At 40.8% G+C, this 288,358-nt stretch overlaps 3 protein-coding genes across 4 annotated transcripts in view; 1 reads left to right on the top strand and 2 right to left on the bottom strand.

Annotated features, from left to right (window-relative positions):
* Positions 1-86,080, bottom strand: part of CRTC3 (CREB regulated transcription coactivator 3) — an 88,260-nt gene extending 2,180 nt beyond the window's left edge. Inside the window, exons 1-15 of one of the 2 annotated variants that reach the window (XM_075273389.1) lie at positions 85,599-86,080; positions 69,323-69,433; positions 52,659-52,778; positions 43,734-43,795; positions 39,418-39,480; positions 33,697-33,809; positions 21,615-21,653; positions 20,063-20,148; positions 18,002-18,051; positions 17,387-17,604; positions 15,087-15,385; positions 12,161-12,352; positions 9,800-9,880; positions 6,533-6,737; positions 1-5,647 (exon numbers count right to left, since the gene is read on the bottom strand). The exon at positions 1-5,647 is cut by the window's left edge and continues 2,180 nt beyond it. In XM_075273389.1, coding sequence (XP_075129490.1) covers positions 5,439-5,647; positions 6,533-6,737; positions 9,800-9,880; positions 12,161-12,352; positions 15,087-15,385; positions 17,387-17,604; positions 18,002-18,051; positions 20,063-20,148; positions 21,615-21,653; positions 33,697-33,809; positions 39,418-39,480; positions 43,734-43,795; positions 52,659-52,778; positions 69,323-69,433; positions 85,599-85,730 — 1,980 coding nt within the window. In that variant the 5' untranslated portion in view covers positions 85,731-86,080 and the 3' untranslated portion in view covers positions 1-5,438. The remainder of the gene's footprint in view (positions 5,648-6,532; positions 6,738-9,799; positions 9,881-12,160; positions 12,353-15,086; positions 15,386-17,386; positions 17,605-18,001; positions 18,052-20,062; positions 20,149-21,614; positions 21,654-33,696; positions 33,810-39,417; positions 39,481-43,733; positions 43,796-52,658; positions 52,779-69,322; positions 69,434-85,598) is intronic. The other variant, XM_075273390.1, reaches the window with a different exon arrangement.
* Positions 86,081-90,818: 4,738 nt separating this feature from the next.
* IQGAP1 (IQ motif containing GTPase activating protein 1) lies at positions 90,819-201,920 on the bottom strand. Its single transcript, XM_075273360.1, has 38 exons — positions 201,741-201,920; positions 181,105-181,204; positions 156,801-156,957; positions 155,501-155,578; positions 155,324-155,400; positions 150,624-150,691; positions 149,779-149,892; positions 147,373-147,551; positions 144,301-144,391; positions 143,445-143,608; positions 135,132-135,216; positions 133,395-133,558; positions 132,566-132,726; positions 131,498-131,622; positions 128,577-128,740; positions 120,547-120,637; positions 119,729-119,896; positions 119,365-119,507; positions 117,493-117,663; positions 115,829-115,912; positions 115,648-115,719; positions 115,493-115,562; positions 114,418-114,626; positions 113,604-113,759; positions 112,599-112,762; positions 111,774-111,998; positions 111,522-111,662; positions 109,862-109,946; positions 106,726-106,958; positions 104,952-105,084; positions 102,884-102,986; positions 101,052-101,187; positions 100,735-100,822; positions 100,347-100,553; positions 99,169-99,335; positions 98,382-98,498; positions 95,000-95,108; positions 90,819-92,847 (listed from the first exon to the last, which is right to left on the bottom strand). The coding sequence occupies exons 1-38, from the start codon at positions 201,787-201,789 to the stop codon at positions 92,734-92,736; spliced, it is 4,962 nt and encodes a 1,653-aa protein (XP_075129461.1). The 5' UTR covers positions 201,790-201,920; the 3' UTR covers positions 90,819-92,733.
* Positions 201,921-243,518: 41,598 nt separating this feature from the next.
* LOC142204865 (cocaine- and amphetamine-regulated transcript protein-like) lies at positions 243,519-245,016 on the top strand. The gene is made up of 3 exons (XM_075276192.1): positions 243,519-243,724; positions 243,953-244,030; positions 244,523-245,016. Exons 1-3 carry the CDS (start codon positions 243,584-243,586, stop codon positions 244,628-244,630), a joined length of 327 nt encoding a protein of 108 aa, XP_075132293.1. The 5' UTR covers positions 243,519-243,583; the 3' UTR covers positions 244,631-245,016.
* Positions 245,017-288,358: the final 43,342 nt, after the last annotated feature.

Here is a 288,358-nt window from a genome sequence, read left to right as displayed (position 1 = left end):
ATCTTACTTTACAGAATTTCCCCCCCCCCATCTAAAACATTTGGAACAGACTGTATGTCGAGTGGGAACAAAGTAGTGACCAGTCCTTGTTTCTCCTAACACTCGCCTAGTATGTACGGCCACCTTTAGAGTCTCGCTCAGACACAGTGACAGCGCCAATGATGTACCTACCACAGCTTCTCTATACAATTATATAATGAAATGAGAAGCATATAGAATTGTGCAACCTGGTAAATGGTGGACGAACTTAAAAGCATAGTACATTTAGTAGGATTCATTGTGAGTTTGCTATAGAGCCCTTTGAGAACTTTGTAAATGGAGGAAAGGGTTATTGTTTATACTGTAGTGAAATGTAAAAGTAAGGTTTGGATACTTTAGCCAAAAAGTGCGGACAGTCATCTACACTTATCAGGTGGTTTCTACACCCTAAACTGGACCCAACATGTGCAGCATGAAGTAAAGACCTTTCCTGTGATTCCCTAAGATTTCAGTTGCTGAAATGTGAAATTATAAGCTTTTACCTTAACTGGTCATTGGGGCGGGTCAGTTTCATCTAGTCACAGAGTCATCATAGTAAATCATAACCTTTGGGATGTGACATGTCTCTCACAGTCACGTCAGCCTGATACCCTAACCACTGGCCTCATAAGGTGGGATTTACAACCATCACTCCATGACTAGAAGAAGCTGATCCCCACCCCCATGACTAATTACATAAATTTGCATATTCCAGTACAAATTTTATAACAACTTTTCAAAAGGACAGAAAGCTTAATGAGGCCACCATAGCAAAGGTCATCACACACCGGGACCGGTTCAGGGGAGAGAAAACACCTCACGGGTTCCCTTTAAAACATGTAAATGTAAGTTTTCCTATTAAAGCAAATGCAATGCAATCTCTGAATAAATGAATAAAAAAAGGGTAAATTAGATAAACCTTCCAAAAATACTAAGGAAACTGTACTGGAGCCAGGGGACTCTGTGCATGCCACATTATATTAGCATTATACGGCCCATCTGTGAATAGAGGCATTTACAGACAGCTCTGATATATGGACGTTTCAGTGAACAATGATTCCTTAGACAGGTCTTTGGGACGTATCCAATATATTATGTTAATTAGTAGGAAGCCAAAACAGCCCAATGTAGCAGTCATAACAGGAAAATGTCAAGGACGCTTATTATACAGAAGATATGATATAACCTACACTTGTGTTATCGCTGCACAAAGTTCATCGATTCATTTACAACCAGATAGCACAGCCCTTTAATCCCTTTGGCAAAGAACTGGTTAACGACTGACGTCGGTATTAAACATATGACAAAAACATAGGCATAAATAACTGCTGTGTTGAGAACTGAAGACTAAGAATGAATTAATCCATTGCTAGACGGCGGACATGTCTTTTACCAATGACTAACAGAAATGCACTATAAAGATAAATTACTACAATATGATATACCGAATACTAAATCTTAATTACAATACAAAGTCTCTACAATAAAAATCTCTTTTTAAAACATATCTGATAAGCGCAACCGTAAGTGCACGTCTTCTTGTCATAGCATCTAAGTGCCAAGCATACGAGAAGGAAGGCTTATTCTAGAAATCCAAAATCCCTTTTACCCAGATGTTGACCAGTTTGTTCTTGGTCCTTTTCTTCAAAGGGGTCATCTTGTAAGTCAAAAGCATCTAAACAAGAGACTTACCCAATGAAAGTAAGTAGCATATAGAAATGTCAAGATGTATGCCCCTTGGACTAGATCTACTTCACGTGATAGAAACAATATAAAAGCAGAATAAAACACAGAACCACTAGGTAAAATCTGGTTGGCAGTAGAAATATTGTATCCTACAAGCACACATAAAATATATAATCTCATTTTAAGACCCCCTCCCCTTTAAAGATGTCCTATATCTAATAGACATAGGAGTAGTTATTAGCATGCATGCCCCTTATATCAGTACAGCGCATTATATATTATGGGGTCTGTTTTATATTTAACCGTAATGTACAACCTACCCACTTCTGCATATAAGACGGACATGACAAATGATCATTCCTGCATCATTGTCTCGACAATTGCACAGAAGTTTTTTTTAATTTAATATAAAACCCCTATTTTCTCCAAGCTACCTAAGCTTTAAAGTAATCTGCTGTTTTCAGGCCTAGGAGATGTCCTGCATATCTTCCAGACAACTTTGGCAACACCCAATGCTTAAGACGAAAAGCTGCACTACTTGTCTCTTTCCAATGAGTCACAAGAGCCTGTCCTGAAGGTGGTGAAGCCCTTACCATCTACCGCATTATAATATAGGAGCAGTAACGTAAGGCCGATGAATGGTCCAGTTATCAGGAACGGCCTATGTAAGTGTGCCAGAAATTACCTGAAAAACATTTGTTCACGTGGAGGAGGGGGAGAGAGGGTGAATCAATCTATCCATCTCATGGTTTAACGGCTCATACTCCCCTGCATCTACCTGCGTACTACGGCCCATAATTCCATAAGGAAAATCATTAAGTAGATTGGCCAACCTTTAGGAAATCTACAAATAGGAGACTGAATAACCCCCTGCAGACAGTCACAATGCATCCATTTCCAGACCACATTACTGCAGCAAATCCTTTCCCAGCTGCAGGTAAAATGACCTGGAATACAGTATCATAAACCCCTATCATGCCTGAAGTTCTGGTTATATGATCCGCAGAGGGTACGAGATGTGTGGCCTTAATTTAGACACCTTATGGCCGTCTGAAGGCTAAATTCACATAACAGTGAAAAGTGGCAGCGTGACGTCTGTGTTTTTGTAATTCCAGTGAATGGGAGCGATTCTCACGAATAATTTTGACGGTCCGTAGTCACAGGCCATCAAAATTATATGCCAGGTCCTATTTTCACAAATCCCTCTATACACAACTGTATGGGGGATCCATGAAAACGGCCACCCACCCCTCTAAGTGCAAAACAGTTAAAAAATTGATGTTTTCATTGCCACAATTGTGTTTATCTAGCCTACCTCAGTACATGGTACCAAGTGGTCATCATTCAGAATCAGAAAACTGGTCAGTGCAACTGTTGAGAAAAGTCATTTTGGTAGCCAAATCTTACTAGGGCAAAGGTTTCAATATGTAATAGGTTCACGTCTATTTAGGATTACCTAAGGCACTATTGTTGATAGAGAATGGGAATTGTAAGAATATCAAAGCTGAGAGGCTGCGGTAACTAGGATAATTCTTATACATCACAATGTTCATTTAGTTAGAAATCCCATAGGTCCTTGTTGGGACTCACATGAGTAAATTGATAGAGTGCAAATATGCCTTTCTACATGGCCCTTCTAGGGTTACATAAGGTGCAATATTCATATACTTTTAAGGTGGAAACAAAAATTCTATTTGACTGTTCTGTTTGGTAAGACATGTTTTAGGTTAATGCAAATGTAGCAGGCAGCCCTGTTTCTCAATTGTCTTCATCAACCTAGAGAAGTCTATGGGGTGCCATACCGTATAGTCTGGCTATATTTTCTTATTTCTATATAAATAATTATTTTCTCATGTATTAGTATTCAATGCCATTTATATACAATAATGCAGCAAGTAAACCACAATATAAGCCATTGTTAAGACTGAATATATCAGAACAGAAATACACACACATCGCAGTTACATAGCCATGTTTCCTCCATATATTTCTTGCCAAAACATCAAGAAAACCCAGAAAACTTAGGGAAAGGTTTTCATACTGTCCTCTATTAAGGTCAGAGAGGAAGACTGGCTATAAATGTGGCAGTACAAATGCACCCCTAAAATGCCACTCCCATGAGGGCCTTGTAGGCTATGCACATATTTCCCTGAAAAGGACAAGAAGGTGGGGCTTGAGGAGAAGAATGAAATTCTCCAGCCTGTCAGTATTTCCAAGAACATACTCAACAATGGCGGTCTGCTGAGTGCTGCTGACTGACAAACCTATTTCTGATGTTCTACTTTCATGTCCTCCTCAGTCAGATGCAGTTACACTATATACATCCTCATGACAGTGGCATTTTAATAAAACCCATAATGAGAAAAGTAATATGGAGACACTTATTTTTAGTCCTTGTTCACATGGAGCAGTTTTTGAAACGTTTCTAGCACTTAAAGCGATTTCAAATAAAAGGAAAATACAAAGGAAAGGTTCATAGTTTTCCAAATTTATGGATCCAATTAAGATGTTGTCTGCAGGAAACCATGCAAAAATAGTACCAAAAATTCTGTATGTGAAGGTCAAAAGATTTACATTGAATGCGCCATTAACTTCTTGCCAATCAAAAAAAAAAATTGTTTGATAAAAATAGTTCAAAAATCTGCTAACAAAATATATATTACTCCTGTTAATAATCAAAAACGGTACATGCTAAAAAAAAAAAGTGGGTTCAGTACCGGTAATCTGTGGGCTATGTTCACACTAGTGTATTTGTTAGTGATTGTACTTAAAAAGAAGGATCATGACAGATCCCGACCAATTCTTTGGAATTTGAAGTGATGTCATTGCACCGGTTCTAGCAGAATTTTGTTTCAGTATCTACCTTCCTATAGGTCATGTGGATTTGCAGGACCCTCCTTTAGCTCTAGGACCACTATGCATTGGTGGTGATATTGTATTTAAAGGAAAAAAAATTCTGTATATCTTTTGCATCAAAAACAGATTTTTGGCCTATGAATGTACTAGGAACAAAGGTCTTAGAAATGACAAGTCTTGGCTTTTTGATATGGGGCCAACCAACCAAAAAGCTGCAATCCCATGTGTATAGGGAATGGAAACAAATTTGGAGAAAGTGTCTAGGACTAAGGCACTACAGCATTTTACCTCACTACATAAGATGATTTGTTGTAATTTTATACCAGATCTTTCTTAAAATTTGGCAAAAGTTCAAAGCAGAATAGACTTAAATCTGACAAATCCATCAGCAAGTCTTGAGGTCAGTGGTTCCAGACTGTACAATATGGAATCTCCAGCATAGTCTGCATTTGTATCACTGGGTTTTAACTTGTCAGAAAAGATTTTTGTTTTTTTTCCTCTTTGTATTGTTTGTGTTTGCTTTAATCCTTCGCAATCTCAGCAGATTCAGAAAAATTCTGCCAACGGATGAAAGGGTAGAAAAATGTAAGGCAATGGTGCAACCACCATGAAAAGTAGGAAGGCAGTTCTTTTAGAGGGGACATTTCACAGAGAATCTCATGTGCTTATCTACAAGACATCAATTACTGGCTTGGTTTAAAGCAGTATCTTAGTATTTCTACTTGACCAGACATTCAGAAGTCACAGATCCTTAAGTTATTAAAACTGCTTGGTATCCAGAAAATAGTGAATGAGCCTGGAACAAAGCAATTGCAGCTAGAACAGGTTTTCTTCTATGAAGAGAGTGGAGCAGTCAACACTCCAAAAGAAAGTCTGGATCACAGCTTGTCAGAACGGAAGGTGTCCTCTATGGTGGGGTCAGGCAGGACCATTTCAGGATCACTTAACATACTCAGATTATCCAAGCTCAAAGGTCCAATTTTCAGCTCATCATCCAACTGAAATGTATTATCTGTATCAAAGCCCAGCTCGGAAACTCCTGCAACTGCATTGCCAATGTCCTTCGATAAGCTGTTGCTTGAGTCATCTACAAGAGAAAAATGCCAGTAAGAAAGTGCTTAACAAGTAATGCAAATGACCGTCCTCAAATACATTTCACCTTGTGGCATGTAAATAATAGCCAAAGTTCAACCTGATGAATTGTAACACATTAAAGGGGCTCCATCATCGAAAAAAGTCATTTTTAACTAATCACATCATTGCATAGCCTTTAGAAAGGCTATTCCACATATACCTTTTGTATGTAAATCACCTCAGTAGTTTTTGAATTAGATCTGACCGCAGACGTGAACCTAGCTTCAGGTCCTCGACAGACAGAAGTAGTTTAAAGCTGTTTTTGTCTTCTCTTTTCATGCCTACATAGCTAAATGTGGTGATTAGAAGAAGTGGCAATGTTGCTCCCCTATATCAAATCCAGCGATCACCCAGGCATGGCAAAGCTGCTGAACCCTGATCAGCTCTGCCAGTGACTAAAGTGACAACAGGTGGTTGATTTTCCTTGAAACTGGCTTGCATATAAACAGCCCAGTTACAGTGAAAACCTGAACTATAAGAAAAAGATATATGTTCCTCAGATCTTTCATGACCTTTTGAGAGTCAACTCTAATAAGTTATATAATTTCTCTTGCATAAAACAAGGCCTGACACTGTCACAAAAAATAGTTAAGGTTGATGACAGAGGTAAAAGAAAAAAAAATATATATATATATATATATAAGAAACCCTGGTCACAAATTAAGGGAAAAATTATATTATAAATTTGCAGAGGGAAAGCAAAATGTTGCATATTAAATAATGAAAACAGATCATTCATATATCTTTTACTCTACAAATAAATTGCATATCTAGGTAGCCATCAATCTGCACACTAAAAAGTCTAGAGACAAGATATCCAGACCACTGTCAGACTGACCTGTTAGGATAATGTTTGGTACACTTCCACCACAATTGGAATACAAGTAGCTTGGCCTCAACTGGAAAGGATCTTGAAGATTTCCATGACTCCCTCCTAATCCCATCATGGCTGCCTGAGAGTACTGGAGGCTCATGTTCGGATCGAAGAGATTATTATTGGGAAGGGAACTGCTAGGACTCCCATACATGTCGTACTGTTCTTGCTGAAAAGAAATAGAACAATTTCAATACCACTTACTGCAAGTGCAGTTATGTCTGAGCTAGTATTAAATAGACCATTTGCCTAGTCTATCAGTTTCTTCTGCACTTTCCAACCTAAGTATTGTACAGCACCCAGTATAATGCATGTTACACGGATCTTAAGAGCTTACACTTACCTGTAACACATAAGCTAAGTATGTCTTATCAACATGTCTCTGGACATCCAAGTAACAATACACTTTTTTATTGCAACCCTCATTTCTACATTGGTGGCTCCATGGATTGGGGTAAGGATTAAAAATGTACTAGTTATGTCATTTGGAAAAATATAGTAACCAGCCCTGCCTCACAAGACCAGCTTCTGAGCTACTGGAGGTCACGGTCACATTCACTGAACCCAGGCTTTCAATGTATTCCTATGGAACTCAAAACAAGGCGCTCATAGGAATACATTGAGACACAATTTTGTTTATATGAATAAGAAAGTGACCTCTGGCAGCTAAGAGGCAAGGCACATGGGTCAGCATGGACCTGCTAAATAACACAGATAGTAAGTTTGACCTTTACACCACTGAGTCCCCTAATGTAGAAAAGGAGGCGATTAAAAAAAAAAAAAAAAAAAAAAAGTGCACTGTTAGCAATTTTACCACAAGTCTTTTGTCTCCTGAAAACTTCATATATGATCTTCATGATGTTTAGAATCAGACTTCAAGGGGCTGAGTGTTTTACTGAAGAGCATTATCAAGATGAGAATTTGAGGTGCCCTACAATTATACTGTATATTCAAATCAAATAAAAGTTTTATTGGCATGTCCGAATATACATTTGGCATTGCCAACGCAAAGAGTGGTTGGGGGCGGGCGTGAGTGATTGGATGGGTAGGAGGGTGGGTAGTTTGGGGGGTACAATAGTCCTTGGGGTCTCGTTCTGGTTTAGGACATGTGGGTATGGGCGGGTGATTAGATGGGGTGATAATGGGTATAATAGTCCTTGGGGTGTCATCTTCCCCTCATTTGGTGGCAGCTGGACACGTATTGGCCAGCGATCCACACAGTGGACTCCTCTTCTCCCAGTAGGATGTACAGTTTCCTCTTCTCGTCTGCAGATGTGAAGTCTAGGATGTGGGCAGATAGTCTTTGGAAGTAGACTACTCTCACAGCTGAATATTTTTTGCAGTGTAGCACCCAAATACTCGTCTTCTAGGGCCCCCTGGTCGCAGTGTTGGCACAGTCTGTTCTCCCATGGCTTGAACATCTGCATGTGCTGCCCCGTTTCTATCTCTAGGTTGTGGGTGCTCAGTCTGTACCGGCTCAGAGTCTGTCTGTGTTTGGGGTTGGGTATTCTCTCCAGGTAGGTGGCCATGGTGTAGTTTCTTTGCAGTGACTGGTACACTGAGTTTCTTGGAGTTATTTATTTAGTTTCTCCATTTTTCGATGTACTGCTCTTTGCTTTTCTCTCTGGCCCACTTTATTTGGGCTTTGGTCATTGCCTGTTGGTGGTTCTGGTTTGGCGGTTGGCTGAAAGGTGCCAGGTTTGTTTAGAGTTCTGTGGCATAGCCTGGCTTGGTAGTGGTAGGAGTCGGGGTTGCACCCCTGGATGTGCGCCTGGAATACTAGCGCCCTCTTCTGCATGGTGAGCACAGTGGGAGCCTGCCTAGTTCCGCCTGGGATGTCATGTTGGAGGTGCTGCGGTGGACATGGAGCAGGTATTTGCAGAACTCCAGGTGGAAGGTCTCTGTTGGACTAGAGTCCCATTTTGGCTGGTCTGGGTAGGTGGCTGGGCCCCAGACTACACCAGGTAGGTGTAGCTGTGGTTTTCTCCAGTGTGGAGCCATTTAGTGTGAAGTGTGGGATGGGGGCTTTATTGTGGCCCTTCTTCTGGAAACCAAGACTTTGGTCTTCTTGTGGTTGATGGGTAGTTCTCATGGTGTGCTGAATTTTTCCAGTACTGCTAGGCTGTCTTGGAACCAACCCTTTTTTCTGTGAACCAGGAGATTTTTTTCTCAGCCCAGGGAGGACTAGGCGAGCTGATCCTTACACGGTCGACTTGCTTTGCTATTTGAGAAGACTGAAAATTGCTCCTCTTCAAACTTCAGAACCAGAATTTCAGACATTAAGTAGATAAACTAATATAGACAAAACATACAAGGCTAAAACTTACACAGGATCAGTGTGCTAGTGTAAAAAGGAATAGTAAGCCATATATCAGTGTTTTCTAGTCAGTAGCTTGGGACTTGTATGTGGCTCTTGGGCTCCATCAATCTACTGCAGCCTAGTGGCACCATGGAGTTCATGACAACTGTTTCAATGGAAGCTAACAATATGACAACTTGGACATAGGCTTAATAGACTTTTTCCCTTTTAATGTTCAGTGAGGCTCTAGGCTGTCATATTTGAAAGCAACTCATACCCTCCAAAAACAAAGCAGCAAATTTACTACTGTGCCCATGACTCTGCACCAACATAAAATGTTCCATCTACTTTAAGATCCCATTTTTCTAACTAGTGAGACAAGTGGAGGCGGCTTTCCCGAAATGAGACTGTTTTGTGGGAAAGAGTGTGGCATTTATGCAGTAAAATGTGTCAGATTGGGCAAAAATATTGGTCTAAATCTTTTCCCCAAAGTGGGCCCACTAAGCTTGGACTGGACAGGCTTAAGATGCAGCACATCATCCAGCATTAGACCCTGTAATAAAGCTGGCATATTGCCAGACTGTCTACACAGACTGGTTACATTGCCAACACAGGCAGATTTTTAGCAGGAATGAGTACTTTTCATGAATATCAGATCAGCGATAGATTTTACATGTCCTATTGCCAACTGTGCAAGGAAGAATGATTGTTACATCAATTGGTCCCTATGTAGTTTGCATACTGTAGCAGCACAACCCCGGTTTACACAAAGTTACACTGCCAATAACTATAAAAGTTTCAACTTGCATAAAAAACCCAAAAACAAGAAAAAAAAACAAAAAAACAAATGCTACAGTTGACAGGAAAAAAGTTTGCTCATGCAAAAGGCCAGTTGAAAGTACATGTAGAGAATCCTTAGCAGTAAGACTGACCTGCTGCCATTGACATTTCCCGTGTCTCATAGGCTGTTGCTGATCAAAGAAAGGGTCTGAAAAGAAACCACTTAGCGTGCTCTAAGGAATAAAAATAAGATATAATGGATGAGTACACATGAACTAGAAGATAATACTTATACAAGATTTCACAATTCTACATCGCACAGAGGAATATTGCATCGGCTAGGCTGGATACACATCTGCATTGTGTGTTCAGTTTGTCGATACAACAGAAACATTGATAAAAACAGTTCTGTTTAAATACCCAATGATTCCAGAGTGTGCTTTAAGGGGTGTCCAAAATCTGAAAATCTTTCTGTGACTAAGGTTCCACATGGCGCCCTGCATAGATTTTTTGTTGTGTTGCGGTTCTTCATAGAGTGCTTTGGACAAAGTTCTCAGATGTTTCCTCTGCGGACTTTACACTTCAATTATACCTATAGGGTAAAGCACTGGTGTTTCTGTAGGTATAATTGACATGCTGTGATTTCCAAAACCGCAATGGCTTTGGAAAATGCCGCCTATCCACAGCACCTTTTTTACTGCAGAGTGGGGATGGGAGTCGGTAGAATACCATACACTTTGCTGTGACTGTAAAACACTTTTCCATGGAGTTACCACTGGGGCAAACCGCTATGTTTACGCAATGTGGGGCCCTGGCCTAAAACCGTATTTTAAGCATATAGAACGGATCCCACCTCATTACACTGAGAAGAATGTGCCTTTGTTATGCTCGTGGCTTCAATACATTTGTGGCAAAATACCTTTGAAGAAATTTGCTGATCCCACGTTTGGTGCACTCAGTGCCCAAACCTCAGCTCCAGGGGCATCACTATTTCACTATTCCAGTCATGTGTCAGCATCGCCCCATGCACTGGGAGCTGTTCACTGCTATGCTGTATCAGAACCTGGCCTACGATGCAAAGCAGCAAGTGCACGGTTTGTCCAGTTTCTCCTAAAATCAATGGGACGTTCAACTCCTACTGTATGGGGAAGTACAGGACAAGACTGGAAGGGCGAGAACGGTTTCAGGATAGCTCTGGGAGCGGAGGCGTGTGCATAAAGTACATGAAATGCCTAATAACTACATTTCTGCAGATTTTTATATAAATCCACTGAATATATCAAAGATATTTTCTTTTTCAGTGTACTGAGCTGTATAATGTGGGGCGGCTAGCTCTATTTTCTTAGGATAGGTGTTCTTTCCATGTCTATCTACTTTTTAAACTTAAAATGTTTACTAGAACCTGATGGGGTGCTTTCCATTTCCATGCATGGATTTTTTTTTCTATCACTTAGCAGTCAATGGCAGATAGATGAAAGGTAATACATTTGTATCGGTCTGACTGTTTTTTAGTCAGATTAATTTTTTTTTCTATCAGATCTGTCAGAAATACTGTATATTCTATTTGCTGCCTGCTAATATAGTAGTCTAGATACAATGGACACAAATTACAAATTAATAGGTACCTAAAAATTAATCACTAATGACATTGTGCTATAAAGCAGTATTGATTCAGTAGCTACTCCAACAATTTTTTCACAATACATAAATCTGTGCAATGCAAGCGTTGCTCTTATTTTAAGGAGCCTTTGGGACTATAAGGGGGCATTCACACAGAGTAAAGTGGCGCTGATTCTGCCACGATAACTCGCAGCAGAATCAGCGCTGATAATAAGACCCCCATTGAGTTCAATGGGTTCCATCTTCCACGCGGAACACATTTCCATCAATGGGAGGCTTTTTAACCCATTGATTTCAGTCTTATCAGTCCTGATTCTGCCGCAAGTTATTGTGGCAGAATCAGAGCCACTTTACTCCATGTGAATGCACCCTAAGGTGAACTTTACTCCATGTGAACCACACCTGCTAGAGCACCATCTTCTGTGTGGTCAATGCAAATACATGGGACATATCAGTCATTGCTTTAAGAGCAATGCTGGGCAGTAACCACAAGAGAAAATGGATGGCTCTAGCAACTGTGGAAATGCCCCAAGTGCACTAAACAGATCAAAGAGCAAGAGGAATGGGCAGCTGAAATCAGACAGATCCTTATCTGAGTCAGGCAGCCCTGCTGAAATCAGCTAGTTTGGCAGACAATCATCTAATGTGTATGGCCCGCTTAAGATGTCAGACTCCGCTTAATACCAGCATTATGCATAAATATATGATGATACTGTATAACTATGCATTCGGTTAGCCTTGTGATATTTTCATATGGTCCATGTGCAAATTTATTCAGGAAATGTCTAGAAAATGATTGTATATCAAAGTAACAGTAGGAGCAGAGGGCTATTAAAGAAGAGACTATACACAGCTACATATACTGTATAATCATAGAATGATCCTGTACTCACATTAGCCAAATTTAAGTCCAATGGAGGGCAGGGCACAGGTGAGGGAGGCTGAAAGTTTGGAGACTCCGTAGGGTCGTGCACATGGTGCTGTGAATGCTGAAGTGGGTGTTGGGATTGCTCTTGGTATAAAGGATACGGAGGAGGAGGTTCTAGTGGAGGAAGAGAAAGTGGATTCCTGTCCAAAGTTAGACCCTAGGATAATAAAAATGATAGCAGTTAGTAACTATACAATTCCGTGTATAACTCAGTAACTAACATACCAACATATGCAGAACATCCTATCAATATATATTCTTAAAGGTAGAAAACCGTGTTAATATTTCTGAAGGAAGATAAAAAGTATTTTGTTTGTATTTTAAGATCAATGCCAATTCCAAAAGTGACAGCTGTGCTCCACCCTTTACCGTTTCAGTCACATGTCTACGAGGGCCAAATGCTTCCTAAACTAATAACCGTGCAGTATAGGAACCTTTATAAAGGAGCAGAAACATAACTGTGGCCACAAACTGATAAGATGCAGAAATAAGACGCGCACCCACAGGAGAGGGAGCACTGAAAGTTTACGTCAGCTCAAAACTGATGTACATTATCCCCATCATTTATGCCAGATTTCCAACATAAATAAAGATAAATTTGTCGTGGCCCTTTTCAGGGAAGTGGCAAAGGCAGTGCAGAAGTAATAAAGTTGTAATTATTTTTTCTCAAGACCGATCTTCTTATGCCTTGTATGCCTGAAAACATAAGACATAATAAGTCTGCCAAACTGTCTTTGCATTAATTCAATTTATGGCCCTAAAGTTATTTTTCTGCTATATTAAAAATCCCTTCACAGCTGAAAAAGAGGAGGAATTTGAGAGAGTCTTCTGAATACCAGCCCTGGGCATCCTGTGGTTTACTTGTGGACTAGCCCCATAATCAATGGGGGTTATCAGCAGTAGTCTTGGTTTATTGGTCCTAATGCAGATTTATAAGGGAGTCTGTCATTAAATATTAGGAAGGTGGAAGCTAAAGTTAAAGCGTAACTAAACTTTTAAAGCTATTTTTCGTTTTCTGTTAATCAAGTTTATAAATTATTTCTTTAGCAAAATTTGCCTTTGTGGTATAAAATTGTGCCTGAAGCTGGCCCTCTGGCTTGTGTTCCTTTGTTCCTACCCTTGACACTTCTTACAGTTGCTAAGCAGGATCCATACTCCATGTCTAGGCTGTTGGGAGTACAGGGACGTGGTATGGTGTAGGGGCCAGTGGTGTGTACTGATAGGCAGGCGATATGTACTTGAATAATTTAGATGCCCCCTTGATTGACGTTATGCAGTATGCAGTCTTATAACATGGCTCTGCAGCTGCATAGTGTGCACCTCTACATTCAGAGTCCAGACAGGGAGATGTGGAGAGGGATACAGGAGAAGCTAGTGTCAGGGCTCACTATACAGCAGCCAGTGTACACTGCGCTCAGCAACCTTGAGGCGAGACACGCTGGAACACAATTTCTCAGTACAACTCCTGTGCTCTGGCTTCTCTCTCTCCTCAATGTAGCTGAGCGCTTCTTTAATTCTTTTCCACATCTCTGCCTGTCGAGGTCTTCACAGGGACTCTGCCATTGATTCATCTATATCTGGCATTTCCTGGTATGGCAAATTTTAGATTTCAAACGATGTGGAGTTGCTCAAAGTCCCTGGGTTTAGCAGATTGGTTTGCTGGGTAGGTGCATGATGGAAACTATGGGCATACTGAAATTTTGCATACAGTACTGGCTGACATTACACACTGAAGACAAGCCTCCCTAGAAACTGGCTAAAAGCAGGAAGTGCGAGTAGACCTGGACTGTCGCACAGAGAAAGACTGCACAAAAGATATTTTTGCAGTGAAAAGAAAAATTGTGGAGAGTGAAGTTTTCACATATAGTGGCATAATAACAATTGTTTTTTTTGTGAAAGTTCAGTTACGCTTTAAAGGGATTCTACCACTAAAACCTTTTTTTTGTGGATAAGACGTCGGAATAGCCTTTAGAAAGGCTATTCGTCTCTTACCTTTAGACGCCGTTCCTTAGAAATACCGGTTTTTACCGGTATGCAAATGATTTCTCCCGCAGCGATGAGGGCGTCCCCACCACTGCCAGAGAAGTGTCTCCAGCGACACCTCCTTCATCCGCAGCGTCATCTTCAATGTCTTCTTCTGGTGCAGGCTCATAACTTCTAGGCCTTGGGCCTTGAGCAGAGGAGACTGCGCAGGCGCACAGGCTACGGGAGAATGGCCGCTAACAATACTGTGCAAGTAAATTTCTAAAGGCTATTCCGACATCTTATCCACAAAAAAAAAAAAAAAAAAAAAAGGTTGGGGCCACACGGTGGCTCAGTGGTTAGCACTGCAGCCTTGCAGCGCTGGAGTCCTCGGTTCAAATCCCGCCAAGGGCAAAAAACCATCTGCAAGGAGTTTGTATGTTCTCCCCGTGTTTGCATGGATTTCCATCCCATATTCCAAAAAAAAAAAAAAAAAGACATACTGATAGGGAAAAATGTACATCGTGAGCTCTATGTGGGGCTCACAATCTACATTTAAAAAAAAAAAAAAAAAAGTTTTAATGGTAGAATCCCTTTAAGAATCACCTAAAGCTGTAAAAAGACCTAAATGTACATGTGTGGTTTATGTCACAACCAGTGCAGAGTATTTTCCTTGCACTGATAGCTTGGAACTGCGTTTTTACCCATTTACTGACTGGTGGATTTACAGGCCATGATAACCTGATATTAAATTAAAGGGTGATGTCATACTTTTTGTGCAGGTTTTTGATCCAGGACTTCTACCAGGTCTTCTGAATTCCTTCAAAAAGCATCCCAAGCTGCCACAAAAAAGCAGCATTTTCCAAACACCACTGTGTGAAACCATTCAAACAGCTGTGAATGAAGCATATAAGTAGCTGAAATGTTACCTGTGAATTGTGTGGCATATTCATTGGGCTGGTGGGTGAGAATTGTCCACTAAGGCTCCGATTTGAGTCGCTGCCTGGGGTCAAAGTCAGTGGGCTAACAGGAGTGTGCCTTCGCCTAGGAGAGCTGCCAAGAGCGGCCGTTGAGAGAGAAGGATTGCTGAGGGATGCCAGGCGAAGAGACGGGTGAAGCGATGGGTTAGAGCGGCCGGCTGGAGGTCCGTGGTTGTTTACAGGAGAACCCATAGAACTATTGTTCAGTGTCGCTTGTATGGATGGATTGCTACGAGTGTTCTGCAAACCTGCATTAAAAAAAAGGTAAATAAACAATGATCCTATAAAAGACTAATCTGCATGTGGCAGATCTTCCATGACAATTCAATGCTGCCATCCAGGAACTACATTAAAGGGCAAACATCCGGAAGCAGTGGGCTCAATGCCAAGTTTGTGAGAGAAAGCACTTTATGACAAGAGAAGTGATCAAAGCTGCAAAGTAACAGAAGGAAGCCTTCTCTCCTCAGAAGATTATAGCTATGAATATTAGAATATATAAACTAGTATATAGCGCTAATGTTATTCACACACACTCTAAAAGCTTCAAACTACTGACACTATCAATATCTGTACTTTATTACACAAATCCAAAAGAAATCTGTAAAGTAAGCAGCTTTAAAGTAGATAGGAATTAGAAAGATCTGACTTCCCCATACACAAGTCCCTATTCACTGGCATATAATGGCTGTATTATCAAGAACTACTTGGTGGAACTTGAACACTTGCATATTGAAGTAAGAGAGTGGGCTACAGGGCACAAAGACCCTATTGAAGGAGGCAAAGCTTTCCATGAAGGTTTTTTTTTTTTTTTTTTTTAATTATTATTATTTCTGGCTCTCCCCCCTTGTACTGCTATAGCTCAGTCCCTGCTACTAGGTTTCCAATCAGCTTCTATATAATACTACATTATTATTATTATTGTTTATTTATATAGCACCATTAATTCCATGGTGCTTTACATTTGGGGGTTACATACAGTACACAGAATATACAGGTAGATATAATACTAACAGTGATCGGCTGGCACAGTGGGGTAGAGGGCCCTGCCGCGAGGGCTTACAATCTATGAGGGAAGAGGGATAGAGACAGAAAGAGAGGGGGAGACTGTACAGATGGCAGTGCGGTGATAGTGTTATTGGAGGTTGTAGGCCTTCCTGAATAGGTTATTCTCTGCATGCTCAGTAGTTCATATAACTAAAAAGTACTCTTAAATGCTTGATCACGCAGAGAATAAATATGGCGTACGGAGCATGTACTGTACACGCTCGGCCCAAACCCAAAGCAGTCCGTTGTACAGCAGCACATGCACAAGATTTCGCACACAACAGAATCTGCAGCTGAAAAGAGGAGAAGGCGGCATGAAGGGTGTGGGGGATTGCTGATTTATCCAGGTGGAGACAAACAAATATATTGCCCTCTGTGCGCCATGAAGATCAAATGCATATTGAGAAAATTTGGAATTAAAACAAACAAAAAAAACCAAAACACAAACCCACAAAACAAACCAAAACAGTGGGATGAAAAATATTTAAATATATGCTTACTTACAAAGTGATTTTCTCAATGAGACTCCCTTTAAAGACATCTGCTCCTTATTCACACCTTCAGACCTTATAACACTTGTAAGGGAAGATGGCTAACTGGGCATACTTTTTCCATTTTCACTTAGGGGTGTACTCACTTTTTTTTTTTTTTTTTTTTTTTTTTGCCAGGGGTTTAGATATTAATGGCTGTGTTGGGGCGATTTTGATGGCACACCAAATGTACAGCTTGTATAACGGTGTAGATAGACTACTTTAGAGTGTATAAAATCTCCAGTGTTATTCCATGAAAATATGTAATGAAATAGCTACAAAAATGTAAGGGGTTTACTCACTTTTGTGAGATATGGTATATGTCTAAATACTGTATATATACTGATATGTTGTTAGCGGTTCTTGAAAGTGGTGCAATATAATAAAGTGGCCCTTGGAAGGTTGAGCACCACTGTGTTAACAATACAAAGAACCAGACATGTCCCTTTTTCAAGCAGTCATTTGATTTGGGGGATCGTGTTTGAATAGCCACAATGTATCTGCAATTAATATCTGCCTGCTCAGAATATACAGTACTAAATTGTCTTAAGCCTTTTTCCTACCAGGCCTCTCCTTACTTGAGATAGATAGATAGATAGATAGATAGATAGATAGATAGATAGGATAGATCTTTCTTTTAAGTTATGTAAATACAAACAATTTATTGCCACTGACCTGGTGAGCCACTGATGCCCAGATGAGTCATTGCAGCAGGAAGCCCACCTGTGCTATTCTCTGCACCCATACCGCCATATGTTGCGTCATCTGGGTCCAGTGGTGTTGGCAGGGGAGATGGGAAGTGCAGATTTGTAAGATCTGGCAGTGATCCACCTGTGTTAAGGTTCCCCTGGAAATGTGAAAGGCCAGCGTTGGGATCTGAAGACGGAAAAACTCTAAAAAGGAAAAGAAAAAAAATTCAATTGAAGAGCTCAACGGAAAAATGGCCCCTTTAAATAGCCAATTGTATTTTCTGATGAGAGACAGGCCCCACCAATATAATGATATTATTCTAATATCAGAAAACCTTTAGTGTAATTGTTTATTAACCGTATAAGAGGGGCAGCACAGGAAGAAAACATCTATATAGTGAAGATTTCAAGGTCCTCATAATACCCTAAAATCCACACCTATAAATGGGCTTTACAAAACCCTATTCACATGTATTGTCTTATACTTTATTGTGGGTTTTAATTGCCTATGTCTGAACACAGCTTAAAGGACTTTATGTTGTAACAAAATAGGTGTTATTATAGGTGTCTTATTTCTTGGAGGATTTATTTCAGTACATACTTGATGCCTGGGACTTCACAGGATCGAGGACGAGATGTCATGGACTGGACCTAAAATAGATATTGGGAAACAAACACAAAAATAACGTACGTTAAACTCAGCATAATACACCAAAACAGGGTTACGGGACAATTCTACACTAAGATTCAGGTAAAAGAAAAATCTTAAATATACTGTATAATACAGTATGTTAAAATGTGACAATTTCTAACATGTTGTTATACAATTTTTATAATGTGACATAGAATGTGATCTACTACTTTCTATACGTAAGTAAATATAGACACTCATATTACAGAGTAGCATGAATGAGAAAAGCCATGAAATAATCCAGTAAGAATCCTCTAACAAGACTAATGAATTACATTCCTCCAAGATTTAAATGGAAGAATCCCAGAATAGAGACATTAAGATCAAAGAACAGGAAATCTGCAAGGTCAGAAGCAAATGCAAGGAACAAATGTTAGTTGCTGGTTTTAGATGATGGAAAAACATACATTACAAGTAGGGGAGGAAACAAAACATTGGAGGGTCAGTAGAGATAACAGGTTATTAAAGAGGTTATACAGACAATGGAAAGAAGTATAGTGGTTTCTGGGAAATAAAATAATGGTCCAGAAGTACGTGAAATAAAGCATAGCATCTGCCATGACTATTTTCTTCGGCCTCCTAACCATCCTTTCAGTAGGACAATATCAGCATGCCATGGTCACAATTCAGGGTGTTCTAGTCAGGACCGATTTACAGTGCAGAGAGAGAATTAAAGGTGGCATAAGAAAATGAACAAAAAATAGTCACCTCTCACTAGTTCTGATGCTGCCCAGGTTTCAGACACTCAAGATTTTGAGGTCTCCCGAGACACACAGATGGCCAAGTCATTTCCAGCCCATCACTGGCCAAAACGATGAACCGCCTCAACCAGTAACTGGCTCAATTACCTGTGCGTTTCCTGTGTGCCCGGGACACCAGGAAGTAATTGTGAGTGGGAGCCCTACAGCATCAGAACCAAAACGGCCATCAGCAAAAAGTATATCTTTACTACTCTTCTGCTCAAAGGAAAACAAAATAAAAATAAGCTTGGAGATCCTTAGACTTGAGCTCTGTTCACATCAGTGTTATGCTCTTAGACTGAAACAAGTTAAAGAGAAGGTCGGGTGGTTTTTCCACCGTAAACCTCAAGGATAGGATGAAGTAATTCCTTTCCCATTGCTGCCCTTCTAATGTTTCTGCTGCAGCAAAGTGAAGTTATAAATGTTTGAAAGCATAAAGAGTCATCTGCAAGTTCTCTTTTGTAGTCAAGAGGGCAGGGAGCAGCTTCAGCCTAGTCACACTGTCCGCTTACTAGTCACATGACTGACATCTCCCTCAAGGTGTCGGAGCGAGGGGACAGTGAGGGCCAAGGAAGTATAACTACCAAGAGGACAGTGTGAGGAGGCTGAAGCTGCTCTCCACCCCTTTGACTACTTAGGATAATTTACATATGACTGTTATACAACTTCACAGAAACATTACAGAGCGGCAGTAATGGACAGGGAATTACCTGGTCCTACACATGATGAGGGCCAGTTTAGTGTGGGGGAAAAGACCTGACAAGTTCCCTTTAAGAAGCAAGAAAACTAGGAAATTTCTGCTCTGAAGCCTTCAGAATTAAAAGTAGAGGACCAGTCAACTATACAAGACATTACTCAAGAACAGTACTAGAGAAGTAAAACATTATTTATAGGTTTCTGTAGACAAATGTTATATGCAAACTGAGTAGGCCGAGCATACACTAACTATCAACTTTTTACTGTTCCATCACTGAAGCAAAAAAAGCAGAATTCAAGCGGTGACTGATCAGTCATATGATGGATGGCAACAGCACCCATTTATCCAATGGGAGGCACTGCATGTCATCATGGTGTCAATCATATTAAAGGAAAAGCGGCAATGTACACCGTACTAGTTCTTCTCAGCAAATATGATGTGAGCAGAGGCCAAATACCACACAAATGTCAACTCAAACAGCCTTGACACATTATTTCAGTAAACGGGAGACAGAGAATCTATTAAATACTACACCTTTTTGGCTTCCCATAGCTGTTTAGGCAGTGGCTTGGAAACATTCAGCATGTTCTCTTCCGTCAAAGAATTGGGAAATGAAAAAACTATGAAGGGAAAAGGGAAAAAAAAAAAAGAGAAACTTGTTTGTAAGCCATGAATGTGTGTAAAGCTGTTCTTCAAGTCTTATTAAGAAGGGTGTTCACAAAAGCCATTATTGGAAGTACTTGTGCTCAGTTATCACAGTTTATAGTCTGGTGTACTCCTGAATAGAGCACTCCCCCACCCGTCACCTCTTAACTATACCCGACCTGTATCTTCATACACAGCAGTCTGTCAATCACTGGAGGAAGGCAGGGCAAGGTGGAGGAACCCCTCTCCTCACGAATACACAAATAGCACAATCTTATATTGATCCTTTTTGGCTTAGAGAGCAGACACGCATCATCATACTATGCAGCCCTTCTATATGGCAGCATTGCCAAATGACAGGCAATGTACTAAAGGCATGTACTTCTGAGAGAATGAAAGGAGTATGCACAACATACAACCATGTGTCAAGACCCTTGACTGGCACTTTAACCCTATCCTGATATTTGACAGAACCATATATCAGTTTGGGTAAGTAAGGAAATTTTTGTGCAATGCGAAGATGATGCCCAAGCAAGTACACCTCACTTTACTGTGCATGCCCAGGAGACATGATTTCAGCTCAACTATACTATAAGTCAAAGTCAGGCTGGGTTTATGGAGGAAGCTCGGTAGTCTACTATGCTACATACGCAGCAGTGCTAAACCCGGAGGTTTAACATCACCTTAATTATTAGCAACTGCGGAGGAAGGGAAATAATTCTGGAGTACCATTTTTATTATATCAATTTGTGTTGTGTCATTCCTCTCTTATTCCCCCCCAAACTGTATAAAAACAAAAAACTGTGTACTTGATGGCGGGGTGTCAGCTGCATACATTTCTGGGAGGAATAACAGAGGAAGGGCACAATGCAGAGCATTGTTATTTCATGGTCTTTTGCATGTCACCTTAGTAGGTACTTGTATAACCCATGTGCGTGTTGCTGCGATTGAACGGTATGGACCGTGCACGGATGTCATTTTCCGTGGCGGCATTGATTGAGGCCAGTGAGCACAGTCTGCAAAATGGACAGGAATAGGAGCTGTCCTGAGTTTTGCTCACGGTCCCATATACCAGACTGTGAAAATACATGGTTATGTGAATGGGGCCAAAAAAATGAATGGGTGAGTGGGCTAGGTGTGAAAAACATGGCTATCATGCTGACTGTGCACTGGTCGTGTGCATGAGGCCTAACATGGACATGTTAGAAGTGACAGCGACTCTTAATGCATGCAATATCAGTGATAAAAGTGTATCTGAAATGCTCCCCTTAAAAAAAAACAAAAAAACAAAAAAAAACAAAAAACCCAAACAACTAAAAACTAAACAGTTGTATTAGAAATGAAATAGAGTCGCTGTTACAGATTACTCCTGTCACTTTACACAACAGAATGGTAAGACGAGAAGGTCACAAAACAAAAGAATGGCGCCACAGCTTTTTACCTTCTACAAAGTTGTCGATTTCCCCGTCTTGTAAACTTGCTGCAAAACAATATAAAATAGAGCATATGAAACCATATGATACCATTCTCTGCATATAAGAAACATATCAGTCAATAGTTGCTATAACAGCGACAGTATAATATTAGCGTTAAATATATTTGTACATATACCTGTAAATACATAAATCACTGAAGGTTAGAGGATGGCTAAAGGTTTTACTAGCTACAACACTAACCCCGGTTATACACGACCAGCTGTGAACCTCAGTCCATGTATTGGCGGGATTTACTGGCCTGAACAGTAGGCCGGAGAGGGGGCCCCTAGTAGTATAGTTGTCTATGCTGCTACAAATCCCGGCCCCCCAGCGACACTGTACTGTCCTCAGTATGTTTCAGGGACTCTTAGGAGCATAGATAACTATAACGCTAGGAACCCCTCTCCCAGCATAAGGTGCAGGCCGATAGATCCAGCCAACACATTGCTGAAACGCTGTCATGTGAATGTGGGATTAGTGAGGGAAAGTGAAAGTAGACAGAGGACACCTAAGCAAATACACATCTTATTGTGCATGCTCAGGAGACATGATTTTAGCTCAAACTGTGTGAATACTGCCCAGGAAAGCACCAGTCAGATGACTACTAGCAGCTAGTCTACTTATAGCACACAAAACATGTCTCCTCCTAAACAATGATACAGTTTATATAGAAGCGTAATGTTAAAGATGTTAAAGTGCACAGTAATGCAGATGGTGGAGGATCAAGGAGTCTAAATCCACTGATCACTTCCTTTTACAATCTTGACTTCATGCTATAAGCTTGAGAAGGCCAGTGTTAAAGGGAGAAGTAGCCAAGATTTTCTCTTTCCTTGGAAGTCTATCAGAGTTCTGAAAAAAGCTAAGACTTAACACTTTTCTAGTGACTTCTATGGCGAAACAAACCTCTCCAGATAGACGAAGATCTGAGATATGGGATCTTGGACTTTACATATAGAGTAGCCTTCGAAATTTTCAGTATGTCTGACACACAGCACACCACTGTTCAACTGAAGCAGAAGCGGTGCAAAAGAAGTGCTGCAGCTGCTTCAGCCAGCTGATCCACAGGTATCCCGAGTTTCAGACTCCCAAGTTATGAAAAAATCCAAGAAAACCCCTATAGGCTAAAGCCCCTATAGACTGAAGCACATTGCGGAAATGCAGCTTTTTTTGTTGCAGATTTTGCTGTGGTTTTTTGAGCCAAAGCCAGGACTGGATTGAGCAGAAGTATAAGAACTTCCTATATATTTCCCATTCCTTCTGTAGCCACTCTTGACCTTTGCTCAAAAACCGCAGCAAAATCTGCAACAAAAAAAAAAGGTGCATTTCTGCAACGCGTGTCCCCTCAGCCTTAATTGTACTTCTTTCTGACCATTGTACTCCAGGTCATAACCTACCCTTTGTCTTGCTCCTCCTTGTTAGCTAAAGCATGTGTGGTCTCCTAGAACAAGTCCTGTACTGATGATCCACACCATTATATATTTATTTACCCAGAAGAAACTGAATGGAACCCAGAATGCAATGATAATATATCCAAGTGATTACAATGTTAGAGCAAAAGGATAAGTTTATTGGGGAAAACTGTACAATAACGTGGAGGCTCTAGTACCCTAATGGAGAATGACCAGAGGATGAAAGGATCACTGCGCTACTCCGTAGTTTCTTCAAAACAAAAACATGCACTTTATGTGTTTGAAATTCTAATAAAGTGCATGTTTGTTTGAAGAAACTACGGAGTAGCGCAGTGATCCTTTCATCCTCCGGTCATTCTCCATTTGGTTGCCACCCCATTGGGGTGTTGGAAGTTTCTACTGCAGCTGAACACCTCCGCTGAACGGAGCCAGTTATTTTGGACTAACTATCACCTTTGAACAACTACCAAAGGTGAACAAAAAGTGGTTTGCTCAGTTTACTTTGCCCGTATTTAGTACCCTAATGGGTCACCTCCAGGCCTGAGGACTGGCGGAGATCGGACTGGGCCACATTTGCACACAGGTGTTACAGCTGGGCTTTGTAAATCCTGCACACACAGACTGCCCTATCCAGCTGGTGCCATAAATACTCAATTAATAATAATTCTGGGGACTGACTAGGTCGAGGAAGCGACCTGGAGGAGATGTTCTGGGAAGCCTTTGCTGTCTATGGACAAGCATTTTCCTGCTGAAAAAATGCCTTTTAGAAGTCCTGTCATGAGAGACTATATGTGGCTGCAAGATGTCCTACACAAGTCACTGAGCAGTTAGTGTCCCTCGTATCACTACTAGGGGTGTTGTAGTATGCAATAGCTCCCCCAGTCATTATACCAACAGTTGGAGCATGTGTATCACTCCACAGCAAAGGTGCTCAACACAAGACCTCAACACAATAACCTGACCATTGTCAGATCCCAAACAGAACCTAGATGCCGTCAAAGACAATACAGTCCCAGCCTGTAGCTGTCCAGGCAGGACATTTAATAGGTGCCATAACACCAAATTGTCTGGGCAGACACAGAAGTGTATAATGATTATGCCAAGTGTCTAGATGGTAAACAGGGAAACTGTAGGAGCTGATTGTTCTTACCAGTGGCTCAAATGACCTATGTGGGCCAACCTGAACCTGTTCACAGTGTGTGCATGCTCTCATGTAACCACTGCTCCCAACATCGGATGGTGGACAATTAGTCGAACTCCTGCTAGTCTTAGACTTTAGAAGTGTTGTATCATAGGACTATTAGCTGGGCAAAATGTCTTCAAGTGCATAGTACAGACATATGAAGCATTCAGCGATCTGTGACCAAGAAGTAAACTGCCTAAGTAGTCAGAGAGAGCATTTATATAGGGAAGCAGGGGAAGTACATTTAACCCCTCTTGTGGTTAGACCCAGTGTCTCATCTGACCACACGTCATACTTTACATATCTGCCTGAGATCTAATTGCGTGCCAAGTCTTTCAGCAATCCGACATGTCTATCTGAGTGCATAAATTTTTTGTAAATGAGTGTATATTGCAGTATATAGTAAGGTGGTGCAGATACACCTGTCCAGCTCACATGGCAAAGCAAGTTGTTTACTTCAGCTACAAGGGTGGAGGTGGTAAAAGTATTCATGACCTTTTATTACTAAGCGTCCTTGTTATAGGAAACATCATTCCACAATCACATGCATTGAAACATGAACTCAAAGAGAAACAAGCTCGGCAAGGGGTTGTATTATCACCAAGAGCACAGACAACATCATTGGGAATGTGGCTCATGAACTATGTATAATGCAGACTATGCTACCCCTGACAAGCCTGTTTTAGGAAATACTTGCATTTCTCATGAAACTTTTCTGGAGCATCTTATAACTCTGCATTGTGCCGGATGTTACCATTCCCCTTCTCAAAGTGTGTGACCCTACACAGCATGGGTTAAGGTACCAGACTATACAGGGGCACCTGCACTGACAATTTATTCACAAATTTTATAGGATGAGTAACAGGCCATCGCTATCAGAGCGGTCAGGCTGTTTACATCTCTAACATATGGAAAATAACAGTCATTACTACTTGTTGTGGGCTTAATATTCGCTCCTGATGAACCCTGATGGAGGAAACGCGTAGGCAGCTCTTTCATGGTACGATAGCTAGTTATTTGTGCCATTGCACTATATTTAAGGCATCTAATTTGACACTACTCTCCTCTGGGTCCTGTTGGCGTGGCATTAGGCCAGTAGTCTCAGGTTCAAGGAGGAGGTGAGGTCTCTCTAGGTTTTTGATGCATCACTTGGGATAGTGCTTCATATATGTGCGTGGTCTGACATTAGGCAGTTGAGTCAGGTTCATAGGATTTGTAGTGGAAACCTGGCAGCATTATAGGTGTAGGACATTTTGTAGTGTTTGGTAGGAGAACATGTACCTGCATGGGACAACTGAAAACTATTTTCTATCCACCTATGACGCTCCAATAAGTTGGAGTCGGTGGGTGTTTTTTTTTTTTTTTTTACTGTCGCCCTTTCTTAGGATTGCTTTGCAATCCAAGACAATTTATCGATAATTTCCTCTTATTTTAAAGAGAATAATAAAAGTGAAGTTTTATTAATTTGATGTCTATTTCTATGAATTTAAGTAACAGAGGACCCTTACAATGCAGAACAAGAAAGGAAGCTTCAGAATATCCTTAATTCATAGAGAATACAAATAGTGGTAAAACATTCACATTGTGAGAACTCATCTTCTAGCCACTCCAATAACAAGATATACAATATCATATGCTATCATGTACCACCAAAGTTTACCCGTAAGGCGATCACAAATAAAACTAGACAAACTACACAATGAAAAAAAATCACCTACAGGCTAAAATATCATTCTATATAGTTCAGGCATGTTAGTCAAAGCCAGCAAGGATAAGAAGATAACCAGACACTGCTGATATCTCTTATCTCCGGAAGAAAAGAAAAAGCAGCGGTCAAAACCCCAACAATATATCGCTAAAACTTGGGCAACAGAAAAAAGCATGGGCAGAAAAATAGCACAAACTTCCACACCATTTACAATGCCTGCTTTCTGGCAGGAGGAAAAGAAGGACCTTATAATGTCATAGCTGCTCTCCTCTCTCCAGGGAGTACAGGTACTGAGTGTGTCATCAGTATATTTCATATATAATAATAGATATATATATAAAGCTAGGTTCACACTAGTGTTCAAGCACTCCACCACTGAATCCACAAACTGGAAAAGAGAAGAAGTTCTGCAAGGATGACTTTTCTCTCCACCATTTTCCTTATAAAAATTGGCAGAAACCCGGCAGACACCATTATAGTCTATGGGGTCTGCAGGTTTCCGCTTTTAAGCGAACAGGGTTGGCTCTTTGCTGTAAAGCACAAAATTTAATGCTGTAAAGTTTAAAAAGCTTAGAGGCTATGGACACACCAAATAAAATGATAAATGCATTTCTTACTAAATTACTGGAGTAAAAAAAAAAAAAGTTGCACTTCTCCATTTTATTTTTTGCGTTGAGTATCCCTTCCATGCTCTCAGCAACTAAGGCTGCGTTCATATGGAGTTTTTTGGTCAGGAATTTGGTCAAAAAACTGACTCAAATTCCTCATCCTAAAAACGCCTCACCAAAGGACAGTATGGCGAGGCGTTTTTTGGAGGAGGAATTTGAGGCGACTAGAGAATGTTGGAGTTGGAGTTTCACACCAACTGGAGTGCTGAAGGTTTGCTGACCCCTGCTCTATGACCTGGGAAAAGGTCATTGTGTAGAGAGGGGTGTATACAAGCTGTGGATTGAGCTATCGTGCCTGATGGATTCTGTATCTACATATACATGATAGCTGGGATCATCTGTGAGCTGATAAGTAAAGTGCTGCTGCAAAGCATTCTCCTGCCAAAATTTGCCCTAATGTGCGTGTTAAATAGTGAATTTCGATTATGAATTATACAGGGACTGAGAAGGATGACAACAACTGCGAAGCACTGCAGAATAGGTTTGTGTTATACAAGCAACACCAATGTATAAATCTGTCTTCATATTTACCAAGCTGCCATGGATAATATAACTATCAATACAACGCTCACAACACTTCTGAAGTAAACACTACTAAACAAAAACCACAACACAACAATCTAAAGAAACACAATGAATGACATGAGTAAGTGACAAACACTATACTCACTAATAGTAAGACAAAACAACTTGACAAAAAGGAAAGCAAACATTCTTCCTGTAAAATACAGAGTGAACACTAGAGGGAGATCTTCAGATTTAGAGGAATTTATCAAGCTAGAAGGAGAATGTTAATTCACCCACCAAAGGTACACTCTCCCTTATGTGACCAATATACTCCCCATAGCAGACCTGTCTATAGCATCTGCTGAAATTCTAGTATTGTTCTGGCCATGGGAAGAATTTTGTCTGTATTAAATATTTTCCATCTGAACATGAGGATTCCTGATGCAAGTTTGGCAGTACATTACAAACCGTTCCCAGCCTGACAGCACATATTAGGCTAAGTTCACATCAGCACCGCACTGTCCATGGTTCTGGTCTGGAGGAGCACAAAAACAATGGACAGGTGGACTGGTAAAACAGCAGATACATACGGGGCCAGACAGACCCCACTGACTATAATGACTGGGCTGTTGGGTGTCCTATGCTTTTTTTTCTTTCTTCTCCCTCGGAATAGTGCAGGTGAACATAAAACTTTGTAATATATCTTAAAGTAGTATGGTAGGTTTCCTTCTCCACTTTCAGGTCATGTTACTTTATACATACAAGTCTATGAAGAAGGTAAGAGGAGGAGGCGGCTGCTGGAAAACACACAAATATTACTGCTGCTATGCTCTGCTATTCTGTGAGTGAGGGCGAGCACTTTGGACACTGCTATATCTTCCAGATGAGACACTGCACAGAACGAGGCAATAAATCAATGAACAGCCTTTCCTCCCCCTCCCCGCTCCAATACAATTATGAGAGGCAAAAGCAGCCTAATAAATGGCAAAAGAAATGGAGTTCTACAATAAGATATACTCCAAAACTAGAAAAATAGCTACAGCCCTCATCCAAAGTGACACACAATTCAAAAATAGGTAAAAAACCTTGTGCACTCACTCTGTCCGTTTGCTGGTTGCTGTGAATCGTGGAACCTCAAGACCGGTGCCAGGAAATCTCTCTCGGCTGAGATGAGGTCAAATGGAAGCAAATTTGAAGAAAATCCAGCACTGCAGTCAGGTATCCGTATAAACTAAAACTTAAAACTTAACTTTTATTGACTTGTAGTTGCTACATTAAAAAAAATCTGTGTGCAGCAATAGGAGTAGCAGAAGCCTACGCGTTTCGGGATAGACCCTTACTCATGGCATACAGAGCTGTAATATGCTGCAATCTTATATAAAAATAAAAGAGGCACACATAAAATCCAGGCCCCTCCCATCTGCACATAGGCAGGAAGTTAATTAATTAAGCAACATTTGTGATACATGCGATAAGTTGCAAGTGAAGCAGAAAAGAAAGCAGACAAAGTCGGCTGATTATAGTCAAAATAGTTCAAACAGGTTAAGGTAAATAAATAAATAAATCATAATTTGTAGTGACATAAATAAAACGTGACATGACCAAGAGATGTAACATCTTCATTACATAGTTGTGGCACCATACTGAAGAAACATAATGACAACATCCCTTTCTATGGTGCATAATGCACCAGGAGGATAGAGTACGTATTATACTGGGAAAAAAAACAAAAAAAAAAACAAAAAAAAAAAAACCACTGAGCTGAACACCGTACTGGAACATGAAAGTGTGATTTGTGTATGATGCTCCAGGAGGATAAGGTAAGTATAACTACATTAAGAATTGCATGTGTATCATACTGGAAAGAAAGAGGAAAAAAAAAAAAAAAAAATTGAAAAAATGAATAAAAAAAAAAAAAATTTTATTTTTAAATTTTTTTTTTTATAGAAAAATAATAAATATTTGAAATGTATAATTGATGCATAAAGACTATAGGAATATAGGATGAATTGTTGCAGTTAGTACAATTAATAAATAAAAGCTAAGTCAGTACGGAAGTTCATTCCGTGGGGGAAATCTAGTTTTGAGCATGAAAATCCAATAGGCTTCTCTACGTAAAAGTTTTTTTCTGTCAATTTCCCCCTCTGACTGGTTTGTTAACCCTCTCTATCCCGTATGCTTTGAAGGTGGTAGTGTCCCCTCAGTGGTTTTTTTTTTTTTGGTTTTTTTTCCCAGTATAATACGTACTCTATCCTCCTGGTGCATTATGCACCATAGAAAGGGATGTTGTCATTATGTTTCTTCAGTATGGTGCCACAACTATGTAATGAAGATGTTACATCTCTTGGTCATGTCACGTTTTATTTATGTCACTACAAATTATGATTTATTTATTTATTTACCTTAACCTGTTTGAACTATTTTGACTATAATCAGCCGACTTTGTCTGCTTTCTTTCCTGCTTCACTAGCAACTTATCGCATGTATCACAAATGTTGCTTAATTAATTAACTTCCTGCCTATGTGCAGATGGGAGGGGCCTGGATTTTATGTGTGCCTCTTTTATTTTTATATAAGATTGCAGCATATTACAGCTCTGTATGCCATGAGTAAGGGTCTATCCCGAAACGCGTAGACTTCTGCTACTCCTATTGCTGCACACAGATTTTTTTTAATGTAGCAACTACAAGTCAATAAAAGTTAAGTTTTAAGTTTTAGTTTATACGGATACCTGACTGCAGTGCTGGATTTTCTTCAAATTTGCTTCAATAAGATATACTACAAAGTTTCTTGGCTTCACATGCACTATTCATTAGTGTTGAGAATTGGAGGGATTTGAGCTTGTAAATGGATACAGAAAGACCTATTTGCAAAGGGCAAATGACTACACAGTGTAACTGCAGTGGCCCATATTTAATGTCTGCCACAATTGTGGTGTAAATTGCACTTTTATTGGAGCAAATTAATTTAGACAAATTAGGGGTCCAACTGCTCGGACGCTCACTGGTCAGGACAACAGAGGGTATTTCTTCCCCTGTTCAGAATGGATCAGGCAGTGGACACCATTCCATTCATTTCAATGGGTGTGCCGGAAGTAGCTGGAGTACAGGGCTCAGTGCAGCCAACATTGCATCTCAATGGCTGCTACTGAAATAAATGGAGTGGTAGGTGCGCGGTATAACCACTACCTAGAACAGGAAAGACATATGGATAGGAAATGACTTGGTAAAATGGGAATACCGCTTTAATAAGTAATCCAAGCTCTGACTGGTAGCTATGGGCAATAACTCTTGTACCAAACTGCTTTGATGTATTATTATTGAGCGGTTTGCACATAAAACCCCGCAAAAGTTCCCAATTCAGCAAAACTTTCTAGAAGTAAAAACCATCCTTGCTGCAGAGATCAAATATTTCTTTAAGACTGAGAACAAGAGAGAAAACCAGTTGTGTGTTGGGCCAGATTTACCCATGAGAATGTGCAGGAATTCTGTTAGAACTTCACATTTATTAATAGTTTTGACACTTCTGGTGCCTTGTCTGACAAGGGGGTGGGGCTTAGTGAAGTGATTTTTTTAATTGAGGGAAGAGGCTTGACTTACACTATGGACTAAAAATGACAAAGTTTATTGCATACATTTTAGAGAAAGCCAAGTCAAATAGCTGATGTAAAGTTAGACTAAAGAGTCTAAAAATGCACCAGATACATTTCCTGGCATCTGACACTGACAACTATGGTGCATTGGAAAGGCAGTCTACCACCACCAACATGGCTTATAAACCACATATGTACTATCTCAGGGACAATTACAGAGATGGTGAACATACTTTTTTGTATTAATGTGCAATATTGCTGCCGAGAAAGTCAATTTTTAAACTATATGTGCAGGAGTTGTCCAGTGCACCCGGGGAGTGGCAGTTTCTCCTGGTGGTTCCCACAGATCAGCAACTGTCAATCTTTGGTGCAGAGTGGTGACCACATGCAAATCTGGGTGCTCAGTCAGTTGCAGCTAGGCCCCGGGTGCAGAGAGCAGCTCATCAACATGCATGTCTTGCCAGTTCTGCCATGTCCCACATCACTCGTACCCAATTTTCATATTTATACAAGTAACAATGGGGCCGCATGCAAAGTCCCACTCTACCATGCCCACATTAAAGGGGTTTTCCCAAATCGCCTGGTCACCAACTTGCAGTCTGTAAACTCTTCTCTTCCTGGTTTTCTCTGTAAATTGGTGGGCGGGGTTTTACTTGCTTTCTCACATGTAAAGCCAGCAGCGAGTCGCTTCTATGTCGCTGGCCTTGCATGTGCTCCCTTATCAGCAAAATTCAATTAGCAGAGCGGATAAATGGAAGAGCAAGGAGATAAAGAGTTCAGAAATACAAGCTGGCTCCGAGCACTCAGCTCCCCCTCCCGTCCTGAGAGCAGGGAGCTACGTCATTTGTCCTGGGCGGAGAGATAAGAGGATCCCCAGGTTCGTAGTTATGGAAACACAGTGTAAACAATGAAATGAATAATCTGAGATAGCAGCCAAACAAAGCAGTTTTGTTTAAGCAATGTATTTACGAAAAGTCTTGAATCCACATAAGCTAGCAGTATAGATAGGATCCTTGAGATGGGATAACCCCTTTAAGCACCGTACAGGTAGAATGCACACAGTGAGATCACAGTACATTGATAATAAAACACAGCAATGTCATAATATAGGGATAATATATAAAGTGATGTCACAGTAGAGACAATGCTCACTATGACATCAAAGTGGAGGGGATAACACACAAAAAGAGATGACTGTGTAAAGTGAGACATCACAGCATATCAAAAAAGTATTTACACCTATGACTGTTTACTACAAACATAGAAATGTAAATACATTGTTACAGCAATTTGTATCACACAGTAACAAGTCATGAAATGTCCAAGAAATAAAAATGGCAAGTTCCTGAAAAGTAATCTGGCAAAACTATTAGACAAAAAAAAAAAAAATCTGCATATATAGAAAACTTATCTGGACAAGTACTGAGACAATCATGTCCTTGAGTTTGTGGTTAGACGAACTTTCAGGGTAGACATTATTTGGCAGGAATATACCAAACAGTTTACAACTAAATAAAAAACGAGGATTTCTGCTGCCCTCCCCCCCCACACATACACAAACACCCACATCATTAGTTCAGCCATACAGACAGCCCATACCGATAACATCTTTCAATAAAAAAGAAAATATACACACACACCGTATATACTCAAGTATAAGCCGACCCGAATATAAGCCGAGACCCCTAATTTTACCACAAAAAAAATGGGAAATCTTATTGACTCGAGTATATAAGCCGGGGGGGGAACCACCATTGCAGATAAAAAGTAGGGTCATGTGCACTGCAGCTTAGTAACTCCATGGGGATCAAAGTAATAGTAGTTAACCCCATCATGTCCTTCACATTAACCCCCTTTGTGCCTCACGTAAGTTACTGATATGTGGGACATATGGAGGTAATAATTAGGTATCTTCATAATTAAGGTCCTTCATTAGTACCCCCATGTGTCTCACATATTAGTAACCCTTATATGGGGCACACAGGGGTTAACTGTTATTAATGTGAGGCACATGGAGTTACTGAAACTAAATTAATAATCCCAAATGCCTGATATTAATAGGCAGAGTAACTAAAGGAAGGTACCAGTGTGTCACTTCACTGTAGATTCCTCTCCTCCATACAACAGACAAAAAAAATCCGGTTGGTCAGCAACTTGTATGGATGGAAAATGTCCTTTTATTGGAAAAAGAAGTATACCACGTATCGGTCCACACTGGGACCTTTCTCAAGTGGACCGATACGTGGTGTACTGCTTTTTCCAATAAAAGGACATTGTCCATCCACACAAGTTGCTGACAGACCGGATTGTTTTTTTCTATTGTAAACCCTTTTGCCTGGAAAGGGGTTTCTGCCGTGCAATTTGTGGGATGATACCCAGATTCGCTGGTGCTGCTGAAATAATATATATAAATATATATATATATATATATATATATATATATATATATATATATATATATATAAAAATGTGTATATTTTATAAAAACCATGTGCGACCTAATAAGACATGATACATGCTTGGCTAACAATGCCATATACCTTTACAAGTGAACATTAGACACACAATATTAGAAATAATGGTAATCAAAAAACACGACCAACAACATTTCCAGTAGATGTGTTGGAAGTTATGGACTTTCACTAACTAAATATTTGTACAGAACCATCCGTGGGACCTGTCACTTCACCTCTTTTCACCATTACATTATAGATGCCTTTAGGTGCCCATTGTAACATTACATTGCTAAATAAGCAACTAACCTGAAATGAGTAAGATCCAATAATTATTACATCCAGCCATGTTCTGACACTGAAGACAGCCAGGAAATGACACTCAGTGACAACAGCTTGACGCCTTTTTCCTGATCTTCCCTTTCTCCATGAACAGTCAGGATGGTATTCATGATCATTTATGATACATATTATTTATGTATACATTTATTAGTATTTCACAAACAAAGAACATTTAGTGTATCTTACTGTTTCGCTGAGGTGGTCTGGGGGCACGTGCTACAGGCTGATTTCCTCCCACAAATGGATCTTGAGTTTTGGTACTTGAGGCACTCGTGTGAAGTGCAGAGTCAGAGTTCGTTCTGAGAATACAATTAGCACATAATAAACAATGCGGTATAAGGAATCATCTGGACTTCAGGGGAATCGGTCATATGAAAATATATAGAACAGGAGAAGATGAACAGATATATAGAGGTGACTGAAAATTGTCATTATATCTTGCCATTTACCCACTGAAGTTTCTGTTCTTTCTATGCTGAGAAGTCAAGGAGGTGGACTTATTGGTGACTTACAGGGACTATGTATACATCAATATGGTCCGCTCCTTCTGCTCTATAACATGCTGCCTACAAACTGAACAGCACGTTCGTGCAACAGGTCCCCTATAAACTGGGTCAGGACGAAAAAGTAGGAAACGCCAAAGGACAACCACCAGTGAAACATGTACATTATAAATGAAGAGCACATCCAACAACACGCAATACGTCAGCAGAGTCATTGACGGCCTACATTAATACACTATATAAAAGTATTACTGCACGCTCACATTCCCCAGGTCTCCAATATGCATCTCAATAGAGAATCATAGCAACAAAATATTAGTTACCACTGACCAAAAGATAGAGGATGCTCTATGCTCATCCAGAGATAAGTGAAGGAAATAAAAGCTCTGGGGTAGCCAAAGGCAGCAATAAATAAAGTAGGGGGGAAAACAAAAACAAAGAACAGAAAGCTTTGAGTACAATCCCTAGTTATTCTCTGGAAGAAGCCATCAAAAGGACCTTCATGAGAAGATTGCATGATTAAGCAAAAAAATGTAACGGGTTTAAAATCTTTAACAATAAATATATTACTGTGTATTAATTTAGCAATTCACACTTTAAAAAAAATAAATAAATTAGATATCTGAACATTACATAACCTATTCTAGGCTATGGTACAGTATATGTACGTATGGGATGTAAACAGAGAAGTCCAATGTTTGGCACAATCTATATTATTTGTACTAAAATACTGAATACTTGCATCGGTCAGCCCTAACATTTAGATTTAGATTTTTTTTTGTTAAAGGTGATTTCTGCATGTAGTTTGTATTTTCTCCCTGTGTTTGGGTGGGTTTTCCCCAGGTACCCCAGTTTCCTCCCATACTCCAAAGACATACTGATAGGGAATTTAGATTGTGAGCCCTATATGTGACAGTGGCAAAGCTAGTCTGTAAAGCACTGTTGAACAGTATGTGGCTATACAAGAGAGCTAAATTAAACATGACTAAGGTATAGAAGACAAACCAAAAACTTGATGAAAAATGACTGATGTTTTTAATCCTTCAGCCACTGACATTGTAAGGCCCGGTTCACATCTGCGTTCGGTATTCCGTTCAAGAAGTCCGCCTTGGGAGCCCCTGAACACAAATCTATACACCTAAAAAGTGGTTAGCTAAGAAACCACACGAACCCCATAGACTATAATGGGGTCCATGTCGTTTCTGCACGAATCACGTGGAGAGAAAAGTACTGTAAGCAGCACTTTTCTCTCCACGTTTTGTGTGGAAACCGAGCGGCCCCATTATAGTCTATGGGGTCCGTGTGGTTTCTTAGCTAACCACTTTTTAAGGCGCATAGGTTTTCGTTCAGGGGCTCCCCAAGCAGACTTCTTGAACGGAATACCGAACACAGATGTGAACTAGGCCTTACAGTATCCCAGATTAACCCATTGCACGCGCTTATTCTGTTTTGTAGCGTGACAGTATTACTACTAGTTCACTAATACAAGGGGGGGGGGGGGGGTAGAGATTGTTTCAGGCAGAAGAGACAATGTGCGAAGCAAATCACTTTTACCATAGTTAATTATTAGCCATGTTAGCAAACGCCATCATAACATGTAAATAAATAGAACTGGTTTGTCTTCCTGTGAAGGGATTATCCTAAACCCTAAATCTTCTGGCCTCATTCACATGCGCTTTTCTTTCACATTATCAACTTTGCAGAGCTTTGCTGTCTTCGTGGCTAATGTAATTGTCCTGGCTTATTTTATTGTAAACTTTTGTGCGAATATATATGGATTTATTGTCTACAGCGCACATTCTATATTATTCGGCAGACGTTCTCCAATGTATAATGAAAAGCAAAGGAGACGATGTGAAAGAAACATACTTGCTTTATTTCTTCCCACATTCAATTATGATGCAAGTTAGCTGCAAAATCTATAAGAGCACAAATCTAGCACATATTAAAAGGTAACCTACGAGCCATCCTGGATGAGCCACATTGTATAGCACTGGGAGAATGGAGCAGGCTGATATTTTAGATTTGAGGCAAAAGTTCCAGAATCTCTGCTCATTGTGGATTTTGGAGTCCAGAGGACTGTCCTGCTCAGTGACTGCACACTAAGGCCTAGCTGTCATTCAGTGGACCACCCACTTAAACCCTTCCCTTTAACTGCTGTTGAGGTGCCACTAGTGGGGCATGGGGGATGCATACAACATATTTAGGGGCAACATTTCTCTCATACCCTCAAACTAGCCCCCATCCACCAGCACTAGTCTCGGAGACAAACCTTTCCATACACCCACCCCACAAAGCGCAGAGCAGCCAGTGGTGGACTATTCCGATAATACATCACCCGCCATTCATTTGTATTTACTACATTAGGGTAAAACATATGGCTAATAAAATCTGGTTTCTGGGAGTTTCAGATGCCAGAACGATAGTGCTCAGCTGATACAGGATATCTAAGACACAGAATGCATGCCCCTTTTACATGTAGAACCCAATCCAATGTTCTAAGTACTAATAATATAAATTAGAATAAGAATAAATCAAAAGTATTGCTAGGGAAGAGAAGAGAAAAAAAATTCCTATTCAACTCTCTCTACAAGATTTACAAGCGCAATGGGCTAAGACAAGCATGGATGTTAATGGGAGGAAACGGACATCTTAATTGTACACAGGGAGATTGTTAGGCCAGCAATTATTTTAGGTCTATAGCCAGCTTAAGACAATTTAAGCGATAATGCCTTCAGACGGAAGCAGCAGGTTCCTTAACTTGCTTGACCCCCATGAAGAAGCCTTTACAGATCCTGACAAAAATCCTGTGGAAGTCTAGAAGTAACCAGGCAGATTAGTCTATGGCAGGATTTACCTGCCTCTATTTAGTTGTGAAGTAGTAAAATTGGGTATAATATCGCAGTTTGATAGTCTTAATGTCTGCGTGGAAATAAGTTCGATGTGGCAGGGTTACAGAGGGCAAAAGAAATAAATTAAGGGGGCTGTACTGTGGACCAGAATTAGGCTATGTTCACATTACATTTGTGATTTCAGTTTAGTGTGTAGACAGGGAAAAGCTAGTGAAGGACATAAAAGTATATCCATAAGGCTCCATTTTCTAGACAGGGGCCAAAAGAGGGAGTGAGTGCATGCGTGAGTGAGTGAGTGCACTTGTCAGCTGGTTTGCAAATCAGTACAAATATTTTTCCCTCTGCATTGCTTCTTCAGTTTACGGCTAGAAAGGAAAGGTCTACTCCCATTATAAGAGAACTTTTCACTACCTCCTCCTATACGCCGCTCCACTGATTCTGGTACACTTGGAGTTTTTTTTCTCTAGGCCTTACCATTCAAGAGATTATTTGTTAATTTCAACACAATTTTTCTCAGTGCTGTCAGGTGGGCAGTCCTGTGCTGAAGCAGACAGACAGGGACTGCCCATCGGACAAGAGAAAGTAGGAAACTAACAGCAATGGCGTCAGAATCAGTGGAGCAGCGCTTATTGGAGGATGGAATAGAAAGTTGGAATTGATGAAGGTGGTGATAGGCCTCTTTAAAGGTCCCTACACAAAGTGGTTATTGGTTTGAGAGACATTTTGAACCTGTCATCTCCCATAACATGCCTGTTTTAGTAAAAACTTGTTTTTCCCCATTAAATAGGGATTCTGGAGCAGATTTTCTTAAAACGGTGTGTTGTGTCATTTTTGGTGTCTATTTAGTGTCCAAGAAATAAATGAACAAACAACTGGGAGTTACCGGTCAGGAGAAGTTTCCACATAGTCTGACAGTATTCAACCATTGTCTCCTGTATCAGAGGGTGTAGGGACAATGCTTTCACACTGAGAATAGTGACGCCCAGTTGTCAAATCATAACTATCCATGAAGAAGAAGAGACACAATGCAGATTTAAGATGCTCCAGAATTCTCATTTCATGGAAACATTTCCTAATGTTAAGCTTGTGTCGGTTGTCTGCTGTTCTAGTCCATCGGAGGACCAGAAGAATGGACAAGAGAACTGCTAAAATACCAGTTACATATGAAGCAAGATGGACCCTATTGATTATAATGGGGTCCGTTGAGTGTCAGATAAAGTGGCAGGGAAAAAAAAAAAAAAAAAAGCGGTTCATAGAGGACTTTTTATCATTCGATTTCAGAAGGACGCTGCAATGCAGTCTCCTAAAGAAATTCAGTTAAATGTGAACACATCCTAAAAAAAAAAATAAAAAATACCAGGAGTGTTGACAAGTCCTCTCTTTACACACTGTTAGCAGATTACTGACCCATCTAAATAAATGTGTATTATATGACCTGCAAACCTACTTTCGGGACCAGTTATGTGCCAAATTCTTCAGTCAGTAGCTCCAAGAATTGTTCTAGCAATAGAATCGTTCTATAATATGGATATAGTCATCAACCCATTTATATACACTATGTGATCAAAAGTATCCAGACACCTGGCTGAAAATGACTTACAAGTTCATGGCGTTGGCCCGCCCTTAGCTTTGATGACAGCTTCCACTCTCGCAGGCATACGTTCAATCCGGTGCTGGAAGGTTTCTTGGGGAATGGCAGCCCATTCTTCACAGAGTGCTGCACTGAGGAGAGGTATCGATGTAGGTCGGTGAGGCCTAACACAAAGTCGGCGTTCCAAAACATCCCAAAGGTGTTTTATAGGATTCAAGTCAGGACTCTGTGCAGGCCAGTCCATTACAGAGATGTTATTGTCGTGTAACCACTCCACCACAGGCCGTGCAGTATGAACAGGTGCTTGATCGTGTTGAAAGATGCAATCGCCATCCTGAATTGCTCTTCAACAGTGGGAAGCATAATACCATCGCCTCAGAATTTTACTGTTGCACTACACATGCTGGCAGATGATATTCACTGGACATTTGTCATACCCTCACACTGCCATCGGATCGCCACATTGTGTATTGTGATTCATCACTACACACAACGTTCCACTGTTCAATCGTCCAATGTTTACGCTCTCTACACCAAGCGAGGCGTCATTTGGCATTGACCTGTGTGATGTATGGCACCCCATCACCTGACCACGTTCAAAGTCTGTGAGTTCCGCAGAGCGCCCCATTCTGCTCTCTCACAATGTCTAATATCTACTGAGGTCACTGATATGGAGTACCTGGCAGTAGGTGGCAGCACAATGCACCTAATATGAAAAACATATGTTTTTGGGGGAGTCTGGATACTTTAGATCACAGTGTATGTTTCAGGAATTGCATATTTCACATAGTATGGCATTTTGTTTCGAGAAAAAAAAATATTCTCATGAGACATCTAGTAAGTGCCTGAGACCCAAAATTAAAGGAACAAAAAAAATTTAAACTAAAAAAAAAAAAAATTCTGTAAGAAAGTGAAATGTGCACCAAAGATATTAGAAAAAAATATATATAACATGGTTCACCTGTTGAGAGCGGACAATAGTCTAAATCCTGGCCGTTTCTCTTCACTCCAGGTAGCATGCTGCCTTCAGAGACAGAAGTCAGGAGGGGGGAGAGGAACAAATGTTTCATATCAGTTAAAATCCCAGTAAGAGAGTGCACACTGTAGTACCAGGTTAGTGCCGTGACAAAGAAAAATCGCTCTTAAAAAGGGGGGAAGTTAATGGAGAAGAGTCCAAAAGTAAGAATCAACTGAAAAATTGGAATGGTACCATGTTAAACGGGAAAGTGCGGCATTTGATTATGAGGAAAGATGTAAAGAGGTTGGGGGGAAAAAAAGAAAAAAAGTTTCTTTGGAAGGTCTTCCAATGCAGTGCATTGCAAGTGTTTCCAGTGTTTAAAGGCAGAAGGAAGCTAGGCAGGTTTCATATTGAATTAGTGTCAGCAGAGGAATGAAGACCTATCATTACGTATATAGGAGCTGGAAGCACAATAGTCATTAAAGCTACATTAGGAGTGATCATTAGCTTCACAAAGCATGGGACGATTAATAAAAAGAAAGTGGGACAATGACTGAAAGATTCCAGGAAAAAACAAAAAAAAATCCTAATGGAACATTGTATTCTGTGACAGGCCAGGGAGGTTTACAGGAGGTCACTATTTGAATGGCAACACGCAGTTAACCGTCCATTAAAGACAAGACCTGGGCAATCTCACAAGTCGCTGATGTACTGCCCAATTACTTCTTAACATTTCTCTAAACTAGTTAAGAAATTGCTTGAAGGAGCGGCATTCTCTGACTCAGCTGGTGGTCACGCTCACTGCTGGAGGAAAGCGTGTTATATATTCAAGTATGTAGCCGTGTCCTTATTAAGAAGCTGGTGCTTTGGGCTTCACAGTGTTAACAGAGCTGAATTTTCTGTGTTTTGGGACTTTTTTTTTTTTTTTTTTGCACTCACGAAAGTTCCTTGGCAATGAAGTGGTTGCCAATGGGAACAAGTGACACCAGGGATCCAGAGCGTGGGACACAGAGACCAGCTGCACTTCTGACCTCTCTCACTGGAAATTATTTTATTGAGATCATTTACTTGCCAGGAAGACTTTTTACCAAACAGAGCCAGGTCAGGGTATAGATCTCCTCCTGTTCTGTCTCAAACCCTAGCGTCAAGGCCAACTTTATGCCCCTCCTAATGAGAACAGCAGAATAACACAGCAAGCAGAATAGAACATGGATCACACTTGCTGACATTTGCCAAGATCAGGAGAGAAGAAAAAAAAAAAAAAAAAAAAAAAAAAAAAAGAAAAAGTTCTTGTATCGTGTGGTTAATAAGTATAACCTGGATATATGACTAGGGTGGGATCGTAGGAACACAGCGACCACATGTTCTCTAAGGATTAACATGGGGCATCTAACGCTTTTCTCCCCACCACTATAAAGGTTCTATAGGAAGTAATTCAGCTGCCAAAACCTAGAAACATTTAAGAGAACTTTTTATAGAAAAACGTAAACGCATGGATTTTAGCATTAAGGGGATCTCTAGCAGATGAATAACAACGTTAAGAGTCCACAATGGTGTTCATACCACCACAAAGACTACTCACCTTCTCAATCCCTGCTGCTACTGGTCTGCGGCTTACACACTTCCTCGCTGGTCTCCACTTCCTGATACCTTTGGACACACAGGAAGTGGCCAATTAGCCAATCACGGGCCACAGTGCCTGAGTAAGGTCAGGGGTGCAGCCAGTGATTGGCTGAGCGGTTACTTCCTGTGTGTCAAGAAGGGACCAGGAAATAGAGAGCAGTGGGGTATCCAGAAAGCAATGGAACCCAAGCAGCAGGAAATTGATCATGGAAGTGATATTTTATTATTTGATGTCATTCTGAGCCTAATAAACCCCTTTAAACACCATATTGTATTAAGGTCTCCCAACAGAAAGGTGAAAACATTTTTTTTAGCAATCCATGATACACGTTACAATACAAAGACTAGCCCATTTCAGACTGCTTCAGTTCAGCTTTATGTTAGGGTTCTTATTAAGGCTGCAACATCCATTACGAAACTAACATCTACATAGGGGTTTGTGGTGGAGACTCATAAATAAGGTTCTTGCTGCCATATTATGTGGCATAAAAACCTTAGAAGTGCCGCTTTAATGAAGAGGTTCTCAACCACACCACTAGTGCCAAGGCCTTACCTTGGCATGGGTGCAGCACCACAGGCTTTGTAGTCCTCCCATCAAACATCTACCCACAATGCCTTCTAACATGGAGATTTTAGTATGAATGGCTACCTGGACCGCACTCTGAAAAGTCTCGAAGGTCAGGTTACAAAAGTGGGTGGTTTGAAGTAAGTTTCTGAATGTGTTAGAAATGTGGTTGCCCATTTATTTATCCTTGTAAACCCTCCTCATCATACCCTAAGTGTAGTGCTGTAAATGCCAACACTGTACTTATCTAAAAGACATCATTTTTCTATAAATCCAGCTACACATCTTTCAGACAGACCACAGACCTACCAGAAGGTAAAAACAGAAAGGCCCTCTCTCGTAGGCCTATGAGGCAATAATGACAGAGACCAAAAGCTACAATAATGACTAAACGTCTGCACTCGATCTCCGCTGTACGAGACCTTCAGGAACTGCACCCGCTGACCCCATTTCTTTCCTCTGTAAATAGAAATTAACTCCGAGCTGCCAAAAACAAACCACAATCACCTCTCTGCTATACATCAGCTCATACAGCGGACTTTTCCAAGCCTGATGAAGGATTCTGATTTACTAGGAATAAAGTTAGAACTCTGGCCAAAGTCAATGTTGTACACAAGTTTACACAGATGTCTAGAGCCACACATCAAATGCAACATCTGGATACAAAGACCACGACACAAATGTGTCCACCGAGCATTGATGTGCAGGACGTAGCTTTAGCTATTGCAGGTTATTTAATCGGTGTCGTGAGACTGGGACAGGAATGAAAAGGCAGCGGTTAGTACACTGGAAACTGGACAGAGAAACGAAGGAGGGAGGACAAAAAGCATGCAAATCATATACAAATAAGTATAAAAGAGAGCAACACGACCATATATCCTGTAGGTAAAAAAAGTTATTCAACATCAGTCATGTACATAATGTCCCGAACGTGGCAGCTCACGTGGTCCTGACATTAATGGGGCAAGTAATTAAATAACTGGCAGTACTACATGTACCAAGGGGTGATACGATTCTGCAGATGGGAACTTGTATTGGACAACTGAACTGATGCCAGTCTATGACGTGTCGTTTCTGAAACTGATGATATGAAATTTAAGCTTTGGCAAATTTCACACTGTTTTCTTGGGGCAAGCTCAAGTAGGAAAGTGTAAGCAGTGACAGGTTTCCGATTTCAGATTCTGATGTAATTTCTATCTCAGTGGAGGTCTGCCTTTCCGCTGTGCTCAACCATATAAGTGGCACTCAGTACCTTTAGTAGAAAACAATTTGCAGTAGTCAAAAACTACTCTACACAGTCTAGTTATAAGGACTCCTAGAAGAGACCATGAGAGTCCTGCTTACCCCACCCACACACAATGGTTGGCAGCTTTCCCTCTAGCTGCGAAGTACTGTGTGTGGGATAAAGAACTCTTACAGTCGCTGCTTGAGGTCCTGTCAAGATGTACTCCACTTTTACTCAGAATCCCTGTTCTAAATCACTTCAACTTATAAAAACTGGGTCAAGATTTATCTCTGCTCATCCCCGTTATTAGGTAGGCGATTTTTTTCTGCTCTATCAGGATAGCTATAAAATATATATAAGGTGTTTTACGAGCCACCAAGTATATATATATATATATATATATATATATATATATATATATATATATATATATATATAGTTTGGTACCTTCAACTCCAAACTGAAACAGAACCACAGTGGCTTTCAGCAGACTGATCAGCTGATCTGCACAGGGTCTGGATGTTTACCGTAGTGGTGGGAGAACCCAGACAAGTCCTTTAAGCTAAGGCCACACTTGTGGGTTCTACTGAGGGATGTCCGCCACAGACATCCTCCAGTGAACCTGTTGGTAGCAAAAAAGTTCACAGGAGCCACGCGATTCCTAGAGGATGTGTTGGTAGAGAAGGATCACAGCGGGTTATGGCATGTGATGGAAGCCAGTTTGTGCTTTCAATTTTCCCATTCATTCAGTATTAAAAAAAAAAAAAAAGAAAAAAAAAAAAAAGAATTTTTAATAAAGCCCATTTTATCTACACTCAGTCCAATGTAGCTTACAATAACCCACAAAAAAAAAAAAAAAAAAAAAAAAAAAACCGAAAAACAATGTTGGCATATTATTGTGCTTACCTTCTCCAGCTATTATCAGGTGGAGGGGAGAGATAAACGGATCCATACGGAGAGCTGTCACAGTGATTCACAGTAAAGGAAAAGCAGAAACATTTTAGATGACACACTATAGTACAATTCTCTACGGTTTGGATGGCATCTTGACAGAGACCAGGCTTCTCGTGAAGCTCACAAAGGCCTCCAGAGCATGCAGCCTGAAATAGGAATTTAGGGCACCATTTACTAGGAGCTAATCTTGAATTACTGCATGTAACTAAATCTGTGCTAAGCACCATGGCGGAACAAAAGGTAGAATTGTAGTGATCTGAGAAATACAACTGAGGAGCCCAGAATGATTTCAGTGATTAAATGGCATAATAAGCAGGTCCCTTACATTTAACTCATTCATAGACACCAATCTGCAGCACAAGAAGAATGCTCCTCTGTAAAATGTGCAGCGCTGCCAACCTTATCAATTGTAATAGATATTTACAAACTAAATTTCCCATCTCTGGAAATCTGGCGCCATGTGGGCTACTTAATAGGACTATAACCTTGTAACATTAGAGGCAGGGTACTGGGAAAGACCTTGTGCAGCACACTTATCGCACCAGGCAGTCAGGGCTATGGGTGAGCCTGGCTTCAGACCACAGACATAACCAGACCAGATGAGAGAGAGGTTACATCATCCACACTTAGAACACTGCTCCTACAATTATCGCTTATCCAATGCCAGTGCTAATGCATATACAGGCTTCAAGACTCACATTTTTCATTTTTTAACTGAATTTTAAGAACCCCCCCCCCCCCCCCACAAAACTAAAAACCTTGCTTATATGTACAGTATATCTAAGAGGACAGAACATGACATATAAAAGCTGTATTCAATTTTAAAAGGACTTGGCAGAAGGACCTCTACACTATATGCAATACAAGAGAAATTAGTTGTCCTCCATCTAAAGCCAACACTTTCCTTTTGCAGGAAAATGAAGTGGTCTACATGGGAGACAACAATATGCTCAGGGCAGAACAGTGTTCTATAGGAATTTTTTTTTTACCTTGTATACAGGGAACAGTACATGGATATAAAGCAAGGGGGTTCTAAATATAAAATGATATTAAAAAAGGGGAAAAACACAACATAACTGGGTCAAATACAATCATAATATATATACTTCTACATTTATAGTAGTATAGGTGGTACTGTTGACTATTTGCAGCTCTATCTAATCTCTGTATTATACTCCACATTATTGCACAGGCATATTTTTACAGTGCAGTATAGATCTTATATAGGTCTCTGGGACAAATGCCAAACAGACACCCCAATACATGCACACTTGTCCGAGTGTGCTTGTGTTATCAGTAGGGAGAGCTGAATAAGTCTGCTGGAGTGGCTTATCTTTACTGAGAACAAATGACCAGAAATGTTAAAGTCCAACTCTTCTTTAACCCCAATACCTATTGGAGGAGCGTTGAAACATCCCCATAAAACCGATCTGCCAAAAAAAAAAAAAAGAAAAAGTGAAGTGGGGAGAGAACTCTCCCCCCCCCCCTCCTAAAAAAAATCAATGTCCTCTCTCCCTAGGGAAATGGAAAAGTATCCAATATGAAGCTCCTCCCGTAAAACACCAACACTTCGCAAAGAAGAAAATAAACCTTTGTAATAGTCATTATTATGGAGAAAGTGTGGGACTACCATGACCCACAAAAAAAACAAAAAAAACACCACGAAAAACAATGTAGGCTGTGACAAGTCTGTAAACTGGTAATAATCCATCCAAAATGGACTACATCTGTCAGAAGAAAAATATGTAATGTTTATGATTACCTTTACCATAAGCAAGGTTCCAAGGACGCTTCTGAAAAGACGTGTCGCTATATAAAAAGCATAAGGGACTTTCCTGCTAGATAAAACTAGTTCGGATAGGCCATCAATACTAGATTAAATGGGGTGTCCAGAGGCAGACCCCGAACCAATCTGCTCTTTGAAGGGGCTTATGTTCTTCTATTTGTAAAATGCAGTCACACAGTCCATAGCAACTGTATGGGGAAACTGACGGAACATACAGCCAGACGACTCTCTATCCTCACAGTCTCTCAACGCTGGCGCAGATTCTGGTACAGAGGACATGACTTAGGCTGCTCTGTCTCTGGCTTGGAGCTGCTTGAACAAGAATGTATAGTTTCCATATTGCATGGAAATGAAACCTAAATTCAAATCCCATCCTATAAGCTTTTGTAGAAATTTGGCAAAGAAACCCTTAAGTGCTTGAATGCCTTCCAAGTCGAACATCACATTGCTTGGTTTCTATTGCAAAAACCCATTTACTACTTGGCACGTAGTATTAATTAAGGTATCACACGTTACATTTTCACTCTGTATATGAGAAGAAAATTCATTAAAGTCATAAATCATAATGGTGGTATGTCCTGGCAGCTGCTCATATAAGTGGTACTTAGCTCAGCGCAGCACTGTAACAAATGATAGGAAGTAAACCAAAATAGCTTCACAACCTATTAGGCACAGTATAGTAATATTCTAGGTGGCTATAGTGCGGTGAACACAGAATTATTCCCTCCAGGTAAACTCACATAAACTAAAATAAACACTCTTTAATGGGGTGTTCACACTTGCGCCCGTGTCTGCCAGCCGGGTCTCCGTCCTGTTACTAGGGAAAACTGGATTGGGGACGGCCTCCCAGCGGTCAGTTTTGAAACCCATTAATTTGAATGGTTTTTTTTTTAAAGCAAACTGCCATTTGTCCGTACGCAGTGTGAAAGTGTGAATGCCCCCTATGGCCCAACGTTGCAGAAACAGTTTTTTTTTTTCTTGCAGATTTTATTGCGTTTTTGGAGACAAAGCCAAGAATGTCTACAAAGGGAATGGGAAATAAATAGAAAGCTCTTATATCTCTGCCTTCTGATCAATCCACTCCTAGCTTTGCTGGACAGAAGTAAGGAATGATAATATAGAATGGACAGCAAAACCCCAGCAGGAGAAATGCCCCTAAAGCCCTTTTCAACTAATTCATATAAGAATAAAACACTGATTTTCTTGAAAATGGGGCTGCAGTGCAGAATAAGGAAAACATCTTTGGAAAGTGTAGCAGCAGCCCTGCAAGGTACTGTCAATATTACTTTCCGTTTTTCCTGCTGACAGACTCCCTTTAATGATCAGATCACCTAGAAAAACAGCTTGGTAAATTTTGTTTAAATATATTTTGAAAAAGCCAAAAACAACAGGATGCTCTCGGCAAGTTATACAGATGCAAAGAAAAACTGTATACTACTACTTTTATAACCGCATACAAATAAGACAGCGCCTTCCAGCAAGGAAAGGGTTACACGCAAAGAAGCAACACACACATTGTAAAACAGACAGGAAGGAAGAGTTTACTGAAGTCTGAGTGCATTCCCTCTAAGGACTCCAGCTGTGATGCAGGGATTAGACTCTAGTTGTACAAACAAGGAGTGTCTTTGGCAATCCATATTTCATCTTTTCAGAAAGATACCCTCCCACTCATCGCTATGTCAACACGGCCAACAGAATGTGTTTCGTCTCTAAGAACATTGCGAGAACTAGTGTTCTGCACAGCTTTACACCATGGAGAAGTAATTGTCACTTCAGCTGATATACCGCCTGCTTGGAGCTACACATGTAGCAGTGCTGTAGTGCTCACCATTGGTTCCTGCAATCATAACTCAGAATCTACAATCTTCATTAGGCTTCTTTCCAGCCACCACAGATAACATAGCCTGACAAACCCAACTTAGCTGTACAAAACTTCCTGGATAGACTTGAAAACAAACGCACAGAATATGAATGTAAACTTCATGCTTAGATGAAAATTCATGGTCATCTGACCAACATGTTTTACAAGTCTGTGCAAAGAATAGAAACTACCTATCCCTAGAGCAAGGACATTCCCCAGCGCCTCGGTGGTGGTTGTACCTGCTAGACATGCAGCATTCCGGCAGCTGCCACCGCCATACACATCAAAGCTTTAGCTCTCAGCTTCTTGAAAGGAGTTGAAGTCAAGCAATGCACACAATTCTTCACTTCTAGAAAACAAACAGTCCCACACAACTCTTCTCAATGTCTTACAAGACAGAAGTTAAAAGCGGTAAATGCAATGCCAAATCTGGAACAAACAAGTGTTAAAAGTGCTGCACTGAGCTAAGTGCCACTTACAGGAGCGGCTGCTGGAACTTACTGCCATTACGGTTTAAAGTGAGTGCCAACATCAAGTGCAACACAATAGTATGTGCCAAGTAGTAAATGGTTAGGAAATTGCCTTTAAGTGGCAACTACTTTCCAGCACTGGTTGCCACATGCCTTTTCCTATAAGCCTTCATGACTGCATGAACAGACACGGCTCATATCACCACCTACCTACGAATGTCACCCGTGTGCTCCCCTGCTACCGCAGCACCTTTCATTTAATGAATAGGAGCCATGGAAGCAGGGCCGCAAATTCTGACCTGTTCCATATTTTGAAGCCCAGACTGTCACCTGCACATGTGACCGTGTAATTGACAGTCATTTGTACAGGCCCATAGAAATGGTCAGTGTGCTATCTGGGAAAAACCCGAATAGCACGGTGACATAACACAGAGTCATCTGCAAGGGGGCTAAAGGTGATCTCCTGGACTAAGATACTGGTCACCTGCCCTTAGGGTAGGTCATCAATATTAGATTGATGGGCTACAAGACCTAGAACCCCCACTGATCATCTAACCCAAATGGCCACAACAGTACAGTGCCCTCTTCACTGCTTCCTTAAAGGGATCCTATCATTAAAATGCTATTTTTTGTGACTAACACGTAGGACTAGCCTTAGGAAAGGCTATTCTTTTCCTACCTTTAGATGTCTTCTTCGGTAGAAATCCCTGTTTTCTTCAGCATGCAGATGAGTTCTCTCAGAGCCGACTGCGCACATGTAGAAGTTTGACCCCAGTGCCAGAAGACAACGCGAGGAGAGGCCGTTCCAGATGGGGATGGAGGCGGCACTGGAGACTTCTCTCGCAGCATTGGGGATGCCCCCAGTGCTGTTTGAGCACTGGGGTCCTCCCCCAGTGCTGTGAGAGGACTCATTTGCATACCAAAGAAAACTGGGATTTCTACTGAACAGTGGCGCGGAAAAAAATCATCTAAAGGTAGGAGAAGATTAGTCTTTAAGGCTATTCCTACGTGTTAGTCAGAAAAAAATAGCATTTTAATGGTAGGATCACTTTAAGACCGCACCATGCACAGTTTCTATGATTGGTATTGCCGCTCATCCCCATTCATTTCAAAAGGGACTGAGCTGCAGCATGGCATCATCAGTGGAAGAAGTTGTTCAGTTAAGTACAAAGGTTTTGGGTGCTGGAGTTGTGAAGACTATCCTACTGACAATGGATCAGCAGAATACAGGATGTACTTTTTTTCTGCTGTCGAAATACAACATTTTACATAAAAAATTTCCCTCGTCACAAAAATAAAGTATGCTTGAGAAACTGAAATTAAACATTTCAGAATTTAAAAAAAATAAATAAAAATTGAAGAGTTACAGAAAGAAATATGGTAGTTGTCTTGTTGGTTTCCTACAACTTTATGCAGATGTGGCAAAATTTGTAGCAAAGTAACGTGACTGCAGGTAAGCTTCTTTAGGCAATCTTCCATAGACCTCAACCCCAAATTTTAGGCCCAGTTGCATTCCTAGTTGCACTGGTGGTCTAGCTCCTAGGTTTTGTCCAAATGGTTTTTGGTTTAGCCTCTGTCCTGCTTTATATAGTCCATTCATGTGAATGAGTCATCTGTTCTAACAATAGATAGTTACAGTGACGTGATCTGGTAACTCATATAGCTTATGTGAGTCTATGGGTTAAACTCTGCAGGATAATAGTGCATCCTGCACACGTTTCACACAACATTTCCGGCTAGCCGTACTGCTAGTGATCCTATCAGATTTCCTGTGCAAACCTTGCACATCTTCTCTACCATTTCAGCTGACTAAGAAGCTTTGCTTAAAACAAATGGCGTGGTCTCATTTATTTGCGATATGTAAATCAGGGGAATTTAAAAAAAAAACCAAAAACACATCTACTTTTAGATTGTATATAACAAATACAAATACATTCTGATCGGTTCTCCCATTAAACTTCAGCAAGCAGGTTGTTTTTCCATATATAGCAGGAAAAACCACAACGGGAACACATCGCGGTTCTTCCCGCAGCGCTTTGAACAGACAGTTCACAGAGTTTTCCTCCGCGGACTTTGTTACAATTATATCTACGGGAAAGCCGCCAGCGTTTCCGTAGATATAATTGACATGCTGCTATTTCCAAAACCGCAATGTGTCCACGCTGCGGTTTTAAATGCAAAGTGGGCATAGGATTCGCATGATTCCCATCCACTTTGCAGATACTGTAAAACACTGCGATTTTTCCAACGGCGGCCAAATTGCGGCATTTCCAGCCCGTGGGGACCCGGCCTAAGACAGACAACTCACAACATACCATCCAAGGAGTCATTATATAGAATTATGTGATGTGAATATTGAAAGCTTCACCATTAACCCAAGTGTCTGGATTACTAATAACTCACTAACTTCCTATATCCACCATTATTTGTTGGTCATCCCATCATTCCTTCCCAGCATTATACACAAATAACCCAGACCAATGGATTTAAAATAGAATTTCGGTATGTATAAGTAATACATCGTGGACGGGTTAGGTTATTGCTTTAAAACAAATAAACCAAGTCGCTGGTCTTGCATATTGTGACTATGGTGGCGCTTTGTCAATATATATTTTTTGTATGTGGCTTTTCGTGGATTAAGAAAAGAGAATTTTTATATATGTACATATTCTATATAATGAACCCTTATATGTTGGGGTTATTAGTCTACCCAAGTTGTTTAGATGCAAGCCTTATCCTAGCCATCTAAGTGGGCGTACTTTGTATTTCTTGGTAAGAACGACGCATTATGTTTAGTTATGGAGTCCAACAATTCTAACAGACAGCCACTGCCATGAACAGCCATATTGGTTGTCATGTAGACTTCTCAGTGGGTGATGGAACTGACAGCCAGCCAAACAACAATTACAAGAGAAATCTGGTTCCATAATGTGAGAGGCCCTGAATATCAAGCATCGGGTCATCCTCCAAAGAACTAAAACACCTTTTCCATTATTAGGCTAAGACCAATAGCGCACAGATATTACTTCTTAGCTATCCAGAAAGTTTATCAGGTATATCTTCCTTCATCTTCTCCAACCATCTGAAACTATGACAAAAACGGAATTCCTATCAATCACAGCTAATGGCTCCAGGCTCTACCCGGTCTCATAGGTAATCTTTAATATTACCTTGTCTTTCAAACTGAATATCTAGGAAGCGGATGCCTCGCCAAAATCCTCGCGATTCACACAGTTTTTTGGCGCTGATTTTGACACTGAATCCGCCTCAATCCACGTGGAAAAAAAACAAACCTTCCACTAACTTCAATGGGTTCCTTTTTCCGCTATAGGAGGCTTTTCTTCCACGTGGATTCTGACGCGTATTCAGCATTGGGAGGCTTTTTTTGGAGGCTGATTTTGAGCCGGAGTCAGCGTCAAAAAAACTCAGTGTGCACTAACCCAAACAGATTTTTTTCAGCTAGCGGATAAATAAGCATCATGCTCGATCCTCAGGCTGATTCTGCCTGATAACTCCCATTACAGTAAATGGGAATCAGAAAATACCGCCTAACAAGTGCGAATTTTGGCGTGGAAGGTGGACAAGCAGAAAATTCAGCTTCAAATTCTGGAAGCTGAGTTTTTCAGCTAGGAAAGTTTCTACCATGTGAACTGCCTCTAAACCATTGCGGGCTGAGGTCTGTCACCCATTGTACTGGTCCCTTACTAAATGAATTTCTGTTGATTTATATGTGTTTTTTGTAGTGTGTATATAAAGTTACTTCTCATATACGGCACCATGAAATTAATGGCTCCCTAATACTAACATAAGAAGATTGCCAGAGTAATATTTCTACTGAGCATTTCTCCTCCAAGTAGAAGTAGCTTCGGCTTTGCCAAATAAAGGCTGCTACATGTTCAAAAGAAAACCCATTTAGGAAAATCTCTCTGCAATTCTATCAGTTCCCTGTGCATTTATTTTTACCAGCTGCTCCCAAAAGCCACATCAGAAGGGACTGATCCTCCTCTGCGCCATTCTGTCTGACAAATATACTTCACAGTCTTACCTCTAATTTTATTGCTGCTCGGTATCAAGCCACGGCAGCCCTCCACCAAACAGGTATGAATGAGCAATGCAAGCCAGTCATGTTTACCAAGCAAACAGCAAGCCTCATTTCAGAAGTGCAAGTTCCAACATACACAACACGCATATTAGCAGAGAATTAGACGTTACGAGTTAAAACTTGGTGTTAAAGGCCCTTATCCAGCCAATAAAAGACAAGAAATCCCATAATCTTTTAAAAATAAGATGAATCGCCTACCATACGTCACTCACCTGTCCATGTCCCAGCATAAAGATACCCAACACCAAATCAAAGCATGTATATCTGAGAACACTACACAGACATATGTATATGTATACTGAGATATGAGAACATTTCATCAACTTATAGTACTGTATTACACTGAAGATTTTCTACATGTGAACATACCCTACACCTATTTGCACAGAAAACCTTTATAAAACATAAGCACAGTTTCACCACCACAGAAAGGTTAGAAACTGCGGTGCAGAGTAAATAAAATACTCAGAGTTACGTCCTAATGGGATAAGTGCTCGCTGCTGGAAGACGTAGTCTAATGAGCTGGAATCCGGACAAGATTTCATTGTTTACATGAAGTACAGGAGCCCTAAGAAGCAGTGAAATTGTACAGTCGCTGCAGGAACGCCAGCGCTACTACCAGCACCCCTTTGCCCTTTTCATCAACCTTAAAGGATATTTGACGTCCATGCTTTTCTACAGGTCTGTGTAGAGGGGAATGCAGGCGATTACGTGAAACCCTTTCCACCAGCCCATGGTGCCTCATACCTCGTATATTATCCGCTGGTTGAAAGGATGCCTGTGAAAAAAAAAAAAAAAGGCGACATTAGCAGTGCTAAAATATTAACAAGTCACTGGTACAATGCTTCATCTACAGTGAGACATGCAGTATATTATATCCCTACTGTAGAAACCTAAAGATGAGCCATCAGCGCTCCGGACTGGCCTGCTATATGAATTTGTATTTGCCGTGAAATTATTCTAGAGCATCCTTTTTCCTAGTCTACCTTATACTGCAGATCTTTTACCCCTTTTGGAATTTTAGGACTACAATTCTAGCTGGACATTACTCTGTAGTCCCTGCACTGTAGCGGAAGATCCCACTGCAGATCCGTGGTGAAAGATTTCACTGCATCTGAACATGGTCAAAGACTAACAGCAGTTTACTCTTGCAGTTCTGTTATTAGCCTGGTCATCAACTGAAGATCAGTCAGGGTCTATCATCAGGACCCCCTGCACTTTGTGCAATGCTTCCGCTTTACAGGCCATGTGGTATCACACTCATCGGTCACATGAGTGAATGAGACCGAGTTGTGATACCAAACAACAACTATAAAATGTACAGCCATTCATTGAAAAATCATGAAAAGCCAAACATTGAATGTAAACTTACTGGCCTAAAAAAAAAATAAAAAAAAAAAATCTCAAATTAATAACTTAAGCCCTGCTTACCTAACAGTCATGAGTCACATCAAGAGACACTGGCAAAGAGGACTAGGGCAGCAGAACAAATGGAAAAATAATACTTCTTATATTACATTTGATGCCTTGAGCACCAACGTTGAAAACATTCAGGATTTATTTTTTAAAATATATAGCATTGAGTAACATTTCAGGAGTACACGCTAAAAACAGACTGTGCTAAAACCAGAGACTTCAATGAAACAAAAAAAAAAAAGTGCGCGAATATCTTTCAGTGCCACCAAATAGGGACATTGGCATAAAACCCATCATGGTGGCCCCACATTCCCACTGCCTAAATAGAAAACCTGTATATGCTTATTTCTTTAGTTCAGCTGAATGTGGTGGATTTTGCAGTAACCAAATGGATTTCTGAAAGCTCCATTAAGATAACTGGAACAGTCTCAGAAATATCTGCAAGAAGTTTTACATACACGACATGAATTTCTGTGGGTGACCCCTCTATTCCAGGACCTCAAGAACACTATGTGCACCCAATTCCACTTAACTTTAAAGAATTTCTGAATATAATGTAATCATAGCATCATATATTTACATCATAGTATATGGATCGTTCATGTTCTTCGATACATCTAGAGTTAATTCTAAGGCAGAAAACTTCCATCACAACTGTGGTAAACAAATATATGGATTAACTTGGTCTCAAAAGGCACAATGTCATAGGGAAATGATAAGAACACATACAAGTTCATGTAGTGGTTACACAAATGAGGAAGCTAAAGAGGGGCTCCAACTATGTAGACGCAGATGTGAAGTAGAACCATAAAAATCTCAGGAAGTGACCCCACTTTCTAGAAAAGTAGTCTGAAAACACGTGCTGCCCTCACATGAGTTTACCTGAGACATTTATACGGCCTCTGGTACGTTCATTTGACTTTACATGAAGTCTATTTATTGACAGTCTAGTTTTTCAGGAAACTTCAATTAGTTTATCATTTTTCAGTTAGATTGGGTTATATAAAGTGTGGAGGCAATTTGACTACTATTTAGGGTTCTGTATAGATTTTCTCTGGTGAGCGCAAGGAGATCAAGTAAGAAACATGAAGGGGTTGTCTACTGAAGAACTTTAGTAGACAACCCTTTTGATACTGTATATAGTGACCAATTGTGTAAATACACACAGACATTGAGAAGTAGAATTTGAAGAGCCAGACTTTCAATTTTTTTTTTGGTGGGGGGGGGGGGGTGCTTTACAATAAAGGGTTTTCTGACCCACTGAAATGAACGGGATCTGTTTTGAGCGCTCACATTCTTACATGTGTATATGTGCCAGAATGCGCGCCCGTAAGCTCCATGTGAACTGGCTCTTATTAAACCAAAGACAAAAATAAAAATTTGTTACATAGTGTAAAGTTTTAATGTTCCCACCATGGGGAAATTCAGTGATCTGTAGAGATTTGACCCATGGCCCCGTCATTCAGGTATTTGAAGCGAAAGCAGCGTTTGGAAGAGCGTTGTAGCCTGTTCACATGAAGCCACGCACATCTCTATACATTTTACAATAGCTGTGCTTGGGATTGCAACTCAGCTTATTCACTTGAATGGGATGGAGCTGCAAACTGATCATGTGAAAGAGGAATATGATGTCACATGGCCTGTAGTTGCTAGTGGCACTCAGGGAGTGGCGCTACCGCTTCTATCAGCTGATCCATGGGAGTTCCAGGTGTTGCACCCGCTGATCTTCAATTCTCATCCTAAGTCATGAGCCAGTGGTACAATACAAACCAAATATAGGTTACCATATTGAGCTTTGAAGGGTCTTATGCTACCACGAAGAGAATAAGATGACTAGTTATTGGACCTATATGCAGTACAAGATTACCCCTGCATGTCATATTTGTACAAATTGGGAAGGCTTGCTTCACAGTCCAGAAGGTCAGTAAACAACTTTCTGGGCTGCCTCTTCTACGTTACAATAACTCTTCTTGTTCCCGATCCGTAACTAGGTCTACAAAGCTTTTATATATGTGCCGAGTCCGCCTGTGCTGGAGGGGTGATAAATTACCAACGCCGTTTGTTTAGCGTATGTGAACGGAAACAGTATCCAGAAATATGACAAGAGTGATGACCAATGGACTCAAAGAGAGACTATTCTCAATACTTTTCAGGCACATTCTCATGCAGGAAAGTCATATCTTTAGTCACATGTAGTCATATATTCGCACAATCGGAACAGCTTCTGGTTAGAATAAGGCATATTTATTACATTTAGAGACTTGGCTGTCAATCACTGACTAGGATCAAGCACCGTGCCACCAGACCCATTACCTTACACCCTGCCTTCAGACACCTCACCAAATGAGCATTTATAGAACCAGCTGGGACATTAAACTTGGCAACCTAGAAGTGTGAGGGGTTTGCAGGCCCAACTGGAACATCTATGGGCAAATGTGCTGAAGAATACCATACAGAATCTGAATACCTCCATGCCCAACCACATCTTGTATCCAGGCTAGTGGCAGCCCAACAAGGTACTGGAGCCTCCGCTCAATTGTAGTTTCCCTGATAAACTTCTCCTTTCACCATAATGTTGTAAATCACTCACATATTTTACATATATACATTTACATTAAATTTTCATCCATTACAACTCCTTCGTGCATAATTTATTTTCTGTCAATGAGTGTATACATACTATATTGTATATTTAAAAGGGGTTGTCAGGGACTGTTATTTTACTTACCTGTCAAGAGTTATTGCAGCTGATAGACTAGCGTCTCCCGGTCAAGTCACAGGCCATGTGATTCAAAGCGCTTTGCGCCTTCCTCCCCTAGAGGCTGAAAGCCGCTTTTGATCACATGAGCCAGAGGTCCTGGCGTGGAATAACCCAAGACGAGTAAATACATGACCAATCCCCAAAACAATTTATGAAATCAACAGAGTTACGCCACAAAAAGTATTTCCTATGGCATAAGGAATAAGCTGCCGATCAGTATGGTCTGATTCTACGGATACAGAAAACTGGGCCGTTTTACTCCCATTCAAAATGTAGCTGTGGGAAGCAGAATTTGTACCCCTTCCATTTGTTTCAATTGGAAAGCTAGAAACATCTGACGTACAGCACTCCAATCTTTCAAGTACCCCCACTGAAATGAATAAGAGATGGCACGTATTCTGCGTTCAACATTACGTTACGAAAGAGTAAAAACACATTTGCCAAATCGGTCGGGGTCTTAATGGTCAGACCCTACAGATCAGCGACTTGCCCTCTCTGTCCTATGAATAGAGAAATAATTTTCGAAGTATAACCCTGTTAGACAGAACCTGCTAGACTATTTTACTGTATTATTTTCCCAGCAGGCATGGCTGATGCTCACTTGAAATACTAGTTAATGGCGGTATGCTGCGGACAAAGACTTTTTACCAGTAAACGATTAGGACCTATAGAAGGCAATATGTGAAGATCCAAGACTGGATCCCATGCAAACTACTAGACTTTAAAGGGATCCTATCATTCACACACTATTTTTTTCTAGGTACCATGTCGGAATAGCCTTAAGAAAGGCTATTCATCTCCTACTTTTTGTTGACTTCTCCACACTGCCGTTCGCCTACACTCTTGGTTCTTGTCGGTATGCAAATTAGCTCTCTTGCAGCATTGGGGGGCATCCCCAATTCTGCAAGAGAACCCTCTCCAGCGCCGCCTCCATCTTCTTCAGCCTCTTCTTCAGGTGGTGGCTTGTAACTTCTAGGCCTCAGGCCTTGGGCAGAGCAGACTGCGCATGCCTACAGGCCACGAGAAAATGGCCTCTTGCACAGTATTGCAAGCAGCCATTTTCTTGTGGCCTGTGGGCATGTGCAGTCTGCTCTGCCCAAGGCCTAGAAGTTACAAGCCGCTGCCGGAAGAAGAGGCTGAAGATGACGCTGCTGAAGATGATGGAGGCGGCGCTGGAGAGAGTTCTCTCGCAGCATTGGGGATGCCACCAGTGCTGTCTGAGCGCTGGGGCCCACCCCCAGTGCTGCGAGAGAGCCAATTTGTATACTGACAAGAACCGGGATTGTAGGCGAACGGCGGTACAGAGAAGTCAACGAAAGGTAGGAGACGAATAGCCTCTTAAGGCTATTCCGACACGGTACCTAGAAAAAAAATAGTGTGTGAATGATAGGATCCCTTTAAATCCTATTCTCATCGGTATCATCCAGATCATAGGGACAAACATAGGAATGTTATAATAGCTTTGATAGGGTTGGAAAGGAAGGAAATGTTGGAATTAAATCCCATCAGACTCCCGTACTGACCACAGGTGCAAACAATAATCCGATCTCAGCGGGACAAGACATCAAAGATCCTCTGGAAGAATCCTAAAGTTGACGCTTGCAAAATGGAAATGCCTCAAAGTGTAATTTGGCTTAGGATTTCCTTTGGTTTTATTGTAGAAGACAATCTTTGCATTCACTAGCAACATGCTTGTGTGTTGTAATCTTATTATTCCACATCAGGCATCACAGACAGCGGTGTTTGTGAATAAATCCTGAAGGAATAAAATTATCTGTCTCTGTACATTTTTAGTGGATATCTGTAGTACTGCACATACAGCCATTGGTAAAGGCAATCAAGACTTTGGTTATGTTCACATTTGGCATTACACTTCAAATTTTCTGTCCAGATCTGGGAAATAAATTCAGTGCGTTATAGTAGCATTTTATTAAATGTTATCCACGCAGTGCTAACGTGACCTTAAAATGGCATCCGTGGCCCTATTGTAGAGCAATGTAATACAGCGAGAGCGATCATTATTCCAGCCTTACTTATTTTTTGCAATAGTTTTTATAAAACTTAATAAAAGCGCAGCTGAGCCAAACAAAGATGTTCTCTCAATTGTATCACATGCTGCAGGGTCCTTTATATTCATGAGCCCACAGCCATCCTCGCCCGCTTGCTGCTGATTGACAGTTTTCTCCCCAGTACTGTGCATAGGGAGAAGCTGTCAAGTAGTGGTACAGGCAGTCAGTCATAAATTTGCAGACTCATGCTCAGCTTGGCTGCATCTAATAAAAGTAGGATTTTATGGAATCTACTGCAAGGAAAAGAGTTAGTGACCGTGCTCTATTTAGGGTATATCTGCACCATCGGAGGGTAACACATAGAAGTGACAGTACAAACCTGGTGACATATCCTTTAAACCTCTGAATTGTCAAAGTCAATGGCCAAAGATACCGGTTAAGTGAGGTGTTCATCTAATGTCTCCCACAACTTCATCTGCTTGTCTGGATAATTCTAAGACTGAAAATTGGAAAAGTGGTTGCCAGACCAATCGCCAAACACTTACGTAAGGAAACAATAGTTTCAAACCTGTTGTGATACCCAAATCATCTAAAGGAAGTAGCAGGGAATCGGCCATTTGTCATCTGCCACAAACATGAGATAGCTGGCACATCCTACTAAACTTGGCAGGGTCAGATGACAAAAATCTGTCCATAGACTGTCTAAGGCAAATGCTACACGGCATAAGCCTTGTGGAGTGACAGCATTGCTTAACAATATCACAATGGCCTTAGGGCTTGAGATCATGCCAGAGCAACGCAACAACTGGCTCATTGATTTTAAAGGGTTTTTCTGGTTTCATGTAAATAAAGCTTAATCATACCATAAAGAACAGTCTTGTAACTTTCTAATAAATGTTGTGTTTCAGCCTTTCCTGATCTGTTTGCTGTCAATGAGAAAGAACATTTTATTCTATATGAAGAGGCTTAAAAATGACAAACTTGATGCATTTTAAAAGATGACCTTTCATCACTGCCAGATCTCGACATCCATCAATAGGTGCCACTCTGCAGATTCTGGTGCACATTTTTCTCTTCTCTAGCCCCTACCATTCCTGGGCAAACATTTCTGTTAGTTTCAACTCTACTGTCAGGTGGGCCCAGAAATGCTCCAACACCTGAAGCAGCTTGCTTTGGGTGCCGGCAACCACTGGAAAAATAGAGCCCACGCAATGCCAGTAAAATGGCGCCTTGGACAGCTTTGACCGAGGCGCCAGAAGTGTTAATGCCTGCGATCGGTGCGGGCACTGATCACAGACGTTAGCGCTGGGTGTCTACTGTGCTTTTCATAGTCCTTGTAAAAAGTTTCTGTAGTTTTTACACATATCTAAACATGAATAGATATCCACAAAGAACACACAATTTATAATGTAATGTGTCTAAAATACATAAAAAAAAAATTGCAAGCAGGGTTTTTCCCACATTTTTCAAGCAGAATTCCAGCAGACCCCATAATAGTCTATGGGATCCGGGGTTTCACAGAAAACAGCTTTTTAAGCGGACTGAGTTTCTCTATTTCAGGTCTCCAAATGGACCCAACGAACAGAAACTCAAACGCAGGTGTGAACCTAGCCTTAGATAAGTTATACTGTACAATTGAAAGGACACCAGCACATTACTGGGCCACCTTTAGCTTGGATACAAGAGACTATACAAATGGATATGGAGGCATACAGGTTTCATATAGTATCCTGCAGCACATCTGCACACAGATGTTGCAGCTAGACCTTTAGATTCTGAACACTTGTAGGTTGCCAAAGCTGGCCCCAAAAATGTTTGACTGGCGATAAATTTAGCAACAAAGAAGGCCATGGAAGCCTTGCAACCTGGTGGAAATATCCCTGAGTAAGCATTGCTGTATGTGGGCGAGCATTATCTTGCTGAAAACCACCACAATTTCAAACCTTGGAAAAGATGCTAAACAACATTGTACCCACATTGTGAAGGACAAAGGGCATGCAATTCAAGTAGAAATCCACACTTACCAATTTTCTACACAACATTTTCTTGCTTATCCATGGCAAAATCTACAAGTGTAACATGTATTTGTCACAGTCTTTGACCCGATGCACACCACAGTAAATCTGTAGCAAAGACTGCCCAAATGGACATGCAGCAGATACAAATTCTGCACAGTTTGTACATTTTCTCTGTAGGGAGTGAATGATCATCCACATTATGGTACTGAGGATTTCTCTTTGAAATTGCAGGCGGAAAATCATTAGTGTATATGACACGTGAACACTCCCCAGAGCGGTTTCATTGTATCGAGTAATTTAGGCACTGTTCTAATTTGTAATATGAATTTTACCGTCAAAGCAGATCTGAGCAGTTTGTCAGACGGGTTACATGTCAGTTGGACATGCAGGACTGTCTGGCTAAAGAAAAACGGTTTCCCTGCAGACAGGCCGCAGGTGGACACCGGCAGTCACCTTTACAAACCCATTCAAGTGAATGGGTTTTAAAGCTGACTGCTGGGTTTCCATCCCCTGTACAGTTTCACCAGGGCTGAGGATGGAAACCCGGTGAAATGCACACTGGACACGGGGTGCAAGTGTGAACGCCCTTTTAGTATAATATTACAGAACACCCTAATACAGTCATTTGTTTTCAGCATTTAAAGCCACCTTTTGTGCTCCCCCATTCTACGAATCACTTAACCTGCATAAGTGGCAATGATAATAAAGTGAATAGTCTCCCATGTGTCTGTTTTGTAGTAGTTGCACAAGACAACCAAAAACAAATTGCCACGGGTTAGTAATGTGGTTCTCTGCCACGTGGCTTGCACAAGTGAAGCAAACGGATTGAATGTGCTTAACCTGTGAGTGGAATAGCTGAGAAACCACATTGCAAAACACCATGTGGTTCCTGGCTGTGCAACACAAACCATTTTGTGTATGGGCACCCTTAAAGAAATTAGCTTTGTGCACAGACTTCCTGGTGAGCCTGTGACAGACTTGTGTGTGCACAGCAATCTACAGTGGCAGAGCTAAAGCTGGCAGAATATGGGCACGTGGTTTTTATGTAGGCCAGAATAAGGTGGTCTGAGTGGGGAAACAATACTGAAGTATGTATGGCCCCATTCCGTGACAGTGTCTGTGTGCTGTCAGATTCTAGGCACTGCAGACTAACCTCTTTAGATGTTGGGTTTACACCGTGCATTTTCTCTGCAAAGCTGCACAATTGTTTTAACTGCAGCAAGGTCCAGCAAGCATGCATTCCACATGTATGATGACAACCAACCTATGTAAGAACTGTGTGCAGTACTTGAGTAACAAGTTTCTATGCATTCATGCCATGTTAGGAAAAAAAAAAAAAAAAAAATCAGCCTGAACCAAACCTAAGGGTGCCCAAACGTGGTGCATCTCAGCTCCAAGCACTATAAAATAATTCCCTTTCTACACTAGGTCCAAAAATTATCAAGACTAAACTGTTCTAGAAACATATCAGTCTATGACGTTCGTGGTTTCGGGAAATAAAGTCCACACTAAGTACATGGGAATACCCCTTTAAGCCTCCTTGACCAGGAGACTCTCTGCAGCTGAGTCGCTGCCGGAACATCCCCAAAGTGTGGACTGGAGGGGGGTAGAATGACAGGTCCCACTACCAACCTACCTGTCATTCCTAAAAATCCAGCTCAGTACTGAGCATTTACCAAAATGCTCAGCAGACGAAAGTTGTCTGCTGAGAACAAACATTCCTGGAGTTCTCTCATCTCACCCACCTGAGTAGTCTGAGTGAGATGTACACCCCCTCCATTACCTGACCAGCCATCGGCTTACACTGCACAAACAGAGTATGTGGCGGGAGAAACAAATGCATTGTTTATGCTGCCTGTATTGGCAGTTTTCTTAAAAGGGGTTACTCACAAAATACTTCTGGCATATCTAACTGTGGGACCTGCACACATCTCAAATTATTATTATTTATTTATAGAGCACATTAATTCCATGGTGCCGTACCTTATTATATTAATTCCATGGTGCCGTACCTTATTATATTAATTCCATGGTGCCGTACCTTATTATATTAATTCCATGGTGCCGTACCTTATTATATTAATTCCATGGTGCCGTACCTTATTATATTAATTCCATGGTGCCGTACCTTATTATATTAATTCCATGGTGCCGTACCTTATTATATTAATTCCATGGTGCCGTACCTTATTATATTAATTCCATGGTGCCGTACCTTATTATATTAATTCCATGGTGCCGTACCTTATTATATTAATTCCATGGTGCCGTACCTTATTATATTAATTCCATGGTGCCGTACCTTATTATATTAATTCCATGGTGCCGTACCTTATTATATTAATTCCATGGTGCCGTACCTTATTATATTAATTCCATGGTGCCGTACCTTATTATATTAATTCCATGGTGCCGTACCTTATTATATTAATTCCATGGTGCCGTACCTTATTATATTAATTCCATGGTGCCGTACCTTATTATATTAATTCCATGGTGCCGTACCTTATTATATTAATTCCATGGTGCTGTACATTTGAGGGTTTACATACAGTACAGAAAATACACAAAACAAATACAAATACTGGCACAGTGGGATAGAGGGCCCTGCCCGCACAGGCTTACAATCTATGAGGGAACGGGGATAGAAGGAGTACATGAGGGTACAAGCTGATAGGATGGGAGTATGGAGGAAGTAGGGTTATTGAAGGTGGTAGACCTTCCTGAATACGCAAGTTTTCAGGGTCCTCTTGAAGCTTATGACTGTGGGGTACAGTATTACGTGTTATGGTAAGGGGTTCCACAGGGTGGAGGATGCACAGGGGAAGTCTTGGAGGCAGCTGTGTGAAGAGCGGATATAAGCAGAGCAGAGTAGGTGGTCTTAGGAGGATCAGAGATTACATGTGTGTAGGCAGTGAGAGGTTAGGTCTAAATTTATCCACAACACATTCTGTCTCACAGCTCACCCTTACCCCACTGGCACTGTCAGAGGTGATCAGGTTTTACCCCAAGCTAACCTGTTCCCATAACTCACAAAGAAATGAAGAGGAGTTGCAGAAACCGCATAGAACAGAGAGCTATGCCATTTTCACACCTCACAAGCTGGAAGGGAAGTCTAAAATTAATTGCATTTACCTTCTATCTGCTTTAGAAAACGCAAGCCATACCAGTCCAGACTTTATTAGGTATCGCAGCTCAGCCTCCAAATGGCTAAGCTGATAAACCACACAACCTCAGGACTGGCAGGGAACGGTTTCTAGAAGGTAGCATCCATTTTTTTTCTTCCCAACTCTGTACAGCCCTTGTAAATTTTAAAATAATGACACAACCCCTGTTCATATACCCTGTTAGACAAGCAGGACGTCATTGTTTAGAGCTACAGACAACCAAATGCAAATGGCCATGAAAAAAGTCAATTTTTGCCACTGAGGGACACCCGTTTCTGAGGTCCTACCCCACCCCGTACAACAATAAGGTATGACCTATATTTTGACGGTCTGTTACAATGGACCGTTGAACTAACAGTCATATAAATAGCTCCCAGTAACCCACATTGAATTTAATGGCAAAAAAGAAAAAAATATAAAAGAAAAACTGGCGTCACACCACTGTCTGGCCAAGAGCCAGAATGTTTGCACAGCGCCAGTTCTAGGAAACACAAGCTATCCTTTTATTACTACTCTGCACATGGACAATATTAACTAAGGTACCTGCAGCAGGACCCTGGCAGTACATTATAAACAATATTTAGGAATGATTGATCTAATGAAACTCCAGCTGAATGCCCAATGACTCTCCAAAGCTCATAGGATTTACCATTGTTTGCATGTAAATGGAAATGTAGGCCCTCTAAAGCTCCCTAGGCAAGAACGTGTGGACATCCGAAAACTGTTTTGCCATACAAATTGTTGTTAAGCTCCATCACCTCACATATAATATGGAAACAAATACAAAAACGCAAAGCAACAATGGAGAGGCCTGGTCTATTCAAGTAACTACCAAAGTAAAATAGTGGTATAAAGACAACATGGACTTGTCACCTCTCCTGACATATCTGTCTCAGGGAATACTCTCTACAAAATGACTATTGCAATGCATCGCTCCCCTGGCATTCATCTTGGAAGCATATGAATAAATTGACAACTAGGTTTCGCAACTGCCCTTTTTAACAGAGGGCATACAGAGTCCCAGAACTGTAACATGGTTGGCAGTGCACTTATTTACTGAAACAGTCAGGTCAGGATCTCCTTGCTGACCTGACATCTGAGTATACTGCAGGGTAGCGACAGGAATACGCAAACAAGCCGCTACATATTTGAAGGACAAAGGATAATGTTCATTCTCTGAAGGAAATTTTGTAGTTTGCTTCTGATATGCTTTAGTGACATCACTGCTATTCATACAATAATAAAAATAATCTCTCTATACACTGTATATCTATATCTATGGCTAAACTCATACAAATACAGCCAGGAAATTGAAAGTTGTATCTCGTATCACATATATATATATATATATATATATATACATATACATACATATATACATACATATATATATATATATATATATATATATATATATATATATATATATATACACACACACATATTTTGTCTGTTGTGTGAAATCCTGTACTTCTTGCATTAAAATATATACTGTGTATATATTATAATAAGTGATTATATATATATATATATATATATATATATATATATATATATATATATATATATATATATATATATATTTTACTAAATGTATTAATGATACAACTTTTGATTTCCTGGCTGTATGCGAAATCCTGTACTTCTGGCATTAAAATAGAAAAAATATATATATATATATATATATATATATATATATATACACATACATACATATATATATTTTTATGTGTACACTCGTAAACTTAGTGGAAGCAGGTTACAACACAATACAGAACCAAGGTAAAGAATAATGAAATGCAAGATTTCACAGAAAGTATACAGTATATTCTAAACTTTAATAAAACAAATTCTGCCACAAACTCAGAGGTTGTTTGAACCTGTATCAGAGAAGGTAATATTAAATGTTCAAACTTTTATGAAACTGACCAACAATTTATATATGTAATACCAGTTAGAAGAAAAACATCCCTAAGGGGCAATTTCAAAGAATTAAAAAGAATGACTCCAATTGGTAAATCTTAAGATACGTGGTTATTATACTTACTCCTCCTCTATTGCTCGAGTGACTTCTTACGCTCATTGTCTGGATCAGCTGTGGAAAGGGCAAAAATGACAGTGCAAGTCTGATGATGTCAGGCTGCACCCCAGAGGGTCGGAGGCTGGGTTCAGATGTGGACAGGTGCAGACAATGTGTGACAAAGCAATAGGGACAGAGCTGGCTAGCAGTTAGGGCTGGTTACCTAGAGCAGACAGTGAAGCCTCAACAGAATATTCGCTATACAAGGAAGCAAAATACATAATAAATTGGGGCCACCTTGTGATATAACATCAATGTTGGATTTGGCCCTGTTCTTAACTGCATCACACCCGATGAAAGAAGGAAGAAAAAAAAACAAAAAAAAAAACGATGGCATGCAGAGCTATATTTACCATCCAAACCCATTATAAGTCAGACCTTTTATGTATAAAATATGGTTTTTTTTTTACTTTATATTTGCGATAGGAAAAACCTAGCAACTCCAATATTCTTCCAAAAAAATAAATAAAATAGAAAAGGACCCATCTGTTCTCTGTGCAGCTGTGGACATGGCTCAGCTTCAAAATACCTTAGTAGTAATGACCACTCCCTAAGGACACAAAGTCATGCAATGCTTGTCTATGTGAACATGACCACCAGCGCCATTCACTAGGAGGAGGTTGAATTTTTTTAGAAACTCCCCTGGGGTTCAGTTGCGGCCTATCTCAACCCTTGGCTTTTAAAATGGTTGTCCTATGGAAAATGGATGTTCACAATTACTGAGTGGCAACACAACATTTTGGGTGTCATGTCTTCATCCAGCTAGCGCTCACCAAAGACAAATTGTGGCACGTGAACATCCCCATGTTTATCAACCAACTCGAGTTCTCAGAAAGCCTGAGGTTCCTAGAGTCCAGGTCAGAGAATCCCAGAACATAAGACCTATTACTTATCATAGGAAAACAAATTAGATTTCACCTTCTTAAAGATGCCTTGTAAAGTAGTAACATGTCTGATCCAAAATACTGGACTGGATAAGAATTGTGGGAGTCTTTACCTGTCCATACACCCAGCTCGTGTGAGGCAGGAATTGCATTAGGGGTTCCCCAGGAGCATATACATTTTACAGGGATTTCCCTGAAGTAGGACATTTTGGAATCCCTGAAACAACAGGTCAAGGTTCCATATTTCATCTTTTCCTACCTCACATATGAAAACTATAAAGTCTCTATTACATAATAAGAAGCTCTGTCTCCGCTGCAGTGTCCAATGTTCTCAGCCTCAGGATCTCACAGATGTTTAGCCTGCTATCCCACGCTGGGTTTTAGAAGATATTTCCAGGTGCAGATCTTGGGAAACAGAATTATTCATTTAATGAAAGGAATAATAGTACAGTATCCGCATGTTGCACCTGGCACAGGCAGTTAATGTTTGTGGGCACTGAAGGAAACTATAATCTGCTTGTTTCTATTACTTTATTAAAAGTCCTTAGTGGCAGCCAATGTATACAATACTAAGACGAGCCTTACACAGGCGCAGGGTGAGAATACAACGCTATCCCTCTAACAGCCTTGTACAATAGAGAACCAATGTATGTACCTGGCAAGATCATGACATACATAGTATAGGCAGGAGTTATCTGCCATCACCTAGGGGCCCGTTTAATGCAGTGTGTAAGACTAGGCTTCCATTTTTTCCACCATAAGAACATAAAAACGGACTAAGTGCAAACAAAGTATAATTTGGTGGCTGTCATAGAGGCATGACATATTGACTGTAATGGCGTTGGTCAGAATTCTAGTGTAGCTTGCACAGCATATTAGTGTTTTAGAACTTTTTTTGTCACTTTTCTAATTGGGAAGGGTGGACGACCCAAGTTGCGACTCAAGAACTTGTAAGTCAACCAATAAGTGGTGTAATGTGAGGCAAGGTAGGCTAATAATATGCCAGTTTATCAGCAGACACACTGATAAATTTGGTGCAGTTTAACACCATCTAGTCTTAAGATGCTCTGTCTAAAAAGACCCTTTAGTAAATCGGGCAGACTTCTACATAGCCTGCGTACCCTCAAAATAAAAGTACAGGACATAACAGTTTTTTTTAATGGACTGTTTTCAGCCACAACTCAAGGATCCTATCTATACTGGTAGCTTATGTAAATTGAAGACTTTCCTAAATATATTGCTTTAGAAATTCTGCTTTCTTTGCCTGGTATGTGAATTTATTCCTCCCATTGTTCACACAGCGTTGCTATAACCACAGACCTGGGAGATAGGACAAGTGACGTCACTTACTCACTGCGGCAGGACAGTCAGATAATTGCACTTTGCTGAGTCTGTTATCTCTCTATATAAACACACAGATAACACCAAATCAGTTCTGTACAAGAATCTGCATATTATCTTATCTGTAGAAGTGTTCTATGTCTAGTTCAGCAGGAGTGAGAGAAATACAGGAAGTGAAAAGCAGACAGGCTGAAGGGCTGAGATAGGAGAACCCCTTAAAGGGTCAGTTCACACAGTTTTTTGGCAGCGGATTTTGATGCAGAATGTGCCTCAACATCCACTGCCTAAACCAGCTCCCATTAACTTCAATGGGAGCCGCTCGCTTTTTTCCGCTAGCTAGTATTCTGCTGTGTGAACATGCCCTAAAACAGCCGTGTGATGACCATTCAACAAATGGACATCACATGGTCCTTATTCACCATTGTATAAATAAGGCCTAAATGGCATAAAGAAATATCTACGCGAGTAGATTGGAAGGCGCATGATAGACACCATGATAGTACTTTAGTAAGGCTTAAGTCACCGCCAACATGGACTTTCCACATGGACACAATCCAACACATGATGGTAGTTGTCAGAATTAGAAAAAACATGGCTGCTTTGTGCTACATCCATCTACAGGTTCTGCATGATAGTCCAGCTCAGTCCCATTGCCAACAGCAGCGTCCATGAATGGGGTTAGCTCCGTTTTTAGAAGAAAGCAGCCATGTTTTTCTAATTCTGGCCCCATCCATGAACGCTGCTGCTGGCAATGGGACTAAGCTGGAATACAATGCAAAACCTGTAGACAGGTGTGGCACTGTTTTTGAAACAAAGCAGCCATGTTTTTGTAAACCTGGGCACCCGTGTTAAGAGAGGTTTCAAGAGGATGGGGATTCTTACAATACTAGGCAAGTTAAAAGAATTCAGTTTTTACAGACAAAACAAAAACCATTCCTGTTCTATGTACTTCAGGCTCTTATCAGAGTCATGCAGCAAAGCAAGGCCCAGCACATAACACAATGTCTCACAAGTAGCCCATTTATGCAACATTACACAGAAATATGGACATTTTCCACTGAAGCAAAATAGATGGTTCTCTATAAGAGGATGTACAAACTAAAGATAAACTTGGTACATTATACATAACAGAAAGACACCAATCTAATTATTCTCATTCCTACAAAATCACTGATATCATAATGGCCCCCCATGGAATGCATGGATAGGTCAAGTTCACTACATCTGTGAGAACAACCCCCCATTCTGGTATATAAAAAGGGGAACTCCAAGTACGGAACCCCATTCAATAACATCAAGCACACCCTAACCCATCATGCGTGGGAAAGCTGGACGACAACCAGTTTTCTCCTTAACTGTAAGTGTGCTTACTTAAGAAACACAGGTTCAGAGAGGAAGTCAGTATTTCTAATTTTCAGGAGTCCAAGAAAGAAAGCTGGGTGATCTTAGAAACGTGAGGGGAATTGGTTAATTGGGTACGATATCTTATTATTCTATAACATTCTAAGCATATTTGGAAAAGGAAAATTAAGGGGCTCTCTGGCCACGTATTTTTTTTTTTCTTCTTTACTTACATGCAACACATAGGCATAACCACCACACAGTGTGAATACCAGTGAATGGTCGATGAAGCAACAATATCTTACCTGGAGATCAGACGGACTGCTGCTAATCTGGTTTACATTTGGCAAAGAGCCACCATAGTACTGAGCCCGTGATTGTGCAAGTCGCAACTGTTGCAGCTTTTGGAACTGGACCTGAAAAGCCAATAAGGATATTGTTATTAAGAGGAAATCTGTGACATGAAACACACTACAAGTTGTGCAATAAGAGTCATTTTCGAGAGTGCACAAACCAATAGCACTTGCCTAGCGTCACTCCTGAAAGGTTACGTACATAATACTACTGTAGCCAATGCGCTAAATACACTACAGCGGATGTTTATGAATACTGGTGGTTCACATGCCAGTCTTGATCCCCTGGACACTAAAGTGAAGACACAGCGAATGCATGATGTGTTACACACAGTTAGGTGTATCTCCTGCACCTTGTGCGCCGAAAACTCCAACCTATGCCAGTTTCCAGCATAAACTATTGTATATCTGTGCTGCGCCACTCTTTTCAGTGTCTATGCAAAGTTCCAGAGATATAACAGACAATCCAGAATGGACTTCTAGACATACATGTTGAAGCATGGACACTGCGGCTTCTATAGCAAGTATAGGAGAAACCAAGCACAGTTTATATACTTTCAGCAGTTTATATACTTTCCATAGTTGTATGGAATAACTGTATACAGAAAATAGATGGGCTGGTGTGAAATGAATGAAAACCTGCATGCTCATCCTTCCTGCTCTCTCCTACTTGACCCCTTTCCTTCCACTAGGTGAAGGTCCCTAAGGATATGCCATACATTTCAATGATCACATTACCCATTTATGCTGTTTCTCCAATCATAGTCTTAATTCCAAAAAAACACCGGTAACAAACATAAGACACTTTAGTGACCCTAACACATATTCATCACTGAATGGCATATAGCTAGGATAAGTCATAACCAAGAGTGGATTACAATATACCGGTAAGTGGTTTGGCAACGCCCTGGGCCCAAGGCTCTAGAAGGGCCACGTCTGCCCATCCCGCTCACCAAGTTTGATTAAGTCCCATTTTAAGGTCCTCAAGTCTGCAGGACTGCATAGAGAAGACAGAAAAGGTAGAAATGGCTATGACTGCACTGTACCACTACTTTACTCTTCAGAAATAACCACTGCACAATACCACAATTTTTATACTACATATATGCGTGTTGCAGAGTCTTTTTTTTTTCCATACATCTATGGGTACAATACAACTACTCTATTCTTGCAAGCATAGGCACTGTACAATACCATTTCTATAATCCTGCATATAAGGCCAGAGTACAGTAACAATCCTGCCTGTATAAGCTTTGTACCCTTGCTCTTCTACTATTCTGTACATATAGGCTCTTCAGAGTATAATAGGGCAGATTTATTATGCCTTGGATGCAAGCTTTATGGACACAGGGCATAAAAAGTTGCATTTTTTTTTTACCACTTTCCTGAAAGGATGGCACCTGGTATGCAGGGGGCAGGCCACTGACCCTGCCAGATTGATCATCATTTATGCAAGAAATCTGGCATAAGCATTGAAGGAAATCTATACCAGTTGATAACAACTCTCTTCACAAATCACCCCAAATGTCTTTATTAGGTGTATACAGGCACCACACAGAGCCATACCTTCACCACCATCTTTAGATTTGTTGTTCTGATACCACTGAGAATCAGAAGGACAGGCATAAAAATGGCAGGTGTTGGCTACAATAAGAAGGACTTTCTGCTTCTATGCAATGTTTGAAATATGGAAAGACCTTTCCGCTGGTGATTTTCTTTTCTTTTGGCCTGGTGGGGCCAAATAGCCCAGAAAACCTGTCGCATAAAAAAAAAACGCCACCTCATCTGCAGGCACCATTTTGGTATACAGATTTGTGGGAATAGATTCTGTATATCTGGTCATGTATCCATTGAAATCTCTGCATCATGGAGGTGTTCCTCTGTACGTATAGAGACAGCCATTAGTCACTCATAGGGCCGCCTCCTTGGCTTTTTAGCATAAAAAGAGCAGAGATCTCAACAGGTAAATGACAAGTTAATGAATCTTTCCCACAAATTATATAACAATCTTCTCAGCTCCTTCTGTCCTAAGATTCTGCCTACAGATGGAACAATAGTGTGACAGGCTCCCTTTATATGACATGACATAAAATTATGGCAGTTATAAAAATAAAACTGGTCACAATGAGTCACCGAAAGCTTCTAGAAGAATCGCTAGCCATGCCTACAGCGTTCCAAGACTTCATTTATGACATATCAGATACTTATCACCTACCTGTATACGTGTCATCAGTGGTGTATGGGAGCACTAGGCCCCTATAGTAAACTAGGGGGTGAGGGGTATGGGGACTATTCCCTGTCTCAGTATCAATGGGGCAGTGGTGGAACATGTGTGTTGTTACTACAGTCAACACTATGGAACTGCCAGAAATAGCAGAGTCTCCTAGATGGATGGTACTGTAGTCTACAGGCTCCATTGGTGCTCCATTCAGATGATTGGTTTGGATAGTTCTCGTCTACAGATATACAAGCTGAATTACATTTTATCTTCCCTATTGAAAATGAGCTTTGTGTGTAGTGTTAGGTTAGTGAATAACGGACAGCATTATTGTGAAGTTATATGCTCCCCTCAGGTGCACTGTTTTTAAAAACTGTTTATGTTCTGTTTTCCATCTATTTTGCATCTAACACTCCATTTCTCTGTATATATATGCCTACCTTCATTGTGTTATACCATCCTGATGAAGGGACCTTTATAGTAGTCCCGAAAGCTCGATATGTCATCAAAAAACTTTGAGTTAGCCATTAAAAAAGGTATCAACTACTGAGGACTTCTCTCAAAAAATTTCTTTCATTTAGCATTAGTCACTGTGAAAAATCTGGTGTGTTTTCAGACTACGTTTACATTAAAGGGGTTGGTCACTGTCACACCAATATTGAAAGACAGTATTTGTATAATAAAACGTTGTACAATTTTCCAATATAGTTCATCAATTCCTCAGTTTTTTTTTTTTTTTAGATCTCTGCTTGCCGTCATCCATTCTGTTACTTCTAGTGGATAAAAGTCCAACCATGGTCATGTGATGGACGCAGGTGCACAACACAGTAATCAGACATCTGCCTGGTAACGAGCTGTGCACCTATAATATTATATAATATAATATTGGTCTGAAAGTGGCCAAAGTATTTCCTGTAAGAACAGGAGGTCAAACTCATAATACAAGTTTATTTGAGCCTTAATCCCTTTAATATTTCATATTGCGCAGTACAAGGGTCTTAAAAATAAATTAAATTCCAGAAGCCAAAAATTTTAAAACTGGCTGAACTTTTCTCTGCTGGTCTCCGAATGAAGAGGGTGGAAACCCAGACAGACACCCAGTGACCTCCATAATAATCGATGGGGTCTGCAGGAATCCACTATTTTAGTGGTCCGGCTCTCCAACGTTCGGGTTCTCCATGCACAGATGTGAATGTAACCTCACTGGGTGAAAATACAGTCAGGATCGGCCTGCTTATATGCAGCTGCAAATAAAAATCTCAATACTGACCGCTTCATACAGCTGCCTTAGGGTCATGAAGAAGGAGAGTCATCTTCCATACAAGATACCAGAATCCGGTTTCTAAGTTTTTTAATGCCTGGAATATAACCATTTACAATGACTCTCCCAACCTCTTTTTTTTACATCATACATAACCTATAAACCGTGAGAAGCCGGGAAGAGTTCTCAAAGAAGCAATGGAAAGAGTAAAGAAATGCAGGATATCACAGAACGCAAAATGTGTTAATAAAAGTATATTATAGAATCAGTACAAGATTTATGAAGTGTCATTAAGTAAATTAATAAGGTGCTGAGATACACGAATAGCATTACAGCCTGTTATCAGTATATACTCCACTGCCACAACTACTACTAGTGTAAAGTTTAACCACAGAATTGTCTATGCCAAAAAGTTCCCAGTATTGGACTGACCACAATGTTTTTGACCCTGTAATAAGTAAAGGTTTCAATTGAACTGACAATACTGACAGGTAGCAAAGTCTTATAAGGGGGTGGGGGGAGTAGTAGGAGTAGGAAATTACAGTAATGGCTGAATTCCTAGAGACAATATTACAATGTTAATGTGAGTAGATCACTTTGTGGCACAAACTTCTGCGACTAGAAGGAGCTCCATTCACTCCTATAGGGTTGTTTTGGTGCACAGCACATAGGATTTCTGCAAGTCCCATTCATTTTACTTGATTTATTTTTCTAGTAGAGACACATCCTGCTCCGAGTTCATCCCCACAACCAGGAGACTCTAAGGGACTCATTAGCCATAGAAATAAGTGACAAACTATTGTAGCACTCAGTAGCCAGCTCCATCCCTGGAGAACTGAAGATGCTTCAATTACACCACAACAAAGACGAAAAAGGAGATATGCAATATAGGAGGCATCTAGCCAGGGCTGAAATATAATACCAATCACTAAGCTGTAACCCTATAACAGACCACCACACTGACAAAGGAATAGACTGCGGATGCCTCTGGTATACTGGGTGCAGGGTTAACCACACTGGGCACATTTACTAAGCTAAATGCACAGTAATTCTGTTTATTATGCTTCTTAGTCACACTTTATAAAGGAGCGATCTAGGACAGTGATATATCAAGAAGATAAATGCAGTGCATTCACATTACAGCTGTCTTCAAGGGGTTGTCATATGACATAATAATGGTATAGCACTAGACCACACCAATCTCGTACAAAGAGTACTAGCAGCAGAAGAGCCAGCCTATTCCTGAGGCCACAAGATCAGCTGTTGGAAAATAGTCAGTTTTTATAGGAGGACAATAACCTTCCACTAAGGATATATATATACTGCCATTTCATACATTGATACTTGGATTTTAGTCATTTTAAATTGATTTAGTCATGGTCATAAAGAGAGTCCTTTCTGCGACTAATGTCTGGGGGAGGGGTACTTCATAAGACATAAGAGTGAGTAGCGGCATTCACCCATGACATTTTAGATCATAAAAAAATACATAATTTTGTGTAAACTGCAGAAAAACACTGCAGCATGTACAGGTGGCCATGGTAATGTAGGTCTCCATAACTTCAGACTAATGTGGTTCCCCAAGGACAAGAGGGTTGGGGGGGGGGGGAGGCAATAGTATGAAACTATTGCAAGGATTGTTCTGACACCTGATATTAGAGCAGTACATCATCCTTTATGGAGGCCAATATTACACTGAGGTAATAAAGGCAAAAGTGGACACGTGAACAAGTGGTTTACTAGGCACTTATCTGCACATAGAACTGGAGCTTCCATTTAAAGGAAAGGCTTGTGTGGAATAAGTACATATGTATCCTGGTATCTTACTAGATAAACAAGCCTGTAGAGTCTGATAGCTTAGAATAAATCCATCTCATAAATGCTCAATAGGCAATAAAGGTCGTGATCAAGGTGAAGAAAGTGTTCAATCTGACAGACATTCCTAGGTTTGTGAGTGAGCATTATCCTGCTGAAAGTGCAGGATGGAAAACCTGCCATGAGCTGAAACAAATGTGGCAGAGGGGCATCCTACACATCACTGGGCTTCTCCAGGCTCTCATACTACTAAGGATAATCCATTGTCGCATACGATTACTCCCAAGATCTTCACACCAGCAGTTGGGCAGTGTAGCTCCACAGTAAAGACCGTGAAGCGCTCACTACAAGGCCTTAACGCTCTAACCGTTGTCTGATCCCTAATAGAACCTGGACTCATCATTAAAGACAATTCAGTCCCGTGCAGGTTTCACGTTCATGACACCACCGCAAACAAAGCACAATGTGGCTTGCTCTCAATGGCAGGATACATAATATAAGAGATAAGATAATCCTTTAATAGTCCCACAGTGGGAAAATTTCAGTATGCCACAGCAGCATATGGTAGTAATAACAGGGGTGCTTGACACCAAATTTCCTAATGCCAAGTACCTGGAAATTGTCCACGCAAAGATATGGGTATGTAACAAAGGCACCAACTGTGTTTTGGAGTGACAAGGAAATGGTGGCAGCTGCTTGTGCAAATGATCCTCTCAACATGTTCACCACATGTGCATGTCCTCATGTAACCAGCCCTACCAACACCATCTCACAGCTAGGTCAGAACATCCTAGATAGCAGGCAGTTGTCACAATGACCCTCCTGTTTCTATCAGTTCAAAGATACATCCCTCTAAAAGTCAGTCCAGTAGGCGAAATGTCTTCAAATACGCCACAGAGGAAAGTCTAGCAGTCAATGACCTATGACCAAAAGGCACACTACCCAAAAGTAGACTCAAAGACATTTTATAGAGCAGATGGGAAAGCACTTTTATAACCAGTTGTGGCAAGATGGAGTGATAGATCACACTTGAATCCATTTATATATCCACATGAGACAAAACTGGATACTTAGTTTTTCAACAATCTGATATTTCTAATTTTTTTTTTGGTAATGAATGAATATAAAATCTTTATCTATAAAGATCTGAAAGATGAAAAGATACACTTTACTACATCCAGGTATATGAAAGTAAAGAAACACATAGCAGAAGACAAAGGCTATAAAGCATCTTGTCCTGTGTGTGATATGCACCTGCTGGATGTCTCCTACTGGCATAAGCTCCATACACAAAATACCTATTAGTCTTAAGGGCTAGTTCACACACAGTCTTTTGGCAGTGGAAAAAGCAGCAAGCTGCCCTATCCTGCGCGGATTCCACAGCTGAATCAGCCGCGTCGCAAGGCTCTGGCCCATTCATTTGGGCCTAATCCGGAGTGGAATGCCACGATGGCAAGGCAGTGCACTGCAGCGGCATTCGCGTCGGAATGTGTACACACGGAATTCATGTAACTCCATGTGAACTAGCCCTAACTCATAAGGATTGGATCAGGAGACCCTATATGTCAGATAACACTGACATGTGGAGGGAAAAATAAAGACTCCAAATTCTGATCCGTCAAGTTTTTCTTAATTTATTGTGCAATTCTGCTGTGACCAGTTAAGTAAGTTTTTGGTACCATCAGTCTAATGATTGATCACTCATCCATCTGACATCCAGGTCTCACATTGATGGCCAGCTTTATCTGATCTTCCTGCCCACACTTTGCTACATGAACGTACAATAAAAATGCTGGAGTAGAAATCCTAGACAACTATCCTGGACATTGTGAAGAAAGTAAGGGTGGGGTAACAAAACTGAACTACATCTATTTGGCTGTTATTTTTCCCTGCTGGACCTGATTAGTGAAAAAACTTGCACATAGTTATGTGTATGCCCGGCCTTAAAGAGAGTCTGTCAGCACAAAATCTGAGCTATAAACCAATCACAGTACCTTGTAGGGCTGTCAGTACAGTATACAATAATGTATTTCTTATTCAGGAATGCTCTACCATTCTTGTAAAAACCGTCCATCAAATGAGCAGAAAAAGGCTTTAGGGGCTTCACTATCTGCTGCTGCTAACTGCTCTGCCCCTCCCTGTGCATGTCTAATGAGGACACTTTGCTCCAAGAAGCAAAGGAAGCTGGTGGCATCAGATGGGCGCAGCTGACGCCAGTGTCCTTCATGTCCGGGTGCAGTGTGACAACAGACCTGGTACTGTGTGCTGAGGCAGAGGAGAGAGGTCAGTCAACTAGCAGAGGGTGGTGGAGCTGAGCAGCAGCAGACAGTGAAGCCCAAAGAGGGAAAGTAACGCACTTAAAGTCCTTTCCTGCTCATTTGCACATGGATAAAAGGATGATTTTTTACAAGAATGAGCATACATGATTGTAACTGTGCCGACAGCCTACAACATGCAGTTATTAGTTCATCTCAGTTTTGTGCTGACAGACTCCCTTTGAAAAGCCATAGCAATGCCTTGCACACCCTCCTGTCCTAAACAGCAGTCACAACAGTATATAAGCCACCCACCCAGAACATGTGTAACCACAGAGCCTTGTAGCCCTCCTCCACCCACAGTAGTCACTGCAGTCCCACCACTTCCAGCATACAAGCCAAGACGTTCTAGGAACATGCTTTAATGGATGCACAATCCTGGTAAGGCCTGCTACATAAAGCAGCCTACACAGGTCCAGACGTCAGCATATCTCCATGAAGATTTTACCGGCCCTGACAGACTGAAGCTTTACCAAGCATTAAATAGATGATAATGTATACATGTACATGTGAACGGCAGCTCTCGCATGACAATTATTAGAGTGTCTCATACTATACATATACTAAATGCTAACACAATTGTATGTGCAATATGACATACCTCAGTATAGGACAATTCACACCTACCATGTGCTTAATATTTGGGATATTGGTTCCTTTTCCTCCAATCTCTGCAGTGCAGTCACTGCCTGTAGGAGAATACTGTCACTACAGCTGATGTGTGTTTTTGACGTCAGCTATAGTGATCATGTGCATGGAGCCTTCATCTAGTGGTGGACAAAGACTGTCTATGTTAAGGCATATGCCATAAAAATATAAGTTATATTGGCGCAATAGTGTTATGCTCCACTTGGAGCCATGCCCTAAGGTACAATATCCTGATGAAACATGGCACAATTGTTTTCTCCTGGACATAAAAATCTTCTGTATACCTTTGTATGAAATCACACAATATGGCTCTATAGACTTCAGTGGGTTTTGTACTATGGCTCTTTACAACTCGGAGGATGTATGATGTCCTAATAGGGTATGCGTATCAGAGCACAGGATTCCATTGTGCAAATACATAACCATATTGCATATGGCAGCAAGAAGTTATAACATTACTAACCCTGGATACTGTCACCGATGAATAACACCATGACGAATACTATATGACCCAGTCATATATCTAGGACTTTTACATTCAAAATAAAAATCCACAATGAAAGTCACTGTATGACACTGTATAGACATAGGCATACACTTGCAGCCATTCTGGAGGCACACTTTCTGTTAAACAAACAGCTAAAACACTTTACATCTGCCAGGCCCATCATGCCATGGATAACACCACCGGCTCACTTACTGATGACGTCATCCATTCTGTGTAATGTCACTGTGACAGGAAGAACAGCACTCTACGCAGGGCACTTCCAATATAGGATAGTCCCTGACACTGGTGTGAACAGAGCCCAAGCTCAGATTCTTCCAGAAAATTACAATTATTATTATTGTTTATTTATAAAGCACCATTAATTCCTTGGTGCTTTACATTTGGGGGTTTACATACAATACACAAAATATACAGGTAATATATAATACTAACAGTGATCGGCTGGCACAGTGGGGGAGGGCCGTGCCCGCGAGGGCTTACAATATATGAGGGAAGGGGGTAGAGACAGAAGGAGAGGGGGAGACTGTACAGATGGCGGTGCGGTTATAGTGATATTGGAGGTTGTAGGCCTTCCTGAATAGGTGAGTCTTCAGGGCCTTCTTGAAGCCTGTGATTGTAGGGGTCAGTCTTATGTGTCTTGGTAAGGGGTTCCAGAGTATGGGAGATGCGCGGGAGAAATCTTGGAGACGGTTGTGTGAGGAGCGGAGGAGGGCAGAGCGGAGTAGGAGGTCATTGGAGGATCTGAGGTTACGTGTGGGCAGGTAGCGGGAGATTAGGTCAGAGATATATGGAGGGGACAGGTTGTGGATCGCTTTGAATGTTAACGTTAATAGCTTGAACTCAATTCGCTGGGCTATAGGTAGCCAGTGGAGGGACTGGCAGAGGGGAGCAGCCGATGAAGATCGGGGTGTGCGTCTCACGTGAGCACCGCCAAGTGAGGCCTAGTAGGCACACTCACAGGTACTTCATCCATCTATTGATTTGGGCTATGCCAACAGATTCATGTATACATATTTATAATGTAAGGAACCCTGCTATCTTCTCCTTCACATTCATGCATGTAGCATCTGGTTGATAACACCCCCTTACAGATGAGTGCGGATAGATGTGGTCAGCATCAAGACCCATCACTAAGGCAGAAGCTAGAACAGACCATTCCTGGTTGGCAGAGGGTGCAACTACAGCTGTCCTATTAGCACACACTATAGGGAAGGTATACTGCAGCAGGGACATGGAAAAGGTGAATACATGGGGTGATGGGGAGGGGTGGGGTAAGTGGTAACTACTAGGAAAGTAGGAGAAGTGTATGTGGAGACTGCTGGGGAAGTGATATGAGCGATAGGTATCAAGGGGAGCATTATTCTTACTATGGATGAAGGAGACGTCTGGACAAAAAATATAAAGGGTTTCCCATAACTGACATTCATAACCTGTCAACACAATAGGTGATAAGTGTGTCATCTCAGGGGCCCAACAGATGACTAGAACAGAGGCCACAACCCCAGTGAGGAGGGATCTGGACAGCGCTCCACCATCTTCATCAGTTCACCCCTTTATTCAAGCTCTCCTATACTGCAGTCATACAGTTTAAAAAAAAAACGGGACCCCCAACCTAACAACATGTGCATCTAACCAGACAGCCCCAAGAAATCAGACACTCCAGTTCCGACCAGAGCCACAGCACACACTCCATTCATTGGAGTGTGGACCCCTAAAGATAGCCGAACGCTTACTCGCGATTTCCAGTGGTCTACATTCAGATGGCTACAGTAAACCACTCTTGGTTCATGACATCAGTGGGGGTCCCAGTGGTGGGACACCCACCAATCAGCAAGATACCCCTTTGAATAAAGGGTAACGTGTTCTAACTGGAATGCCCCTTTAACCTGAATCTATTTTATATAGAAATAAGCATCAATCTTTTTAGCTGCTCTTATCCTTTAACATACTGACTGTATAAAGAAAAACATTGTCATGGTGACAAGTTTCCTTTACGTGCCATGTAAGGTGAAAAGAATTCTACATTACCATTTATATTATTAAAAAAAAAAATAACTGAAGTGACACTGCGGTGACTATGGGCATCAAAGCGTCGGCATACCCAACCATTATTGGGGCGGTGTACTGTATATCTGGGATTTTACATGAACAAGGCCATGTTAAGACTCTGGAAAAGCTTCAGGTTATACATCTTACAGGGTGGACTTTTTGCAATGGTTGGTAGGTTACCTATGCTCACATATGGAAATATTGAGGTGACATTGTGGTAATGCAGTGACTGTACCGTGACTAACTGGCCACTGACTGTGCAGCCCTAGCCTAAGCTTTATAGGAGGAGGCATTTAGGACTCTTTCACACGCAGGATTTTTCTAGTGCTTCTAAGAGCTTGTAAAACCGCCATTCGTTTTAAAGGGATTTTCCAGGATTATCATAATGATTAGCCATCCTTAGGATAGGTCATCAATATCAGGCGGCCCGACATTACATTGCTCAGACAAGCGACAAGGCTTCCTCACTGCTTACCAGCACAGCACATTGTATAGGGGCTATACACGGAGGTTCACCCCTGTCTGAATGAGACAGAGATGCAAACATGCCATGCAACCAAGGAATATGATGTCACTGAACTGCTGATCAGCAGGGGTGCTGGGTGTTCATGTATTTTTTGATTCTTTATAACATTTTGAATACATGGATTTTGGTTGAACCAGCTTACTATGACAAGAATATGGAGTCTTCCCGAGATATCTTCAAAGCAATGCAGAAAATAATGGTGCTATATAAGGCGAGCAAAATAAAAAGAAAAGGTCAGGCATGTTTAATTTTCAGCATGTCTGATCTTTTGTAGTAAATAAGCTGCTACCAGAAGTATCTGACAGTAGCTTTCTCCTCTCCATTGAAAACACATGGACAAGCTGAGAGTGCAAGTGTTCTGGCAAGTCACGAAGAAAAGTCTCCTTCCAAATAAGCATGTAGCCAACATCTATTGAAGCTGAATGCCCGCCCACAGTGCACCAAATGTCTCATTTGCATACAAAGTCAAAGTTGTTTTACACTAAATCTACAAACATAAAATAAAAAAAGGATGATGTTTAACTCTATAATGTGCCCTGTGACATGCTGGAGACACCTTAATATACTTGCAGGAGGTGCAAGACATATCGGACTGCAAAGGAGATCTGAGTAGTAAATGAAGAGCGCCACCCTGCGCAGGAAGCGAAAAGTGGATTAGAATTTGTTGCTTCCACCTTCTTTGCAATCTAGTGTATGAACAAGGTCTAGGTTTGCACCGACACATCACATTGCTACGTTATTTCTGGATCAGTTAATAAAAAGGACTATAGATCTGTTTCATCCTAATTCCTGAGTGCCAGGCTCTTTATCTGCCGTGGGAATTTCTTTACATGCATCACTGAACTATCAATGGGATATAGGATGTGAACACGCAGTGTACCCGACTCCCCATCTCATGTTCTGTATTAGGAAGCTACAGCCCATCTGAGGTCATTGGGCCCTTAATATAATTCCAGTAAGTCCTAGCAATGCACATGTCAGAGGAACGACCACCATATTCCATCCAGCTCACCTACCTGGAGGACAGAGAGACTTAGGCTCTATTCACATTTTTGTTGCAGATTCTCTCAAAGATACCAGAAAATATACTGCAGCAGGTTACAATATGTTGTGCAGAAAAGTGAAATCTGATAGAGCCCTTTATAGTCAGTAATGTCCATCAGCCACTATAGGTGTCCATCACATGACAGATCCGGCACTGCTGTCACCTTTGTCTGCTCCAATAACGGAACAGAACGGAAATAACAGTGCTGGTGTGAACTCGGCCTAATCTGTATTTTTATCTCCCAGCACCCACACAGTGGATGATAAACCACATCAACACATACACAGAAATCACATCCATAAACTGGTGAATAGAAGAAACTTTGGACAGCAGAAATGCGTCAGTACTGCTATTTAGAAGAGCATAAACCTATAGCCATGACTCTACCCATACACATTCAGCACGGTCACAGCCTGCACACTATCACATGGATCACAGTCCGTTAAACTGTAAACGCGCGGTGCAGTGATATGACTACTTTACTACAAAATAATAGCATTAATACAGAGCTCGACGTCATGTACGCCCAGTGTTATCTCTCACTATTATGTCTGCTGCGCGCTACATTAACCCCTCATATGACATGTATAAGCAGTCTCATCAATCCCTGAGCCAATTCCCCCCCCCTCCCCCCCACTCTCAATGAATGAGCTATGACTGTTTATACAGGTCCTCATGGGGATTGTATGGATAAACTATAGAAAGAATAAGAAAAACTGATTTTAATTTGCCAAGCCTTGCCATATGGATGTGCACATGTAAACAAACAGCATGTCCAGCACACGTGGGATGGGGGCCAAGTACCTGTCATCCAACATAGTCTTTGAGCTCTTGCCCTGCTCCGCTCTCTGTTGACTGTATACAATCCTGACAAATGACATTGATCACCTACTAACATGATCTTCACTGATCACTAGAGACAAAATCTTTAGGCCCTCATTCCTCCACATTGCACCCTGATGAAGAGGAGTCTGAATAGAGCAACATATACAATGGTGGGGGGGATTTAACACTACATGTACTCTGGAAAACTGGCGCAGATGGGCACAGACATTGTGCATGCCCAATATTTGTGCCAATGATGCCCCATGTCATTGTCCTACCTCCCGCAGCTGTGAAAAGTGGGCTAGAGTGATCCAGAAACACCTTGGCCTGTCTAATCTACTTCATCTTGGCCAGAAAATTGGGACAGGTTAACAGACATTCAACCCAGTTTCTGAGTGGCATACATTTAATTTCTGGCTCTTGGATATAGGGTATATAAGCACTCAATTGCCAGACCCAAAGTCCAAGGTTTTACAGTAGGACCTGTCCTGAGTTTTGCGGCCCAGACTGTTAGCCCACATACTGATCGGTGTAATATATGGTCATGTGAATGGGCCCACAGAAATGAATGGGTCAGTGTGCTATCCAGGAAAACCCCAGATGGCACACAATCATGTGCAAGGGGCCTAAGGCAGCATTTACAGGATTGTGTTCGGACCAGGAAACCGTCCTTGTGCGGACCATATATCCCACACTGACCACGACTGTATGAAAGAGTTATGATGCAGGGAGCTCCCAAAAACCCAGATCTCTACACTAAACTATCAAATCTGTGAGCTCAGTACAGCAGTACTCCGACTGTTCAGGAGCTCCCTACATTGCTATGATGGATATAGGATATATCCATCAGAATATACAGCCCATCCAAGTACAATGTTTCACAAACAGAGCACAGTCATGTGAATATGATTAAAAGAGGACCTATCGTGTCCCCGGGCACGTGCAGTTTTATAGACCACTAAAAAGTTGACAATGCACTGAATTCAGCGCATTGTCGGCCCCGGGGGAAGAGATATCGGTGCATTTACTTATAGCTCTTCACTGCCACAAGGGCGTTCCTGACAGTCTAGCTGGGAATGCCCCTCCTGATAGTACTGTGTGTAGCGCTATACTGTGAGGGGGCGTTCCTTACCCCCAGCCATGAGTGGTGAGCAATGCCCTCCTCTCCCTCAGTACTAGTCTATAGACTGTCAGGAGGCAGGGCTTTCTAGCAGTATATAAAACCGCATGTGTCCGAGGACATGAAAGATCCTCTAAACTTCCAGTGGGGCCAAAAAAACAACCCGGTGGCTTTAGTCCACAGACCAATCCGCCCTCCAAGGACAAATAATAGTTTGACTCAATTAGTCAATGAATCGCAAAGCAACCTAGTGATCTTTGGTCATGCAAAGGTAGTCACATCCAAAAATCAATGTAGTCCTAGCCTAAACCTGCAAAATATGGCAACTTTCACATCTGTGCCAATGGAGAATCCTTGAAAATTGGCAGAGGAAAAAGTCCGCTGGGTTCAGTTGTAAAATGAACACCCAAAGGATCCTATCATAGTCAATGGCGTCCTTCGGACTCTGTGTATAGTCGCCTTTTTTTTTTGCAGTCTACTTATCTGTTCTGATTCTCCAATGGATAGTGTGAATTGGTCTGTGGTGCCAAAATCTGCAACATTTATGCTGCAGGTGCGACCCTTCCAATGCCCACACTTGTAGTATAGAATGGTACAATTCAGTATTTGGTGCAGGTTTTTGTCAGTGGGGATTTTCAGCTGCATCCACAGCCTTCCAGTATGTCCATACAAGAGCATGAGACTTGTATGGACATATCCATATGCTAGTACTTCTACTGAAAATCCTAGTAGGTTCTCTACATCAGCCAGACATCAGAAACATGGAGGACTAAAGCGGACCACGAACACAAAATATTTCTCTGCAGACCAGCTAAATCTAAATTTAGTGAAATCTGTCAAGTATCTGATGTCTGTAGTGGTCATACACAAAGCTGCCTATACACATAAGATATCTCAAGCCATATTGTTATTTGTAGCCGGCTGATGGATGCAGATATCCAACACAGCCGATCCTTCTCTAGTTGCCAAAGCGGACGTTGGTGCCATTTTGTTTCATAAATTTTGGCTGACTATTATGAGGGACTAAAATGCACGAGTGTAAAGGGGTGGATCACTAGTGCCACTTATACCCTGGACTCATGGGCGTAACTTGAGGGGGAGCAGAGGGGGCCCATAAGCACTGACTGCCATCAGTATTGAGATTGTAGCTTCCATGTGGCCCATAAACCAAGGAGACCCACAGATTACCCCTAGCCACACTAAGGTGGATAAAACTCCTCAGCACCTGTAACCATCACTATCAAGAATTCACTGTAGGGATGAGGTAGGGGGGCCCTGGACAAAAGATTGCACCAGGGCCCACAAGACTTTAGTTATGGCACTGGGCTGGGATCCGCCAGAATCTTATGAGGGAGGGAGGGGGAGGGGGGGGGGGCAGATGGCCATACACACTTCAGTTTGGTGCCTCTCATATATTGTCCCTATGGAGATGCTGGCCACTAAAGGGGCATCCACACATCTACAACCCGGAGCTCCCGCACATGTGTACTACTACTACTGCACAGGTATCTTCTCATATGAAGAGTGAGCAAGGGTTTAACCCCTTAGTGACCACTAAGAACTACATAAAGCAAGTGCCCATGAGCAGACCATGAGGGGGAGGGGAGTAATGTCTGATCTATAGCAGAGCACCCCGATTACTGCACATCTGTCAGAGCATTCTGGGACTTGTAGTCTGCAACAGCTGGACAGCCCTAGGTTAGGGACCACTTATCTACAGGCAGCTTCACAACCACCAGACACAACGATACTGCGGGCGTCATCTGGCACCATTGACAGATTGTCACAGGTCGTATCGTACACTAATCGTTGCGTCTATGGCCGATGTCACTGCAGTGTCAAGTCTACATACACACGGCGGAAGCAGAGACCAGCTCCGCACAGGGCAGCCTGCTCACCCGGGACACTGTCAGGTCGGTCATAAGCTCGTCGAAGGCCCGGGTCTCCTCGGCCTGCTTCTGGTTGTGCAGAGCGATCTTCTCGCTGAACTTCCTCGGGTTGGAGCTGCTGGAGGCCTGGGACGCAGCCATGTCGCAGGCCTCAGCTATGACTACGAGAAGTGGGAAAAGTCCTGGGTGTCTCGGCTTGTCCAGTCCCTGCGGGACCGCTGCGGCTCAGCCTGTCATGGGGTCCGAACTGCTGCCCCCTTCCGGAGAGTCAGTAGAGGCCCGGCCTGACGCCGGAGGGACGAGAGAAGGCCATTCGGGAGGGGCTGCTGTACGGGCGGGCGACACACACTGCGACCCTCCCCTCTTCCGCTTCTTCTGGCCCGGTGTCAACAAAACGTCTCGTAAACTCCCAGCGTCCGCCACATCCAAACTTCAGGCCGCCTGCTGACAAGTCGTGCGGGGGCTCCAGCCTGGTGCCCGCCTACATAACAGTATCCTCCCCGTTACTGGAGCCCCGCCCACAGAGCAGTCCCCTCCCCGGGCTCCTCTGCCCCGCCCACATAACAGTACCCTTCCCAGGGTCTTCTGCCCCGCCCACATAACAGTACCTCCCCGGGCTCTACTTCCCCGCCCATATAATTGTTCCCTCCCCCTGCGTTTGGTGCCCGCCCACTTGTGTCGCCTGGCTACGTAACTCTAGCGATCCCCGCCCTGTACCCGCCCACGTGACATCACCCGTCCCTCTACACGCCCTCAGCCTGACGCGCCTCTGACTTGTGTCAGCTGTCCGGCAGCAGCCTTGTGTAATCCCTGTCACTATGGAGCGGACACTGCGGCCTGAGGGACTGTGACAAGTGGCCAGCTGTGTGTCCTGGCGGGGTCAGTGACAGAGAGGGGATGTGGTGTGTGTGACCGTATAATGGTGTCCCGGACTGGGCTGTAATTAGTGTTATTGTACAGTATGTGTATATGAGGTGTATTATTACTGTACAGCGTGTGAACGGGGATGTGTCTATAAGCTGTAGTGTTACACTGTATACTATACCATTATGTGCCTGATGAAGTGTGTTGTGTTACTACACTGTATATAACGTGCAATATATCATTATTAGAATTACCGCAACAGTGTCTTCACTACACGCATAGTACCGCACTGTGTGACCACACACTGACTAGAACGTTGCATTTTTTTCCGCAGTGTATATGTCGCAGGCAAACCGTGGCGTTTATGTCACTGTGGGGCTATGGCCTTAAAGTGTAATGTAGGTATTATTATCATCAGTATTATTATGTGCTTGATGAGATGTGTGTTGTATTATTACACTGTAGTAATGTATACTGTGCATATTATTATATGCCTGATGTGTGTGCTATATTATTACACTGTAGTAATGTATACTGTGCAGATTATTATATGCCTGATATTGTGTGAGCTATATTATTACACTGTATTAATGTATACTGTGCATATTATTATATGACTGATGTGTGTTGTATTATTACACTGTAGTAATGTATACTGTGCATATTATTATATGCCTGATGTGTGTGCTATATTATTACACTGTAGTAATGTATACTGTGCATATTATTATATGCCTGATGTGTGTGCTATATTATTACACTGTAGTAATGTATACTGTACATATTATTATATGACTGATGTGTGTTGTATTATTACACTGTAGTAATGTATACTGTGCATATTATTATATGCCTCGTGTGTGTTGTATTATTACACTGTAGTAATGTATACTGTGCATATTATTATATGCCTGATGTGTGTGCTATATTATTACACTGTAGTAATGTATACTGTGCATATTATGACTGATATTGTGTGTGCTATATTATTACACTGTAGTAATGTATACTGTGCATATTATTATATGCCTGATATTTTGTGTGCTATATTATTACACTGTAGTAATGTATACTGTGCATATTATTATATGCCTGATGTGTGTGCTATATTATTACACTGTAGTAATGTATACTGTGCATATTATTATATGCCTGATGTGTGTGCTATATTATTACACTGTAGTAATGTATACTGTGCATATTATTATATGACTGATATTGTGTGTGCTATATTATTACACTGTAGTAATGTATACTGTGCATATTATTATATGACTGATATTGTGTGTGCTATATTATTACACTGTAGTAATGTATACTGTGCATATTATTATATGCCTGATGTGTGTGCTATATTATTACACTGTAGTAATGTATACTGTGCATATTATTATATGCCTGATGTGTGTGCTATATTATTACACTGTAGTAATGTATACTGTGCATATTATTATATGACTGATATTGTGTGTGCTATATTATTACACTGTAGTAATGTATACTGTGCATATTATTATATGCCTGATATTGTGTGAGCTATATTATTACTGTATTAATGTATACTGTGCATATTATTATATGACTGATGTGTGTTGTATTATTACACTGTAGTAATGTATACTGTGCATATTATTATATGCCTGATGTGTGTGCTATATTATTACACTGTAGTAATGTATACTGTGCATATTATTATATGCCTGATGTGTGTGCTATATTATTACACTGTAGTAATGTATACTGTGCATATTATTATATGCCTGATGTGTGTGCTATATTATTACACTGTAGTAATGTATACTGTGCATATTATTATATGACTGATATTGTGTGTGCTATATTATTACACTGTAGTAATGTATACTGTGCATATTATTATATGACTGATATTGTGTGTGCTATATTATTACACTGTAGTAATGTATACTGTGCATATTATTATATGACTGATATTGTGTGTGCTATATTATTACACTGTAGTAATGTATACTGTGTATATTATTATATGCCTCGTGTGTGTTGTATCATTACTGTATTAATGTATATTATGCATATTATTATATGCCTGACTATGTGTTTTGTATGATTACACTGTATAATGTATACTATGCATATTATTACATGCCTGATGTGTTTTTTGTATGATTACACTGTATTACTGTATAATATGCAATATATAATTATGTGCCTCATGAGGTGTGTGTTGTATTATTAAACTGTATTAAAGAGAGTCTATCATTGGTGTCAGCGGTTTTGAGATAAATTCTAGTATTCTACTGCTTCCATTCATTGCGGTTCTTCCCGCAGCGCTTTAGACAGAAAGTTTGCAGAGTTTTTTTTCTGCGGATGGTTCCAATTATACCTATGGGAAAGCACCGGCGTTTCCGTAGGCATAGTTGACATGCTACAATTTCCAAAGCCGCATCTGTTTTGGAAATCACAGCGGTATGTTCGCACCCCAGTTTTTACCGCAAAGTGGGCGCAGGATTCACTTTGCCCTTACTGTAAAACACCGCCATTTTTTTTTTCACGGCGAATACAGTGTTTATGTCCCATGGGGCTCCGGCCTATTCGTTATTTTCACTTATTGATGTGGCACTGGGGCAGGGCTACAACCTGTGACCTGTGGTATTGGCTGGGGGCAGTTATTTTTTTTCCTTTTCATATTATTTTTTAAATATATTGTGCCCTCCATAAGGAGCCAGCAGCTGTCAGCAGTCTCCCTAGCAGTCAGGTGACTATCAGGTCATTGGGAGCCACATTACAGCCAGCATCCCGAGCCCATAGCTGCACAATCTCATGCAAGGACGGATAGCTACAAATGAATACAAATAGCTGGTGTCATGGCGTCCATTACGTGTCGTACCATTGACAGCCAGCCACGTCACCTTTGTTTGTGGTGGTTTTATGAGCGAGAAACCTGTTATGGACTGGAACCGTATTATCTTTATCAACCGAACCAGGTTCTGTTTGAGATCCAATGATGGGAGGGTTTGAATATTGAAGCGTCATGGTAAGAGAATCAGTTCTGTCTTTAGTTTGGTGCAACACACTTTCCAACCTGCTGTTCTGAGGATTTGTCACCCCTAGTTGTAATATGAGTGACACTGACAGCGCAGTGATATGTACAGGATATACTGCAGACACGTGTGTCCTCTTATGACACAGCTTCTAACTGGCATTTTTCAGCAAGGTAATACTCACCCACACAGAGCAGAGATTTCCCAGGCATGACTCTGCCAGATTGCAACACTTTCCTTACCTGTTGTCAGGTTTATCACCAACTGACCATTTATTAAGGGACCGGCTGAGGTGTTAGCTTTGACAACCCACGAGTGCTCAGGATCTATAGGCCCAGCTAGAATATCTGATCAAATGTGCAACATAATGCCACATGTAACCAGTATGGCTCCAGGCCCAACTGTATCCAGGTTAGATCTGGCCCAACAGTGTACTGGAGCATCATTTCAATGGTATATTTTTCCCCAAAAATGTATCCTTTCACCCTAATATTGTAATCTCTTACATATTGTAAGGGGATTGCTAGTTGTGCAATTCCCTAGTACTGCTGATGAAACCAGGAAGAAGGGAAAACAGAGACAGTAAGTCCTAAATTCGACCCAGCCCGTCCCTACCTACTTGCCAGAACTGCCCTAGGCAACAGACGGCAACTTGGCGACGGTCCCTTCTCTGAATAAGTGTACATAGAACAAGACAAACAAACACAGAAGAGGAGTCAGTGAGCCAAAGGGTCAAAGCAACACAACATCTTAATTAAAAAGAGTAGTCACAAGGGAAGCCAAAGATCAGAGGTCAGTAGTACAATAGTAGGAAGCTATCAAGGACGAAGTCACAGGACAGAGCCAAAATAGCCATCAAACCTGTGTGGGCAGATGACCTGTATATAGAAAGTCCAGGAGCTGCCCCAGACTTAATTGGTAGACAGGCTGTCAATCACACAGGCAAGGCTAAGATTAATTATTTGATAAACACAGGGAAACAAGGTGCAGGCGATGGGTGTGGTGGAAATACAATTACAGAGGAGAGGTAATAGATCAGTATGCAGACAGCGCAGCAAAAAACTCTAAGCAAGGAATCAAACCAAACATGTCTCCTGCGCCGCAGCGTGTGAGCAGAGGGTGGCGCAGAGACCCGAACAGGTAGAGATGTTACACATATATCATCTTTATATTCACACATAGAAAGTTTCATTTGATTTGAACAACTTTGCCTTGATGCATTATTTTTTGCATTATATTTAAAGTTGTACATGGTATGACACAGCGGTCTAACTGTGTTGTCTGACACGAAAATGGACAAACATGAAATCTAAAGTAAATGACATCACAGCATAACATGTAAACAAATGATCTTTTTATTCAGCAAATCAAAATCCGGATACAGGCAGGCCGCCCCATTTACCAAAAGGCACAACACTGAAGGTATTGATATAGAAGATAAATCAATGTACTTGTGTAGATTCTATATGTGTTTCCAGCAATAAATAAAGACGCAAGATTGACATCTGCTTAAAGTGTGTCTAAACTTTTCATTAACTTGTGATTTTTCTGGCAGCGTTTGTGTCATTAATAAACATTGTAATATACTTCATTAACTCATTTTGGCTCCTTTCTCCTAACACAGGATTTCACATCAAAGAGCCAAAAATTGTGAGCGAAGTATACAATACTTATTTCTATAAAAAGTTGGTTGAAAGTTTAGTTGTGCTTTAATACAGTGTGAGCCCTGAAACCCTAATATCAGGAATGGGATCTGTGCTAGTGATCTAACTACTCTGCCTGTCCTTCCCATATTACCATAATCCATGGAAATCTAGGCACGTACAATCTGATTTCCCTAAATGCTAGAAGCCAGTAAAGCAAGCAATCCTAAACTTAATAAGAGCAAATCCAGCATTGCATTGCCTAACAGTATAAGCCTTGCAATGACCGCTGCTACAACCCTCTGAGATGATGTCCCGCCATATACTGTAATATTATAAACATGTTAAATAAGCTCCATATACGCCACTAACTCATCTCACCTCGGCAGATGTGAACAGAGTCGCTTTGTCATACCAATTTATAAATCAATACACATCTCTATTAATATAAAAACTCATCTCCTTTTTCTTTAAAAATGTCTAGGTGTAGGAATTTACAATTCTAAATCAAGCGTCTACCCAAACAGGGAGACACGTGCGTAAAGTCTGCAGATAGGAACCTCAAATAGTGTTTATTATATGTACTCAAGACTCCAAACTCGAAATGTTAAGAGTTTGTCGTAACATTTTCTAAGTAGCATTTTGTTTTTAGACTTCAGCTATCCTTATTGCTTCTTGGCTTTTCTATAAACTTTACTTTAGGTTCTACTTAATTTTCCTTTCCTGAGTAACAAAAAAATCGCAAGCCGAAATTTTATAATAAATGTTCCAAAATGTTGCAAAATTTAAGGCAAAATTTCTTCACGAAAATGGAAGGAACGGGTTGGACTTTCTGACAATAAAGGAAAACAAGGCTGGCGTTTCGTTCCAGTTTAGCAATATGTCTTCCTAACAGCCACTTGCTGTGAATGGCTTTCATTTACAATGGCTCCTTTATTAGAGTTGGATTTCCAATCACATCCTCAGCTCCGAGGGCCATGATACTTGATCACACCACGTGTCATTGAGCCGAATACAAGCAAGCCATTGAGTCAATACTGACAGTAGCCGTGAAGCAGACTGCACAGAACCCTACAGTAAGGAGAAGCAGATCATTTCTCATAAATAAGCTATGTCATGATTCAGTTCGGATCTCTGCACACAACATACCAATAAAAGCAAAAAAAAAAAAAGTGCCTGCACTGTTAAATAGAAACATAATTTGCATTTTAAAACTTGTCAAATAATATGGAATATAATCTATAAAGATCATTTTTAATCTACACAAAAAAATAAAAAAAAAAATATTTAAAAAAACTTTCTAATATACGTATTTATAAATGCAGTTAGTGCAGGTCTGTGAGACCACTTATATCATATGCTAAAGGGTTTTTTTGTTTTTCTTTAATATACCCCATGCTAACCTCCTATGTAACATGATGTAGAAGCACTGCAGCCATGTGTTGCTTTTCTTACGGTAAGCATCAGACAGCGAGATACAGTACTTGCAGAGTTTGGGCACATGACCTTGTATATGTAGAAAAGCATTTTAAGTAAATTGCAACCAGCATTTGTGGTGACGGAGGCAGAAAAGGTCCTTTCATAGCTTGCGCCTCACATGCAGAGGCTCTTCTGCTTTTACTTCCCGTAGAATTTCTTGTTCAGAAGGAAGATAAGAAGGTTTACGTTGACTTTTGCTCGATCAAACATCTTCATGACTGCAACACCTTCATATTGTAGCTGGAGAAGATCCTAGTAGAAGCAAGAAAAAGGAAAAATTCATTTTTATGTTGTACATTGTGGTCTTGTGGCACAGGAGCCAGACTGGCAACAAAGGGTAAGGTGAGAGGAGAGGGGTTACCCTAAGGGTCTATGCACACGGAGTAAAGTGGCGCTGATTCTGGCACGATAATTTGCGTAAGAATCAGCGTTGAAAAAAACCCCTCCCATTGACTTCAATGGGTTCCGTTTTCCACACGGTACACATTGAAATCAATGGGAGGCTTTTTTACCCATTGATTTCAATGTGTTCCGCGCAGTAAATGGAACCCATTGAACTCAATGGGAGTCTGTTTTTCAGCGCTGATTCTTACGCGAGTTATCGTGCCAGAATCAGCGCCACTTTACTCCATGTGCATGGACCCTAAACCTATATAAATAAACGGGGAGTGGTCATCAAACAATACCACTAATACCATTAGTTTAATGACCAGACTACAGCACTATCGAGTCCTGTGATGATGTCAGTTTGGGTCAGACCCATAGTCAGGATGGAAACTGCGGCCATAATAAGGATGCATTACAAATGTCAGCATGTGGCCTACATCATCTTGCATGCAGATGGGTGAGCTCTATCTAGCATGATGCTGGGGATTTTAGATTTCTGCAGATTGTTTGACATTGGATGTTTTTCCCCTCCCCTCATGGAAAATGTAAAGGCTAACTGGGCTCCAAACCTGCTGGTAACAAGAAACAGGGCCCCATGATGTGTGACAGTCTTCAGTAATGACACTGCTTGCTGAATACTTTTACTAGATTATTAAAAAGTGGAACAACCATTGAACAAATGCTTATTCTACAGGCGCAGCCATACACATTTTAGTCTACAGTGGCCAAACTAGCCATATATGTTCAATGATACCTGAAGGACGAACAAACTTTCAGAAAAGAGGATTTGTTGTCCTATCTGTGAGACCATACAAAGGCTGGGGGTGGTATTTATACTTGTGTTTTTAAGTTTTGGGGGTTTTTTTATTGTCATTATTATTTTATACATAAAATGTTTTGGGCAATCGTGGTTTGTACAACCTCATTTTTTGCATATGTTTCTATATCTTTATTGCTTTTCAATTACATATGAAAGGACTTTTCTGTGATTAATTGGAAAAACTCAAACATAGCCGATTTCTTTCCAGTTGACTACAATGGTTGTTAAATATCAACAGTAAAACATTCATTATGGCTGATATTATCCATTTTCATTCATTTTATTTTTCTCAATTCAAAGTTTTATTGCAAATTTTCTAAATACAACAAGGTCTGAAATAGACCAATAAACACAAAAAGAAAAAAAACACAAGTATGAACAAAACATACCAATAATAATAAAAATAACACCACCACCAAACCACCAGGGAATACTGGGAAGATCCAGCCGTGGTAGGAGCAAAAGGGCAGAGGGGAAGGAGAAGAAGGGAGAGTAGGTAGGAAGAAGAGAAGGAGGGGCACCAGAAAAAGAACCCCCCCACAACAACATGGGGGATAGAGGACAGGGAGGGCACTTTGGAGAAGGGTGCGGATAGGGTACAGACAAAAAGACAAACCAACTAGGGGGGTCCACACATGGAGGACCACAAGTCTGATACGGGGGAGCATAAGGCAACAATACAGTGGGAGCAAGGATGCACCTGCCCGCGGCAACCACGAGCAGAGTACACCTCACAGGTCTAGGAGGGAGGTCCATAACCCAGGAGTGTCCGATACTCCACAGAGCCTTGGAACTCAGGATTCAGTCGTGCCATGCAGGAAAGAGGTGAGATTTTCCATATGCAGGATCTCATTGACCTTCACAATCCAGAGGGACAGCATTTTCATTCATTTTAAATGAATGTGTGTGCACCTCAAATTACCGTTTTTGGAATGTCATGATAAATAATTGCAGTGGTCAATATGCAAAAAAGTACAGTACATGACAGCACTGCCCAAAAACAACACAATCATATCTGTAAAAGTTCCATCAACCCTTCAGGCACTTGAAATATAGGGACGAATCAGCTAATAATGTGGAAATGAAACCCCTCTAAGGTTCTCACATGAAAAACTCAAAGTGCTGTACTGACTTAGGTTATTATTAGATTGAAAATGGTGGATTTGTTATCTATATTATGTACAATTCACACATTACCTGGTAATGCAGCATAAAGGTTTCCATTGAAACGCCCATAAACTTGGCTTTCACTTCAAAGTCTCCAACCTCTTCCGTAGGAGTGATCTCAAAGATGACATTTTTAAACCTGCAGATAAAAGATGAGCGTTTAGCAAATATAACAAACTATATCATATATATTCTATGCCTCCACATATCAGGCTCCTCTCTTCATCCTTTCTCAAGTACACACTCAATCTGAATTGAGAGATCAGGAGGAGTGAGGAATAAGTTACATTTTGCCTACAGATATACAAAGAAGAGAAAAAAACTCCAGGCTAATGCGCTCTCCTTAGGTTCAAGAGTAACAATTCAGAGCATATAAAGATCCCATGCCCATCAGTTGAATATCAAAGTTGTATAACGATTAACCTCAATGGTGTAGAAAAATTGGCAGCACACCTAGGTTGACTGACTGGCTGGAACGGCCGTGGAGTCGGTGTGGAGCTATAATATAGATAAAAGAAGAGGCCCGATGGGGCACACCTTAGGACACAACAGCGAATGTAGAATTGTTATTGGTTCGGATAACGCGTTTTGGGGATATACCCCTTCGTCAGATCCACAGGATGCTGATGATCTAGTGCTTAAATGTGCTCTCTCTTATGCAACAGTGTGCATTGAGTGGCATACACAGACCATGAAACGGCAGATTCAACAATCTGCCATTTCATGGTCTGTGTATGCCACTCATTGCACACTGTTGCATAAGAGAGAGCACATTTAAGCACTAGATCATCAGCATTCCTGTGGATCTGACAAAGGGGTATATCCTCGAAACGAGTTATCCAAACCAATAAACACTCTACATTCGCTGTTGTGTCCTAAGGTGTGCGCCATCGGGCCTCTTCTTTTATCTATATTTTGCCTATAGAAGTGTATGTAGTGGGAAGGTACAAGTAGAGTGAGCTGCTGGAAGGAGACAGAGGCACACAGACAAACACACACAAGAAGGTTCTAGTGAGTGTCGTCCCTCACCCCCAAAGTAGGATTCACAGCTACAGTGGTCAGAATAGATGCAATTTGAAGTTCCTGGGCCCCAATCCAAAATCTGTTATGGGGCCTCTCTTTACGTTGTTTCATTTAGAATAGTGGCATAATTTACATGGCAGAGGAACCTATAGCAACCAGGGCCCAGTAGTATCTGCTAACACTGTGCCTCCTATAGCTGCTCCCCCAATTGATCAGTAGTCAGTAGTACTCTATAAGGTCTTCCATACTGATGCTGCTTCTCTTTGTGCATGTAAGACAGAGCTAGAGGAGCAGAGGCTCATTTTCTCTGTGTACACTGTATAAGGGATATTGTACCAGCTGGTCTCCCCCTACCAGCTCAGAGAGACCTGACTATTAGAGACAAACTTGCAAAGAAGGAAAACTGGTAAAAATACAGACTAGAAGTCTCATAACAACCCAAGAGTAGGTAAAAAAATTTAAAAAAAAAAAAAAAAAAAAAATCAAAGATTAGCTACTTTGAGCGCCACAAAATAATTGTAAGGCTGACGACCCCTATACTATAGTCATATACCACAAAGCATAACACGGAACTACTGCCACAAGATGCCTCTGGATGCATATATTTACTGCGATTTTCTACGACGCACCTGCACCTTCCCATTAGAAGCAATAAAGTATACGTACAGCCCCCGATTAGTGGTGTATGTATGCTGTCAGGAGCACCGTATGGCAACACCCTTAGGATGGTGACACACAATGTATCTGGATGCAGCTACAGCTATAGCTGCATCTAGTCCTAGGTCGCTGGTACTTTCATTTCCATGTAAAGCTTTGTTCACATGGTGCTTATTTGCAGATAAGTGCATGCAATTTTACAAGAAAACTGCCTGCATTTTTTTGTGCAAAAACGCAACGCTATACAGAATAATGAGCCACAGTGGCCTCTCCACACAATATAGTAATCCATAGTAGCCCCTGCCCCTGAAAATTCACCTGAAATTACAGGTATGTTTAAAAGAGAAAAAAAAGTGGCAACAGAATGATGCGGCATACTTAAAAGGCATCAAACATCCAGGAAATTCCATTACATGTAGACAAGCCCCTCGTGACAGAAACCTGCTTAAATCTCAAAGTGACAGGTGGAATGTTGTCATCTTACATTGAAAGTCTGGTTTATAAAAGTCTATGTCTGTACCTGGACATGATTAATGGCAATAACATTTTCACTGTCTGGGATTCAGAAGGACGACATTTTTTGTTTAGTGTACTACAGGCACAATACAGTATATATACTTCTGAAGAACAATCTGAATACAGCACAAAATAAGGCCTGCAATGCAGAAATGTGTACAGTGATGCAATAACCTGGGGAAGCAGCTGTGGGCTAAAGGGGAAGGGTGTTGCTCAAGGGTTGGGTGTAAATGTTGGGCAAGCCTTACATAACACAGGTAGGTGTCTTGAAGAGCTATGGAAGCAAAACTGTGATTGCTGGTCAGCTACATAAAGGGAACAAGCAAGCATACAGGAAAGAATTGTTTTGCAATTTATAGGGCCCATAATCTAGAATTTTGTGGAAGTGCAGTAACATTTCATGTACAGAAACCATTCTAAGTAAACATTTCTGCAATCCATGAAAAAAAATGGGAATAGTGAGTTAGCGCTAATTTTAAGGGGTTGTCCAGCGGGATCATTTTTTTTTTTTTTTTTTTTTTTTTTTTTTTTTTTAATATAAGAGACAACAGGTTAAAAATACATAAGCATCACTCATCTTACCAAATCCTTGCCGCTGGAATCCTAATGATTACTGGGTCCCCACTGGTCTCTACTTCCTGGTACCATCCCAACATGGATATGCCCACTTAGCTAAACATAAGCTGAGGCGGGAGGAGGGCCACCTTTGTGGCTAGTGATTGGCTAAGTAGGCATATCAAGGAGGTGTGGAGACTGGATCAGCAAGTACAGTCCAGCAGTGACATGGTCAGAATCAAAACAGCAGTGGAAGTCAATTGGTAAGGTAATCCTTTTTCTTTTAACCCATTCTGTCCCTTTAATAAAGCTAAAAAAAAATTATACTGACAGACAACTTTTTCACTTTTGTCTAGGAAGGAACATATGGGTAGGGATATGTTGTGAGAGGTTTTTGACCAAATACGCTCATCACTAGTCACCAATAAACTAGATGGCTCATGAGTCAGACCACAAACAAAACGATTTGTGAGAAAATGCTGTAAATATCTTGATCACTAGGTGTTTGGGGACTACAGTGAACCAAGTATATAACGTGCAAGATTTATAGCAATACATTGCAAGAGAAGACAGAGGCTAACGTCATTCTTCAACCCTAAAACCTGGTTACAGGGTGTAAATGCAAGATATCCAAAAACATGTTAGAGACAGTGATACATACTGATTGACTTGTAAATCTTCAATCTCCAATAGCACGCCTTTTTCGTGGAGCCTGGCTGCTGAGTATTTGAGAGATATCTTCTTACTTTTCTTTACTTGTCCCGGTTTCTTAGACAGTCTGGGATTAAAAAGGATGAAAAACATTTATTAAACCCTTTCACTGTGCACTAGGGGGTGAGAATGAGCAGAAATACTTAACATTCGATCGGCATATCAGAAAGGCTTGACAACTGGCAAACACGGATGTGGAGTCAACAGGCCAAACAACCCCAACTCCTTAACAGTTTGATTCTAACTCCTTCAGAAATGGCTGACAGTCATGGTCAGTCAGAAACAATAAAGATTCAAGAAGTAAAAAGTTAGTGACTGAATTCCTATTAAAGTAAGTATGCAACAAACTATGTATCTAATTAATTATACAATATCAATAACTGTATAATAAAGATCAAAATAATATTTTTTTTATTTTTTAAACCGTAGTTGGAAACTATTTGCCAACTCTGACTACACCTATAATTGGCCTAAACGCCAACCTTACAGCTTCAACTCCACAGCCCTGCTGGCAAAAATAGAGTTTTACTTAATTTTGAAACTACTTAATTGAGCCAATAAACTATAAAAACTAGTCTGATTGTTCCTCCCGTTCCAGCTGGACTGATGCCAACCCTGGACAATGTGCTGCCGACAAGGATAGATTGTGCTCAATAAATGGCACAATCAGCTGACAAACAAGCCATTGTCCATTAGCTGGATGATCGCCACTGCGTTTGCACATTTCTTCTACTTACTTGCCCTTGCTTGCAAGGTTGTCCAGGCAAGTTTTGGTGTAGTTTTTGTAGTAATCTACTTGTTCTTCATAAAAGTGGGCCTTTGAGCTGAGAGCAGCATGTGTCTGTTGTAGCTTCACCAATTCTGCTTTTCTTCTCTGCCGATATCGCCTTTGGTTACGGATATCCTACAAAGAAAAAATAATCTAGGATTCCAAAACACAAAGCAACCTTATCCACTTTGACAATGGATAAAGGGGGTTCTCTGCTTTGAACAACCCCTCCTTGTTAGACAGCTCCTTTAACAGTAAAGTGATTGCTAAGCTAGGTTCACACCTGCGCGTGGGTTTCTATTCTTCAGGTCCACCAGTGGAAACCCCCAGACCCCATAAACTATAATGGGGTCAGCCAGGTTTCTGCTCCAAAAATGCAGAGAAACAGCCTGCTTGAAGGACTTTACTCTTTGCATTCTTTTAAGCGGATTCGGGGACGGAATTCTTGAATCGAATCCAGGCGCAGTGTGAACCTCACCAGAGAACCAGCAGCAATAAAGTAAATGTTCGCTTTCTCTGTAACACCACCACAGAATAGATAAAGGAATACATTGTGTCATTTCAAGTCAATAGGTTGTCTATATAATGTAGTACAGGACAAGTCCTCCAGGAAGAGAGACGTTCTCTCTCCACCATGGGAAAGAGATAAGGATACTCAGCAGTGAACCCCTTTCCCCACCTAACTATTAATTAATATTTACGGCGTATATCAAACTGAGTCTTCTAAATGGAAGAGTCCATTGATAAAGAATAACATCATACCACAATTCTAAATGACAGTGCAATGCAACCCAATAGTGTGCACACCATGTCTATTGTAATGGTAGTATACTGGTAAGGTAATTGCCATTGGCAATTTTATGGTGAATAAACAAAAATACATGGTTTGAACTAAAGGGGTTTGTCTTATTAAGAGGCCCCCTTTACATATGCCCTATTAGGTCACAGATGGTGATACCCACTTAGGAACTAATTCTATCAGCCAGAGAAGAGATCTGCTGCAAACATTGGCTGTAATTCTAGTGAAGCAGACCCCTCCATATACTATATGGATAGCAATTCATGAAAATGAATGATACGTAATACTACTGTATATATACCCTATAGCTTCAATAGTATACCTGGATTCAGGTTGTCTAAGTTTACCTTGGCAATATCATTGATGAGATCCTGATACCGCCTCTCTGGTTTCACCATGCCAAGCTCTGCCAGCTTTTTAAGCCCAATCTGTATCTTCTCTTTCTTCTCCTGAAGAGTAAAATTGTTGTCCAAGGTTGTGGCCTTTTTCATTTTGTCTGGAGTCTTGGCATCTCTGATGGCTCGCCTCTGCATGGCTCTCTGATGATCTGCTTCCTGGAACAAAACGGGCAACAGATAGCTGAATAAACCAGAAATGACTGACTTACACCAGAACACAAAGCAAACTATACCATATATACAAACAATATTGTAATAATGAAGACATGAAGGTCATCAGTGAACTACATCATCTTGTGTCCGTACAGTACAGCAATAAAAAGCAATAACAGTTCACCTGTTCTGGAGTAGCAGGAGTTTCCAAAATCTCTGTCAAGGTCTCTCCGGGTTGGAACCGAATGACATCTACTATCAGTCGCTTTGTACTAGAAAGTAAAATAATGTCAAGAATTATGAACTAGGCCGCATTACACAGAAACGGAGATGGTAACTGCTGAACACATGTGCCGGACACACTTGATTCATTGTAACCCCTGCATCTGGGTACTCCAGAAGGTTTCATTTATGATAAACAATAATCCATTTCTTTCTCCACATAGGAAACAAGAAAATAATTCCCAGCTGTACCAAAATCCCCACAACTGGAAGTCTTACTTTAGCAAGATGGTCTTTGCATCTTTTTCTGCATTCTCATCTCCAATGACTTCAAACTTGTTAGTGAGTGTCAAGGAGACTTCGGTCTTTGCTAGAGACTCCTTGCTTGAATCTGGTGAAGATCCAGGTCCCTCACCTGAAGACAATGAGAATAAAACCATTATGTTAAGTTCTCATCACCCACTTTTATTATACATTTCATGCACCCACAAAAGTGACCAGATGCAAAGGAAAGGGCAAACTCTTGCATCCGATTTTACACAGACTTCAATGTAGAGAAAAAGTAGGTTTAGGTCCATTTTTTTTGCAGTGCAAAAGGGGTACTGTGCCACACTTTTCTGTCCTGCAAAGAAAGGACCAAGACAAATACTTTTCTTTAAACACTGAAGTCAATGTATGAATGCAAACAGAAGTCCTTTCCTTGGTATCCATTTGCATGAGTTCTTTTCGTATATATTCCTTTGGAAATGCCCTTGGACACACCCAGAGAAAACCACCTATAGTTTACAATGGTGCCTGTATTTATAGTGCTTTGACATTTGCTATAAACTTAATCTAGTTATAGAATTTGAAATGTAAGGTACATGTACCAATGACAAAAAATAAGAAAAAGAGCTATACTCCCATTACTGATCCCCTGCCACTCTACCGCCAACACTTCCCTGGTCACCTGCCAGTCTCTGTTGATGTCATGTCGCTGGCTGTGGAGGGGACATCAGTGGTGCTGACACACCATGTCACTGCATGTACTGGCATGGGACCACAGAAGCATCTGTAGGGCAGCTGTGTATGATTGTAAGGCGGGTATTGATTCTTTTGTTATTTTCTTATATTGTAATAGGTTTGTAAAAAAAATTATAGGGGTTGAAAACCGTCTCTAATTCTCATTATACCTTACATAGCACCTAAATAGTCTGCACATTTTTACAAGTGAGATATAATTACATTAAAATGTAACTAAACTTTTGGACAACTTTTGATTTTCTGGCATTATTTGTGTCATTAATACATTTTGCAATATACTTTATTATCAAATTTTCTCTCCTTTCTGTGAAATCCTGCATTTTTTCACTTTTTACCTTGCTTCTGCATTAAGAGCTGTTCCCGCATCTCACTGAATGTTACTGTGCACAGGAGTACAGTGAAAATGAGGGGAGGGTCACGTCAAACAGTTATACCTCGGACATCATAAAACGTACAAACTTGCTTTTTGTGTCATATAAAAATAGAAGATTCATATGACATAACCCAAAACACAAGTTTGTATTTTTATAAAGTCTTGCAGGTAATGTGATACGGAGAATTTTATTCCGTATTCGCCACATGGGGCCCCAGCCTTAAGGGGATCTCATCAATGTAACCTTTTTCTTTATGTCCCATTAGAGCATATAGACATCAAGAAGGTGCTAAGGAGGATGCAGAAAATTCCTGTATTAGGCTAAGGCCCCATGTGGCATCTACCTGCAGTGCTTTTCACAGAAAGTTTGCAAAGTCTTCCTCTGAGGACTTTCCGCTTCAATTATACCTATGGGGAAAACACAGGCGTTTCCGTACGTACAACTAACATTCTGCATTTCCGCTGCGTGGATTTTAACACAAGTAGGGATGGGATTAGCCAGAATACCATCCACTTTGTTTTGACTATCAAACGTTGCGTTTTTTTCTAACACGATTACGCCATGTGGTGCCCCAGCCTTATACTCCCTTTTAGGACCTAGATCTGCATTGATTAGCTGACCATCAGGGAAACTATCTCAGCCTTGGCATGATAAAACTTTTCACCACACAAATTATATCTTTTTTTTTTAAGCAAATTAACAGCAATGTCTTACCTATAAGAGACTCAATAGTAGGAACCTCGCCGAGATCATCCAAGAGCTCATGGATGGGATCATTGTGCTCTGGTGCTATTGCATCCTGGTGGTCTAGCAGCAGCTGTAATACGAAAAACCTTGTTATTATTCCTGTACGTTTACTCATAGCACATGAGAAAATCTCATATTGTTTTGGTGCTGAGCGATCCCTTAAAGCAATGTGTCAGACAAAATAAAATGGCAATGGCTGCCTGGCAGTGCCGTTTTCTTCTTACTTTCTGTGTTTTTCTTTTTGTTTTTTTTTTATGTAGATTGTGAGCCCCATATAGGGATTACAATGTACATTTTTTTCCTCTCATGTCTTTGTAGAGTGGGAGGAAATCCACGCAAACACGGAGAGAACATACAAACTCCTTGCAGATGTTGTTTCTGGCGGGATTTGAACCCAGGACTTAAGCACTGCAAGGCTGCAGTGCTAACCACAGAGCCACCGTGTTGGCCCATTCTCACTTTCTCTCTGAGGACAGATTACCATTGCAGCCGATCAGAGAACGCTACACAAATGGCATTTCATTAGTGACGTCAATGAGTAAAAGGTCATAGAGGCACCTGTGACTGGCTGTGGCGGTGACCTGTCCTCAACCAGAGCTTCTGACGACAACAGCACTGCAGCAGTGATTGCAAGGTGGCAAGTATGTGCTCGAAGGAGTAATTTTTTTTTTAGTCCAAAACATTGCTACATTATAGCAGTATATAGAGGAGTTGGACAATGCTTTTAGGCTTAGGGCTCGTTCACATCTGCGCCCAGGTGTCCATTCTGCAGGATTCCGTTTCCTGCATAAAACAGAGCAGGAGACGGAAACCTGCAGGAGTCTCACTCACCCATTCATTTGAATGGGTGAGAAAGCTGTCCGGCCGTGAGCGGCAGTGAACGTTTTGCGCTCTCCGCCACGAAACCGGGTTTTTCAATCCGGACACAGAGTCGGACATGCAGTACTCTGTGCCCAGATTAAAAAATCCGGTTTCGCGGCGGAGAGCATAAAACGCTCACCGCCGCTCAAGGCCGGACCCGGTCTGTGCTTTCCGTCTTCTGGCATGCAGAATACGGAAACCACAGAACGGAGACCAGAACGCAGGTGTGAACCTAGCGTCAGTTAAGTCATGTGTCTGTATCTTGCTGTATATTTAGTGTACTGTATGCTTTAAATCTAATGAACATTGAATAAAATATTCTTGTAACATTTATAAAACATTACTTGATGGTGATGCTTTAAATTTCCTTTTCACACTGGGATGTTTTTGTCCCCTATAAGAGTATGTTCACACAGCAGAAAAGGTGGCAGAAACCGCTTCCGCCTTGTGAACTTTCCGTGCAGCAAGCCGCAAGGGGATGGCAATGCAGCATCGGCATTCCGTAGCAGCATCCCGCTCCTCTTTAGGCCTAAACAGGAGTGTGCGCAGAATACACGGCAAGATAGGTTATGTCGCTTCTTTTTTCTGCTACTAGCTAGCGGGGGATAAAAAGGGATTGGCTCCCACTCAAGTCAATGGGAACCATTTTTACAGGCGGATTTTGAGGCGGATTCCAAATCAAAATCCGCCTGCAAAAATCTCTGTGTGAACATACCCTAACTTCCATAGGTAAAACACATTGAATGAAAAAACATTTTTAGGAAAAAAAGGGAATGGTAGAATTCCCTTGCAGGTGTGCTGTATTAGGTTCCTTCTGGATGTGCTGCAACATAATGTCTAAACACGACCTAAGGATCCACTGCATTGCCAATGATATGGACTATGTATTATTCATATTACAGACCCAGAAGCACTCTGTGTATGGTGGAAGATTTCTATAAGTGTCTAAATACAGATATCTCATAAGGAAGTGTATGTAATGCCTTAGTCTAATATTACACATGTTAAAGCTGCTACCTGGATGACGACTTCATTGCACCTATAGCTTTTCCTCCATTATCAGGGGTGACATTATATAACATAACTAAGATTAACAGCCAAAGATACAGCAATGCCAGGCAGGACAGTATATGGGCCTGAGCTGTATTTATACCCACAAAGCACAGGTACTTACTGTGTGTGTATTAACAATTTCTCCTATAGAAATATAGATAATTGGTTTGGTGAGGGTGATCAGATCTGAATATTCATCCACATTGAACTTATCCTGTGGCTCAGGAACTTCACAAGCAGCTTGGAAGAAACGTCTGTGAACAATTAGAGAATATAGTAATCATGAGAAATATACAAACATAATGCAACGCCATTCTTCAGAAGCCTTGTCATGTACAGAACACACTAATTCAAAGGTTCGCATACTGAACATATTAACATGTGACTTATGAGGCAGAAACTTACAAGGAATCATTACTAGTTTCCAGGAAAGCCATTCACTGGATTTCAATTCATTTTGGCTGTCAGCTAAGTCAGCAGAACGGGCAGGTTAATTCTGACCTATCAGCAATGGTCATGATATGCGGCAGTACAGATAAGCAGTGCAATACTTGGTTTATAATAGAATAAGCCAGTGCAATTGCTTTACTTGTATAACCTTTTAGGAACAATCTCAGGAAACTTGATATTTTTGCTCTCAAGAATGTACTTGAGATGTCTTCCACTTCTGGATTGATTCCAGAAGTACTGAGTTTATCTGAAGTTATCAGTCTGGTATAGTGTCGTTATGCTTGAAACTTAGGCTACGGCCCTATGTTGCAGAACCGTAGTGGTTTTTGCAGCAGAATTTGCTGCATTTTTTTGAGTGAAAGTCAGGAGTGGCTTGAAAAGGAAAAGAAAATATAAAAGGAAGCTCTAAGTCTGTTCACACGGTGGAAACCTTTTCTGCTGTGTGAATTCTCCACACGGCTAGCAGCAAAATCCACATAATAAATTTGGCAATTCGGCAAGGCAAGCCTTTAGCCTAAAGGGGTTATCTGCTTTCTCAAAATCGATACTGCTGCAGTACTAGGAACTGCCGCTATTACAAGTACACCAATAGAGCGCTGCTGCTGCTGCTCATAATGAAAACAGCTGCTGGGATAGACATTTCGGAAAAATCTGTACATCCCTTTAATGTGACTATGTACAATAGGCTAAGGTTGCAGTAGGATGGCTGGCCATCTGATATGTATCTGAATTTCGGTCAAACCAAGTGTGTATATGTATGGAGATGTTCAGCCAACAGCTGTTGAATATTTTGGACCACCTAAAAGGGAGTCTGTCACCACAAGCCAGTATATCAACCTAGCCCAAGAACCTGGCATATCAACCTCGCCCAGTAGGTATATTGGTTAGGTTAACCTGCATCAAACAGTCTTTTCCCCTTGTGAATTAGTGCCTAGGTTGTCAAGATATTTGTCAATACTCAAATGAGCTGTTTGGAGCAACAAGGGCTTTGCAGCTTTCTGGAGAAACAGCAACGTGCTTATTGCTTTTAAAAATTCATCTGCATATTGACAAAGACATGGATAGCTCTTCAACAGAGACATGGATTCACAAAGGGAAAACACTATTTGATTCAGTGGACCCTACAAATGTTCTATGAACCCATATCATATACTATGAAAATATTAAGCTTCATAGGGTATGTTCACAAAGCGAAAATGGAAGAGGAATTTGAGGCTAACTGGCTCTTCCATTTTGCCTCTTCAGCTTTTCACTGTAGATTTCATTAGTGACAGATGAATCAGCTATGGAATCGGCAGCAAGATCGAGCAGGATGCTTGTTTTTTCAGAATCTGCCTCAAAATCAGCTCCAAATTCTGCGATGTGAACAGACCTTTACATAGTGGGACATGTTCTATGGTAGCTTTTTTTTCAGTCTAAGGGATTATTTTAAGATTAGTATCTACCTAAATTTCTGGTAGGATTGAGCAAGATATTCATTGATTATGCTCAGGTGGGCATTGTCTCCAAGGAACATCTTGTTGGAGGCCGCATGTTGCAGCATCTTAGCGATGGATCCAAGGTTACGACGTTGATCTGTGGTCAGCTGGCCTCCAGCCGAAAGATCAATGATATCAAAGGCATCTGGAGCCACGATAGCTGGATTCATGTAGCGATAATACAGCAGATTTCCGACAATCTGTTAGATAGAAGAAAGGAAGTAAAAAGTTATCGGCATCACCTATTTTCACTTATAGGAGGATCACACTAGCATTCGAGTCTCTGAACAAGACTCCATTCCACTTATAACTGGCAGAGAAAATAGTCCTGCAAAGAAGACTTTTCTCTACATCAGTTTTGGCGGAAAACGGGGGTAACCTGGTAGACCTCATTATAGTCTATGGCATCGGTGGGTTTCCACATGTAACGCTAGTGTGAACCTAACATAAGTAAAACAATGTCAACACCTTACAAGAGCTAAATGACAGACAAATCACCACTATGTAGCTGTATCTGCAGCTCAGGTTTAGTTCTGTGGGGTAACCTCACACTAGTGATGACCCATGGTGTATGAGAAGATAGATCTCCACATTTACACTTACATGAATAAGTCTTCAGTGTATTCTTCCAAGACACTTGAGACTAAAATTTTAAGGTGTCATAATATACAATATAGCTGTTCATATATGACTGTACTAAAGAAACAAAATAATCACCTTGGTCAGAGCTATTGCAATATCGAGGCCTCAATGCAGAAAAGCAGAAAGCTAGAGGAACAGAAAAGACAGGAAATTTCAGATAAAGGGCAGCTGCAGTCCGCAGACAGAAAAGAAATAAGAACATTTGAAATAAAAAAAAGCATAGAAAGAATACAAAGCAATAGGGCTACTGTTCTAAAAGTGACCAGCAGAGGGAGCCATAACATTAACCTAAACTGTATACAGCACATATTAAGATCATTGGAACCACAGCAAGACCTTTTTATTTCTGCTATACAAGTACAAACAGACTTTTGATTTTTTTGATACTCTTCATTAAAAGAATGCAGACTCCAATAAAAAAAAGGTGTATATAGAGCCCACGATGCTAGGACATTTATCTACAAAAAACCCTAACACACTAAAGTTAGGCTATATTTGGAAATTCACGAATATTCACTACAGTGGAGGTCACTCAGTTACAGCCCGATGAGATGGATCCTAGACATACAACACTTGGCAAATTTCCCAATCTTAGAAAGCCAAACACACAAGTGATAGCCAAATGGAGATGGAAGTATCAGGCTTTAAATACAAGAATAAAATATTTCAATATTGCTACATAGTGCCATTTTTATTTAAGCATGTGTGGAAAAAGCTATAAAAAAAAGAATGGCAGAAAAGAGGTGTAAATAAAATCACTTTCCCAAAAACTGTGCGTAGTGGGGACAAAGTTAATTGATAGGGGGTTAGTCACCCCTATAACTCAGTATATTTTATATAATTTATGGCTGATATTGGTATCAATTATAGCACAGCTAATAGATTCTGCCATACAGAGCCACTGACGTACCGAATTTGGTAAAGGACAGCTCTTTTAATAAATTAAAGAGAGGCTAACACCTTCCCCAAATATATGTAACTTCTACTACTGTGTTGCAGAGCACATTACAGTGATACACAACATACCTTTGTTATTTATGTTACTTCAAGAAAAGCAACGTTAAAGTTTTATGCAAAGGAGGAAACTGGTGCACTGGGGGCGGGTCTTTAGCTCATGGAGCACTGATCATTCCGCAGTGAGAGATGATCCTACCACTTGTCAGCCATTCTACTTGAACAACAAGAGCAGTGCTCCCAGGGCTGAAATGCGGCCCCCACAGTGCAAGAACTCATTTGCATTAGGCTTGAAAGTAGTTTTGCTCTAAATCTATACAAGTGATATACATAAAAAGGTAATGTGCTGTGTAATGTGGCGGGGGCAGGGCAGCTATATATGTTTGGGAGAATTTGTAGGCTCCTTTAAGCTCACTCCCAGTCTTGATACATTTTTCCCTGTTCCTCTATGATGTTGCAATCATGATGGGGAGCCAAATAAAAGTAACGATACAACTATAAAAAAAAAATATTCTATACTTGGATTGTCTAAATGTAAAAATCAGTATGAAGACTGAGACAAATATTCAAATGCCCATATATTGTACCATAACAAACAAGAAAGCCAGCGGAGAGTCACACTATCTGCTACTTCCTGACTGTGTTGCAAGAGAGGGAGAGAAAAGTCGCGCAGTTTGTACACACTAACATGTGATGCTTAACCTTAGGCTCCATACCCAGTGGTCTTCTGCTAAGGACCTCCTTCTAGATGAGCACTACTGCTCTAAGTTATACTGTTAATAGATTGAGCTGTTATGACAGGGGGGGGGTTGCAGTGGGAGAGAGATATAAGCCACCTATGTCGACAGCTGATCACTCACAGAAAGAAAGGATCAGAGATACCTATACACAAGAGACTGTCGCCTTGTCCCTACAAAATCAGATTTTCTCAGGTTTTATTCAAGGTTAAGGCTACAGGGAGACTTTTTCTAGTAGTATTACTTGACTTTAGTGAAATATAGCCACAGTAAAAAAGGAATATATTAGAATCAATCTTGTGGACTGTGGCTGGACCTCAACAGTTTAAGGGGATTTATAATTCCTGACATAAATGTGAGATCGCTGGGCCCAACGTCTGGACCCCTGCAATCAAAGGAATAGGGTCCGAAAGTTTGCCTGAGCCCTCTCACCGAATGAAGTGCCAATGAACATGAATGACCATCACTCCATTCACTTCTATAGAGTTTCTGGGACCACAATGTTCTGAAGCCCCATGAAAGTGAGCACTGGTACTGCACTGGCACTTCATCCGTATCGAGGACGGAGGGGGAACATCTGGGTCCCCATTCCCTTAATCACAGGGGGTAGCAGCAGTCTGACCCCCCAGTGATCTGTGGATAGAGGATAAGTGTCTGTAATGACTAAACTTCTTAAAAATGAATCAGAAAGTGATACAAAAAGTTGCCATGTAGCCCAGGCCTAATGCACATAACAAGCTTAAACTTTGTCAAATCTTGAAGAACCTGACCTTGAGCAAGTCGTCTTCTCCAGCATCAGGAAACTTCTCATGAAGGGTGCCTTTCAGGACCTTTGCAATGTAACGCATAGCATAACTGAAACAGTATGGAAATGACAATGAGTTATACAATACACATGGATGGTGAAAACGTGGGTAATATTAAGTAAGTGAACATCAGTTACATATTAAGATATATATGAAGATCTCTTCACTACTCTTCAGCTACAACTTGATCAACAGACTTTAAATACTTTATATACGACGTATGGTAAGTCTATCCTCAACCTGCCATAAATCCGTCATCATGTGTCAGAAGGTTTATAAAGCAGCACAACATTTTTTTTCAGGTAGGTTCGCAGTTATCTGACACTATTGAATTTACAGTGCTATGGAAGTAGCAAAGTGATGCTGTAAACAATAATGTTCATTAACCTTTTTCTTGTAAGTACAATTTGCCCACTTCTGGCAGACACAAATTAAAACCTATGCTCCCTTCTCCGGTCTTCTCTTCAACAGTCTCATAAAGATGAAGAGAGCGCAAGAGACATTTTGCAACCATCACTCCATTCTAGACACAGGACCCGATTCTTAAGATCAGACACCCACAGACACTTATTCCGTATTCTTTAGGCCATATTATACCGCCAGATTTTTCACACTATCAAGCATTGATCAATGTTATAGCAGATCGATCAGTGCTTGGTGATTACATGGAGCAATCATTGGTACTGTACTTGATAGGACAACTGTTTTGTCAGTCGTACATCCTTGTTATGTGCTGCTGACGAACAATGATTTTAAAGGGGCTCTATCACTGGGAAAAGTCATTTTTAACTAATCACATCTTTGCATAGGCTTTAGAAAAGCTATTCCACACCTACCTTTAGTATGTAGATTGCCTCAGTGGTTTCTGAATAAGTCGGTTTTTATTGATATGCTAATTAGACTGGTGCACGATGCATTGTGCACCCCATTTGCTATTGTTTTCTATGAGAGGCTGCTGGTGATGATGACTCATCTTCCTTTTTGCGCACACATAGGAGATAATAACAGAGACTAGTGCTGCTGGGAACTTCCTGTGCTGGCTGGAAGCTCATTAGTATATGAATAAAAACGGACTTATTCAGAAACCACTGAGGCAATCTACATACTAAAGGTAGGTGTGGAATAGCATTTCTAAAGCCTATGCAAGCATGTGATTAGTTAAAAATGACTTTTCCCAGTGATAGAGCCCCTTTAATAACCAGATAAAAAGTGTGATCAATAACAAACGAAGGTTTGCTTGTTGGCTAGCTGAAAATTAGGCATGTATACAGAATAGAATAACTAGGAACCAATGAAATACTTGTGAGTAAATGGGCCTTTACTTGCAGCTTTCCCCTCCACTAGTAAAACTTTTCATGCTACTTCACAACTCCAAACAAGTGCTGCCCCCATAAATATTGCACCTGGAATAATAAGTCAGGTGTTGGTTTAAAGCGAAGTTTCTGTCCTTTAATGTGATCATGTATCATAAATGTCCTTTGCAGTGAAAGGGTTAAAATGGAGTCTTGTATGAGAACCACCCCCACATTTTTACACACATACATACCCTGACATAATAGACCTTGGATAAAATAATTTCTTAATAAATAAATTACAATATAGGTAAGATAACAAGAATACTCACGGGATCTTATCAACTGAACTGATTATCGCAGAGAGGAACTTGTCTGTGACCGTCCTCATGTTCTTGATGGAAGCATCCAGTCGGCTCCTCACCTCCTCATGTGTCATTGCCTGATCTGGTGTGACATCATAAGGCAGTTTGCTGTTTTAAAATAGAAATATTAAGACAAATCGTCATGAAAGAGGCATTTACAGCACATAAAACTACAGAAACGGTCATATTAAGCCTTAAGTGTCATGGAGAACATCTTACCTCGCTTCTCCAGTTTGAGATTCCATCTGGTTCACCCAAGACTTGTAAATATCTACTGGATCAGTTTTGATGTTAAGAGACTTATCATCCATGATCTCTTTCACTACTGGTGACAAGATTTGTCTCAAAGCATTTTGACCACGAGCGCCACGGTTAAAGCTTACCACCATCTTTATAACTGTCGGGTTGCCAGTGACAATCTCCTGAATCATGTCCACCTTGGATCTATGGTAAGACAGTGGGAATATTTTAGGTTTCAAACAGGCAAATAAATTATCATATTACAAGTTTATCCATACTATGCAGTTTCAATATGGACATCTAAATCTGTAGATGTGAGTAAAGGGAGTCTGTCAGCATTACCTACTACGTGACACTGTGTGACATTTATGTTTGAGGATACTTAGCATAAAGATTGTGAAATAAGTAATTTCTTCATTAAAAATTTTGTAATATCTGTGACTATAAATAAGCTGATATAAAAGTCAATGCACCGAGCTGGTCTAATACTGTAGAGGATTAGGAGAATGCCCCAAGATAATTGATGGAAACAGGTGTAAACAGCAACAGCCCAAGAATGGGAAGTAGAATGATATGGAATTTGACCAATAGGACCTCCTTATGGTATAAGGTGAACCCAAGGAAAAAACGCGCTTGACCTGATATGTTCAAATGCAATTCTTTATTGAAGACCCGTATTCAAACACACTGTTTGACCAATAGGACCACCATAAGGAGGTCCTATTGGTCAAATTCCATATGAATAAGCTGAATCAGATGAGCGTCTCTATTCAACCATACAACAGTGTACATATAGGCACTTACTTTATCTCCTCTTCAAGTGCGGTTTTGAAGAGACGCAGCAGCAGATATTCCTCTCTTTGATTGGACGCATAATTATAAAGAGTAAAAATGACAGAGTCCATGAATTTGGTGGATTTATTCTGAGGCATTTGGAAAATGAGTTTCGCCAGATATGTTGGGTTAGTCTGCAAAAAACAATTATAAGCAATTAGTTTAATATATTATGCTTCATATATACAGTACACATATATACTTACTTTACATATACGGAGACTTAAAGGTCAAACTATATAGCCTTATAACCACTTCGGAGTCTTGAACTATGGGCAAAAGTGCCTCTATCTGATATTGACTGTTTTTATTAAAGGAAATTCATGATGTTTTAACACTCTAAACACTTTGCTACTACTAAATTTTTGTATTTGTTGGTAAGTTTGGCTTTGCATACATGCACAGGATACGCTGTAGGTATTGTTTAAAGGGAAGCACTATTGGGATAAAACACTTCAACAATTGCATATTATTCAATGCATAAGCAGTCTGAAGAACAATGCATTATTGTACATAATGATCGAGGCACTATATAAATATGAGAAGTAATAACCATTTTAGGTGACAGAAAGCAAATCTCACACTTAGAACCCCATAGGGAGAATTTACCAAGTCCTGCACTCAAGAACTCTGATGACCATTTTTGTAAAATGGTTCGGAAAGTGGACAAGCTGCTGTAAGCTACATGTATTCAATGTAAAAAAAAAAGAAAAAAAAAAGTCACAATCACATTCTAGTAAAGGGCAGCGTAGAGAGTAAAGTAACATCTCAGGACAGAAATGTTAGGCTTAAAGATGCATGACATTTATCAAACATCGTGCACAGTTTCACGTTAAAAATTCCCCTCATGATATGTTCCCCAATTTTTCCCACTTTTTTAACATGGCATTTTAGAAAACATAGTAAAATTATTGAAATATTTTGCCTACCATAACTGAAGTGTACAATATATTATGCTATCTAGCACTCATATACCTGCAATAAGTAGAAGAGATGTTGGTAAGCTTCCAGCTTTTCTCTTTTCTCCTTGCTCAGAGCCTTCAGTCCTCCCTTCTGCTTGTTTAACATCATCATATCAGAGAGCTGCTCCTTATTTTTCTTTGTTAACTTCTTACTATGTGATACAACATCCTAGAAAAGCAGAAGTCTTTGGGTGAAATTATCTTATTTTTGTGTTCCCTGCGTAGCTGTCAACAAACAGTGGCTTGGGAGCCACATGAGCTCATGACCAACTGTATGGCTCACTAAATGAGCTTTCAGACATTTGCATTTGCTACAATACAGGCCAGTGAAAACATATCCTAAACCCTGAACAACAGTTTAGATGTTACAAAAGCAGTATGAAAAATGTTACACTAAAATGTCCGCGTATTTCATGATTTCTTATTTTTTCAGATTTAGTAAATCTCCCCTCCAAAAAGGATTGGAGGTGGTATAAAGTTAGACTACAGAGACTAAAGATGCAAAAATGTATCATCCAAGGAGAGCAACTATGATATATTTGGTGCTCCCAGTTTTGTTCCAAGCTGTCTAAATTTAAAGACGTTTTCTGGGATTTAGATACTGATGACTTGTCCGCAAAGATAGGTCATCAATATCTAAATCCCAAAAAAACCCTTTCAAGACCACAGTAATAAATCTGCCCCACTAATCCTGAGAGTTGTACTTGTCTTTTAGTCATTTTATAGCCTGGGTCTAAGCAGCAATGCTAGATCACAGCATAACATGTCAAGATTTCATGACCATGAAGATTCACTTCCATACTGGTACATTAATTTTTCTGCCTTACCTGCAGTGTAATTTTGTTTTTCACAAGGAGCCCAATCTTGATATCCATAAGATTGAGGTCATTCTCCAGCTGCTGGTTTGATCTTAGAAGAGTCACTACTTCCTCTCTCAGCTTCATGACCTCTAATTCCTCCTGGAAGTCCTGATCACTCTGGTCCAAGAGATGAACAAACTTGCGCACCACTGCCATTGGTGGATTTTCTGCATTGACTGGAGAAAGAATACACAGGGACTATATAACTTTTGTATTGCTCAGATAGCTCCTAACCTCTGAATATCACCTACAGCTTCATGAGCTTCATGCTCATTTTCAGTCCGGTTGGGATATTTGGACTCATAACCAACGTAAATATGATGGGCCACTGCACCATGAAGTTAGGCTTGGTTCACATCTGCGCATGGGTTTCTGTTTGGGGGTTCCGCTTGGGGATCCCCCAAAACGGAAACCTAATTTGCATTAAAAATTCGGTTACCTTAGGAAACCCGTGGACCCCATAGTCTATAATGGGGTTCACATGGTTTCCATTCGGTCTCCGCCGAGACTGGTTAAAAATGCAGAGAGAGAAGTGCTGCTTGCTGTGCTTTTCTCTCCACATTTTTCATGCGGAGAGCCGAACGGAAAGCCCATACGGAGACTGGGCACACATGTGTACCAAGTCTTAGATTGACCGGTTGATAAAAGTTACTTATGCTACCATTAATGTATTCTATTTTGTAAGAGTATAACATATGTACTGTTATCTGTTTTGTGTTGTCTTTACTTTTATATTACCAGTTGTTCATGTTATGAATGTTACTTCTAGACAATATGGTGACAATATCAGCGCTGCAACAAAAAGCACCAAATCGCACCAAAGTTCTCATATAAACTTCTAGATCAAAGCACGCTAATATGTGGTATAAACCTAGATAGTCTACAAATATATCAGTTTTATCATCCAGCAGCAACCACTGTGATACATCAGGCACATCTGAATACTACCTGCCTAAGTATACACTGTTTGACTGTAAGAAAATGGAATTACTGTATTTTAGTATATCAAAGCATCATTGACACAGTAAGAAATTACACTTACTCAAGGTCTTGTAGTCATCTCGGGCTTTGTTGGCTCGAATAAAGGCTTGAATTTTTACGATATCATTAATCTGCAGACAATAAATATGACATCATTATTCGTGGATTCACAGTAAAAGAATACTCTACAGTCAGGGCACAGGTCAATGTGCTCACATGGTCATTGAAGTACTTCAGTCTGTCTCGGTAACGCTTCCTGGCTTGATACATCCGAGTGTAGGACTGGAGCTAGAATTACAAATTATTGATAGTCAGTCATTATAACATGTTATAGGTCTATTAAATGCTAAGCACATTATACATCATAGTTCAGATGAAATATGTAATAATTCAGTACCTTCACTACTTCATCAGAGTGATCGTTCAGATACTGCTTGCGATCCCTGAATGCTTTTCTCTGCTTCTGACCCCTGTAGTGGGCCTAGGAGGAACAAAATAAGGGTCAACCATATATATATAAACCTTATGCTATACATGCCCTGCTCTATTACAACTTATTTATATGTAGGAAACATGTGGCCCCAAATTCGGGACATACTGCAGGGTTGTCTGCACAATTTAGGGTGAGTTCACATCCACCTCAGATCCCTCTTCATCCCCCCCTCCCATTGCTTCCCTCAGCTGGGTGATGAGCTGAACTCTAGTATTCCGCTGCCGCTTAGGCCCAGGTGAATCGCCATAACCAGAGGGCTGTCTCGAGCCACAGACTCTGCCCCCGAATCAGCCACAAAACTTGCGGCAAGATTGAGCAAAATGGTTCTTTTTCCAAGTGTCCTGCCCCAATCATTGCCTTCCGTCGTATTGAATGGCAGGCAGAATCAGGACGGAATCTGCCACAGATTATGTTGTGAAATTTTCCACACAATCAGCAGCAGATTCCACCATGTGAACATACTCTTACAGTCAGACCAACAAGAAGCATTTTCTACTTCTTTCTTCAACTATATACAGTATTAATTATGTTTGCACAGTACAGTTAAGCTGGTTCTGTTGGAATATATGAGAAGTGGGATTCATGACATGGTCATTCATTTTTCAACAAATTTTGGATAAATCAATAGTACAAATGAATATAAGACTTTCCTAACTTAGTGATTCTTACTAGAGCAAGAAAGACTGAAGCTCACAGAGGTATTAGACTACATGAAAGTTTATATAAAAGGGGAGGGAGAGAAGAGAGGATAGTTGCTTCGGAACACTGGCACTAGCAGTTGAAGTGGTTTGACTGGGCCCATAGGTCACCCTCACCACACTGAGTGGGCGTTCAGACTTATGTCTGTGAAAAAAAAAACCAAAACGTTTCATGGCGGAGAGGCTACATATGGGAACACTGGAGGTTTGCCTTAAAAACCCATTGAAATTAATAGGTTTTTAAACTAACCGCCGGCAAGACGTCCCCAAGCTGTTTTTCCTGCCATTTTGGCGGAATCACGGTGGGCGGACAGCGGTGCAGGTCAGAACGCTCCCCAAGACGGATTAAACTCCTTTGACCTCCTTTCTGATTCTCTTTGATGACTGGAAGTCTGTGTATCTTAAATTTATTACCCCTGCCCTCTGGTGCACTAGAGTGAGGTGAAGAAGATACAGGCAGAAAGAATAAACTAATCCTTTTAAAAGTAGCAATTGGGCAGCATAGTCAAGAAAGGATTCTGTGGAGAGAGGCCTTGCTTCTGATCTTGAACAGAAAGTTTCGATCTCAATCTAAGCGCTTTATAGGCAAGGGGCAAGGTATATAAGGTCCAATATCACCCAGCCAAGGCTTCTCAGAATAAGAAAGATGTGGAGAAGATTATCTTCTCCTTTCTTTGTGCAGTGTATAGGAGGTAAGTAGTAGAGGCTACCCACAGTTTAAGTCAAGGAGAAAATTCTCAAGGCTAAGAAATAAGGACCATTAAGTGCCAAATAACTATGGAGACATACAGTATATTATTATCATATTAACTATTACTCATTTATTTCATTTTTAGCCCAATATATAAGAGAATATATAAGAGAACAAACCTGAATGCAGGTCACAGCAGGAACCTGTTCTTTTAAGAAGCTCATTCTGGAGTTAAATTTCTTGCGAATCAGGTAGCCTCGACAGCGGGCCTGGAGTTTGGTGATGAGGCTTTCATTAGCCAGCCATAATTGTTCCCGGTTATAGGCAGCCGAAACACCAGAGATCGTGCTCTGTTACAGGAAGACAATATTTATTACAATACAAATGGAAAATGCATGTTATGTGCACAAGCAAAGTGCAAACCACAAATACAGCAATAAATGGATAACGTGAACTTAGGAGAGAATAGTAAGATGGTCAAATAATACTCAGCCTCAGCGAACTTCATTTATTATTCATGACCTTATACAAGAACATATAGCGTATCTCCCCAGAGATGTCAGGTACGCCACTCTAACGTTTATGATATTTATGGTGAAGTCATGTTTTTACATATAACTCACTAATATTTATTTTTAATAGTGTTTTACAAGTAACGCTAGGTTCACACTAGCATCAGCTTTTCTGTTGTTCAAATCTGTCAGACCACGTCAACAGCAATCACATATGGAGTCCGACAGATCCCCTTAACTATAAAGGGATCTGTCAGGGATCCATCAGAAATTCTTTAAAACTGAAACGACCAGATGAACAAGTCAGATTTGCAGGACTTTTTTGTCCTGATATTCTGGACGCACACGGTCACGGAGTGTCCAAATGCAGACTCCAACACAGATGTGAACATAGCCTTATTATTGTAACATACTGTACAATAATATTAAAGTCCTTACTCTATGTGATATATTATATTTAGTAAAATGAATTGTTTGCTTTGAAAATCCTGCCCTGAAGGGATATTTTGCTGGAGGATTTCAAAACCTGCTCATTTTTATGAGATTTTTGTCACTGTTCTGACATGAGGAGTTTGTTTTTCTGCTATTCATTCATTTTGATGGAGTTTTCAGAACAGAATCTGCGTCAATAATTTCTGCCACTGCCTCCTGCCATAGTGTAAAGTTAGACCAGGCAGTCAAAAAATGAGCAAAATTTATCAAAGTGAATGAGGAAGGATGATAAATCTGGTGCATCTTTAGACAGTCTAGTCTATGTTTATACCACCTAATAATTTTCTTACTTTGTACCAAAATCTCTGGGCAAAATATGGGCTCACACTGTCACATATTAACACACTCCCTTTTCAAGAAGTCCTGCCCCATGCATACGAAGTCCTGCCACCATGTCTAAAAAAAAACAGCATCATGTACAACACTTCATTGGCATACATGAAGCCAGAATTCTTCCGTTCTGTGTGCTGCCAAGATAACTAATCCATCCATCCATCCATCCAAGATAATCCAGCCATTTTATATCACACTATGGTAAGTTTCACGTGCATACCCTGAACAGTCATAGCCACCAAAAATCTTAGAAAGGCTAAAAGAAATCCCTGCACACCATTTTATTTTAGTGACATGAAAGGGCAGAAGTATTTTTTTCCTAAACAATGAGCCACAAATGGCCAATGTTTAACACTATATGGGTATACATGATATGGGTGAAACATATAATGTGATTAATGACTTACAGTGATCCCTCACTATTACACAGTTTTCAGCAGTATGCCTTATGGCAATTACTGCAGGTTAGCAAATCCTCCTCTAAGTGGGAAGATTGGTGTTCGTCTCTGAGAAGCGCTTATGTGTATAGGTCTCTGCTTATATCAGGTCTGATAAACTTGTATGTTTGGGGGTCTGAGCATCATTAGATGCAGGCAGCACATCCTTTACCCAATTTTTCTCATGCTGCCTCCAGGTAGAAAAGCTCATTGCTTCCATCTTCCATTAGTGATAAGCGCACTTTTTATTGGTAAGTGTTGTTACATGGCTATTTACCTGAATGTCGTCCTTTGACAGCTGCGTGCTGTTCTGTACAAATCCTGGGGGCTCTTCCCAGCTTCCTTCATTACTATTCAGGTTATAGTAATAATGATAACCGCCCTTCACCCAGTGCTGTACCCATTCGCTTCCATTGTCCCCTACAAGACAGAGACGTTTCACATGAGGGATGACTTTCATTACTCACCCCAAACAGATCAATGCAATAATGCTCCGCGTCTCTCCTACCAGATAACTGATCACCAATAATAAGCAGAATCGTATAACAATACATTATATATAACACGTTCTTGGTAGAACCTTATGTAATGATTTTGGTATTTCTAATGACACATGCAGGGCAAAGTTCTATGTATTTTACCTTCCACTGCTTTATTTTTCTTCATATCTGCCAATTCCTTATGATAAGTATGAGCGCACTCTGCAGTCACCCCATAAAGTCCAACATCGGGGGATCTCAAGGCCTGGAGGGTTTGGGTGCTGTCACCCTTTTCTACCGCCTCATTAATAGCCAGGACACCACGGGAGACTGAAAGGACAAAATTAATATCAATAGTTTCATAAAAATGCTTTTTACAATAACATGTCTGTCATTGCAGTGAAAAGACACTTCCATGGGAAATGATGGTGTTGTATTAGACAGGAATGCAATTTTTACATGACACTTTCAGAATTTCCTATGGGAAATTTCAGAATAAATAATCCTACAAGGCTGTGATAAAACATGCAGTATTGTAGTCCTGGCCTATAAATGATATTATTCATGACTAGAATAGCAGGGTGCTTTTGTCCCTAAAAAGCAACACAGCAATTTAACAAATGCCCTCTGTTCACGTCATTGCCTCCAATGGAACCATGACAGCTTTGCATATACCAGGGAACCCAGATTATCCCCACTAACATTAATGGGGTCCAATGGGGCTCTAGTATTTTGACTGTAAGAATAACACTGAAATTTGTACTAATCTTTCTGACAAAATTACCGGAAGACCCGAAGCAGGCGCTCAATGCAAATCTGATCAAAACCATATTAATATGGGTACAATTCATCCTTATCTACAATAACTTACCAAACATGAAATATGGACATTGATCTAACCTGGGATCTCTCTGCCCCCCCTGGATCTATATGAAATGTGTCATGGTGTCATAGTAATCTACAACTACACTGTTACATACATCTTTGAGCATCTTCTGTTTCTTTATTGGAGCGGAATATTCCATCTTGTATTTCATCCAGCCAGAGAACTGCAGATTCATCTTTTGTTTCCTGAGAAGGTAAACAATAAATGTTACATTTTAGTAAACTTCATTTTACCAGTGTTATCCATGGTGTGCAGATCTTTTAGCAGAGCAGCTCTTTGTGCATGAAGCACATGCTGTAAAGCAGCAGAGGGCGCTGTTGTCCATCTCAAAACCTTCAGACAGAATTGTGAAGTGAGTCATTGGCTTTAGATGTGCAGGTAAGCCATGCATAGATCAAATAGACAATCCACTGATCTCTTACACTGTACACAGAGTAATAGCCACTTTAAATGCTTTACCGTATGGTTAACACAATTGCTTCAACATGTTCCACAAAATATTCCACACGACTTAAGAAATGAAGCCTCATAAATTGAACAGAAAGTCTGATCTAAAGCTTTTGTTTTGTAGAACTCTGCACTACAGCCCATTACATAAGACAGGACTGACAAAACCACAACACCAGCAATAGTCTTCAGAGGTTATAGGATTTCTTTTCTGACCCTGGTTTTATGGATAGGAGGACATATGATGCATCAATCCAAAGTGTTATTCTTCAGGGAAGTAAAAATGTAATTATGTAATATAATACTTTACCACAATCAATGTGTTTGGATCAGAAACCTTAATAAAACATTTTTAAACATGGGGCAAGGGTAAATTGGGTGGAGAGGAAGCAGTCACATCCAAGCCAAAAAGACACCAGTATTATTAATGATAAATGGTAGGGGGACACTCGGTTATATATTTCACAGTGGAACCCAGGAGCTCCCCATATTTAGTGTACCTCTCAGCCGTGGGTGTTAACTTGAATGCAAAAATAATCCCATTTGCTATCTAAAATACTGTAGTCGTCTTCTGTTGTAGAGAGGCCTTGAGCCCCCTCAGGCCTCAGGGCCCATTAGTGACTGCGCCCTCTGCACACCTGTAACTGTGCCCCTGTCCCATCGTTCTTTGCAAAGTGATGCAAAATTAGTATAAAAGGAGACACCACACAGCTTGGTAAGGCCTAGGGTAAGCACATAACAGGGCTGTTTAATGCATAGTCTGGCATATGACAGGTGGGTAAAGTGTGGCCTGGTGCATAGCAGTCTTGGGTAAGTCATGGTCTGGTACACCGATGAGCTGGGTAAGATTTGGTCTGGCACATAGGAGCTGATGAAAGAGTAGTAGCTCAGTACACTAGAGTAAGGGGATAGAGTGATCTGGCACTATAGAGTCAGACCCACACCATATTATGTCCATGACTGTTTCGAGTGCTGCGTAGTAGGTGATGCTTTTGGCATGGACCATATAACCCTTTCTGGTACCACACTAAATTGTACTGGCCTCATTCTGGATTTTAAGGAAGCAAATAAGGCAATATTGTGATAGACGAATGCCTACTGTAGTGTATACTCAGTGATGGCATGTAAGTATTCCCCTCTGCAAACAGAGCACGTTTTCAATAATGAAATGCATCTTGTGAGTAGATGTCAGTGAGAATAGTGGCTTAGTCAAAGTGCTTTTTGTTCCAGGAGACCACACAGGTTTTCTGTGTTAAGCACAACTGAACACTACTCACACTTTGTGTAAAAACAGCCTGGTAATACACAGCCATAAATCTTGCCAAGGCTGAGCAGGCAGAAGCCAGATGGCAGCTTGTACAAATCATAAACCTACACACAGGCCTGTTGTGTCGTACAGATCTGAGGTCACACAATGGAAGGGGTCATTGACACCAGTGTAAACCTACCAGTACAAGTCTACTGCCCTAGGAAATGTAAGGTGAAAGGGTGTCTAGTGACAATAATTCACTGGGTTATGATATTACATGTCAGGATAATACAGGCATTGGATAAGGGAGCATTATTTATTACTAGCTTCTGCCCACGACTTCGTCTGCAGGTTGTTGGAGTGGATGATCTGCCTATATTCAGCAAATTGCTGCCGTTGATGGTTTGCCTGCTCCGGCATTTCGGCAGCTCTCGAGCTGTCCTGCTGCTGACCTTGTTCCTCGCGCTGTTCCCATAATTGTTGCGGCATCTCAGAAGCTCGCTGGGACGCCATATAATGAGCGTGTTGTTGGCGTTGATGATCCGCCTGCTCCGGCGTTTCGCCAGCTGTCAAGCTGGCCTTCTGCTGAACTTATTCCTCGAGCTGTGCCAGAGATAGTTCTGGTATCTCAGCAGCTTGCTGGACACCATATAATGCATGTGTTGTTGGCGTCGATGATCCCCCTCAGCGCCGCTTGAGGAGAACTCTGTGACTTCTGGCTATTTTGAGGAGAACTCTGTGACTTCTGGCTACCTTCATAGCTCTCGTTTTTTGCGACAAATTAGATTTTCTTTTTCCAGGCACGTTGAAAATTGGCAAACTGCCAATTTGGATTAAAGGTGTTTGCCAATGTCAGTTTCTCAGTAGTGCCTGAAGCAGATCAGATAATATGCAAATGCAAACCACTGAGGGTTAGCTCAGTGTTTAGACAGAGAGATAATAGACCTGGCATTCTCAGAAGCTGAGATAGGAGAAGTGTAATATAGTATGTGAATATAAATTCATAACAGTCATGAAGCCATGTCATTTACCCAGATAAAAAGTAGCCTATGTTTTAATCGAGGTTATAAACTATATATGTGCCGAATTTCATTCTAATCCGTTAAGCCATTTTTGCGTGATTGAGGAACAAACATACAAACGTCCAAACTTTCACATTTAGAATATTAGTAGGATAGGTAAGGATTAAAAGGTATGGGCAAGACGCCTCTCTAAACATCAATGCAATATCTGTGTAATGTATGAAGGTGCTGAAGTGTATGAAGGTGGCATAAAAAAATTGTAGCCGAGATACATCACATTTTTTCCCGCAGTGTTTTTCATTGAGTTTTCCTCTGCTGACTTTATGCCCCTATTATACCTTATATATTATACAGATAACTGACATGCTGCGATTTTCAAAAATGCAGGTGTTTTTGAAAACTCAACTTTTCCACAGCAGATTTTTTTTTTCTGCAATGTGTGGATGGGATTACCCAGAATTCCATCCACTTTGCAGGTACTGCAAAAAGTTGCATTTTTGCAGCATGGGGCTTCAGCTTTATGTTGTACTATCCACTATTGCCCACGTCTCCTTTATTTAAAGAGGTTGTCCAGGCTAAATAATATTTTCTAATTAGACAGGGGTCAATGACGTCCCCAAATTCCCTTCTTGAGGTCACTGATTGGCTTCAGCGGTGACATGCGGTGGGTAGTTCTGCCAGAAGACAACAACAGAGCTGCAGGAGCACCAGGACAGGCAAGTATGGTTTTCTTTTCTTTTATTTCCACCTCCCCGGCTTAATTAAATAAATACAACTTTAGCCTAGACACCCCCTTTAAGCCATCATTATCTAAGCTCCTCTGGGACTTTTACACCTACCTCTACTATGGATACTTGGTTTACTAATATATATATTATTACTGTTTTTCTCACCACTTTCCCTGCTGTTATGATTTAATGTCATACTTTTAGGTTTTTGTGATGCATAATATTACCCAGTGTTCAGTGACCGGGTGAATCAACATGTCTGTAAGTTTCTAACAGCAGTAGGCAGGAGTAACTTAAGTCTGAACACTGTACTATAACAGAAGTTAGGGAACTATGTCACTTACAATGGAGACTATGCACTGAAAACCAGTGGAGTATGGAACCAATATCTAAAGCACTAAAACTGATAAAGGAGGAAATGAAGAGAATAGATGTAGGAAAGCATGAAGAAGTCACAGCCTGCCTCAGTATTTTCCAGTGCGGATTTAGTAGAGCGGTGAGAGAGGATGACGTGTGTATCTGGGTAAGAAACTGTGGAGGAGGGAGAGAGAGTACGTAATACATGTACATCACACCGAGAGGAAAAGACGTATACACACTGAAGACAACAACAGGTACAGCTATGGGGAAAGTAGTAGCAAAGGACACAATTTCTATATCTCAATAGAAACCTCACACACATCGTGCATGAACTTACATAATATATAATACTCATGACCAGTAAATAGGGCTGAAAAAACAAAATAACTAAAATTGAATGTCAGCTCCATTAATGGGTAAGAATTTTCTCACATCAAATATGTCAATTATTTTGTATCCACACCACCCTGTCTCACACCGCCATCAGCTAAGGCTATGTTCACATCTGTGTCAGAGTTTCTGCTCAGAGTTACGAAAAAATCCTGCAAACCCGATTTTTCCCTCCAGTGATTTCATTTAAAAAAGACAGATATCCAACATACACCTGATGGACCCTATTATAGTCAATAGGGTCCCTCAAGCCTCTATTTGTGTCCATCATAGAACACATCCATTTGTCCGATCTTTTGGTCCTCGGAGGGAACAGAGAAATGGAAACACCGATAAGGGATAAGTCACTAACTGTGCACTTTACTGTCAGGCTTGCTGATATGCCAATATTCCAAAATTCAGTGGTATGGCACATAAATGGGGCTGTGGCTTGTGAAAGTGTCTGAAGATAATCGTTCAAAAATAACATGCAGGAGAATATGGGGTTGTGAGTCGCCAGTCATAATGTATTCATCCAGATGGCACTTTATTATGTAAAGGAAACACAGTTACTGGACCTATTACATATATACCTACACGTGGGTTTTGCCTTCCCTTAGGGACTCGGTGCATGGTTTCTCTCTAAATGGGAGATAACGTAAATGCTAAATGGAGAATATGAGGATCTTGGTAGATTAACATAGTGAATAAATGTATAGCTGCCAGCTAAGCGTGGACACATTCAGTTTCACACAGTCATTTCTTTAATGTTTTGCTAAATTTGGTTGTTGTGTAACCATATCTGAAGTGACTGTACACTGGTGCAGAGTGTATCTCAAGACTCATGACTAAATAAGGCAATTTTGCCCAAGTGTCATGTGTAGCCCAGTCTGGCAGCCCCTGAGCTCAGTGAATAGAAATGGTTATTTCAGCCCAGCTCAGCAGCAGGAGGAAATGCTTGGACTGGAAATCAGTTCCTGTACAAATTCACATACACCCTGTGCTGGAGCCAAGGCATGATCTAGCTGCAAGCTTTAACTCTTGTTCACACCACTCCAACTCTATAGCTTTAGTCTTCTTATACTGTTCCTTAATAAGAAGAAAATTAAATGGACAAATAAACAAGAAATGTAAGTGCACAGAAAGGGTGGGGGTTAAACTACTGCCCCCTCCATATTTAAAGGACCACAGAGCAAATGCTGCAGCCTTTAACTCATCGATTTACAGGTAGGCCTTACACTTAGTAGCGTCAATGCAGAGTATTGAATTTTCATCCTAATCTGCTTGTAGACTGAATGAGGTAAACAGTAAAGAAGCTGCAGCATATGCATGAGCTGATCAAGTAGCTTATTAGCTGGGGTGCAGAGACTCTGACACCGGAATATGGAATAGGCTTATCCTGGACAACCCTTTTAACGTTCCATGCTTGGGGACATGTAAACCAAACTAATGGCACGTCAAAAACAAGTAAAGGCTTCAGGACCCCAGTGCAAAATATGTAAAGCTGCCCCCACTTACCATGTGCTATCTATAAAACTGGGGCCTGTAGAGAGGCCTTTGGACCTCCTGAGGCTCCAGGGCTGGTCGCTATTGCTACCTCTGCTTCCCTTACAGCAATACACCTGAAAACAAGGATACATTTCCATAGGACTTACACATCGCAGGAAGATCTGCTGCATCTCTGCGTTTTTTCATTGCAGAAGTACCACAGATTTCATCCTTTGCCTTGCAAACACTAAACTCCATGCAGAAATTCTGCTGCATATCATTGAGATGCTGCAGTTTTCTGGTGTAGATGGGTGTAAATGTGCTGCATCTTTAACACACAGCCCTTTATTGTGTCAAAGATGTTCCGCGTCAGTCTTACTTTGTACTAAAGGGGGTGAAACGAAACAGAGACCAAGGCAAGCCAGGACAGGGATTCCCTGAGATGACATATTTACTAAAGAAAGCTGGAATGAGTTACTCCTTAGTGTACCTGACTGGCGTAGATATTTCGTGACCAGAACTTCTTAACAATTCAGGTACAGATAGCACCAGTGGGGGAATGGATTAATAACAGCATACAGAAGCCAGTTTTAATAAAATCCCCCTCTCCCAATTAAGCAGAGGGGGAAGACTGATTTTTGCTTGCAATGCAGATATATATCAGCTGTTAAATAAACCATCAGAGGATGGGTAGTCAGGGACAGTCAGACTATCAGTGAGCAGTTTGGTGAATCCCATAAAAATCTATAAGGTCAGCTCTATCCAGTACATAACTCTCCTTGCTCCGACTGCTGCGTGTGATCCACCTATGAAGGACTATGGCTTAATAGGAAAGTAGTATCATAGAAAGGCTATCAATAACACTGCAGTTCCACCCACAAAAGCTGCCAAGACAGGGTGTCTTTACTTCATCATAGTAAACCATCACAAAACAATAATTCAGATGCGCTGAACTCTTGAAGGACCTGTTTATACATATCCCAGGCCAGCAATAAGGAGCAGACATGTTACACGTCTCACAGCCACCAGTCAGTACAGCTGTCTCTGGCCACAATACTGTAAATACTTGGTAATAATAATATCCGGCTGGTACAAAGCAAAGCCAGCGCTCTTCCAAACAGGCTACAGTCATATAAACACTATTATACACAATCCCCATTGTTATTATCAAGAACACGTTGTCAAACATCCTCCCATTCTGTGCTGCAAAACACATATGGGATTTGATTTAAAATTTGTCAAATGTGTGGTATAAAGGAACAATGTGACAAGATTAGTTTTCTTTTCTTGATTCCAACAATTTTAACAAGTTACTTTCCTTACTTCACATAGGAATATAATTCAATATTTGAAAGTGTAACATAGTTGTATTCTTCCTTAAAGTGGTTTTCTAGGACTATGATACTGTATAGGTCATCCATACCAGAAAACCAGCAGCCCATAAGTCAGCTGTTAAAGGGGTTGCATTTTTGGACATGTGTAGTGGATTCCATACTGCATACCAAGCACAGCACTGTACCTTGTATAACAACTGTGCTTGGTACTGCAGCCCAATGCTATTCATCTGAAGGGGACTGAGCTGTCGTATGGCCATGTGACCAATGAATGTGACATCAGTAGCTTGGGAAGAGGAAGTGCCACTTTGAGCACTGATCCTAAGGGTCTTGGATGCTCCTCCAAAACGATCCAAAGTTTGAATAAGGGTATAAAGAGTACAAGCAAATAAGTTTTAGCCTTCACTAGCAAGTAATATATATGTGAGACACATAAAAAGGCCCAACACGGCTTTATTTGGTAGATCAGGAGTAATAAGTCATCTACCCCATATGACCTCAAATGTAGAGGGGCTCTTTCTTTTGAGACAAACTTTCCATTCCAATCGTATAACGGTGTTCATTTTGGAAGTGAATTCTCTTAATGTTAGTTTGGATCAATTAAGTGGCTACTGACTTTCTCGCTTGATACAAAATTCTCTGCATTTCCAGAGCGGTGTTATCATCAAGCTCCTATATTTCCAGGAGTCCAAACAGGAATCTCCTGGGCTCTGCCAATGCCTCAACTGCAAAAACATGTCTTCTAATATTCAGAACTCCTTTCCAGTCTCCCACATTCAGACATGTGTAATAAATGAGTGATATACCCTCACACTTGGGGCAACAAGAGGTATTTCTTAACTCCATTATATGGAGATGAAGCTGCGGTTTATATTCTCTGTGAATAAAATATATTTGGGAGAACCCCTGACAGAGATAAATTAGGTACAAGTTCCAAAGTAACTCCTATCAAACACTTTTAGAATTCGTTCATGGCGAGCAGACAATCCGTTTAACAGAGACCATATTAGAGGAATACAAATAACTGGCAGTACTGTGCAGCAGACCTTAAGAAGAAACACAGAAATAATATTTACTCTCTAGAAACCTGATTTTTCCAGATAATTGTTTTTCCATATAATGCTTACCTGCGCCTTTTCTCTCTTCGCCCGCACCAGAGTGTCCTGGTAATGCTGAGCCACATTCGGTTCTACCCCTTCTAACTTTGCAGCAGGTAGCTGTAATGCTTGTAAGGTCTTCCTAGCATCACCTTCATCCAAAGCTTCATTTATAAGGCCAATTGCCAAAATTCCTTAAGAAAAAAAAAAACATTTCTTTCAGAGATACCATAGTCATTCATTAGGCACTGAGCGAACAAAGCAAGATATCCTTATGATGCCATGTTGGACAGAAACTTTCTCTGCACTGTTAAAATACATATACAGGCTTTTTATCAATATATAAAAGCAAACTCCGTCAGGCCTGCCTATTCTTTCCGTGATCTTGTCCATATTATAGATCTTCAGTTGTTCTGGCCATGAATGAAACGTGCAATACACAATGAATGCTACTAATCAGTCAGTCTATTGAATTGTATAATGGGGACACAACTAATAAAAAAAACACAGTATTAGTGAAGCTTGTCTTTGTAAAGATATGCTTGACCACTGACACTGTTTTTGTTGTATGCACGGTTGATGTATGGAGACGTAAAGAATGACAGCGGCCACAGGTGTTTCCATCCATGCATATTAACCAAACATCGGCTATATACACAGAGAAATAGGTCCAACAGGATTTCTTGAAAGTCCTCTTAGCTGAAAACGTTAGCTAAAATGCATTCGGGAAGTCTTCAGAACTTTTCACTTTTTTTGCACTCTGTTATGTTGTGGCCTTGTACTTAAATAAAAAAAGATTTCCCCTATAATTCTGCACTCAATACCACATAATGAGGCTCTCTGGGTGGGTCTTCCATTTCACTTGATCATCTTTGAGATTGGTTGGAGTCCACAAGTGGTACAGTCAGCAGATTGGACATAATGTGATAGGTCTGTATGGAATCACACATCTGGAGAAGGGCAAGTAAGAAAAAAAAATTCTGCTGCATTGAAAGTTCCCAAGAGCACAGTGCCCTCCATATTTCTTACATGCAAGAAGGATCTGGCAGACCAACCAAACTAAGTAATCTGGGTAGAAGAGCCTTGTTACATAAGGCTCCCTCTCACTGAGCTCCAAACATCTTGCATACAGGTGATGATTCTACCAATCTGGGCTTCATGGCAAAGTGGCCAAAATGATACCTCCACTCACACAAGAAAGCCCACCTGGAGATTGCAAAAATGCACCTACAGAGCTGTGAGACTGTGAAAATTTCTGATGTGATGAAAGCAAGTTTTGATTTTTTGGCCCTAATTCTAGGTGTGTCTGCAGGAAACCAGGCACTGCTCATCACCTGCCCAATTGCTACAATGAAGCATGGTGGTGGTCAGGGTTTTTGGAAAGCTGAATGAAGGAAAGTACAGACATATTATTAATAAAAACCTGATCCAGAGTTCTCTGGACCTCAGACTGGGCCAAAGGTTCACCTTCCAATAGGACAATAACTGGAGATGAGCGAACAGTGAAATATTCGAGATTCGATATTCATTTCGAGTAGAGCCTCAATATTCGACTACTCGATCGAATATCGAATCCCATTATAGTCTCCACGAATAGCAGGAGGAGAGTGTTTAGGAGGAGCGCTGTGCAGTTAAAGCGCACGGACCCCATTATAGTCTATGGGCTCCGTGCGCTTTAACTGCACAGTGCTTGCAGTTGCGCTGATAAAAAGTAAGCTCCCTCGTAACCGCAAGCTGCCAGCTCGCCCAACTAGCAAAGACGAGCCTGCGGCAAATCAACGCTGGTTCTGCAGCAGGCTCATCCTAGCTAGTCGGGAGAGCTGGCAGCTTGCTGTTACAAGGCAGCTGACTTTTTTGTCATAGGAATGGATTGACCAGAGTACAGCATTCGGCCAATGAACGCTGGTCCTGCCAGAGGCTGGAGACTGCTGTGGTCCGATCTTAGACTCCGCCTCCTCACAGACGAGCCTTCGGCAGAACCAGCGTTGATTGGCCGAATGCTGTACACTGGCCAATCAACACTGGTCAATTCATTCCTATGAGAAAAAGTCAGCTCCCTTGTAACTGCAAGCTGCCAGCTCTCCTGACTAGGAAGGACGAGCGTGCTGCAGAACCAGCGTTGATTTGCTGAATGCTATACACTGTATAGCATTCGCCCAATCAACGCTGGTTCTGAATCGAATATTTACTGCGAATAGCGAGTGGTATTCGATCGAGTACAAACATTTCGAATACCGTAGTATTCGATCGAATACCTACTCGATCGAATACTACTCGCTCATCTCTAACAATAACCCTAAGCACAAAACCAAGACAACACAGGAGTGGCTTAGGAACAATTCTATGAATGTCCTTGAGTGGCTCAGCTAGGGCCCTGATATAAATCCAATCAAATATGTCTGGAGAGAATAGCTGTCCACCAACAAGTTCCATCCAACTGAAAGAGCCTGAGAGGATCTGCAGAGGAGAATGGTAGAAAATCCCTAAATCTACGTGTGCAAACCTTGTGGCATCATGCCCAAGAAGACTGGAGGCCAAAGGTGCTTCAACGAAGTCTGAATACTTATCTCAATGCAATACTTTTTTACTTTTCAATACATTATCAAAGATTTCTAACAACTTGTTTTCTCTTTGTCAGTACGGGGTAGTGAGTGCAGAATGATGGGAGGGGGACTTGATTTTTTGTTTATTTTAGCACAAGGTGAAAAGTGAAAGGATCTGAAGACTTTCCAAATACATTTTATATGACTTAAATAAACAGTGCTGAAAAATGATATCATGGAGAACTACTGCAAGATGGATGGAGCAGCCCATTGTGACAGTCCATTACAGATCACTAATACATTACAGTGTCTTGGAAACTTCCATATTGTCATTTTCCTTTGCAGGTTCACAATGGAATAGTCAAGAGTCTATTACTATGGATTTCAGTAACAATTGTGCCAACTTACTGGCATGCTCCTCATGGACAGTGTTATTAACTTGAGTCACGCATCCCTGGATATCATTCCATGTAACAAATTCATTCCCTTCTTCCCGTGCCTGTTGTTTCAATTTCATCAATTCATCGACGTACCTGTCAGCAAGACATAAATCAGCTCAATGGACAATAGAGATATCTCTATGCACAAAGAAATTATACCATTGCTACCAGTGTAGTATATAACATGAACCTGAGGGACTGAATGTTAATATATAGATGCAAATATTGTTATGATTTCTTAATTTCCAGTTAATCATTATTATTATTAGTTTAAACAGATAAAAATGTTTAACAAAGGGATAGAATGGGTAAAAAAAATTAAATAAGCCACCCCATCAACCCTCGCTGCTGCAGTTCCAATGCTAGAGGGGTAACACTGGTCTGTGTCTTTGGTTCCAGCCTAATATACACAAAATGCTCCACCAAGCACTGACTCGCCTCAGCCACCGATTGGGAATTTCATGTTATTTTCAGTTCATTAAGACAGAACCAGGAGAGACCTGGTAATTGCTGTGGCACAGGATTGGTGAAGTAACTAATGCTTATTTTATTATTAATCCATTTCTTAAAATTCAGCATTCTGAATTGTATACTGAATATTAAAGTCATCATGCATAGTTCAGTATATTATAATATAATATTCATCCCAATCTTTTCTATAGGCCCACATACATCAGTAGTTTTTGTGGCCGTGTGTCCAGACCATAGAAAAGAGCTGCTAAGTATGAAGCAAATCCTATACTTGTCCATTTTTGTGGTTCTGTCCATTGATTTGAGCGTGTGGGTCAGTGAAAATCACGTGTGCCCATCCATGTGCCATTCATTCCTTTTTCTGCTCATGGTTGTGTGCATGGGGCCTAGCTTCCCTTTTCAAAGCACTGAAAAATGGATCTCCTTGAAACAAACTTCACTAACCACATCTAAGCATCTGCAAAATGGTGAAACAGTCAGCAAGGTGAAAGAATGGACTTATTTTTTCAAGGTTTTTCCTCATATTAGGTTAGTGAAGGCCAAGATGAAGCGAGTTTCCACAAACCTCTGAAGGTTTTCATCCTCCACATCCATCAGGCCGGTGACTTGGTTGGTTAGCTGTCTACACACCGTGTTTACATCGCCTGCATCTAAGGCCCTATTAATTAGAGCCACGGAGGACAACATCTCCACAGCAACTGAGAGCTCCGGGTGAGTGAGGTTCCCCTGCAAGAGAGAAGGTGTCAGAGCAGTCAGATAATTGGGATCAGTATTATCAGCGTGTATCGCTGCTTCAGTAACTGGGTGCATCTATAATGTACAGGGTGATGAGCTGTATGAGGAGGCCTCATTTCTTCCAAGGATAACAGCCTAGCTAAGGTGTTTCCACAGAACATGCTCTTAATTCACACACTCCTGTACAGAAGTGTCAAGTAGATATGAAGTACTACGACATATAAAATCAAGTGTGGCTACAATAGCAATTTGTTATTTGTTTCAGGTTTCAAAAAGGAGGACATGTATCTCCCACAACCTTTACACTTCCACCCCAAAAAATGTGCCGTGTCTAAATGTGGTCAACTACTTCAGCAGGCACAACAATGTGCAAAATATCTATGTAGTATTCAGTTGTACACTGCATACATGACCCCCACACCATACATTCCTCCTCTGGGGCCTCGGGGCCCCCATTCTAGTGATCAGGTTCCCCAGTGATCAAACATTTCACACATATCCTGATATCCAATGTCTTCAAACCAATTTGAAATGAGCAAATATATATTTAATTGATATAGTGTGCTACATGCAGTTCTATGGGGAAATAATACATCACTATTAATAAGTAAATCCCAATGCTCCCAGGAAACATGGTTCAGTGACAATGCTGCACTCACCTCTGGGCTTTGCTGCTGTAATGTGGCCAGTTCTCTCTGGTAAAGCTCCTGCGCAAATGGGAATACCTCTGGTAGCTGTGCATCGGGGTTCATTAACTCTTGTACAGTCTCCTCAGCCACCCCCTTCCTGATGGCATTATTAATCCTGACCACTGCAGCTAACCCTGTACAAAAACACAATGGAGTGTTGTGAATATCAGTATAAAACCACTTTCAGAAATATATTATGATCTAAGACCCGTCCAGAAGATCTGCATTAGCTCTATTACCTCCATAATATGGATACGGAAAAGTTTAATGGAGATGTGCGATATTACCTATTCTGGAACAGTGATTTCAACTTTGTGTCCTTGCAAAATAACAGGTTTCACGGTGAAGTGGCTGCATACAGACACTGGAGGTTTGCTTTAAAAAACCCTTTGAAATTAATGGATTTACAGGGTCCATTCACACGGAGGAAAATGGTGAGGAATTTGGTATGGAATTTCAGTGTCGAAAAAAAAGCCTCCCATGGATTTCAATGGGTTCTGCTAGCTTTTTTTTCCGCTAGCAGAATTTTCCACGCTGATTTTCCAAACGGAAAAGAAAAATAAACCCATTGATTTCAATGGGTTCCGCTAGCTCGTTTTTCCACTAGAAGAATTTTCCACTAGCGGAAAAAAAGCTAGCGGCACCCATTGAAGTGAATGGGAGGCTTTTTTTTTCAATGTGGAAAATTCAGCGCCAAATACAGCACCATTTCCTCCATTAGACTTAGTTCACACGGATTGGTCAGGGTTTTGAGGCCGTATCCACCTCAAAACCCTGACCAAAAAGACGGCTCCCATTGAAATCAAAGGGAGCCGCGCAGGAGCTTTTTCCAGGAGCAGTTTCTTCCGGCTCCCGGAAAAAAAGAAGCGAGGTGCTCATTCTTCAGGCCAAGTCGCCTAGCGATTCGGCCTGAAGACACACCCTCTTCCGGATTCGGCCCATTCATTGAGCCTAATCCGGAGGAGGGTGAGCGGCTGGATGCCGCTGCCAGGCACCGGCTTTGAGTTCCATGGCATGCTTTATGGATCGAAAGCTAAGGCGAAGGCCGCCTCAGGTTCCGATCCAAAAAACTCCGTGTGAACTTAGCCTTAAACTGAATGCCAGCAAGCCGTCCCAATGCAGCTTTTCCTAGCTTTTCGATGGACCCAGAAAGGGCAGACAGAGGCACTAGTGTGAACGCCCCCTTAGTTGTTAACACCCCTTAAATATTATACAAAGATGCACAAAATACATATGTACACACCCTATGCTGACCACTTTATCCTGGGTATTGGTTAAGTTGTACACATAAAAGATACAAATGGACTACCAGACTTCATATATTTTGTTTCTATTCTCTCTCAATAAAGACTACCAGTTTTGCACACAACTTTTTTTGTTTTGGCTTCCCACTAAATAATTCTGCACTTTTCCTTGCTGTTACATGGGTCTGAACAGATGTTATTACATCCACAGTTAGCCATGAACGGGCTGCGTTGTTTTCACCGCAGTAATAACAGCAATAGCTGGCCCCTTCCAGATAAGAGGTAGAGTAGATGGAACAGGAATTCATTGTTTCCATCCACTGCTACTATGGAGTACCTGGAGTTTTGCCATGAGTGCATTCTGTAGAAAGAGGCTGGGATTATCCTTTAGGCTGACTCATTCATGCCTTTACCTAGCCCCCACCCATCACACACTAGTGCACTGTGTTGTACAGATACTTACGTCTCTGTAACTGCTGTGCTAAAATATTGGCAGCGTCCACTCCAGCCTGCAATTCCTCCTTCTGTAGGGGTCCTGTCATGCCGTTCTGTAAGGAAGACATAAAAGACATTTATTCCAGCAATACAATCATATAATTCAGGTTATGGATATGGGAATGTCTGAGATTAAATAAAATAAAACATATATTTATTACGAAAAACAACATAAAGTTCTTATATATGATAATATAAAGATCCACAATAGTTTATTACCAAAATGACAAGATTCAATTAAAAAAAAAAAAAAACATTTATAAAGGGATTTTGCCATTAATTTTGACTTCTCAAAACTGGAACAACACACTTGGAGGGATCACCTTCCAAGTCTCCTGATTGGACAATACAGAAGTCATTTAGTGTAGAGCTGAGGGGCTGGAAACACATAATCCAGACAGGTCTAAGCACTGCACATGAGGAGGCCGCCTCCTGGACACTTAAAATAAGGAATTTTGAATGACCATCACCCTAAGTAGGTTACCATTGTCCAGCCTCCATTTAATGCTGTCAGAAGTTTTTAGATGTCAAAACCCCCCAGAAAAGTTCCAATTAATAAACAAAAAATCACTCTGAGACATAGAATATATATGCCGAGTAATGTGTTTATGTTTTTTGCGCAATTTTAAACAACATAATGCTTATCAAGTATATACTGAGCACACTGCCCAGTTTCAATAATCTCACACATGTAGTCTTGGATCATTCCCACTAGAGCAATGGCTTCCAACCTGTCGCTCTCCAGCTGTTGCAAATCTAAGTCTTTGCAGCTGGACGCTTATGCTGGAAATATACAGAAATATATTCCCTTTCTGAATGCAAAAAATAATAAAAAGTCTCATTTCATAACACAAACATAACCAAACAAAAGCATCATATGAGGAACAAATAATCTTTTGGAAGTTTTTTGACACATATGAACATTGCTCATCATTTTAAGAATCTGAACAAGGGGTTAATAGATCACACAAAAAAATGTTTCATTGACTCACTTTACAAACACACACCCAAATTCCATGCCTCCAGACAGAGCGTCTTTTGTGCTGAGTGTCTATTTATAAATCCCTGCACATACAGGAGCTATACATGTGCTTGTGGCCATGCAGGCACTTCCACACCCAACCAGCATAGATGCTCGGGGAGAAACGGGCACGCTTGGCGTACCACAGACATATTCATGGCATGAAGACTGAATGGCTGTAAACCAGCTCTTTACGAGTAAACCGCAATTCACTCTGCTGACAACAATGTGACGTGCTAAGGACTGTGTCATCAAAGACTCCCGTATAAACCGGCAGCTGCAAAAACACCAAACACATACGGTGATGTGCACATAAATGCACCTGACAGAAAAGCACTCTAGGTCACGAATGTCTTCATAGACTAGAGAGGACAAAGCAGTGACACACAATAGTGAGGAACCTGAAGGAATAATGCCTCACGTTCCTTCCCAACCCATAAATGCCTTTGGATATATATTTCTATTAGGTCCAGAGGACATACAGTGTACACATGTTTAGTTTAATATATTCATTTTCTATTACTTTTGATTGCTAGTGATTTGCTTGTGCCGCATCCAGTGAGAAGACTCTGATATAAATCTGTTTCTAAATACTAGAGAATTATGCAAATATCAAAACTACCACAACTAGTAAAGAGATTTCTTGTTTTCTGTTTCAGGGATCTTTTTAGCTGCATCATAATCTGAATTTACAGTCCAGTGTCCCCGCTAGGAAACCAGATATGAAGGTTTATACAGCCTGAAAACAGACTGCCCAGCTGATATTTCAATTTTTCATAAAAACTCAGGCACCCATAGTGTTCTCAGTTATAGAACATATAGAAGCATATTTATTATTTGGTTTACCGTAAATATCTGGCATAAAAATTTGCCACTTTTTAATCATCAGTTGCAACAATTATTGTTGTGACCGTCATTTTTATACCTCTCATGCCACTTTTATGAAAGTGAAAGTTGTGCAGGAGTTGCAGTAGATTTAATATCATTTATGCCAGTTTATCTGCAGGTTATTACTGTAGGTTGGACTTAATGGACTTGTGTCTTTATCCAGCCTACTGCTATGTTACTTTGAGGAAGATCTTCTGCCAATGCCGGGGTTATGAAGACTGGTGTTTAATATGCCAGCCTTCATAATTACGTCCCATACTGTTTCACAGGCAAATAATGCTAAACAGTATAAGTACTCTCCAGAACAGAATCGTAAAACTAACTGTAAGGGATAGCATGAAAAGTAGGTTGCACAGGAGAGAGAAAAAGAAATTGAAATAAAGTCATCTTGTGTAACCGGCCATGCACATTAACCGGTTAAGGACCAGGCCCAAAAGTATGTTAAAGACCAGGCCTCTTTTTTCAAAACTGACATGTGTCACTTTAAATGGCAATAACTTTGAGACGCTTTAACTTACACAAATGAATTTGAGATTGTTTTCTTGTAACACATTATACTTCATGTTAGTGGTAAACACTAATCAATATTTTTGCATTTATTTATAAAAAAACTAGGAAATTTGAAAAAAATTGCAATTTTCAAAATGTGAAATTATCTGCTTTTCAGGCAGATAGTCATACCATCCAAATACATGAATAAATATTATCTCCCATATCTCTGCTTTATATTGGCATCATATTTTGATTGTCTTTTAATTTATTTTGGACGTCACAAGGCTTACAAGTGTAACAGCAATTTTCCAGATTTACAAGAAAATTCTCCAAACCAATTTTTTAGGGACCACTTCAGTTTTGAAAGTAATTATAAAGGCCTGTATAATAGAAACCCCCATAAATTACCCCATTTTCAAAACTGCACCCCTCAAATTATTCAAAACAGCATTTGGGATGTTTGTTAACCCTTTAAGCATTTCATAAGAATAAAAATAATATGGCAGTGAAATTTAGACATTTCATTTTTTTTCACTAATACATTCATTTAGACCCAAAATTAACACATTCACAAAGGGTTGAAGGAGAAAATGCATCTGACAGTTTATTGTGCAATTTCTCCCGTGCACAGAAATACCCCACATGTGGGTGTAAACTGATTTTTGGGCACACGGCAGTGCATGGAAGGGAAGGAGCGACACTGGGTGTTTGAACAGCAGATTTTGCTGGAATAATTTTCAGCGCCATGCCTTATTTGCAGAGACCCTAGAGTACCAAAACAATGGAAACCCCCCAAAAGTGACCCCATTTTAGAATCCACACCCCTCACAGAATTCATCAAGAGGTATAGTCAGCATTTAGACCCTACAGTTGTTTCACAGATTTTACTAACATTGGGATGTGTAAATGAAAAATTACTAAAATGTCACTTTATCTCCAAAGTTTTCATTTTCACAAGGGGTTAAAGGAGTAAAAGCCCCCCACAGTTTGTTAAACAATTTCTCCTGAACACGGCAATACCCCATATGTGGCTATAATCTGCTGTATGGGAACATGGCGGGGCTCAGAATGGAAGGAGCGCTATTTGGCTTTTGGATGGCAGATTTTGCTGGAATAATTTTAGGTGCCATGTCGCATTAGCAGAGCCCCTAGAGTACCAATACAGTGGAAACCCCCTAAAAGTGACCCCATTTGGGAAACTATACCCCCCACAGAACATATTAAAGGGTAGAGTGAGCATTTTGACCCTACAGCTGTTTCACAGATTTTATTAACATTGGGCCATGAAAATGAAAAATTACTTTTTTTCCAACAAACTGTCAATTTAGCCCCAAATTTTTAATTTTCACAAGAGGATAAAGGAGAAAAAGCTCCCTAAAGTTCGTTACACAAATTCTGCTGAACACAGAAATGCCCCATATGTGGTCATAATCTGCTGTATGGGAACATGGCGGGGCTCAGAATGGAAAGAGGGCTATTTGGCTTTTGGAGGGCAGATTTTGCTGGAATATTTTTCAGGTCCCATGTCGCATTTGCAGAGCCCCTAAAGTACCAATACAGTGGAAACCCCCTATAAGTGACCCCATTTTGGAAACTACACCCCTCATAGAATTTGTCTAGGGGTAGAGTGAGTATTTTGGCCTCACAGGTGTTTCACAGATTTTATTAACATTGGGACGTGAAAATGAAAAATTACTTTTTTTCCCAATAAATCGTCCATTTAGCGCCATAGTTTTAATTTTGCAAATAGTTTAAGAATTAAAAGCCCCCCACAGTTTGTTACACAATTTCTTCTGAACACGGCAATACCCCATATGTGGCCAAAATCTGCTGTATGGGTACATGCTGGGGCTCAGAATGGAAAGAGCGCTATTTGGATTTTGGAGGGCATATATTGCTGGAATAGTTTTGAGGTGCCATGTCGCATTTGCAGAGCCCCTAAAGTATCAATACAATGGAAACCCCTCAAAAGTGACCCCATTTTAGAAACTACACCTGTCAAGGAATGTATCAAGGGGTATTATCATTTTGAGCCTAAAATGCTTCCCAAAAATTAATGTACAAAATGAAAATTGAAATTTTTAAAAATATGCCATTTCGGTGCCCAATACGTTGCACCCACTTTGTGTTGTCAGAGACCTGCACTCCTAAAACTATTAAGTGGGCCATCCCGGGGGTCAAAAAATTATATATGTGGGTGTAAACTGCTGCTTGGGCACACAGCAGGGCTCAGAAGGGAAGGACCACTGTGCGTTTTAGCTTTTGGGGTACAGATTTAGAGGGACCCTCTGGGCGCCATGATGTTTTTGCAGAGCCCTGGAGGTTCCAGTAAACTGGAATTCACCAAGAAGTGACCCCATTTTGTAGGGGCAATTTTAGGGTCTCTGCAAATGTGACGTGGTGTCCAAAAACGAAGAATCTAAATCTTCACTCCAAAAGCACATATTGCTCCTTCACATCTGCACCCTGCTGGGTACCCAAATAGCAGTGTATGCCCACATGTATGACACTGGTGTACCCCGGATAACGTACTTAATGCCATATGTGGGTAGAAATGGCTGTTTGGGCACAGCCGGGGACAGAAGGAAAGGAGCGCTATATTGGTTTTTGGAGCACACCATGCTACTTTTGCAAAGCCCCTGAATTGCCAATAAAGTGGAATCCGCAGACATGTCACCCTATTTTGGACACTACCCCACTGATGGGATTTATCAAGTGGTGTAGCGAGAATTTTTAACCCTTGAGTGTTGCATTTATTTAGTTTCCAGAAATGAAATCGCAACTGATAGAGAAGTTAAAAATGAAAATTTTACAGATTTGCCATTTCAGTGTGCAACATGTTGTGCCCGACTTATGTCAGCAGAGACACTCCAAAAACTGTTAAACGGGTATCCCAGGCACAACAGCTTTTAGAGCGTTCATCTCTGATACAAGGTGGGCACAACATATTACGCACTGAAAGGACGTATTCCTGGAAAAATGGTCATTTTCACCTCTCACAATCCACTACAGTTATAGTTATATATATAAAGTTATAGCAACACTTGGGGGTTAAAAATGCTGTCTGTACCCCTGGATAAATCCTTCAGGGGTGTAGTTTCCAAAATAAGGTAATTTATCAGGGGATTCCAAATTACTGGCGTTTCAGCTCTACAAAAGTGTCATGGCATCCAAAAACCAAACCGTCTGTGCTCCAAAAACCAAATGACCCTTCTTCCCTTCTGTGTCCGGCTGTGCCCTAGTATCAGTTTATACCCACATGACATTATGTCCGTTATCCGGGGGTACACCAGTGTCATACATGTGTCATACATGTGTCATAAACTGCAGTTTGGACGTACAGCAGGGTGCAGAAGGGAAGGAGCGCTATGCGGCTTTTGGAGCACAGATTCAGATGTTTGGTATCTGGACGCCATGTCATGTTTGTAGAGCCTGTAAGGTACCAGAAAAGTGGATTCCATGGGGTACCAGGAGTGACCCCATTTTGAAAACTGCACCCCTCAAAGAATTTATCAGGGGGTGTAGTGAGTATTAGTATCCCGGACGTGACTGCACAGCGGATGGCGAAGAGGGAATATATAAGCTGTGCGGAGGACATTGCAAACACCAAATTCCCTACTATGTCCCCGTAGCTCCTATGATTGGGGGAGTCACTCTGGGGGTCACTTTAGGGGTCACTTCTGGTGTCTGTTCCCTCATAAGCTGTAAATCTGGGGTGTCCCCTGATATCCGCTCACACAGCTTATATATTCCCTACATGACGCACCCAGTTGTGTTCTAATAATTTGGCGATTTTTGAGGGTTTTTGTCTTCACATTGTGAGATGCTATATTTTCTTTATGTTTCTGGTGACGTGGCCATATAAGGGCTTATTCTTTGCGGGATGAGATGCATTTCGTAATGACACCATTTTTGGGTGTCTACATCTTATTGAATACATTTTATTAACCCTTTTTTGCTGGATTTAAAAAAAAAAAAAAATCAATCCTGGCATTGAGTTTTACTTTTTTAATTTTGCGCCATGCAGCGTACAGTATAAGTAACATGTTCCCTTTATTCTGCGGGTCGGTACGGTTACGGCGATACCTCATTTATAGTATTTTTTTATGTGTTACTAGTTCTGCAGAGGAAAAACACATTTGGGGACATAAATCAATGTTTTTTGCATCGCATCTTCTAAGAGGCGTAACATTTTTATTTTTCGGTTGACAGAGTTGGTTGAGGGCTTATTTTTTGCGGGACAACCTGCGCTTTTTATTGGTACTGTTGTCGGATGCATATGACTTTTTGATCACTTTTTATAGCATATTTTGTATGGTGAGATGGCGAAAAATCATTACTTCCGGCGAGTTTTTTCCGTTTTTTTTTTCCGGCGTTCGCCGTGTACATTAAATATTATTTCAGTTTTATTGTACAGATTGTTACGGACGCGACAATACCAAATATGCATTGTTTTTATTACTTTTGAGTTCTTTTTTTATATAATTCATTTTCTATTGAGAAAAAGGGATTTTTGGGCTTTATAACTTTATTAATTTTTTTCATACACTTCATTTTATTTTTTTTACATTTTTTTTTACTTTTTCATGTGTCCATTTAGGACACTTCAATCAGCAATACTTTGCTGATATAGAATGCCATGTGAGACACAGCCTGCAGGTGTCCCACATGGCATTCCGTAGCAGGATGTCAGGCTGTGTAGACGCACAGCCTGACATCAGAAGGTCCTGGCAGGATCACCAGGTATGTGGGGGCTTCGGGCAGTCTGGGGTCACTGGCCAGACCCCAGACTACCTTTTACTGCTATCGGCACCCTCCGATCTCGCCGCGGGGGGTGCCGATCTGATTTAATTGTCGGCGGATGCCTTTCGATCGCGCCGTGATGTTTCACGGCGCGATCGAAAGGGTTAAAACTTCCAGTCGGACTCAGTTCCGACTGGACGTTATGGAGGAAGGGGTTAGGTGTTAGTAACACCTAACCCCTGTCCCCCCCGCACCCCTCCCCCCGCCAGAAAGGTACCTAAAGGCCGGACGTATTTCGGCAATAGTCCGGTCTTTAGGTACCAGCACATGAGGCCGTAAATTTACGTACGGCGGTCCTCATGTGGTTAAGGCCAGGACCCCACGGGATGTAAACGCCACGATTTACCCGCAGCGGAGACGCTGCGGGAAAAATTGCAGCGTTTTACAGTGCAGGCAAAGTGGATAGGATTCATGCGAATCCCATGCCCACTTTGCAGAAGAAATCGCAGCGCAGACACGCTGCAATTTGCAAAGCCGTTGCGGCTTTGAAAATCGCAGCATGTCAATTATGTCTACGGAAACGCCGGCGGGTTTCCCATAGATATAATTGTAACAGAAAGTCCGCAGAGGAAAACTCTGCGAACTTTCTGTTGAAAGCGCTGCGGAAAGAACCGCAGCACGTTCACGCCGCGGTTCTTTCCGCAGCGCATTAGCCCGTGGGGCCTTAGCCTAAAAACCTTTTTGGTGAAAGCTTGTGCAGCTAACAGCCATCTTGCCTGATTCCCCATCCATGGGCATGCATACCCAGATTGGGAAAGCCAGTGTTCTTAGTTGGAATTGGGAAGAAAGCCACTGCCAGAATCCCCTGGCAGCATCTAATCTCCCCAAGAACAAATGGATCAGGGAGTTAAAATAAAACCACCCAATTATTACTTCCATTAATATCTGTCATTAGCGAACAGTTAAGAGTCCACCACATACATTGGTCTACTGGTCTACTACTAAAATTGGTGGGTTCATCTAACAAGCATCTAACAGGTATAGTCAGGTTTAGTCAGATCCATCCTTTGACGACACAACCATATTATATCAATGTAAAATAAACATATACAATATTCAGATTAGAAAACAACTCACCTCCAGTTTTTGCTGTTTATCGCTCTGCAGCTGATTAAAGTACCATTCAGAATTGTCCCTCTGCAGTCCTCGTAGTGCAAGAGCTTGGTTACTGAGAGCCTCATATAACACTGGTGGACTGCCAGACTCCAGGGCTTTGTCAACCCGTTCTATGCCTGTTTGTACTAAAGAGAAGAGAAGATGCAGGGTCACCAATGATAAATAACATACCCATTTACTTGTATTATAGACAGGAGATATAGCAGTTGCTCATATCGAAACCTCCAGCTATATTACTGTGAAAATTAGGACTGGAACTCTCTGACAAGCAATGGTTTAACTAATGGGAATCATTGAAAGACTGATATCAGCATGTTACAGAAAATGACATACATTCTAGTTTTACATATGGTCAGTACTGAGGTGAAAGAGATTATAAACAAAATGTCTTTCATGCCTGGTATAAGTAGCCATAAATACACCAGACAGAGAAGTAAAGTATGTGTGCCCTGGTGGGATGACGTTTTAATGAGGACCTTTCACCTCCTGGGGCACATGCGGTGTACTGGGTGGACGTTCCTCACGGCTCAGCATCATCACTGGGCAGTAGGGAACGCCCCCTCTCACAGTACTGTGCAATAGACGCTCCCATGAGGAAGGGTGTTCATGACTGACTGTCAGAAACACCCTTCTGATAGCAAAGAGGTACGGTACCGGCACCCATAGCTCTTCACCGGGGGTACAGAACAATAAAGCCGACAGTGCGCTGAATTCAGCGTACTGTCGGCTTTCTAGTGGTGTATTACACCGCATGTGCCCCAGGTGGTGAAAGGTCCTCTTTAAACTAAAGCTATTCACAAATAAATCTCATACTTACAATTCACTTTATTGATATTGCCTTGTATTTCAGCTTGAGTTAGCAGTTCTTCATATACATCTCGTTCACCCCCGTCATTCTCAGAAGTAATCTGACACAAAGAAGCAGAGAAATGCAAATAATATTAGACAAGTTAGCAGCACACAGCCTATACACCCATATGATATTTAACAAACTGCACAGTATATTATATGTAGATGCATTAACTGGCTGAGATCACATCTAGGCACAAAGGCAGGTCGACTACGATCCTTCCTGTTGGGCCCGGTCTCCTTATTGTCAATGCAGAATCTCAATCACTAATCATCTTGCTCACAAAGCTAAGAAGGCCCTAATATAAGGCAAGGGCTATGCAGAAGGCTAATACTAAAAATCACTGGAGGCAGGTAGTATTTGCCTTTATCTGTACAGTGGGCCTCCAGTATGAATTCCGATGGTGGGCCCTAGACAGTGATTGAAGGGGGATATCCAGTTTCAGCAAATAAATGTTTTTATAATGAAAAGTTATACAATTTTCCGATATACTTTCTGTACCAATTCCTTTTGGTTTTCTATATCTCTGTTTGTTGTAAATCATTGCTTATGTTCAGTGGATAAAACTCAGCCCGTGGTCACACAGACATACAGCTCATGAAAGTCATGGCATCAGATATCTGCCAGGTAACAAGATGTGCTCATACAAAAAGTGAACAAAAAACAGCCTCTTGGTCCAAGGCGAATGATCCAAACATGAAGTAGTAAAATTTCAGCACAATAAAGCCATATTGATTAAAATATAACTTTGAATTTCCAAAAACATAAAAAAGATATAATCACCAGATACAGAAGGCAAAGAAAAATTGATGAAAAAAGAAAAACTTACATGAGTATTAAGGTAACGTGTGCATTTATGCAAAGCACCAAAATGGAACAGGGCCTACGCGTTTCAAGGCATGCGCCTCTTACTCATGGTATCTGGTGATTTTTCCTTTTTTATGTTTTTGGAAATTAAAAGTTATATTTTAATTAATATGGCTTTATTGTGCTGAAATTTTACTACTTCATAACAAAATGTGCTCCTGTGTGTCCATCGCATGACAATGAACTGTATATTACATGACCATGGGCTGTACAACGCATGACCTTAAGGGTGCATTCAAACTACGGATACGCTGACTGATTCTGAACGCTAAAACGCGTATAAAGCAGATCCCATTCATTTCAATGGGAGCCAGCATACAAGCGCTCCCCATTGAAATGAATGGGCTGCTTTTTTCTCTATGGGCCCCTTCACACGACGTAAGCACTCGGCTCATTCCGAGCCGTACACGCGAGCGCTTATAAACACTCCCATTCACTTCAATGGGAGCGCTCGTATCCGTAGTGTGAATGCACCCTAAGACTGATTTTTAACCACTGGAAGTAAGCAGAATGAATGACAGCAAGCAGAGATTTAGAAAACCCCAAGGAATTAATGCAGAAAGTATATTGAAAAATTGTATAACTTTTTAGAATACAGAAATACTTATTTGCTAATACTGAACAACCCCTTGAAAATTCCCAGCAGCAGCAGAGTGCACTTTGTCACAGAAATGAAATGTTTACTATGCCACTAGCATGAAATACCATATAAGTAGGTCAGAGGAGAGATTGGTGGTGGTAGACTCCTCTTAAACTTATTACTTTTGTTAGGCTCAATGCACATTGCAACTAAGCCTTTTGTTGTCAGTATATATCAGGAGGATTTGCCAGCGTATAAATGCAATGGAAAGCTCTGTAGTATGCATGTATATAGGCATACAGAGACACACTGCCTATATGGTCTCTGTAGGAAACAGATACCACACTGTATACCTTTTTGTGGTAGTCCTCTGCATAGTGAAGTATAGTCTGCTGAGAATTTCTGAACAGATTTTAAAAATGCCATGCCAACAAACCTCAAAGTGTAAGGAAAGTGTAAGAAACTACTGAATTCTCTAATACACAAGCAAAAGGTAACCAGAGTTGAACCATAACATAAAAATCAGTATGCAAAAATAGAAAAGATCAGCATCTCTCCAATTCTTTTGGTATAAAACCTAACTTTTAATCCATCAAAATTTAAAAAAGAAACATGAATACAGAAAGATAGAAAAAAACCCTAACAAAAAAAGCTAAAAAAACAAAAAACAAAACAAAAAACCCAACACGTTTCGGAACTGACGTTCCTTAGTCATAGCGTGACTAAGACATGCTATGACTAAGGAACTCCAGTTCCGAAACGCGTTAGTGTTTTTTTAGCATTTTTTTTGTTAGGGTTTTTTTTTTTCTATCTTTCTGTATTCATGTTTCTTTTTTAAATTTTGATGGATTAAAAGTTAGGTTTTATACCAAGAGAATCGGGGAGATGCTGATCTTTTCTATTTTTGCATACTGATCATTATACTCCATCAAGTCGGAGGTGGTGGATTGTGCACCTCGAAGATAGAAGAACAAAGATATGGTGAGCTCCAGAACGTTTGCTATATTTTTTCATCACATAAAAATACAATACTCATTGAAGTTATGAAGGACCCTGTATTTATGTCATGGGAAAAACAGCCGAGTCACATCTAATTTGACAGTAATGTCTTTATTGCTTCTGAACCATGGTCTTGCCACTTGGCCATACAGATGAGATAGTTCTAGGCTGGAACCAACAGCTATTTCTCCCAATAAGTATATATATATATATATATATATATATATATATATATATATATTTTTTTTTTTTTAATAGGGGTTGAAGAATAAACCCCAGTTTTATCTCGCAGAGAATATTTTGTAGATGTCTTAGCTCTCACAGGAAATCCGGGCTAAACTCCCATTTACTGATAGTAGTTTTGGAGGAACAACCAACAGACCCCCACAAACATTAGACTGTCAGCCAATCCCAATTTTGTTGGCAGTGTGAGGTCCTAAATCCTGTTTATATAGAGTATATTACAGAAATCAGTGTGTCCAAGTATACTGACAGAAAGGAGGCTACAGTTTGGAAATATTCTACATACTTCTGCAAGGATTGTGATGGTAGAAGTTTATAGGTTGGCACAAATCGTATAAATAGTGACTCACCCGTTTCTTGGCATTGTCCATTTTATGGTGCTTTGCTTGATAAAGGGTGTTCTGATAAACAGTAGATAGGGGTTCATTAAGATTTACTAACATGGCATTCGGATTCTTTAGTGCGGTGAACGTTTCTGCAGGAACTCCCCGGTCTATTGCGTCATTGATGGCAATTACAGCTGCATGCACTGCAAAATACCAGAGAGATTATACAAGACTTCAATATCTGACCTTCAAAACGGATTCGCTACAGCAAAACAATACAAATCTTGTTGAGTCTGGCAACAACATGAGCAAGTATTCCAGGTAAGAGGTAAATGGCTAGATGCACATTACCCACACATCAAATGTACAGGTACGAGAGCTTGGGCCAACTAAATTAGTTTTCAAGAACATGATAGAAAACCTATTATAGGGGCAGCACGGTGACTCAGTGGTTAGCACTGTTGCCTTGCAGCGCTGGAGTCCTAGGGTTGAATCCGATCAAAGACAACATCAGCATGGAGTTTGTATGTTCTCTCTGTGTTCGCACGGTTTTCTTACCACACTCCAAAGAAGAGTCTTTGGGTCTCCTCATCTTCCAGGACCCAATAATGGCTGCTACCTCAGAACCCCCCCATAGCTATACCACTGATTCCTGGCCAGTAGACAATGTAATAAATTGTGCTTTCTTCCAGAGAGCTTTGACTACTTCAGTCATCTGACCATGGGAGTGCTGACAACTGGGCCCTCACTGACCTCATATGAATCATCCTAAGGTTAGGTCTTCAATAGTAAAGTGTTAGGAAGCGTTCTAATGCCTTATCATAGATTAGCCCTATACTAAATGTTACCTAAAAAAGGCTATAGGCTTCACCAGGGCATCTAAACACAGTACTGTCACAAGGGAGATTTGTGACAAGCTCTGTTATATGTGCCCTGCACTGTCCCATTTAATCACATGATCTGGTCAATACTTTACATAAAAGCTCCAAAAATGACACAGATTAGATGACACAAAGCATATCCCATGTGGCAGATGTCTGACAACCCCTATAACATATTGGACTACTGATATTCTGGGGCATTAAATGTACAGATTACAATAATAATAATAATAGTTTTTCTTATTATGTTTAACAAAAAAAAAACACGAATAACTGCGCAGATGTGATATGAAGGATAGACTTACAGCAGGCAATGCTATAACAAGACCTAGTGCTGATGTTACATCTTTACCAGCACTTTAACAATGGTGTTTGTCACTCTATGTAATGTCTGTGCTCTTGGCTATTCTCCCGCTAACAATCCAATATATTTGTACACATTACGATCCCCTTACAGCCCCATTGTGCTGGAAAGTTGCAGTCGTTACCAAGTCAAGTATACACTGTTCGATTGCTAAATGCATATAATGGGTGAGAATTGGCATCCTGCCCGCTGTGCCCAAAGAGTCATTTGTAAGCCTACCACTGATAATTACCTCAGGAAATAGCTTCTAGCTAGATGAAAGCAGGAGGTCTGTGTACGGAGGCCCCTCACAAGAGATATTTTACCAACATCAGAGCCCTCGCAATCTTCCAAGCAAAGCGGAACAGCACTTATTGGGCCTCACTGCAGCTGATGATGGTTAGCGCGATAGAATATAATGACAGGAGAAGCAGATGATATCTGCATTAAAGTGACCCTCCAGGATCTCCATTATTTAAGATCATTTCCCTCTTCACATACTAATAGTCATAGAAAATGCACAAATCCAAGCAAAAAACTGCCTGCGGTAGAATGTGTCAGAAATCTTTTCTTCCTATTTATTCCTATTAGAAGGTATACTGTTGCCACCAGGCATAACAAGCATGAATATGATGTTGAAATGGTTACAGACCTTAGTCCTTTACTTCAACATCTCTACGTTACAAGTTCATGTAATGACAGAAGTTGGCATCGCCTACTACTCAATCCAAGCATATAGAGACTCCATTATAAACTAAGATACTAAACTAACAACCTGGAGTTTGTCACTTGGGCTTGAGCAGTGACACGCAACGTTTCAAGGATGACATGCCATCTTTCTCAAGTCATGCATCGCAGGCTGTAATATTCAAGTGTGTTAGTTAGTCATTGAGCTTTAAGCTGTAATAATATTCTAGTTTGTTGATTATTTTGTCAGTCATCGATCCGCAGGCTGTAAAATTCTGGTTTTGCAGACAATAAAGTCATCTGCATCGGCTGCCATTGAGAGAATAATGGTGATCTAATTAGATTTAGGATAAGCCATCAATGTGTGATAGCTAGGGGTCTAGAATATCCATAAACAGCATAATGGAGAGGTCAAGCTACAGTATCAGGCACAGCCGCTCCCGAAGGTGGGACAAGAACGTTTTAAATTCTTAGCAGAAGACCCCTGCCCAGACAAATCCTTACAAAACCTGTACTCACATGCAGCTTCATCTACAGAGAGCTCACTAGCCAAGATTCCTCCAATTTTGCTGAATGCAGGCATCTGAATCCCATACTTCTCAAGCTCACTCTTCATGATATCAATCTCTTCCGCTGTGAACACAGGAGAAAAAATATCAATACTAAGTATTAAATTAATTAAGTAGACATATCCTGTAACAATGAAATTCTCTCCAGGACATACAAGAAAAATATAAACTAATAGATCTTCGTCAATTTATGAGGAACAACATTTTGCATCTACATAGAAAATATTGTAAAAAAAAAAAAAAAAAAAATAAATTATATATATACACACACACACACACACACACACACACACACACACACACACACACGGATTGTAATGTAGATTATGGTTACTATTGCTCACACTAAAAGTGAAAAAATCCCTGGTATGAAAATCATATATACAAACATACACTTTAGCTCACATTATTGCAAAAAATACACTACTAGGAAATATAAAGATGGAAAATAGATGACAAAGTGTCTCATGTTCACAGATACCGGAGGACACCAAACACAGTGGATTAAATATGATGGTGAATTTTTATTTCATGATCTGGAAGTATCTTACCTTTAAATAACACAAGGTGCTGATAATATACATTACACTGGTTACTGATTAGGTCAATAATATTTATATTATTCATATATTGTGTGTCTGCCATACTCTGTAGAGCCCTGATATATAGATCGATATATTAAGCTGTCAGCTGAACATTCTGCTAAAGATAATGTCTTACTCCATAACATATACTGAATAAAATCCTCCACAAACAACGCAGGTGTAATAACATGAGGAAAGAATGATGACTGACCTGTAAACTCTACTTTCCCATACAAGTCCTGGATCTGCGGGGCAAGGCCTAGCTTGAAGAGGTACAAACTGAAAAAGAGACGTCAGAGTGAATTGGCATTTGTATGGAAGATGCTTAGGTACAGACATCGATGGCTCCCTCGGCTGTATCTATAAAGTAGTAACCTTGCCTATATTCCTTTCCTAGGATTGTATGCAGTAAAAAAAATGAAACAAGTTTTATATTAAATGAAATAAAGCTAAATAAAGTATTGTCAGCTTCACGGCTGCAGACAGCATACGATAACTTGTTGGTAAATGGTTTCCTCACAGTAAAACGACAAGGATTTGTAGAGATCTAGATGAATAAACCCTCACATAAAAATGGAAATGAACACAACAAAAGACAATTAACAAACAATGACAATGTGTCTGAACTTCCTCCTAATGAGCTGTCTGCCCCAAATTAATGAGCCTGGGCAGAGGGGGCACAGCAGGGGCTCTACAGACAAACCCAGGCATAACCAAGGTGCCAATAAGAGATGAAACTGAGTGATTATATATGTGTCAATGTAGTAAGAATAGGTAACAGGCAATCTCCCCATCAGCATCCCTAGCAGCTGTCAATCTGCCTTCTACGTGTGGTACGTCTATTCACAAGATGTCTCACCAACTCATCTTCCCATCCCCTACTACTACATGTGCTACTGATTCGCATTTCTTTCATCAAATTGAGGAATTGTTTAAACACAAAGAAAGTCCATGACAGAAGTCAGAAGAGGTTGGCGTCCACCACTTCGATAGGCTTCATGGGCCCAATTATAATCTCTAGGTTCACTTTTCACTATTCGTCACCTGAAGAATCACTTTCGGATTGTGGAGCGAGACCCCCTACTATCCTTAGAATGAAGATCCCGCAGTGCTGACACTCTGAGTCCATAAAGGTTTATCTACCTTTGTAGTATTGATGGCTTATCCAATATTATATGTGCGAGCGTACGACACCGATCAGCTGCACCAGGACAGTGTGGCTCGTAGAAAAGTTTACATGCCCGGTGCCACACTACTTACTTGTTGTATGAAATGTATGCAACGCAGTGCAATAGACTTCATAGGGACAGGAATGCAGTGCCTAGTCCCCAGCATGTAAGCATTACCTGCAGCCGCACTGTCCCAGAGCAGGTTATCTGTAGGGGGTCTCTAAGGATAGGCTGGCAACATTAGAAAGCAGATACCGTCTTTACTATTAATGGGGGGAAACGTGGTGTTACTTTGGTTATTGTGTCACATAAGTTGTTGATTTAGATGTAAAGACTTAATCCTGACCATTAGCTTTTATAGAGCTTACACTACAGTCATCAGTCATTACTTTCTGTGGAGTGAGAAGAATAGGACATAGAAGTGACTTCACACATTATTGAGTAAGACAATTCCATCATCATTCAATCCCTATTGTTGCTTTTTCCCTAATCCCTGAGAAAATCACACAGAGATCTGCTGTTCCTGTTACAAGCAGTTATCTGTTGTTACGTTTTGCAATTTTGCCAGTGAGTCAATGTCAGTGACAGTAAGCGATTGCCATGTGACTCCAGGCTGTAGGATACATTGACTAATCTTCCTAGCAGACTGTATACAGTATCTCCTATGGAAGGTTCTGAAGTATGTCATTGTATAAGCATACAACAGCATACTTAGTCCATAGGGTTCCGTAGTAAAAACTGTATGCCTCACCATATGTGTTTTGTAGCAGTGCCTCTACGTTAAAGAAAGTAACGTGTGCTTTACTTTCTTATTCAATATCTTAGAAGATGATAATATTCTTGAGGCAAGGGCTTGTCATTATCAGTTCTGAACACCTATATGTCAGCTATTCATTTGTCTTTTGGCTAGAAGAATTTGGGCGCTTGTGTAACAAGCCCATGCCTGCCTTCATCTATCTAGTCTACTATGAGACTGTCCTGGCTCCCAGCACCATCAAGCCTCTAATAGTAAGAAATACAACTGGTTAAACAAGACCACTTAATGTCAACCCAAGTTAACCAATGTTCAGACACAGAGCATCTTGGTGAAGAGATTCAATTCAAGACATTCAATTACATCTAGGAAGACCCTGCATTGCCGCGCTGATTTACAAGACTGAGATATAATCTGAACAGCAAAAAGCTGCCACTCCTTTCCATCACCTTGAAAAGAGAAACAAGTCCAAGCAGGATCTGCAGCAAAGACGTGTACCCGCAGATTTCTTGAGTTACCTTTTTCATAATCAAAAAACTTCCTTCAGCCCGCAGAATGACTTTGGCAATAGAAATCAGAAAAAGATTCCACACCAGTCACACCAATATAGGATGGACATAATATAGTAACCATTACAGAGGATTCCCATAAAAAAATCTGTGTAATGTCAATTGTATGAAATAGTATAACGTGTTGAACCCCATGTCACTACAGTTCTGCTGCACCTGGTAAGTGGTGCTTCTTTTGTTATTTTATACCATAGCCTGCTTTTACCCTAATACTTATGATCTCAGACTTTTAACACTATCCATACCATTTCCTTTTGCTATGCTGGCTTTCTATACACTGCAGGCGGAGGCATTGTCATATATGCCACAAATGTCACAAAATGCCACATGTTTTTCTAAAGTCTGGAGAAAGTAAAAGCACTTCCCTTCCACAGAAATATATATTGCTATAAAAATAATGATTTTTTTTTTGTACTTACCTTCACTAAAAGGGTTATGCACAAACAGTGTTTATCAACTATCCAGGCTGAATGTAGGCAAGACTGGTGATAGACATTGTTCCCATTCACTTCAATGGGAGTGCAGGAGATAAAGGAGTGCTGTACTTCAGCTACTCCGGAGCTCCCACTGAAGTGAATGGGAGGCTGTCCACCACCTGTCATGCCTACAGTACAGTACAGACCAAAAGTTTGGACACACCTTCTCATTCAAAGAGTTTTCTGTATTTTCAGGACTATGACAATTGTAGATTCCCACTGAAGGCATCAAAACTATGAATTAAGACATGTGGAATGATATACTTAACAAAAAAGTGTGAAACAACTGAAAATATGTCTAATATTCTAGGTTCTTCAAAGTAGCCACCTTTTGCTTTGATTACTGCTTTGCACACTCTTGGCATTCTCTTGATGAGCTTCAAGAGGTAGCCACCGGAAATGGTTTTCACTTCACAGGTTTGCCCTGTCAGGTTTAATAAGTGGGATTTCTTGCCTTATAAATGGGGTTGGGAGCATCAGTTGTGTTGTACGGAAGTCAGGTGGATACACAGCTGATAGTCCTACTGAATAGACTGTTAGAATTTGTATTATGGCAAGAAAAAAAGCAGCTAAGTAAAGAAAAACAAGTGGCCTCATTACTTTAAGAAATGAAGGTCAGTCAGTGCGAAAAAGTGGGAAACCTTTGAAAGTGTCCCTAAATGCAGTTGCAAAAACCATCAAGTGCTACAAAGAAACTGGCTCACATGAGGACCACCCCAGGAAAGGAAGACCAAGAGTCACCTCTGCTGTGGAGGATAAGTTCATCCGAGTCACCAGCCTCAGAAATCACAGGTTAACAGCAGCTCAGATTAGAGACCAGGTCAATGCCACACAGAGTTCTAGCAGCAGACACGTCTCTACAATAACTGATAAGAGGAGACTTTGTGCAGCAGGCCTTCATGGTAAAATAGCTGCTAGAAAAACACTGCTAAGGACAGGCAACAAGCAGAAGAGACTAGTTTGGGCTAAAGAACACAAGGAATGGACATTAGACCAGTGGAAATCTGTGCAGAGTGAAGGTAAAAGGGCCAACAAGTGCTAAGCATCTGTGGGAACTCCTTCAAGACTGTTGGAAGACCATTTCAGGTGACTACCTCTTGAAGCTCATCAAGAGAATGCCAAGAGTGTGCAAAGCAGTAATCAAAGCAAAAGGTGGCTACTTTGAAGAACCTAGAATATAAGACAGATTTTCAGTTGTTCCACACTTTTTTGTTAAGTATATAATTCCACATGTGTTAATTCATAGTTTTGATGCCTTCTGTGTGAATCTACAATTGTCATAGTCATGAAAATACAGAAAATTCTTTGAATGAGAAGGTGTGTCCAAACTTTTGGTCTGTACTGTACATTCAGCCAGGCTGCAGTGTATGTATATGCAATGTATAGTGGGGGGATATGAGGACCCCTCGTTCTCAGGATTAGTAGGAGTCTGAGTTGTCAGACCTCCATTGTTCAGATATTTATTCTCTATCCTATTGATAGAGAAATACTTCCTATTGTATAACTAACTCTTAAGTAAATATAAAAAGATATAGCAGCAATAATGGTTTACAGTTCATAATAAAAATGTCATGTTAATCCAGCCACACACATTTCCATTTCATCCAAAGAACTGCTGGAAATGTTACATGTAAATGTCCGAAAAAGCCATTTGCAGCTCAGCCATGCTGGTAATTTTCGGGTATGACAGCTTTGCTAGATCAGGTGTCCATGAATCCAATTACTCCCATGAAATCTGTTGGGGTTCAGTGAAGCTTCTGGAATATCATACGTCTAGAACAGTGCTGTAGACTAGGTACTGTTGCCTTAAATAATATCAAGAAGCCAGACCAAAACCCTAACAGACACATTAATGCTAATCTGAGCAGAGCTGAAATTTCCCACTTATGTCCCAGTAACAGAAGACTCTGGATATTTATGTGAATCTACAAAAAATACTATACCTTAAAGCATGGATGCAATATATACAACGTGGCATGTTTTTCCTATCATAGATGTCTGTGGTCTCAGGGTAAAAAATCTGTAATGACAGTGGAGATGAACATTAACATGAAAACAGAGAGAAAAACCCCTTTTAGATATACAGGTGAGAATGCATGGGGTATATGAAATATACCTACCTTTGGTAGACCAATCTCGGTCATTGCATTAAGCCACTGAATCACATTGTCTGTGTGTCGGAAGTGAAGACCGGTGGCCTAAAGATGAAAACAAATACAATAATGTGGTTAGTACCACAAACTAGAAGTAAGGGCAAATATCCAAGTTCTATAAGGTCTCTCCTGGCACTTATTTACAGCACTCTTCCAGGACTAGGGTGCACGTTCAAATTGGGACCAACCACTTTCCCATCATTTTCAATCCAAGTGAAAACCAAGTAGAACAACACTATAATAACAATCCTGCAATACTGACAAGTTTTAGATGTACATATTCAATGTTTCAGGCAAAAACCTTTTGTCAGTCTGAACAGTCATTTGCTATATGTCCTGTTAGGGCAACAAATGTAACGAGATGAGTTCATGGGATCTCCGCTGTGAGTCAAAGCAAAGAGACCCTAACAAGCATCGACTTTCACTTAGATGGACCAAATCTAGCTAACTGGTCATCGGACAGTATATAATACTTTTATATCTTCTGTCTTGGTTGCTTGTGATGAGCCAACCCTTTAAGCAGAATAGGATTCTCAGGAAATTGTTACTGTCCATGTGCTATGGTCCAGTCTGTATTCCCAAAGTGGCTCAAGATTCCCGCACATGTTTTTCAAAATATTTGCCAAAATCCATGTATAAAGTCAGCCCTATGAATATGCCCAATGGGAAGGGGAGGCAGCATACTCAGGACGGATAACAGATCAAGGTGTAACACACTCTATCCTATGTTATGTATTACTACCAGTGAAAAGATTGGTAGATAGATGACCAGATACTTGTAAGGAGGTTCTCTATCCTTATATTGGTACAGGAGATGAAACATAGTATTCAAGAGATCTTCCTATCTTCTAAAGTGATAGCATATGGTGAGGATATGCCTTACTTTATGCTCAGTTGGACCCCCACCTCTCCAGAGTTTAGAGGGGGCAATGGCACGGTGTTCCAGTCTTTTCAAATCAGTGACCACCTGTATAGTGAACTGCGCCATAGCCCTATTCAAGTGAAGGAGCCATCTTGTAGCCCCAGCATTATAGATCAGTGGTGGTGTCAGAGTTTGGACCCATATTGATCATTAAGTTATTCTAGCAATATAATATCTCAGAAATACCCCTATTAAGGCAATTACGGTAATATTCTATTACTATCTAATATGTATATATTAACATCTCATAAATCTAACTACATACTACAGTATCTTATAGCAATGGATAAACGCTTCATCTCCTGTGATAATGATATTAGTAATACTAGAACAGTAACTGCTTACATTATATCTGGTCTGCTCCCGATCATAGATTTTCTTCAGAGATACAACTTTCGGACTGAAGAAGTTTCCAAGTTTTGCCAGGTAGACTCCATTCCTGAGCCCTTCTTCCAGCTCTGTAGTGGGGGGCAAGTCTTCCATTAGGCAGGCCTCCATCCACCTGTAACATAGGATGATCAGCCATTATATGTTGAGCATTAGGCTAAAAATGGAAAGCATCTATGGGAATTCAATCGCCCTGCACCAGCCCTCCCTGTGCTATCACTACATTAAATGGTTATCATTATGATACAATGGTTTTTCCCACGCAAGGTTTTTTTTTTTTTTTTCCCCATGAGCATTCAGGCTTCTCTGAGAAGTAAAGTGAATGTAACAGAAAGCCCGGCCAACTAAGTGGTTAACGTGTCCGTGTTGTGTGTTTTACAGCATTCATGGCCTGTATTTGAAGGATCTATTTTTATCCTTCAAGGCTTTTTTTATAGTCTTTATCTAACGTGACTGAGAAGGTCACGTACATACTGTAGGATAGCACTACAGGTGCAGCACTGCCCAAAGGGAAACATTGCTATTGCATAAAAAGAAAGTTGCATAAAAAACATTTACTGTCCGGTAAAACATCCTGAAATATATTCTGAAAATAACATGCAAGGCTGCAGGGAATGTCTCATATCTTGAGACTGTCCTGTAGCTGCTATTGTGAAAAAGCCAGGACTTTACGCACCACTTACAAAGGTATCAAGTGTATGGTAAACATACTTGAGCATAAGCCAAAGTATATACTATATTCAATAGCAGTATTTTAGCCCTACTTATACACTATATACAGCACAGTAATGGGCAAAATCTATCTGGGCCAAATCGGAGCAGAAAACGTGAACTTGGGTGAGTCCAGAGGCGGCGGACAGGTCATGGATTCTACACTTCAAATCTGGAGCATATTGAGGTACAATTTTATAACAAAGAAAAAACCCAAACACTTGCTCATCATATTGCATCAATGCTGCAGAATTTCACCACTTAAAGAAATGGGCTGAAAACTATACTTAATCTACAGAAAAATCCTCATGTTACATGCAGATTTGGCAAGGTAGGTTCGCAGAAATTTGCAAAGTGAATGCTGGAAAAAGCTAAGGCTGAGTTTACACAGAGTTTCTCGGTCAGGGAATTTGGTCAGGAAACCGCCTCAAATTCCTCCTCTAGAAAACGCCTCACCATACAGTCCTATGTAATCTGCTAGCGGAAAAAAAAAGCGACATGTCCATTCTTCAGGAGTTTTCCACCTGGAAAAAATCAATGCAAGTCAACGGGAGCTGGAAAAACTTCTAGTGTTTTTAGAGGCATTTTTGACGCGTTCTTGGCAAAAGAAAACGCCTCAAAAACACCAGGCTTATTTTCCGCCTCCCACTGACTTGCATTGATTTTTTTCAGGCGGAAAACGCCTCAAAAAATGCCTCATGAATTTTCCTGAGCGGATTTTTCCTGACCAAAAAACCCCGTGTGAACTTACCCTAAATGTATCACATTATAGCTCATGGTACAAAGATGGCATAGGCTTCTCATTTTAATATTTTTAGCAGGAAGGGGTGTGTTCCGGTACAATACATATATATCTCCATCCATTATTCTGATGCCATCCATCGTAAAAAAAAAATAAAATAAAAAATATAAAAAGCCGTATCCCATATACAGGATGTAGAATATAGATATAAGTGAGCGTCCAAATTGGAACATTGGCGTATACATCTGTATGAATATACATTTTTCATATCCAGACATATGCAAAAAATCTGTGGTCCATGAAAGATGTAAAAGAAGCTGTGGCATTGCTGAACTGAGAACAACATGTGGTAATAATGTAGCAAATAATAAGCAGGAAACGCTGAAAATATCAGGAAAATCTTCTAACCATATTTCTGGTCCATAGAGGGCAGCACAGGCAGAAGCTATATGTAGATGTACGAGCTGACAATCGGATACAATTTGCTGCAATGAATGATCAGTCATGTGCCAGTAAGTAACCACTTCAGCGTAAGAACAATTCCAGGCCGATGAATAATCTGTTTCTAGAACTTCCCTGGGTCTCAGCATCAAAAGTAACAAATGTCACACAATATGATGCATCTGCTGCCAAGACTCTGGCAATCCACCAATGAGTCACCGCAGATGAACAGGAGACGTGAGCGGGAGGGCTCTGCAACAGACTCATGGTGTCCTTACTTTATTAAAGAAGTCATAGAAATTTTCGACCTGCTCTCCTGCTTCTTTTTACATGGAAGATCATCCTCTCCCCAGTATTTGACAAGTTCCTAGCAATCCAGAAATGCCATAGCCTAGTCAAGAAGCTCAAGTGTATTTATCTCTAACAAACTAAGAATTGAACCATTTTCTTAAGATGCCCAGGATCGCTGGTGTCTTACATCAAGGTGGTGACTCCTGTATTGCAGGCACTTCATTACTGCACAGTGTAGACAGAGACCAGAACAAAATCAGATCCGATTTTGAGCTCTAGTTCACACGGAGTAACGTGCCGCATGATGTGGCACGTATACGGCGTGTGAGACTTTGCGGGCCGTATACGCTCCCATTGATTTCAATGGAAGCCTGGATCGTAAACTCCGCGTGATTTTGCGGCCGCAAAATCACGGACGCAAAATAACGCGACGTTTACGATCCACACTCCCATTGAAATCAATGGGAGAATATACGGCCCGCAAAATCTCACACGGCGTATACGTGCCACATCATGCGGCACGTTACTCCGTGTGAACTCCCCCTTAGTGTGAACTTAGCATTAATGCAAGCACTAAAAACAGTGAAGGGGCCACAGTACTGATTTATCACAGCAGCCTCTCCATTATAAGTATCACTGCAGATCCTAGAGTTTGGACCCCCACTGATCCTAGTGATATGCCAACACTTTACAAGATGGGAACTCACATGCGCAGCCATCTAATATATACAACTGGTGAGAGACTAAGTGGTCAGACTTGAACAGATCAGATATTTATACTGGGGTCAGAGAGGTTGGACCACATAGAGAAGATATTTATGCTATAACAAATCTGTAAGTTAAAACTACGATAGGAAAGCCCCTTTAAGCCTCCTCTAGAAGATTTAAAGAAAACAATGTACGGAGTGGAAACTTCCATCAGTTCCAGAACATAGAGACGCCACATCATTTCTATGAATAATAAAGTAAAGCATTCAACTCTTCATTAACTTGATGACTTATTTTATTCTTCTCTCTTATTCAGAGACAATTCACCCAAGGGTGTTTTCCTGCCAAGCACTTCAGAAAAAGACAGTGCAGAAAAACACACATTTCCAGCAGATGTTGCTGTGGAAACCCGGCCAGTTGTGTAGACTGGGCCGCTGCCAAAACTGGATTCTTGGTCTGAAGGGGGTTGAGAGCACAGAGCTGCCTGCCATCTCAGGAATGGTGGCCCGCCAAATCATTGAAATGGAAAAGTTATCTAATATTGGAGCATTTCTCACAGGAAAGGATTGTCAAAATACCACACAGACTATTATTATGCAGGAAATTGTATCATACCAACTTCTGCCCATCCACAGCAAGCCTGGTACTGCGTATACCATATGGACATGCACTCGAGGGCAGGAAAGGAGCACAAGGGAACACCGGAAATACATCATCTTCATAGTATAGGACCTGTTAAGCCCAACTATTGTTTTTAATGCAAACAGCTCATAAGGGGTTAAAGTAAATAAGTCAATGGGGTCTGTCAGGCCACTGGTATCCATCATGTTGTGGTTTGCTATCAGCAAAGATGTGAACAGAGACTAAAATACAGGAGCTGATATTCACTGAATAGGTCCGGCCACTAGACTCCTATGCAAGGAATTTAGTAGGTTAATACAAGTTACGCAAAATGTTTTTTGCAGCAAAACTATATATAAATCTGTTAAGCTACTGCTGCTTTGTAACACACGTCCTGCACATAGGGCTGCATTTTCAAGTGACCGCTTTCCTTTAAATTAGTCTAAGGTCGTGTGCATAGAACTCACTGCATGAGAGTCCATTATGATGCAGTGAGTTCCCAAATAGCGGAATCACTATAGCAATGACGTGGCATAAAGCTATCAGTTCATTAATGTAACGTATGAACAACTGTGCATCAGTGTGGGCCTGAGTGTACAGCAGAATGCACTCGTAGTGATATCTGAGTGCAATACGTTATGCATTCATGTCTATGGGGGCTTCCGACACATTCTATGCTAATGAAATGGAGCAGGATAGGACCTGTTCTATAATCATCCAAATGGAACGGATCAGAAACCCCCATGGATGTGAATGTGTCCTGCAATGCACTCGGATGTGCATTATACTGCAAACTCAGCCCCACATGGGAAACATACTCGGTCGTGTGCATGGGGTTTAAAACTGTACATGCTAGCATCACCTGTGAGTGTAGCAACTGAATTCAGTGGTCACATGGATCTACAGAGTCAAAATCATACATCCATGTGACCACTGCAGTCAATTGTGACCCTACGGAGAATATTACCTTGTGATAATATTACATTCCTATCCTGTCCATACAAGACAACATCCTACTGGCAGGTTGTTAATAATCTATGACTAGTTTGCCCAATCCCCATAGGACATAGGTTGCATGAAGATTGTTTTTACATTTATCCACATTGAACCTCATTTATAATGTGGATGCCCCAAGTATGCAATGTCTGTACTCTATATCTTTAGTAGAGAAAACCTCTTTTTTGCTGCAGATTTTGCTGCTTTTTTTTTTTTTTTTTAGCCAAACCCAACAGTGGCTACAGCAGGAATGGGAAATAGACAGGAAGTTCTTATACTTCTCCCTTTTATTCAATCCACTCCTGGCTTTGGCTCAAAAAACTGCAGCATAATATGCAACAAAAAATAGCACCTTTCCCGCTGTGGGGCCTCGGCCTCAGGCTAAAGTCACATGCAAAAACATTTTCCACAGTGAAATTCTCATGGCAAAAACTACCTGAGGCTGGGGAGAATTACATCCACACATTACAAAAAAATACGTGCAGCTGAAAAACCGTGGCGTCAATTATACCTACGGAAAACGTCAGCGGTCTCCTATAAGTATAATTGGGGCCTTAGCCTGAAATGACATTGTTTCTGTGGCTTTCTTGCAGCTCGCTTCTTTGCTTGCAAAGGTTGAAATCCACAAGTAAAAGCCACAGAAATAATTAAGATGTTGTGGGTTTGGAACCTGCAGCACAAGTCACTTTGCACTGAGGGTTTATTCTTTTCACAGAGTTCCCTATGCTGTAAATCTCCACTAGCGAAATAACATGGGGAGGGATATGGGGTATGACATGACAGCAGTTTTCCTTTCTACCTAACATTTTAACCTTTGCAGTTTGCGCACTTGAATGTAAGAATGCATCTTCACAGGCTTGCAGGTCAAGCATGTCTAGCCAAGCCTCACGATGCGGATGTCATGCACTGGGTGGAGCAGGCTCAGAATTATTGTGAACTCCTGATCTGTTCTTCCTGAATCCAAAAACCCAGATCTGAACCATAGTCACAGGACAAAGGGAAAGCAGTAGTATGGAAAGAAATGTGGGGAAAAAAAGCAAAGCAATGGGAATGAACTGAACGTTATTTTGTCCAGAATCATATGACATTTGTAGACATAGATCTCTCTTACAGAAGATAAGACCAGCCTAGGAATTCAACTTGTGGGCACAACAGGTCAAACCTGTTCTACGCAAAGCACCTCAGTGACACAGACGGCACTATATAACACCTGCAATATTGTGCACACACATCCGGTGTATGCGGAAGGAGCAATCCCATTACTTTATGCCACTGATATAATGTTCTAGGATAGCATTGCATATTACAAGACTTCTGGTTACTTGATAGGGCAGACCAAGTTAACCAGTAACCGTCATTCCCAAGAGCTCGAGGCAACAGAATAGCTTCTACAACAGCAGTCCCTGACTTGTCCGAGTCAGAGCCACAGGGAAGGCTAAAGATCTAAGGCTTGATTCATATCTGCGCATGGGTTTCCGTTCTGGGGATTCCCTAAATGGAAACTTAATCCGCATAAAAAAGCGGTTACCTTAGGAAACCTGCAGAACCCATAGAATATAATGGGGCCCATGTGATTTCCGCTCGGTTTCCGTACGAAAAATGCAGCATTTTTTAGGCGGAGAGGGGAACGGAATCCTTGAATGCAGATGTGAATCAGGCCTAAACCTGCATCTGATGGGCCATCCCTGAACAGCAGACCTCATACCGGGTCTTTGCATTTCACACATTTCAGTTTTCTTCCCATATAGTGGATATTCAGGCAAAAGGACTGTACAAATCTATTTGCCTTTATTGGTACCTTGTCCAAAACAACGCACTTACTGTATACTTCTCCCTTCTGCTAAATCCAATCTCAGCTTTGGTTAAAAAAAAAAATGTAACAAAATCTGCTCCCTACTTATTCCTGTGTATTCCACATGTTGGATAAGCAGACAAGGCTTAGCCCCACTAAATCCTTTTAGGGATCCGCAGCACCTCCATAGTAGAGAGCCAAGTTACTATGAAACGTGAACTTACACTAAAGTAGTTATGATGCTGTTAGCTAAAAACGCTGACTACTGGAAATAGACTTGTACCTTAAAATCAATGTAATATGGCCATTACAATATATACTATTGCTATACAACTAGGTAATAGTATATACCATTTCAGATCAGGAAGATAAGGATATGAAGGAGCCATTTTCACAGCCATGGCCATAGATGTAGTAGTAGAGTATATATGACCGTATGTCAGACACATGATGCTGAACCTCTATTTCCTGAACAGCTTCCGAGACAGTGCTTGTTCATACAGCAGGAAGTAGTTGGAGATGTGAAGAGATCAGGAGGTCTTTATGAGGAAACCTGGGTCATGACGTGGACATCCTCATGGGATCCCAACAGGAAGTAGATAAAATGATATGTCCAGATAACAGCAATACAGACACTCATATCATACCAGTCATACGCCAATGACTTATCTAGTGGGCTTTATTTGACAGATTCTTACCACCCGTCAGGAGGAAAGGTGGAGCTGCAATTTGTCCTTCCACTACTCAACAAGATGATATAGAAGTCAATGGTTACAAATCAGAAAGGAAGGTTACAAGAACGTGGCCAACTGAAATCAATGTCAAGCCAGGGATACTGAGAGGTTTCTTATAATGTATATATTATAATTCATCAGGGTTTTTTTTAAGGGTGAAGACACATGATGAGCATGCCGATCAGCACCACCATTGTTTGAATGTATCAATGATATTTATTACATGACTTGATTCCTTGTTACCGTCCGCACAGTTTTGCAGGTAAAGTAAGCAATACATGTAATGTACATGGGACACAGCAGGCACCGCATTGTCTCTCTTCACCCTCAAGGATCATGAGACTAATCCTGCAACACTCCGGAGAAATGAATGGTAGTTCTCAGTACATATGAAAGAAAGGACTATAGGGACTCAATATACTCACGGGGGAGGGGATTATTATTAAAAGCATACGCATGCTGGTGTAAATCTATTTACTGCTGGCATCAGAAGCAACAATATTATTATGAGGCACACATGGATGGTCTGGACTGAAGTCTAGGCCAGCTAGGAGCCAGCACAGATTTCGGTTATAATTTACACCAGTTTTCTGGCACAAAATGTAATAAATGTGTTAGGTTGCGGTATTTCTGCTATGCCCACCCTCACTAATGAATGAGTGGCAGAAAACAAAATGAAAAGCCCCTTTTTTGGGTGTCTAAACCCCACAAGTTCCCCAATGTCTACTTATTTGATTAACAAAACACCATTGTACAATGCCCACAGCTTACACTTACTACATGGTGCCTCATAGGAATCCCTCTGAAGCTCTGGGATCCCAAACCCAGAAGCAGTTCATAAAGAGAGGAAGAGTATAGCGGTAGATATATTGTTCGGTCTAGTTGTAAGGCTCCAGAATTTATCACATGGGCTTACACAGTATGGTAAATATAGTACACCTTGCTAGACATGTTGGTCACATTTATCTTCCATAGGCTACACGCACATAAATAAGCCTTCACAGACCCATTCATTTCCTTAAGTGACCCTAAGCTGCAAAACCGACAGGAGTAAGACCTGCCTTGAGTTTTTCCCCAGGGTCATAGACTTGTGATAATACATGGGCGTGTGTATGGGGTCCTGGAAAATAATGGGTCAATGTGCTATCCATGAAAAACAAGTTTGTGTGAACGGAGTCTTAGGCCTGGTTGGCATCTGCATCCGGTATTCCGTTTGGAGAGTCCGCATGGGGACCCCCCTGAAGGGAATACCGAACGCATTGACAAGCAGTGAGCTTATGAAAGCACACGGACCCCATAGACTATAATGGGATCCATGTGATTTCGCGAGGTGTCCGCACTAATCATGCGGAGAGAAAAGTACTTCATGAACTACTTTCCTCTCCACATGGCTCGTGTGGACACCGCACAGAAAACACATTGACCCCATTATAGTCTATGTGATCTGTGTGCTTTCATAAGCTCACCGCCTGTCAATGCGTTCGGTATTCTGTTTGGAGGGGGTCCCCATGCGGACTCCCCAAATGGAATACCGAACGCAGATGTGAACCAGGCCTTATGACACTTCTTGTTTAGCTTTATTTATGGCGTTTTTGTGCACCCTGGTGCTTTTCAAGCCAAAATGTTTTTTTCAAGTCTCCTTCCTTTTGGAGGCATCTATAACCCTATTTTTGCAAAAATTAATTCAGAATTAAGCTCCAAGAGACATTTTGATAGATGTTGTGGTTGTTTGCACCTCTTCAATGTATCTACGTACAGGACTTGCACAAAAATAAGGATTACTAAAGGTGTGTGTCCCATTACAACATGACCATACAGATGTAAGCCGCAGTCATTATCAGGCAGCCGTGTATTTTACCACCTCATACACAAGAACAGACAGGCCTATAAGTAACAATGCCCTGTCCTAGTCTCAACTTCACTGTATTCTATGTGAAAAAGTAACAGCATATAAAGACGGACTCGGCACACAATAATAACAACCTTTAGCAATCTCCATTTCCTCACATGCTGCCAGTTCCGGAACAGCTTAACCCCTTAAATGAAGAACAGAACAAAATGGTACATAATGTGGGAGCTTGTAAGAAAGACTGTGCAGAAAAGAAAAATATAACAATTCTAAACAATAAAATAAATTCACACCACTGTACAGTCACATTGCATGTTACTGACAGTCCTTGCTAAATCAAGGCAAAAATATGACATATGACTGCACTATACCTTTAATCTGGAGCTCAATGATGAGGTTTTTATTTGCTAGCAAAGTAGTTCCAAACCTGATTAAAAAGGGAAACTCTACAAATACAATACAGTAGATATCATGTGCTAAGTGGTTGAACCAGAATAAAAATCCTATTATATTCTAGGGTCTAGGGGACCCCAGAGTATAATTAGTAGAGGCTCAGGGGAGGGGATCAAGCATAAAAAAGTGTTACTCACCTCTCCTGGGCTCCAACACCACTCCCTGCTGTCTTTGGTGCTTCTGCTTAACATCAGGGATCGCCGAATCCTAATCACAGTCACATGGGCCATGCAGCCTTGTGACAGTTGCATCTGTGTCACAACATTACGTGACCAGCTGAGGCGCAATCATAGGCCTCAACTGTGCCTGATGCCAGTCAAGAGCACCAAAGACAGTAGGGAGTCACACCGGAGCCAAGGAGAGGTGAGTAACAGTTTTTTGGGCTTTTTTTTTTTTTTTTTTTTTTTTTTTTTTTTTTTAGATTGAATCAGCTCCCATGGGCCTCCACCCGGAGTGTAGTGTACAATAGCAGTTCTGATTCAGACGAGTTTGGATAAAAATTGCAAGTAGAACCTTGAAAATAAGTAGTAAATCTAACCTCATGTTTCTACAGTTTTGTTCTGCAAACTGTTCTGTCAAGTTTTTTGGAGATAAGCACATTACACTGAAAACCTCAAAAGTTCTACTATTTCTTTATCCCTGTATACTGTACACAAAATGCTATATACACCACCTATACACAGCTCATAAGGTATAAAAGAAGGAAGGAAACTGTTCCAAGTATCAGCCAGAAACCCAAAACTTCTTAGGTAAGACCATTTCACAAGAAGATGAAATGAAACACATTTTGTTCCAAGCACTTTGTCATTCTTTACATTCACACCAACCACTCCCTCATTCCTGTGCAGTATCTATGAATGTGCCATTAATTACTCCATATCATGCACATAGATCTCTGACCCAAAATATTCCTTACACAATATAAAAGTTGTCACCCAGCATCCACATGATACTGATAAGGAAGTCTATTTGGGTGTATAGTAGTATTGAGAGAATATGTCACTATATCACTAACGCTAGGTTCACACCTGCGTTCTGGTCTCCGTTCTGTGGTTTCCGTCTTCTGCATGCAAGAAGACAGAAACCACAGACCAGGTCTGGCCGGGAGTGGCGGTGAGTGTTTTATGCTCTCCGCCGCGAAACCGTTTTTTTTAATCCGGACACAGAGTACTGCATGTCCGACTCTGTGTCCGGATTTTTAAAAAAAACGATTTCGCGGCGGAGAGCATAAAACGCTCAACGCCGCTCACGGCCGGACAGCTTTCTCACCCATTCAAATGAATGGGTGAGAAAAACTCCTGCAGGTTTCCGACTCCTGCTCTGTTTTATGCAGGAAACGGAAACCTGTAGAACGGACACCTGGGCGCAGAGGTGAACGAGACCTAAGTAAGATTCACTGTATAACTAGATAAGATTCCTGTACAGCTCCTATGCTGATGCTTCTCATGTCTCCTGTGGATAAAAATCAGTCCATGGTCATGAGATGGACACACAGGAGCACAGCGCATTTCAAGACAGAGCTCTGATTACTGTGCTGTAAAACAATTTTTGCCCGGAAAACCCCTTTAATGTATTGAATGTAAATCCTCAAATGTACAGCACCATGGAAAAAAATTCCGCTTCGGGAATTAAGAAATGGTTTTTTGAAGAGGTTTTTGGAGCATTTTTTATTTTATTTTTTCCTTCAGCACAATGCATGGGCCTTGAAAAAAAATGCTAGGGTTTTTTTCTGTGCGGTTTTTTGCCATATATTATATATGCCATATATTAAATATATGGAGTTGGGACCTTATATCTGCTATCGGGGATACGAAAGACTAGGTGTGGGCCGGTGGGCAGATTGACTGACCGGGGACCGCCTAAACAGCTGACCGGGACCAGACACCTGTGTCTCCATACTGCGATTATAACAGTGACCTCCACATAAATGTATTTATACATAGCAATAAACCAGCAACTGTAGACAAAATGAGTGGTGGTGTAAGTGACGCAAATAGGAGAGGTAAAACTGCAGCATGAGTCATGAGATTCTGAAACAGTGCTGCTAAATACTTACCCTCTCGATTGAATAGCCACACTGGTAGGTTTTATCATGTCCTTCTAGGTACTATACAGAGGATGTTATTTATAATCTATGGGGATTGACTAGGATCGCTTTTAACGCTTATTATTAAAAGTTAAGTTTTAATCATTTCATTTTTAAAGTGGGGACTATTAGTGTGTTGATGTGGTTGAGTTTCCCTAGTATACACTTCAATACAACACAAAACAGCTGCATATAATCTTTGCACAGTGGTGTTTAAGGTAACAAGTCTGTGGTAGACATTCACCTGCTTTACTACTTCTGAGAAGTCTAAAAATATATGTGTGTGTTTTAGGTCTGATGCCTCTGTGTTAGATTTCTAAAATATTTTCAAAGCATGGCCTCAAAGCAGATGAAGTCACATCCTTACTGTACAGCGCTGACGTCAAGGACAGGCAGGAGATGAATAGGCCTCAGGGGTTGTAGTTATGGGCCACAGAATGAGACTGGACTGCTGCTTTACCTGTACAGACTAGACCATGTTCTCTGCTAATCTTTTAAAGAGGTCAGGAATTCCAGATGCTAAATTCCAGCTAAAACTGGAACGTGCGCTCCCAAAAGAGAGACAGAAGCATTCATACAGTCACTGGCTACTTAGAACAGCATTTATTGAGCCCTGGTTTTGGGATACACTTTCCCATAAAGCAAACCTGTCAGGTGACTTCTGCTCCCCTATCTGAGAGTAGAATATGAAGTTGAGCCATGTGATACATAGGTCTATATGTTTTGGAGCAGAATGAGTAAAAACCTGACAGGACTCTTAGGAGTGGCAGTGAGAGTCCTATTTCTATACATCGTCATTGACAGCTTACTGAATACACACACGGATACAGGGAGAGTTGTCAATCACTGTGTGGGGGTGGTGTAAGCAGGTCTCCTAAGCCGGGTTCACACAGGGTGTTTTGGACCGGAATTTGACGCAGAGGCCGCCTAAAACTCTGGTCCAAAAAAATGGCTAGCCGCGACTGGATGCCAGTGCAGTGCACCGGTATCCAGTCACAGCATTCAGCTCCGGATTAGGCCCAAATGAATGGGCCTAGTCGGGATGGAGGTGTCACGAGGCGGAAGTACGCGGCTGAATCTGCCTGAAGAAAGGGCATGTCCATGACTCAATGACCAGCTCCCATTGATTTCAATGGGAGGCGGTTTTTTGAGTTGGATTCTGACGCGGATTCCATGTCAAAATCCGTCCCAAAAAACCCGATGTGAACCCGACCTTAGTGTCTCTCCTAGAAGTCTTGTCAGAAATGACACTACTTCTTACTTAGGGTCAATGCGCACAGAGTTTTTTAGCGAGGATTTTGACGCTGAATCCGCCTCAAAATCAGCCTTCAAAAAAAAAAAGCCTCCCAATAGAACTCTATTGACCCTTAGGCTACAAGGCATCCCATTGATTTCAATGTGTAGCGCGTGTATGCCGGCACCCATTGAAATCAATGGGATCTGTTTTGAAGCACCGCGCTCTGACATGTGTATACGTGTCTAAATGAGCAGCGCGTTACTCCGTGAGAACAGAGCCTTAGATGTCCTGCTCAAAATCATATAAATCAATATATTAACTTCTCTCTCACTATCATATACTGTTCAGATAAGGTAGCAGAATTCACCTGATACTTGCAATACCTACGACCAGTTGAACTCTTTTACATCACTGCCATCTTAACATTCTGGGTTATGAACTCAATTCTGTAATAACTGTGGCAAAGCTAATAAAATAGGGGAAATATTCAGCTTTGTACATAAGATCCCCTAGTTCAGTCCCTGTAATGTTGGAAAGGGTAAAGTGTTCTGTGAAGCCGGCGGCCTGATCATAGGAACTGGCACATATGAATCATTACTGAGCCGTGTCTGGCTAATGCAAATAATTAGGCAGTGTTCTGTATCCAACCGGGCGAGCTGTGTGAACCTGACCTTCTGTGCACAGAGCGCTCACTGGAAAATATGGGAAGCCTTTTATTTTCAGAAGAAAGTGATGACCTCTCCACAAGTTCATTTTCAGGACAAGAAAAACTCTTCCTGGTATAATATCCTCATTATACAAGACATCACCTTCAAAGCAGCCTCTCCAACCTCGTCTCTATTATGTTACGCACTGGCCCAAAGAGTCATTGTTACTGGAATCAGACAGTAGATCCAACCAAGCACAAGCATACACTTAGCCAACAAAGCAGGCAAAGAGGCAGTCAATGGCAAATCTTATATCAGAAGGTGCTTAGTGACTGTCATATAACTGTATTAGACAGAATTATTTCTCTAAAGCTCATTGCTTTCAATTAGATCAACGTTCAATAACTCATTTTATTATACCAAATGACTTTTAATATTGGATTAAATGATATACGTAGATGTAATTTTTTATTTTTTTTTTTTAAATCATTGCAGAAACCAACATATGAACCCTTTGTGAAACAAGTAATCCATGCCCGAGCTGGTCATACATATTAGGAATATGACTTATCTTCCTGAATTTGGCAGCGTTATTGACAATCTAATGTGTATGGGAGATTTCCAAGTGCCCAATACTCACATAGGAGTTTGGATACTCATCTGATAAATCCCTCATCACTTCTGTGATATTGTTGGTCTTTGTTAGCTGTCTTGCAGCAATGATGCAACGCTCACGTGGCCAAGCCAACCACTGGCCTCAGTTGCTACGTGCCAATCATTCTACCATCACCGCTAAGGACAGCGTTTGACTGGCACATCAGCAATGTGAGACAGTCAACAAAGAGAAGCAGGTGAGAAATGGTTAATTTGTTATTTTATCACATGCCCTACTGTGGCAGTGTTTATTAAAAATAGGTATGATAGGTACCAGTCCCAGCTCTGGGACCACCACATAGTTCCATACTCCCTGTCCTGCTTGGCGAAGTGGTTGGTAGGCCTCGCATTCATGTGGAGAACAAATCGAGAGGTGGTCCTTGAGCTCTCTCCATTCCCGTCTTTAGGAGTTTTGAAGACATGCCAGTAAGCCAGTCTTCTGTGCGTTCAGAGAGAAAGGTGTCAAATGAACAATGATTTATATAGGGCAGGGGTAACATTCATCTTAAAGGCGTCTTCCAAAAAAAAAAAAAATTGACCCCTCCATATTCGAAAAAGAGCCTGTGAAGAATACCGTGTTATTTACGACATAGCTCAGAAGTCATGTTTCCAATCTAGATTGCGGGTTTTCCATTGGTCACTGGAAAATGACTTTGAAGCATGCGCATTAATGTTAGGTTCACACTAGCATTTGGGTTTCCATCCTTTGGGTCCGCTTAGGGTCCCTGATCGCTTAAAAAGCGGTTACATGTAGACCCCATAATCCTCGCAGGATTTTTATCTGACGATTTTAAGAGGATTGTAGGATGGAGTCTTGTACGGAGACTGAAATGCTAGTGTGAACCAAGCCTTACTTGTATCAGATGAATCCATGTGTTTATATATTTATTAGCAGACTTTATAGTAAATAGTCTGTTAGCAGAGGACACTCTCCCTAATCCATAAGGAGTCTGATCTTTGGAGACCAGAGCTGAAGACTGAACTTTTATGACTCCCATATCACAGCAGTTCTTTCCACAAGAGCAATCCATGCTAATCAGTATGTAGATAGGTTATCTAGAGCAAATACCGCTAAATAGCACATTTATCTGAAGGACAGTATTTGGATTGGAGCTGATCCAAGAATGTAATGTTAATATCCTAACAAAAAGAATCTTCTAGTTAGTCTGCCTCACCAAAAATAATGATGGAGATTCTGTTCTGCAGCTTAAAGTTAGTCCATCTTGGAAAATCTGTTTTTGTGAGAAGGGTTGTCCGATGATAAGCAAATCAGATGCCGGATGCTGGGATGAGCACAGTATGGCCTGCTGTGAGATATGACAGTAACACCAGTGCAGTATACAGTACTATTCTTGCCGTCAAGACAGCTGAGACATAACACAGACAGATCTTATAAGAAGTGTCTAGGGGCCCATTATAACTTGTGACATTATTATGGATAGGCCCTAAATAAACATTTTTTTTTTCTTCTCTCACAGAATAACATTTTGAACTTTGTCCATATTCTATAGGGGGCTGAGACCCAAACTAGAGTGTATGGTTCCTCACTGGCCAGCAAGTAAAAAAGAATCATAAAATTATATAGCTCAGTACTTGTTTTGTTAAAAGCTTTGGTTTTATTGAAAAACATTATAAAATCATAAAAGCAGCTTCAGCACATAATGGGAGCATCTCCGTGCTATGTATTTCAGACAGAAATTGTCCTACATTCAGCATCTGTTTAATATATGCACTAGGAAATCACTAGGGGTGTAGGTTATATAACCAATACATAAAACAAATGCCCTCTGAATGAGTCTCCCATAGGTGCCAATGTTAAAAAAAAGATTCTTCATGGTATCCTTTTACTACTGAATGTCACTACCTGGAAAAACAAAATCTTCAGTACTATACTATGCAGCAACAAAACGGAAAAGCCTGACAGATGTAACCACCCAAACTGATGCACTTCTAAGTATATAATGTCTATAGGCCTATTTATCCTTCATGCCAGGAGCTTTCCTGGTGCATAAGTTAAACTTACGGACAGGACCTAATGTGAAGGAAGCCTTAAACATGGAGGCAAATGTGCTTGGTAGAAGTCATCTGTTTTAGTAACTAATCACTTAATAATAAATAATGTGACCCAACTTAATGGTAAAGAATTTATACACAGGATTAGCCTAGCCTATACCTACCATTAGCCTACCCCGATGACACTTCTTAGTAAGGGGTCTATACCTAGCATTAGCCTACCCCAATCAGACTTTTTAGTAAGGGGTCTATACCTACCATTAGCCTACCCCGATGACACTTCTTAGTAAGGGGTCTATACCTACCATTAGCCTACCCTGATGAGACTTTTTAGTTTTTGTGAGATTGCTCTTTGGCATAATCAGATTTCTATACAGTTGGTGAAATATTTTGTGTCTCTCAGATCATCTCTGTAAATTTCATCATCTTTAGCCAGAATTTCCTCAGGCAGGGAGGAGCTGGGGAATATTTCTGATTTTAGCAATTCTCTTTGTAAAGTCAGCCTGTATGTGGCTGGGAGGAGTGGAGAGAAGAGTCACCCCTGCTTGCTCAATCCTGTGGCTCACATTCTTGTATAGTACTGTATGTGATCACATATACAAGTATAGAAGGCGGAGGCTTCTATTAAAGGGGAAGTATCACTTCCTACATACTTATTCGGAAACTGCCAGCTGCAAGAAAGACTTGCTTTTTGTTGCAGAAACATTATAATTAATAACCTTATTATTATTATGTGTTGCATACAAAACTGTAAAGTAACCTTTCCGAATTCTGTCTCACTCACTGACATGTCTGTTTGTTAAGGTTTTACAAATGTACATAGCTAATGGGATCTTCTGACCAGTATTGCATTTTTCATACTGTTGACCGATCCAAAGCATCTGATCTGTGGCACCCAGACCTCACACAGATCAGCTGTTACAGTAGTCTCCAGGTGTGGGACGCTGGATCTGTGGATAGGTCAACAGTATGATAAACTCTATTTGGCCCCACGTAGTAAGCCGCTGCAGAAAAGAATATAACGCAAATGTGTCATATTTTTCCGCACAGTTTTCCTATGCAGACTTTCTGGCACTGTTATACCTATATGGAAAATGGCAGAGTTTCTGCAAGTATAATTGACATACTGCGATTTACAAAAATGCAACGATTTTAAAAAATGCAGCATTTCCGCAATGTGTTGATGTTTTTATGCAATGGATGAATGGGATCAGCCAGAATCCCATCCACTTACAAGAACTGTAAAACTCTGCAATTTTTGAAGCAGCCAAGTCATGGCGTTTTCACAATGTAGGGTGTCAGCCTTTCAGAAAATCCCTTTAAGGTTAGAGGGAATGTATAAATCTACTTTTATCCTGTATATAGTGTATATGCCTACTGCACAGTACCACTTCTGGAATCATTTTTGCTACATGAAAAATTGCTGCATGCTGTAATTTTTCTTCCCTGATTTTTAACAGAAACAGAGGCTCATAAAAGAACTTCTGACACAGATGTGAACATTCCCTGAGGATCAGTGCGCACAGAGTTTTTTGACGCTGAATCCGCCTCAAAAACAGCCTCTAAAAAAAGCCTCTCAGTAGACTTCTATTAGGAGGCTTTTTTTGGAGGCTGATTCTGAGGCGGATTCAACGTCAAAAAACGCTGTGCGCACTGACCCTTAGGCATACTCGAGCTGATAAAGCCCAGGGTTACCTTCACCAGAAAGACCCAGTGTGGTTCTGTTTGATAGCAGCTAGACAGGCAGCTAAACCCACTGAAGCTTGTAGTATTGTATACTAGAGAGTAAAGAAGAAAAACTCCTATAAGAAAAACTATAATTGGCAACTCCGCTTTTCAATGTAAGCCTGGTTGCACAAACCCCAGGAGCATGGTAGCCTATGTGACCACAGATACGTTTTTTCCCTGGTAAGTAAAGTACATACTTTAGTCCACAAGGCATCTAGTTGATGAAGTTCAGAACTAAATTACTGCCATAACCATTGGTAAATTAATCATTTTTATTAAATTAAATGCAGATCATATTTCCATCTCCAATTCTTAAACTATATGGGAAAAACCTAAGCATCACAGACAAAGCAAAGTCCAGATTTAGCATACTAGATATAATTGGCAAAATGTAGATTTCTGCTTTCAGTGTCTATATTTAGCTCACACATTTTATGTCAATGGGGACTCTTTGTATCTATTTTCATTCTGCACTGGAAACCATCTTTCTTGCCACTCCCTTCACCTACTTCCTGCTCAGTAACAGTATACTCCACATACTGTATATTACTTGGTTTAGCTTCTGCAGTATGTACACTCACTGGCCACTTTATTAGGTACACCATGCTAGTAACGGGTTGGACCCCCTTTTTCCTTCAGAACTGCCTCAGTTCTTCGTGGCATAGATTCAACAAGGTGCTGGAAGCATTCCTCAGAGATTTTGGTCCATATTGACATGATGGCATCACACAGTTGCCGCAGATTTGTCGGCTGCACATCCATGATGCAAATCTCCCGTTCCACCACATCCCAAAGATGCTCTATTGGATTGAGATCTGGTGACTGTGGAGGCCATTGGAGTACAGTGAACTCATTGTCATGTTCAAGAAACCAGTCTGAGATGATTCCAGCTTTATGACATGGCGCATTATCCTGCTGAAAGTAGCCATCAGATGTTGGGTACATTGTGGTCATAAAGGGATGGACATGGTCAGCAACAATACTCAGGTAGGCTTTGGCGTTGCAACGATGCTCAATTGGTACCAAGGGGCCCAAAGAGTGCCAAGAAAATATTCCCCACACCATGACACCACCACCACCAGCCTGAACCGTTGATACAAGGCAGGATGGATCCATGCTTTCATGTTGTTGACGCCAAATTCTGACCCTACCATCCGAATGTCGCAGCAGAAATCGAGACTCATCAGACCAGGCAACGTTTTTCCAATCTTCAATTGTCCAATTTCGATGAGCTTGTGCAAATTGTAGCCTCAGTTTCCTGTTCTTAGCTGAAAGGAGTGGCACCCGGTGTGGTCTTCTGCTGCTGTAGCCCATCTGCCTCAAAGTTCGACGTACTGTGGGTTCAGAGATGCTCTTCTGGCTACCTTGGTTGTAACGGGTGGCTATTTGAGTCACTGTTGCCTTTCTATCAGCTCGAACCAGTCTGGCCATTCTCCTCTGACCTCTGGCATCAACAACGCATTTCCGCCCACAGAACTGCCGCTCACTGGATGTTTTTTCTTTTTCGGACCATTCTCTGTAAACCCTAGAGATGGTTGTGCGTGAAAATCCCAGTAGATCAGCAGTTTCTGAAATACTCAGACCAGCCCTTCTGGAACCAACAACCATGCCACGTTCAAAGGCACTCAAATCACCTTTCTTCCCCATACTGATGCTCGGTTTGAACTGCAGGAGATTGTCTTGACCATGTCTACATGCCTAAATGCACTGAGTTGCCGCCATGTGATTGGCTGATTAGAAATTAAGTGTTGACGAGCAGTTGGACAGGTGTACCTAATAAAGTGGCCGGTGAGTGTATATTCACTACATTGCAAGCTGCAGAGTGCCGTTCCGTAGCTAATCCATTCACTGGCTGCCTGCTGGCTCATACCTCAGCCTCTTTCCTCACTGTGGATCATGTCTATTGTCTAGAATTCATGGGAACATAAAATAAAAGTGAACTGTTACTATTTGGTCAAACTTTATAGTAGTAGCTACAATGCACAAGAGGTCAGTCTGTTAATGCTGTCAGAATGGGTAAGGGGGAGTTCACACGGAGTAACGTGACGCGTGACCTGGCACGTATACGCCGTGTGAGATTTTGTGGGCCGTATACGCCCCCATTGATTTCAATGGGAGCGTGGATCGTAAACGCCGCGTTATTTTGCGGCCGTGATTTTGCCCCATACCCACCCTAGATGCTTGGCCAATTGGCCACATAAGAAGATTACGGCTGCAAGGGAACAAAGGAATAAGGCACAGTGAAATTCAACATCCCCACACCAATGGGAAATACTGGGCAACTCCTACAAACATTAGGAGGCTGAAATGTCTTCACATGGGCACAGTGAACAATATTTAGTACTTTTATATGCATGAACATGAGGCAATATATATATATGCAGTACCTATGCTGGCACCTGGGGCGGCATGCATGGCTGATCTGTTAGCTATTTACCATACAAAACCGCACTGTCCACCGGTTTGGTCTCCAGGCAACAGATAGCAGAAACAGTGAGGGACCAGCGGCAGCTGGAGGAGGTGAGTCACATCCTGTCAGTGTCACTCTGACACCGCAGCACAAAACCTAGACTTCTGTCTACTAAAGACTAGAGAAGATAGCAGTAGTGTGTGACACCAAACAGACATGGCTGCACACAGTACTGCCTGCACAGGGTACTTCACAATCAGCCTATAATATACCATCTTACATGGGTCACATCCTGCTAAAAACATCAATAATAAGTAACTAATACAGTAAGCCCTTCTCTTCTGTCTCTGGTTCAGGGAAAGCTGGGTGATGGCTGATCTACCTTACTGCAATGAATTTATTGTACATGCAGTACAGCTGCTACAGAAATGTTTGCGACTGCCCTCTTTCATTTAGATGGGACCTGCAGAATTCAATGTGCCTATTGCCAAAATAACCCTTTACATAGTCCAAAGTACAGAACAGATTTTATAACTGTAAAAATGCCTGCAACAAATCTGCAACATGTAGCTTGATCTTTAGGCTGAGGCCCCACGTGGCGTAAACACAGCGATTTGCCCATGGCGGAAACTGTTTGTAAAAAATTGCAGCGTTTTATAGTCAGGGAAAAGTGGATGGAATTCTACCGAATACCATGCCCACTTTGTGGTAAGAACTGTTGTGCAGACACACAGCGATTTCCAAAATCAGCACAATTATATCTACGGAAACGCCGACAGTTTCCCATTAGATATAACTGAAACAGAAAGTCCACAGAACAAACCTCGGCAAACTTTCTGTTTAAAGCACTGGTGGAAGAACTACAATGTGTTGCTGCCGTGATTTTTCCGGCAGCGCTTTTTTGCTGCGGCACATAACGTGGGGCCTAAGCCTCAAACAGCAAAAGACAGATTTCTATGTAGAATTAGACAGTATTGACATTTAGGAGTTCATGGAATTAATCACTGTGGTGTAAATAACATTGGTCATGCTTGTCATTCAGCTTTCTTAGAATAAGATAAAATTAAGACCTCGTGCACACGACAAAGCATTCTGCAAATAGGTTGTGTGGGGACCTCCTTAGGCTTAGGAACAAAACTATGGACAGAACCTATTGCTGTTAATTTGTGGGTTGGGGTCACTGAACTTAATCAATTGGTCGATGGAGAGACGGGTAACATATAGATTTTATCCATGTGCCGTCGGTGTCAATGTCGTGCGTAATGTTCCCGCTGATCCATTGGTGAATTTAGCCTTATACTATAATATGGTGCTCTGTGTGGTGTCACATTATGGAGGTATTCTCCTCTGCAAACAATGCTACTATGGCATATCCCTATAATATATCATCTGATGGAGCAGGCTCTGTTTTATTTATACTGGATTTACACAGAATCTAACAAAAGTGACGGCTCGGCAACATTGCAATACGTTTTATTTTTACAGAGCTTTTTTTTTTTTTTTTTTTCCCCATTTTCTTAATGTAAAATAACTTCTTCTGGATTTTACATCTAATATACATGATCGTCTCCCTAAAGGGCATAATAGTGATTTCAATTAAGATTAATTACTAGGCATATGATGTGTCATTGACACTGTGTGAATTACAGTACTTGCTATGTTACTACTGGGTGAAGGCATTTCCTTTATCCCTTAGGGCAGGATTATGATCCATATGCAAAGGGGCTCCCTGTATTAAAAATAAACCCTGGGACGTTAATAGATGCACTGTTCCTCGGACATCTCGTCTTTGCCTGATCTGCCACGGTAATACGAAGTGACTATCCACATGACTGAAGCTCATATTATCACATGGGTTATATTCCCTATTCATCATATGAAACCGGCCACTACTAGCACTGAGTATATTCATTTATACACAGGGAGGGCCATAAACTCTAGACAACTGTCAGGAACAGCTCCAGCCCCTCCATACAACTTCACTATCAGCTCAGCCAAGTGTGCAAGTGTTCTAAATGGGGAGAGAGGAATAAGCTTGTTGTTTGGCTGCGACTTATAGGCCTCTTTAAGAATATCTCCACTGCCACCAGTAGCTTTCACCATCAAAAGTGAGAGATACATAGTGTCTGTTTCCACCAGCATGTGTGTTAAAGTGAACAAGTTATGTGAGGTCACAAGGGAATGCCGACCTCAGCATTCCACACTGACTCCCCGCTGAGCAACCATGGTAATGCTGAAGACACAGACACGTCACTAGAATATAATGCACAGGACAAGAATGACAAAACATCTGCTAAGCTTGTTTTTCATCAGTCCATCTACAATGTAATACATACAGTATGTTCTGGAGCTCAGCTAGAAGTCAATGCTTACTACCAGCTGCGAGAGGGAAGTCCAAGGAAACAAAAAAGAAAATAATATCACTGAAGAAAAGGCCATATTTACCTGAATACAGGTAAAGCAATGGTTCTCTACAAGATGCAGAGAAGACAGACCACCTGGGCCTGTCTGCATCCTGCAGTGAACCATTACTTCACCTAACATCAAATAAATATGGCACATTTTCAATGACAGGATACAAAATATAAAATAATGATAAAGATATCAATGGATTTACAAAGCAAAGTGTTGCTGTCACTACATTATATGTATCAGCTAAAGGGGTTTATCTTGCACAGAAAAACATTTTTCTAAACAGACTTAATGAGTTAACCCGCAAAACAGGCAGCACAAACAGACTCCTGCATGGCTCCTACTCTGATGTTTACTAGGTCCCTTCTTGGTTCTGTCTGGATCGACAGTAAATGCCCACTCAGCCAATCACAAATTGACGGGTCACCCCTAAAGTCAGTAATTTTCAGAGGGGGCATTGCCATGTATCGAGAAGGGACAGAAAAGGAGCAGAAAGAGGACCGAAGAACATTGACTTTTACATTTTCAAACCCTCTGGATATTTTTTAAAATATTTCAGAAACGCTTTTTTTTGTTGTTGTTGCAGGGTTTGCTGCAGTTTTTGGAGCCAAACTCAGGAGTGGATTAAACAGAAGGGGAACGTCTAAGGGCTTCCTTCATATTTTGCTATGTATTTTCAAGCCACTTCTGACTTTGGCTCAAAAAAAACCAGGGTTTCCGCAACATGGGGGCTTGGCCTAATTGACATAATGCAAATATATATGTTCATTGTCTTGGGTACAGAAGGAGTCAAAGTTTTCTAGTCAATCTTATGCTTTTATAACTATATGTGAATACCTAAGAACGCTGAACACTCTATTATATTTTACAGATTGTACTGTACGTACTACATGCTGTGCCAACAGAGACCAAAGCTTTTTATACATGGGCGCAATTGCTTTTCAATACCATTATCTTGTCATCTTCTTGATGACCTATAAAGAGTCAATATGTCATAATAAAGAGTCATACTGAAGAGAAGCCACAGCTAACTGTGTACATTCAGGAATTTAAGAAAATCTCTATGGCCTTCTTGCAGCAATGAGAAAACTCAGGATATTTTGCATAGCCTGCACCTGCTGTGTCATGGACAGAATACCTGCTCCCATAAACTATGGCTTATATTTTGCCGATCAGCTGCTGTGTTATAATACAGATATTTCCCCCTAAACATCCCTCAAACTGTGTTACTGACTATCATTTGTCACAATACAAATAATCAATAAATTTATCCCTACATGCTAACAAAATCCTCCATAGGCTTTCACGTAGATCACTACGACTTGGTGGCTGAGCCAGAGGTATAACATGAACTTCCTGAGCCAAAGTATGGAAGGACACCTGTAAATATTCACAAGCAGCAAATCTGTTACATACATTTCTGCAATGGCCCACTTTATCTGACTGTAGAAGCTTGCAGAAATCCAATTGTTTGCGTCAAAAACATCCCCATTTAGAACTATGTTGCAGAAATGTCTGTAATAACCCTGCCACATGTAACACTGCTCCTACTCATAATAGATAGTGGTTCTGGTTATAGTTGCATATTGGGGGTTTTATTATATGAAGTCCCTAAGATAAATGTATGCTTTAAGCATCTTCCATCTTCAGCACACAATATATCTAGGTACCTGGAGCTGAAGTGTTGTCCCATTGTGTGTGTGTGAACAAATATCGTTCTCAAACATATCACGTTACCTCTTTGCTTCCTCCAAGTGACACAAGTATTCATAGGCCACGTTCTGACGTCTCCTTTCATCCATCTCTTCTGCTGTAAGTCTTTCATCGTCCAGCACAGCTGTAGAAAGAAAAAAAATGGAATTCATATGTCTGACTACATGACACCGCAGACTTCCCTTCAGACCGGTCCTGCATTTATCTGTGTATGGGCCCTTTTAGGTACATCAATAAGTACCTGACTCTATGAGATAAAAGACATTACTTCATTTGTGTACATTTGGTTTACCTTTCAAGCCTGGATGATTTAACAGCTTCATTGCTGGAACTACTATCCTTAGCATCAAGTAATAAAAAGAAAAGAGTAAACTGTCATAGACAATAATGGGAGACCCGCTTACACTGAGGCTAAAGACCTTGTACATAGGTCAACTATTGGTTGTAGTAACATCCATTCACCATCACTGTGATGCATAAAAGGCTCTGCGACATGACAACAAAATGCTTGTTGGTTGATCACGTCTCTTCCGTGGCATTTGTTAGCAGCACATCATCTTGTATTAACAATGGATATGAATGGCTGCATAGGAATAGTCGTAAGTAGTCAATGCTCATTCCAAGCAGAAATCTACCAGTGTAAGAAGACCTCATCTCCACTATATAGGACACCAAATTAACCTGATTTTTGCAAGATTCTCATAATTTGTCGGCATGGAAATACTGACTCATCTATCTGTTATTCACACTGAGCAGAAACGAAAAACTGCTCCATGTATACTCCATGGTATAGGTTGCCTGATATACGAGTTACCCTGAATGAGGAGGAGTCTGGAGTATGTGCATGGATTTCTGTAATCTCTATTTGCATGGTTTGTTGAGAAATTGCTGCAAAACATGCAAAATGTGAACTGGGCCAAAGGCAAACAGAATGTAATATAGGAAGTAATAAAAGAAAGGTTACTATAATGTGTTCTCATTTGCACATTTTGTACCTATGATATTGCGGTCACTCACAAGGAGAATGGGCCGTCTCTGTACACTACATAGTGACTTCATTCTGTTTTGCATTGGGATAAATAAAACATGCAGGTTTTGTCTGATTCTGTTAGTCTCCTAGAGAACTGACACTTGCAGGAAATACAATAATCACTTCCTCTCTTGTACCTACAACACACTTTGTGTTTCTTAGAATCTGCTATTGACATTGTATAGGCTGGACTAACCTGCACTTTCAGTAATACAGTCACAACCAAGGGCATTTATACTTGTGGAAAGCCGCCATGTAACCCATGTAAGACAATAGGAATATTACAACAATGTCACTTATGTAATATGCTCATCCCTTCCAATTCACTCAATTAGGGAGGTGGAAATTGCATAAGTGATCTTAAGGAGTGCAATTAAAAAAAAATAGTGTAATTGGGTAATTAGTCAGTAAGCCAATGCTCCATTGCCAAATTAGTCATTTCTGAACCTTTTGTTAAAGTTATAATGCTACCTATACGTCATAGATAACTCATACTACTATTAGGGTAAAGACGCATGATGTGGCGCCCGCCATGGGTGATTGCAATTACATTTTTAATTATTTATTGATTATTGCTTCTTATTGTGTTACTAGCAGCATTATTTTGCCGGAATGCCTAGAAATAACTAATAATAATAATAATAAATCAATAAAAATTTTGAAATATCATTGTAAACACCTGCAGAATAGACCTGCACATGGCAGATGCCTCATATTGTGTGTGTGTGTGGGGAGGGGGGGGGGCAGGTGAGACATTCTCATGTCTATATAGCTTTGTACAATCATAGTCATACTGTATGTTCCATAGTAGATAACGAGACTGATCTTATATTGTATCTGGGTATGTGGATTGGGGGATATTTACCTCGGCTGGCTGTACTACACACGGCGCTCATAAAATTACCAGAGGGCTGAGGGTACACTGTTAAATTTGCAAGTGGCAACTTTTCATACTCATGAGGTGTGGCACATTGTGAAAGACATAGCACTAAAACACTAAGGCTCCCTACATCTGCAGGACTAGCCAGATTTGCTGCAATTAGTGAATAAACATGTATGTACCGCAATCTGTAATTTAACTGGAGCAGTCAAGAGGTTGTGAGATCAACATAAGCGGTAGGTAATGTACGTAAGTATGTATGTAATGTAGTCTAAGGAAACTAATGTGTATAGTGTATATAAGCCTACTAAGCCAAAAGGTTACCAAACCTTAATATGCACTTGATAAAACCCATATAGCCATACTCATTGTGCCAATGTTCAAGGGGCAGCACATTAGAACATTGCCCTGGCCAATGGAACCACATGAAGGCAAAGTGACTTGCCCTGTGGATCCTCAGTTCTATAGGAAACTTATCCTAATCATAACATAGTATATGTTTTCAATGTGAATCTTCCACCCCTATCTCCAAGACTTTTCCCTATCTGCACCAGTTTTCTAGAATGCTTTACCTCAGACAACCCCCACTTACGCTCCTATCCTCATTGAATACAAATACATGCTCAACTGAGCAAGTATGTGTAACTCAGAAGAAACAGCTGTTGGTGTACAGCTATTGAAGGCACAGGCGATTTTTTTTCCCCCTGTAATAACAGAAGACAGCTGATAACTTTTTCCAACGAACAACAGATGACAATTGTTATTTAGGATTTCACAGACTTGGAAGCTGCAGATTATTGGCCAGGAGCAGCCATGCCATCATTGACTACCGGCTTACTTTTCCTCAATGAACTCAGGTAAGGACAAGTCTCGCACTTATGTGATATCATCACTGTACATGGATTATACTCCCCGTCTGCTCCATATACTGGGCATCACAGAGGAGAATGTGTTGGTGTAAATACAGGTTAACATCAAGAATGCTGCAGGTGCAGTAATGAAGCCAAGACACTAGGCAAACACAAAGGAAGCGTTCTTTCCAATAACAAGGTGACCTATTCATGTTATATAAACGGTAACTGATGGATTAAATAGCTTGTATCTACTGTATGTATTGTAATGTGTAAGGAATAGTAAAGGGTATATGCATATCAAGGCAAATAAAAGTTTTGTACCTTGACTTTTTCAAATCCATCCATATTGTGCCTATGAGACTTGCCTTTACTGCAAATATCAAAGTACCAAATATACACTACTTCACCAAAGTTAGGCACCTGACTTTCATACCTGTATGAGTTTACTAGACATCCCATAACAAAAATCATGGACATTAGCATGGAGTTGGGAAGGATTTCTATAAGGTTTCGGCAGTGTGGGTATTTGTACTCATTCGGCCTAAAGTACATGTACTGATGTTGTTGGATTAAGGGATTGTAGGACAGACTATCCCATTTGTCTTACAATCACAATTTTAATTCATCCCAAAAGTATAAGATGTGGGTGAGGGTAGGAATCTGTGTAGATCACTCAAGGTCCTCCAAACCAAACTTGCCAAACCATGTTTTGTTACACATAAGCTCAATCATATTGGGATAGAAAAGGACCTAGTATTCACCTAGTATTGACTTCTTGAGAACAAATACATGATGATTGAAAAAAAAGATCTGGTAATCTTTGTCCTTGTGCTACTTCTCTGTCACTCAAGATGGATGTAACCTTTCATGAAATGAGAAAATAAACTTGGTATCTTGTCCTACAACTGAATAGACTAAAATTATGGACTATTTCTCCAAGAAATCTAGAAGCCACACCATACTGGTTCACCTATTTTGTGCTAAAGGTAGGTCATCTGCTGAGCTAGTCAATCCGAAGAAAGTCCAATTTATGTCAAGTTACATGAGTGTAAAAACCAAACTGACCATCCACTTCTGATAGTTGTCAGCTACACAGCTATTCCTCCCTACCAGGGCTGTAGCGTTGGAACTGGGGAGTCAGAATCGGTGTCAGTTTTGAATGGAGAAGAGCTTGGAGTAGGTACAAATGAGACTCCAATTCAGGCTTCAGAATAGAATAATTAAATATTCTGTAGCATTAATATTGTATTGTTTCACATTTTTAATTGCATGTTGTTGTATATTTACTTTCATAGGCGCTTGGGGATATATCAAAATTTCAATCATATAATTATATGCCCCTATTTACAAAGAAAAAGTTGGCCGCGTATGAAGTCAGAGCTGATTTTGGGGTCAGAGCATGAAGAAAAAAAAAAAAAAAAAAAAAAAAAAAAAAAAAAAAAAGTCAGAGTTGGAAGCTTGGCTTCACTGCATAGTCCTGCTTCCAAAACCCTTGTATGCATACTCAGCTAAGGCAAGCAGACTTGTTTCTTCAATGGGGAGAGTGGAGTATGCCATTGCCATACATCTCTTTCAACAGAATTTCTCGGAGAACAAAAGATTGGAACTGCTAAACTCCAACATACCCGACACAACCTTCCCCCAACATATTACGTCAAGGCCCCCACACCAGAAAACTGGCAAGAGATGGATATTTGAAGTCTACACCATTTCCTGACTGGTGCAGATCTCCATTCTGATGTATGGGAGTGCATCTGTATTATGTAGAGGCCAGGATCTCTTGATGGTTCAGGCGTGGTGTAGGGACGCAGGGTCCCCTAGCAGGGGCTCTCCAGTCTTCGGACTGGGTTCAGGATGGGAAATCTGGTGAATATATGGACCAAATTTTTCAGAACTGGATTATCCAGTATGTATTTATTATGAACAGAAGGCCTAAAAGGTTGTATTGATGTATACCACTATGTGCTTCTTAGGAATAGTTATAGAAGGCAACTGACCTTACAGATTTGGTCAGGAACGTGCCTAATGATTCATTAGGTATACAATTACCTTGAGTATGAGAAGAGCTTTGTTTCATCTGGCCCTAGAGAAAATACAATATGGGTGTTGCCTAATGCTACCTATTGCACAATTCACTCATTTTCCAATTGACTCCAATTACTAGGGGAAAACCTGAGGATTTTCCTTCCTCATTTTGATCTACTTTAATGTCTATAAGGACTGCCCAATATCCTTCCAAGGAATTTTCCTGTTGGGAGAAGACAAGGATCCTACAGACTGACTATCCTATATTACACTGGATCCTACAGACTGACTTAAATCCTATATTACACTGTTACTCCGGTGTAGTTTGGAATTTACTATATAAGTATACAGTATATCTGAAAAAGCTTCTTAATAAAGTTTCATATGTTCATGTTTGTTAGGGGTTAACTGTGTCCACATAATAGCCCCTGTACATCTCCATTTAATTGCCAGCTCACAGGCCTGCAGGTGTGATAATAAAATGCCATGCAGGAACATGCCTGTAACACGGCAGGCTTTTATTAACATGCACACTTAAGATTTCAGAATGTGCCAGGCTCTGTGCTATAATGAACTGATACTTTCTTCTAGCCTGGTGGAAACATCACACTCAATAAAGTTACAAAGGATCATGGGATAATGATTTGTATGAATTTGCATGCATTACAGGGAAAAAAATCTGTATGCAGGAGAACGCTATTAAAGCTATAAATACAGATGATCCAGGTCTGCCTAATGTACAGCCAATATTTCTAAACATCTCTGCTCTTGTTTGCAAGTAGAAAATGAGTAAACATTAAAGAGGTTGTCCAGGATATATAGGTTTTTTTTATTAGGCCGGGGAAAGTGAAAAAAAAAAAATGGCTAAAAACATAGCTATGTGTCCCTGCTCCAGGGTCACCTGGCGCGGTCTGATCCTGCTGCTCCGGTGTCTTGTTTTGCCAAAATTTTTAAATATAGATAATAGCATGGACTATTCAAAACAAACCAAAAATTCTAAATATTTCTAAAAAATGTTTAACATAAAAATGTGATTTAAAAAATACATCCCCGGCCTAACACTTATTATTAAAAAAATGATGCATAATAATGCTACAAGAAATGCCATAGGGCTCGTTCACATCTGCGGCCCGGTCTCCGTACTTAGGTTTCCGTTTCCTGCCTAAAACACAGGCAGGATACGGAAACCTGCAGGAGACTTTCTCACCCATTCATTTGAATGGGTGAGAAAGCTGTCCGGCCGTGCGCGGCGGTGAGCGTTTTGCGCTCTCCGCCGCGAAACCGGGTTTTATAATCCGGACACAGAGTCGGACATGCAGTACTCTGTGTCCGGATAAAAAAATCCGGTTTCGCGGCGGAGAGCGCAAAACACTCACCGCCGCGCACGGCCAGACCCGGTCTATGGTTTCCGTCTTCTGGCATGCAGAAGACGGAAACCATAGAACGGAGACCCCAGACGCAGGTGTGAACCCAGCGTCAACCAAAGTACGTATTAGTAGGAGGTGATAACTGAAGACTAAACAACTGGCATTGGTTTTACCTGTTGGCACACATGATGGTACACCATGAAATATTCATTCCTGATCCCAGTATATCATACATATGCAGCACAATCTGATTATTTATTCCCATATAAAATGTGGAGGTAAACCTTAAAGGCGCTTTCTGATTTATTGCTAACAGGAAGCCCTGGGAAAATTGTAGTGATACTTATCAAGAATATTTTATGGGCAGGACCGCCCTCTTTATGAAAACATACAAGATGTGAGGGCTAGGGCTTGTTACTATATATATGAGTGGGTGACTAGGGAAAATGATGTCATACATAGTGCTGAAGGGAGAGGCCTGGAAAGAGCTGCCAAGATCCCTGTATTTCATGGTGAACTCCCCAGCCTGGAGCAATTTCTTCCATTCACAGTCCCACTTAATACAAGTAGTCAGACAAGATAGCCAGGAGTGTGCAGCCATGTAATCGGCAGAGGATCCACATCCCTCGGCTACTATAGTATCTACTGAATGGAGGGTCATGAAGGTTTCCTCAAGTTCTCTGTGCTACAAATAGCTAAACTTGGCATTGAAAGAAAGAACTTTAAGAGTTCTCTCTCCCACTTGTTCCTTACAGTGATCTCAAACATGTGTACAACATTGCCCAGTGGACAGAAAAATGCAATTGTAAGAGATGATTCTCTACTAGCCATATGTCAATGTAACAGTGAATTAGGGTATATGCCATCTCTCTGCCCACTGTCATATATAGGTTAAGACCTCTCTAAGACCCAACCACACCCTCAATTGCTCCATACCTTGTTTTGATGAAGCTACACATAGCAATTACCATTAGGCCTCTCCCCAAGCTATAGTACTAGCAGAAAATTACCACACCTATATGCAACAAAGGCTAATAGGTGAAGTTTTAATACCTGAATGAATGATGGATACCATGAACAAGACTTACTAGTACTATCACTGAGGATAGGGATACTCCTCCATGCAGGAAACCTTCACTACCTCATACTGATGCTCCAATTACAGTAAATCTAGTCCAAGGATTCAAATCTAGAAATCCAAGCACTGGATATCGAGTTTAAGGCTGAAGCCCACGTTGCAGATTTTGCTGCGTTTTTGTGAGCCAAAGCCTGGTGTGGATTGAGCAGAAGGGAGAAGCATACGAGCCTCATATATTTCCCATTCCTCTTGTTGCCATTCTTGGCTTTGGCTCAAAAAAACGCAGCAAAATCTGCAAATATTCGCACAAAATGTAAACCCTCAATATATGCAACTGCAGGCAGGCAATACAGTTGTATACGGAGCCCATAATGAAACGTATACTATGTGTTTAACATTTCTTTTCCAGGTGTCTTTATATCGCTCTGTACTGCATGGCGTACCCCTACCCAATGTACACCATAGGAGCACTCTTCTGTAGTCTACAAATATAAGAACTAGGCCTTCATTTGTTTTTCTGTCATTTTTATGGAGATGTTAAAAATTGTTGTTGTGAGCCTCCCCGATGACATTCAGTATGGTGACTGTACACGCATGCCCCATCATGGATGAGCAGTGTGTCCTGGAGTAAACATGACCTTACATAGCTGCCCAGTCATCCATGTAAATGCAGCCCCTAAACATTTAAAGGGAATCTCTTAGATAGATTCTTTTACTAATTACAACCAGATGTTGGGATTTATCTGTCTCTATTTTCTGATTTTTTTTTAGCTCTTTTTTTCTGTCCATGATTATTAGGGCAGCCATCTTGACTGAGATACTGAGATATGCTTTATGGTAGCCACATGGGAACCTACAGGTAGAGAGAGCAGGAGGACTGTGACCTATTATGAATAGTGTGATCTACATATAAGTGATACTTTTCATTGTAATCCTGTCTGGGCCGATAATAAAATGCTGAACAGTGTGGATTTCTTTCATTATAGATGATATAAACAGGGCCCATATGATAAATATTACACAACAAGTATATGGCCGTGGCTCTTTCCTTCCTGCTCCAAAGTCATTCTCATAATATATCTCACTTTTGTGCAAAGTTCTTTGTAGAATTTTGACCTGAAGGCCTTTGTGGCTATTAAGATGGAAATCAATGGCATTACAGCCAGAGCCCATGTGATGTACTGAATGATGATAAAGGACATTGCTTGAGGCTTAGGCTCCATGTACACATCCAAATGTGCCATCCGAGGGGGGCGTCTGATGGTCCATTCCATTTAGATGACTATAGAGAAGGTCCTATTCTGCTCCATATCATCGAAACAGAACGGATCGAAGCCCTCCTAGAGGTATGTGTATAGCAGAATGCACTCGGGTGACATTCGGATGTCAGTCCAAGTGTCATTTGAGTGCATTCTGCTGCAAACTCAGCCCCACATCAGATGCACACTTGGACACGTGCATGGAGTCTTATATTGTATAACCTAGTGATGTCACCTGGAAAGAAGGGTTTTTTCCCCAACTCAAAAATTTACCAGCCAGATTCCTGTTATACCTATGTATGCCTTCAGGAATGGAACATTAATGGTTTGTTGGATGGCTATAAAACTAATAGTAAAGAATAACATAAACAATTGAGTGGAATGGAAAGGTGTTTTTACATAGTAAGGGCTCGTTCACATCTGCGCCCGGGTCTCCATTATGCAGGTTTCTGTTTCCTGCACAAAACAGAGCAGGAGACTGAAACCTGCAGGACTCTTTCATACCCATTCATTTGAATGGGTTTGAAAGATGTCCGGCCGTGAGTGGCGGTGAGCGTTTTATGCTCTCCACCGCAAAACAGTTTTTTTTGTTTTTTTTTTAAATCGGACACAGAGTCGGACATGTAGTACTCTGTGTCCGATTTTAAAAAAAAACGGTTTTGCGGCGGAAAGCATAAAACGCTCACCACCGCTCACGGCCGGACCCGCTCTGACAGCTTTCTGTCTTCTGCATGCAGAAGACGGAAAGTTCAAAACGGAGACCCGAATGCTAGTGTGAACCTAGTGTCAGGGTAATCTAATCGCCAGGCAACTTGTTATAGAGCAGAAGGAACCGAGCAGATTGATGTATAGTATTGTGGATATTATGGGAGAGTATTAAGACTGACATATTTTACATCAGTCTAAATTCACAACAGGCACAAGATGCGCCAGAATTAATAAATTAATAATTCTTACATATGTTGGTGCATCAGAACTCAAATCTACACCAACCAGTCTAAAAGTGGCAAGCGAAATGTGTCACTGTGACCCAAAAATGGGCCAATGTGAGGCATTTTATGCCACGATCTTGGCGCAGCCATATAGCGAATCTGGGCCAATAATGGGATTATTCGCTAGAATCCCATCCACTTTGCAGGGATTGTAAAACGTGTTCACCCCAAGTGGGGCCCGGCCTAATAAGGTCTTCAGATAACGACTTTCACATAGCTAAAAAAGCTTGGCTTCTGGCAGAACAGGAGAAATATGAGCTAAAGAGGAGATTGCTTTTCTCCATTCATGTATTTCCTGAAGGAAAAACATCACAAACCTTTCCCATTACAATCCTTCAACATAAACAAAATGAGAACAATCCAAGGGGTTGTCTACTTTAGAAAACACATTGATGAGGGAATTCTGAGTTAATAGAGAGGTCCTCTGTTCTAGAACTCAAGTTTTGGCACTTCCAATATACAGTTCTTCTCAACTCCATACCTTGCATAGGTTTTGGTGCCAGAGGCTGCCTAGAAGAGGTGATCCATGCGGAGTTGGGGTGTCAGACTCCCACTGATCTAATACTGTTGACCTATCCTATGACGAAATCATCAGTACTGGCCAGGAAAACCCCTTTAGGGGTTGGGATCCCACATGGCATAAATGCCACAGTTTGGGTGCGGCAGAAACCACAGCATTTTACAGTCTGGCGAATCCCATCCACACATTGCAGAAAAATACGTGCAGTGGAAACGCTGCAGTTTCCAAAACCGTCACTGGTGGTTTCCCTATAGGTATAGAGCAGAAAGTCCGCAGAGATTTCCTTTTGGATGCAGTGTTTCCTGCCGTGATTTTTTTGCTCCGGTCTGCTATGTGAAGCCTTCGTCTGAAGCAAAGGCCTCAAGTAGAAAATTAATGCCAAAAAACACTGTAGAAAATACTTCAGTGGAAACACATTAGGTTTTTTCCAGCAGCGTTTTTCTCAGAAAGTCCGCAAAGTATTCCTCTGTGGACTTTCTGCTGCTATTATACCTATAGGGAAACACTGGCGTGTCCATAGGTATAATTGACATGCTGCCATTCGCACCCTTTTAGAGGGAGTGCATCACTGGACTGAAAGAAGCAGGATGGACATTCAACGAATTGTCCCCCATCTTAAGCTAAATTCACACCTGCATTCGGGTTTCCGTTTGTGAGGCCACTTGGGGACCCCACGATCAGAAACCTAATTTACTCTAATAAGCCCTCACCAGTGGACACCGGTTTTCAGCCAAAAAAGGTGGAAAAATGCAGAGACTTTTTTAATCGCCTTCTTTAAGCAGAATGATGGACAGAAGGCCCGAAAGGGCAACGAGTGCAGGTGTGAATCCAGCCGAAGCCGTCCTCACCTACCTGTTACAAGGTGTTGGGAACAGAAATTACAGGATGGCACAACCACACGGCAAACCGGTTGTAGACAGCCCAGACAGACCACCGGCAGAGGATTGTTTGATCTGCCAACAAGCACAAGCAGCTCCCAGTTTTCTTGTCCACCAGCCAGATACAGATGGCACCTTCATCACACACCCCTGGAGATGCAACTCTGTATCTCGCTTATAAAATTTACAAGCAGGCAGTTCTAACCTGACATATACTCCATAAACCTTCCGTGTTACGTTCTTAATACTGATCCTACTGTTTTCCTTGTTGCACCTCATTACTTTGTACAGCGTACTTTCTGTTTAGGCTTCATGTATACGATCAAGTGTGAAAGTGTGTATTTTGGGGGGCTTTTAACAGCAGAGGTTCAGATGATACTAGAATGCCATCTGAGTGGTGTCCATTTTACAATGACTTCAATGGGCAGCTCAGATCGAAAAAAGCAGATCTGAACAAGACATGCTGTGAACATACTGAAAAGGAATATTGGAAAACACTGTGTGCATCATTGTTAGTTCACATTTGATATATATAGTTGTTACCTTACAATCCCTGCCATACTCCCTATGCACATTACATAGGGTCCCGCTGTTGGCTTAAGTTGTAACAGGGGCTGTCTTTATAAGCAAATCCTTTTAAGGCTCCCGCTGTAAGAGACAACGCCTCAGAATTTCAGTAATTACTAGTAATTGTAAAAAAGAAAAATTCTTAAAACTCCAAATATATACTATAGCTCCCATAAGGAAATTATATACTCTATGGCTTCCATAAGGAATTTATATATTCTACAGCTCCCATAAAGATATTTAGCTTGCTCTTGGAGAAACATGACTGCAAGAATAAATTTGACACACAAACCAGGCATTGCTTGATAAGGCAGAAGGAAGTGATGACAATACTAACAGATTACATCATGGCTTAAAATAGAGACACCCTAACGAGAAATTTCAAGCTAAATTCACACCTGCGCTTGCTCTCCATTGCTCATGTCTGCCAGGAGGCCCCAATGACGGAGAGCCCATCCACTAAAACAGCGGTTACTCAGAGACCCCATAGACTATAATGGGGTCCGCTGGGTTTCTGCCATTTTATACTGTAATCGGCAGAGAGAGGAGTCCTCTGTGCAGGCACCAGCAGACTCATGGAGGTGTGCCACGGCAAAAACCACCTAATTTCACAGACACAGATGCTTTGCAAATTGACTGAGGGGCAGTACCAAGGAGTACAAAAATAAAAATGACACATTTGGAAGCGTATGTTTACCACATATCCAGCATTACGGTGGTTTGTGGGGTTAAAATATAGTCAAATTCAAATGGAAAAGAATTTCGGAGTCCAGCAATCCAAGAAGGGATGCAATGACTTGTAAAATACACTATGAGTAAGGGACTATACGTCCCGAAGTGTGTAAGTGTGTAAGTGTGTATTTTTCACTGGTTATTTTTGGATACATGAATTTTTATGGAGTAATTAAAGGCTAAGTTTTATTTTATACGTCATTGGATCCCTTCTTGGATTGCTGGACTCCAAAATGCTTTTCCAGTTCAGCCAAGGAGATTGGAGAGTTGTATTCCAAGGATTGGAAGATGCAAGTTTGGACTGTGCTCAATTTATCTATTATTAAAATATAGTTACAGATTCCCTTTGTAAATAATTAATACAAAATCCAAAGGAGACAGTATGAGCACCTTATTGAGCATTTGGTAGCCATTTTCTTAAAATGTTACTTTATTTATGCTGCACTGTGTACATTGCAACCTGAAGTGAAAAAGCCTGCAACCAAAACCTAGAAGCATGCTACTATGTGTTCCTGGAACATAAGAGGCCCATGCAAGTATACTTGTCCACATCTGCTCAGTCCTTCGAGCATGTTTCAGGATTGGAGAGGGCTGATACTATCATATGATCACTTGCACTAGCAATAACACAATTATTTTTGCTGACAAATGGACCAGTCAGTAAGTAGATACATGGATTTCTCTGCTGACACATGGATTTCTCAGCTGTGAGTCAAAACGGCCTGATACACAAAAAAAAACGTTTTTGAAAACTAATAAATGATTGCAAAATTTACTAAAATCAAAGCAGCTTTTTTGTTGCATTTTTTTGGAGCCAAAACCAGGAGTGGATTTAGCAAAAGGTAGAAGTATAAGGCCATGGCTCCACATGACATAAATGTCGTGGTTTGGTCGTGGAGGAAACACCACAGCAAAAACCATGGCATTCTACAGTCCCTGCACATTGCAGAAAAATACTCACAGTGGAATAGCTGTGATTTCCAAAACCATTGTGTTTTTGGAAACCACAGAATGTCAATTATACCTACAGAAATGTTGGAATAATTTCCCAATCCTTTTGTAACCATTCTTGGCTTTGGCTCAAATAAACGCAACAAAATCTGCCACAAAAAAGGCAGTGTTTCCACAATGCGGGGCCTCAGCCTAAAGAGTAACTTGATCCCCGATTATTCCCATTTTGACCCTTTCCGCAATGCTTTCGGGACTCTACGTCCCCCATGATGCAAAGTAAATGACTGCTTAGCCAATCACTACATAAGGCGGATCACTGCAGCGGTCATTTTCTTTGTGTCGAGAAGGACAAGGAGGTATAGACCAATAGCAGACCTAAGGATCAGAAGGGAAGTGGCGGCAGATAAAGTACCACTGCTTCTGTATGTTTTGTTATGCCATTTTATTTCATCTTCCTTGTTTTGTTTTCACCCTTGAAAAATTGTACTGGATGGACAATCCATTTAAAGAACCTTTGAGAACAGTTTTATCACAATGTTGCACTTCACAGTAAGGCCCGGTTCACATCTGCGTTTGGGCCGTTCTGTTCACCTATCCACATGAAATATGCGTCCTGCAAGCAGCACTTTTCTCTCTGCATTTTTCTTGCAGAAACCACACGGACTCCATTATAGTCTATGGGATCCGCCGGTTTCCTAAGGTAACCGCTTTTTTATGAGGATAGCTTTCCGTTCAGGGGGTCCCCAAGCGGACTCTCCAAAAGCAGATGTGAACCAGGCCTAAGAATAATAAATATATTTCTGAATATTACTTTCTCTACAAAGAATTATTATTACATGATGAATACTTTTCTAAGGTGTGTCTAAGACACTGGACACTAATAGAATAAAATTATGTACACCACCTACACCAGGCACAGAGGTTACCAAATGCCTCAATGATAAGCACTACTTGGGGTTCCACCAAAAACATGGCTGCCTCCATTACAGTGCATGTGCTCAATACAATGAGTCACTACCCCAACCTGAACAACTAAACGTTCACTGCAATTCTAAATCCCTTCTGTAAATGGACACAAAAACAAGGGCGAAAAGAGAAATCAGACGGTGATTCATTAAATTACAGTGTGGAGGAAATTGCAGCTTTCAGTATTCTGCTTGTTTGCACAGGATTTATAGTTACCATCTTGCATAATTATTATCCACTTTTTGCTAACATGTTTTTGCAATAATTCAGTACTGTGCAAAAGTTTTAGGCAGGAACTGAAAAATGATAATTCTAAAGTGTTAAGGAACGCCCCCTCCTCTCCTGATAATACTTGTCTATGGACGAGCACTGTGATAGGCGCTGCTGTGGGGAAGGATGTACCTGACAGACTGTCAGGAACGCCCTTCTAACTGTAAAGAGCTACGGTACCGGGAGCAATAGCGCTTTACCTGGGCACAGATCGGGAAAGCCGACAGTGCGCTAAATTCAGTAGTTAATTCCAGCAGTATATAGAACTGCCAGTGCCCCAAACCATGAAAGGTCCTCTTTAATTTTGGCAATTAACAAAATTAAGTGAATGAACAAAAGAGAAATCTAAATCATGTTAATCATTCATTGGTGGAGTCATAATGGAAGTGATGACTTGGCCCCAACAGAGTCCTGATCTCAACATCACCCAGTCTGTCTGGGATTATATGAAGAGACAGAAGGATTTGAGCCAGTCTACATGAACACAAGATCTATGCCAAGTTCTCTAAGGGCAAGCTCGAACACTGTGTTTTTGGGTCAGGATTTTGAGGCCGTATCCGCCTCAAAATCTTGACCAAAAAGACGGCTCCCACTGATTTCAAGCTCTTTTCTCCGGGAGCTGTTTATTCTGGCGACATGTTCATTCTTTCAGGCGGATTCACCTCGTGACATCCACCTGAGGACACTCCCTCCTGACTAGGATCATTCATTTGGGCCTAATCAGGAGCGGAGTGCTCAACTGGATGCCGATGCAGTACACCGGCATCCAGTTGCAGCTACCTGTATTTTGGACCAGAACCTGAGGCGGCCACCGACTCAGGTTCCGGTCCAAAAAACCCTGTGTGAATTTACCCTAAGACGTTTGGAACAACCTCCCAAACCTGTGTACTAGTATATATAGAAGAATTGATGCTGCTTCGAAGGCAAAGGATGTGGATACTAAATATTGATGTAATTTAGATTTCTCTTTTCTTCATTCAATTAGTTTTGTTAATTGCCAAAAATAAACTATTAGCACTTCTATTTCTGGAAGTATTCTGCTATTCTTAGTATAACACTAACTGAAGCAGCATGGTCTAAAGAAGGCTGGCGGCTGGCTGAACGCTCATTTGGCCAGCAGTTATTCCTTTGGACTCCCCATACTCATGCATGCTCAGTCCTTTACAGGGTGCATGTTTTCTTGACAACATGTGGTGTAAGCCACTGCCAGACTTCTCTACGTGCAGATATTTATGCTAAATGTCCGTACAGGATTTCAGTGCTCAGACTCCCACAGTATCTGCAGATGGAGAAGTTCCTAAAGAAAAGTAGTCCAGAGATAAATCAACCCTAACACTGGTAGCAATTCTCTGGTGTGATTTTTAGATAAATCTTGCAATCTAGGCCTCTTGTTGTAAAAACACAGTGTTTTGGCAACGGCAGAAACGCTGTGGGAAAAATGCTACTTTTTACATTATCTACAAAGTAAATGGGATTGGGAATCTAGCTAGTTCCATCCAAACATTGCAGAAAAAAAACAATCTAGAGCAGAAGGCACAGCATGTCAATTCTACCTACGGAAACTCTGGCGTTTTTCCGTATAGGTATAATAGGAGTAGAAATAAACCGTGAAATACATGGATAGCACACTGACCCACAACACGGTCGTCTGCAGCTGGCCTTACTTCTAGCAAAAGCCTGCACCAAAGCAATACTAGAATAAAGAAATAATTATGATACATAAGGGTGCATTCACACTACGTAATCGCCAGCTTATTCTGAACGTAAAACACGTTCAGAATAAGCGGCGTATAAAGCAGTTCCCATTCATTTCTATTGGAGCCGGCATACGAGCGCTCCCCATAGAAATGAATGGGCTGCTTTTTTCACTACGAGCAGTCCCATTGAAGTGAATGGGAAGTGCCCGCGTGTACGGCAAGCTCTGTTCATGCCGAGCCATACACGTGGGCACTTCCCATTCACTTCAATGGGAGAGCTCGTAGTGAAAGAAGCAGCCCATTCATTTCTATGGGGAGCGCTCATATGCTGGCTCCCATAGAAATGAATGGAACTGCTTTACACGCCGCTGATTCTGAACGTGTTTGCCCTGCCGTAATCTGCACCAGATTTATCAAATGTTGCATGACGTTTGGTGGCTCTTTACGTCTGACACTTCTGTCTTTCACTTTGTATGCCATCTTACAGATGTCACATTGCAACAATTTTTGTGTTTTTTTATTTTTTAAAGTGTCATTTATAAACCTGGTGTCTATCAGCTGGACAGGCTAGTCACAAATAATGTTAACACAAGTGTAAAAGCTGACGCTAGGTTCACACTAGCTTCAGCTTACCGTTCTTTGGGTCCGCTTGGGTACCCGAAAAATGGAAAGCTAAGCAGTTAAAAAGCAGTTACCCGTGGAAACCAGCAGGACCCAAAAACTATAATGGGGTCGTCAGGTTTCCGCCCGAAAAGTTGTGCTTGCAGGAGTTTTCTCTCTGCATTTTTCAAGCGGATTCTGGGACGGGAACTCTGAACGTAGTCAAATGGTGGTGAGAACCCAGCCTTATTCTGCAAATTTTTGAAGTCTAATGTGCAGGGTGTGACAAATTCTATATAATGTGCTTTAAGGTTAAAGCCCCACGTTGCAGAAAAGCTGCTTTTTTTGTTGCAGATTTTGCTGTGCTTTTTGAGCCATAGCCTACAATGGCTATAAAGGGAATAGGAATTACATAGATAGTACTTCAAGTTCTACTTTCTGCTCAATCCGCTCCAGGCTTTGGCTTCGAAAACCACAGTAAAATCTGCTACAAAAGAAGCTGTGTTTCTGCAATGCGAGGATTCAACCAAAAGGGGCTTTCAAAATGTAACTAAAGTCATAAAATTAATTTAAAAAAAAAAAAAAAAAAAAACATTTTTCAAATGTGCCCCATCCAGCACTGCAGCAGTCCTCTTGTCAGGCTGGAAAAGATGACGTTTTGTTTGTGGTCACATGACCGCTGCCATCAATCACTAGAATGAGCACACAAATAGCACATGACCTGCCACAGCAGTCACATGTCATGTCTGGCCTCCACATTGCTGAGGCCAGTGATTGGCTGCAGTGGTCACATGACCACAAAGGGGATGTCAATACTTCCAGGCAGCTGGCACTAGAAGGGGCTACATTCAAAAGGGGAGTAATGGTCTTTTATTTATCTTACTCCATGTCCTGGCTTTTTTTATCATTGAAAAATTAGTCAGACAGCCCTTCCATCTGATAAGCTGTACAAAAAGGCAGAGAAATGGATCAATATATGGACTTGTAGGTGTTCTGGCTATAATGAAAAGCTCTAGTAAGGCCTGGTTCACATCTGCACTTGGGTTTCCGTTTGAGGGGTCTGCTTGAGGACCCCGAACAGAAACCTAATCCGCATAAAAAAAAGTGGTTACCTGGAAACACGGTGGCTCAATGGTTAGCACTGCAGCCTCGCAGCGCTGGAGTCTTGGGTTCAAATCCTACCAGAAACAACATCTGCAAGAAAGTCATTTCACACAATGGGACTGAGGGCCCTGCTCAGTCCCATTGTGTGAAATGACTTACTTTGTAATGTTTCTTTCTGTCTGTATTTGAACCCTACAAATTGTACAGCGCTGCGGAATATGTTGGCGCTATATAAATAAAATTTATTATTATTATCTGCAAGGAGTTTAAGTATGTTCTCCCCGTGTTTGCATGGATTTACTCCCATACTCCAAAAACATACGGATAGGGAAACATTTATGTTGTGAGCCCTATATGGGGCTCAAAATCTACGTTTAAAAAAAAAAAAGTGGTTACCTTAGGAAACCGGCGGACCTCATAGACTATAATGGGGTCCACATGGTTTCCGTTCAGTTTCTTCCCAAAAAGGGCAAAAAATGCAGAGAGAAAAGTGTACCCCATCCATAGACCGCACGGAATCCCCATATGGAGACCAGGCGTAGATGTGAACCAAACATAAGGCTGGGAAATAAGTAATAAAATAATCGAAACCTAAAGTGAACTTGTCTGCTTCAATTATTTCTATTAGGGTAAGTTCACAAGGGGTTTTTTGGTCCAGAACCTGAGGAGAAGTCCGCCTCAGGTTCCGGCCCAAAAAACGGGTAGCTGCAACTGGATGCCGGTGCAGGGCACCATCCGGTCACACACTCTGCTCCAGATTAGGCTCAAATGAATGGGCCTAGTCAGGAGGGAGTGTCTTCTGGCGAATGTCGCGAGGCGACTCCACCTGAAAGAATGAGCATCTTGCTTCTTTTTTCTGGGAGCCGGAACAAACTGCTCCCGGAAAAAAAGGACTGACCGGCTCCCACTGATTTCAATGGGAGCCATCTTTTTGGATACGGCCTCAAAATCCTGACCAAAAGACTCTGTGTGAACTTACCCTTATTTTGTCATCCTGTCTCACACCGCCATTGGCTAAAGGATATGTCACTAACTGTATGCTGTGCAACAAGGATTACAGATATGTACATAACCAAAAGCATGGCAGGACGGGGTGACTATAACTAGGAGGTGTGGCGTGTAATAAGGGGAGTTAGGTCATCGCCGAGCTCTAAACTCTCGTGTGATTCTTCAGTAAAGTATTGAGCATATTTTATGGATTATTCTCCTGTATAATTTTGCTGTGATTATGAAAATCGTTATAAAAAAGAAATACAGCACCACAGGAAAAACTGTGGCAAAAAACAAATTGCATTTTTTCTCGCAGCATTTTCACAGAAAGTCCATAGATTTATATAGCTATAGGGAATCCGCCAGCGTTTCTGTAGGTAAAAGTGACAAGCTGCAGTTTTGGCCTTCACAGCATTGCGTATTTTGCTGCTGCTCTGTGTCAGCCTCATACTAGCCATTTTTTTATTTCATTTGCCACAAAATTGACATGTATATTTCACGTAGCAAGCACAGACTAATCTGACAGATTTCACTTCAGCTTTGTGTGAAATCTTATGATATACAGCGTATGCCGCAGATCTAAAAAACCTATAGCATGACATCAAATCCATGCAAAAACTGCTAAGCAAGAGTACCATGTGAACATACCCTAACAAGAAAATTTGCTCTTCACATGCCACAGTAAAGACCATACACAACATTAAGCAAAAGCAACTATACAGAGGAACCCATCATCAGTGGTGTAGTCATCTTTCACGGTACGGGTGTGGCCATAAACTTACGTTTCATCATCTTTAGTTGTATTCAAGTCGACCATGGCAAAACAGTACTTATATACTACCGACTATTCAAGGACTTTAATATAAAATATAGCATTGTCTATGAAGGACTGCTGTCATCTCCCTGCCCAGGGCCCCAATATATAATCATGTATGGACAGGTAGCCCTTCCCAGTAATGGGCGCTGATATACAATCCTCAGGAGGACGCTCATTTCATACAACTTTGAGGAATTACTGTATATTAAGTAACAAACTTGCAAACCATGTATGTTATGTTTCCCATGCAGCGCACTATATACACGTCATATCATAGTATACATTATATACAGCACATCTAAACAGAGGGGACTGTTCTGTAATTCTGCTCTGTACAGAATGTGTAGCTCCTACATAGGCCATGGCGTAGTACTTGTACATCACTGTACAGGTTAGGGCGTATGCTATGGGGCAGGGCAGTTTCTCCTAGGCACAGCGGGAAGTGAAGAACCACTTTAAGAAAACCACATGCAAAATAGTCAAGTGGGCGCCCGGTGGCCTGGATGACTGTCAGGAGAGGGGGCACCCATGTCCATGTACCACATGTAGCATCAGGCTGTCACTGGCATCATGGGCGCTCCGGTGGGCAGTCATCTACTCAGAACAGATGCTCAATGTGGTCACTCTATGTATACAATCCTCATATACTGCAGGCCATAGACAGGATCAGCCAAGGAGCCAACATGACTTGTAAGTAGCCAGCAATAAGAAAGTCAAGCACTGACAGGAAATCTAGAAGTGCATTGGCCGCCAGGCTCCTGGGACTTGTAGTTCCCGGGCAGCTCCAGACTGTCCCCGTTGCTAGGCTGCAGAGCCCATGTGGTGACAACACAGCTCACTTTCCAGGAGTTTGGTAAGTTGTCGCCCCTCGCCCCCTCCCGCACTGCTGAGTATACGGAGCAGAGCAGAGCGCACTGACACTACCCCGCAGGCTCAGCTCCGTGGCAGGAAGCGCCTGAACTACTCGTCTCTGCTGCTCCGTCTCATCCCCAGCACAGCCACTGACCCCCAACTACCCGCCCTCAATGTCACTCTCATAGCCGCCGGCACTGCACGGGTTACCACGGCGCCCCCATAACTTACAGCCATAGTGAGGACGGACGAGCCCGTCCACATCATCCGAGGTGGACATGGTGACTGCTGACGGGTTCTGGATCCGATCTGGACCGCTTCAGTTCCACCCGATGGAGAGAAGGGGAGGGAAGGTGAGAGAGGGGGCAATAAGGACAGCAAACAACTTCTCCAGAGGTCCAGGAGCCTCCTCGGTGCCTGAGAGAGAGAAGCCCGGGTGTGTCCGCCCCGCCCCCACCATCTTCAGCCTATAAGAGCCCCAGTCAGTCCCACAGGCTGCTGCCAAAATGAGCGCTTGTCACCGCGGCGCTGTGTGCGCCTGTACTGCGCGCCTTCTAGCGCCACTGCCAGGCACATGTCCTGGGTGCTGCGCCACTAATACCAGCTGGGGAGGCTTACCAATAATGGGGGGTAGTGTGCTGCACTGAGGGGGGAAAGTAACTGCGCAATGTGTGCGGCACATTCACAGACATGACATATGAGGAAGATGTCTCTCATCAGAGCTGGCCATATAGTAGTGGTTTATGGCGTCCATGTTCATGTTGTTCATGGTTGCTCAGTAAATATTACTTTTTGGACTGCATAACAACACTACATTGCAGATAAAGCTGCATTCACACCAGCGCTTGCACTCCGCTTGGAGTTTCCATCTCCGAATCTGCTTGAAAAATTAAAGTAAAGAAAATCCCTGCACACAGACCCCATTATAGTCTATGGGGTACACGGGTAACCACTTTTTAAGCGGACTAAGGGAAGGTTCACATCTGCGCCCAGTCTCCGCTTTGTGGATTTCCGTCTTCTGCCAACAGGAGACAGAAACCCGGCAGTCAGTGTCCGCCCGTGAGCGTCTTCTGTTCTCCGTGGTGAAACTTTTTTTTTTTTTTAACCGGACACAAAGTCCTGCATGTCCAACTTTGTGTCCGGTTGAAAAAACCTGTTTCGCGTGGAGAGGCACAAAACACTCACGGGGGGACACTTTGCAAACCCATTCAAATCACTGGGTTTGAAAAGTGACTGCCGGTTTCCATTTGCTGTCCAAATTCTTGGGCAGAAGACGGAAACCATGAAAGCGGAGACCGGGCACAGGTGTGAACCCGGCCTAAGTTTCTGTTTTTCGAAGAAAAGAAACATGAACGCTAGTGTGAACATAGCATAAGCTCTGCAGAGAAAACCACTGGTCGTGGAAGAAGTGTCCGCTAGGTGGATTCCTGACTGCTTCTCCGCACCAAGGTCACCTGTTGACCTGAGCCAACCAGTAAAATTCATTCTGGGGGCCAACTATACAGTTACATGAAAGATTACCTGAGGAGCCATGGCAATTTCCTAAAATGTTGCAGACAATTTTTTTTTCAGTATTAGCTTCCTGCTTAGTCCTTGCCTCTGATTATTTCTGTTCTGGGGCCTGCGCAGTAGTGTGCTGCTTGGCTCTTGCCTTGTACTAGAACCTTCTCAGCTCTGTGAGACTGAGGCCCCAGGTAGCAAAACATAGCTAAAAAAAAACCCTGCAAAATTAAATTTGCAGTGCTCCTATTGAGGTGAATGAGAGCAGCACTCAAACCTATTCACCTGTGGGCCCATCCAAGCCTGACCCTATAACATATAGGGGTGGAGAGGAGCTACTTTTCCCAGTTCTCTGTGGTTTTAAAAACTATAGGGGAGATTTATCAAATCTTATGCAAGATAAAGCCAGGGATTGTACATATCATATAGTAAAGTGATAGATTTCAATATCGGTCTATAATCAATAAAATCATTAGTGAAACATTCTATTGACAGAACTCCAGAACTGATCTAGATCAAGATTCTGTTTCATGGCACACTCAAAAAGAAAAAAATTGTGAGTAGCTGTAGCCTTAGGCTGAGGTAACGCTGACATTTTGTTGCATAAACGTCACACAGGAATGCACTGCCGTGTGATAGTCACGTGTGTTTGTGGCTTTCCTGTGCCTGTCATACAACAAAATATCTAGAAGAAAGACATGAGGTATCAGTGGTTTTTTACAAGTTGCATGACTACGACTGCTGCATGGCAGTTGTTATGGAAGTGGTGACAAAATGTATATCCAGCATCTGTCTCAGATACTGACTAGATTCTGCCAAACTCTGCATGAAGTTATGCTCAATCCTCAGGCAGGGGCCCCATGTGGGTAAACACAAAAAAAAAAAGCCAGAAAAAATCACTGTATTTTACAATCAAAGCATGCATCGTGCCATCCAGACCAGAGATTGGGCACTTGACAAAGGACCATTTTGTGTCCGAAACGCGCTGTGATATACTTACTTTCAATAAAGATTATCTGAAACCGCTTGTGTGTATGCTGTCCTTTACATGATTCCTCATCAGGTTAGTCCATCATCTGCTGGTTCCCTGCACGTCTTCAAGACTTATCTTCAGCTGCTGCCCTGTATCTTGCCCTGTTCAGGATCTATATATCAAAGGCATTCTGAGCTGTTGTGACTTCCTTACAACCCATCCAGATGAGCGGGCACTTGTCTATCCTTTCAAGTCTGCCCTATCCACCAAGTGATAATACACAAGGATCTGCTCAGTATTTCTACTTGTTTTTTCAATGAGAATAGTTCATTCATTCAGATCTACGATGTGTTATTTGTGTGTTCCCTTTATCTTTTTTGAGCAGTGTATTTGCACTAGCTGAAAAATTCAGCATCTGACACCTATTTAAAGAGGACCTTTCATCAGATTGGGCACAGGCAGTCCTATATACTGCTGGAAAGCTGACAGTGCGCTGAATTCAGCGCACTGTCGGCTTTCCCGATCTGTGCCCCGGGTAAAGCGCTATCGGTCCCGTAGCGCTTTACAGTCAGAAGGGCGTTTCTGACAGTTAGCCAGGGACGCCCTTCTGCCCAGCAGCGCCTATCACGCTGTGCGGTGGAGCGGGGAGGAAGTCCCCCCTCCCTCTCCTGATAATACTCGTCTATGGATGAGCTGTATGAGCAGAGGGAGGAGGCGTTCCTCCACGCTCACACGGTACAGCGTGATAGGCGCTGCTGGGCAGAAGGGCGTCCCTGGCTAACTGTCAGAAACGCCCTTCTGACTGTAAAGCGCTACGGGACCGATAGCGCTTTACCCGGGGCACAGATCAGGAAAGCCGATGGTGCACTGAATTCAGCGCACTGTCAGCTTTCCAGCAGTATATAGAACTGCCTGTGCCCAATCTGATGAAAGGTCCTCTTTAAATCAGTGGAGGCTGGTAGGCAGAATTTAGAACTGATTTTGAGGTTGAATACAGAGCTATGTCCCCTTCTCTGAGAATTCACTTTTATGTGTCTAGTATTTCTAGTCAGTAAAAAAAATGTTAGTTCTAACTAGATATGCCAAAGATTCACCATGTTTATGCCAGTGTCTAGTCATAAACACATCAGTAAATCTGGGCCAAAAACAGGGACTTAATATAAACTGTAGATACCTTCAGTATCGTTAATTTAGTCTGTGTTGATTATCTTTTATCAAGGGGAACCAGATTAGTATTAAAACGCATGTTAATAAAAGGTTTTCTGAGATAAATTTGGAGAACTAGATCAGAAGAATCTACAGAAGTACAGTGCCTTGCGAAAGTATTCGGCCCCCCTGAACTCCCCCCCCCCCCTGAATGAAACAATGTTGCCCTAAATGACTGATGATAAATAGCATTCACCTGTGTGTAATCAAGTGTCGGCATAAATGCACCTGCTCTGTGATAGGGTCAGGGTTCTGTTTAAAGCGCAGAGAGCATCATGAAGACCAAGGAACACACCAGGCAGGTCCAAGATTCTGTTGTGGAGAAGTTTAAAGCCGGATTTGGATACAAAAAAGATTTCCCAAGCTTTAAACATCCCAAGGAGCACTGTGCAAGCAATCATATTGAAATGGAAGGAGTATCAGACCACTGCAAATCTACCAGGACCCGGCCGTCCCTCTAAACTTTCATCTCAAACAAGGAGAAGACTGATCAGAGATGCAGCCAAGAGGCCCATATTCACTCTGGATGAACTGCAGAGATCTACAGCTGAGGTGGGAGAGTCTGTCCATACGACAACAATCAGTCGTACACTGCACAAATCTGGCCTTTATGGAAGAGTGGCTAGAAGAAAGCTATTTCTGAAAGATATCCATAAAAAGTCTTGTTTAAAAAGCCACCTGGGAGACATCAAACATGTAGAAGAAGGTGCTCTGGTCAGATGAAACCAAAATCCAACTTTTTGGTCACAATGCAAAACGATATTTGGCATCAAAGCAACACAGCTCATCGCCCTGAACACACCATCCCCATTGTCAAACATGGTGGTGGCAGCATCATGGTTTGGGCCTGCTTTTCTTCAGGATTCAGCATTAGTAGACAATAAAATGTGGATATGAGAGAACGAGTCTTGGAGATTATGCCATCAGAAATAAGACACTTGATACTATATCTAGCTTATGGGTCCCATTCCTCAGTGCAACTTAAAAAGTCCAATGCTGTATGCAACATATCCATCATAGGGTAAAGTCTATCTATAGTGGATTGTATCCTCATATAATGATATGCCAGGCCCTATGAAGGGATCTGTATCCTTGGCTAACTGGTTCCCAAACTTTCCCTTTAATGGCATACTTTATTATCCCTACGTGTTTCTGGGTATAGTTATATATTCTTCCTCAGGGAGTCTACAGCTACTGGCTATATAAATAAAGTATGGAGGAAGAAATAGAGCAGAACATGGAGGTAGCCATCCGTCCAGGTGTCTGAAAACAGCTTACTTTCCTCTTCCGTCTGAGAACATATGGTCCTTATCTCCCCATACACATTACATGGTTAGCCAATCTCACTGAAAACAATGGGTTTGGACAACATTTCTCTAATGTCTATGGCTTTTGTTTGATATCATGGCATGCACCCAAGGGTTTGTGGATGATATCCATGATTTGTCCATGTCCTCAGGCCCATTCATTTCCTGCAGTGAGCTTGGGTCACAAAACAGACAGAAATAAGACGTGTTCTGAGTTTTCTCCCTAAGCAATGCTCCCTACACAGACTCATTGTAATTAGAGATGAGCGAACACTGTTCGGATCAGCCATTCCGAACAGTACGTTCCCATAGAAATGAATGGAAGCACCTGGCACGTACACTTTGCCGGCGGCCGGTCGCTGTGCCAGGTGCTTCCATTCATTTCTATGGGAGCGAGCTGTTCGGAACGGCTGATCCGAACAGTGTTCGCTCATCTCTAATTGTAATATGTGAGTGTTTGTATGAGTCCATAAAAAATAATACCTCAGTATGTTGGCCATTAAATACATGGCTAGCACTCTGATAAACCACGCGTTCTTGGAACCTAAAGCGAAGGCCTAATGTTGCAGAAATGCTTTTTATTTTATTTGCATTTTTATACGCCAAACCCAGGAGTGGTTATAAAGTAAATGGATTATTTGAAGATTTTATATTTCTCCATTCTGCTTAATCCAGTATTGGCTTTTTTATCAATAAACCGCAGCAAAATCTGCAACAAAAAAAAGCAGTTTTACCACAATATGAGGCCTCAGCTTTAGACTCCATGAATGTGTGCTTTGTCAATGGTTACCTATTTTACTACAAGGAGTGAAAGTTGTGGGTGTTAGGAATCAGCCAGTCACAAGAGCTGGTTTTGGAGTACGTACACACATAGCATATCTACTCAGCATTTTTGAGAAACATAAAAATTATACAACTGTTGTGTAAACTGCTAAAACATGTCAGTGAGCATGCCACTAGCTTTATCTAAGGGCTAGTTCACACGGGGGCAAGGAGGCAGATTTTGACAGCGGATTTCACCTCAAAATCCGCCTCCATACAATGGTGGTCTATGGAGACCACTAGTGTTCTTTTTTCCGCTAGCGGCATGTGGAAAAAAGAAGCAAGCTGCCCTTTCTTCAGGCGGATTCCGTGGCTCGCCGAGCCGCAGCTTCCGCCTGGCGCAGCAACCTCCGGGATCGGCCCATTCATTTGAGCCAACTCCGGAGGGAGAAGCCGCGACCACAACGGTCATGGCATGCGGGTTTTGACCCTAGAGTGACGCGGGGAGCCGAGTCACTCTCGGTGCCAAAATCCTCCCCACCCTGTGTGAATGAACCCTAAAGTGTTTCTTTGCCAATATGTATTCCAATTAGTGTGATTTGTAAGAAGGTAAGTAGCAGTGCAGACCTTGCATCCTCCTTATGCTCCACTGGTAATTTGCAGATCATGTAAAGTTACAATTTCCACAATAAAAACCTTAGTGTGCTGTACAATCTGACATAGGGCATAACTGCAATGCAAACAGAAAGTAATAAAATCATTGACAATCCATTTTATGGTCATGGCTAACTCAAGGATTCTGTCTCTATAAATAAAAAAAAAAACTATTCTGTGAAGGATCTCTACAAGTAGTTATTGGAAAGAATGTATTAAATATATTACATTGATGGAGTTGCTCATAGCAACTAATTATATTCCTAATATCTTTTTTTCTGTGGTTCTTTGGGATATGATAGTAGGATATTATTTGATTCTGCTTTGCTGTAGGTTTGATCATTCTACGGTCTGTTACATTATTCACATACAAGTTGGGCTGTACTTATTTATTCACAGTTGTATCAAATGAGCGGTTCCATATGTAGTTTACTGAGCACTTCCACTTCTTCCTCCGTAGATTAATACACGTGACATCTTGTGGTAACATCCCTTTTTCAAGCATGACTTGACTAGTTCTTGAGACATCCTCCACTGTGCAATACATAGGGAGCCACAATACTTACACTTCTGCTCTGTGCGAAGTGACATCATTGAATGCTCTTACAAGCATATACTGTAGATGCAACAGTGTCACCTGCTGGCTTGACATGCAATAGGGTTGTACCCAAAAAGCCCTATTAGAGCATATTGGAAGGTGCTACATTTGTGCTCTCACATAGGGGGACTGGATGCCACCATATACTACAGCTTTGTAATAGTATACTGCAAAGGAAATGGAAAATTAATAGGTAGTTTTCCTGGGTCATGACAGCAGACTGATAGAATAATAAATCACAAGTCCTTATAGATCAGGGGTTTAGTCACCCAAACCAGCCATTTTTCTTAAAGCCATTCATGCCCGCATTTAAAAAACAATAAACCTTTATACTTACCTAGAGGTGAGTCAGAAGAGTGTCATGAGACCCTTTTCTGGTGCTCCCAGTGCCTGCGCAGTTCTTCAGCCCAAGGTCACATGCGCACTGAAGTCTAGGTGTACTCCTCCAGCATCAGTGAAGAACTCTGCTGGCCCATGGGGAAACAGCAACAGCTTTTTTATTTTTATTGCAGACATGTATGGATTTATAACAGGATGGCTTGGAACACTAAACCCCAGATCTATAAAGATCTGTGGGTGCTTTAAGCTGGGTTCACACTTAGTTTTTTGGGCGGGGTTTTGATGCGCAAAATCTGCTCCAAAAAACCTCTCCTGCGGCTAGCTGCGACCGGATGCCAGTGCACTGCACACAGAGTTTTCCAGCATCCAGTTGCGGCATACCGCTCCGGATTAGGCCCAAATGAATGGGCCTAGTCGGGAGGGAGTCTCCTGCCACGGAATCCGCATCAAGAAAAGTCAGGTTGCTCACAGAAAAAGGAACCCAATGAAGTCAATGGGAGGTGGTTTTTTGAGATGGATTTTGACGCGGATTTCAGGTCAAAATCAGGACCAAAAAACCCTGTGTGAACCTGGCTTTAGAGTTCCAAATTCGCTCTGACCAGTTGTCTTTAAATTCTTATCTTTCTTCTGTTTCCTTATAGTACATGGCTCATCTAGGCAACCTAGAATGCATTATGTGATACTACCGTACATACTCGAGTATAAGCCGACCCGAATATAAGCCGAAGCCCCTAATTTTACTACAAAAAAATGGGAAAACTTATTGACTCAAGTATAAGCCTAGGGGGGAAATGCAGCAGCTACTGGAAAATTTCAAAAATTTAAATTGGAATTTTGGGTGCAGTAGATGCTGGGAAAGGGGAGGGGGTGTTTTGGTTGTCTGTCTGCCCCTTCCCTGAGCTTGAGGACTGGGTTTTTTTCTTCCCCCACTTGGAATTCAGTCTGGCTGAATGTAGGGTATCTGCAGTGCTCCTATTAACTCCTTCCCAATGGAACAGGAGCACTGCAGATCCCCTATATTCAGTAGACCGGGCACTTTCAGACACAGGGGTACCTAATGTGTTTGTGTTTCACAGTCATTTTCTACTTTTGCATGTATTCTAGGGAAAGGAGTGATTTAGAACTTTTATTTTTTTATTTTTTTTAAATATTCTTTTTTTTTTTTTTGCACTATTTTATGGGAGATTCTATACATTGATATTGTGGCTGGTCATAGACCCCCCCCTCCTAAAAAGAAAAAAAAATGTTTTTGTTTTTTTCTGCTGACTCGAGTATAAGCCGAGGGGGGCTTCTTCAGCACAAAAAATGGGCTGAAAAATTCAGCTTATACTCGAGTATATACGGTATGTGAAAAATTATGTTAATAACACATTACAGGGTTTCTTTTTTAACTGAAGAATAAAGCAATATCACTTTCTGCTCCGTTAATAATGGACAAAACTTAGCCACACCCATTTTGATGCACAGATTTTAAAAGTGTCTAGCCAGTCTTACATTTCTGTTTTTGTTTTTTTTTTAACTTTATTGATAAATATGTCATATTTGACATGCGTCATAAATTTTGGTACAAAAAAACTGAAAAATGTTCTACTTCACTTGATAAATATGCCGATATGTGTATAATACAAAGGATTAAATAAGTGCCCTAAAAAGCATTTGCTATAAGAAAGAAATCCTTATCTTTGATGGATTCATCTTTCCATATAACGCATGAGGATTTGTTTCTTATATTAAACACTTAAGTTTTCTTCAGTAATAAGGAAACTTCCCCTGTGACGTATTTGGATAAGATTCACAGATGCGTGATTTTCTGCCACCTTCTGGAAGACAGCAGGAAATTCATACTAAATCTCAACTCACCTCTGTAAGCCACTTTTGGTATTTTTACTGAAAAAAGGAAAGATATTTTTGAATTAATAAAAGATTGCAAAATCTGCGGGTTCTTGTTCAGTTACATCATACACTGTTTGAAGAACAAACATCATAGTAGGGCTTGAACAGGTTCAAAAGCAAGCAAGTAAAGCTTTAAATGGAAAGGGTGTACCCAGAGGGATTATGAAGCTAAAAAGCTAAACATATAAAATATAGTAAAGGTCACTAAAGAGATCTCTCCCTTTTATATCTATGAATTGAAATATTAAAAAGGGACATCCATACTTCTTATCTTGGAGGACTGAAAACAGGACAAAATCCAGCAAATTTAACAATACCCATCTAACACTATCCATGCCCACCTTGGCCTGCCCAATCCCAACCAGTCCCTTTGTACCCCCACACAGTACAATGCCCCATTTAGTGGCACTGACTCGGTTTAATACTCCCTTAGTGCTCACATACAGTATCATGCCCTCTTGTAGCCTCAACACATTCTCCCTTGTGGCCTATAATCAGTATCATCCTCCAGTGGTCCCCACACATTATAATGCCCCCCATGAGACCCTACACAGTTTAATGATCACCTTGTGGTCCCTAAACATACAATGTCCTCTTTGTGACTCCCACACAGTATATTCTCTCCCTTGTGGCCACCAACAGTATAATGCCTCTCCCTGTGTACCACACACAATATAATGCCCCCCTATTTGTGGCCCACAGTAAAGGGTGCAATAAATACCTTACTTGCCCCATGTCCCAGCCAGTGGCATAACTAGGAATGGCTGGGCCCCATGGTGAACTTTTGACATGGGCCCACTGACACCGACGCCGAACACCTTGACCCCCTCCTACGCATTCCTGCGTGCTCTATTATGCCCTATAGTGGCCCCTGCACACAGTATTATACCCCATAGTGGCCCCTGCACACAGTATTATGTCCCTTAGTGGCCCCTGCACACAGTATTATACCCCATAGTGGCCCCTGCACACAGTATTATGTCCCTTAGTGGCCCCTGCACACAGTATTATGTCCCTCAATGGCCCCTCCACACGGTATTATCCCCCATAGTGGCCCCTCCACACAATATTATCCCCCATAGTGGCCCCTCCACACAGTATTATCCCCCATAGTGGCCCCTGCACACAGTATTATGTCCCTTAGTGGCCCCTGCACACAGTATTATGTCCCTCAATGGCCCCTCCACACGGTATTATCCCCCATAGTGGCCCCTCCACACAATATTATCCCCCATAGTGGCCCCTCCACACAGTATTATACCCCACAGTGGCCCTTCCACACAATATTATCCCCCATAGTGGCCCCTCCACACAGTATTATCCCCCATAGTGGCCCTTCCACACAGTATTATCCCCCATAGTGGCCCCTGCACACAGTATTGTACCCCATAGTGGCCCCTGCACACATTATTATGTGTCACTGTGGACACCCATAAACAATTATTATACTCTGGGATCTTTTCAGATCCCAGAGTATAATAATCGGAGACACAGGGGGAGAAAAACATTTTAAAAACTCTGTTGCTCACCTATCTCCCGGCTCCTACACTGGTGGCCTTCGAAGTAGTCCATCTTTAACCGGTTAAGGACCAGGCCCAAAAGTATGTTAAAGACCAGGCCTTTTTTTTCAAAACTGACATGTGTCACTTTAAATGGCAATAACTTTGAGACGGTTTAACTTACACAAATGATTTTGAGATTGTTTTTTTCGTAACACATTATACTTCATGTTAGTGGTAAATATTAATCAATATTTTTGTATTTATTTATAAAAAAACTTGGAAATTTGATGGAAATTTGGAAAAAATTGCAATTTTCAAAATGTGAAATTCTCTGCTTTTCAGGCAGATAGTCATACCACCCAAATACATGAATAAATATTATCTCCCATATCTCTGCTTTATATCGGCATCATCTTTTGATTGTCTTTTAATTTATTTTGGACGTTACAAGGCTTACAAGTGTAACAGCGATTTTCTAGATTTGCAAGAAAATTCTCCAAACCAATTTTTTAGGGACCGCTTCAGTTCTGTAAGGAATTATAAAGGCCTATATAATAGAAACCCCCATAAATCACCCCATTTTCAAAACTACACCCCTCAAATTATTCAAAACAGCATTTGGGATGTTTGTTAACCCTTTAGGTTTTTCATAAGAATAAACATAATATGGAAGTGAAATTTAGACATTTCATTTTTTTTCATTAATACATTCATTTAGACCTAAAATTAACACATTCACAAAGGGTTAAAGGAGAAAATGCATCTCACATTTTGTTATGCAATTTCTCCCGTGCACAGAAATACCCCACATGTGGGCGTAAACTGATTTTTGGGTACACAGCAGTGCATGGAAGGGAAGGAGCGACACTGGGTGTGTGAACAGCAGATTTTGCTGGAATAATTTTCAGGCACCATGCCTCATTTGCAGAGCCCCTAGAGTACCAAAACAATGGAAACCCTCCAAAAGTGACCCCATTTTAGAATCTACACCCCTCACAGAATTCATCAAGGGGTATAGTCAGCATTTTGACCCTACAGTTGTTCCACAGATTTTACTAACATTGGGATGTGTAAATGAAAAATTACTAAAATGTCACTTTATCCCCAAAGTTTTAATTTTCACAAGGGGATAAAGGAGTAAAAGCCCCCCACAGTTTGTTAAACAATTTCTCCTGAACACGGCAATACCCCATATGTGGCCATAGTATGCTGTATGGGTACATTGCGGGGTTCAGAATGGAAGGAGCGCTATTTTGCTTTTGGATGGCAGATTTTGCTGGAATTATTTTTAGGTGCCATGTCGCATTAGCAGAGCCCCTAGAGTACCAATACAGTGGAAACCCCCTAAAAGTGACCCCATTTTGGAAACTACACCCCCCACAGAACATATGAAAGGGTATAGTGAGCATTTTGACCCTACAGCTGTTTCACAGATTTTATTAACATTGGGGCATGAAAATGAAAAATTACTTTTTTTCCAATAAACTGTCAATTTAGCCCCAAATTTTTCATTTTCACAAGAGGATAAAGGGGAAAAAGCTCCATAAAGTTCGTTAAACAATTTCTCCTGAACACGGAAATGCCCCATATGTGGTAATAATCTGCTGTATGGGAACATGGCGGGGCTCAGAATGGAAAGAGCGCTATTTGGCTTTTGAAGGACAGATTTTGCTGGAATATTTTTCAAGTCCCATGTCGCATTTGCAGAGCCCCTAAAATATCAATATAGTGGAAACCCCCTAAAAGTGACCCCATTTTGGAAACTACACCCCTCATAGAATTTATCTAGGGGTTTGGTGAGCATTTTGGCCTCACAGCTGTTTCACAGATTTTATTAACATCGGGACGTAAAAATGAAAAATTTCTTTTTTTTCACAATGTATCGTCCATTTAGCGCCATATTTTTAATTTTGCAAGTAGTTAAAGAATTAAAAGCCCCCCACAGTTTGTTACAAATTTTCTCCTGAACACGGCAATACCCCATATGTGGCCATAATCTGCTGTATGGGTACATGGTGAGGCTCAGAATGGAAAGAGAGGTATTTGGATTTTGGAGGGCAGATGTGGCTGGAATAGTTTTGAGGTGCCATGTCGCATTTGCTGAGCCCCTAAAGTACCAATACAATGGAAACCCCTCAAAAGTGACCCCATTTTATAAACTACACCTGTCATGGAATGAATCAAGGGGTATTATCATTTTGTGCCTAAAATGCTTCCAAAAAATGAATGTCCAAAATGAAAATTGAAATTTTGAAAGAAATATGCCATTTCGGTGCCCAATACGTTGCACCCACTTTGTGTTGTCAGAGACCTGCACTCCTAAAACTATTAAGGGGCCATCCCGAGGGGCAAAAAAATATATATGTGGGTGTAAACTGCTGCTTGGGTACACAGCAGGGCTCAGAAGGGAAGGAGCACTGCGCTTTTTAGCTTTTGGGGTACAGATTTAGAGGGACTTTCTGGGGGCCATGTTCCTTTTGGAGAAACCTGGAGGTAACTGTAAACCCCATTTTGTAGGGGCAAGTTTAGGGTCTCTGCAAAAGTGTCATGGCATCCAAAAACCAAACCATCTGTGCTCCAAAAACCCAATAACCCTTCTGTGTCCGTCTGTGCCCTATTATCAGTTTATAACCACTTATGACATTACGTACGTTATCCCGGGTACACCAGTGTCATACATGTGCCCTAATATCAGTTTATACCCACATATGACATTACGTCCGTTATCCCGGGTACACCAGTGTCATACATGTGTCATAAACTGTAGTTTGGGCACACAGCAGGGCGCAGAAGGGAAGGAGCGCTATTTTGGTTTCTGGAGCACAGTTTGGTTTTTGGACGTCACTTTTGCATTGTCAATAAAGTGGAATCCGCAGACATGTCACCCTATTTTGGACACTAGCCCACTGATGGGATTTATCAAATGGAGTAGCGAGAATTTTTAACCCTTGAGTGTTGCATTTATTTAGTTTCCAGAAATGAAATCGCAACTGATAATGAGAAGTTAAAAATGAAAAATTTCCAGAGATTCGCCATTTCAGTACCCGATATGTTGTGCCCAACTTATGTCAGCAGAGACACTCCAAAAACTGGTAAGCGGGTGGTATCCCGGGCACAACAGCTTTCAGAGCGTTCATCTCTGATACAAGTCGGGCATAACATATTACGCACTGAAATGACGGGTTCCTGGAAAAATGGTCATTTTCACCTCTCACAATCAGCTTCGTATTCATTTATGGATAATAAGTTATAGCAAAACTTGGGGGTTAAAAATGCTGTCTGTACCCCTGGATAAATCCTTCAGGGGTGTAGTTTCCAAAATAGGGTCTCATATCAGGGGATTCCATTTTACTGGCGTTTCAGCTCTACAAAAGTGTCATGGCATCCAAAAACCAAACCGTCTGCGCTCCAAAAACCCAATAACCCTTCTTCCCTTCTGTGTCTGGCTGTGCCCTAATATCAGTTTATTCCCACATATGACATTACGTCCGTTATCCGGGGTACACCAGTGGCATACATGTGTCATACATGTGGCATAAACTGCAGTTTGGGCGCACAGCAGGGCGCAGAAGGGAAGGAGCGCGATGAGGCTTTTGGAGTACAGATTCAGATGTTTGGTATCTGGACGCCATGTCATGTTTGTAGAGCCTGTAAGGTACCAGAAAAGTGGATTCCCCAAAGGAGTGACCCCATTTTGAAAACTGCACCCCTCAAAGAATTTCTCAGGGGGTGTAGTGAGTATTAGTATCCGGACGTGACTGCACAGCGGATGGCGAAGAGGGAATATATAAGCGGTGCGGAAAACATTGCAGACACCAAATTCCCTACTATGTCCCAGTAGCTCCTATGATTGGGGGAGTCACTCTGGGGGTCACTTTGGGGGTCACTTCTGGTGTCTGTTCCCTCATAAGCTGTAAATCTGGGGTGTCCCCTGATATTCGCTCGCACAGCTTATATATTCCCTTCCTGACGCCGCCAGTTGTATTCTAATAATTTGGCGATTTTGGGGTTTTTTGTCTTCACATTGGTAGATGCTATATTTTCTTTATTCTTTTGGTGACGTGGCCATATAAGGGCTTGTTGTTTGCGGGATGTGATGTATTTTGTAATGACACCATTTTTGGGTGCCTACAACATACTGAATACATTTTATTAACTCTTTCTTGCTGGATTTAAAAAAAAAAAAAAAAAATCAATCCTGGCATTGAGTTGTACCCTTTAAATTTTGCGCCATGCAGCGTACAGTATAAGTAACATGTAGCCTTTATTCTGTGGGTCAGTACGGTTACGGCGATACCTCATTTATAGTATTTTTTTATGCGATACTAATTCTGCAGAACAAAAACACATTTGGGGACATAAATCAGTGATTTTTGCATCGCCATCTTCTGAGAGGCGTAACATTTTTATTTTTCGGTTGACAGTGTTGGTTGAGGGCTTATTTTTTGCGGGACAACCTGCGCTTTTTATTGGTACTGTTGTGGGGTGCATATGATTTTTTTGATCACTTTTTATAGCATATTTTGTAAGGTGATATGGTGAAAAATCATTACTTCCGGTGGGTTTTTTCCGTTTTTTTTTTCAGATGTACACCGTATACATTAAATATTATTTCAGTTTTATTGTACAGGTTGTTACGGACGCGGCGATACCAAATATGCATTGTTTTTATTAATTTTTAGTACCTTTTTTATATAATTCATTTTGTATAGAGAAAAAGGGATTTTTGGGCTTTATAACTTTATTACTTTTTTCATACACTTTATTTTTTTAACTTTTTTTTTTAACTTTTTCATGTGTCCATTTAGGACACTTGAATCAGTTGATGCTTTGATGAAAGCATCAGCTGATTCAGCACAGTAGCAGACAGGACACGAGCAGGACATGAGCCTGCTCGTGTCCTGTAAGCTGCAGAGGAAGTGAGCTGCATCGCTCACTTCCTCCATCGGTCGGCAGGATCAACCAGGTATGTGGGGGCTCCGGTAGTCTGGGGTCACTGGCCAGACCCCAGACTACCTTCTACTGACATCGGCACCCCCCGATCTCGCCGCGGGGGGTGCCGATCACCTTCAATCTGCGGCGGATCCCTTTCGATCGCGCCGTGATGTTTCACGGCAGGATCGAAAGGGTTAAAACGTTCAGTCGGAACTGAGTCCGACTGAACGTTGTTGAGGGGGTGGTTAGGTGTCAGTAACACCTAACCCCTGCCCTCCCCCCGCCCCACCCCCTGCCTAGTGAGTCTCTGAAGACCGGCCGTAAATTTACTATCGGCTGGTCTTAGAGACCAGGACTGCTGGCCGTAAATTTACGGCCAGCGGTCCTTAACCGGTTAATGACGTCAGACGTCACATGACCCGGGACGCAGGCCGGGGTCATGAGACATCAGACCACTAGGCCGAAGCCTGCCCGGATCGTGGAGAGGTAAGTAACAGTGTTTTTTATGTTTCTTACCTCTCCCGGGCCGCCGATCATTATACTCGGGGGTCCGAAAAGACCCGAGTATAATGATAGCAGCGGTAGCGGCTGTCACCGGGCCCCTAATTTCCCGGGCCCTGTGGCAGCTGCCTCTGCTGCTATGGCGGTAGTTACGCCACTGGTCCCAGCAATCCTCTCACATCTCTGCAGCTAGTAGCTTGGTAGCAACAGACATGATGTAGTGACATCTTTATATAGGATCTGTACTGTCAGATGGTTGGTGTAAGGCAGGAGCTCTGACACTGTGTGCCTTTGATTGGAGACCCCTTGCCTGCTCCTGCCTGACACCATCCACCTGACTATACAGATTCTACACGTCAGGTACTAAAAATAACTGCATTGATCGCTCCTGAACAGTGGAAGCTAGATAAAAAATCCAACTTTGCCAGAATCTGTGGAGTGGAGCTCCTATTTAGGGTCCATTCACATGGAGGAAAATGGTGAGGAATTTGGTGTGGAATTTCAGCACTGAAAAAAAAGCCTCCCATTGACTTCAATGAATTCCTTCTGCTAGCAGAAAAAGGAACCCATTAAAGTCAATAGGAGGCTTTTTTCAGTGCTGATGCTAAGAACTGGAGTTGGAGGTGGTGAAATGTCCTCTAGTAGATTAGTGGAGATGGGACATTGATCAAGGGATTTATTCTAATTGCTATATTTGGAGTCTTATAGATGCTGAAAATTTTCTTTTCTCATGGAATTCTTGCTTTAATATGGATCAATACTTTAGGATAATAGTGTTTTGTCAGTCCTATAAGATAAGATAAGATATTCCTTTAATAGTCCCACAATGGGGAAATTTCAGTGATACAGTTTCATAGATGGTACAGTAGTATATAACAAGAGAGAAACACATACAAGCTCAAGGCAGATAGAGAAATCCTAGGAATCATAGCAACTAAAAAAGAAAGAAACACAGACACACTGCAGGATCATTTAGTTCTCTGTGCAGATTGATGTTAATAATAATAATAATAATAATAATAATAATACTACAGCCGACTTGGTTGTAGGACACGAGGAGGGGGGTCACAGCATGTGGATATAACAAGCAGAAATTTTTGCAGAGGTGGGGGACATATACAGCTATCATGATAACATGTGGCAGTTCCTTTGGTAGGTAGTGAGATCTCCTGCTCACAGCTGATAGTTCGGTATCTTGCATCAGCACTATTGTCCTTTTAACCACAAAAAATGCCCCAAATGTCCTTCATCACAAGCCGTCCTCCTCACCCTTACCACAGTGTTCTACTGCCCCAAGGAAGTCAGAGACCATCCAGGTATACAGGGTGCTGCTCTCTTGCCAAGCTTCCATAACTCCTGGGGTAGGTGGGTGATGGTAGGTTCCCAGGTTGTAACAGTGTCCCACGTGTCCACAGTAATAGAAGGAAATACCAGTCAGCTGTAGCATCTTCACACATCAGCAATTGACGCCAGAAATCATCTCCTTGAACGAAGAAGTCCGCATTTCCATGTAGGTTTCTCTTCCATGCCGCATGTTGAGCCATGCTGTCCTAGCTGGGGGATGGTAACAGGCACATGTGGAAACCAGCTGAACCAGGTCTTGAGTCCATGCTTTACAATGGAAACAAAAGGAACAAAAAAACTCCACAGGGTCTTCCATTCAATTTATAGTTGCTAAATTCATAGTGCTAGATTGCTTGGTTACCGGATTCTTGAAGATACAGAGAAAAAGAGTGAAAAGGAAAGAAAAAGTTTGCTCCCAGCTTGGAGCACTGCATCAAAGGCAGCCAGCCTCTCAGGGGGCGGCGCCTAAAAAGAATATAAACAATGGGGCAGATTTACTAATACTGTCTAACTTTTAAACACTGCAAACTACAGACTAGACAGGCTTAAAATGTGCCACATTCACCTCCGTAACTAATAGCGGATAATCAATCTGTTAGATTGTCCAGTCACTAAGTTGACACCACCAATGAACTGGCTCAATGCCCAACAAAAAAAAAAAATGCACTGATGTTTTGGTATATGGTGTCACATCTTAAAGAGGTTATCTGATTTCTAACTTTGATTGCCTATTAATAGCTTGCAATATTAGATTTTCAGAGTCCAACACCCAGCACCCCGCAGGTCACCAGTACCACGACAGCGCTGCTCACTCACTGTACAAACTTTAGTGGCAACTGTGGGACCCCCGCATATCTAATATACCCCCTCACAGACGTTGCAAAGAGAGAAAGAAGAGACAATAGGTTGCCAGGAACAAGGACTGAGTTTTCAGCTTGATTTCTCCAGCTGAATATGAGGGTAGGTCTGAAACCTAGACAATGAGCTGTAAGCATAGAGGAAACATATTTATCTGTATCTGCCAAACAGAGCAAGATAGATAAAGAAATGTATTGGTTAAAACTCTTCAGTTAGCTTAAAGGGGCTGTGCCAATATGGACACTTCTCCCTTATCCACAGTGGACAAGTGACCTATTACTGAGGGGCCTGACCACCTGGGGGAGCACCTGGTTCCCCAGTAATTGGGACGATTGAGGACCAAAAGTCCCTCATAGCCTCCTTTTGAATGGAGCACCAGTGTGTTTGTGTGGTCAGCGCTTCATTCACTTTTGTGAGGCGACAGTGGCTGCCAAAGGTTGCAATCCTGGTAGCCCCATAGCAGTGAATGGATCACTGGTTACGCAAGCACACTGTAAGCAGTACCAATTATAGACCAACATAACTCATAGAAATTCACTGCCCAGGACTTCCTGCCATATATAAAATCCCATAAAAGTCATCACTTGATAATAATAACAAAACCATAATCTGTACTGTTATGTCATATTCTGTCAATAGCCTTTATAGTGTGAATTGTACGTAAGTGGGTTTATAAATGGACTAATATTTCTAAGAAAATGTGACTATTTGTTAATGGCAGAGGTCCTGCGGCACATTTTCTGTTTGTTAATAAGTTTTCATTTACACATCTGTAGCAACAGGGTTAATTGCCTTTCCAATTAGTTTGAAGATATGGGGGAGTGTAAATGTGACCTTTGTATCATCTCCACCTCTTTATGAACATGCAATGTGTAGAGATATATATATTATTGTTTCCAGGCAACTGCAAATAAACTACAGCACTAGATGCTATAAAAGGCCATTGTGGTATGACAAGTAGCATATAAGGGGTAATTGTCATCTGCGGCAGATCAAGATGTTCTGATAACAAAGTCGCATATATTGTATCCCAATCACCGGCACCAGAGCATGCATATTTATGGTTACTGCCTCATTAGGGACACTTTACTTTTCAGTACCCACACTAGTCTGAGCATGCTAGTTTATATTAAAGAGGACCTTTCACGTCCTCTGGCACTGAGAGTTTTATATACCGTTGAAGGGTGACAGTGCACTGAATTCAGCACACTGTCAGCTTTGACATACAAGCCAAAGTGCGGGAGATATCAGTGCCGAAACTAACGTCCCTTCACCGTCAGAAGGGCAGGTCTTAATGCTCAGTGTCATCGCTGGGTGGTAAGCAACGTCCCCTCACAGTATAATGCTATGTGTGGGTCATATTTCCTGGAAAATGAGAGTACAGTCACACGTAGGAATTTTGTGCATTTTATTTCAATTAGAGGCCAAAGCAGAACGCTGAAAATAACAATGTCCTGCTCGATCTTGACGTGGATTTTGCGGATGAAGTCTCCCTTTTGATTATGCCCATTCATCTGGGCCTAACCAGCATTGGAAAGCCATAACCAAATGCCAATGCCCTACAGAAATTTTTCTACATTTTATACCATGTGAACTTGCTCTAAGGCTTACTTGTGTAACTTAGGGGAAACTAAAAACTGCCACCATCCATGATGCAATGAAATAGCGGTCATATGATCAGGATATGATATGAATATCCCTGTAGGTGTGGCAACTGTATTTTCCCAATGGGTAAGGGTATGAAGGTATGGTACTTGGTAGAACTACTATTGGCTTTATGTCTTCCTGTTTCAGTAGTAAAGTTTGCTTGGTCATATTGCTATAGACTGCCCTAACAGAGGGTTTAAGTATCTACGTGATATTCTGTCTGCCATCAGTAACCCCATTTACCCCTGATGAAGCCAGTAATGACAAAACATGTAGGGGGTCTATTTTACTGCCCGCAAGATATTTTGTCTGTAGTGATAGATGACACTTGACGTGATAAACACTTTCTACATTACCAAGGACTTAGATCCTAATGGGTTGTCTCATCATAAGTTTTCTTTCAGAGGAAGCCGCGTTGGTGTTAGCTGATCAATATGCATTTGGCTTCTGAAACCCCTGTGAACAAATAATATTGAAAATTTCAGACAAGTAGACATTTCCTCTAAAGTGGCTGCAGCTTGGAAAATGTACTGTAGTATTACATGTCGTCAAATAAATGGTCAGTTATGTAATAAATGGCAAGTTAGAGTCAAGTCTGGTGTTATGTATTATGCGACAAAAATCTTTAGTGACAATCACTCCTAAAGGACTTATTGAGTACTTAGCTGAGTGTTGCTCTTTAACATATTTTATACTGTTTTTGCCTGATGTGACTTTACTTGGAGTATACCAATGAAGCTGAAGCACGGTACATGGTACATACTTCAACCTTACATTCTGGGAGGTAGGGGATGAGACAGTCAGTCTCTCTCCACTATAGGGGAGAACAGTGTATAAGCTGACCAGGGATGTAACTAACAAAGACTAGGCCCCACACCCAAATAGCTTCGCACCCCCTTTCCTGGCCCCTTCACATGATAAAACACCCCATTTGCACACATTTTGTACTGTGCCACAGTAGTCCCTCCGCACAGTATAATGGTCTATAGCGGTCCCTCCACACAGAATAATGTCCCATAGTGGTCCCTCCACACAGTATAATGTCCAATAGTGGTGCCTTCACATAGTATAATGTCCCACAGTGACCCCTCCATACATTATAATGTCCCATAGCAACCCCATACAATATAATGTCCCATTATGGCCCCTCCATACAGTATAATGTCACATAGTGGCACCTACAGTGTTTTTTTGCAAATATTTAAAAAATGTTGTGTTTGGCAGAGTACCCTGGGTGTAACTACTACTGCCAACATCCATGCTTCAGGCCCCCTCTTCAACACTGCACCAGCGCCTGTGGAGTACCAGAGGTTTATTGTAGCTTATTTCAGCCACTGCGATCAACTTGTACTCTCATCCTTCCTTAATGCTCCCACTGGCATTCTGCAGACAGACTTACTATGTTCACCAGTAGCTCTACTGATGTAAACTTTTTGAGTTTATGATAGCACTGTTATGTGGTCATGGCATGAAGAAGCCCATAAAGCACAGAGGACTATGTTGGCGCCATATAAGCAAGATAAGTAAGTAAATAATGGCCAGCACAGACATCAACTGCAACCTATTAAAGGACAGGAGAAATTTTAAGTGAAATCTTCAGTACCTATAGAGGTTTATAATAGACCGAAATCTAAATAAGCAGTTTTAGTCATTACTTAGATTTTAACCCCTTAGCGACCCTTGACGTAACTGTACGTCATGGGTCGCATGGGGATGTATAGAGCGAGCTCACACGCTGAGCTCGCTCCATACACGGCAGATGCCGGCTGTATAATACAGCCAGGACCTGCCAATAACAGCAGCGGTCGGTGCCCGAGCCGATCGCTGCTGTTAACCCTTTACACACTGCGGTCAAACGCGACCGCAGCGTGTAAACAGCGCAGGCGGCATGGGCGCCGCCATGTTTTCCCGATCGCCGCCCTCCTGAACGTCACATGAGGGCGGTGATCGGTTGCTATGACAGCCGGAAGCCTATTGAAGGCTTCCAGGCTTGTCTCTGCCCGAGATCTATTAGACGATGCCAGAGGCATCGTCTAATAGAAGTGCTGGGATTCTGCTATTCACTGCAGTACTGTAGTATTGCAGTGAATAGTATGAGCGATCAGACCCCCTAGGTTTCAAGGTACCTAAGGGGTCTGATCATAAATGTAACAGAAGAAAAAAAAAAGTTTTTAAAAGTATTAAAAAAATTAAAAAAATATAAAAGTTCAAATCACCCCCCTTTCCCTAGATCAGCTATAAAAGTAATTAAAGAACATTAAACATAAACATATTAGGTATCCCCGCGCTCCAAAATGCCCGAACTATTAGAATATTAAAACATTTATCCCGTACTGCGAACGGCGTAGCGGCAAAAAAAATAAAAACAGCCAAAAAGCGTTTTTTTCAACACTTTGCCTCCTATAAAAAATTGAATAAAAAGTGATCAAACCATCAGATCTTTCCCCAAATGGTATCAATAGAAACGTCATCTTGTCCCGCATAAAAAGACACCACAACCAGCTCCATACATGGAAATATGAAAAAGTTACAGGTGTTAGAACATGATGACACAAAATTTTTTTTCTATTTTGCAAAGTTTATCATTTTTTTAAAAGTATCAAAACATTTCAAATACTATATAAATTTGGTATCACCGCGTTCGTACTGACACGTAGAACACAGGTAACATGTCATTTGTACCAAACAGTGAACGCTGTAAAAATTAAACCCATAAGAAAATGGCGCAAATGCATTTTTTCTCCAATTGCACCTCATTCTGAATTTTTTTCCAGCTTCCCAGTACATTGCACAGCATATTGAATGGTGCCATTACAAAGTACAATTTGCCCCGCAAACAATAAGCCATCATGTGACTCTGTGAACTGAAAAATGAAAAAGTTATGGCTCTTGAAATGTGAGGAGGGAAAAACGAAAATGCGAAACCAAAAAATGGCCTGGTCCTTAAGGGGTTAAAAGGGTTGCTGAAATTCTAATATTAAATTGGCAGAAATGTCAGAAAATAAAATAAAAAATAACCAATCCTCAATTGTTCAGCTACCTATCACAGCAGTGGCACTGGTCCTGTGGTATGCTCTGGTCTTAGTTTAGCTTAGTTCAGCATTAGGTCACCAAGCCTTGTGATTGGCTGCAGTGGTCACGTGGTTGTACATGATGTCTATGCTGCAGGGTCATATCACATGCATGTACAGCACATCATTGATGCAGGAAAATAACAAAAAAATGTCGGAGTGCCAGGGCTGAAGCTATGGGGGATTGATCAGGTCAGTATTGGTTATTTTCTTACACATTTCCTGACATTTTTTAAATCTTGCACCACCCCTTTAAACAGTTTCTCATGCTTTTGATCACCTATCATTTTGTCACTGACCATGTTTAGTCATGTCCGCTTTGTTGGGGGGATCTGGTTTTAGTCCTGCATTTAGTTCGATCTGTTTTGGATTTTTCGACAATTGAATTAAAAAAAAAGGTGAAATATATCTATATTAAGTTGCCATATTCTCCCAAGGACTGAGTGACAACAACTGCATAGACAAGACTATTACAAATCTCACTCTTTTCCAGTCATTATCCTATATGTGAACTATTTCAAACCCAAAATATTTTTTACATCTTTACTAAAATCATGGATAGGTCCTGGTTCAGATTTATAGCAGTTTACCTATAAAACAAGTGTATTATTGAAATGTCCTGGGACTCAACATTAAATAGAAGTATGAAGGCATAGGCAATTGTATTGTGATGTAATAGTCACGGCTGTCTATAACAAACATGAAGAAAGAGGTTCACGGCCAATTCACAGAATTATTGGACAGGTATAATATATTTCTATATTGTTTATTTGCTACTACATGACCTCATCTTCTCCCTGTGACCCAATCTACTCCCTAGAATTTAATGACTGTCTTTGTCTTCATGATGTTCTTCTTACATTCCTGAGGTTTGTCCTTCATAGGATTAATTATGACCAAGATCAGCTTGCACTGAATTTCAGAAGCACTTGCCTCAGGGTTAGCTCCACATACATCTATTTTCTGGTCTTTCCAGTTTCATCACTGAAGCATAGAGCATTTGTCCGGTCATATGTCACTAATATGTTTACCCATCCGTTTGAATTTCCACCGTACGCATTGTCATTTCTGAATTTGTGTACTCTGTAATTGGACGCTAAATAAGCTTTTGTAGCTCAGCTTTGCTCTGTTAAATGAGTGACACCAGACAAAACTAAAAATGACACGTTTCACTATGGCACCAGATCTGAAAGACCCATGGTGCAAGAACGTGGATACCTGGTCTTATATCCCACATCAGTGTAAAAGGAACCCAATATACAAAGATAAAAGTAGTGATGTAAAGTAGTTTCCATTTTCATTCTTGCTACCTTTTTTAGTTGTATTGTTTTATGTATGTATACTAACTTTAGGCAATTTGTTATTGCTTGTACAGCACCATCAGATTCCTCAGAGAATAGTATCATTCATATGTCACGTTATTACTTAAACGTAGTTAGTGAAATGTCACATGGTACAATTTGTAATATTTGTTATTGTAATTTATTTTGGTTTTAACATTTTAAAAATGGAATGTGCCTGAAACTATTTTCTTATTCCATGGAACTCCCTAGGGTACATGGACATGTTCAGGATTTACATGTGGAAAATTTGCTGGATTTTTTTAGCAAAGTTTAACATATGGTTTATGAAGCCATTTTTTTTTTTTTTTTTTTTTATTAAATGTAAATTGTGAGCCCCACATAGAGCTCACAATGTACATTTTTCCCTATCAGTATGTCTTTGGAATATGGGATGGAAATCCATGCAAACACGGGGAGAACATACAAACTCCTTGCAGATGATTTTTTGCCCTTGGCGGGATTTGAACACCAGGACTCCAGCGCTGCAAGGCTGCAGTGCTAACCACTGAGCCACCGTGTGGCCCTTGCCATTTTTTTTTTTTTTAATCTGCAGAAGAAAAAAAAAGAAATTGACCTGCTGTGGAATTTATACTGGATAGGGACGGCTTCCTGGTGGTAAGTTTTAAAACCCATTCATTTGAATGGGTTTTTTAGGCAAACCGCCGGTGTCTGTATGCAACCACTCCACAGGGAAACCATTTTTTTTTGGACAGACACAAAGTCCTGCATGTCTGTGCAAAAAAAAACGGTTTACCTGCGGAGAGGCTGCAGACAGACACTGGCAGTTTGCTTTAAAAACACATTGCAATGAATGGGTTTTAAAACTGACCGCCAGGAAGTTTCCCCAGGGAATAGGATGGAGACGCAACGAACTGAGAGGGGCGGAAATGTGAATGCCCCTTTACTCTCCTGTTCTATTTCTTCTTCTCTTGTTTGTTCTGATCTTCTATGCTCGGTCCAGTCAGCACACTGTAAGGGTCCATTTACACGGAGTAACGTGCCGCATGACCTGGCACGTATACGGCGTGTGAGATTTTGAGCGCAGTATACGCTCCCATTGATTTCAATGGGAGCCTGGATCGTATACGCCGCAAAATCACGGTCGCAAAATAACACAGCGTATACGATCCAGACTCCCATTGAAATCAATGGGAGCGTATACGGCGCTCAAAATCTCACACGCCGTATATGTGCCAGGTCACGCGGCACGTTACTCCGTGTGAATGGATCCTAAGGGTCCATTCACACGAAGGAAAATGGTGAGAAATTTGGTCTGCAATTTCAGCGCTGACAAAAAAGTCTCGCATTGACTTCAATGTGCTCCTTTTTCTGCTAGCAGAAAAAGGAACCCATTGAAGTCAATGGACAGCTTTTTTTCAGCATTGAAATTGCACACCAAATTCCTCACTATTTTCCTCGGTGTGAATGAACCCTCAGTTATCATGGGTGCTGCCATTCAGTCAATATTTCACTGCGCAGTCACCACAGCAATGGTGGCTTCACTGTGGTTTCTGGTGCTGTATGTGTGCATGCCCAGCACAAGTGGTAGTTGCTCCTTCCGGATGTCCTACCCCCCAAATAGCCACCTTAGTGAACCATATGCTCAGCTGGGGGGCGATACATCTAAAAGAGGCAGCTTCTCTTGTTCTGTGCATTGTTAATGTTCTGAGCTGTTGTGATCTGGTCGTGGATGGAGGGTCATTTGGCCTTCTGCATCCATCAGTGGCTATATCAAGACTGCAAATAATCGGTAATCTGTCAATGCTTCGTGATGCCCCTTCCCCCCAGAGTTAGTTACACGACACACACTTTAGAAAACCATGGAATAGAGGTTAATGCAGTACCTTACAGAAGCATCATACAGGATTCCTGCAGCTCTGTAATACTGAGCTATAGGGGCTACTTAATCCAATAGTGTACATGTAAACTATTGTACATGGCTTTGCTGTATGCACATTTGGTAGTGAATTCTAGCTATTACTATGTTTGGAAATGACATTTAATTAAAAAAAAAAACCTTTCACTTTCATTGTATATTGAGTTTCTGTCACCAAAATTCTGCAACAAATATGAATTGTCCATATTTCTACAGAACTGTAGGGAATTTTAAATCCCTGTAGTTATCCTGCAGGGTCAACAGTAGTCACTTACATTCCCTACTTTATTAAACAAAACTGAAAAATGAGCAATAATTAGCAAATTTTACATCTAGATAGTAAACATGAAAAACTTGGCACAGATCTGAATGAAAACCTATATTGCAACTGCTGCTTTATTGCCTTAAATACCTATGTGCTGCAATCAGGAGCTATATGGCTTCTTTGTGTATAGCTGATTCAATGTAACATGTCATAATACAGAAGTTTATATTTCCTGGTAAGATGTATTATTTTTAATACTCCCTGTATAGAGACACAGAGCTGCCTGGTAATATCTGCTGTATGCTAGCTTCTTTTAATGGTTTTATAATAATATCTGATACTGTTATAAAAGAAGGTACCCACATAATAGCCGTAATTTGGTGTGAATGAAATACGCATTCAATGTCTTTTGAAAAATGATCTGTGCAACATCACTTGCCTCAGGTGGCTCAATCATTGTAAATGTAGCAATGGTGCTCAAAGAAGCATTATTCAATATACACCATACAATAATGATGTGAGCCACAATGTATTATAAAATCAGCTGAACTGATGCACTAGAGTGCAACAAATGTGCTCAAACACTCATACACATACAATAACAACTTGTACTATAGAGTATTCCATAGAACACTAGGACCTACTAGGTTGCTTAGACTATTAAAGAGGACCTTTCATCAGATTGGGCACAGGCAGTTCTATATACTGCTGGAAAGCTGACAGTGCGCTGAATTCAGTCCCAGTCCCAGTACCATAGCGCTTTACAGTCAGAAGGGCGTTTCTGACACTTAGCCAGGGACGCCCTTCTGCCCAGCAGCGCCTATCACGCTGTACTGTGGAGTTGGAAGGAACGCCCCCTCCCCCCCCTGATAATACTCATCTATTGACGAGCACTGTGAGCAGAGGGAGGGGGCGTTCCTCCCCGCTCCACACTACAGCGTGATAGGCGCTGCTGGTCAGAAGGGCGTCCCTGGCTAAGTGTCAGAAACGCCCTTCTGACTGTAAAGCGCTATGGTATCGGGACCGATAGCGCTTTACCCGGGGCACAGATCGGGAAGGCCGATCAGCGCACTGTCAGCTTTCCGGCAGTATATAGAACTGCCTGTGCCCAATCTGATGAAAGGTCCTCTTTAACACTTAAGGGCCAGTTCACACGGAGTTAACGCGCTCGCATTCTGGCACGTATACACGTGTTAGAATGTGAGTGCTCAAAACAGATCCCATTCATTTCAAAGGGTCGTTACAGGCGTATAACATGCGTAATTTTACATGCGCAATTTTGCAGGCGCAAAATTACGTGCATTATACGCCCGTAACGACCCATTGAAATGAATGGGATCTGTTTTGAGCGCTCACATTCTGACACGTGTATACGTGCCAGAATGCGAGCACGTTAACTCTGTGTGAACTGGCCCTTAGGCTGCTTGCAGATGACCGTGGTGTAGGTCAGTGGGTTTTCCCCTGGATTTTCCTGGATAGCACACTGACTCATTCATTTCTGTTCCGTGTGCAGGCCAACAGTCCGGATCACAAAACTCAGGACAGGTCCTATTCCTGTACAGTTTTGTGGCCGTATGTCACCTGTGCCGTTCAATCACCGTCATGGTTGTGTGAAACTGGCCTTAACCCCTTCCTTCCAATGGCATTTTTTGATTTTGATTTTTCGTTTTTGACTCCCCCACCCCTTCCAAACCCCACAACTTTTTTATTTCTCTGCTCTCATAGCCATATGAGGTCTTGATGTTTGCGGGACAAATTTTTCTTCATGATACTACCATTTATTATTCTGTAGAATGTACTGGGAAGCTTGAAAACAATTCAGAATGGGGTAGATTTGAAGAAAAAGTGCATTTGTGCGATTTTCTTACGGGCTTCGTTTTTACGGCATACAAGATGACATGTCACCTGTATTCTATGTTTTGGTAAAATTCTGGGGATACCTAATTTATATGGTTTTATTTACATTTTATTTAACAAAAATTCAAAACCATGCCAAATTTTTTTTTTCTTAAAGTTGCCATATTTTGATACCCATAACTTTTTTATATATCCAAATATGGAAATGCATAGGGCGTCTTTTTTTGTGGGGTTGGGTGTACTTTTCAGTTATACCATTTTGGGGAATCGTTATTGCTTTGATCACTTTTTATTCAAATTTTTTTAAGAGGCAAAACAGTGAGCATCAGCGGTTTGGCACTTTTGACTTTTTTTTCCCACTACGGCATTTACCGTCCAGGAAAAATATTTTTATAGATTTGTAGAGCGGGCATTTCCAGACACAGGGATACCTAATGTGTAGATGTTTCACAGTATTTACATACTTTTATATGTGTTCTAGGGAAAGGGGGTGATTTGAATTTTTATTATTTATTATTATTTTTTATATTTTTTTAAAACATTTTTTATGCATTTATTAAACCCCCTAGAAGTCTTGAACCCCAGGGGGTCTGATCACTAATGCAATGCATTACAATGATAATGCATTGCAAAATACCGGGGCTTCTATTGCAGGCTACATAGAGTAGCAATGGAAGCCAGTGAATGACAACGTGATCCTGGACCCGGAGCTTGCTCTGCGTGCCCGCGGTAACCGGGAAAATGGTGGCGCCCATGTGCCACTGGGAAAACGGAGAGGTTAAATCCCCCCGATTGATGCGGGCACCGACCGAAGGCATTAGCGCTGTGTGTCTACTTTATAAAACAGTAGACACCATGCGGCTATGGCGGCCGCCCGGCATCCGCCATACTAGTTCGGCGGATGTCGGAAAGGGGTTAAGACCCAGCCTTTTTCTGGGTCTATTAGGTGTCCATACATGGCACAGCCTTTGGTTGCCATGCCAACTCCAAGCAAATTCTTTTTTCTTCTGTCTAGCCAAGATCTGTATTGATTGTGGCATGTATAGGGTTAAACTATCAGGTATTAAAACGTAACAAAACTTTCGGACAACTTTTGATTTCTGGCATTATTTGTGTCATAAATAAATATTGTAATGTACTTTATTAAACAAATTTTGGCTCCTTTCTGTGAAATCCTGCATTTTTTCACTCAATCTTTTGCTTCTGTATTGAGAGCTGTTCCTGTCTTTCACTGAACATTACTGTGTATGGAGTACAGGAATTTTTAAGAAATGGGTGGGGGCGGTAACTTCAAACTGTTATATCTCGGAAATTAGAAAATGTACAAATTTGCTTTTTAGTATCACATGAGGAGATTCATCAAGGATACAGTGTAATTAAATTATTTTCACTGGTTGAAAACATAGTCAGGATTATACAGTAGCATTAAGTGAGAGGCAGGAACAGCTCTCAATACAAAAACAAGGGAAAGAATGAAAAAAAGGAAGGATCCAAAATCTGTTAAAAAAAGGGTTTATTACAAAATGTATTAATGGCACAAGTACTGCCAGAAAATCAAAAGTTGTACAAAAGTTTAATTACGCTTTAAAGCTACCTGTACCCAGCAACTGCAGCAGAAATTTTGCTATAAGTGTCATCCGGGCTCCTGATGCTGATAGTGGGTACATTGGCAGTGGCCACACGATCATCATGACTAATATATCCAAAGCATTAACTATTAATATTTGCAGGGCAAATTGTTCTTCACAATGGTACAATTTATTATTCTGTACATTGTCATGGGAAGACGGAAAAAAAATTCGTAATGGGGTGGAATTGGAGAAAAAGTTCATTTGTGCAACTTTTTTGTGGGCTTCATTTTTATGGCGTTCATTCTGTAGCCACAATGACATGTCACCTGTATTCTATGTTTCAGTACAATTCTGTTGATACCAAATTTATATAGCTTTATATACATTTTTAACACCTTAACAAACTTTTTTTTTTTTAAAGTCGCCATAATCTGACACCCATAACTTTTTTATACTTCTGTGTACAGGAATTCCTAGGGTATCTTTTTTGCAGGACCAGGTGTACTTTTAATGATACCATTTTGGCGAATTTCTTTTTTCTTTGGTCACTTTTTATTATTATTTTTTTTATTACTGCCAAACACCTCTTATTTTTTTCAAGAACAAAAGAATGGGGCATTTGAGGTTAAGGCCCCACATTGCGGAAATGTAGCTTTTTTTGTTGCAGAATTTTTTAGCATTTTTTTTAGCCAAAGCCAAAATTGGCTACAAGAGGAATGGGATATATATATACATAAAGTACTTATATATCTCCCTTCTGCTCAATCCACTATTGGCTTTGGCTCAGAAGACCGTAACAAAATCTGCAACAAACAAAGCTGTGTTTCCGCAACGTGGGGCAATAGCCTTAAAGGGGTATTCCCATAACCGTTGTTCACCAACCTACAGGCTGTGTGCTCTCTTCACTTCCTGGTTTTCTCGGCACATTGGTGGGCGGGGTTTCACTTGCTCTGCTATCTGCTATGTTTGCAATCAGTAATGGGGGATTGGTTGTAAATACATTGCCACAGTATGAAGCTGATGTAGAAGCTGATGAAGCAGAGCTGAATTTGAGTCAGTTTGTAATACATACAGAGGTACCGGACTACTTATCTCAGCTGTCTTATCTCTGATAAGTGGAAGAGCAGGAGATAATGAGTTCAAAAATCTCGGAGCTCTCACCTCCCCCCTCCCCTATCTGAGGAGCTTGGGTTACTTGTCTGTGGCAGAGACATACACATCTCAGAGCTGCTCCCAGCACTCAGCCCCTCCCTCCCCCCCCTGAGAGCAGGCAGCTACGTCACTGAGGGACTGAGCAGATAAGCCCGTGGTCTGGGGCCCCGTGGTCATAGAAACACATGTATACAATGAAGTGAATAAATTAAGATAGTGCCCAAACAAAGCAGTTTTGATAAAGCAATGTATTTAGGAAAAGTCTTAAATCCACATAAACTAGCAGTACAGATAGGATCCTTGCTATGGGACAACCCCTTTAAGGTCCAAAATGCTGGAACCTGAAGTTGAGGGAAAGTGAGGAGGCTCCCATATACAATACTTGATCAACCAGTTTTGAAATTGGAGGGTTCTCCTGATTTGAGTGAATATAGCCATCTTAAAGGGAACCTCTCACTAGGTTTGGGTCCACTAAACCACCAGCATGTCATTATGCAGTGGGATTACTGAATCTGCCAATATTAAAACTTAACTTATTATATAACTTAATCACTTGAATACTGGGTCAATTTTCCTGGTTCGATTTTTAAGGTCGATAACATTTTTTCATTTGGTTTCATGTGATTTCTGTCATGTTATCTGATAGCTGTTAAATACTTGTAGCATTAGTTTTCCACAGCATTAAAATAACAGTTCTATCAACCTCTGTGTGTATGAATAATGCTTTAATATCCTTTGCCTGCACAAAGATCCCAGTTTTGATAATTTCCAGAAACATTAATATAGATGCTTGTAACATGTTGGCATACTTGTTTATTAGCTTTATTTGTATCTATGTTCCTTAGGTTTAGTAATCCATGAATCATATTTGTTTCTTAATCAATCGTATATGCTTATTAGAGTTGACATCACCTAGAGAATTCTCACTGTCAATAAAAAGTTAATAATAGTCATTAAACTCCCGGAGGATGTTCAGCGACATCATTCAGAGGGGTATTGATCATTCTCTACAGGCATGTGGCATCTTCTGAAATATGTTGCACTTACAACAAAGTGCAATCTAGTCAACTAGTGACAGAATATCCTGTGCTTATAATGGATATCACTTGCATGGTCAGGAACCAATCTAATTATTAGACCTTAGGGGCGTAGCTATAGTGGGTGCAGTGGTAGCTACAAGGTCCTAGACCTGGAGGGGGCCCTAGAGGTCCACCTACACATTATTCACTACACTATTCTAAATGGCACAAGGTAGGTAGGGGCCCCAAAACTGATTTTGCATTATGTCAGGGACAACAAGGCATAGACATAACACCTACATGAAGATGTTAGATTTAGTGATGAATTATGGCATGACCTCATAATGATATGATAAATTAATGTATACTTTTGTTAAAATAAATCAATTTTCATAGATCTAAATCGGACATAATTCATAGCCTTCAGCACACAACTACCATTATGAAATAATAGATTATACTATCCATGGAATATGTTTGGTGATGGTAAAAGGGAATCTGTCATGACAAATTCACCATAACAATGTTATGTAGGATTGATAGCATTCCAAACTTACCTTTGATTCTCCCAGACGCAGGCTCATTGTGGACAAAGTTGGTTATTTAGTAATATGAGTTTGGATGTACAATGGCAGTGTCTCTAGAGCACCTCAAGTCTCCAGATTCCTTATACAAGAATATCCCAGTACTGCTTTGCCCTATCCATTCAGGCTGAGTTTGGACCTTCCGTCCTCACCTCCTGTGCTACATGTGAGGCCACTGGGTAGATGCATGTACATGCCATTTCATTCCATCCTGGTTCTTGTTCTTTTGTGTATACTAAGTACTGGACCCATCATGCGATCAAAAAGATTGTCCCCTTTCACTCTTCCCTTTGACTACTACAAACATTAGTGATTGTGGCATCTAAAAGGTTAAACACTCTCATAGAAGTCAAGTAATATTTTGACTGATTTTGCATTTATACAACTGGCTTGTGCTTAGCAAATCTCAGAGCAGAGAAGTAATTCAAGCAAGATGGCTGCCTCTATAATCAAGTAAATAAATCAATTTTTAATCAGAAAAACAGATTAGAAGGAAGAAATGTTCCAGGGTCTGGTTTTAATTATTAAAAAATATTACATTATACATTCCCTTTAAGGTGTTAACGTTGCCTTGAAATAATGCTACCAACAATAATATTGCAGAATATCTGTTGAAGATCCAGAAGTGCTCACACAGACTGCGACAACAGATTTAGAATAAGCATCACACTGAACTAAGAAATAATTTACGCAATCTGTCCTGGGAACACATGCAGCCTAAAGCATAGGACGTCATCGGCTTTAACGTATCTTGTCTTCTCTAGCCGTCGTATAACAGACAGATACAGATCAGCCACCAGATTTTATAGTATAAAGCAAGCTACAAGTATATGGAAATAGTTCTTATAGTTTAAAGCAGATGTCCACCTACACTATAAGCTTAAAAGTGATTTAGAAGTCACTGTCCATGCAATGCTTACTCGCTTTTTATTTACAATATTTAGCCATTTGCCTACTTTTTGTCATGTTTATATACAATGAAAATTTTCATTACAGACTAGCAAATTAAAGACACAATCTTATTCACTATGCACTGCACTTTTATGTATATGTATATATATATACTGTATATATATATATATATATATATATATATATATATATGGCAAACCTTCCACTGGCCCATGCGCCTGGAAGGATATCTGCAGTAGGTCATAGATGGCGCAGATTTCCAGCATCATGCACACACTTTTTATGCCCCCTTTAAAGGAAAGAAAACTGGTGTACAGAACATAATAAATCTGCCCCACGGAGTCACTAAACTGGTTTGGCTTTGGGCTACTTGTGAGGTCATTGTCTAACTGTTATTCACCCCTTAACCCTTGTATAAGGCTCTTGGCTCTGCTGCAGCGGACTACTAGGTTGCTATCTCTAAGAGTAGGTAATAGGTGGGTCAAGAGATGCCGGTGTGTAACACCAAAGGGTAGGCAGAGATATGGTCTAAGAATGATCTGAGATCATGGTGTGGGAATGCATGGTGACTTTGATCTGTTTGGTCAGAGATGCATAGCTTTCTAAACACAGCTGTACACTGGAAGTCAGTCTATTGGGTCTGGTTAAAGAAATCATCCCTACTAAGTACGACTGGAAGATACACAGACTCCTTTTCTATTACATGAAGAAAACTATACTGCTCAACTGTAAACCTAGGGTTGCATCCATCTGTTTTTTTTTATTATACTCTACTCCTTTGCTTTATACCATGTGTATTACATATTTTGTTTTGTATTGACATCTCCACTGTGCCTAACTCTATTACTTTTCATAGCATTGGATTGTTGTCGCTGTGGTTTGGACTTGCTTCTGGTATTGCCAAGTTGGTTTTTATTTTAGAAAATGCAAAAATAATGATTAAAAAAGGATGATTTTAATTTAAGACAGGCACATTTCATGCGTAAAGGTAATTCATACAGAGGTCAAGGCTAGCAGCACAGAATTAGCATAGTAAGGGAGCCTTCACACGGAGTAACTCCGGGCTCAATGTGTGCTTATTTTTACTTATTTTACCGTAGAAATGCGAGGGCAGCGTTTATGTCGCGTTTACGCGGCGTATTTTTACTATGAGCGTATACGCGGTGTTTGCGGCCGCGTATACGCTCATAGTAAAAACATCATGTTACTTAATAATCACAATTATACACTACACACAAGGACATGAATCACTTTTACTGCTACACTTATTGTAAATGGACAGTCAAATTAAGTTGTGCAATCTATATTAGCTGTGGTTTGGAGTACTTTAGATGAAGTCATCAATACTTAATGTAAGTAAATTGTCAAAGCAATAAACAATAAAATGCATTATTGGTACCTTGTTAATGAAGTAAAAGTCCTCTCCTGAGAATTGTAGAAGAGTGCCTCCAGTGATTGCATACCAGAGATGGTTCTCATTCTGTAACAACCTCAAAAGAAATGTTTTGCATCATGTCTCATGAGATCCTTTCTCCTGTCTACCACTTATGCCCCATTCATTGAGGTCAGTGAGAACAGGCCACAAAATGGACAGGAATTGGACCTGTCCTGAGTTTTGCTCACAGCACATTGCCCCTTACACGGGACTGTGAAAATACATGGCCATAGAAATGAATGGCTCACTGTGCTTGCTGTTAAAAACAAGGCTAACACATTGACAGTGCACACAGTCATCTGCGTGAGGTTTTATTGTCAGTTCTACTTCTATGTATATCATAGTTTCACTAAAAAAATTTCTTGCAGTGATCAGACAAACTGCAAGGAGGCTTTTGTACTTAATTTGTTACTTCATTCAGAGCTCTGCCTCCGAGAATAACCGTGGGTTTTGAAGAATTTGTAAAAACTAGAAAATGGGAAAGACGATAGGAAGACAACCAAAGTGGTCAACATGGAAAAGAGAAAGAATGCAGGGAGAAGAAAATAGAAAGTAAGGGGCGACCAACAACAAAGCATGATAAAACTCATCATGAGTGTCATTGGGGGAAGATGTCAGGATCTTCATATGCACACTGACTTTAAAAATTCCTTGGGAGACTGAGGGTCTTTGGTTTTTTTTTTTATCAATAGTAAGAGGATACACACTTGACCACTACAACCAAGTGTCAGAGGATGGACCATTTGTTAAATGGTGGAAGATCTGGATCTTTTTTTTTACCAAAAGGAGATGAGGAATCTGCATACACACATGGAGGTATTGGTACAGTACCAATGTAAATAAAGCTATAGTGCAATAGATATACTGTTCTGTGCTTAACATATTTCTGCTTCTTTCTGCTTTACGATACTCAACTCATCATTCTCCTTTCCTCACCTCTCCATAGACTTCAGTGATTTCAGCTTGATTTCACGGGAGATGGGAGAATCAGAAGAACGGAAAAACCAGTCACGCTCACAGGAAAAGGTGGAAGATGACAAATCCAGAGGACGCAAGAGTGGAAAAAACGTCTCTTTAATATCAGCAATGTAGCACAACGTGTTTCGGGGATCATCCTCCCCTTTATCAAGTGCAATCAAATGACCACTAACTTGAGCACACAGAGAACATCACCATTCACTGGAGATGGGTCTGAGCAATGAACTGAGCAATAAAGCATGAAGAGGAGTAGTAGGAAAGATGTCTGATAAGTAGGAAACAAAGCATTATTCTCAGAGAAGACACATTACAAAACTTTTATTCATCTGATTTATCAAAAGAGAACCAACAGATCACTGGAAAAATAAAAACAATATTATTATAATATACTGTATGTTTTATGTTCCATCTATTCACCCCAGTATTGACTATATACTTTGCTTCAAAACAACTAATGGTTATCACATTTAATTGTGTATTTCAGGGGCACTGTTAGGGTCCTAAAAGATCAGAGGCACAAGCTCAAAGGCATAAATGTATAATGACAACTTAGGAGTCAATTAGCGCACGGGTTTGCCATCTTGTGGATACGATAGCAGGAACACAAATGTACAACATGCACTCACAGAGGATCTTGGTTGTAAACTGCAACCAGCTTTATTTTCTTCACACATGGTAAAACAAAACACATAACAGTGTGAAAACAAGTCCCAGGCTCGCTGACCACTAACTATACTTTACGGCAGGGATCCTCAAACTACGGCCTATGGCACATGTGGCCCGCCGAGGACATTTTTCTGGCCCGCCAGCAGTGGTGCCACCTATAATGAAGCTCCTAGGGCCATGATGGTGAACCTATAGCTTGTGTGCCAGAGAGGGCACGCAGAGCCCTTTCTGCTGGCACGCACACCATTGCCCGGATTGCTCACTAACGGGGAATCCAATACAGGATTTCCCGTTAGTGAGCGATTCCTTCTTTCAGCTGTATGTGCAAATGCAACTACTATCTACACTGACTGCAGAGTGTGACCTCTGCCCCGACACAGGCGTGATGCAGTCTGAAGGAGGAGGATGCCTGGCAGCACTTCATGGGGCTTCAGGTAAGTATAATTGTGTGTGTTTATACTGTGTGTTTGTGTGTGTATGTGTGTGTGAAGGGGGCTACTGTGGAGCATTTAATACAGTGTGGGGAAGGGACTACTGTGGAGCATTTAATACTGTGTGGGGAGGAATTTGTTCATAGTTTTTGTTTTGTTTTTTTAAACTATATTTCGGCCCTCCAATGGTCTGAGGGACAGGAACTGGCCGCCTGTTTAAAATGTTTAAGGACCCCTGGTTTACGGCGTCCCCATTATCAGGACCTATTCCTACTACCCAGTACTTCAAAATTACACCCCCTTGTCAAGAAAGGTAGAAAAAGTTTTTAAACACTTATGTATTACATAAAGTGAAAATGAGTGCTATGGGGCCTGGAACTCATAACCATAAAAGACTTCTCCCCAAACAATTTGTCCTTTTAAAAAATCTATATATGATAGTCTACTTAATAAATCATTGTGTGATATAGTTACCATGTAATAACATTAAAGGGGTTTTCCAGGCAAAGAATGTTTGTTTGTTTTTTTTAACCCCTTCCCGCCGATGGCATTTTTTGATTTTCGTTTTTCGTTTTTGCCTCCCCTCCTTCTAAACCCCATAACTTTTTTATTTCTTCGCTCCCAGAGCCATATGAGGTCTTAATTTTTGCAGGACAAATTTTTCTTCATGATGCCACCATTAATTATTCTGTAGAATGTACTGGGAAGCAGGAAAAAAAATTCAGAATGGGGTGGATTTGAAGAAAAAATGCATTTCTGCGACTTTCTTACGGGCTTTGGTTTTACGGCGTTCACTGTGCAGCCAAAATGACATGTCCCCTATATTCTGTGTTTTGGTACGGTTCCAGGGATACCAAATTTATATGGTTTTATTTACATTTTGACCCCTTAAAAAAAATCCAAACTGTGTTAAAAAAATTTTTTCTAAAAGTCGCCATATTCCGACGGCCGTAACTTTTTTATACGTAAGTGTACAGGGATGCATAGGGCGTCTTTTTTTGCGGGGCCGGGTGTACTTTTTAGTTCTACCATTTTCGGGAAATGTTATTGCTTTGATCACTTTTTATTCAAATTTTTATCAGAAACAAAACGCGGGGATACCTAACATGTATATGTTTCACAGTTTTTAACTACTTTTATTTGTGTTCTAGGGAAAGGGGGGTGATTTGAACTTTTAATACTTTTTATATTTTTTTTTACTTTTTATTTTTTATTTTTATTTTTTGCATTTATTGGACCCCCTAGGGGTGTTAGACCCCAGGGGGTCTGATCACTAATGCAATGCATTACAATGCTAATGCATTGCAATGCATTGCAAAAAATCATCCTTTCTTTTGCAGGCTGCATAGACCAGCCTGCAAAAGAGAGAATTTGCAGACAAGCCTGGGAGCCTTGTAAAGGCTCCCGGCTGTCATGGCAACGTGACGTCAGCCCTGGAGCCGGCGATCCCGGGCAAAATGGCGGCGCCCATGCGCCGCCGGGAAAATGGCGCCTCCGGCGGGGACCGATCGGAGGCATTAGAGCCGGTTGTCTACTGCTTAAAGCAGTAGACACCCGGCGGCTATGGCGGCCGCCCGGCTCCCAGGCGGTCGCCATAGTTACAGACCCGACATGCGCCGTACTATTACGGCGCATGTCGAGACGGGGTTAAAAAAGATCTGTTAGTGCTAATAGTGAGTTAATAAATGAACCCAAATACTTTTAGCAGTGTTTTGAGTGATTTGTGGGTGTCTCTGGGAGCTCCTGGCATCTTCTGTATTTGTTTACATTGGTCAGCTTCCTGCTGTGTAACTTCCACAATAGTTCCCGATCACCTCACTTCCCCACTTCCCCTCTCCCTCCCAAACACCCCCTCCCTATCTCTATAGATATCCTGCCCACTACTAGCCCTTTCTAACTAAATAAGCCTCATCCCATTATAATTGCCTCTCTTCCTTCCAGGCTGCCTGGTGGGTTCCTTCTTTTCTGATTCTGATGTTGCGCACTATAGTCCGAGTTCTGTGCTCTGCAGCCGACAAGCCACCTCTACTGCGCAGCCATTAGAACTGTACAATAGAGATGGATTATTGGCTGCAGAGCACAGAGCAGCGCCGGGACTATAGAGCACAGTCAGAAAAGAGGGAGGAACCATCCCACAGAAGGAAGCCTGGAAGGAAGAGAGGTAAGTATGATGGAGTGGATGGGGGGGGACGGGGGACTGGTAGTAACATTTCTGGAAATGGGAAAATGGATCGTCACCGGATACCCTGCAAATGTCCCTGAGGCAGTCACATGACCGCCCCAGGGATATGGGCAAATATACATTTTTCATAAATTATTCTATTTAGAAAGTAGTTGGGGGGAGGGGTTTAGATTAGTGCAGGGATTAGCTTTTATCCCGGATAACCCCTTTAATCAAAGATCAGAAAATAACATCATGACAACATAATAGCACCACATTGTGTCTGAATAATACCATCATGCTGTTACTGAGTAAGAACACTATTCAAAGTCCAATATTAACACCGTATAGTGACCATATAATGGTAAATTATTCTTATTTTTAGAAGACCATTAATTCTATGATCGTTTAGATTAAAAAATGGGTTCACATTCATAATACTAATAAGACTAGTACAATTAACATTAAACTAGACGTAGTTCTACACAGACAATCTCCCTACCACATAAGTGAACTAGAGATCAGTGAGTAGTATTCGATCGAATAGCTCCCCTGCATAGTAACTGGTGTACTCGGTTGAATACCATGTGGTAAATGCAGTAAAAATTCTATTCCCCTCCTACCTTCCCTGGTGCTTTTTTACACCAATAACTATGCACGAATACTACTCGCTCATCTGTAAAGTGAACATGTAATACTTTAATCCAATGACTCACAAGTGTGTTCTCCAATTGGAGTTGTTCACTTTCCCATTTATTCTCCATTTGACCTAGACCTCCATAACAACTTCTCTCTCCCATGACTCATGTCTGCACAGTTTGCAATATAGACATCTTTGGCCTCTTGCTTTTACAGGACCCTCCGCACCTGTTTCCCACACTCTATACAATTTCCTTTTCTGTTGCCACTTGAGCAGTGCTATCATACTGCCTACTGTAATCGCATTACTGTAACTTCTGCATAGTAAAGTGACTCACAAAGTAATAGTGCCCATAACACCCTAATAATCATGCACCTTCCCAGTAATAGGGTTTTATTACTGCTCTTGCACAGTAATAGTACCCCCTCAATACTCTCCCAAAAAAAGTAAGGTCAGGTAGTGTGCCTTTATTGTCTCCATAAAATAATAGTGCACTTTAAGTAAGCCCGCAAAACAGTTCAAGGGCCCATTCACATGGTGGAAAATGAAGAGGAATTGAGGTGGAGTTCTGCCTAAGATTTTTTTTGATTATTTGCCCTCCATCACTGCTGGCGAAGAGTCAAATCAGAACTTCGACTTTCTGCTTCGGTTTTCATTCAATGATTAGCCCCAAATGAATTGGCCTAATGAGTTGAATGTCTCACACTGATTATCAAATCCATGGCAAGATCAGTAATAAACCTTCAGTGTCCCTGCACATTCATAGTGCCCCCAGGTAAGTCCAAACACTGTAAAAGTGCTCCCCAGTGCAACTTCTATCACATAGTAATAGCGCACCCAAAATCAGTTACCACAATGTAAAAGTGCTCCTTTACTGTCTCAACCCCCACATTGGAATAGTGCCCCAAAAGGAGCTTCAGCACAGTGAAAGTGTTTCCCAAAATAAAATGTTTAGTAATATAACTCAGTTTATAGCCTGTGACGTTGGCAGCATGGTGCAAGTGGGCATGTCAATGCCCCTGGGTTGCACATTTTACAGAAGACCTGATATACCTGTTTTAGAAAAATACTTGAATTCAAAATAAAATTACAATTCTGTGGCATCTTTACTTACTATACTGTGCTGTGCCATGCCTCAGTTAATCCTCCTGGAAATTTGTGGATTCATATTCAAGAAAGCATGTTCCTACTCTGCCTGCACTGATTAGTATCAGACTGTGTAAGGAAACACCATTTGCACAAGAGAAATAACAACACCTTGACAATGTATTATACAGTATACCTTCAGGACGAATATCTGAGATACTAAAAGGGTATGTCAATTGACACGTACAGTACAATATAAAGGTTAAATTAAGTTTTTTTGCAATCAGTAGATCTGTGGTGTACAAAAACGTGTCAGGGCCCCCACTCAAGACCTGCCCCCCCCCCCCCCCCATGTTCCTTTCTATGACCCTTGGGCCAGTCCTTATTCCAATTGCTTGCTAACAATGCAGTTTTTTTGGAGGAGGGAGTTCTGTACAGGTTATTACCCCCAGTATCATAGGTGATGAGTCTAAGACTGGACCCCCTTTTCCCAGGGCCCCATAGCAGCCACTGGCAAATGATCTGCCTCTATTATAGATATGCCCCTGCAGCTGATCATCAACACAAACCTGCTATGTAACATACCTGTATTCAATGAAAGGAACTGAAATGCTAGTTTTGGAATTGTGAAATGTTTTTCCCCACTACTCCCTATTTACTATAACAATCTATACCAACTTGTAAGATGCTCTGAGATTATCCACAGGGTCTATAGGCACAGAAACATGTTGCAGTTAAGAACTGAACGTGGTAATAGATTCTTTGGAAATGCTGCACTTTCACAGTATTCAGCATGCAGAATATTGATTGTGTTCTATGAACCTCATTGGTAGGCTCAGAAGTATCACTGGTTAGACAACGAATCACACTTAGGTTCTGTCTCCACAATCTGCCTGAGCTCACAGAGCAGGAGGGGCAGTAGGAATTTAAAAGCACCATGTCAGGGGCATTGGAGTCATCACCTGACAGACCCAGACACAGCAAGAGCAGAGCTAAACTTTCAGCACCATGAACAGTTCCTCAATACTCTTCAGGCTCCTGTGTGTCAGCATCCTCTTCTCCTGTCTCTGTCATGCCCAGTCTTCCAGGGAAACCTCTGTAGAAGATTTTGATATAAAGAAAAGTCCTTCATCTTCTGAGAAAGAACTGGTTTGTCCTTATTTATTACTTCTGTATGAATTCTTCATCTTGTATTAATGTCCATGGTGTATTTACTTGTAATGACTTTTAAAGCACTTCAGGGTTTCTTTCCTTAGAGTAAGCTACAGATAACTGTATTGTGACTAGTAGTTATATTACTATATGATTTCATAGAGCTTTTTATTATTATATTTAGATTTGTGTATTATGCTCCATAACTTATACATGTTTCTTTAGGTAGAGGCAATGGAGGAATTATTGGGGAAATTTCAGGACAGGTACCCTGCTTACCAAAAGAGAGCACAGATACCTTTGGTGAGGACCACTATCTTTTGTCATTCATTGTATTACTTTGTGTTTATTACTTTATTTTAGTACCTACTTAGTTAAAGTAGCTGTTAGCCAAGGATTTGAACAGTACTACAGGTGGTGAAGCAGGCTAGCAATTGTAGTTTTATAAAGATATACATTGTATGTGTTTAAAATAATACAAATATAATTAATATAAAATAATTATATAATAATATAAATTTCTAGTAAGAAAAAGACACAGTTTAATATTTCATTTCTATATAGGTGACATTATTTGAGCTACTATTAAATATACAGAATAAGCTATTGTAACATTGGTTATCGTCACATTATGGATTGATGGCTCTATAAAAGTTTGCCAGTAGCACAGACGGTGTTAGGATGTTCTTGCTGAATGCACACCCTGCAGTTATGTGCTTTGCAGAAATACATTAGGAGATCACTGCTGTATCATAATAAAGTAGCCTCTATGCTGTCTCTTTATCCCCTGCTCAGTGTGATATTGGAGAGAGATGTGCAATGAGGCAAGGTCCCAGAATTGGCAAGCTGTGTGATTGCTCCCGTGGATCATCTTGTAACTCTTTCCTCTTGAAGTGCATATGAAGACGAGAAGTATTCAGTACAACCCTTGTTATTTCCTGACAACATATCAAGCAGCACTTGTCGTCACCAGATCAGCAGTAGCAGCTCCATTGCAACTCATTTTATTCTATTTTAAAGGAAGCACAGATCATATTTGTACAGCAGAGGTCTGACTATCCATAAGGCTCCTAGAGCTCAACAGAGGCAAGATAGTTACATTTATCTCATTTTACCTTCATGTCATTGAGAAATAAATGTGTCATTGCACTTTATAGTTGATATCCTTCATTTAAGCTGCAAATGTTACTTGTCAATTTGTTTGAAATTCTATTAAAGATTCATTTCTATTTTAGATTTATTTTATGTAATCCCATTGAAACATACAATAAAGTAGACATTAAAACTTGTCTGCCTTGAAAGTATTATAATACAACTAGAATAGTCAAATGTTTGACGTTATTTACTGTGTAATATCAATGAAAAATATCTGTCTATATTGCTTGCTTTCAAGACATATTCCATTTTATAAACGCACTTTTCATTTGATAAATGTAACTGACCTCTAACCAACAATACAATTTCAATTAAAAGAAACTAAGAACATTAAATATCACAAACTAAATATTGAGAGACCTTAAGTTATTATTATAACAAGGGATTACATTTAATACACAGTCATTTGGCTTCGTTGTTAGTAAATATGTGGGTATAAAAGCTGTGGCCACTTGTCTGTAAGACATATACACACACACACACACACACACACACACATCTATTCATATATAAGGATCATAGAGACCACCAGCTGTTAAAGGCTGTCATTTTCTTTATGAAGGTTTGTTCATTTATTTTCATTTTCTGTATACACCATCCTGAATTGTGACCCCGTGGCCTTCCAGAAATCCTCAAATGCATTAAGGAGTAACACAGTTCGGTCATATGAACACTTGTGATCACATGGCCATGCCTTAATGGGTTAAATGGTAAGTGGACAATTGGAAAATAGAATGTGACATCAGAATAATGGAATTATATCATTTAATCAGTGTATAAAATTGTAAGTATAATGTGCAACAAGAGTAGAAAGGTAGACAGGCACGTCTAATGATGTAATGTCTACAGTATATTTGAAAATAATTGAAATAGCAATGAACTGACATTCATCTAGGAGAATTTACCTTGTCTGGTGCTTCACCTTTAATAGAGAGAGACAGAGCTACATTTCACATTAGTTTAGTTATACATATGGAACCCTTATTAAACAAGTAATTTGTCTTAGTACTGTGTATACAGGCTGTAATTCTGAATACATACTGTGTATACATGCTATAATTGTGTAGGATATGCTCACTTAGAAACCGAACTTTCACTCTCTTGTTCAGTAGTTTAATGCATACATGTTCATGGTATTATAGGTCCTAATTACATCCATGTTCTTGTATATTAATGCCAGATGAATATCACTATGCCTTATATCATCAGATAAACATATAGATAAATATTTTTTTAGTGTTCATGGTAATATACTGTATGAATTTTGCTAAGGTCTGAGGTTATTCATTTTAAACTCAGTGTGGGATTCTCTCCATTCCCTCCATTTCTGCTAGTGTAGGAAGGAGAGAAAGATGTCCCGTAAGTAAATTGTCACAACTCACTACAATACACAGGCACCTATTATATGTCTTTTTCTCAATGGATTTGAGGTCTTCACATTTTTTTATTGATTTAATTAATTAATTAATTAATTAATTTAATTAACTTACTTTTATTGATACTTAATACACACATAGAAGGAATGCCTGATTTGGCTTTATGGAAAATGGGGACCTAGGACACAAGCACTTGCCATTGTTTTATAAATTTTGTTAAAGGTTATAAAAGCTGTATGTATTATTACTTTAATTACTTTAAGGTATTAATCTAAATACCGCCATATAATGACAAATAATTCCATATAATGCCTCATAACACAGCTACTCCGTGTTATAAAACTACCATAAAATGCAGGTTATCTACCATAAAGTGTCCTCTTATGATTGCAGACAAAGCCAAATTGGCATGTCTATCCAAATGCTTCCTTAAAGAGACTACATAATACTGCCATCTAGTTCCTAGGTTATACTACAATTCAGTTCCCCAAAAATCATCATCATAAGCCTCTAAATAGTATTGGCTGGTTGTGTGGTTAATTATAATCTATGTAGAGAGATTGAATCCAACAATACATTAGCTAGTGCTAATCACGGGGTTAATGGAAAAATCACTACTGATCTAGAACAGTAAAGGATAATATAAATGGTCTAGTATATTGGAGGTCTTAAAAGGGTTGTCCAGCATTAGAAAAACATGTCTATTTAAGGGCTCGTTCACATCTGCGTTGTCCTCTCCGTTGTGCAGGTTTCCGTTTCCTGCATAAAACAGAGGCAGGATACGGAAACCTGCAGGAGACTTTCTCACCCATTCATTTGAATGGGTGAGAAAGCTGTCCGGCCGTGAGCGGCAGTGAGCGTTTTGCGCTCTCCACCGCGAAACCGGGTTTTATAATCTGGACACAGAGTCGGACATGCAGTACTCTGTGTCTGGATTAAAAAATCCGGTTTCGCGGCGGAGAGCATAAAACGCTCACCGCCGCTCACGGCCGGCCCCGGTCTGTGCTTTGCGTCTTCTGGCATGCAGAAGACGGAAAGCACAGAACGGAAGGCTGAACGCAGGTGTGAACCTAGCGTAACAGAAAAACAATGCACACTTGTCCCTGGGTTGTCTGTGGTATTACATTGTAGACAGGTGGGAAGCCATTATTTATTAAAAGAAACCATGGTCGTGAATAGGTCTGGCATTCCAAACACTAGCATTATTCTGACGGGTGTTGGGGTAAAATGGGCCGAGTATATTACGAAAGTCAAAACTATGCTAGCTCATAACCGCATCATTTACAATAGTTTTTGATGTGAATTATAGTAAATGTGCTAGGCTGTGGGCATGTCCTCTCCCACACAATATGAAAAGCATCCCAAAAAGTTACAAATTTTGGCTAGGTTAGTGGCCAAATCCAGAGACAGATTGATATAAAGGTTACAGATATGTAGTGCTCTTATAGTAACACCATGTAGTGCCAAACTAAATTGAAATATCCAAATAATTCTTCCTTAAAGAGGTTGTGTTGTTAGGGACACTTACCCCCTATCAAAGAACTGAGGATAAGTGTCCAATCACTGGGAGCTGATCACTGGGTTTGCCAGCGATCAGGAGAATGGGGAACCCAATGTCCCCCTTAGGTCTCCTTGTGAATGAAGTGCCAATGTGCCTGCGTGACTGACACTTTATTCACTTTTATGGGGCCTCCAGCAGGGCCCATAGTCCCATCAAAGTGAATGGAGCACCAAACATGCAAGCATATTGGTGCTCCATTTACAAGGAGGCCTAAAGGGGACTTCCGGTCCCCCCGTGCTCCTGATCACTAGGCAACCTTGTAACACTTGGACATTATCCTGTGTCCTGTGGATAGGAGATAACTGTCTATAATGGGACAACCCCAAGGCCCCACATTGCAGAAGTGCAGTGTTTTGGGCTCCTGCAGAAATACATCTGTGTTTTCCAGTACTAGCAAAGTGAATGAGATTTTGGTTAACCTCGTTCACACATTGCAGAAAAAAAGAACCAAAGAGCTGCTTTTTCAAAAATGTGCATGTTAATTTTAGCTGAAGAATCACGTGTTCCCCTATATAGGGGAAGGGAAAAAAAGGATAGAAAATGCAATAAAAACTCAATGAGAAATGTGGAAAAAACTGCATTGTGTTTTCACTACATTTTTTTTTCTACAGCATTTTTTAACAGCCTTTCACCCTTCAGGAGTTTTCCAAGCTGAAAATATTGAAGGCCCATCCTAAAGATAGGCAACTTATATAAGATCTGTGGTGTGTTTGTCACCTGGCACTCCCAATAATTTAACTGTTCTTAGCTGTTGAAACACAGAGAACTGAGCTGGAAGCAGACAGCTCTGTTCTCTGTGTAGTGGCTAAACTAAGTGACGGGAGCTTAGCTCCCATTCCAATAAAATGGGTGTCAATATGCAGTACCTGATTAGGCCATTACACAGAAAACAGAGCTGTCTGCTTCCTGCTCCATTCTCGCTGTTTCAGCTGATAATGATGACCTATTTCTTAATAATATCTCCATACACTGTTAACAACTACTGAGTGGTTTTAGTATGGTCCTAGTGGCCTATCCTTAGGGTACTTTATTAATCAGGGAACCTGGGACATTGCTAAACTTGCAACCTGCTAGACTGAACGGAGCATATTTGTTGCTGGTTTTTATCCTTACAAAAGGTTAATTCCATGGTGAAAATTTAGGTGAATTAGGAAGTCTGCAACTTTCTGCAACCTCAATTCCATGCATGATTTATTACATGTGGATGGGACTTTTAATCCTCTTGTGTATGTTTTGCACTGTACATTGTTGTGGGCTTTTGCACTTAAATTCTACTCTACTTCTGCAGCATGTGGATACATGATTCGTTACTTGTACCCACGGCCATAGTGGGTAAATGGTGTTATGCACATAAAAATTAATCACTGTATAATAAACCTTTCTATAGTTCTATTGATTTTGCGTCAACCACCTTCAGATATAATAAAACCAGCATACACAAAAATCTAGATATGTCAGATCATAGGCAAACCTATTCAATTATAGATCCAAAGTTGTACAATTAATCCAACAAAGAAAACCTATTTAAGGCCAGGGCCCTACATGGTGTAAACATTGCAGAAAAAAAATGCGGCATTTTACAGTCTCTGCATAGTGGATGGAATCCTAGTGAATCCCATCCATACAGTGCAGAAAAATACGGAAAGAGGACACACTGCGGTTTCCAAAACTGCTGCAGTTTTGGAAATCGCAGCTTGGGAATTATGCCTATGGAAACACTGGCAGTTTCCCTGTAGGTATAATGGAAGCAGAATGTCTGAAGAGGAAACCTCAGGAAAAATCGCAATGCTTTTTTGTAGCCTAAAACATAACTTTTTCTATTACCAAATATAAAAAGCCTCTGCCTTCATATTAACTAAATATTATAATAAATCTATGTTCATACAGAATACATACACCTTTACACAAATCGCAGTATGATTCTGTACCTGTGGAACCTTATGCATGTATAAGACATACAGTATCACTGTCACATACCTTTTACTGCAGACATTGCCTATTGAACCCTGATATGTTCTCTACATGATGGTTCATAATTGGGATGGGTAAGATGGTTCCTTCACTATTTTGAATATAGTACTCATTGAGTACTTCTACCTTTAGTAAATAGTAGTAAGATCATTCAACCTTATAACTTTGTTTTAATAAAACAGTCTGCAGTAAATCGCAGGATACCCTAATGATATAGACCATTATATTTTTTATTAACCCTTTTCCATTCTCACTACTTAAATGGTGTAACCAACAGCAGTGCTGCCTCATACTATCTATTATATAGCTACACAATCCCATTCGTTAGTTATTTACTCTGGAAGGCTTTAGCTCTAAGTAGGTAATGAACAGATGGAATTTGATCTTGGTATTAGATTATATGTAAAATCGGTTTGTATCAGGGTGGATGCAGATAGCTGGGATCCGAAATCTCAGCATAGAGCACCCCAATACATCTCTCTAACAATCACGCAGTAATAGTTAGCCATAAAGTTCATTAGCTTAAGCATGTACCACCAGTTATTAGACAATACAAAGATGCTGCTAAGGTGAGAGGACCCTGATGGACTGGACCATTGTGCACCAACAACCTGTCCACCTTTGGTTTGTATAGATCACATGAATTTGTCATGTAGGCTAAATTTTTATTTTTAGCATTTAGATATTATAATATAGAAATATAAAGCAACTAGGAGACAACCACATTATTCATTTAGTCAAGAGGAGAAAAACTGAGATTCTTCATCTTTCTCCACTAAAATAAGAGAATGAAAAAGCATATCCATATTACATTAGAGAGAGGTAGAAGGACCAACAAGCACCAGACTTTCATTTTTCAATCCACAGGAAAGGGAATAATTGTCCTATTGCTGTGGCCCAACAAAAGGACAGCAAACTAAAAGTCCCCTAAGGGTGCATTCAGACTACGTAACGCCGGGCGTGTATGAGAGCCGTACACGCCGGCATTACGGCAGACTGCCGAACACTTCCCATTCACTTCAATGGGAGCGCTCGTAAACGCCGCTGTTACGAGCGCTCCCATTGAAGTGAATGGGAAGTGTTCGGCAGTCTGCCGTAATGCCGGCGTGTACGGCTCTCATACACGCCCGGCGTTACGTAGTCTGAATGCACCCTTAAGCCTTGTTGATCAGTTCTTCAGCCACTTCTATGGCTATTGCTGGGACTGTAATTTCTGTCATCATCCACAGCTCCATAGAAGTGAATGGAGTGCTAGTCATGCAAGCGTACTGGTGCTCCATTCACAAGGAGCCCTTGGAAGATATTCAGTCCCCTGTCCTTCTGATCACTGGGGGACCGGGCAATTTGGACAGTCAAATAATGCACTTTACCAAAAAGCTCTACAGTGTTGGCCAAAAGTATTGGCACCCCTGCAATTCTGTCAGATAATACTCAGTTTCTTCCAGAAAATGATGGCAATCACAAATTCTTTGGTATTATTATCTTCATTTAATTTGTCTTCAATTGGAAAACCACAAAAAGAATTGTCAAAAAGCCAAATTGGATATAATTCCACAGCAGGGCCCAGTGTGAGAAAGCTGGGTCTCCCTCAGAGGTCATGGGTCTTCCAGCAGGACAATGACCCAAAACACACTTCAAAAAGCACTAGAAAATGGTTTGAGAGAAAGCACTGGAGACTTCTAAAGTGGCCAGCAATGAGTCCAGCCCTGAATCCCATAGAACACCTGTGGAGAGATCTCATGATGGCAGTTTGGAGAAGGCCCCCTTCACATCTCAGAGACCTGGAGCAGTTTGCCAAAGAAGAATGGTCTAAAATTCCAGCAGAGCATTGTAAGAAACATATTGATGGTTACCGGAAGCGGTTGTTCGCAGTTATTTTGTCTAAAGGTTGTGCTACCAAGTATTAGGCTGAGGGTGCCAATACTTGTGTCCGGAACATTTTTGAAGTTTTGTGTAAAATGATTAATAATTTGACTTTTTTTTCATTCTCTTTTATGTTTTTCATTGCAAGTAAAATAAATGAAGATATTAATACCAAAGAGTTTGTGCTTGCAATCATTTCTGGAAGAAACTGAATATTATCTGACAGAATTGCAGGGGTGCCAATACTTTTGGCCAACACTGTATCTTCATCTCATGTGTCCACAAAACGTTTTCCCAGATGGATTTTGGCTTACTCACGTGCATTTTGGCAAACTGCAGTCTAGCTTTTTATGCCTCTGTGTCAGCAGTGGGTCTCCTGGGTCTCCTGCCTTAGTGTTGCGTTCCATTCAAATGTCGTTAGATAGTTCACGCTGATACTGATGCACGCTGAGGCTGCAGGACAGCTTGAATATCTTTAGAACTTGATTGGGACTGTTTATCCACCATCCAGACTATCCTGTGTTGCAACCTTTCATCGATTTTATCTACAGTGCCATGGGTTGTAAACTTCTTGATCATGTTATGCACCATGGAGAAAGTAACATCAAGATCTCTGGAGATGGACTTGTAACCTTGAGATCGTTGATATTTTGCCACAATTTTTGCTCTCAAGTCCTCAGACAGTTTTCCTCTCCTTTTTCTGTTCTCTGTGCTTTGTGTGGCACATGTGTGCAAAGTGTGATTTTTATATTACCCACACCTGTTACTTGCCACAGGTGAGTTTGAACGAGCAACATGTACTTGAAACAAAGTTATTTACCCACAAATTTAAAAAAGGTGCCAATAATTTGGAAAGGTTACTTGTGTACACAAATAAACCGAATGTGAAATTAACAAAAGTGTGTGTAAGTACAATTAATACATTGTATAAAAAATTAAATTTATATGTATGTATGTATGTTTTATACACTTTATTCATGGAGTGTTGGCAGGCCACTCTCCCACAGATGCAGGAGAACGAACCTGATCTCCGCCCTTTTTGTATGATGTGGGATGCACTGATGTCACTGCTGTGGCGTACACTTTTCCCAATTCCCGCCTATCCTATGATGTTGCTGTCTGTTATGAGAGGGCTGCACCTCCAATCCATAACCAATTCCCCCCTGTGGTGGGACAGGTAATTTATTCTTTATTTGACTCAGGTGTCTCTCTCATCTATCAATTGAGTATTTGAGCTTTAAATACCTTTAGGTACACAAAGCCTTGGTTTGCCGGAATGTGCATTGGGGTGGCAGCTCTGCCATATATTGTTCATTTACTTTTTATTTTGCTCTGCTTATAACATTTATCATATACCTGATTTATTTCAGCTATTGACCCATTTCAGCAGTATTATATGCATTATTGCACTTGTATGTTCCCGCAGCGCTTTTTTGCTGCAGCCCACTACATGGGACCTTCGCCTTAGTCCCAGTCCCCATGCGGTGTAAACGCAGCAGTTTGGCCATGGCCGCAATTTCCAAAACCGTTGTAGTTTTGGAAACAGCAGCATGTCAACTATACCTATATAAATGCTGGTGGTTTTCCTATATGTATATTGGAAGCAGAATGTCCACAGAGGAAATCTCTGCAGACTTTCTGTGGAAAGCACTGCAGTAAAAACCACAATGCGTTGCTGCTGCAATTTTTTCCCACAGCTCTTTTTTACTGTGGCCCACTATGTGGGGCCTTAGCTTTAAAAGGTTTTCCCAATGACTTTTCAGCTAAGGCCCCATGTAGCAGGCCACAGCAAAGAAGTGCTGTGGAAAAAAAACATAGCGGCAATGCCTTGCAGTGACTGTAAAACGCTGCGTTTACACCACATGGTGCCCCAGCCTTCGATGGTTTTGTTGCCTTCTGTGATAAGATCACATGGCAGCAGTTTAAGCAATTGCAGAGGTTTGAGTTAACTCTCTTAAGTCTGTATATATGTGTTCATGGTTTGTTCAATTTGCCACTCAGAAGCAGGCATTCAGTTGGTTAAGAGACAATGCATAAGCCTAAGAAGGGAAATAAAAATGTTTGTTTTTTTTTTAACTTGAAATGACCATAAAAACACTTATTATATCAAGCAGCATACTTGAAAGAAGTGTGTATTCCCTGTAGTGTTTGCCTGCATCTAATTAACACATTTTAATGAGATCCCAGATAGGTCTACAAACAATAACCAGTCAGGCAGTGTATCAAAGTGTCTAAGCTTTCAGTATGTCCATTATTAGATATAATTAAACAAAACCACACATGTCACAAAGGCTTGGATGACACATATATATTGGCTTTTCTGTTTAGCTCTTGTCATTGACAGTTCTGCATCTCAAAGGTTACTGTCCTCTCTAACCTTTCTCAACTGGCTCCAAGCATTAGCAATTACAAGAACTGTGAGTACATGTAATGTGCCTAAGAATCATACTGGTAGAGACAGACGATGAGTGCAGACAGGCAGGCACCTTGTATTGCCTGCCTACTTCAACTATGTTCAATCGACTTGAGAATCGGAGTCAGGTGATCTCATAAATAAAGGATAGTCTGAAATTATATGGAAATATCTAAAGGAAATGGGGGTTATTTATCAAACCGTACACTCCAGAATTCTGGTGGAAAAAAATTGTTAGGGATTTGCAACTGGTTTTTTAGCTGATTTGGGCAAAAAAGTTAGCAATTTTTTTATTTCTGCATTACCCACTACACTTTTCAAGAGTGGGTGCAAAGTAGTGGGAGGAGTTAACCTGTCTGGCTGTCTGTACTACAGTTTTATCAACGTTAACTTTTTAAAAAGTGACAAAAATTGTCGCAAACTTACTGCAGTCAGTGTGTAGCATAAAAAGTAGAGTAACATTTCAGGACCAATGTGTTAGACTTATAGATGTTTATAATATATCAAACATTTGGCAACGTTTGATAAATTTGTCACAAATTAGATGAACGCAGACTCCTTGCTGTTCCTTCTAGCCCTTGGATCATGTCGCTCTATGATAAATGTAAGAAGAGACATTTTTATATAAAATTGTTTGTGGATAAATATTTTATGTAGTAAAGATTAATACACCGTACTCTTCATAAAAAGAAGTACATGTATCCCTGTTTTGTTGTGAATTAGGAAAGTCATTTCATTATAGAGTGTGAGGTTTAATGACAAATGATGGATGTGTTGTAGAGATGGATAAAACTCTGTTTCAAGGTTTGAATGGTTCAATCCACAGATTTGTTTCAGTTTGAATAAATTTGGCATAAACCAGAGCTTAAATGGGCTTCAATGGGACCATAGCATTGCATATGACACTATCAGGCTCCTAGGAATCAACTAGCCCAATTCTTGCTCTCTAAGGGTTGGTTCACACTATCGCTTGTATTCCATCCACAAGGAGTCCACATGGAGACCCCCCCCAGACGGTATGCAATCGCAATTACAAGCGATGTGCTTGCAAAGCACATGGAGCCCATAGACTATAATGGGCTCCATGTGCTTGCCGCGCACTGCCCGCACGGATGAATTGTGTGGGCAGTGTGCGGCAAGCACACGGAGCCCATTATAGTCTATGGGCTCCGTGTGCTTAACTGCATAGCGCTTGCATTAGCGTTGGTATTCCGTTCGGGGGGGGGTCTCCATGCGGACTCCTTGCTGACGGAATACAAGCACTAGTGTGAACCAACCCTAAGGCATCATGCACAGTTAGTGTGCAAAGTCATTGGGCTAGCTGTTTTCTTTAGCGGCTAGAACATTGACCTTTTCATTCCTATGACCTCATACACACAACTGTGCATTTTCACAGTCCAGAGTATGAGGCCGTGAGCAAAACACAGGACAGGTTCTATTCCTGCCCGTTTTGCAGATCACTGTGGCATTTTAAAGTCACTGCAAGGTGGATGGGATTCTAGTGAATCCCAGTGACTGCAGTTTCTCTAAAGGTATAATGGAAACAGAAATTCCACAAAATGAAACCTCTGCAGACTTTCTGTGCAAAGTGCTGCAGCCCACTACATGGAACTGTAAGTTAAAGGAGCAGAATGCTGCACCAACATTGCATTGATATTGGAAGAAGCAATGGTGGAGTTTTTTGTTTTATTTTGTTATTATACCAACAGTGTGGCAGTGGCAAGTGACACTGGCAACTACAGAATTAAAAAAAAAATTGCCAAACTGTCAGTATGTCTGTGACTTGAAAGGTGAAATGATAAAGATTTGACTTTATAAAAAAGCAACTGCAGCACCAAGGAGTGACAATTACAGGATTACATCTTAAAAAGTATTCTTTTACCACGAGAACAGGACTTGGGTGCCAGAGAAGAACAAGGATTATTTCACCAGTAATGCCTGTATGGCAACAAATGCCACATCAGCATCGTGTTGGTGGAGTAAAAATTTACATAATTTTAATCAAAATTTGTGGAACGTTATCAGTGTGCCTGGCCTGATAGCTGAAAAAGCTAGAATGTCTTCTGAAATGGAAATGAAACAGCATTTGGGAGCAAGAAAGGCACTTGGATTATGCTGCCAGTTATCCATGTATGGGAGCAAATGCCATATCAACGTCATGTTCACAGAATGACAATTTAAAGAATTTCAAGAAAAAAATGTGGCGCACAGTCAGTAAGCATACTAGTTGAAAAGTGAAAAACAACTGATTATAGAAAAAAGCCACCAAAAATTATGTCATAAGGCACCAAGGAGTGACAATTTACAAAAATGCAAGAAATATTTGTGGCAGACTGTCAATCTGTATGCCAGTTGAAAAGTAATAAAAGCCAGCAAAAAGTACCCCTTTATGGTTGCACAGTAATAAGAATTTCATACGTTTTTACACTTTCATTGACGTATGGGGAAAAAATTGTGTAGTACTCTGTTAGCCACATAAAAGTCAAGCAAAGTTAGACACTTTTGTGTCAAAAAAGGTAAAAATATTTTAGGTATAATAAGTTTTTTAACTAACCAGAAAAAATACATACATATGGACACTTCATGACCCCCCCATCAGACTGACTCCAAATCCCTTAACTCTTAAGCCCTCACCCCCTATAGCCTCAGTTATATTGCCCTCCCTTATCTAACTAATGTATCACCTCATGAACTAATTTCCTTTTTGTAAATGTTGTCCTGTGTTCTCTTCATTCATTTGTAAATGCCTAAAAAATGAGCCTCTGTGCCTTGGAATCTTGCAATTAAATGTTTCTGGTTAGACAATGAAGGAATAACATCCAAAATACTTTCGCCTTTTTTTGATATAACAGTATCCAATATTGCTAAACTTTTATTGACAAATATATAGTTTATGGAAAGACCTAATATTTGCTGGGATTACCCTAATTTTTTAAGACTTTTACAATTTACTCTGGCATGCCGGGCATCAGCTCCTGGGCCAAATCCTGACTTATGGCAACCCATTCTAATCAGTCCTTGGAGTTTATCATAATTTTGGTATTTTTGTTTGTCCATCTGCTTTAACCGATTATTGACCACAGGTTCTCAATAGGATTGAGATCTGGGAAATTATCTCGCTATGGTGCCAGAATGTCAATGTTTTGTTCACTGAGCCATTTAGATATCACGTTTGCCTTGTGCGCCATCATGTTGTTCATCACCAAATTGCCTCTGGATGGTTGAGCAAAATTGCTCTTGGAGGATGTGTAAATACCATTCTTTATTTATTTCAGTGATCTTAGGATAAAAAGCAACCCCACAAATGAGAGGTCTCAGGATACTTTACTGTAGGCATGATACAGGACTCATGGTAATGCTCACCTTTTCTTCTCCAGATAATCATTATTCCAGATGTCCCAAACTGTGTGAAGGGGGCTTCTTCACGGAAAATAACTTTACTCAAGTCCTTTGCAGTTCAATCACTGTATTTCCTGTACAATATCGGTCTGTCTGTATTGTTTTTCTTGGAGAGAACTACATACTATAGAAACATCTGACTATGGAAATCAAAATTTGTGCCAGTCGTAAAACTTCTGGCCATAACCATACGGCTAATAGAATTCCACATAGCTAATGGTGGATATTTTATATATACATACAATTTTGATATAATCACTATTTTATATGTATATTATATAACAACTATATAACTCTTACACTTGTACAGAGTGAGATATCTTTGACAGACCATAATGTGTTCAGGATAGACTCTTGTCTAGGAATTATCTCATTGTTATCTGTCTAATGTTACTGGATGTTTGACTGGATGACTCCATCGCTAAATGTGGAGCTAAATCAGATGAATGGATACCTCTTCTTGTATTGGGATTTTTTTTAACCCTTTAGTACAACAGTTTATCGTATGTGTTTTTCTACTTTCCTGCTCATTTGTTTATGTCAAAACTATTTCTTGTAAAGACATCAGAAAAACTTAATAGAGCTATATTATTTCTCACAAAATTCACTTCTTCCTCCTTATTATGGCTTAATGCCACAGTGAATGTTGAAGAAATGTAACTTAGTTAATGACATAGTTGTAATAGGTGAAGTTACTCTGGGGAAGGGCTGTTTTAATAAACTACAAACAGCTCAAACCGTTTCTGAGGTTGCTCCCCACATAATGTAATGTCCCCTTAAGTCAACCCCACATAATGCCCCAGTCACTATTGGTATATTACATGAAAATTTAAAACAAAAATGATGCTCACCTAGCCCTGAACCAAGAAGCTGCCTGCAGGTTCCCGGCTGCATCCCTGCAGCAATTGTCAGATGAAGACTGAATAGTGGAGCCTGTAGCTAATAGCTCTGTGATCCACTATTGTGTTCAACTCTGTGTCCTAAGGATACTGATAGACTTGATATGGCTATCTGCCACACTGGTCAGTGGGACAGCACCTGAAATGTGAAACTGTCCCCGGGTCGACTGAGGGGGTCCCTATTACCATAGGGCCTAGAATAGATGTACCATTTGCCTTATGGGTAAACCGGCCCTGGTGATGCCACAGCAGAATAAATAAAACAGATGGATAATCCTGGTGCAGGTCTGATACATTACAGCACTATGTACAGTATAAACTTAGTATAAACTAAGATCAACCCCTGTGATTGTCTCCCAGGATTTCAGCAGGAGTGGAGCTAAAGGGGTGCAAAGGTAGCAATTGCTATTGGCCCTTTAAAGCTTCACTTCAACATATGAAGACTCCAGTATTATAGATAGCACATGGTAAGTAGAGGACCCATTACAGATTTTGCAGTGGCACCCAGATGTTTCAAAGTTATGCCTCTGAGTTTATGAATTCCTGTGGTTCTTTAAAACCTGATCATGGATTTGCTAAAAGGCAGCAGCTGCAAGAGCCATCACTTTTACAGCAGGGATTTCACACTCTGCCTACTTAAAGATGTAGCTAAGACAAGAGATCAACAAATAGTGTTAAAAATATAGAATGCTATAGAGTAAAATATTAGAGATCCTGTGATAATAAGGTTGATAATCACTGATCTACTTTATCTATCTACTGGATTTTCAGTCAAAGCATAAAATGCATTGAGAATCCATAGTTATCTATAATATACCATGTCTCCATAAGGGTAAGGACAAACAGGTTATTTAATTCCATTTTTGAAACTAAAATCTGTAAAAGATGTATGGCACATCTGCTCTGTTTTTCAAACCAGTCCTTGCTTCAGTTTTAATAGCTGAATCCCAGGAAATCCCAATGTGTGCACTTACCCTAAGGCCGGGGCCCCACGTGACATAAACACTGCTGCAGTGGAAAAAAAAGTGGTGTTTTACAGTCACTGAAAGGTGACATCTTGTGGAAAAATACGCTGACACATTGTGATTTCCAAAAATGTTGTGGAAATCGCAATATGTCAATTATACCTATGGAAACGCTGGCAGTTTCCCTATAGGTATCATGGAAGCAGAAAGTCCGCAGAGGTAACCTGTGACTTTATATACAGTGTTCATGATATATGTGATATATAAATTGCTTAATGCTTTCAATCTCTGGCCAAATCTATCTCAGCAAATGCTGATGCTGGTGATATTTTCATCTCTTTGTTTTTTTCTTTTAACTTCCCACTCTTTCACCCAGCGGACATTGTCAGACGCGTGGCAGATTCAGGTTATTTAATGTAGGTGGAAGTGAATACTGAACATTTCCATGAACAAGTTTTTCATGCAATATGTGAAGTCTGTAGTTAGTGTTCTGCAAAATTAGATGCAAAGAGTAATAAGAGAATGTGGAAAAGAAGAGGGAGCTGAATGAAGAAGAACTGGAAGAAAGTTTCAGTGGAAGCTATTAAAGCCTATAGGAACCAGAAAATGATCAGAGCGCACAGATGGAAATTTACAATTTGCAAATGCTGACTGGTAAAAGTGTCCCATCAGAATCTGTGAATTTATTAATAAGCTTTCCTTACTTTCTACTCGACCTATGGATTGAAATTTTCAAAGAAGCCTCAATTCATAAATGGGTTTAAAGCTAAGGCACACATTTCAGAAACGCAGTGTTTTTGGCTGTTGCAGAAATGCAGCAAAACAAAACAGCATTTTACAATTCCAGCAAAGGAAATGAGCACATTGCAGATAAAACATAGCATTTAGAGATGAGCGAACAGTGAAATATTCGATATTCGATATTCATTTTGAATAGTCCCTCAATACTCGACTATTTGAACGAATATCTATGACACCCCAGGAAATGATGCCAACACCCTGGAATGCAACTGGGACAGCAGGAGAAGCATGCCTGGGGGCATCTAACATGCCCAAGTACCTGTATTACACCACTAACTCGTCGGGATCCCTGTCATCTTGCGATATGCGGGAGCTGACTTTTTCCCATTGGAATGCATTGACCAGCGTTAATTGGTCAAATGCCAAACAGAGTACAGCATTCAGCCTATCAACGCTGGTTCTGCCGGAGGAGGCGGAGTCTAAGATCGGTCCACAGCAGTCTCCATTGCGGTCTGATCTCAGATGTAGCAGTGTTGAGCGCACAGCTCTGCTACACCTGAGATTTAGTAGAGCTGGCCGTGCGCTGAGCTCTGCAGACCCTGCTCAAGGACTGTGTCTGGTATTGCAGCTATGATTTATTAATATCACTGAAACTAAACTGCAATATCAGACATAATCCATGGACAGATGGTGTGATGCTGTTTCTTCAAAAAAGCAGCCATGTTTTTCCAATCTTTTGCAACCTTTTTATATTCGTACAGCGTTATGGCGGATGGTGAAAAAATAAATAAATAAAAATTCAACAATTTAGGAAATCACAATGTTTCCACTGCATGTATTTTTCTGTATTGTGTAGATGGGATTTGCTTTGCAGTGACTGGAAAGCTATGTGGTTTTTGCCGCGGTGTTTACACCACATAAGGCCCCAACTTTAGACAATATTTAATTCATAGGCACATCTAAGCAGCTTGTGAAAGTAATATGTTCACAGACAGCAGTCCGTTTCAGTGGTGCATTTCATTCTGACAATGTCTCTATAGATTCACAAAATTTCCCTTTAAATTTTAATGGGATTCTCTGGTTAAGAAAACCTATTTTCAAATACCATTTTTTTCACTCACACAGGATATTTGATTCTATGGCAAGCCACTCACAACTACATATTCGGTGACAGAAGAGCAACCCAATATTCAATCTGGTTAAATATCCTGGCATTGTCAGGCATCCATAAATACTCTACAAGTCTGAAGAGACATGAGGAACATGTGACTCCAGACTCCAGTCAAAAGATAGACACTCAGACCCTATCAAAGAATGGGCGAGTATCAGAGATAGTGGCTTTAATTTTTTTGTGTAACATGATGATGTCAACCCGCTATACAACATCAGTCCCTGAGAGAAACGATCTTCTCCAGTTGAAGCCGATGAATCCGAGCAGCCATCAAAATATATTGGAATAATTTAAATTGCACTTATCTAAAGCTGGCAGGCTTAAAATTAAGAGAAAATATGGGAGCAGATAGCGAAACAGACTCTCCATTCATTCTATGAATGGTCTGGCATAAGCGACGGGCATGAGGGCAGGTCCACTACTAAGCAACGGCAAATAATGCAACGGTTTACAGTCCCTGCAAAATGTATGGGATTCTATCAAATCCCTTCCAAAATGCCTGCAGAGGAAATGATGCGATTTCCAAAACCTGGGATAGACCATTCAGTGAAAGCTAGGCGAACCAGGTTAAAGGGGTATTCCCATGTACATAATCATATCTATATTTGTAGATAATTAAAAGTTAAACATTTTTGCAAATATAAATAATTAAAAGTTCTGCAAAGTTTTAAAGATTTTCTCTAACTTTCTTAGTGGTGACAGTCTTTTATCTTGATTGGTTGCCATCCTTACGACACCACACCACATCAATATTAGGTTCCCAGAAAAGACACTTACTAATAATTTGAATAACAATAATATAGTTTTCTCTTCTGAGTAGATTTACAGCATTTACTTTATGTGCTCTATGAATTACATTGTTCCTAAGAAGTGTCTTCACTGTCAGCATGTTCGTCATTTCTAGAGAAATCTCCATCATTGTCTGGCTACAAATTATTAGTAAGGTAAATTGTTTAAACAGACTTGGTATAAGCAATGTCTTGTCTAGCCTTGATGTTTGCATGGCTGCAGTTCATGGAGGGTGAAAGTGCTGTTTACATTATTAAATGACTCCGGTATTAACATAATCCAACATCCAAAACAGATATAAAATAGGCTATAAAGTAACACGTGTAACAATAAACAGATAAGAGATCACCATGAAGTCAGTGGGTAAAATATGATATTCCTGCATTACATCTAGCCAGTGCTTTCCCCTGAGGTCGGCCACTTATGTTCTATCTAATGAACCTGGTTTTTGCTTTGTAAAGAACTGAGTTTGTGATTTTTTTCCTGATTAATTGGACTGATAATTAGATGTCTGGAGGCAGATTTTACCTTTTGAAGGGAAGAGTCCTATTTTATCAAGATAAATTGGACCGAGACTTCTCCTGGAAAGACGTATGTTCACATCAGTTAGAATAAGGTCAAAGTCAGTAACTTTGGACTAAGTGAGAAATGCTAATTCCCGAGAGCTTCTCTGCAGCTTGTTAATACGCCAACACAAAATGCACTTATTTGCAAGTAAAGCACTCGGTTATTCATTTTGTATCTGTTTTGTAATAAGAGCAGTTCATGTATTATTATACTTGATCCTACAGAAAATGAGCGCTTGTTTTTCAGCTTCTTTCTGTAAAAAGTCAACGCTACCCCCTCCTCCTTCAGGCTCTATCTTGTTGCAAACGGACAAGTGAAATGTCTATAATTGGATGCTGAATCTGCGTCAGGAAAGACTTTCCATTAATGAAATCCCACAAACCAAAACAAACAGGCTCTGTGGCAGGTTAACCCCTCACTACATATACACCACTGAGCTGCAGGCACCCTGGATCTTCCTGTATCTTCCTGTTGCTTGTTTCTATGCCTCTATGCATCTATGGTCATTTTTGACATAAGATCAAATTGATTCATATTTAAACATGAATTATTCAAAGATATTCAATATTGTGACATATTAGTATAAAAAAGTGTTTATATTACCTTTAGGCCAGGCTCCACGTTGCAAAAATGTCACAACAAAAATGCTACATTTTACATTACCTGCAAAGTGGATGGGATTCTAGCTAATCCTATCTACACCTTGCAGAAAAAATCTGCTGCAGAAAAGCTGTGATTTCCAAAAACACAAGCATGTAAATTGCAGCATGCCAAATATACCTACGGAAATGCTGACATTTTCCATATAGGTATAAGAGAGGCAGAAAGTCCACAGAGGGCAGGCAGCACAGGTTCACAGTTAGGTATCAAGCCATGGTGAGAAGCAGGTAATCAGTAGAACACAGGTCAAGCAGCACTGGACCAAAGTTAGTCAGGGGTCCCATGTTGCGTATACGCGGCGGAAATAAAAACAGCGTTTTACAGTCACAGCAAAGTGGAAGGGATTTTAGAAAATCGCATCCCCACTTTGCGGGAAAAAAACAAGCATCGGACATGCTGCCATTTCCAAAGCCATCACTGTTTTGAAATCGCAGCATGTCAATTATACCTACGCAAATGCTGGCCGTTTCCCTATAGGTGTAATTGAAGCAGAAAGTTCACAGAGGAAACGTCTTCAGACTTCCTCGGAAAAACTGCAATGCATTGCTACTGTGGCTTTTTGAGCAGCGCATTTTTGCTGTGAGACGCTACATGGGGCTTTAGCCCTAAACAGGTTTTGCGAGACTTATTAATTAAAGGGATTCTATCAATAGAATCCCTTTTTCTACAAACAACACGTAAGAATAGCCTTTATAAAGATTATACTTCTCCATTATTATTCTGATCCGCGCCACCATTTTTGTGACTTATATTTTTTCTTCTGTATGCAAGCGAGTCTTCTGAAAACACTGGGGGTTCCCCTTCGTTGAAAAAGCACAGGGGGTGTCCCATGTGCTGTCCAAAGACTCTCCAGCGATGCCTCTGTCTACTTCTCCTGACCGACTCTTTGCCACATCATCAGTTTGGCCATTTTCTTGGCGAAACGGATGCTCGTGTAAGAGGCCACAGGAGGAGTTTGAAGACAGTGCTGGAAGAAGACACAGGGAGAGGCCGTTCAAGACGAAGATAGGGACATTGCTGGAGATTTCTCTCTCAGCGCTGGGGACGCCCCCAGTGCTGTTTGAGCGCTGTGGACCGCCCCCAGTGCTGTGAGAGAACTCATTTGCATACAGAAGAAAACTGGGATTTCTACCGAATGGTGGCGTGGAGAAGACATCTAAGGGTAGGAGAAGAATAGCCTTTCTTAAGGCTATTCCGACGTGTTAGGGAGAAAAAAGGGAATCTAATGATTGGATCTCTTTAAAATTAATTGTGTCTACTGCAGACAGGGCAAAGCAGAGTCTCCTGCTCCAGATAGTTGTCTTACAGTCAGATACAGAACAGTATAGAAGAAAAGGAAGGCCTGGCTGAACTCCTGCGAAGTTGCATTCTTTATATATTTCTCTTTTCTGGAAGACATAAAACAGGATAAAAGGAAATGAGGACATCAATACAGGAGGAGGACAAATTATAAAGATTAGTAGACTGACAACAATACCGTTCACTCTTGTGAATTCATGGTACAAAAATATAATTAGAATAACAGGATACATCAGTAGCTGCTAACCTGCTTATTGATGGTCTCTGGGCATGGTGGAATTACAAAAATTGTAGAATGTAGGTTTTTTTATTTAATCAATTTTAATCCAATGTGGAAGTTTTGTAGTAAATTTGGAAAGTAACACATGGTACATGTACACCATTTAATAATGGCAGTTCTTTGAGAAGTAACAATTCTTAACAGTGGGCGATTTTACATACAAGAATTTAATTCCACTTATTTTACACTAAAAAGAAGACAGATGACTTAGACTTGACACTGAAGCATTATATCTATGTGACGCTTATCCTTAGTGTTGGGGGTGGGTGGAAAGTCTAACAACTAAAAAATATCCTAATTGGGAAAGAGATTGTCTTGAAGATGGAAACTGAACAAATCGATATAGGATTTGAATAATTGGGAAAGAATAGCGGGATTATTCATTGAATCTGAAAGGTCCAAGGTTCTTGAAGCTGTCTTGTGATTTCAAGATCTATGCAGTGAAGCTTAAATGTGAAATTTTTTCATACTTCATATTTTTTTTCTAAGGTAAGTTTGTGAAGCTTGCTGTTAGATTAAATCAGTCTCTAAGGATGGCTGGAAAAGATGTTCATTTGCGAAGCGTTCAGCTAGATGAGCAAGTTGAGCTGCTCTGGATTTCATGGTTTATCGACTCAATGTATTAATTGCATGTGAAATAAAACCAAACCCATCCAGGCCAATTAAAAGAAGATTCACAGATTTTGGTTAGAGGTTATAGAGGACCCGTGTCCCATCCCTTTTAACTACACTTTAGTAAAATAAATACCTTTTCTAGTTGAAAATAGAGCATATATTTATGCAAAATCTATAATAAACATATAGTGGACCTAAGATTAATAACATCATCATTTTGTGACATTCACTGTAATTGGAAAGGAATTATTATTTCTCTTCTATAAGTGCAAGACCAATTGTTAAACAAGTTTTTAGATGTTAGAGGGGTTGTCTGGGCTCCTTGGTGTTTTCTCATGATGATGACCTATCTTATTGGTGGGAGTCCCTCACTCTAATCCCCCACTGATCAACAGATCCAGCTGCCTTGGGGCGCCAGAAGCTGTAGAGATGGACTGAGCTGGAAGCAGCTTTGCTTCTATTTACGTATTAGGACCACAGCTGCAATACCCTGGAGCCATGGCTAGATCTGCCTCTAGCTCTGTCCGTGTCTACAGCTTCTGGTGCCCACAGGTTGAAGGAGCAGCTGATATGGGCAGGGTCCAGGTGAAACAGTGCATCTCCTCCATCCCCATACAATGACCTCTGTACAGGTCACAGAGCATGAGAACAACAATATAGAAGATAATAGTGAGCCACAAACATTACACAGGCCAATGACCAAAAAACTTTTTCTTGAATAATAGGCTATTTCCATGTATTTTTGTGCGCTGAAACTGAAAATGACCTCCAAATTTGTCTATCACGTCTCAGATTTAGACAAAAGCCCCGCCCCCTTTTCATTATTGGAAGCGCGTTTAAGCCAATCAGAGCTAAGTTCTATTTTACGTATCATTATCTCCCAATGTAATTACACATGTAATTCATTTACCAATCATCGTAAGTTGATTGGTTAAATGCTATTTTATCCTGGCTATACAAAGCCACGCATTATTGCATAAGGTCTGTTCCTGCTTTATATTATATTTTTATTCAATATCTTTTAAAATGGCATCCTATGCCATTAGTGGTTGTGTTACATCTCCAAATTCCTTTTGCTATATATGTGGTGAATTTACTGTTGGAAAAAAACAGTGTCCTGTGTCTGAGTTTGTTAAGAGAGTGTATTTTGCCTACTTTGGCATTAGACTTGGAGATCAAGACAAGACTTGGGCACCTCACAAAGTGTGCTATATTTGTGTTGCAGATTTGAGAAGATGGTCAAAAGGAAAGAAGAAAGCTTTCAAATTTGGCACCCCGATGATTTGGAGGGAACAGAGAGATCACCTTAATGCTATTTCTGTTGCACTGACGTTAGTGGTTACAATTCCAAGAACAAAAAGAATATTATGTACCCAAATCAATATGCTTCTGTTCCTGTTGCTCATTCTGTGTGCCTTAAAGAAAGTTATGAAAATCTTCAACTAATCCTAGACAAGATAAAGTATCCAGAACATGAATGGGTGCTCTGTGGAGATTTAAAGGTACTGTGCATGCTACTAGGTCAGCAGTCAGGATTTACTAAATTCCCATGTTTTTTGTGTGAGTGGGACAATAGAGCTCGTGACCTTCATTGGATAAAAAAAAGAATGGCCTGTTCGTCAATACTTTACTCTTGGAGAGAATGTTGTTCTACGGGGGAGCTTGGTTGATCCGAAAAAAATTTTGCTCCCTCCTCTTCACATCAAATTAGGCATTATGAAACAATTTGTGAAAGCCTTACCTAAAACTGGACCATGTTTCACATATTTGAGTGAAAAATGTCCTCACCTCTCAGAAGCGAAACTTAAAGAAGGTGTTTTCGTTGGGCGTAATATCCGAAATCTGATGTTTGATGTTAACTTTGAAGCAACAATGACAGAAGATGAAAAGGAGGCATGGAAAGCATTCAAAGATGTGGTAACCAAGTTTCTTGGAAATCACAAAGATCCAGACTACGAAAAAATCATTCAAAATATGCTGCAAAAATTTCAAAATGTAGGATGTCTGATGAGCCTCAAACTTCACTTTTTGAATTCGCGTGTGAGATTTTCCCTGAAAATCTTGGAGCAGTTAGCAAAGAACAAGGCAAACGCTTCCATCAGGATATCAAGGTGATGGGGAAAAGATATCAGGGTCGTTGGAACGTTGCAACTACTGCTGATTGCTACATCGAGACCAACCAGAAAAATCATAAAAGAGGAAAAGCAATGTACGCAGTTTTACTGGCAAAAGAATTCAAAAATACAAACAGATGTAAAGTAATAGCATAAGAAAATAAATAATGTTCATTATAAATGTATGTTAAATTTTCAATTTTTCTATTAGAAATTTCATTCGTTGCCCGTGATATCCGAAATAACGATTGAGGCTAATTAGAAAAAAAAACTGTAGATGATACAGAAAAACTAATTACAGATTCATGATCAGCACCTAAAAATCATTTAAAATCACCTTACCAGACAAAAAAAGTTTTCAAAAAGTTTTTTTCTGTCGGCCAATTATTGAAGGGTCTGGTTGGATAGGCCATCCACATTACATCAGCGAGAGTCTGAGAACCGGATCATGTTCTGTTTCTTAACCCCTTAACCCTGTTTTTCAAATATGACTTCTTTTACTTTATGTGAGGATAGCTTCATAATGCATTTACCTATCCAGGTGATTCCAAGATTGTTTTTTCGTGACACATTGTAGTTTATGTTGGTGGTAAATTTTGGTCATTATACTTTGCGTTTGTTTGTTAAAAAAAAGGACAATATACTGAAAATTACATAAAATTATCAATTTTGAAAGTTTCTGTTATTCTCGTGAAAACACAGACAGTCCTATCACACAAAATTCTTCCTAATTAACATTTCCCATATGTCTACTTTATATTGGCATTGTTTCTTCAATGTCCTATTACTTTCCTAGGAAGTTAGAAGGCTTATAACTTTAGTAGCAAATTGTCAGATTTTCAAGAAAATTTAAAGATTTTGTATTCTAGGGACCTATTTAGTTGTGAAGTGACTTTGAGGGGCCTATATAATAGAAAACTCCAATAAATGACCCCATTTTTGAAACGGTAGTCTTCAAACTATTCAAAATTGTATATAGGAACTTTATTAACCCTTTAGGTGTTCCACAGGAATTAATGCAAAATGAAGGTGAAATTTCCAAAAGTCACTTTTTTATGCACATTTTCCATTTCAAACCACATTTTTCCGTAACAATGAAGGGGTTAACAGCAAAACATACCATAATATTTATTTCTGTGATTCTGCAGTGTGTAGAAATATTCCATATGTGGCCCTTCTGTGCAACGTGACTCAATACGTGTCCTCAAAATCAAAGAGCACCTTTAGGGATTTCGGGCAGCAATTTCATTAGGATGGTTTTTAGATACCATGTTGCATTTACAGAGCCCTAGAAGTACCACAATAGTGGGAAACCTCCAAAAGTGACCCCATTTTGGAAACGGCACCCCTCAAAGAATTTATCAGGGGGTGTAGTGAGTATTAGTATCCCAGACGTGAATGCACAGCGGATGGTGAAGAGGTAATATATAAGCTGTGTGGAGGACATTGGAAGCACCAAATTCCCTACTATGTCCCAGTAGCTCCTATGATTGGGGGGTCACTTTGGGAGTCTCTTCTATTGTTTTTTTTCTTGTAAGCTGCAAAACTGGTCTGTACCCTGACATACGCTCGCACCGCTTATATATTCCCCTCCTGACACACTTAGCGATTTATTTATTTTTTTGTCTTCACATTATTCAAGCTATATTTTTTTCTTTTTGTGTTGATGTGGCCATATGAGTGCTTTTATTTTTCCGGGATATGATGCATTTTGTAATGACACCATTTTTGGGTGCCTATAGCTTATTGGCTATTTTTTATTAACTCTTTTTTTGCTGGATAAAAAAAAAATCAATCAATTCTGGCATTGCATTTTACTTTTTAAATGTTTTTCCACATGGCGTACAGCATAAGTATCATGTGAACTATATTCTGCGGGTCGGTACGGTTACGGCGATACCTCATTTATAGGTTTTTTTATGCGTTAGTAATTTTGCCGAACAAAAACTCATTTGAGGACATAAATCAATGTTTTTTGCATTGCCATCTTCTGAGATTCGTAACATTTTTATTTTTCGATTGACAGAGTTGGTTGAGGGCTTATTTTTTGCGAGACCACCTTTGCTTTTCATTGGTACTATTTTGGTTTACATATGACTTTTTGATCACTTTTTATAGCATATTTTTTAAGGTGAGATGGCAAAAAATCATTATTTCTGGCGGTTTTTTTCCGTTTTTTTTCTCAACATTTACCATATAGGTGAAATAATGTTTTAGTTTTATGATACAGGTTGTTACGGACGCGGCAATACCAAATATGCATTGTTTTTATTATTTTTTAGGTGTTTTTTTTTTTTATAACTCATTTGCTATAGAAAAAGGGAATTTTGGGGCTTTATTAATTAATTTATTTATTTCACACACTTTATTTATTTTTCACACTTTTTTCACATTTTTTATTTGTCCTATTAGTGTACTTGAACCAGCAATACTCTGATTGCTGGTCCAGTACTATAGCCTGCAATACACGTGTATTGCAGGCTATATAGGAAGTGTGTCTCTGCAGACGCAGAGACACACTTCCGGGCATCACGGCAGGACAAGCAGGTAAGCAGGGGCTCTAGCAGCCCAGGGTCACTAACCAGACCCTGGGCTACATAAAATTCATCAGGGCACCCCCCGATCTCGCTGCGGGGGGTGCCCGGGGGGGGGGGGTGATGTCACAGAAAACACTCTCGATGTCGCGGACATGTGTCTGCGGCATCAGAAGGGTTAATACCGCCGATCGGAGCGGAGCTCCGACCGGCAGTTCACATGGGCAGCTCGTCCTGGCCCTCGGCTGTGTAATGCAGCCAAGTGCCGGGTGTAATGGCGCCGGCACAGCTTCTGTGCCGGCGCCATTACTGGTCAGTAATAGTACTGACCTGAGCGCGAACATGCTACTTGCCAGGACGTACTATTACTGACCAGAGCGTTAAGGGGTTAAAGATCAGTACAGAGATTTCTCCCATTATTGTGACCGCAACAAGAGAACATCCTCTACATTTAGAGGGAAAAGGTATCTACACTAACCCAGAGGGGGTCTATTTACTGTAAGAGCAGTGAAATTATGCATCACACTGCCCCAGACCATGGGGAATTCACTAAAAAGGTTCAAGAAGGGCTTGGATATCTTTGCGGAGTGTAACATTACAATAGCAATGTTATAGCTACTACATTTCTGAAAATAGGTCATTAAAGGTGCTGTCTAGGGTATACAATTTTCCAAAAGGCGGTCGGGGAAGGTGAAAAATTAAAATGGAAAACCATATTCACCTGTCTCCAGTGCTCCAGTGACCCCTGCTGCTGTAAGGTCCCATGACGCCCGGTGTTTCTTCTGGCTGAAGTTCCCTCCTCACGTGATTATTAAGGCAATCAGTAGCCTGACATCACTCAAATACATCACCTGTGACATTAGGTGTCCTTTCCCTAGACCGTGAGATTGACCTCAGTGTTCACATGCGGAGAGGACTTCTGCCATAACAAGCCATAGCAGGAGCAGCAGGACTGGACCCTGGACAAACTGGAGCACTGGGGACAGGTGAGTAGGTTGGGTTTTTTTTATCCCGATGGCCAGATTTGAAGTCACTAAGGAATTTCCCCCCTAATATGGGGAAATTTGGCTTCTACCCCATAGGTACGGACACTGCTGTCTTTCTCTGGATAAAAATAGTATAGAATAGGATACTAGGCTGAACTAGATGGACATAAAGTACATTACAAAAGTTTTAGGCAGGTATGAAAAAATGCTGTAAAATAAGAATGATTTTCAATATCTGAAATGTCTCTCAATATCTGTCTGAATCTGGAGAAACCTTTTTTTAAAACTAATAATAGTTTCCCATATCCACATTATAATGTCTAAAAACAGGGTGGGGGGGGGGGCTCTTCACAGTCTGATCATCTGTAATAAATAAAATAAGACAACTTTACGTAAATAGAATTTTTATAAAACATTCATAGGTTTAGGTATCTAGTTTTCTAGTTTTTACTGTCAATGGGACAAATATAAGAATGGCTTCTAGCCTTTGAAGGATCACTAAATATCTGTTAATAACCTCCCTACCAATTATGGGAATCCACTTTTAATTGGTAAGATAAGAGTGGGTGGAATCGGAGAAAGTAAATGAAAATGTATTGACAGACTGCACCATTTATTGTATTTATTGTCAGGACATAAACAAAGATTACGAATTGTGCGGTCAGTCTTACCCCAGGGAGAACAACTGAACAGACTGATCACTCATGCTGTAGGCATAACATTGAAAGAATACTGAGTTATAGTTTAAAATGCTGTCATATCATGAAGTATATAAGTCCTGATTTTTCCATCCACCTTCGCTTTAGAATGTAAGTGCTCAAGGGCAGTGCCATGGATTTAGGAAGGCGTCGCACTACTGTTGGATTCCATTCAGAAGGTGTCCGTTTAAAAAAAATAAAATAAAGGACACCTATCATAACGGACACAAACAGACAGTAAATGATGGCTATTAGTTAATATCCAGAAAGTCCATTGCCCATAGACTTCAATGTTAAAAAAATAATGGACACTTGTGTTTTTTTCTAACGGACAGAAAAGTCCTGCAATGTACTTGGGTGTCAATGGACACTAATGGACACAAGATAAAATTGCATTGAAGTGAATGGAAATTTTAACAGATTTATGACGGTTCAGCTAGTGTCCGTTGTTAAAATCTTGTAATGGACAATAGCTATGGACACTGCTGTCAGTCACCAGTGGTAGTGTGAACGCCCCTTAAAAAATAAATAATAATAATACTAGATAGTTGGTTGATCCAGAGATTTATTCCAACCAGGGACGTAGCTATAGGGGTGCAAAGGCAGCAATCTCTACTGGGTTCTGGCCCTTGAGGGGGTCACACATAATATATCACATATATTTGGAGCTGTGAAGTATTTTTTTTATCCTAAGCTGAAGAAAAATGGATTGTGTATCAATGTGTTTTTTTTGTGCTTTTATGTGGATCAGCATTTTAGGATAATAGAATGAACTTCATAGACTTTTTCATATTTACTATGTTATTATGTGACAATGGTTGATAAAGAGGGATTCGAATTGCATTAATAGCAAAAAGTCCAGACTGCAAGTAATTCTTCTATATTATCACAGTGCGTAAAGCTACCTTTATACAGGTTGTATTTTCTTCCCTAAAACCATATGTGTACCCCCAAATTTAATGATTGATAAAGTTAAAAGCAAAGAACAATGAATAACGGAACATTACATAGATGAAGGACTTCTAAATAGAGTTACAATAAGATATCCTGCACAAAGCCTCTTCATTTTGTTCTGAAGTTCATACAATATATCACAGATATACCGATAAGATATATTTGTGTATTGATACTGTTTATCTTATTTCAAGTGCTATATTCTAAGAATTAGTATGGATAGATAGATAGATAGATAGATAGATAGATAGATAGGAAATAGATAGATAGATAGATAGATATATAGATAGATAGATGGCTAGTATATCGCTATATCTATCTACACTTTATCACATAAGAATGGTTAAATACAACATTTGTAGCATATGATGTCTGCTTTTCATTTCCTGTCATACAGACATGGAATCCTTTCTGTGGGGAGTGAAATCCTCTGTGGTTTTTGGCTAACAATTTGGCTAATTCATGTTACTAGAATTTATTCTACATGAAGCCACGGAATATTTGGGGTCTATACTTTGGCATTCATATTTAATCTTTATGTATTAAAGTATCACATTGACAGATTACTTTATAGTTATTTTATATATTTTCCAAGGAACACGACTGAGACGAATCCTGAATCTAAGAGATGAACAGGATATACACTACACTGCAGTATATGAAGTAGTATACACCTGACACTATAAATGTAGACAGGATTGTTTAAATGGTGTCTATCACCTCCCCCAAGCTTATTCAGTTGTCACTGCTGAGCTGCAGAGCACATTACAGTGATGAACAACATAGCTTTGTACGTCACTTTTTAGATTAGGAGAAAAACAACTTGCAGTCTTATGGAAATAATGTAGTTGGTGCACTGGCCGCACTGTAATGTGCTCTGTAATATTGTGGTAGCAACTTAATATGCTTGAGGGGAGTGGTAGACTCCCTATAAAATGGCTTGAATAAATTGGTTATACGTCTGTTTCTACTAAACCTAACAATGAAGAAGAAATATATAATGAATTGTGTATGACATGACCATTGATTGGGAAGGTCACGTATAAAACTGTATTAGACTTGTCTCTATATTATATCTGTTCTCGATCACTGATGCTCTGAGCTGGCCTGTCATATGGATCCCATTTGTGATAACAGTTTTCATTGAGCCAAGCCATAATGATAATAATGATAATAATTTTTCTCTAGTTGCCTTTCACATCTTATGCTTCTCATGCATAAAGTCTATTTCAAGTAGTCATAGTCCTGCTGATTTTAGTGTACCGCTTGTATTCCATTCCATTCTACAAACCTATGCAGGGAGCTGTGGTGCTGGTGATGGGTATCTGTCTGTGGATCTAAAACTGGGCATATATGGGGTTTTTTTAAATGTGATTTTTTTTTCCCCATATTTTTGCTGCTTACATATGAGCTTTAATTATTTTGTAGCCACTGGGAACCTTCAGATGGCCATATAACACTCTGCATACTTTAAAGGGGTTGTCCCATCACAAGGATCCTATCTATACTGCTTGTTAATGTGGATGTAAGACTTTTCCTAAATACACTGCTTCAGCAAAACTGCTTTGTTTGTCCACTATCTTACTTTATTCAATTCATTGTTGACACAGCCCTTGACTTATCTGCTCAAAAGTCAAGTGATGTATCTGCTGCTCTCAGGGGGGAGGAAGGAGGGGCTAAGTGCAGGGGAGCCAGCCTGTGTATCTAGCTATTCCTGTGTCTACAGCATGTGAATTAGCTTCCTGTTAGCAGATAGAGGAGAGGAGCTGCTTTCATTTCTTCTGTTCTCCCAGTTATCAGGCTAGCTAATTCAATTGTGTTCATTATGGCAGAGACAGACAGTCTCTGTATGTAACACTGAATGGAGTTACTGCTGCCTGTACTTCATAGTCCAATATGGGTGGGCGGAGCTACATGCGGATTTGGGGGTGGAGCTAAACGGCAGGTTACATGTGAAACCCCGCCCACCAAATGATGCAAGAAACCAGGAAGAAAGAAGATTTTACAGCAGTAAAGAATTGTGAGTATGCGACGTGGGAATACCCCTTTAAGTTGTACAGATCTGTAATAAGGTATACAGATAAGTGTATGATCCCTCTGCTATATCTCTGTAGTTTAGAGTGCTCTTATGAAATCGTGGAATGCTCTATTGCTTATAAGATAGACTACCTCTATATGTATGGCACCTGATGGAACCTTTACAGCAGCACACAAAGAACACATGGTTGCATGAATAACAAAAAGGGCGCTCCAAAGTGTAAGAAAGAATTTTTAAGAGATACAAGTCAGATATTATGTTCACCATAGTTGGTTGTGCAATATTCAGACATAATGCTGATGAAAGCAAAGATACTGAGTAGTATACTGACTGCTTTTGCAGCTGTACACCTCTTGCTAGGAGACCTCTAATACAAGCCAAAACTCGGGATTCTAATGGGCACTGCCACCCGACATGTACTGTAGTAAGGAAGAGTAGCCTACATTATTAATAGCATTCATTCAGATAAAACTGTCAATGCCTTTCAAGGTTTTCATGTATATGACCTCTTTTGTACCTGAAGAATTCAGATCGACCTTTAATCGCTTTGTTCAGTTTTATATTAATAATTGCTTTTAATAATTCTTCCAGCTGGTCCACCAGGTGTATGACTAGCCAAAGCAGTGCTCGCCATCCCAGGCCAGGGTATGCACACTCATTCCAGTTTGCTCAAGTTATTAGGATTGCTATCATTGCCTTTAAAACGGATTATATAGTTCTTTATACATATGTATATGTTGTGTCTTGAAAATATTTTTTGCATGGGTATCTCTCTATGGAGATAGCAGTCAGTTCTGATGCCAAATGGAGCCCAAAAACCTACTTTCCCCATAAGAAAATACCAGTATTATAACAGTACTGGCTTATGGTAGATCATGAACATCCTGTTACAAATTTACTTCTGTTTGCCAATATACCTGTAGAATTGAAAACAGATGTGGCATATAGAGATGCGCGAGTAGTACTCGATCAAGTAGGTATTCGATTGAATACTACGGTATTCTAAATATTTATACTCGATCGAATACTACTAGCTATTCGCAGTAAAGATTCGATTCAGAACCAGCAGTCTCCATTGTGGTCCGATCTTAGAATCCGCCTCCTCGCAGACGAGCCTCCGGCAGAACCAGCATTGATTGGACGAATGCTGTACACTGGCCAATCAACGCTGGTCAATGCATTCCTATGAGGAAGAGAGTAAGCTCCCTCATAACAGCAAGCTGCCAGCTCTTCCGACTAGCAAGGATGAGCCTTCTGCAGAACCAATGTTGATTTGCCGCAGGCTCATCTTTGCTAGTCAGGAGAGCTGGCAGCTTGCGATTACGAGGGAGCTGACTTTTTATCAGCGCAACTGCAAGCGCTGTGCAGTTAAAGCGCATGGACCCCATAGACTATAATGGGGGCCATGCACTTTAACTGCACAGCGCTCCTCCTAAACACTCTCCTCCTGCTACTCGTGGACTTGGTGACTCTCCTTTATTCGAATAGTGGTTTCCCCTGAAACGACCATTTTCTCCTATAGACCATAATGGGATTCGATATTCGATTGAGTAGTCGAATATTGACGGGCTACTCGGAACGAATATCGAATCTCCAATATTTCACTGTTTGCTCATCTCTAGTGACATACATTCGTAGGCATCTTTATTGTGAGCCCATAGAGACATGAAGTTGGCGATACAATAGTTACATGTATTCTGACCTCTTCTCTAGAAGTAATAGACAGTCAGCACTACTGAGAGATGAAATAGATAAATTAGTGTAAGCATTGGATGGAAAGGTTAACATGGTATCTGGGCTAAGAATAGATTGAACAGGAGCCAGTTACATGTCAGAATACATTTTGTTGAGTTTTCTAACTGCAGAGGTTACAGCACTGACACAATTATCACACTCTTAAGGTAACTGTAGATCCCCGCTAATAACAATGTTTGACATGTCACCGAGATGTGACAGGTATTAGACCAGGTTTTCTTGTTAAAGTCTACAGTATACTGAGGGCAATAACAGTGTGTAATATCAGAACCTTTACCATGATTTATCTTACAAGTACAAGCAATTGAGGTCACATGGAAAGAAACCTAGTAATTATATGATACAGTAAATTGTAACACAGCATATGTAAAAATAATGTTATATTGCTACAGTTCAGTTCAGTGGTGTGAAATGAATGGTTTGGACCTCTGCCTTAGATCTCTTGCACCCATCTGTTATTTTTATAGAAATGTATTTGTGCCTGGGCTTCACAGATCAAATGACTACATGCAAAAATGGGAAGAATATGCAAATCTGACTTCCATGATGTCATTATGAAGCCAGTGCCTCAGGCATGCACACCAATAGAGGGCGCTCACTGAGAATGTGCAAGTCTATCTTCCATGATGTAATTAGGAAGACAGAGCCTCAGTCAAGCAAACCAATAGAGGGCGCTCCCTTTAACATCATGCCGACCTTCTCAGAGGCCTTTGTTTGCAATGATGTTGGGATTTTACCAGGTAGTCTCTCAGCCAAGGACAGCTGTTTCGATGTTATTGCATCTCGTCAGCTTGGCGCAGTAGGAAGTGACCTTGAAAATCGGAGACCTTTGTAAAAATATATTTGGACCAAGAATTAAAACATAGTTGGGTTCTCCTATTCTAAAGATATTCCCCAAATCATTTCAGACCTGTACAAAAGATGCACCGAGTACAGTTGTAGGAGATCTGAACAAGGCAACATAGTAAACTGACTTGATCAAGATTGCAGTCTCAGATTGTTAACATAGATGACAGGATTTTTGTCATTTGACTTGACCCATGATATCGCTATTTGGCATGCATACGTTCCCGAAAGCAGTTGTGTGAGACACTTCTATGATAGCATATCCTATATAATTGCTTATATTTTTATATGGCCTGTAAGTAATGCAGACCTGATTTTCTTTTTAAGGAATATCTCTGGCCTCAGGCATAGCACTGGGACAAAGCCTCTCCGGATCAATAACTTATTTCTATGCAGCATCCCAAGGGTCATTTTCACGGCCAAGATTAGGATATCACTTTCATGTCAAGTGAAGAGTGAGCCACAAAGGAGGTGGGTGTTACAGGCTGTGTCAGCTTTACACCTCAGATTGCTAATTGATTTTTTTCTTTTGCACTTTGTAAATCCTGTACTTTTAATGTTCAAGATAAAAGGTTTAAAGGGATATTGTCCTGACTCATGTGATAAATGTACAGTTTTACTTAGGTGTAAGTACGAGGTGAAGCCATTCATTTAAGCTCTTACTGGTACGTAAATAATGTGTCGTTGGTAGGAGTTCCCATATATTGTAAGTAATAACAAACATCTGTAATCTGCTTTTCTCACACAAAGGACTCAAAGCACAGAGAGTATTATGGAGTTAGTGACTGCTGTACCAGTGCTTACCCCCAAAACCCACAAGGGTCAGTTGTTTGATGGAAAGTCAGTTTATCTGTGTATATTTTTGGCATGTGGGAAGAAACCCACTAGAATCCCATTGTTAGCTAAATCCACTTAGGAATATCCTTAAGAAAGGCTATTCTTCCCCTACCTTTATATGTCTTCTCCGTGTCGCCGTTCCTTAGATATCCCGGTTTTAATCCATATGCTAATTAGTTTTCTCGTAGCACTGGGGGGTGGTCCTCAGCACTCAAACAGCACTGGGGACGTCCCCAGTGCTGCGAGAAAAGTATCCAGCACCGCCTTCTTCTGTTCGCCGCTCGTGCATGTCTGTGAGCCATGTGGTGACACACATGCGCAGTCGCAGTCTTTTTGAAGAAGAGGTGATGGGACAAGGAAGAAGAGGTGGAGGAGGTGAACAAGAAGAAGGCGGCACTGGAGAATTTTCTCGCAGCACTGGGGACACCCCCAGTTCTGTTTGAGCGCTGGGGACTGCCCCCACTGCATATGGACTAAACCAGGAGATCTAGGGAATGGCAGCACAATGAAGACATCTAAAGGTAGGGGAGAATAGACTTTCTTGGACACATGTGGTTTTATACACCACTAGAAAGCTGACAGTGACCTCTTTTCTTCTCTTCTTAACTACCCGCCTGGACTTACTGGGCCTGTGGCTGGCCCATGGCTGAGAGCAGGCCTTTTTAGGCTGGCCGACATTATTGATTATAGAACTCAGACTCTCTTGCTGTTTGCTGAGTTCCAGTCCAGGTTCGGCCTTCAGGTTTACCAACTGGCCTCTATTTTCCGGGACCCCATGGCACGTTTTATGAGAGACTCTGTAAGACTTGCACGGGGACACAGGGGCTCATTTCTGAAATATATTGTCAGCTCTCTGATCCCACCCCAGATGTCTTACCTAAGCACCCCTATATGTCACAATGGGAGAACTACCTAGGGGAGCCCATATCAAGTGCTGACTGGTCAATATTTTTAACAGGGCACCCAAGACTTCTTGGTGTGTTGTACATAAAGAAAATTTTTATAAGATATTGATGCACTGGTACCACACGCCAGTCCTTCTCCATTCTTTTGACATGTCTGTCCTGGATTGCTGCTGGCGTTGTGGTACCCATCCTGCTCACACCTTTCATCTCTTCTGGACCTGCCCTTCACTCTGACCTTACTGGTCCCAGGTCCAGGGCCTTTTAGAACGGGTGTTGGGTGTTGTCCTCCCCTTATCTCCCAAAACCTATCTTCTTAACCTACCTTCTGTCAAGCTGCGTAAGCCTGCCCTCTGTCCTTAACTACTACTCCTCACTTTCGCTAGGTGCTTGATTGCCAAGCACTGGCGTCAATCAGCCCCTCCGGTCCTCAAGGAGCTCTATTCCAGGATTGAGGATGCACGTTCCCTAGAGTACCTGACAGTTTACTCCATAATGAGGAGGGGACATTCCATACAATTTGGAACCCATGGGATGAGTTATGGGGGACTCTACATCTCTGATCTAGATCCCTCCCTCCCCTTGGATGTCTTTTCACCTTCTGTTCTCCTGTGTCTTATTACCTTGTCTCGTTGTTAATCTTATTGGTTTTTGGTGATTCATTGATCATCTGGTTGACATTATGGTGTTTTTATAACCGCTATGTTTTGCTCTGTGGTTATATTACCACTTTCCCTTTGCACCGTTTTGCTTATTGTATTGTTTTGCTACTTTTTTTAATTGTCAAAAATCCTTAAATAAACAGTTAAAAAAAAAAGAAAGAAAGCCAACAGTACGCCATATTTAGCACACTGTCAACTTTCCCATTATGTTACCTGGGACAAGAAATATCGGTGCAGTTACCAGTATCTCTTTACTGTCAGAAGGGCATTCCTGACAGTCTAGCCAGGCTGTGAGGTTCGCCCCTCCTGACAGTACTATAGTCTATAGCCCTGTACTGTCAGAAGAGACGTTCCTTACTACCCAGCAATGACGCTGAGCTGTGAGGAACACAGTACTAGTCTAATGATGAGTACAGTCAGGAGGGGGTGGGCATTTCTCACAGCTCAGTGACATTGCTGGGTGGTAAGTAACGCCCCCTCTGACAGTACAGGGCTATGGACGAGTACTGTCAGGAGTGGCTTTCCTCACAGCCCAGATAGACTGTCAGGAATGCTCTTCTGACAGTGAAGAGATACCGGTAACTACACCGATGAATTCAGCGCACTGTTGGTTTTCTAGCAGTGTATAAAACGGTGTGTACCTGAGGACATGAAAGGTCCTCTTTAAACACTCAATGCAGATATTAAAACCAAGGACCTAAGCGCTGCAAGGTAACAATATTACCACTGACCCATCATATTAAACTGATAGGACTAGGAGTCAGGAGTCCACCCAGAATTGTATTAATCATCTTGATCATACCAATGATCTAAAATGTCACAAATTTTTAATTGATAAAGTCAACATAACCTTCATTTGAGCAGGGAAAGACTGTGCAAGCACAATCATTTTCTGAAAAGTTTAGTGCTTTCTTTTTATTTCCCATTCTTTTTTAAGCCATTCTTAGATTTGGCTGAAAAAACAGCAACATTTTCAGCAAAAAAATCTTTTTTCTCAGTGAGTGGTCTTATTCATAGGACCCAGCTCAATACTCAAATTAAACAGAACATGTATTCCAGGTGAGCAAGGGCTACTACTTGCTGTTTTCATGTACTGCTAAATTGACTTGATAAAGCTGATTTCTACCTTATTCATCTATTGAGTCATTCTAAAAACTGTGTATTAAATGACTGTACATAAAGTACAACGAAAAATTGGGGCCGGCCTGATACAATGATCGGCCTGAAGAACAGCGCTCACCCAGAAGATGAAGTATTCTACTTAGTTAATTAAATTACAATATAGCTTTCATAAAGTAAAGTCAGACTACCACGATAGGTTGTCCTGGACGCAGTTCTAGCAGCCTCTTGTGGATTGAGACTGGAATTACCATTAGATGTACAGCTAGTTTCAATACAATAAAATAATTGTAAAAAAAAACTAATTACCTACTTTGGGGTGATTTTACGCATATTGGTGCAGATTTGATTATGCTTTGGACACCAGTTTACTGGCATAAAAAGGTACAAAATATTGTGACTTTTTCATTTCTAAAATGAAATAAAACAGTATAGGGGGAGGGACCATCAGAAATCTTATTTATGCCAGATACATTAATGAGGCGTATCTTCCACCAATTCAGGAGTAATAAACACTGGTGTAAATAATTCCACTCTTCATGAATCGATCCATGGTTTTAGGAAAACACTTCATTTTCTGAAGTTCTGTTCCTGTTTTTGTTTTAAGACATTTTTCTATAGACTTCTCTATAGGGAAAAATAGCTAAAAATAATTGTTATTGACGGAGGTTTGAGGCCCCCTACACGACGTTAAACTTTTGCCCTTAGGCACAACATAAACTGACATCAATCCATTCACTGCACTAGACCATGAGGGATGTGTATGGGGGTCATAGAAATTATTGGGTCAGATTGCTGTCATTTCTAAGACCCCATGCATGTCACCATGATTTTCACAAGTCATGATCCCTCATGGTCTCATGCAGTGAAGGGATTGATGTCAGTATACATGGTGCTCTAGGGCAGTAAAAGCATTCATATAAGTATAATTCGAGGTCTAGTGCAGTGAAGGGGTTATTCTCACATCTGGTGGTCTAGGGCAGTGTTTATCAACCTTTTTAACTGAATTCCCCTTAGTGATAAAACATCCCAGCTGAGTTCCCCCAACGTAGTGATCACTTATAAATGTTAACAAAATAAGGTTTCACTTGGAGCCTTTGTCAACAGTTAAGTAATGGCCCCCTTAGTACCCCAACATGAAGTATAATGGCCCGCACACTCAGTAGAATGGCCCCTTCAGTGCACCTCATGAAATATAATGGCCCTGGAGTGCCCCCACATGTAATATAATGTTGAGAAAACACGTGGACCCTCTCCCCTATTCATGCCAAAGATCTCTGTGACAGAACAATGTCTCATAGCAGCCCTCCATGCAATATAATGTCTCATAGTATAATGTCCTATGACAGCCCCTTTATACAGTATAATGTCCCATAGTTACCACCAACATAGCATAATGTCCCATAGTAGTCCCTTCACACAATATAATGTCCCATAGTAGTCCCTTCACATAGCCTAATGTCCCATAGTGGCCCCTCGACACAGTATAATGTCCAATAGTGACCCACACACAGTATAATGTCTCATAGTGGCCTTTTACACTGTATAGTGTTCCATAGTGGCCCTATACAGTATAATGCCCCACAGTATCTCCTCCATACAGTATAATGTCCCAGAGTGGCCCTTATACTAATAAAATAAAAAAAGAATGCCACATACATATCTCTGACTGAGCCAATTCTTGTTAGGATTTTTTAAAGAATTCCAAGTTTGCCAAGTCTATTAGATAGTAAGCAAATAGTACTCACTAGTACAGTAAGTACTCACTAAAGCCTGCCACAAGGCAGGATAGATTTAGCAGCAACTCAGTACCCTGGTTGTAGTCCCAGAACAAGGAACTAGAAAACAGGTACACATGCAGGATAAGGATTACACCAGAAACCCTCTTGCTGGCAGGAGAACAATACACAAGCCAGGGTCAAAAACAAGGAGAGTATGGGAATGGCCAAAACAAAAGCAGGTGAATATCAGAAGTCTAGCCATGGTCAAGTCCAGAAGGTAACAAATGGAGCCAAATCAGCAAGTAACGGATAACCTAAGAGAGAAAGTCAAAGTCAATAAATCAGGAGATCAGCAATTTCAGCTTAAAATGGTAAAAGTACCAAGAAAGATATCTGAGACCACAGAGCCTTAGATGCAAAATGTGACACCTTCTGTACTCAGGCACCTGAGTATCTAAGGTGTCAGATTAAAATATCCTGCTGCAGCCCTTGATTGGATGCTGGAGTACAATCCTGATTGAACTTGCATCTCAAACCTCAGACTGGCTGAATAGACCCAGCACTAGTAGACATTAGCAACCTTAAAGCAACAGCCATGTGTGAAATGCAGATGATGTACAAAATCTTCAAAGTAATATTGTGCAGAAGAGAATGGAGACTGCTGGGTGGAGAAGTAAGACCATGGATATTTACACTCCTGAAACAAATTCTTCCTAACACAATAAATGTTCACAAAGGTCCAGCAGGAGACAATATTTGATGTTGACTTTTGAGTCACTTGAGTCCCAAATAAATCTGCCTGATCACTTGTTCTAGGTGTGAAATGTTTACCAAAGATTGCAAGTGTATAGATACATGTTCTGATAGATGAAAGGTACTAGTTACATTGGCACCTCCAACTAGTATAACATAAAGGAGATAGTGGATGAGGTCTATCAGTTCTGCATAATGAAGTATTAGCTGATATGTAATGTACAGTCTTATCTACTTAAGCAGTATGGGTGCTATAGACATCTCCTGGAGTTTTTTTTTTATTAACATACAATTGTAATCTCACAACTTTGATATTTATTTTAATTCACAGAACATAGTTTTGATGTCAACTTTAAAATTCTACATATCTACTTGTGTATACGGATAAGACGTCATAACTCTTTCCACTGATGTATTTAACCAGCAGGATTTCACGGCCCACACTCTTCAGCTGGCAGGAAGTCAGGGAAAAAATGTCCTCCAAAGGTGAGGACACCTGAGTGGGCAAGATAAAATACGACGACAACTGTTTAATACGGATGTACTGTGCTATGGAATTATCACTGCTGGGATGTTTTCATTCTTTTTTTATAAAGCCATAATATTTTCAGTATGAATCATAAATGGCTATTGAAATATCAAACATTTTTGAAAGTTGCAAGTACAGTAAATATTTCCATTAGACTAATGTATTAAAAAAGAGCGGAATTCAGCATATAACTGAGAAATACATTAGTAGTGATGACGTTTCTGAATGCGCTCTTATTAAAAGCAGTAAAGGTACAGTCACTCGCATGAAGGCAAAGTATAAGCTTCAATTTCTAACAACTTTTTCTGGTGTCAAGAGCCCACTAGGTTTAGCACATCCCACTATAGTCATGGGCATAAGCATGATTGTGTGAGGAAGAATGGGGTATTTCAGTGATCTGTGAGAAGTAGAGAGTAGACTGAAGCTGGCCATACTCATGGTCCATGTACACCATACAAGGAGCGATCAGCTCTGATCGATAATATAACACTTTGATCACTGCCCATTTCCCTCTGATTTTTTACACTGACTAATTTAACCTGCATAAACAAAAATATAATACAGGGTTCAAAGGGAACCTATATATGATATCCTATTAGGTCATAAGGGAGGACCAGAACAATGGAGAGGTGAACCGCTAAAATATCGGTAACACACACAGTCTGACGGACCCCGTTGACAATAATGGAGTCTGTCCTTTTAAAGCTGAAACCGCTGCTACAGTCCAAACAGTGTAATAGTCACCACTTCTGCATCTGTAGAAAAACAAAGTCCACTAAAGTCCAAGGTGCTCAACCAAGCAAGCTAGTAGCTGTATACAACACGAGATGTAAAGCATTGGCACGCAACAATTGCTAAAATTCTCTTTATTAGGCAGTGCAGGCATGAAATACAACGCATGTCACAGCGTCTGCAATGGGACATTTCTAGCAATGTGGATTTCTTCTGTCAGTTCCGGAGTGGAGAACGGTTGCAAAGCTTATCTCTCTCTCTGTATAAGAACTATCCTGTCCCCATTTTGCTGAAACACAGCTTTTTTTGGTTGCCGAACGGCTGTGGAAAGTTTACTTTTTTTGCTGTTTTCTAACACAATTGTATGTATCTAAGCTTAGCCTTCACACTGCTCAGTCCGAAGTAAACCACGGGGTGAAGCTCATCACACGATTCTTATGAGGTTCGTTCAGCAAATACTCGCAGTTCCGTTGCCCTGACTACTGATACCTGATCCTGCCCATGGCTGCCTCCAATTCTCTTTTCAAAACTCGAAGGTCCTGTGAATAGCGCCATTGAGATGATGTGGGATGCATGGGCTCCCTGAAAGGCTGAAGGGGAAGCAGAGGCAGCACCAGGATTATGTAAGTAAATAGTGGCCGTTACTCCAGCAGATAACGGACTATTAAATGCAGCAGAGGACTGACTGGGCTCCCTAAGGTTGTGGGCCCCGTAGCAGTCTCTGCTATGACAATAGTTTGGCCACTGCTGCCCTTATACAATCTGTTTCTGCATGCATTAATTTCAGTGGTAGCAGTGGTAGCAGCTGCCACAGGGCCTGGGACAGGGGCCAGGATCGGTAAGTGATGGCGTGGGCCCCACAAGCACTATTATACTCGGGGGTCTTTTCGGACCCCCGAGTATAACGATCGGAGGCCCGGGAGAGGTAAGATAACATAAAAAAACTGTGTTACTTACCTCTCCAGGCTCCGGGCAGGATTCCGACTACTTGCGTGACGTCATATGACCCATGACACATGGCCCCGGTCACATGACGTCCCAGAAGATGTCAGACAGCGACGGAGAATGCAGGGGAATCGGGAGATAGGTAAGTAACAGTAGTTTGTTATGTTTGTATCCCTCTGGGTCTCCAATTATTATACTCTGGTATCTGAAAAGACCCCAGAGTATAATAATTATTCATGTGTGTCCACAGTGGGGCATAATAATGTGTACTGGGGTCACTATGGGACATAATACTGTGTACTGGGGGCCACTATGAGACATAATACTGTGTACTGGGGCCAGTATGGGGATATAATACTATGTAATGGGGCCACTATGGGACATAATACTGTGTACTGGGGCCACTATGGGACATAATACTGTATACTGGGGCCACTATGGGGACATAATACTGTGTACTGGGGGCCACTATGAGACATAATACTGTGTACTGGGGCCAGTATGGGGATATAATACTATGTAATGGGGCCACTACGGGGACATAATACTGTGTACTGGGGGCCACTATGGGACATAATACTGTGTACTGGGGCCAGAATGGGGACATAATACTGTGTACTGGGGCCACTAAGGGACATAATACTGTGTACTGGGGCCCGCATGGGGACATAATATTGTGTACTGGGGCCAGTATGGGGACATAATACTGTGTACTGGGGCCACTATGGGGACATAATACTGTGTACTGGGGCCACTAAGGGACATAATACTGTGTACTGGGGGCCACTATGGGACATAATACTGTGTACTGGGGCCACTATGGGGGATAATACTGTATACTGGGGCCACTATGGGGACATAATACTGTGTACTGGGGCCACTATGGGACATAATACTGTGTACTGGGGCCACTATGGGACATAATACTGTGTACTGGGGCCACTATGGGGACATAATACTGTGTACTGGGGCCACTATGGGACATAATACTGTGTACTGGGGCCACTATGGGACATAATACTGTGTACTGGGGCCACTATGGGACATAATACTGTATACTGGGGCCACTATGGGGACATAATACTGTGTACTAGGGCCACTATGGGGACATAATACTGTGTACTGGGGCCACTATGGGGACACAATACTGTGTACTGGGGCCACTATGGGACATAATACTGTGTACTGGGGCCACTATGGGGACATAATACTGTGTACTGGGGCCACTATGGGACATAATACTGTGTACTGGGGCCAGTATGGGGACATAATACTGTGTACTGGGGTCAGTATGGGGACATAATACTGTGTACTGGGGCCACTATGGGACATAATACTGTGTACTGGGGCCAGTATGGGGACATAATACTGTGTGCAGGGGCCAATAGGGGGTAATTTTAGTGTGAGCAGAAATGTGGGGAGGGGGGCGGTGGTAGGGGTCAGTTGGTCGAGGTCTTAAGCGTCAGTCGGGGTGGGGGTGGGGGCCATGTCAAAAGTTCGTCACGGGGCCCCGCCATTCCTAGTTACGTCACTGATTTATTTGATGCAGTTTTGCAGCCAAATCCAAGTGAGGATCATATAGAATTAAGATTGTGGGGTTCATACATCCTTGTATATCTACCAGTCTTCTATCAGAAGCAGCAGCAGCCCTTGGGTAAATGCTGCTTCCAGTTCACTGAAGGGAAAGATAATCCCAAAAATAGGTACAAAATATATAAAACTTCACCTTTATTTCTATATTTAAAATTGTTTAAAGGTATAAAATGAATTCAAACCACTCCAATCAAAATTGTGGCCAGCAACTAATCACTGTGCACAATATATGGTTATTATGCACAAGTAGAATGTCAGGATACGGAGTCGCCGCGGTCTCCTTGCTGCGCGGCGTCTCCCTGGGAGATGTGTTAGGAGTTCTATTGGGTGTGCTTAGGTCATTAAGGGTTAATCTTTTCCTTGCCTTCAGTCTCCATGTCATTAGCCATCAGGTGTGTTTCTTTGCTGCTATTTAAACTCCACCCAGGCATGGATCCTTGCCAGCCATTCACTTTGTGTTTCCTGGTCCTCTGCTCAGTCAGATTCCCTGTTTGTTTGTATTCCATATGTTTCTTGGTTTTTAGACCCGGCTTGTATTTTTGACTATCCGTTGTCTTTTGATTTGGTACCTTTTATTATATCTCCTGGCTTGACCTCTTGCTCGTCTGACCTCGCCTTCTCTCTTGTGTCTTGCTGGGACTTGTGGTCCTCCCTGGTTCCATGCTGTTTAGTCTTTTGTTTTGCATTGCAGTTACACTGTGCTTTCCGTTTAGGTGTGACCCCGTGACTCCAGTCCCTAGCACTTTCAGGGCCTCCTCTCCCCTTATCCTAGCCGCCAGATAGAAGGTTAGGAGCCGTGGTAGGCACACTTCAATTAGGAAGTGCATTGGTCTGCCTCATCTCAGATATTACAGCATAGTTATAGCTGCAGGGCCTGCAACCCCTTTTGTCATTAGCTGCACAGTGTTGCTTTCCCAGCTGTGTCACTTTGCACTGCCTGACCCTGACTCCAATCCTTACATGGAATCAGTGGGGAGGAAGGGAAAAATGGATTATCAAAGTTTATCCCTATAAATATAACCCTACCTCCCTTCAAAACAGTCAATAATATGCCAAGGCGTTTGACAGGACTGAATAAAATAACACACTCTGAGACCTGCAAACATGTAGGGCAGATGCACCCCCCTCCTCAATGAGGCTACTGGCCTAACGCCACGCCAACAGGGGTAAGAGATTGAAGCAGTAGCTG

Source organism: Leptodactylus fuscus, chromosome 5 (genome assembly GCF_031893055.1).
Source record: "Leptodactylus fuscus isolate aLepFus1 chromosome 5, aLepFus1.hap2, whole genome shotgun sequence".
Classification (NCBI taxonomy): Eukaryota; Metazoa; Chordata; class Amphibia; order Anura; family Leptodactylidae; genus Leptodactylus; species Leptodactylus fuscus.
This window is presented reverse-complemented; position numbering and strand designations above follow the sequence as displayed.

Excerpts from the sequence above, each read along its gene's own strand:
- IQGAP1 (XM_075273360.1), bottom strand. The coding sequence starts at position 201,789 with ATGTCCACCTCGGATGATGTGGACGGGCTCGTCCGTCCTCACTATGGC. Across the intron at positions 144,392-147,372 it reads TGGACAATGCCAAGAAACGG|ATTACTTCTGAGAATGACGG; the intron begins GTGAGTCACTAT and ends TCTTTGTGTCAG. Across the intron at positions 119,508-119,728 it reads GAAAAATAAAGCAGTGGAAG|GGGACAATGGAAGCGAATGG; the intron begins GTAAAATACATA and ends TCTGTCTTGTAG.
- LOC142204865 (XM_075276192.1), top strand. The coding sequence starts at position 243,584 with ATGAACAGTTCCTCAATACTCTTCAGGCTCCTGTGTGTCAGCATCCTC. Across the intron at positions 243,725-243,952 it reads CATCTTCTGAGAAAGAACTG|GTAGAGGCAATGGAGGAATT; the intron begins GTTTGTCCTTAT and ends ATGTTTCTTTAG. Across the intron at positions 244,031-244,522 it reads AGAGAGCACAGATACCTTTG|TGTGATATTGGAGAGAGATG; the intron begins GTGAGGACCACT and ends TCCCCTGCTCAG.